The sequence below is a fragment of the Panthera pardus genome, unplaced genomic scaffold, assembly GCF_024362965.1.
Source record: "Panthera pardus isolate Hobbes unplaced genomic scaffold, ASM2436296v1 HiC_scaffold_16, whole genome shotgun sequence".
Classification (NCBI taxonomy): domain Eukaryota; kingdom Metazoa; phylum Chordata; class Mammalia; order Carnivora; family Felidae; genus Panthera; species Panthera pardus.
Genome location: NW_026526721.1, coordinates 61,293,272 through 61,581,629, shown reverse-complemented (window position 1 = coordinate 61,581,629; position 288,358 = coordinate 61,293,272). Strand labels below are relative to the sequence as shown.

Sequence of the window (288,358 nt, the reverse complement as noted above, 5' to 3'; positions counted from 1 at the left end):
AGCTAGAGGCACCAATACCTCAAAACACTTGAGAAGATAATTATTAAGAAATGTAGTTACCTGTTTCACTCTTGACATCAGGGATTCCGTAAGTGGGGGGGGGGGGGGGGGGTGCAAACAGCCTCAACCCTGAATTTGGGATTCTGACATATCTAAGGTAACCTGGTTAAGTAGAACAACATACACTTAATAAGTTTTATAGGGGTTCGAAAAGAGAAAGTGGGACAACTGGATTAGTTAGAGAAAGTAAGGAACTATAATTTGCATTAAAGCATCTTCTCGTTGTATCCCATCCAGAGGAAGAAATGTGCTAATGATATATTTCAAATGATAAATAAAATGACACCTACTGACTGAGAGAGAGGAGGGTAAAGAGGATGGAAGGGTGGAATACTCCAGGAGGCATGGACTAGGTCAGAGATAATGGAGATACTGCTTGTCTGCTGGTGCCCATGGTAACCTCAAGGCCTTTCATACCCTTGCCCTATGCATCAAAGTCCATTTAAAGGACTCAACCCAGTAAAATTAAGAAATGCCAAGACAAGAATCTTAGAGAATTTCTGTTTGTAAGCTGGAATCGCCTAATTATGCATGTGTATCATAATCATATTGTCCCGATGACTTCACAGAAGTCACTTTCAATTACACGTTTGAGAAGTGCACAGCACAGTGATTAACGGGGCTCTACTTCCCCGCGGGCCCACACTGCCCTCCACAGAACACCGCACCCCGCCCCCCCTCCCAGGCACTAGCTCTGCATTTAGCAGCATGTGCATCAGCGTGGAGTTCAGAGCTGATCTCCCACCTAATGGGGAAGTTAGGAGGCATAATGCTAAAAATTAGTGAACCTACTGCCCGCTTTCTTAGACCCAAGGCCTAAATGTGGACATTTCGGGTTTGTTTTAATGTTCATTTTATTTTTGAGAGAGAGAGAAAGAGAGAGTTGAGAGAGAGAGAGAGAGAGAGAGAGAGAGAAAGCTCAAGCAGGGGAGAGGAAGAGAGAGAGGGAGACACGGAATTCGAAGCAGGCTCCAGGCTCAGCGCCGTCAGCACAGACACAGAGCCCCGTGGGGGGCTCGAACTCAGGAGCCATGAGCCAGGAGATCATGATCTGAACGGAAGTCGAATGCTTAACCGGCTGAGCCACCCAGGCGCCCCTAAGTGTGGACATTCCAAAGGGGAAGCTGTGCTTTTTACATACGGGAAGGGCACTTCTGCCTCGGCCACCCCTCCATGACCATTTAGTTTTGGGAGGCGCATTGCTACATCCTTCATTCCTTGGGAATACAGCTGTACCGCAACCTACTTCACACAGGCAAGAGAGAGAGAGGGAGGAGGTGGGGAAAGGGGGGGGAAAAAAAAAAAAAAGAAAGTACCTATGTGAACAGATTGCTCATTACTTAGACTCAAAGTAGATGGGTTTAATGGGTAGAAGGAAGACTCCGCTGGCAGCGGCACTTTTGCACGGAACAGGGTCAGGAGGGGGGCGAGGCCTGGGAGGGGAGGAGGGGAGCGAGGCCTGGGAGGGGAGGGGGGGCGGCTGCCGCAACCCTGACAGAGAGCACTGTGTGGGCAGCGGGGTGCTGTGCTGACCAGCCAGTCCAGAGCAGACCAGGCAGGTGGTGAGCTACTGCCCGCCAGCAAGAGGCAGCACGTAGAACTGGAGCCCCTGAAGAGTTCGCGATGATCTGTCTTCATTGGTGCGTCAGCACATTTTCAGTGTCCACCACAGTGACACGTGCTGACTCTTTGCGCAGTGTCAATTTGCGGTCACTGATCCATCTTGTCCTCCACCACATGCGTACATATACTTCTCCACTCTATTCAAATATTGATCTCCAAGGGGGTCAAAATAATTGAAGGAAAGTGCAAGAATACATTGTATGCCTAGTAATTTTTTCCTAAGCTAGTGGAAGCATTCTTTTCTCATTTGTTCTGTTCTCCACACATTCTAGCATTGTTTGTCAAGGATCTGTACCACCTCAGCCTATATTATATCCAAGCTTAGATGTTTTTCTTCATCCTGGGCAAAGCGTTACATTGTATATTTTTTTCTGAACACATTCATCCCATGGGACAGTGTGTACAGGCAAAGATTCAGCCCCTTAGTCCTCGTCAGCTATGGGGACATGCAGCGCCTAGAGGAAGACTTTGGCTTCTATTGATGCCAAGAGAAGGTCCATTGTCAGCATATGTAACATAGCAGATTCTGTATTTCCACACTGATGACTACAATGTACCCACAAGGGAAACCTATCTTGTTTCCGTGTTTATGTTGAGTTACTTTTAAAGCAATGGATGGGGAGGGAGGATGGGGTGATGATTTTAATGTCATCACTTCTGATGAAGTGAATGCTTAACAAGGTACTCTGAACATGTGCTAAACCCTTAACATACATGACCTCATTTAACTCTCAAATCCAGGCTCTAGATCAATGTGTTACCTAGATTGGTGTATGTGGAGAAAATGTTAGGAGATGTATCTTTTGTAGTCTGGAAGTGAGGAGACATCTAATTTCTTTCTCCTTTTTTCACTTAATGAGGTCTCTCCATGACTAGATATTGTCATATCCCTTCCCACCTCACTGTTTCTGCCACCTCTCATTTCCATTTCCATTGACCCCCATGGAATGGGTCCACTGGAGTAGTTAGATCATTGGTTAATCTTTGTCACAGTGAGATTCCTAACTCATATTCCAGCCTCGTGGTCAGCTTTTGACCCTAGGAATATTCCCACATGTTAAAGAATACTCCTACTGTACTGATCAATTACCTTCTATTTTAGAGAAATGTATCGATTGGTAAAGTATTGAAGCTATTAAGTACAAAAAAAAAATTAAAAATGCAAAGAAATCTACATTGAGCCATACCACATCAGTGTGTAGGAGGTTTTCAAATTCTCTTTTTATTTTAAAAGATAATTAACTTGTAAACCTATACTTGATTAAATCTCAAGTATTACCTAAGCAACCCAGCACTGGAGAGAGCCCTTAAAATGAGCGCCTCCCCCGCTTGTTTAGAAACCATTTTAAGTTGTTATCTTGGGGGCCTGGAGTTTAAATATATACCACTTGATGAAGTTAGTTAAGACTTGGCAAAGCCTCTTAGCCAGCTACTTCTAGATGCCACATAATAAAACAGTGTGAGCAGCCATTTGAGCACTACCCTCATGTAGTTTGAAACACCGGCTGCAAACTTTAAAAGGGCTCTCTGTGGCTACTATAGGAAATAGATGGGCACTGGGACTAGATTTAGTTTCAAGAATAGGCATGGCATATGCTGACTTCCAGAAAGTTTACCGAACATCTGCAATACCCATTGGAAAAGAAAAGAAAATCATATTTGGGTTAACAAATTACCACTCTATATACACCTTACAATCAGCTCTAGCCTTTGCCATTTAAGTGCTTTTATATCAAAGGTTTTCCTTGTGAAGTGTAATGCCCCCACTTAACAGTTTCTCATTGGTGTCCCAACAGAATCAACCAATAACACACACATACATACACACACATATGCACACACACGTACATTTGGCAGATAAGAAACCAAAGATCAGAGTTAAGGGACTTACTAAGAGCCACAGCCTCTAGTTCTGGGGTCAGCCTTAGGGCTCTGTTCCTCAAACCTTCCAAAATAGCTGCTTAGCGATGCTGACCTCCCCCAAATATTAGCAACCAAAAGACAAAGCACATAGCACCAAAGTTTCTGTCCTCCCCTACTTTTGATTATCAAAAGTCAAAGAATTTCTTCTTCATTTTAAGTGATGTCGCTTCACTTTACACTCGAACAAGAGCCTACAAACCATGGCAAAATTATAAAATGCAGCAGAGTGATGGGGGAGGAATAAGGATAAAAAGCTGGGACTGGGAAGCATCTAAAGAATAAGTCAGTAGGGTGGAATTCAAGAATGAGAGTAACTAATGGGGCATGATAGGGATAAGATGATGATAACAGGGTGGAGCTAAGATGATAATAACAAGCTGGGAACCAAGGAGGGTGGGTGAGATGATTTTAGCAATACAAATGGTCTTGTGGAAAGGAGGGCAGAGTGCATTTACCCAGCTGTGAACAGTGTGATGAGAAAATATTAAGCTGAGTCATTTAAACAGTCTGAATAATAATAGTGATAATAAAAAATAAAGTACAGTGGATAGAGTATAGTATGGGACAGTAGTCTCCAACTGCTACATAAATGCGGAAAGCAGTTTAGCTATTTAATTTCAAAGCTGAAAACTTAATACCAAATAACCAGTGGAGGTTTAAACTATTTTTCTACTTGACACTTGTGTAACTAAGACACAGTTGGTTGCCGCGCTACTATTGACCTGTTCTATCTTAATGCACTTAGCAAACTTTGGCATTTAAGTTACAACTTTCAGGCAAGCTAGAGAAAGGCTCACTCTACAAGGAGTCGGGGTTTTCTTGGCATCCAGATGTATTGAGTGTCCAAATTCCAGGCAAAATCTACTCTTTCTAGACATATGGTACAAGATGGCAGGCAGGTCAAGTTTGAATATGCACATATGCTTTTCTCTTTATGGTTTTGGTTTTTGTTTACTTCAATTTATCATTAGTCTTTATTTAACCAAATGGCTAGGAGGAATGTAAAGTGTGTGCTAATTATGTTGCATTATAGGGTTTAGGGGCAGTAGTAATGCATCCTAGTCCTAATACACCATTCTACCTTTCTGAAAGAGCCTCAGAGGAGGATTTAGAGTTAAACCTGGGGTTTTGATAAGACAAATACAGGATGCCTAAAGCCTGAGCTCTGTCAGCACATTCAACTTATGATCAGCAGCTTGGGGATGGGACTGTGAGGGACACATAAGCTCAAACCTATGTGTCCAAAAGAACACTTTTCTTACTCCACGGGATGTATCATCAAGTAAATTTGATTGGTTGATCAAATTTCAGGTGAGATTGTATTATTGCAAGAGAGTGGTATTAAAGAAAAGACAGAATGAAATAATACCATGCCAATTTGCTTATTTCCTTGGCATTACTCGCGCACTGGTATTAGAAGTGTGGAAATAAAAACCTGAGGGAAAAGTTGAATTAGTATTTCCCAAATAAATTTTCCACATACTTGGCTAAAGCTGATATGAGCTGTAGGGCTTAGGGAGAGGAAAGGAGTCCTTAGCTATCATGGGTCCATCTGTCCTGAGTTAAAGAGACCAGAACCAGGACGCGAAGATGCATGACTGACTGTGATCACTGCTAATTTAAATACCTTCAACCCAGCCCTCCAGAAAAATTGTAATTTTGGTAGTGAGTTTTTTTTCAGTGTAGGGTAGGATCCTGTTTGTAGGGTTACCACAGTAAGATGTCGTTTCCTACTCTAATTTTTTTAAAGCTTTGGATTTAAAATTTTAGCAATAACTTTCTGATAATTTAGTGTTGGCAGGAAGAACAGACAAATGCTTTATAGGAGATACTATCCTATAGGCATGGAAATTTATGTGCTCTATAGTTATCTGAGTAGCTAAGCATGAGTAAGATATAAATATACAGATAGATCTATATAAACTCTCCATGATGCTTACTATTTTTTCCCCTTTAGAGCGTGTTTCACCCACAATCCCCCATCCCATTCAAGGTCAGTATGATTTTTATGACTGTAGTTCTGTTGCTGGGTCATTCTCCATCATCCATAATGTGCAAAACACACAAAGGGGGATACATATTCACAACATTCACATACAATAGAAACCTTTTTTTTTTCTTTAAACCTTCAAAAGAAAGTTGATCAATTGTCCCCACACCAGTTGATAGACATGTAACAGATTCTTTATCTGACTTAAGTAGGTGAGTAGCTAGGGAGATGCTAAGCTCAGAAAGCAATTCTCTCTTCAATTAATATGTATTACAGGTAACTATGAACTCACATATTTGGAACACAGCCAGTTAAGTTCTGTAGCTCATAAAAATATGAATCCTCTAACTGACCACCCACACATTTGGAGGCTTATACAATCCGAATCTCAAGTCATTGGTATTACTTAAAAAATGAATTTATCTACTACTGCCAAAGTTTGAACTCAACCAGATTACAAGGACATTAACTTTTCTTAAAATTGTGGCCAGTGCGGGGGCTTTTCCTTTTAAACATAACTATTTTAGAAAGCACAAATGAAAAAATAAGGTAGTCATTCTGTATTCCTTTTCATAAAACTTTCTCCACACCCAAATTAAATTTTGCCTCCTACATCACATTTAGATGCAAGTTGCAGCCCCAGCCTTCTAGCTTAAGGCTATTTAAAGGCAAATTGGCAAATAAAATTAAAACAATACAAAAAAATCTGAAATGAAACCAACCTACCATTGAAATTAAATTCCAGAAAAGTGATTTGCAAATAACACTCAAAGACCTGAGAAAAAATGGAAAGTAGGCCATGCGGGGCCTCATGTGGAAAAAATAAATCCAATTAAACAAGATTATTGTATACACTATAAAAGAAATGTGCTCAGAATTAAAGGTAGAAAGCTGCTGTTTTATAAGTTTGAAGACAGATCATGTTTCATTAACACTCATCCAAACTAAAAATTAGGCCAAAATTGGGTGAGGATATTCAGAGTGTCAATAATGTTATGTTTTACATATGTATGTATTCACATATATGCAAACTTATTTTAATTATATTTGCAATGAGAATTGCAGGGTTTCAAGGATCAACTAGACAGCTTAATAAAAAAGTTGCTCTTAAATTTTAAGAAGGGTCCAAACTATTTATAGAAGAACTCTGTTGAATAAAATCCTTCCTTAAAACATTAATGAAATCTGTTTTTTATCCCAACTACTAAAAATAAGACTTAAAATGTGCCTGTTTTTTAGACTTGACATGAAACTTAGTGTTCATGGAAAATATCCCATTTTGAATTCCTGACATGACACAATTATTTTAAGACATTTATCTTCGAGTGTTGCTGCAGAGACTGACACCATTTTATCATGTTGACATCTTGCAAATATCTTGATGTGACAAACACATACATACACATTTGTCCCAATGGATAATATCTTCAAAGAGGTCATGCTACATCCAAGACGAGCTTTGTAAACTGTCACTAAGCCTCTAGGTATCCTCTCTAGGAGCGGTTCTGCAGCCACAGACTCAAATATTTTATCTGATCATGCTTTATGATGTATATAACATGGAACAAAATGAAAGTCAGACACGATTCACAAAAGACAGCTGTTGGATATTGAAAAACAGTTTGGGCCAGGAATGAAGCAAGTTGAACTTAATATTTTCCCACAAACTGAATTGTTGATTGGAGAATGACCCTAGTTTGATTTTACGTTGTAGATAGACAATAGATAGCTTCTTTAGATCCAATAGTTCTAGAGAATATAGTTTATTTTACTACTAATACTTTGGGCTTCTGCTGGTAGAAATTGAAAAGCTGTTCATCGAGACTTGGGATAGCTGATGTGTGAGGTGGGTATGGAAAGATAATGCCCTTTAAGTTCCCTGTCTCTTACAAGGGCTTTAACTTGTAGAAATCAGCCCCTTTTCTCCTCTTCTGCCCAGGCAAGATGGCAACCCATGTGAAATGCAGTATCCCATGGGAAAAAAAAAAATTGAGGTATAGGATCCTTAACTCTTTTTTATAGTGCCACTTAAGTACCAAAATATCTATGAAAAGCCTACCTACCTCAGGTTGGTCATATCTATAACACAAAATACCTTTGTTTAATTAAATACTGTATATTGTCATCATCTAGGTACAATCCTACATTTCAGCCCTAAAGTGTTAATGTATCTATTAGCAGTTGGTTGATACAAATGGCCAGAAGGATATGAAACCAATCAGTTTCCTTCAGGGGTTTTGAAAATATGAGAAAGTTCCAAAGGTCCTTTTTTGTCCGCCCATCACAAAAAAAAAGAACTTTCTCTCCTATTTTCCGATAACAGAAATACATGTTTAATTTTAGCTGCTTCATTGTTAATGTCTTTCATTGGAGGGTCTCCCCCACCCCCACTCTACATGGCTCATCAAGCTGACGGGGGATAAACATCAGAGTCGCAGCAGGAATGCAGTCCTAAACCCCTTCAAGCTGTGATTAAACAAAAACAAGGCTCAATAAATCAAATGTATTTCTCTTGGGTTTCCTTCATCATATTGCTTGATTTTCTGCAGTGATAATAATAATACTGGAATTACACCAAAGGATAATTTGTATTGTCTGTGGCCAATCAGGAATTTTCAAATGTCCTTTCCTATTCTGCCACAAACAAAACAAAAAAATCAGTGTGCTTCCCTGCTTCTTAATTTAAAAGATATATATAAATAAATAAGTGTTCCATCCTTGATCTGTTTCTGATAGGTGTTTTTTCCCATTAATTTTAATTTAGGTTTATTTATTCTGAAATGAGTCCTGAATTGCATATATTTGCATAACTACTCCTGACTATATCACTGCAGAAAATCCACTGAATTGTAAAATGAGGGAAGAGTCAGCTCTAAATGTCTGAGGGAACTTTTCTCACTTTGTTAGGCTCAGATCATTTCCTGAGGATTCTGAATACTGGGAAATGATAATACTGCTCGTCTCCTCCCCATAAGCTTTCTTGTGCATAACCTCTCAAGATGGAAGCTCACCTAGAGATGCCCTCACACTTAGAAGGACTGCAGTTTCAAAATAAAGTGACAAAACCAGCTTCCGAAAGTTAAAGTGAAGTACAAGAAGAAAAAGGACAAGGACAAACTACCATTGTTTTACTTTTATCACCCTCAAGTGAGGAATCCCCTTGAGTGTGGGACTCTCTGGGCTCAATCAGCCCCTCCTTCTTCCATCACTGGTACTTTAAAAAAAAATTAATAACCCTGGAATGTGTCTCACTTGCTTGCCTCCCATCTGATTATTTATCCCAAGTGAACAGCCTTTCCATTCACTAACCCCGTGTGGCTAGCGGGTTTGGGAAATGTCAAGATTATCTTCCAGGTTCAGGCTTTGCACTGGGTTTGTTCACAGCTGCTTGCCATTCAGTTCCTGTTTTTCCATTGATAAAACACATTGCACATGGCTGGGTTTGCATGATTAATACAGCTGTCTAAAGCTTTCTCAGAAAACAAAACAAAACCCCCCAAAATTAAAGTTTAAAAAAAAATTAAAATCCAACCTACAAACAAACCAGGCTTGCAGAAATCTGAAGTCCACCTGGCATGTTTTCTCCCGAAGGGCAACTGGTGTTGTTCTGGGCAGGCCTGGCATCAGAACAGCCAGATTCCATCTCCAGTAGGAGGAGGCGACATACCTGCCCTCACCTGGCACTCCCAGAAATGGGTTCTCAAGATCAGATGCCACTGGGATGGAAGGAAAACTGGGAGAAAAATCCTAAAACCACACCATGCTATAAAGATAACTGGACAATCCCTATAGCTTTATGTATCTTCTGTGGGATATTATCCCAGGTATAAATGAGAAATGTCTCTTTTTAGCTCTTCATTATAATAGCAGTTTCATCTCTAGTAATAATAATAATAACAACAACTAACATAGAAAGTGGGCTTCTCATATACCAATAGAGTTCTGAGGGCTGTGGCATGTATTAACTCAATTAATCCCCACAATCCTAAAAAACTAACATGCACCATCTCCCGGAATTTTTAATCATCAAAGTACACCCAAATTCCAGTCTATGCCTCACAGCATCCAGGCACATATATAAATCTATAGTACATTATAAATAACCACTATGTATGCATTTGTGTTCATTAGGTATGTATCTGTCTAATGAATTTTAAACACTCATCTAGTTTATTTTATGTATTATAATACATGTATTATAATTATATGAATAATTATATGTATTATAATATGTATTATAATGGTTGTAATACATAATACTGTTACCTTAATATCCATACACTTTTACAAAGTCTATTTCGAGATATACTCAACACAGAGATGTATGCCCAACTCACACAGAGATTTATATGAAAGCATTCATCTTTAAAAAACATGAGCAGAGCTATCTGGCATCAGCACATCTAATTTCACACACTTATTCAGGCTGATTTACATACACACCTCTATTAATCATGGATAATTACTAGCATTGTTCTCTTTAATTCAGTTTTTCCAACTGTGAAATGGGAAAGAAATTATATCTTTCATGCCTACAAGCTCAGAGTGGTTTTTTAAATAATAAATAAAGGGGAGCTTCAAGTTCCCAGAAAGGAAGCATATTGAATTTAAAATAATCATACTCAGATGCACATACTTCTTATAATTTCTAGAAGTACTGATATTTAAAGACATACTTGTATCAGATTGCCTGGATATTAGCTAGCTACAAGTTCATTGTAGCTTCATTACAGTTTGACATATTACAAATTCTAGAGATTTCTGAAATGCCCACTGCTAACAAGTTTAAATATGGAAGTAACCCAAGGCCAAATAACAAACATTATTATTTTTCACCAATATCATAGTACACTTAGAGAAGCTTCACACTGCACGGTTCTCTATTGTCTGACACACATGCGTGCACATGCACGCGCACACACACACACACACACTCTTAAACTTTCAGTGAGCGCCCATCATGCATGTTACCACCTGTCAGACTGATCCAAAGTCATCACTCTAAAGAACCTATCCTTTTTTCTGGTAAAAAATGTCAAGCATGTCCCAAGGAGGGTTTTAATTTTTAAATACATCTCATACATCTCTCCTTTCCCATTAGCTGGTGGGGAAAAGGCCTTGCTGTTACTGATAGTACTTGATAAGGGGTAACACAAGTTTACAGCAAAATCATGGGTCCTGACTAATACACACGAAGATAATTAAGAACTGACACTAATACCTGATGACCATGTCTGATTCCCTTACTGGAAGCAACAGGCTGATTTTCTTCAGTGGCTGGGAACCAAGTGGGATAGCTGTGCTGAAACCTCACCTAGAATCAGTACTTCTCTTGCCAACCCAGTGATTCAGACCCAGCTGTACCAGGCGCTTCTCTTTGTCGAATCCATTTCGGTGCCTTATTCTTCTCAGCTCTGCGTTCTTGCTTCTGTTCTGTTTCCTAAACAATACTGGTTCTCTCCCTGTTAAAATTTGCCAGCGAGAATAAACCTGAAATTTATTCACACTATTATTTAAATGTCCAACGGTGGCTTGGAAGTGTTACCTGTCTCAGAATTTACATTTAGCTTCAAGCTAAATGGCTAAAAATCCTACGGCGTCAGTTTAAAGGTAGGAGAAATTTTAGTGCTGGGACTCTTTTCTAATGCTTTTTCCTACTTCCCTAGTCTGTTTCTGCCTACACCAGTCAGCCTTGCCTGGTGATCTTCCTGTACTTAGGCTTTGCTGTGCTATGTAGATTTCTAGAGCCAGCAGGGATTTGAAGATGAAAAATTTTTTTTGAAAATCCCAGCTCCCACTAAATTTTAATTTGATGGAAATATTTCTCTTCTATGAGCTTTATGGGGAAAAAAATCTTTCAAAGTAACAATTACATTTGGGGATTAAGTTTAAGTAATTGACAGTCTTGTCTTTTTAATTAAAAGGAATAAAGCTCCCTGAGAAGAGCTCAGTGAGATTTGCAGCAGAAAATGTTGGCATGATGCCCCAAAGGGTGAGAAGACCAGGATCTGGAATGGACAGAAAATGCTGATGCAGGTCTCCCTGGTCTTTAGAGTGCATCCCCAACAGAGCATGCCCTGGTGTCTGCATCAGCGTGCCATTTAGCAGGAGGGTAGCGTTGTGTTGTGAGGAGCATTTCTGGGTGTAGCCAGGAAGAAGGTTCTTGCCCTGGGAGCTCTGCTCTAGGTTCAGAGACATTATATGGAGCAGGAGTCCTTGAAGGAAGAAGTGGCACTGCTTAAAAAGAAAGAATACATACTCCTTCTGGAGTTCAATCATCAATAGAGTCTCAGCTCCTGACAAGTGTCCTATGATAGCCCCCCAAAGTATAAACGTGAATTTTTGTCTGGTCCTTGGCTCTTTCATTCTTCTTTACCTGAAATTTGTATTCCTGCTATCTGTATTTCGTGGTTTTCTTTCTCTCTATATTTTATACCATAGTCACCTCACTTTACATATATACTTTTTCTTTGACATCCTTCAAATAAAACCAAAGAAAATGTTTTGATAGTATTAACATTCACTTGTAAACACTGGTTAGCAGCCATGCAACCAAAGCCATTATCTCATCTATCTGGAGGACGCATCTACTTCTGAAGAGGCAAGATACAAATTAACCTTAGTAACAACTTCCTGTATATAGTCACTCTGTCCTCACAGTGGTCTTTCATCATCACAAGTCATTTTTAGGTATTAAATTAAACAAGCACCTCAGTCAGGGGGAAAAAATCAGCTTAAGTGGTCCCACCTTATATCTCCCCTTGTATACTGCTGTGAGGAAACACACCTGCCAAGTAAGAACACAGCATGACATAATGAGTTTGGAATTCCAATTTAAGGTGTTCCTATGTACCCAGATGTATGATGGGAGTAGGCAGACCACTCACTAGGACTCCACTGAGAATTGTCAGCTTATATCCACCACAAATCAGTGGGGGGGGAGAGACTTTACAAGTCATTTATCATGCTTCCTAATTGGACCCTGGGGAGCCCAGCACCACCATAGTTTATGGCACTGTTTTGCTTATTACCATGCTGATTGTAAAAGAAAATGCTTCCCACATCTCTGTAACACATATGTATGTTTTAACACCTAGGCATTACCACTAACAGAGTATCTTTACTATATATCACAGCTGTCAGTCCATTCTATTTTCTCTGCACTACACTTGTAACAATGGTTCTAAATTAACCACTCACCTTCCAAACTTTGCAGTTCCAGTGGGACTTTTTTAACTGCCTAAGAGACATTGTTTGGGGCAAGAGTAGCATCCTGTGGTTTAAAAAAAAATGAAATAGCTGTGTCCTGGTTAACTGTCCATCCTGTGTACCATTCAGTCCTCTTTCGGCCACACAGCACCAGGCCTTCCCAGCCATGTTCTCTGTCAGAAAGTTGCTTGGCCATTCTAAAGTGTTTTTCTCGATTATGTGTGTGGAGTTTGTATGACTTGGAAGCAAGGGATGTTTGGAGCACAGAAACAACTATAAAAATAAAGAGAACAAAAGAAAGAAAAAGAGAGAAAGAAAAATCAAGCAGTAGCTTGCAGTTCTCTTTGTTGAACTGCAAGTTAGAAAGTAACTTGGGAGATGTGTTCTGTTTTCCTCGCCGGAGCTCCAGAACACAGGTAAGTTCATCGTTGAAAGGTGCTCAGTGTTGCAGTGCTAAAAGAAAAAAACAGAACAATCTCACTCATTGGAGGTTGGTCTTCCCTTAGAGTATCAACCCTCCCATCCTAAGTCATTCAATTAATAGTGTGACTTGTTGTTCTCCACTTGGATGTACTCTCCACTTTCTTGTGCTTTTTACGGTTTCTTTTAGAGTTCATGTTTTCTTTTTCTTGAGATTTCTAACCATTAGGAACACAAGAAAGAGACTTCATTCTTGATGGCCAGTGCAAGTAATTTCTGGCCCAGCTTATCTGACAATGGACAATATGTGGACCACACCATTCGTTCACACAAAACAAAGCAAAAAACCTACCCTAGTACTAGGGCAAACTCTGAGCTTGGTCTTGAGAATGACTGTGGAAAATAAGCAGGACACAGCCTCTGCACTAACAGAGCTTACAGACCAGATGGGACAGTGGATGAGGAGTTAAGCAATCATAAGAAAGGTTACTAAGTTTAGGATACCTGTATACCTGTATAGAGCACAGAAAAGGGAGCCTGGACTGGTCAGAGAAGGCTTCCAGGTGAAAGTGAAGTTTAAAAGGCAGAAATGAGGAAAGAGAGGAGCAAACATTCCAGTACATACAAAAGTTTAGAATCCGGAGAGAATTAAACAATATTAAGTCTAATTAATTCTTAAAATCTGAAAAATGACGTTTCCCTAATAGTTTCTTATTCCTTCTCATTTGCCTCTGGCCTGTTTTAAAAAGAAAAGACATGTGACAAACCAGTGGGGTTTAAAGGCAAGGGAATTTGCATTTATACCTCTGTCATACTTTGAAGACAAGAAATATCTGTTGGCTTATTTGTACAGACATGTACCAATACTGTATACTGTCTGTATGGTAGGTAGCACTGTGCTGGGTGAGATTTTTGGGAAAAAAAAATACTGAGAGCCTATTTGGCAGAACATCTAGGGAAAACTTTGAGCCTCTCAACAGGGAGGTTTGATGGTGAATTTCAATTTTAGTTGTAGGAAGGGTCAGGTTGTAAGGGGCCATCAATATTTTCAAGGATCTGCTCCAGAACCTGGTGGTGATGTTATATTTGGAGTCAGTGACGCAGCAGGAGTATGAATCACTGAGGCATCCTGGCACTGTGAGTAATAAAGTCACTTGGCAAAGGTCCAAAGCACAACTGCCTTTACCAAGTCCTGAACTGTGATGCTTAGTGCCGTAGACATAGGTCCAAGGGATATAGGTCCAGAGCGTACCACGTTCTTTAATCCCTTATCTTATTTCCAAGAGCTTTGGTCCCAAACCTCACAAATTCATTTGTTATCTCAACATTAAAATTCTGCAGGCCAGTTACTTTGTTTTATGGTATTTGAATGTTTTTTTTTTATTTTGAAACATACAAAATGAAAACACACATTACATGGATTAAAGACAGTCTTGAATCTTAGAATTTAAATCTAAAATGTATTCTAAAATGGATCTGCAGTTCACAATTTAGGACTGGGAAATGAAAAGAGAGGAAGAAAACCAGAAAGAATGACAATCTCTAGAGACCTACACAAACCTGTGCTTTTAATCCTTTTTAGCAAGTCAAATAAATGAAGGCACAAAAGGCTTTAAAATATACATATAACGTATGTTTTTAAACATGGAAAATATAATCTACTTTGTACCAACAACTAAGCAGATTTGGGGTTGGGAGGTAGTTCTTTATTAAATGAGATGACTGGTCTTTAAATTCTAACAAGGGCAAAAGGCCAGAATTGTACCCACAGGTACAACAGGTGCATTCTAGATACAAGGGCAGAAGCAGTTGTTTCTTCTAGAAGGCAGAAACTGCCTGTCTGGCCCCAATACGTTACTGACAGCTGATTCAAATACATTTACTTGTGGAGTTTTTTTAATCTCATATGTTTTTTAGGTGGAGTGGCCCTGGGAAACCCCTTTATTAAACTTAGACCCTTGGGCATTCTCTAACATTTTAATTCATTGATTATTAAAATTTAAATTTCTCAGGCTATATAAGAAACCTGTAGGATATGAGAAAGCTGACTTGCTATAACAGACTTAATGAAGCCCTCTCTTTGTGGTGGGAATGCTTGGCCAATCTGCACTTTCTATAACAATCCATATTGCCATTGAGCAGGGTCCATAGCAGTTAAAGTCAAATCGCGCACCTATACTACTCTACAGAGCAATTATACCAAGCCTACAGTCAGAAGGACCTCATAAACCCATATAAAGCATTTTTTATTGCCTTGTCGTTTCATGTTGTTAAGACTATATTCCTTATAGAAATTAGACATTACCTATCTTACTTTCTGTTTGGTTTTGCTCTATGATGCCAGCCAACTAAAAAAGAGAAAAAAAAATTCAATCTCCTTGTTATGTCAACCCAAAGCCAACTATTATTTTCTTTTCCCCAGATTTCGAGGTCTCTCTTTTCATGCAATTCTTTGTTTTTATAAATAATTTTCTATTCTGATAATAAGTGTTATGCATTCTCATTATGGAAGGTTTTGAAAATATATGAAACTATAGAGAAGAAAATAAAGATCACATATATCTCTCTCCTCAGAGATAATATCATTAATATGATACAGGCAAATGTTTCATCTGAGGTGTGAGCTGTCAGTAGACTATAAAATGTTTAAGTTAAAACACCTAGGCCATTCTCTGTTTTCTGCCCTTTCTGAGGCTGAGTGTGTTTCTTGACTTGCTCAAGCTCACAGCGTGGGCAGGCTCAGGACCAGCCCTCCTGCCCAGGGCCAGGGCTGTCTCCACAGCTGCCAGCTCACTCACATCTCTTCCAGATCCAAGTCCACCCTGACTCGTCCTATAAGAAATTTCCTTTGTGTCACCTCCAGGATTTCCAGTAATAGCCCCCCCCCTTTCAGATATGGGAGCGCTTACCAATTCTCTCTCTAAATTGGTGTAGTAATATTCCCCTTTTATAAATTTGTCTTTTTTAATGTAATAACCTTTAAAAAAATTTTCTGATCCTCTTTACTGTAGAACATTTGGTTATAGAGAATTGTTCACTAATTGATGAGAATAAAAAATGACTCTCAAATATTTTATTCACATTATACAATTAGAAATTACATCAGCCTTAATTTGGTTTGCGTTTATGTATTCATTTAACAAGGAGTTATTACCCTATGTCCAGGGTGGCAAATATTCTGCTCAAACATTTAGGGCTCCGACTTACTCCTAAATAGCACGAAACATGTGAGGTCCATTTCTGTTCAAATGTGAAGAGGAAAGCCCTCACAAGTATTTGAAAGTAAAGTGTAGGATTCCTTTCATGGCCTGAAGCTAGTTAAGGGAAGCCATCTTCCTTTCTCAAATACTGATGACATACTAAAACTCCCTAGTTTCCAGCTAGTTTGATATGTTCTCTTAGTAGTTAGGATAATAGTCCACCTATGAACTAAGAAAACAGGAATCAGGATGCCTGGCTGGCTCAGTCAGTACAGTATATGACTCTTGATCTCAGGATCATGAGTTCAAGCCCCACATTGGGTGTAGAGCTTACTTAAAAAATGAACAAATAAAAAAAAATGGGAATAGCCTTAAGGCTGAGGTTTAGCCCTGTTTCTCTATTTTGGCCTTTCCCCCTGAACTACACCCAGAATCATTGCTGTGGTTCTCAGAGAACATCACTCCAGAGGTATTAGGCATGAAGGGTTGTACAACATGAATTCAGTAAGTGGGAAATAATCAAAAACTCCAACAACCTAAACAGAAATCACAGACATATCTTTTTCTAGTCAAAAAAAAACCCAATAATAATAATACTTGCAAGTAGATGCTGCTGTTGCCTAAAGCCTCTGAGTGGAGAAACCTGCGAGAAAGAAATTAATAACTGTCTAAGCTTGAAAGTGTATTTGAAAATTGAATTAATAAACACCCCCTTTTAAGCCACTATAATAATAAGGGTTTTGTTTTTCAAAACAGTGACAAAAAGTAAAAGAGCACATAAAGCATAAGTGCCCATCGAGGAACCTTATAAATGTTATGCTTCAGGTGTTCAGCATCAGTGAAGGAAGATGAGACAGTGCATCGAATCTTCTTCATTTCTTTTATTAAATCCCTTAAGGATTTTAACCCCATGTCTCTCTCACTTTCTCCAGGCAACTGGAGGGCAAGATCCCCATTGAATTTGGACCTTCCCTGTCTCCTGAACATACAGTCTTACTAGATGGCCCAGAATGGTGGGGAACCAGGGGTGGGGGAGGGCAATTAATCATTTTACATCTTCAAACTCATATGTCATTTTCAAAACCTAAGGCATATCAGATGACTGGCCTTCTACAAAGAGTTGTGTACAGCAGAGGAGAGAATGTTTCCTTGTTCAAATGGCTGTGGCAGGTTAAAAAGTGAGCCATTTATGTTCAAGTAATCATGGAATTAGAACAACCGCACAAACAACATAGACCTCCAAAGCTCTGTATATCCTACACATGGCTGGGAATGAATGAGTGCTTAGAAGCAGCGGGTTCGAGGTAAGTGGTTAAGAGTCCAGAGAGTCAAAGCACTGAAAATCAATTCTTCCCTTTATGGATTGGTTGTACCCTCATCTTCTCTTCCAGATAGAACTCAAAGAAGGAAAAATGCCAAAGTTGTTCATAAACACAGACTTGTACATTACCTAGGACAATAAGGGATTTTTCCAAAGTATAAACTCTAGAGTTTCCAATCACACATCTCTCTCACTTTCATATCACTGACTTCAATTCCTGAAGAGAATGAGAGAGAAAGAAAGGTAGAGAAAAAGGGAAAAAGAGAGAATGAATAAATGAATCCTACCACATCATGGAAGTTGAGAAGGTAAGAGGTAAGAATAAGTCTTCTGGCCTTTGGACAAAAAAAGAAGCCTGGGTTTTTATCTTCCAAGATTTAAATTTTCATTAGTTGGGAAGATATTCTTAAATAAAGTTCAACACTCCAAAAATTTTTCTACCTGCCTGAATTTGGGGACTGATGAAAGTAACTCCTGGCCCCATCTGGCTCTTCAAATGCCTGAATTCTCAGCAATAATTTTGCCTTGCCACTAGGGCATGATGGTTCCTAAAGCAGAATAGAATCTTCCTTTACCTAGAATCCCAGCTAGGATGGATCTTCAGGTATTAATTGATTGAATCACTCATTCATTTGTTCATTCATCTATCCATTCATTTATGCATGGGCATTTATTCAGCATATCTGTTGGACACTTACTCCATGCTAGAGAAATAGTGAGCTGAGACTACAGTAGTAAACAAGGAAGACATGGTCTATGCCAATTAGAGAGACTGAATCGGCTCTTTCCAATGTTGCAGGCTTGTCTAACATGGCTAGGTGTAAAGTTACGGGCATCTGGGTGGCTCAGTTGGTTAGGTGTCAGACTCTTGGTTTCAGCTCATGAACCCAGGGTTCATGAGTTCAAGCCCCATGTGAGTTCGAGTCCTATGTTGGCCTCTGCACTGACAGCACACAGACTGCTTGGGATTCTCTCTCCCTCTGTCTCTGCCCTTCCCCTGCTCGATCTCTCTTTCTTTCTCTCAAAATAAATAAATAAACTTTTTAAAAATCTGAAAATTAAAAGTCAAAGACGGATGAGCATAAATAAATGTGTCATAACACTTGCCTTCTCTAGTATTAAATTCTTTCCCCCCACGGTCTCCTTGTACTCCATCAGCCGGAGCTAAAGTCTAAGCATTTAGCAATAATGCTTCCAGAGAATTCTAGAACTTTCTCTGTACTAAACTCCCCCAAAGTTTTGTCCATTGTATTGCTGCAGTAGATTTATCTTTTTATTTTATTCTTTGTACCTGCGTTGTCACGCTTACTTGTTAAGTGTATTTGCTAAAGCAGGGTCGATGTGTGGTAAGATGTTTTCCTGAAAGGTATAAAAATCATAGGTTTCAAGTGTATTCTAATGAGTGTGTCCAGGGAATCCCTACAGAAATAATATGCCCGTCAAGGCAGTTTTACTTAAGAATTTGGAATCACCTTAGCACTACAAAAAGAAGAATCATTTTCAGTTGTTAAGGACAACAAAAAAAAACATTTTTTTTCTCTTCCGTAAGAATAAGAAATACTCCTTTTTGAAATGTAACCTTTCATGCTGGCTCTTCGTGATAAAAAGTTTTTATTTTTTCCCACTACTGCCACCTGGTGGACAAAGGCAATGCCTTTAGGCAGAACATAGGAATATGTCTTTATATTACCACAAGATGGCAGCACACAACCAGGATTTCAAAGTGCCAGGCTCAAAACGTGCAGGGTTTTGCTCCTCAAAAAGGAAGGTTCTATTCCAAAAGAAGAGGATGAATAAGAAATAATAGTACAGAATAAGCACTCTGTTCTCTTTTCCTAAAGATAAATGGAATTCCAAGTCTTAAGATCATTAGCATTTCACAAACCAGTTTATCTATTGCAATAGGGAGTGCTTCCTAAAATTTAATTGGTAAGCTGGTTTGCTTTTTAAAGGTGTTTCAAGCAAATGCATATTTTTTATCTGATTTCTTGTGAGCTTTTCTTCATAGAGTATAATATTGGAGCAACGTTTTCAAATCCTTCTTTTAATAACTCTTTTCAATTAGTAGGGGAGTTTCTGATCCCTAAGAGAAATATTTAGGACATGTAGACTCTTATCCAGGCTTGAGTCACTGACTGGTTAACCAGGCATATTGCTGGAGTTCTCCAGACCAACACGCTGCCTAGTCATTCTGCTTCCCTATCACTGCAGTGTGCTAACACCTGTTAATGTTTTGTTCATCTGTATTGGTGCAGTAGACTTTTGTTGTTGTTCTTTGAATCTGCACTGGCATGGCCTACTTGTTAAGATATATTTCTCTCTTTTCCACCAAACTTTCACTGAAAGTCCTCCCTAGAAGGGATTTTACCACAAATCTGATAACAATAACTCTTACTATGTATCTGGCAGCATTCCAAGTACAGTATGATAATTAATTTATCTAAACCATAGCACAAATTTATAAGGAGCATGTTAATTAAATTTATTTTACAGATAATGAAACTGAGGCACAGAGAGGTTTAATGATATTTTCTAGCTTGAGCAGGACTGTTGGTCTTCCTGCCCACCCAGGCTCCTGAACAGTTGCTTGGAATTATCCCAGAAGGCCTGTGGATTAGGGATAGAGCAGGGGGAACCAAGTGTTCTTTATATAAAGATGGCTCCATTAGGGATCTAGGCCTCTTTGGGCAAGAAGCAATCACTCTATGACCTTGCAGCATTCTTACAAATTCTAAAGAATGAGAAACTAGAAGGCTTGACCAAAGAAAGAAGGGAAGTTCACTCTGCACAAGAGCAGAGCTAAACTGTCCCCAGTCGGGAGTGAGTCATGTAAATATCCTATGATAAACCTAGAGTTATATAGGCTATATAGTTACATAGCCTTGCCTTCACAAAAGTACCAGAGGGAAATTGTAGAATAAGGGACAGGGTTACGGCTGGAGAAGTGGGAGCCCTGGATTTCAGTCTCAGCTCTGTTCTGTGTGAGCCTGGGTAACCAATTAGCCTCTCTGGGCCTCAGTTTTTTCACATTATATTAAGTACATTCTCTACAGTGCCTCTTCAACAATTTTTAAGCCAAAGCATTTATTTCAAAGAATATTAGAAAAATTGGTGGCAGTATGTTTAATACACAATTGAAACATCAGTGGTCAGATGATCAGTGTGGTCAACAGGTAGAGACTACTGTCTTAATATCTTGATGAAATCTAGCTTCACTTCTGGAGTAAAAATGACAACAGTTCCTGGATTCTGCTAGGAGAGGGGCAGAATTCTCTCTACATCCTTCTGTACGGGCTTCCATACAGAAGACTTCAATTACTTGTGCAAGTAATAGACTAACTCTTCAAAGACAGAAAGACAGGTGCCAATAGCTTTGAGCATCTTCAGAAGTACATCTGGAGGTCCACCAGCGATCATAATACAAAAGAACATTCACACTAGGATCCCTCCACCCACATCTGACGAGTTTAGGAAAGCCATTCTTACACATAGACACAGCTTGCTGTTAGGAGCAGCCTGGCTTTTACTAGTTTCACTAATGCTGAATTGTAGCCAAACATTTTCAAGATCTCAGACTCTAGGAAAATTGTGCCCTTCTTATAGCCATCATAAGAAAACCAGAAAACAGTATGCTGTTTGAGGACTTCTCCTTGTGACCTCCTTTGGATAAACAAATGGAAAATCTGTGAAGGAAATAGACTGCACTGAACCCCAAGGAACCGTGAAGACCTAATTCTATAGTTCTGACCCCTTTGTGTTAAATCGGGTAATAATTTAGCTATTCAGACTCTCTGTTGTTTTAACAGAGACTCTGTTAGGAGGTTGCCTGGCATATATTTATTTTTCTCATATTTCAGTAATTCTAAATCTGTTTTGGCCCATTGTGCATGCAGAGTGCCTTCATGCATCGGCTAGACTACAACAAGGGACAGTAGCAGAGACAGCCCCTGCTCCATGGAACTCACAGTCCAGTGATGAAGACAAGCATTACTCAAAACCTCAGACAAATGAATTTAAAATTAAAACTGAGATGAGTGTGATGAAGGAGAGCAGAGCTTATAAAAAAGGGGACTGAATTTTACTAAGGGGACTAAGGAAGCCTTCCCTGTGGAAGTTATAAATGAATTCTACAGGAGAAGTGGGATTTCTAGTAGTGATAACATTGGGCCATCAGCCCTACAACAGAAAAAAACATTATACCCTGGAGGATGAAGGAAGGCATGTGGGCTAGGATGCAGAGATGACAGACATTGATGAGGCTGGAGAGATGAAGGGGTAGAGTCCTAGATGCCATGCTAAGGATTTGGGTCCTTATCCTGGAAGACACAAGAAAGCATGAAAAAGTTTTAAGCAGGAAAATGAGGTAAATGGATGTCCAGTTCAAAAGGCTCTCTTTAGCTTCAGAGTTCAGTCAATTTACTTCCTTCATGAAAGCGTGTCATTGAGGGGTGCAGGGCTACATCCTGATCTTCAGAGAAGACAATCCATATCCCACAGCCATGGTTTGGACTCCTGTATCTAATTAACCATTCAGTTGGTCCTGTGAGTCAACGTGGTATCCTATGGAAATTTTCCATATTTACTTCTAAAGATCAAACAGTATTCTAGTTTAGTTGATAAAGATAGTCAAAAGGGAATTCAAGTATTTGACTTGTATGAGCTCTTCCAACCCTGAGATTTACACATTCAACAAGTATTTATTGCACACATACTGCATGTCAGACTCTAATGCAGGCACAGGGATACAATAATTGACAAGACATACACTGCTTCTGCCTTCATGGAACATATATTCTAGTGGAGGAGATAAACTCTAACCAAGCAAATAAGGAAATGTGTACAATGATACCAAGTAGGGATAAGTGTTAATAACATTAATAAATCAGGGTAAAAGAATGGAAAGTGACAGAGGGTACCATTTTGAGAAGGTGATGGGAGAAGTCCTTCCCGAGTTGGGTCATTTCAGCAGAAATCTGAATGAAGTGACTGCCTGGGCCATGCAGAGATATGGGGGAGAAACATTCCAAGCAGAAGAAACAGCATGTGCACAAGTTCTAAAGTTGGAATGGATTTAGTTAGAAGAAAAATGTGAAGGTCAATTGGCCTGAAAGGAACCAACCAGGGACAAAATGCCAGGATGGGATTGGAGGCTGGACACATTCCATCGTTCCATTAAGTTGCAGTCAAGAGTACTTTTACCTGCCATTGTCAGAGTTCTTGTACTTGTCTATACACATAACATGTAACATCAAATATTTGTAGTTGGAAATTGTTTTTGCCACCTCCGACTGCACGTTTGTTCCAACAAAACAATCTCTTTCCATGAGCCTTTCTTTCAATCTCTACCAGTATGTGTTTCTATTAGAATGTTCTTTCTACCTTTTGTCCCATTCTCCTTTCAGTGGAGAGTACCAGCTTACCTTTGTGCTTATTTTCAGTTGATAAAAAAAAATTTTTTTTATCTGTTTTTTGTTTTGTTAAATGTTTCTTTTTTAGAAATTGGCACCACCGTGCACTTCAAGCAAAAAGGTATGGCTCTTATTTCTATATGTTAAAGAATATCTTCTATATGTTAAAATTAAGATTTCATAGCCATATATTGGGGTCTTATACACTTGAGTTCATTTCATCTCAATAATTTGTGATAATAATTTTCATAACGTATTTGCCACTATGTTTCCCAAATTGCAAACTTTCTCGTTCACAAAAAGCCCATAACCCCTATATTGCTCTTGATAGCTATTCATTTTTAAATCTCTGGAACTGAACAAGTTATTCCCTCTCCCACTTTTCATGTGTGGCCGTGGTTGATTCTTGCAGATCTGCACTTTTGGCAATGTTCACTGTCCAATGACTGGGCTCTCAGGAAAAATATAGAGCCTACTTTACTGTCTTGTTGGCTATTAAAATGGATACATTGCTAAAGGAAATAGAGTAGTGTTTCCTAATATGAAGCTCTTGAACACTTAATATTCTCTCCTGCCTCAGTGTTCTCCCAGGTCTTCAGATAACCTCCCCTTTCTTCAGTACACCCAGACTGCTGCAGTCTCCCAGGAACTACTCCACATGCCTCCATCAGCCAGCCTCATGGCACAAAAATCACCCAGGTCTCCCTACAAAGACAATGCAATCAAGTTAAAGCTTCATGAAATGCAAACAATTACCAATTCTGAGGCACCCTCCTTAGAAATCCAACAGAAATCCTTACAGAGTCTATCCCCAGACCAGAGTCACAGAGAAAGCTGCATGGCCAGACATTACCCTTCTTAAGTTCTCATGACCACTCACTTGGATTGGTAATTGTCTCACCTGAAAATGTTTTCTTCTCTGAGTCTCAAAGGCTATGAGATAGCCAAGGTCCTTCTCAATAGTGAAAGCCTATTATTGTGGGACTTAGACCCTACTAGTGACCAACAGCCACAGAAATTATGGGCCCTTTGGGGAACTTGAGTGGCTCAGTCAGCTGAGCGTCTGACTTTGGCTCAGGTCATGATCTCATGGTTTGTGAGTTCGAGCCCTGAATTGGGCTCTGTGCTGACAACTCAGAGCCCAGAGCCTGCTTTGGATTCTGTGTCTCCCTCTCTCTCTGCCTCTCCCCTGCTCACACTCTGTCTCTCTCTCTCTCTCTCTCTCTGTCTCTCTCTCTCTCTCAAAAATAAATAAACATTAAAAATTATGGAGCCTTTGTTGCTTACTCCCAGGAAAGGTTCAGCACCTTGTGTATGGCCAGCTCTAACAAATCTTCACAGAAGGCAGCAGGGAAGAGGACATCAGAAGTACATACATTGTACCAAGATCATTTGGTGCAAGAAAGTGTAAACTCCTGTCCCCTTCAGACCTTACTCTTTCCCCAATGCCATGATTATCAATTACATTTGAATTTTAAGTGGCTAGTGTTAATGGAATGAACATATGATTCCTCAGGGGGTTGATATGGATGGAGAAATTGGGCATAGGGTTTTATTTCAAAGACCATTGAGATAAATTCCTAGTGTCACCCAAAGGGATTCTAAGCATTAGCCTAAAATTTCAAAATTTTGCATGCCAAAATATTTGATGCTGTTGTGATGGAAAAGATGTGATGGACGTTACTGTGAAAATACTTCAGGCTTATCCAAGACTCACTTGTAGGAGAAGCCCAAATTTAATTCTAAGGTACACTGTTCAAATTAAACATCAATATATCCCCTCTTCAAGTCTCCAGCCTGGAGATTATAAACTTTAATCCCCCAATTCATTCACCCAGAGGAAGCTGTACTGGCTGAACGTGGAGAGCAGGTGGCGCCAGAGTCAATCTTATCAGGCTTTCCTTTAAACATGGCTTCCCAGGACGGGGAAGTGCCTTAGCCTGCATATCCGGATAATATCTAAGAGACATGTAGATTATTTTTCTCCTTTGCTTAACAGTTGTCTTGTATTTTGTCTGAGTTTTTGTTTTATTCTCAGTCACTCGGCCAGCCCTTAATAATTCTAAGTAGAATTCAAACTTAAACTCACCTAGTCTTCTTTCTTCTTTTCTTGTGTGGCTGAAAACAGGAATAAAATCATTATAGACCTTGATGCCTTAGTGGCTGAAAGGAATGCCCAAGGATCACTGAGGCTGTGATTAATGATTAATTTTTTAAGAATGATTATTTTGGATAAATCTAGTCCTACATTCAGGAAAATGAGCCCTAAGTACTCAGGAGAAGCAACAGAAATGCACTGGCTAGATTTGAATCATAAAGCGTCTCCAAGTGTATGCCCTCTAAAGCAGGTGTTGGAAAATCACCTTGTACTTTCTTTGAGATTTTACTGAAAGACAAATCAATTGGCAGAGTATCCTGCATCAGATCTGTATCGTAGAGACTTGCCAAAAATCCACATATCCTGCAATTTCAGGATGTTTTATCAACCTTGTCCTTAATCACAAATTCCCTTTTAAAAACATTGCTGTGACAAAGTGCAGTCCAGCATTCACGCTGATACAGAGTCTCACTTATCATCCTGTCCTGGGGTCAAGAACCTTGACCTGGTGTGTTGACTCAAGATTCTCAATCTTGCTATAGCTGAATTTTGCCCCATCAGGTCAAACTTTAAAAGCCTTGACCCAATTCACAAACCAATACCTTTGGTTCAGAGGTATTTCATGCCTTTCTGTAATCCAACCTTCTACAGTTAATAGCAATAATGATGATGCTACCATTTATTGCATGTTTACGGGATACCACGCATATAAGTGTATGCACACATACATAAACACATATAGAATGTGCCTAACTGCCAAGACATGATTTTTGTCTGTTGTATGAAAAACATGTAGCAATTTTTGAATTGTGGTTCTATTTGCTCATCTATTCTTAAGGCTAATTTATGTTTACAGACTCTTGCTTTCATTATATCTGTCAGTATATAAAAGCACTTGCTGAGCCTGGCCATCTGGTGTGGGAAATAAGATTTATCATTTGCATTTTCACAAATAAGCAGAAATTTCATAACTATGAACTAAAATGTAATTAATGATTTTGCTGATTATTCTTCCCTGAAATAGCCATTAACTGAAGTAGTCTCCTATGCAGTCATATATATCTATAATTGCATACACACTTGTGATGGTTCTCCAACTCTCATTCATTTACCCGTGCATTTTTTTCAAGCTATTTATTTACTCTCAAAACCAATTATGAAAAGAGCATGTCATATAAGCACATCAAACAGTTATATGAGAGCACTTAATAAATAATAATTGATAGAGATGAAGATATCTTTAATAGATCCACAAAATGCATTTCAAATATATAATAATAATTCTACTAAGGATAAAATTAAAGATTATTAACACAGTCATACTGGGATTCCTATATATATCATAGACTATCATGTGAAAGTAACAGCCAATTCTCAATTACATGTGTTAAAAGACCAATAATACACGTGTACATTATATCATATGTGTATATATGAGTACGCACATAACATATATACTTCTTTTTGTATCTGCGTATATATGTGTGTACATACATTAGCAAGAATGTTATATGTGACCATGTTTATTTAGGTCCATATATGTATATATCATGTTTTTCAATGATGGAATTTTTGCTTTCTCAAATATTTACTGCCCTTCAAATAAAGTGTTAAGACTAGGGTTTTTAGACTTCCCCAGTTACTACTCAACTCCAAGATGTCTGAGAGATAATCTAGCCTGTCGCAGCACTAAAAATGAGATTAAGGAAATAAGCAAAATTAAACTCTTTGTAAAATCCTTCTGTTTCACCCTATCCCTAAGGCAAAACAAAAATCATTTTTGTTTAGTCCTGTATGGCCTCAATTTGTGTATAGTCTTTCTCTGTTTTGGAAGCTGTACTGACAACACTAATCCAAACAAATGTGCCATAGAGTTCATGCCATTTAAAGCATACAGAGGAATTAAAATGATGGGGAAATGCATTGCCATCTGGCCAGAAGGCCTGGAGAGTGCCCACTGAAAGAGCTTAAAGGTCACAAAGGCCAAAAATGGTGGTGGTGAAGGGCATGGAGGGTAGGTTAAGGAAAGGCATTGAGCTGAGACTCCAAATGTTTGTATTCCAGTGTCCGGGCAACAATTACCATCAGGTACTTTATGCATGCACATAATCTTCTTGAGCCTAAATTCCTCATGAAAAACATGAAGGTAGCAAAAGTGTCTTTTATTAATATGATCCTACAGTCATTCAGAAAACTGCAGAATTGACTGATTGAATATTTAAATTGTTTACTCTGCATTTCCATAGCTTTCCAGATAATAAAGCTTATTTTATACTATGTTTTATACTTTATATTTTATACTTATTTTATACTTACTTTATAACTATGCTGTTCACAGTTTGTATATCTTCATATTTTTATATTAAGTAATGTTTTTAATATTCTCAAGAAGACATTCTAGTAAAAAATATTCTATCGAAAATCACTTGTTCCAAGATAATGGTTGCCTCCGTGTTGTTTTGTTTGTTCTGGCTCTTGTTTTAAACGAACCCAAAATTGATTTGACAGGAGACTCACTGGCACTCCTTCCCCGTGTAACCACTCTGTAGTGGTGATGGGCAAAGACGGGAGCCAGCTGCCCGGGTAAAAGCCTCAGCTCCTCTGCTCACCAGCTGTGTGAATTTGTGCAGTAGATTTAACCTCTCTGTGCCTCTTATCTCACTGTGAAAAAGGGTCCATTATAATACCTACCTCGTAGCATGGTTATATGCTTAGATTGGTAGAGCATTTCTGACAGTACCTGGTAACAAGTGCTGTGTAATTGTTGGTTTTGTTCGGTTGATGTTGTTGCTATTATTTATATAGAACACAGATTAGAACATTCTTGAATTCAACATTTTCCCTGTTATGTTACATCTGATCTGATATAGTTGTAGACAATTTTGGAAACATGTGCACACCAGAGGATGCTTCTATTGCACTTGAAAACCATCATAGGTTTAAACACGCATGGGCACACAGCACACTCACGTGCACCTTCATTCACACACACTGATCTGCATATGTGACCTCAGAACTGCAAAGTGACCCATAATTAGTCACGTTGATTTCTCTTTTGAACATCATTGTCTAAGCATACAACCTTAAATCTAAAAATCTCTGTTGTGAAAAACACCGAGATTTTCTTCTTGTAATGGATCTATACAAACAGAACTATACAAAAGGAGAAAATGGAGCAAGCAAAGCATAGGGGACAAGCTCATGGGACCCACATTTTCTGCCCCAATTCTCTTCTCTCTGTCTACACAAATCCCTTCTCCACTTTCCTCTCCATTCCCATCTCCCTCTTAGATCCAGACCCACGTCCCCAAAATCGTATCCATGTTGGGAAAACTCGGGTGACAGTGGGAAACAACATAGACTGCCATTCCAGGGTGAATTCTGGGCACGTTCAAATCTCAGTTCTGCTTCTGGTTTGGACTTGCCTCTCAACCTCTCTAGGTTTGCTGCTGGTGGTGGTGGTGATTTTTGTGGTTGCTTTTGCTTTTGAGTTTTTAAAGTGTCACATGAAGAATTTGGACCAGATGATCTCCTGCAACCTCTTAAGACTCTACAAGGAGTTGACTTATTTTCTAGCATACAGCTAAGGTGCCATCCAGCCATAAATGTTCCTTGGAAACAGTTCCCCTCCCCATTAACAAATAAATAATTACTGCTTCCCCCTGAGAAATGAGAGTTTTGGATTGGCTCTATGTTTTATTGATGGAGATCCTGTGATGAATCAGCTGGAGGAGCCCGTGTCTGGCTGCTGAAGGACCCTCACCAGTGCTTGGAATCTTAATGAGTTCTGACATCACAGTGCTATGCAGGGCACAGCATGCAAGAAGAGGTTGGGTGAAGAGGAGCCCGCTGCACCAGCAGACACATCAGCGATAGCCTTCTCCAGCAAGAGTAGTTTGTATTCAAATGTATTTCAACCACTGATACCCCTTGAGATACTTAGAACTCAAGGAGAAGGATTTAGGAAAGACTGTGAGCCCTTCCTGGCCTGTACACAAGCACTGACTTTGAGGCGCAGCCCATTCTTACCTCTGATACTGTCAGTAGTCAGCTGTAACATAGAGCGGGCTGAATGTAACTTCTCTTTTCTTTCTCTTTTGCACTGCAGGGCCTGGGTCGGTGAGAGGAATAAATGGATCCATCAGTCTGGCCGTACCACTGTGGCTGCTGGCAGCATCTCTGCTCTGCCTTCTCAGCAAATGTTAATAGAATAAAAATTTTAAAATAATTTAAAAAACACACAAAAATGCGTTACACAGGATACAGAGAGAGAGAGAGAGAGAGCAAGATGGGGGGAGACTGTTTATTTCACAACTTTGTGTGTTTATAAATGGAGGGGGAAATAAGAAAACGAAGAAGAAAATACATTTAAAACCATTTTAAGTCCATCAATAAAAATTTCAGTAAATCAGGGTGGGAAAAGTTCTACAAGGATATGTGTATATCGATGCAAATGTATTCTACATAAAGACTACATCATGCTAAGGACACCCGGATGTTGTAAAAATAAGACAAGTGAAGAAGTATCAGATGGATGTTAACCGCCCTCTACACACACACACACACACTTTATCCTTCCTTCATTCTTTTTCATCTGTGGGGAAAGAAAAACTAAGGTCTTGCCTTTGGTGTCTATATTTCCATCATCTTTTTATTCTGTTTTTCATTTGAGCTGACTTGTAGCCATTTCAGACTATCAGTGGAATCCATGCTGGAATCCGTGTTGAGCCTTTATCTGGCTTTCCTGCCTCCACTATCTCCCCAACTTTTAAGACCATTTCCTCCCCCTTCAGTGTGTTCTATCTCCTCCACATCCATCCCAGATACTCCGTTTTATTCCCTCCCCCGAGCCCCCTGGCTGCTGCTTCTCTTCACAGCCCCCCCAGCACTAGTCATGCCGCAAATGCTAGGAAGTGCCATTTTAATTTTCTCCACTGTGCGTGCGTGCTCAAGCCTCTCGCTCTCACGTGGGTATACAAGTATGTGAGCGTGTGTGTCTCTCTCTAAAGCATGCCAAGGGAATGGTCCATGTGTACATAGACTCATTGTGCTGTAGATACTGTCCCGCATTGTAATTGTGAGACGCGGCTGTGACAAGTTGCTGGGGGACATGGTGGAGAAGAAGGCATGGAGCAGAGCCCCCCAGCACCCCCCCATGGCTGTCACATGACATCAGTGTGTATTCACACCAAGCTGTGCCCCTTTTAAGGGCAGAACCTCATATTCCTCCTAGTCTAATCATCAGAACCCAGTCGAGAGTCACTCAGAATATCACTGTAAATGAAAGTGCCTACTATTGATGGGGTGAGCAAACAGTAGAAAGAATCAGTGACGTCAATGAGGTGACCTAGGAGAGAAGGTTTCTGATTTCACTCTTGTTTCATGAGTCTGAGGAATTCATATATTTCCTGGCTTTTTGCAGGCTTGGACCTGCTTTGCTGCAGGAGTGAGTAGCATATGTTGAGTAAATCCCGAGAAGCAGAAAGGTCTCCAAGTGTTAACTCCCAATGAAAGGATGATGAGCCACATGGAGATCCTAAGCAGCTCTGTTTTGCCCCTTCCCTGAGCTTCACCTAACACTGCATTTGGCCCATGGATTCCCCTGAGCAGAGATTGTTTCCTATATGGAGAGTGAGCAAGGCACGAAAAGTAGACAGATGCCCACATCCCTACTCATCTTGCGGAGATGTGGGCAGAGCTCTGTACAGAGCATTGACCATAACAAGAAAGAATCCATTCCTTGTGCTCCTTTGCAGATTTTTGTCCTGATGTTGCAAGCTAATACTTTACTTGGTGGCTTGCACGATCTCCCTTCTGCCCCACTGGTAATGTTTGCAGTACCATTGTTCATACTGGTCCATCATTATCCTAGGCCAGGCCACTGGGATATATTCCACCTTCCCTGCTCACTTTTGGCTTCTAGTTCCTGAAAGATACTATGGGGGATATGATGTCTAAGTTTACATCAGCAAGAGTCATCTGAAATGTTAGTTCCTTAATCAAAAGATCTGGGAAACCTGTAATAATTTAGGCAGAAACTGTATGCATACCACAAAGTTCGGTATCACTGCAGCACCAGGATGTTCTTAGGAAAGGTTTGCAGAGAGAGCTGGCTGTAAATATCTTTGTCAGGAAACCAACCATTGCTTTCGCTTAGACTATAGGAGGCATTGGAAGTGGCTCAACATGTGAAAAGACAGAAGATTATTGCTGAGGTCATAACTGAATGTATTTCAGAAAAGCCAAATATGGTACCTCACCTAGTTTTGGAACCTGAAAAATAGCTGTCACATGTTATAAAACAGGAAACTTCCTAACTGCGAATAGAAAAAGGAAGAGAAAGAGAAAGGAAGGGAGGAAGGGAGAGGCAAAGACAGGAGACAGGAAAGAGGGAAGGAAAGAAAGGGGAGGATTTGAAATTTCTGATAGAATTTATTAATTAAAGGCTCTTGACAATGAGCCTTGTCTTTGAAGGTAATGATCTCTTTGATGAGCAACATTTTAAATCTGTTCTAGGGGATTCTATTGTTTGTTTTAGAAAGCTTATTACCAGGCTTCTTTTGTGATTTTGCAGCTTAGACATGAAACAGAAGGGCAAACAAATTAGGCTTGAGGATGGATAAGAGTATTTGTGGCAGATCCTGGCATAGGACAGAAATTCTTATCCAAGAAAGTAGCTACTAAAATATAGGGAAGGTGAGCCATATTCCTATCCAGCATCAATTTATTGACAATCGGGGATTTCTCTAACATTTTGGTCTTAGTACAGGAATATAAGTTTATCATCCTTGATGATAAATGTTCCCCATATATTGAAAAGCCAGTCACATCCCTAAGTGGAAGCTTAAGAGGAACTCACGCTAATTTAAAGTTATACAAGAAAAGAAAAGTAGTAGGAGTTAGTTCAGTTTAGTATCAGTTTCAGGAACAGATCCTTGTGGCATGTGACACATTTTAATCATATACCTAGATTTCTTATTGTCTCCACCCTATCATAAGGACAAGGTCTTGGTTTTATGGAAGGAGATTCTCCACTGAAAGGAATGTCTGCCTTGTCAGCACCATTTGTTCCCTGAGTTTTAATATAATGGAACATATATTAAACATAATTAAACATTTATTGAATATTGTGGTGTTTGCATATATCTCTGGCAGGATCTGGGAATTTAAAAACATTTGTCCTGGCTCCTGTTTCAGAGCAAACATTGGCCCCAGAAATCTCCTAGGTTTGAGAATGTCTCTAAGCAATGTGAAGAATGGAGGAGAACATAGTTTGGAGGAAGGTCAGAAAAAAGGCAGGAGCCAGAGGACTGACACCAAGAAATTGAGTCTGAACGTGGGACTTCTTGGAATTTAGTTCATCATATTGCTATAAATCCCTTCAAGAATCTTATCCGTTGGTAGTCAAAACTTGAAACCCTGCACTGAAAAGAACCAACTGGTTGAAAACAATACCATGAGAGGAGCGAAATTCATCAATTAATCTGAATGACTAATATCTTTCATGTCCTTTGTATGCAAAACGACACTCCACCATTCTTAAAATCCTTAGATCCGACCTTCAGTTAACAAATGCAGAAATGACCTTGACCAAGGGCACTTCCTGAAGAATGAGAACTATCCTAGGTTTTACAACTGCAGAATTATATCCTCTGTGCAATCGTTCATCAGAAGGTGTTGCCTTGTTGGAGGAAAGTCTTACTTGTTTTGAGACATCAAATCCCTCTGCCCTTAAAAGAACTAAGGCTTAGGGAAAACATTGTGCTTTCTCATGGGGAAGAAATGTCCTATTGACCTTTGCCTTCTCTTCCAAGTCAGACAGACTTCTCCCTTGCCATGGGCATTTTTTACTACATATTCAGTCAACTGGGGCTATTCATAGAGACCTTGTAAAAGTACTCGTGATTTTCATGTTCTTGGGGAGAGAAACAAAAATCTGTTTCTCCTCCAAAAATGGACTTACCTCCTTTGCACACAAAAACTAAACTCCTCAGCATGAAATTATTTGAGTTATTACCTACCAAGTTGTTAGCTTCTTAACTACTCCAGAGTCACATTTTCCATCCCCAGGTTGGTTGTGGTTTGACTGTTTCTATTGACTTGTCTCCCAGAATCCCTCCTTTTGTTTTTTGCAGGCCTTGAATTATTTGTGGAAAAATAATATATATGTGTATGTATTTTTTTTAATCTTATCTTTACAGATGCTATATTTACAATATTGTATGTATTATAAGACAAATCTAGAATGATGGTTTAAACTTAAAAGGAAGAAAAGAACTGAATCTGGTCAAAAAAAGAGAGCTATGCTTCATTTAGAAAGATAGAGAGCCCCATTTTTTTCCACTTTGTAATTATTTGTTTAAAAGGAATTTGTTTGTGGACCAAGTTCCATGGGATTAACCATGGCCTTATTTTTCTCTTCATCTTCATAACTTATTTGCCTGGATTTAGTCTTGGTCACCAATAACTATCGTTTTTTATAGAAATATAAGTGCAGTGCTATATCTGACCTATGAAAATTATTAATATTTTGAAGACAAATGTGAAACATACCACAAAAATAGTGAGATAGGAGCCTAAATTAAGAAATGTAAATTCAGTTCAGGAAGCCTTCTTCTTTCTTACATACTTAAAATATTTCTCTTCCAAAGACTACATTTGCCCCAGTGATGTAAATTTTCCGTCATAGTTGACATTATATCTGTAAACATCTCACTAAATGCAAAATGGAGTTTACATTTATGTGCATACTAGCAGAAGAGAAGTAAACTATTCTCATTTGCATGTAGCTGTGTTGTCAAATGTGGCCAACTGAAATTCAAGAGAGAATTTGTTTTCACGCAGCAACGTACATCACTTTCCTCTTGGCAAGGAAGCTGGTGTTAACGTTAGGTTTAGGTTTAACATTTACACCAGTGCAAATGTTTATGGATATTATGGAAAACTTATTTTAAAATCTTGATTTCCTTTCAGTGCATTTACATACTGTGTGCTGATTAATAAATTAGGCACCAATCATGTGTAAATCAATGTAAATCACTAGTTTATGTACATAATATAAACGATGTAAACTTCATTTTTCATGCAGTGCCCAAGTTCAGCTAAATCTGTGAATCTTAAAGAAAAAAAATCAAATAAAAATAAATAAAAACTGAAGCATTTCACAGGTCAGAATGGGAAGGAGGATGACTAATGTCCCAAACAAGAAGGTTGTCTCAGCAAAAGGAAGTAGACCCACAGGAACTATTAAAGGTTCACATCCTGCTCAAGCCTCAGGAGGCCACCTCTTTGTTCCTACAGGAACTAAGTGGAGTTTCCCCCAACTGCAGCCATAGTTGTCTCACCTGACCCCAAAGCAAGGGAAATGAGGAAATAAAGAGGAAGGAGTTTTAAGGGCTCATGTGTCTGTTGCATTGATTCCCAGTGTCTTCTTGTTACTTCTTACCGATCATCTAAGATGGCTTCTTTAAATAAGTCCAAGTCACCCACAGCGTGGTGAGCAAAATATTACTGTTTTTATTTCTCATCGAGCAAAGACATCGGGAAATCTTCTTTGCCATCTTGATTCTAAGAAATCGTGGGATATAAGAAATATGTTCTATCCTTGAGAAACATCTTGCCAAGTTACCCTAGGAAATAACTACTTTTACTTAATCTAATAGACCTACCTATTCTGAAGGGTCTTTCTGAAGGGTCTGATGTGTTTAAGAGAGAGAGAGAGAGTTTCTACAATTTGAGCAACCACAAAAAGTCATCAAAGAGATGACTTTGGGGATCACATGAACTTTCTGCGTGGACAGTTATAGAAAGAAATTTAGGTCAAATTAACATTACACTTAAACATTACACTCCTCTACCCAAGATAAATGGCAACTTTAAGGTCAAGCAGAAAGTTAAAAGAATTGGACTGTAGCCTTGGGTCTGGCCACAAACAAGCTTAGGTGACCTCAAGCAAGCCATTTAGCCTTCCTGAGACTTGGTGTTCTCATCCCGAAAGTAAGGAATTTGGATGACATCTCTAAGACCTCTGTCATCTCTAAACTCTGATCCTGAATAAGAATTTAATAATCATATAAGATGTATTCAGCTGATTATTCCAAGCAGCTGTGTATCACCTCCACGTAGGCCTCTATACCAGCTTCCTTTCTCAGAACCATGATTCCATCATCTCCATTTCAAAAGCCAAACCTTCTAGAATACAGGGTCCCTGGACTGGTTCTAAAATTCTCTTCTGATCAAAACTTCTTAGCAATGTAGAGAAAGGACACATCCAGATTATACTGAAGGCACTGAAATAGCTGGAGTTGTTTCCTTATAATATATAATCTAACGTTTGAATTCTCTTCTAATAACCTTTCAGAGGAAGGAAAATAACCAGATTGAGTGTTATGCGTGGAACAAGTGAGGATGTTGTGCATATGACAGGAAACGTCAGTCTTTTTTCTCATCCTGGGCCAAGTGCCTCATTACAGTAAATGTGTGTCGTTGAAAACTTTTTGCTTGTGCTGATGGTAGTAAGCATGTGGTCTCAGGCAGGTTTAAAAGGCTGTTCTATGAGAAACAGGCAAGACAATACATTTTGTTTTTGGAAGGAATTTCTTATGGCAAAAGTTTTCCCTAAACTTGACTTTATAGCCTATGAAGTCAAGCAAGAAGATGGAGAGAAAATAAGCCTCATTTTTAAAAAGTACAAGTCGATACCATTTAAAGATGACAAGTTGAAAATAGGACAAAAATAAACACACTTGAGGAGGTTACAGAATTGAATATAGTAAGAGTTGTTGTGAAGGCCAGAATCAAATGTGCAAGTTCTCTGTTAAGGTTCTCTGAGAAGAAGGCATACAGAAATGAAGTTTCTCAGGCGGTTAATGAGGAATTGCTTTCTTGTGCCATGTTCTGGATGGATTCAGCACAAGCCCACTTGTTTTAACCCATCAAAGTGTAGCCCCACACTATCCTGGAGGCTCAACTTAGCATCTGTCCAATGGTAGCTTTTCATTCATTGCCTAGGAGAACAGAAAGACTCTGAGTCTCTTATGTACTGAGGACCAGGGATTATCCATGACTTCCCAGCATTAATATCACTTGATGTAGATGAGGGTATGTGATGTGCTTAGACTACTTAGGAAGCTTTTTAAAATGGATGAATGGCCTGCCCATAGGACAACTCCCCATTTCCATGGTTGTTTCAGAGGTGTCTATTTGAGTGGTGCTCCTGGATCTACTCTTACAGCTACATTCTTCTCTGCACAAGCCTTCTCTATGTAAAGCCAGGCACAGAGTAAAAATCTGCTTCTTGCAAAATGAAGAAAATATACGAAACTGTTAGCTTCATGGCACGTGGCAGTAATTCTAAGCTATCTGTAGCCTTTTCTGGACCCACTTCCCTAAGTCTTTGCTCTTCACCAGAGAATGTAAATGGTTCATCCTGGTGATTATGGCCAGGTCCTGCTCCCTAAGTATTCACTGGGATTGGGGAAGGTTAAAGGGAAAAAAAATGTAGGGGGAGAGAAGCAGGGGACAAAACCTCCACCTTCTCTCCCCCCACACTCCTCCACCCCTTCCTTCTCACTGCTCTACTGAAGGGTGTATAAATCCTGCTCTTGGTTAGAATTCTCCTTATTAACAATGTTAAATACATATAAATATATATATATATATATAAATATATTCCTTTTTTTCAGCCCTGTAGACATAAACAGAAATTTTCCTTGATGATACAAACACATGGCCATTTTTTATTTGGGCTTTTTGTTGTTCAAAGTTTATTTTTGTTTATTGGATGGATTTTTTCCCTGGATACTAGCTCTGTGAAGGAAAATAAAAAGCGCAGTGTGTGTAAAAAAAAAAAAATTAAAATTAAAAAAAGCTTTTTTTTCCTTTCTTTTAAAATGTATTTAAATTCTGTTTCTCTCTTCTGTTACTTTACACGTATGAATGCTCTGCTCTTCTGTGATCTTAAAGCAAAATGAAATAAACGTGAAAAGGAGATGTGTCTTCATTGAACTGAGTCAGTGATCTTGTGGTTGACTGCACTGCCCCTTGGAGGTTTTCATGAATAAGACAGGAAATGAAGCCAATGATGGTGCAAGTCATGTGAGGAAGGGGTGGACAAAATACTGAAGAATCACTGGAAGGCTATCAAATCTCTTTTATCACAGATAGGAATGTGGTATTTACAAAAATTGTCCTCATCTAAGCAAAGAGATTCTCTGCGGGTTTCTCTTTCTCCCTTAAGGGATCATAAGAATGAATATAAATTACCATTGGGAAGCTACAGACAAAGCATTAAGAAGTTCCAGATTGTTAGATTTGAAAGAGATCTTAGGACATGGTCCCCAAAAACCATTAGGGAGTTTATATTCTTTCTTTAAAGTCTCCATAGCAGGGGTATCTTTAAGGATTCACTTTAATAAGATCCTACCTGATAACAGTGGAAGGCATAAAATTACTTTTAAAGTCACCTATCTTTTTCTACTTATGAAAAAGAAAGTTTGTTTTCTATTCCTACTGAGAGCTATTCCCTTCACAAAATGCTTCCAAATCTCCATAGAATTCCTATAGCATTGCACAGGACAGACAGGAGATGGCAAGAGAAAATGCGAAATAAGCAATCCACAATCCAAAGAGGTGAGATTGGCTAATTGTATACATGGGGAAGGTGATGGGGAGGGTCTGAAGTTTGACTCTTAGTAGGCAAAATAGGTCAGAAAAAACAAGAATCAGGGCGGGTGGCTGGGGAGAGGGTGAGTAAGCATTAGTGATCAGCTTCAATAATCAGCAAAGGGTCTCAGACAGAAACAAAACCCCTGCAACCCCTCTGTTTTAAAGAGACAGTTTAAGGGCCTAATCTCCCCAAATTTGAATTTTATATAAAATTATTTTTTTAATAAACTTAAAACAATTTTTAGCGTTTATTTTTTGAGAAAGACAGAGAGGGAGGGAGGGAGGGTCAGAGAGAGAGAGGGAGACACAGAATCCGAAGCAGGCTCCAGGCTCTGAGCTGTCAGCACAGAGCCCGATGTGGGGCTTGAACCCACGGACCACAAGATCATGACCTGAACCAAAGTTGGACACATAACCAACGGAGCCACCCAGGCACCACTGATTTTATGTAAAACTCTAAAAATGCCCTTCTTCAATGAGTTTGCCAAACTCGAAGTTAAAGACACAGTTCTCAAACAAAATAGCTCTCACATCAGATGCGAGCCACAAGTTCAGGGACCTCAAGCCACCTTTATTTCTGATCAGCTCGCCTCAAATTCAGTTCCCACTATCCTCTTGTATTTAATAATTTCTAGAATGACACAGAACTCAGGGAAGTATTATCTTTATGATTACAGTTTTATCATAGCAAAAGGATGTAAATTGGAACCAGCCAATAGGAGAGACACTTCAGGCAAAGTCTGAGAGAATCCCAAACGTGAAGTTTCTTTTGTCCTCTCCGCTCTGGAATCAGGACACGTTACCCTCCCAGCATACTGATGTGTGACAATGCCCAGAGTGTGGCCAACCAGATAAGCTCATCCAAGCTTTGGTGCACAGAGTTTTTATTAGAGCTTCATTACTTAGGCGCGATTGATTGAATTATTGTATGAACAGCCAAACTCCATCTCCAGGACCCCTCTCTTGCCAGGAGGTCAGACTGATGTCACGACCACAAGACTCAAAGCCCCTGTACTCTAACTACAGGACTGGTCTTTGTGGCATGGCCAGCCCCCATCCCTCATTGGCATAAACTGTCTAGGGGCCCATCAGAATTTACCTCATTAGCATGAAATATCAGGTGTGGCTCCAGGGACCCAACATGAATAACAAAGAAACTCTCCTACCACTTGGAAAATTTTAAGGAACTAAAGGTTACCTCTCAGGAACCTGGGCCAAAGGATAGCCAGTCTTTATTATATGCCTCCCATTTCCAATCTTATAAAAAAACTATTTGGAGTCTTTAATAGCATTGTCCTTAACTGGCTTGAGATTTTATTTCCTTTTAGCCACGAAAGCTACAGGGTTAGAAAGTTAATACCACCTGGAGGCTTTGCCTTCTGAGTGCTTCAGAAGAAATTCTTTGTTGTATACCCCATTTTCTACTCCCTTTATATCCATTTATTTAAAAACATGTTCAAAGCAACACCTGAGAGCTGCGAAGAAGGTGAGTCTGTGAATCTAAACTCCTTTTTTTTTAAATTATTTTATTTATTTATTTTTTTATTTATTTTAGGGAGCGAGAGAAGCACCAGCAGGGGAAATGGGCAGAGGGAGAGAGGAGAGAGAATCTTAAGCAGGCTCCACACTCAGCATGGAGCCCAACACAGGGCTTGATCCCATGACCCTGGGATCATGACCTGAGCTGAAATCAAGAGTGGGATGCTCAACCGACTTGAGCCACTAGGGTTAACCTCTTAATTAAAGGGCCATCACTTTTTCAGCCTTGTGATCTTTTCAGACCTAGCACAGTGAAAGGCTAATAAATTATCAACATTTGTCAAAATAGAATTGAATTATGTTCAATGCAAATAACAATACACTACATGTGGGATTTTTTTCTACCAATCACTGTAATCTCATGACACTGGTGGAAGATTTCTAAACTCAAGTCTATGGAACAAAAGGCAGAACCCTCCCTCACACACACACACACACACACACACACAAACAATTGTTACACAAACATGGAACACTTCGCTGCCTGTAAGCCCAAGACTGGAGAATTAAGGGTCTTCAGTATGAAGAGGAAAAGGCCCTTTCTCCACTCTCCCTGCTAACTTACTCTCTTCTACTCCCTGGACTGGCACATTGGGGTAGACTTTCATTAGTCAGCTCTACTTCCTGGCCCCAAAATCTCAAACTGTTGAGGATCTTTAGCAAACCTTGGGAACTGTGTTTGAGAACACTGGAGAGGGGAAGTATTCTAACTTAGTCACTTCTTACAGACCCAAACATTCTCAATGAGAAGGTGCTGGGTGACTTCTCAAGGGCTTTTAAAACAAGACAATTTGTAGTATAAGGTAGTGTGAAATTGGGACTGGCCATGTTATCTTTACTTTGTGTCATTCTACCTGCTCACCCTGCCTGCCCCTGTCTGGCCTCCCAGATCCAATTAGAGACATACTGGTCCAAAGAACTTCCACCTCCAGTCTGTCTGCATGGAGAGGATGCTCCTAACAGTGCAAGCAAACACCAGAAATGGACCTGTCAGCAGAAAGAGTCAGGGTCCCTGGAAAAAGAAAGACAAGACAAAACTTTCAGGACACCAGAGAAGAGCCCTACCAGGTCTTCTTGCCCAAGCACACTTCTCACAGAATTTCCTAGAAAGTGTTAGAATTACAAAGAAATGCAAAAACCTCAACAGTTAAGGATTTAAAAGAACAAATGGAATGCAAAAACTAGCAGTCTCTACCAAGCCAGGAAATAGCTAACCATATCAGAGATAATAAATCAATGGTAAAACTCCTAGTGCTGTTTCAAAAGTAAAGATTTACCCAATGTACATTCTTGAATTGTTTTTGTAGGATTAAAATCGTGACCCATAGGGTTAATAAGTTAACACTAGCAAAAAATTTAAACCTTATTTTTTTCAGAGAACAGTTTCTCCCTCATCAGCTATTGGGTCTTCAAACACTACTAACAAATATATACTAGCTGTTTTAACAGAAGCCTGGACTCAAGGTCAACTGAAATGATTCCAGCCTATGAACAAGCTAAACCCTGTATTTCTTACCAGAGATAATAAGCCCCAAACCCCATCCCATTTATAAGGGTTCTTGGAGCATGCCCATAGCCCCTTCTTATCTGGCAGTTATCTCTGCTTCATCATACTGTGAAAGTCTCTTCCTGAGGAGGAGCCCAAGCTTCATTAACACCACATAGGGTGCTCTTGCAGGCAAGCTTTCCAAATATGCCTGCCTTTATACAAGATGACAAAACTCTCCTTTCTGGGTACCGCATACGAAACCCTAAATAAAAAGAATCTACTCACCCTGCTCGGGGAGTCACCACTTTGGAAGTTCTTCTTCACCATCTCCTTATTTGACGCAAATAAAGATTACTCTGTGTGATAACTCCCCCTGGTGTAGTGTCTACGTGTAATCAACAAGGAGTGAACTCTGGTTACAGACCCTGATCAGAAACTCAGGAATGGGGAAGGACACTGGTCACGTCAAGAGAAATGGTGTGGTTATGGCCCCATGAAGCTCCAGCTAAAGAATCTTTAGAAGATCCCAGGCAGTTGTCTGTGGACCCTCTCCACCCCATCCACAGGCCTCTACTGCATTAACATTTTGATTCCAAATCCCTGGATTTTAAATAAACCTCTCTGTCCTTTTAGTCTTTCCTGGGTCCTAGATAATTAGTGTAACTTGCATTGCTGAGTTTTTGCCTTATTCTTAATATGTGAACTCCCAGGCTCTATATCATCAGCAAGTCTTGAGATGAAAAAGCCTTTAAGTAGCATCAATTCACCCAGATACATAAATACTTCAGTAAATTCTGAAAGAAAGAAGAAAACAAAACCTCCCAGAACCAAGAGGACTCACCAAAGAAAGGATTGGGAGCACCTGAATGGAGACACTTCCTACTCACAAGACAGTTGGGTTGTGTATTTGAAAAAGCTCTTAAGAAACATGTTCCCCAGGTCTGGCTGACCCTTCCCTTCTTTGCCTCTCAGCAGCCTGGCCCATCTACACTGCCCTGAACCAATTTAGCCAGGCCTAAAGGCTTATGTAGCCCAGCCAGAAAGAAATGAGCCCAGAGGAGGCCTGGGTCATGCCAATTAAATACACATAGGCATACACATATACATTTCTCTGCCCTATGCTCACATACCATGTAGACACATTCTAGGACCTAAAGAATCTGTCTCAGGGCATGCATGACCAGTGGTAAAATGTGGAAAGATGCACAGCTCTCCCTCTGCATCTATTAAACCTTTGTTTTACAAACTCTATATTTCAATTAAAAAAAAAAAAAAGCCTGCCTTAGGCTTTCTTTTGTTCTGGAAGGATCATATCCTTATACCTAAGTAGCAATATTTTGGTATTTTCCCTTCTTTAATACTAATTTGTGATAAAATAATGGTACTTCCAGGAAGACAAGATATTTGGATATTAACTACTTGGACTAGCAAGGACCCCAATTACCTAATTCTGCCTCACATTCTAAATTAATATTGAGAAGAAACAAGAGATGAAAACACAGTAGTTTCCCGTTGTGGTTAGCGTTAAGGACGCAGGCCTGCAGCCTGCAGCTGCTGCAAAGGGTCACATTAGATCTTAATTGTAATTAACTGAGCTGCTCTCTCTCTCTCTCTCTCTCTCTCTCTCTTTTCCTGTGTAAAGCACTGTAAATAGGCAATAAGGTCTTCATCTTCCCAAAAGCCCTTTGAAAATAAGAATAGAGCAGAGGTTAAAACAAAAATTCCTGGTGGATACAGTCACCGTTTTCATTAACATTTTAAATGGTTATTTTTAATGGTACATTTAACTAAAGCTAACTTATCCATGGGAAGAGAATGTGGCCATTAAGATCGGCATCTGTTGAACAAACTGAGGCCCATGTTCGGTGATGCATGATTATAACACCAGGAATATTACATGCTAACAGCAGACTCATTAGCATTAATTGCTGCATTTTGTCTCACTTAAAACCTCCTGTATATATAGCATTTGCTAAATACGTTATTCTTCTCGAAATAAATATGCCCTAAAATATTATCACATAAATAACAAGGAAGCTAATTCAAAATCAGCATGGGCAATGTAATGATGAGAAGAAAGGAGAGCTAACGATACCTCTGTGACCTGACACTGATGACATGGCCTGACAAGGTCAACCTGCAAAGGGTTCACATAGAGGGATACAGCAACTGCAAATATAAGGTCACTACTCACTATTTAACAAATTGTTCAATGGTAGTGGTGGAAAAATCCTCTAGAGTGGTGTGAATACACAGATGCCAAGGTTTGTGCATTCATTCATTCACTTGTTCATTCACAAATCTCCATGAAGAGACTAGTGTGAGCCAGGCACCTGTGTAATTATTCACCTGTTCCCTGAGGGCAAGCTCCTGTCCTCTGAAGTCTATGTCTAGCTGGGAAGACAGACTTTGTTCTTTGTTTTTCTTGTTTTGTTTTCTTTTGTTTTGTTTTAGGATCTTATTTTTAAGTAATCTCTACACGCAGCGTGGGGCTCGAACCCACAACCCCAAGATTAAAAGTTGCATGCTGTACCAACTGAGCCAGCCGGGTTCCCCCAGGGAGATAGACATTTAACAAAGATTTATAAGTCAATCCTTTCATGATACAAATAAAATATTTTAATAACCCTTTCACTGTCTTGCCATTTGGTCAAACAGACTATGTATGCCTAGATCTGTGTCTAGGTGAAATTGGGATCACTAAAAATGGGGCTGTGAACACTCTTTATGAATGGAAGGGGTGACTTTTCAGAACTCTTGACCATATGCAATGTCCTAATTCCTCCTTTTCCTTTAAACTATTTGATTCTGAACTTACTTCTCTCAGAATATGTCACACACACACACACACACACACACACACACACTCGCACACCTGCCTCCATATCAATATTTCTTCAACTTTAAGCTTCACATCTGTCCTGCACCATTATCCCGTCTGGACTTTTCCCCATTTATGATCTATCACTGAAAAACAAGTTTAGTGTTTTGGCTACACTCTTGTCAATGCACGATGCATTTATTCATCCATTACCCAGATATTTGTGGGTCCTGACTATTTGCCGGGCTCTGTGCGAGGAGCCGGGATGCCCTTGCAAGTGAAGATGAATGCTGTATTTTGATCCTTACCTCTACCTGCTTACTCAAGCTTCAAGTTGAGAAGAATATTTTGAGTGAAGTGAAATTGTGGCAGCACATCAGCATTGCACATTGAAAGATGGCTGTGACACTTGTGTGTGTGATTGTCAAGGGCTTGCTCTCACAGAGATGAGATGATGGGAATACATGAACGCTGTGCAGAGGTGCACACCACTGAAGGCTGGTGTGGGAAAAGGAGGAAGAAAAGAGAGAACCTCCTGAAGAATAAGTAGTCATTAGCACAAAAGAATATCACAAAGATTATTCAGGTAGCCCAGATCAGAAGTAGGGCTGAACTCCATTTGGAGGTTAAGGTCGTGTGGGAAAGGGCAAGAGAAAGACTTTATAGAAATAAACTATTTTTTAAGTGTTTATTTATTTTTGAGAGAAAGAGAGAGAGTGGGGTGGAGGGGCAGAGAGAGAGAGAGACACAGAATCCAAAGCAGGCTCCAGGCTCTGAGCTGTCAGCACAGAGCCCGATATGGGACTCAAACCCGTGAACTGTGAGATCATGACCTGAGCTGAGGTTTGGATGCCCAACCAACTGAGCCACCCAGGTGCCCCAGAAATAAACTATTGATGATGAGGATAAACTATTTTCAAGTCCTCAAATTTTATATGTATTATTTTTGCTAACCTTTACATGAATTTGTATGATTGTTAATATTATGAGTCCCATTTTACATAGGAAGAAACTGAATCTTTTAAAGTTAAATGATGGCCCGAAGAAAGTAAAGAGACTGGAATCCAAATTCAGATCTCTATGTTTCCACAGGCTTTGCTCTTAACCACTGTACTACCTTCTAGTGCAAAGAACCACCTGTCCAAAGATGTACCATCAAAATATTACAATAAAGCACCACATAATAATGCATGCAGTAATAGTGGTGGAGAACTAACAGTACATGTTTCATAGATAAGGTAACTGGGCTTCAAAAAATTAGCTGCCTGTCTCAGGGTCACACATCCAGCTGAAGAGCGGGGCCCCAGAACCCCATTTCTGGGCCTTTTTGGTCTAACGTTACGGTAGTTTCCACCACAGATCTCTTTCTTTGTGGAACCCAAAAAAGAACGCTCAGTTGTCAGCTTCAGTAGCCCATGTGAATATGCTGAGAGAGGGTTATGGGCTGAATTGTATCCCCTCAAAATTCTCAGTTGAGGCTCTAAGCCCCTAGTGCTTTAGAATGTGACTGAATAGGCAGATGGAGCCTATAAAGACATACTCAAGGTTAAACAAGGTCATAAAGGTGGGGCCCTGATCCAGTATGACAGGCATCCTTATAAGAAGGGGAAAAGACACCAGGAAGGGTTTTGTACAGAGACAAGACCATGTGAGGACACAGCAAGAAGGTGGCTGTAATATTGTGATTTATTAGAATACGTATTTTCTCATTCAGATGACTAAAATATATTTCTCATACATACATATTTGGTCTTTGCTCATGGTTCTTGGCTCACAGCTCTCAAAGCCCTTGGAATTTACTGAGTAAATGTCTTTTGTCATAACATTCGGTTTCTTGTCCTCCTTTCCTAAAATGGCTTCAGGGCCATAAAGGTGAAATGGGTGTCTCGTTATTCATAACTAGTCTCTTCACACCACAACTGGGTTTATTTTAATAAGGTAATTTGGAGAGCGCCTAAGGAGGGGACTGGTTGCCAGAGTGGGGATCAATTGGTCACATCCCCTGATTTCTGGGTATGGGAGAAGGGCTGAAGGTTGAATTGATCACCAAGGGCCAGTGATTTAATCAATTATGCCTATGTAATGAGGCCTCCACAAAAACCCTAAAGGCCTGGGTTCAGAAAGATTTTGGGTTGGTGAACATACGGAGATTTGTGCTCTCTGAGAGAGCATGAAAAAGCTCTGTGCCCTTTCTCCACACCTTGCCCCATGCATCTCCCATCTGGCTGTTCCTGAGTTAAGTCCTTTTATAATAAATGGATGATCTAGTAAGTAAAATGTTTCTCCGGGTTCTGTGAGCTGATCTAGCAAATTAATTGAACCCAAGGTTGGGAGGAGTCGTAGGAACTTCGGATCTGTAGCTTGTTGCTCAGAAGCATCAGTAAAAACCTGGGCTCGTGATTGGCACCTGAAAAGGAGAGGCAGTCTGTGGACCTGTGCCTTTAACCTGTGGGATCTTGACACTATCTCCAGGTAGATCATGTCGGAATTGAATTGAATTGTAAGACTTCCAGCTGGTGTCCAAGAATTGCTTGTTGGTATGGGAATGCTCTCCTCTCTCTCTCTCTCTCTCTCTCTCTCTCTCTCTCTCTCTCTCACACACACACACACACACACACACATTGGAAACTGGGCATCACACTCCCATTTAGAGGTCATTTGTGAGACAAAAAGAGAGAGCTCAGGAGAAATCAACTTTGCCAGCATCTTGATCTTGTACCTACAGCCTCTAGAACTGTGAGAAAATTAATTTCTGTTAATTGAGCCACGAGTGTGTGCTGTTTTATAGCAGTCCCAACAATGTACTACAGAGCAAATTCATTGGCCCGTATCAAGTTTTGCTAAATGTTTTTACTTTTCAAACTTAGGGTGAAGTTAGTATATAGGGACATGTATTTCTACTTTCACTCCACATCTAAAGGCAAACACTGAGTCCCATAAAGTAGTAAATCTTGTGGGTAGAGGTGAAAAAAATAGATGTGTATATATATGTGGGAGTGGAAGGTATTATACGTAAAAGGTAAAGATTTTAGAGAGAGAGAGACAGAGAGAGAGAGAAAATAGAAAATAGAAATACATACAATAGAAAATACATTTAGAGGGGTACCTGGGTGGCTCAGTCGGTTGAGCGTCTGACTTCGGCTCAGGTCATGATCTCGCAGTTCGTGAGTTCGAGCCCCACTCTGTGCTGACAGTTCGGAGCCTGGAGCCTGCTTCAAATTCTGTGTCTCCCTCTCTCTCTGCCCCTTCCCCACTCATGCTCTGTCTCTCTCTGTCTCTCAAAAATGAATAAACATTGAAAAAAATAAAAAAGAAAAAGAAAATACAGTTAGAGAGTTTCCCACCCCACTCTGCAGTATAGATTCAGGGGTTCATCTGAATTCTCTGCCATGAGCTCTCTTTAGGGCACAGATGTGGAGTGTGGAACTGAGACGCACTCGCTGACCACTATAGGAGACTAACCTTTGCACAGGAAAACGAGGGTTTCCTTGGCTGAAACCCTCGTGGAGGAGCTTAAGAAAATGTACGAAACAGATCCAAGCAGAAAGAGATAATCAGAGTGAAAAGGAAACAGGAAATAAAATGTAAGTGCTTGAATGTTAGGGGATTAATTAAACAATTATTTAATGATTTGGAGATACAGTGTTAATTGGTTTTGAAAACCTGTGGCAAACATGCTTTTCCCCCAAGCATTGTTCCTCCCTGGCTCTGGGAAGCTTCTCCGACTTTGCAAAACATGTCCACATACATTATCTTTTTAACCTCACAACAACGTATTGAGACAAGAGAAACGTAACTCTCCTTATTTGATAATAACCATGTTACAAAAAGATTTTGCATTTTGAGGGACCAATGTATTTTTCTCTTCCTATTACTATCTGAGTCATAGTCCATTAACCACAATGGGAAATGGTTTCTTTCCAAACTGCATTCTTTGAATATCCTTGGCAACTACCAGAGTAAAAGTCAGACACCAAGGATGTCCACTAACCTGAGAGCTCCCTCTGAGTGACCCATCAGATGCTCATCCCCTCCATCCAATCACACAGATAGGCAACCACTCCTCATATGGCAAAATAAACTGTATTGGCCAAAACATTTTCATAAAACCATTTGTTGTGGTAAGTGAGTTTGGGCATTACTGCCCACGCCCATATGCATTGATTTATCTCCTGCCAAAACAGTTTTTATCATCTTGTCCAGGCTTTCTAAATGTGACCCCCCTCCTTCAAATTTGGAACAAGATTGGGTAGTGTTGGCAAAATAGTAGCTGAGACTGAGATATAGAAAATCCCTTTCAACCTTTTCACCGTTTGTACCCAGCTATAGCTAACGGAGACCTTGCAAAATCTCCCTGGCTTTTGTTCTTCTAGAGGTGAAAGAGATTAGGTCAGGAGCTACAAATGTGATTCAAAAGAACCCATTTTTGAGGCTATATGTTGCTGTTAGGCTTTGCTTTGTTTGTTTGTTGATGAGTAGGTGGCAGAAGCCTTTGTGAGAGTGTTTGTCACATACATTGGGATTCTGAGCAGCTCCTGGTCTGTTTCTCAAAGGACAAGCTAGCCCGCAGAGGTCAGTGGAGAGAGAGCCAGTGTAAAACCTGGATCAGATAAGGAAAGCAGATTCAGCTGATGGCCCCAGGCGAGGGGAAGGTAATCAGCCAGGGTTCTGTCAGACACTCAGAATGCATGGCATAATTGTTTCTGCCTCTAATGATCTAGTGATGTGGGAGACATGAGAATATTAAAACAAGACAGAAGAATGGAAACTCATTTCTAGCAGCTGCCAAACACAATGGGATGCAAAATAGGAGAGCGTATATTGAAATGTTCACAAGGTTCACTTCACCAAAATGAAACTTTACCTCTCGTGGATGTCGGATGTCAAATCCAACCCTCTCTTTCATGAATAAGTCCCCTCCCATTTCCCATCAAACTGTTGCTCTCTGCCTTCTTTCTGCATCCTTTGCTGTCACTCTATTCTCTCATCACTGTCATTTTGCCTCTCTTGCTTCTGAATTTCCTTCATTTCTCCTATTCCTTTCTCTCCTCTCCATTATCATGTCACAAACATGCTCTTATAGCTATTCTCCCCCTCCTCTTTCTCTGTCTCTTTCTCTCTCTCCCTCTCTTTCTCTCTCTCTCTCTCTCTCTCTCTCTCTCTCTCACACACACACACACACACACACACAGACACACACGCACGCGCGCGCGCGCGCGCGCGCTCGAGCGCGCACACACACACTTCATTCATTAGTAATTAACCTGAGAACCACATCTACCCCCCCAGCAGTTGAATGGAGCCGTAAAAATGCTCTCTTTGGAAAACACCCAGAAGTGATGCTGCGCGGGAGGGGGGGTGGGCGGTGGCTTGGGGGCCGCTGTGATGCCCACACCCGCCGCGAGGGGGCAGAGGTGCGCGCTGGCGGGCAAGCGCGCCTGCAAAGCACATCTCCAGCGCTCAGAAGGCGGGATCGCAAGGTTGCTGGTTGGCTGTCACCCATCACAGCCACTGACAGCCCGTGTAAGGATTCTGCCCGCGTCCTGGGCGGGAGCGAAGGGGCGCGGCGAATAAGCAAGCAATTCCTGGTGAGTGCGGGAGGGTGAATTCCGCCTCCGGCTAGTACAGATACATCTTTTCCAGAAACAAAGGAGTGAGTCATGCTGCCTCTGATTAGGGAAGGAAAAGAGGCAAAGCTGGGCGAGCCCGCTGGGTCCCCTGCAGCCTTGCGTTTTCCCGACGCTCTGGCTCACTGCCCCCAGTCTTGGCCCCCGTGGTCTGCACAGCCCGGCACTGCACCCGCTCCCGCGCCCGCTCGCGATCATCCTAGTCCCCCCTCCCCTGGGAGCTGGACCGGTCCCCCCTATCGCCAGATCTGGGGACATCTAAAAGGCAGAGTCTTTTGGTCACGTGGGGAACCGGCAATAATGGAGCCGGCCCGCAGAGTGTGTGCTTGTTGGGGGGAGAAGGTTGATTTGCAGCTCAAAGGGTCAGCCCGGCGAGCAGCCCTCCCCTGCGGGTGCTACTGTACCAAGTGACAGTTTGGCGGACCCGGCGGCAGATGGCGGTAACGCTACCTGTCAACCTGCAACTTCCTCGTAGCTGGAATGGAGCTCTGCGAATGTTTGTCATAGGCCAGCTCCCTGGAGGCCCCAAGGAACACACCTACACACCGCGCGTGCGCACGCACAGTCAGGATCCTGGTGTCCCCTAGGATCCACTCTTTCTAACATATTCCAGAATAGGGTGGAGAGGGATAATAACACTAATAAACGTTTATTGAGTGCTATGGGCCAGACATGTACTGTTTTTACATGATCAGTAGTAAAACAATAATAATTAATAGCGATATGCGAAAGTAATGTTGCTTGAGAAATTAACTGCCTGCAACCTACGCAGATCTGGTCAAGGAGACAAACAGGGATCGCCTACAAAAAACTTCTTTAGGGGTGCTCCTGAACCCTTAGAATTGTGTATGATCCTAACGGAGGTGGGAGGGACCCCCCACCCCCAACTATGACGGAGGTAAGTTTACCTGCCAATCCTGATATATAAGAGCTGAACCATCATTTGTTTTGTTTTAGACAAGTTAAGAAATGCAATTTTTTTTAGCATCCAAATATTTGTCACACAAACATTTATAGAAAGCTTCATAAGCTAAAAAGTGGACACCGTTGTTATCTCCACTCTATCTGAGGAAAATAAGACTTAGATACAATGCTCACAATCATATAACTAGCCAATGGTGGAGCCAAGGTTCAAATGCAAGTATGTGTGTGACTCCAGTTCAGAGGTCAACAAACTTTTTCTGGAAAGAGCCAAATAGTAAATCCACTTTAGGCTTTGTTGGCCGTATAGTCTCTGTTGCACCTACTCAACTCTATTATTGTATAAAGCAATACATAAATAAAAGAGCATATATGTGTCCAAATAAAACTTTATTTTTGAATAGCAAAGGGTGAAATTTTTGTAATTTCTACGTGTCACAAAATATTATTCTTTAAATTTTTTTCAACAAATTTAAAAATGTAAAAGCCATTCTTAGCTCACAGGCTGTAAAAAAAAAACAGGCAGAAAAAAAAAAAAAAAAAAAAACTACATGCGAACGACCAGATTTCACTTGTGGGTGATAGTTTGTCAACTCCTGCTTTAGTGTCTACACTAATCTGTACACTTTGTAGGTACTTCCTGCCTCTGGAGCTAAACTAGCCAGCCCTAGTAGACAAAAAAATCAAAGACATTTTGCCTACTAATGTTTCAAGAAGCTTAAAAAACTATCCACTTCCTAAAGAGGTAGATCTTGAACACCAAGTCATGATTACATCAAGGTTATATTCCATGAGAGAGTATGATGTATTAGAAGATCAGTGGGCTTGACCTTAGGAAAATTGGCTTCAAATTCCAAACTGTGTGATTTTGAGCACATGACCTAGGTTGTCAGTGGTTCAGGGTCTTCATTTATTAATCACAGTGCTTACCTCAAAGGTTAACTATGGCATTAGATCAAGCAAAGCACGTAAAATATATAGCATAGACAGACAAGTTCAGAATTTGGATGCCTAAAATTTATTCGATTTAGGGGACCCTACTTAAGAAAAAGAATACAAAATTTCTATTAAAGACTAACTGCTGAAAGTAAGCATTTATTTAGAATGAGAAAAAAAATCCCAACAAATATTGGAGCCTTAGAAATTCAGGTAGTTTTCTTATAATATTTCTCCAGGAAGTTTACCAAAAATGCTTACCTGCAAAATCATCCTGTTTATGACCTGGCTTTTCTTCCTCATCAAGGACATGCTAGAACTCCCAGCAACTCAGAGCATTCACAGGGGTCCATGCAAGTCAAGGGCCCTGAAGTTTAGTGTCACAGTGTGGCAGCAGAGTGGCAAAGTGGTAACACAGAGGGGAATTGATAAAATAAATACATATATTAAAGAAAATTGGAACTATGTTTCTTATTGTCAGAGAAGAGAGGGGGAAACATCAAAAAAAAAAAAAAAGCAGGAACTCGATAGTGTGGGGTAAAATAAGAGGTATTAGTGTGAACTCATAATTTTTAATACAGACAAATACAAAGAGGTGATAGATAAATGACAGTAGATAAATATAGATGTCACTGGATGCACGTATATGTGTGTGCACACATATGTAATCTTAGTACTATCCACTAAGAACAGCAATAACCCAAAAGTAATGAGCACACTTAGTTCCCAGATCTTGTTTTTTAAAATATCTAACTTGGTTTATTTCCACCAAAAGAAACCAGGGTCCTTGGAAAAATAACTGATTCCAGGGCTGGGAAAAAGAAAGTATAAATAAATCTGGAACATCTTATTGTGTCAAAAGTTTTAAAAAATAATAAAAAGCTCAAAGAATGAGAGAGAGAGATGTGAAAAGGACACAGAAGCAAGCTTAAAAGAGTTTAACTGGCCAAATCTGAGATAATTTAAACATTAAACTAAATCATGATAGCAATATTGGGCATCTGGGTGGCTCAGTCAGTTAAGCATCTGACTCTTGATTTTGGCTCAGGTCATGATCTCACAGTTGGTGAGATTGAGCCCCACGTGGGGCTCTGCACTGTCAGCATGGAGCCTGTTTGGGATTCTCTCTCTCTCCCTCTTCAGTCTCTCGTACTCTCTCTCTTTCTCTTAAATGAATAAATAAACATTTTTTAAAAATTAAAAAATAAATAAATCATAATAGCAATAGATTACAAATTGTTGAATAAGTGAATCCATATTGATATAAATAAGTGAATGAATGAATGGAAAGTTTAATGAAGGAGATATTTACACAGTTTCCGAATAACCCCCACCCACCCCACCACACACACACACACACACACACACATACACCACACACACTCATGCAGTGAATGCTCATTAGTTACAGGGGAAAGAGAGAGAGATGCAGTGGAGAAGTCTAGAAGACACTACTTTAACCAAGGGATCAAAGTGAGCATCATAAGTAATGGGGCAAATCAAAATCATGGGCACCTGAGAGAACACAGTGAGGGAAGCACAGCATTACTTCTGAAATGAACTCTTCCAGATTGAAGGAAACTTGATGGGACATGACCACTAAATGCAACTCATGTTCTGAACTAAATCCTTTTCTATAAAAACCATCATCGGGATAATTGGTGAAATGATGAGAATCTGGAAACAGAATAGGAGTAAATTATCAATGTGAATTCCTAATTTTGATGATTGTTGTGACTTTTGGGGGGATTGGGGAATACAGTACACAATAAAGCACTCAGGGATGATGAAGCATTGTTCTCAAATGGCTCAGGGGGAAAAAAATACCTCTGTAATGAACTCTCACACTTTGTGGAAACTTAAAATTGTTTAAAAATTGAATATGCATATTAATCATTAAAAGAAAAGTAACAGGTTATAAATTACATAAGAATAAGCATTATGCCTTATACTTCTTTTGAATCCTTCTTAGAAATTCATAAATCCAGACATATGTAGTAATTCAGTAAATACTGTCAAATGGAAATGTACTGAGTGAAATGGGCAGTGGGGTATTATTTCAAGTGTCAGACTACCACAAAGATTGGCTTTATTATTTTTTAAGGGCTAAGGAAACATTAATACAAAGCATACCGTCTGTACTATGCAGGCACACAGGTATAACAGAATCGGATGATGAAAGCAAATAAAACATACAACAAGATTAATGTATGTGTACTTAATTATAAAAGTAAACATTTTATTTCTTGGTAATCAGACATAGTAATAATCTGAGAAATACCCCTTTTATAATTATTTAAATCCATAGAAAAATTTAGGCCTAGCCATAGAGTTGAAAAAAAATGAGATCTGATATATGAATCAAAACGGTAGTGTAAAAAAATTAATATTCTTTTATACTATGTAGAAACCCCTGGAGTGCCTGGTGGCTCAGTCTCTCAGTTTTGGCTCAAGTCATGATCTCACAGTTCGTGAGATTGAGCCCTGCATCGGCTCTGTGTTGACAGCGAGAAGCCTGCTAGGGATTCTCTCTCTTCCTCTCTTTTTGCCCCTTCTCTGCTTGGTCTCTCTTTCTCAAAATAAATAAAAACTTAAAAAAAAAAAAAAAGAAAACCCTAGCTATGTACTATGCATTGCATATCTGTAGGTTATGGTTGTATCAGAGAAGCAGAACCACTGTGAATGATGCAGAATCATTTAGGAGTTACTTTAGGAGTAATTGTTATTACTCCCATATATTCAATTATGTGCAGGGGCTAAGTAGTCTATATAAGTCCACCGCCTCTGGGTGTGCACTTGGGTTTGAGTCAGCAGGACCAGTAGTGAAGAAGGGATGGTGGATATTAAATGGGTGGACAAGGACAAGCTGGGACTCTTGCCTGTTTCTTATGGCCTACGTGGAGTGACCTGCAGGATAAGCTGCTCTGTTTCACTTAGCTCAGGTTGCTGGCAGGAGCTGCTGGAGTTCTAGGATAACAAGGTGAGTCAGAAGATCAGCAACAACCTGAATGGACTGTAGCCATTCAGGAACATCTGGTTCCACACCCACCTTCAAAGCATAAAGATGGCTGGTGCTTCTCTTCCGCTTTCCAGATCTCATACACACTTCTCTGGTGGCCAGCCCTAGTCTGGAAACAAAGGGAATTCTTAGAAATGTGGTTTCAGGGCGGCGTAGGAGGACGCGGGGCTCACAGCGCGTCCTGCCGATCACTTAGATTCCACCTACACCTGCCTAAAGAACCCAGAAAACCGCCAGAGGATTAGCAGAAGGGAGTCTCCGGAGTCAAGCGCAGACTAGAGGCCCACGGAAGAGGGTAGGAAGGGCGGCGAGGCGGTGCACGCTCCACGGACTGGCGGGAGGGAGCCGGGGCGGAGGGGCGGCTCGCCGGCCAAGCAGAGCCCCCGAGTCTGGCTGGCAAAAGCGGAGGGGCCGGACAGACTGTGTTCCGACAGCAAGCGCGACTTAGCGTCTGGGAGGTCATAAGTTAACAGCTCTGCTCGGAAAGCGGGAAGGCTGGAGGACAAAGGGAGGGAGAGCTGCTGAGCCCCCGGACGGCAGAGCTCAGCTTGGCGGGGAACAAAGGCGCCAGCGCCATCTCCCCCGCCCATCCCCCAGCCAAAATCCCAAAGGGAACCAGTTCCTGCCAGGGAACTTGCTCGCTAGCGCGAACACCCAACTCTGTGCTTCTGCGGAGCCAAACCTCCGGCAGCGGATCTGACTCCCTCCCGCTGCCACAGGGCTCCTCCTGAAGTGGATCACCTAAGGAGAAGCGAGCTAAGCCTGCCCCTCCAGCCCCCGTGCACCTTGCCTACCCACCCCAGCTAATACGCCAGATCCCCAGCAACACAAGCCTGGCAGTGTGCAAGTAGCCCAGACGGGACACGCCACCCCACAGTGAATCCTGCCCCTAGGAGAGGGGAAGAGAAGGCACACACCAGTCTGACTGTGGCCCCAGCAGTGGGCTGGGGGCAGACATCGGGTCGGACTGCGGCCCCGCCCACTAACTCCAGTTATACACCACAGCACAGGGGAAGTGCCCTGCAGGTCCTCACCACGCCAGGGACTCTCCAAAATGACCAAACGGAAGAATTCCCCTCAGAAGAATCTCCAGGAAATAACAACAGCTAATGAACTGATCAAAAAGGATTTAAATAATATAACAGAAAGTGAATTTAGAATAATAGTCATAAAATTAATCGCTGGGCTTGAAAACAGTATACAGGACAGCAGAGAATCTCTTGCCACAAAGATCGAGGGACTAAGGAACAGTCACGAGGAGCTGAAAAACGCTTTAAACGAAATGCAAAACAAAATGGAAACCACGATGGCTCGGCTTGAAGAGGCAGAGGAGAGAATAGGTGAACTAGAAGATAAAGTTATGGAGAAAGAGGAAGCTGAAAGAAAGAGAGATAAAAAAATCCAGGAGTATGAGGGGAAAATTAGAGAACTAAGTGATACACTAAAAAAAAATAATATACGCATAATTGGTATCCCAGAGGAGGAAGAGAGAGGGAAAGGTGCTGAAGGGGTACTTGAACAAATTATAGCTGAGAACTTCCCTGAACTGGGGAAGGAAAAAGGCATTGAAATCCAAGAGGCACAGAGAACTCCCTTCAGACGTAACTTGAATCGATCTTCTGCACGACATATCATAGTGAAACTGGCAAAATACAAGGATAAAGAGAAAATTCTGAAAGCAGCAAGGGATAAACGTGCCCTCACATATAAAGGGAGACCTATAAGACTCGTGACTGATCTCTCGTTTGAAACTTGGCAGGCCAGAAAGGCTTGGCACGATATCTACAGTGTGCTAAACAGAAAAAATATGCAGCCGAGAATCCTTTATCCAGCAAGTCTGTCATTTAGAATAGAAGGAGAGATAAAGGTCTTCCCAAACAAACAAAAACTGAAGGAATTTGTCACCACGAAACCAGCCCTACAAGAGATCCTAAGGGGGATCCTGTGAGACAAAGTACCAGAGACATCACTACAAGCATAAAACATACAGACATCACAATGACTCTAAACCCATATCTTTCTATAATAACACTGAATGTAAATGGATTAAATGCGCCAACTAAAAGACATAGGGTATCAGAATGGATAAAAAAACAAGACCCATCTATTTGCTGTCTACAAGAGACTCATTTTAGATCTGAGGACACCTTTAGATTGAGAGTGAGGGGATGGAGAACTATTTGTCATGCTCCTGGAAGCCAAAAGAAAGCTGGAGTAGCCATACTTATATCAGACAAACTAGACTTTAAATTAAAGGCTGTAACAAGAGATGAAGAAGGGCATTATATAATAATCACAGGGTCTATCCACCAGGAAGAGCTAACTATTATAAATGTCTATGTGCCAAATACCCGAGCCCCCAGATATATAAAACAATTACTCATAAACATAAGCAACCTTATTGATAAGAATGTGGTCATTGCAGGGGACTTTAACACCCCACTTACAGAAATGGATAGATCATCTAGACACACAGTCAATAAAGAAACAAGGGCCCTGAATGATACATTGGATCAGATGGACTTGACAGATATATTTAGAACTCTGCATCCCAAAGCAACAGAAGATACTTTCTTCTCGAGTGCACATGGAACATTCTCCAAGATAGATCATATACTGGGTCACAAAACAGCCCTTCATAAGTTTACAAGAATTGAAATTATACCATGCATACTTTCAGACCACCATGCTATGAAGCTTGAAATCAACCACAGGAAAAAGTCTGGAAAACCTCCAAAAGCATGGAGGTTAAAGAACACCCTACTAACGAATGAGTGGGTCAACCAGGCAATTAGAGAAGAAATTAAAATATATATGGAAACAAACGAAAATGAAAATACAACAATCCAAACGCTTTGGGATGCAGCGAAGGCAGTCCTGAGAGGAAAATACATTGCAATCCAGGCCTATCTCAAGAAACAAGAAAAATCCCAAATACAAAATCTAACAGCACACCTAAAGGAGATAGAAGCAGAACAGCAAAGGCAGCCTAAACCCAGCAGAAGAAGAGAAATAATAAAGATCAGAGCAGAAATAAACAATATAGAATCTAAAAAAACTGTAGAGCAGATCAACAAAACCAAGAGTTGGTTTTTTGAAAAAATAAACAAAATTGACAAACCTCTAGCCAGGCTTCTCAAAAAGAAAAGGGAGATGACCCAAATAGATAAAATCATGAATGAAAATGGAATGATTACAACCAATCCCTCAGAGATACAAACAATTATCAGGGAATACTATGAAAAATTATATGCCAGCAAATTGGACAACCTGGAAGAAATGGACAAATTTCTAAACACCCACACTCTTCCAAAACTCAATCAGGAGGAAATAGAAAGCTTGAACAGACCCATAACCAGCGAAGAAATTGAATCGGTTATCAAAAATCTCCCAACAAATAAGAGTCCAGGACCAGATGGCTTCCCAGGGGAGTTCTACCAGACATTTAAAGCAGAGATAATACCTATCCTTCTCAAGCTATTCCAAGAAATAGAAAGGGAAGGAAAACTTCCAGACTCATTCTATGAAGCCAGTATTACTTTGATTCCTAAACCAGACAGAGACCCAGTAAAAAAAGAGAACTACAGGCCAATATCCCTGATGAATATGGATGCAAAAATTCTTAATAAGATACTAGCAAATCGAATTCAACAGCATATAAAAAGAATTATTCACCATGATCAAGTGGGATTCATTCCTGGGATGCAGGGCTGGTTCAACATTCGCAAATCGATCAACGTGATACATCACATTAACAAAAAAAAAAGAGAAGAACCATATGATCCTGTCAATCGATGCAGAAAAGGCCTTTGACAAAATCCAGCACCCTTTCTTAATAAAAACCCTTGAGAAAGTCGGGATAGAAGGAACATACTTAAAGATCATAAAGGCCATTTATGAAAAGCCCACAGCTAACATCATCCTCAACGGGGAAAAACTGAGAGCTTTTTCCCTGAGATCAGGAACACGACAGGGATGCCCACTGTCACCGCTGCTGTTTAACATAGTGCTGGAAGTTCTAGCATCAGCAATCAGACAACAAAAGGAAATCAAAGGCATCAAAATTGGCAAAGATGAAGTCAAGCTTTCGCTTTTTGCAGATGACATGATATTATACATGGAAAATCCGATAGACTCCACCAAAAGTCTGCTAGAACTGATACATGAATTCAGCAAAGTTGCAGGATACAAAATCAATGTGCAGAAATCAGTTGCATTCTTATACACTAACAATGAAGCAACAGAAAGACAAATGAAGAAACTGATCCCATTCACAATTGCACCAAGAAGCATAAAATACCTAGGAATAAATCTAACCAAAGATGTAAAAGATCTGTATGCTGAAAACTATAGAAAGCTTATGCAGGTAATTGAAGAAGATATAAAGAAATGGAAAGACATTCCCTGCTCATGGATTGGAAGAATAAATATTGTCAAAATGTCAATACTACCCAAAGCTATCTACACATTCAATGCAATCCCAATCAAAATTGCACCAGCATTCTTCTCGAAACTAGAACAAGCAATCCTAAAATTCATATGGAACCACAAAAGGCCCCGAATAGCCAAAGTAATTTTGAAGAAGAAGACCAAAGCAGGAGGCATCACAATCCCAGACTTTAGCCTCTACTACAAAGCTGTCATCATCAAGACAGCATGGTATTGGCATAAAAACAGACACATAGACCAATGGAATAGAATAGAAACCCCAGAACTAGACCCACAAACGTATGGCCAACTCATCTTTGACAAAGCAGGAAAGAACATCCAATGGAAAAAAGACAGTCTCTTTAACAAATGGTGCTGGGAGAACTGGACAGCAACATGCAGAAGGTTGAAACTAGACCACTTTCTCACACCATTCACAAAAATAAACTCAAAATGGATAAAGGACCTGAATGTGAGACAGGAAACCATCAAAACCTTAGAGGAGAAAGCAGGAAAAGACCTCTCTGACCTCAGCCGTAGCAATCTCCTACTCGGCACATCCCCAAAGGCAAGGGAATTAAAAGCAAAAGTGAATTACTGGGACCTTATGAAGATAAAAAGCTTCTGCACAGCAAAGGAAACAACCAACAAAACTAAAAGGCAACCAACGGAATGGGAAAAGATATTTGCAAATGACACATCGGACAAAGGGCTAGTATCCAAACTCTATAAAGAGCTCATCAAACTCCACACCAGAAAAACAAAGAACCCAGTGAAGAAATGGGCAGAAAACATGAATAGACACTTCTCTAAAGAAGACATCCGGATGGCCAACAGGCACATGAAAAGATGTTCAACGTCGCTCCTTATCAGGGAAATACAAATCAAAACCACACTCAGATACCACCTCACGCCAGTCAGAGTGGCCAAAATGAAGAAATCAGGAGACTATAGATGCTGGAGAGGATGTGGAGAAACAGGAACCCTCTTGCACTGTTGGTGGGAATGCAAATTGGTGCAGCCGCTCTGGAAAGCAGTGTGGAGGTTCCTCAGAAAATTAAAAATAGACCTACCCTATGACCCAGCAATAGCACTGCTAGGAATTTATCCAAGGGATACAGGAGTACTGATGCATAGGGGCACCTGTACCCCAATGTTTATAGCGGCACTCTCAACAATAGCCAAATTATGGAAAGAGCCTAAATGTCCATCAACTGATGAATGGATAAAGAAATTGTGGTTTATATACACAATGGAATACTACGTGGCAATGAGAAAAAATGAAATATGGCCTTTTGTAGCAACATGGATGGAACTGGAGAGTGTGATGCTAAGTGAAATAAGCCATACAGAGAAAGACAGATACCATATGGTTTCACTCTTATGTGGATCCTGAGAAACATAACAGAAACCCATGGGGGAGGGGAAGGAAAAAAAAAAAAGAGGTTAGAGTGGGAGAGAGCCAAAGCATAAGAGACTGTTAAAAACTGAGAACAAACTGAGGGTTGATGGGGGGTGGGAGGGAGGGCAGGGTGGGTGATGGGTATTGAGGAGGGCACCTTTTGGGATGAGCACTGGGTGTTGTATGGAAACCAATTTGACAGTAAATTTCATATATTAAAAAATAAAAAAAACAAAACAAAACAAAACAAAAAAAAGAAATGTGGTTTCAGTTTAACCAAGTAGACATAGCACAAAGTCACCACACGTATACAGGAATCTTTATGAATGTAGCGTAAAGGTCACTGTATTATGTAAGAGAACACAGTGTCCTTTGAATATTAAAAAATAAATTACAGGTCTATAGAACCCAATAATATCTTCTTGGATACTTATCAGATTACTTTCCCAATTTTGGGGCCATGGAAATTCAATGGGATCATGATCAGGAAGGAGGAAGGTCCTGTGGGTGATTCTAGAGCACAGATTCCAGAGGAGGTGATAGGTCACCTTGGATACAACCACATAGTCCAGACCTTTTTACAAAAATTAAGATAAAGGGATTCAGCAAGGTCCTAAAGGATAAATAAAAAAAGCAGCTTCAGGAGTTACAAAAAAATAAATAAAGACGAGTAAAAATACCTATTCCCATCTGTTTGGCATAAGTGGCAATACAGAAAAGGACAGCCACCAACAGTGATGCTGGATGATACTTAACATGTTGAAAACTATACTTTCAATTCTGACCTTCCCAGCTTGCCTCTCTTCCAAATGTCTCTATTTCTTTCTTTTTTTAAAAAAATTTTCTAATGTTTATTTTTAAAAGAGACAGAGAGACAGAGAGAGAGAGAGAGAGAGCGAGGAGGGGAAGGGCAGAGAGGAAGGGAGACACAGAATCTGAAGCAGGCTCCAGGCTCTGTACCGTCAGCTCAGAGTACCTCACGGGTCTCGAACTCACAAACCATGAGATAATGACCTGAAGCAAAGTCGACACTCAACTGACTGAGCCACCCAGGTGCCCCTCTATTTATTTCTTATTTAATTTGTTTTTCATTTTATTTATTTGAGAGACAGAGAGAGAGAGAGGGTGGGGGAGTGGGTAGAAAGTTTGAGAGAGAGAGAGAGAGAGAGAGAGAGAGAGAGAGAGAGAATCTTAAGCAGGCTCCACATTCAGTGAGGAGCCTGACATGGGGCTCAATCCCTCAACCCTGGGATCGTGACCCAAGCTGAAATCAAGAGTTGGACACTCAACCCACTGAGCCACCATGTACCCAATTTGTTAAGGCAAAAATCTAGGCGTCAACGCTGACTCCTTTCTTTCCCTCAACCCACCAACTACCTTTGTCAACTCAATCACCAAAATACATTGTGAATATTTTCAATTCTACTGCCACCATCATAATACAAGCCTAATCTACTGCTATAACTTTCTCATTGGTTTCTTGCTTCCATTTTTCCTTTTCTAATCCATTCTCCATACAATATCCAGAATGCGAATAAAAATGAAACATACTACATATTAAGCTTATAATATCTATATTTATTACTATTATCCTGGATGTCAACATGACATTTCTGGGGCAGAGCTAAAGTATCAGAGGAGAAAGGAGCCATAGTGGAAAGTGCATGGGCTTTGGAGTCAGAGTCATGGGTTCAAATCCTAAATCTACCACTTAATTGCAGAGTGACCTGAAAGAGACAAGAAATCTGAAGGTCTTAGAGAAGGGCAACTTGTCTAATGTGGACAATAAATAACACCAGTCTTCTAGGATTTTTGTAAGAATAAAATGCAAAGTACTTACCCAAAGATTAGTGCCCTTCTCTTCTTCCCATATCCATTGCTCTCTACCTTCCATTCCCCCTCACTAACCATGAGAAGAGTCATTCCTTGAGTCCTCTTTGATCTTCAGCCCCACACAGTTCAACAATCCTTGACTATCTACATGTCCTAGGAAATGTAATACACATGGAGGACCTATATGCTAAAATTCCAGGTCATGGAACACATATTAGCTAATAGAACAGTCCCAAGGAACAGATGCCTGTATTTCTGTCTCCCTGGTCAAAACTTCACTGTTTTGATAAGGATCTCAGAGAACTCTAACTTGATATAAGCTGATGCTCCCTCTGTGGTGATCATGGACTTCAAATTTGCTGATTCAAAATTAAACGCATAAATAAAATACCACAGTCCAATCTGTCTGCTAGGTTTCATACTAAATAAATAATTAAATAAAGAGTGAGTGGTTTGAAAGCATAACATGCTGAATAATGTAATGTGTTAGGGGACCAGGTCCTCACGAGGAAGTCAAGAGTCAGAACTGGCTACAGGCCCAAAATGGGAACTATTAATCTTTCTATAGATATGAAAACTATTATATCCATTCATTGAGACGTCAATACCAATGGGCCCCAAACTTTAGATCACATACCCAATCTTGAAAAAATCATTTGAGCATGGACCCTCAAACATGTAGATTTATTTGCAAAGTATATAGTTCCATTTCTATATGAATGTGCTATATATATTTAAAAACATACACAAATAACAAATATTTTAAAGGGTGAAATAAAAACATATACATAAAAATTCTAATATTTTCCTTTTGCACTCTGTTGGATCAGCTTACACATGGCCTACTTTAGAGACCACTGATTAAATGAACAGACCTATTTATTTTTTTTAATATTTTAATAGATAGATTAATCCTAAATGTTACAAATTATGCAATTAAACAAGTAAGTTATCTTGGATTCTGGTATGACCAAGGAGAAAGGATGAGAAAGGAACAGTGGATGTGTGACCTTTCACCCCACCCCTGCTCCAATTACCCACTCTAGTTAATGGGGGGGGGGGGTGGGATTTGGAAAGTCCTGCAAAAAGGTATTATATATCCTCATATGACTACAAACAATGAAAATTGTGTCTCGTTGTAGACCCATAGATCACATTAAAAATCACTTGGGGCACCTGGGTGGCTCAGTCAGTTGAGCAACTGACTTCAGCTCAGGTCATGATCTCGATTTGGGAGTTGGAGCCCACTACGATGCCCTATTCCCCTTTCTCTGCCCCGCCCCAGCTTGCACTCTCCCCGCCCCTCTCCTCTACCCCACAAAAAAAGACTGCAAGACGGTACACTAATTCCTTTTGGATATAAGGCACTTCCTCTTTACATAAGTATACAATGAAAAGGGATTCCAAGTTTGGAAAAAGGGCTAAGGACTGAGTTATGATAAAAAGCTGTTATCAGTTAGGACTATGACTACTCTCATCGCTTTTGGGCTTATGTGAAGCCACAGAGCATGCGATCCGGTTTCCAGCAGCCACACCAAACACCTGAGTAACATGAATTGGAAGTGTGGGGTAATTAATACTCTATGGGGCTAATTTTGACCAAGGACACTCAGAAGATGGAAAGGAAAGGTGCCAGTAGGTAAATCTCTTTTCTTCCCCTCAAAAGACTATTCTGAATTCGTTTGGACCAATCTGCCCTGTCTAGAAGACATCCCACACAACCAAGCAATAGGCTGTTTTCTTTTTTTTTTTTCCTTTCCTTTCCTTTTCTTTTCTTTTCTTTTTTTTTTTTTTTTAGGAGGGGAGACTGAGAAGCATTTTAGTAGAAATAGAATTCAGCACTAGTGAAACCACTAAAATATAAGTTGTACAAAAATCTGCAGGGATCTTTTTTTTTAATAAGAAATTCTATTTTATTATTTTTAAATACAATTTATCGTCAAGTTAGCTGACATATAGTGTATACAGTGTGCTCTTGGCTTCGGGAGTAGATCCCCATGATTCATCACTTACATATAACACCCAGTGCTCATCCCAACAAGTGCCCTCCTCAATGCCCATCACCCATTATCCCTTCCTCCCTCCCCCCACCCCCATCAATCTTCAGTTTATTCTTTGTATTTAAGAGTCTCTTATGGTTTGCCTCCCTCTCTGTTTGAAACTATTTTCTCCCCTTCCCTTCCCCATGGTCCTCTGTTACGTTTCTCAAATTTCACATATGAGTGAAAACATGGTATCTGTCTCTGACTTATTTCATTTAGCATAATACCCTCCAGCTCCACCCACATTGTCGCAAATGGCAAGATTTCATTCTTTCTCATTGCCAAGTAGTATTCCATTGTATTTATAAACTACATCTTCTTTATCCATTCATCAGTTGATGGACCTTGGGGCTCTTTCCATAATTTGGCTATTGTTGATAGTGTTGCTATAAACATTGGGGTGCAGGTGTTTCTATGAATCAGCACTCCTGTATCCTTTGGATAAATTCCTAGTAGTGCTATTGCTGGATTGTAGGGTAATTCTGTTTTTAATTTTTTTTAGGAACATCCACACTGTTTTCCAGAGCAATGTACCAGTTTTCATTCCCACCAACAGTGCAAGAGGGTTCCCATTTCTCCACATCCTCGCCAACATCTGTTGCTTCCTGGGCTGTTGATTTTAGCCACTCTGACCAGTGTGAGGTGGTATCTCAATGTGGTTTTGATTTGTATTTCCCTGATGATGAGTAATGTTGAGCATCTTTTCACATGTCGGCCATCTGGATGTCTTCTTTGGAAAAGTGTCTATTCTTAAGCAGTGTGGCTAGCTCAGTAACATGCCAATTTGGAGTGATGATCTGGACTTCCCCTCACTTACAGCTCTTATGCTGAAGCATCCCACCTAAGATCTGTATCAAGTGTCCCCACACCTCTAGCCATACTCTTTGGACCAAAGGGCACTTTTGATTCAAAGGCCATTTCTCCAACACTGACTGGACAGCTGCCTAAGGCAGATCAAAAAGAAAAGCTGGGTCAGGTTCCTTTCCTGGAAATTTCGGTTTGGGCAATTTAAATGAATGATGTTTATCGTCTGTGAGTGCTTAGTTGTTAATCCTGAGGGCTAAAGTGGATGCCATGGTGGCAAAGCCTCTAGAGGGAGAAGAAAAATGCAGACACAAAGTGAGAGAGGTGTAGAGACGCCAGGGTAAGCCCAGAGAGCGACAGATAAATCAGTTGCTTTTGTTTCTTTGCAGTTTCCAGACACATTTCCCAAAAAGCTCAGCTATTCTTTATTTCTCATATTTTAATTATGGGAGTCCTCTCTGTACCCCTACATCTTTTTCTTTTACCAATATATGTGGTTGTCTGTTTGTTCCAATGAACAATGCCCTTGACTAAAGCATGGTTGCTACCTAGTATCTGTCACAAGCTTGGCTCAGAGAACAAGAGAAGCCTGATAGGTTTTCAGTACGTTCATTTCTCCAGATACTATAGAAATCTGCCTCTGGATTAAGTCAAGCCAGCAGAATGCTGCTAACTGGACAGGTTTTGCATTGTCAAACCCTTCCAAGCCCTGTAGAATAGTGTTTTCTGAGTCATGTCTGGTGTAATACCACTGGCCATTTTTTTGAAGGACTCTTCAAGAAGCAGCCCTAAGAAATGCATTACTTCAAACATACGATGTTGTTGAGGAATTTGTTCATGACTCTATATCTTTTTTATAAAAGCCCTCAGGAAAAATGTCTTTATAGTCTAAGAAATAAATCTGTTCCTTGCTGAGAAAAACTTGTTTGCTAAGACCTTAAAGTCCTAGAATTTATATAAATTGATGCTGGAAAGCTTAGAATAGGAATCTATTTTTGCATTAGTTTCATTTCTAATTCTGATTTATGTCTTGACCCACTGCTTAACTTTTTTCTTTCTCATTTGCTTCTAATTTATGTTATCTTGATGTATGGCATGTATTCATGAAGCCATCTTAAATCTTTTTTGGAGTAATGGAGATATAAAATAAAATATCCCCAATACTAATAACCCAGAAAGCAAAACCTGTGATATTATTTATGATAATGCACTTGAAAAAACTAGAATGGTTAACATCACACGAACTATTAAATAATTCTTAAAATGAGATGAGCATCTAAGGTAACCAGTCCCATGAGTTGGCTAGGTTTCAGAATTTTTTATTTCTACATCAGAGTGCTATCAAAGGCACCATCCAGTACACAGAGAGTCATTACAGAATAAACTCATGGAGAACATCAAGAACCCAGTGACAATGCATCATAGTTTGTGTCTCGTTGACCTGCAATTTTAACATTGGTCTGGGACTCTCTTAAAAAACAGGGTGGCATTCAATACTATAAGGAAGACAATGTAAAATTATCTTTATCAATATGGTCTGCTACAAAGCCATATTTGCTAATAGAATTGAGTGAATTTAGGAAGCCTTGTTAAATGCTAATGTGAACACCCTTTTATTTTTCTTTCCAATGCCTAAGGGAAGGGTCAAGGTGACCTTTCTGAAGGCTCTCTAAATTCATGGCAGAATCAATACTTTTTATATTTCCTATCAATTAATTAACATCCTCCTGTGCTTTTCCAATTTTCCTATCTGAATTTTTCTCATTTTTCTGTCTACAACTATCTTTGAGTTATTTCAGTTCATGGGACAAGGAAAAGGAAGCTGTTCCTGGCCTCTAGCTTTATTGTCAACTACGCATGGCAGACTGTAAGGTGATGGATCCTGACTAATCTTTCATTGTGCATCTGATTAAAGAACAAACTCTGTTTGTTGTTCTTCAATGCAACTATGTCCAGATTTGAGCCCATCATTTTCTCTGATATGACAACTCCCTTCCTTCTCTTTCCCTATTTTTGATCAGAAACAATGAGGGAGGGTGGAAGGAGAGTCTGGGCAGTAAGTTCCTGCATCTTCTTCAACAGAGGCAGCTCAGATTATGAGTATGATTTCCTGAGAGGAAAAGAGAAATTGGCCTCATGGGATAGATTTTTAAAAACCACTAAGTTATGAATGTTTGAGTCTTCTATATACAAGGGCATGGAAAGAATATATATATTACCAATTCATAAATCTTCCTGAAAGAGAGGGACATTAGAGACTACTTATGTCCTTTTACAGATTCAGATACAGACTTTAAGACATAGGGTAACCCCTCCCCCCATACACACAATTTGCTGGAAACTGAGGAATATGAGCCACGTGGGAAAAGGCCCAAGCACTTGAGCATAGAATTCTAGGCATGGATGATCTATTCTCCTGTATCTTCTAAACTTTATTTATCACTTTCTCCACACACAGTCTCACTGAATGCAGTATGCATATTCGGACTTCTGAGACTTTGCTGATTCTGTTCCTTTATCTGGGAACATTCTTTCCTCTCATTTCTGCCTATTAAAATATAGTTTTTGATCCAGAAGAAATGCCTTTTTTTTCTCCCCTATAGACACATCCTTGATTTCCCAATAAGATTATTCAGATTAGGGAAAACATAGAATGGTAGGTAAGACCAGATCCTTTGTTGAGAGGAAATGGGATATTTTTATACCCTTAAAGTATATGTCCCTGTGTATTAATTACTTAATTAATTATAAAGGAAATATATAGTAATTCTAAGTCACCACCTTAACCAAGTGTTCAAGGTGCGAGTGTTCACAATAATAAGACATGTTGGCATTGTAAACCCCTTGAAGTGAGGCACGGAGAAGGACACACAATCACCTATGTGATATTCATGTCAAAAATGCATCACTTCCATCTAATTGTGAGGAAACATCAGATAGACCAAAATTGGGAGGCATCTTACAAAAGTACCAAAAAGTACCAGTACTCTTTAAAAGTGTTAAGTTCATGAAAAAAAAGAATGAGGATCTCTCACAAACTGGGGGAGACTAAGGAAACACAAAAACTAAACAGATTCAATCCTGGACCAGAAAAAGACATTAGGTTAAAACTGGAGAAGTTCTAATGAAATCTGTAGTTTAGTTAATAATATTGCACCAACATTCATGTCCTGGTTTCTCATAAGAGCACTGTGGTTATGCAACATGTTAACATCAGAATAAGCTGAGTGAGGTGAATATGGGGACGCTTTGTACTATTTTTGCATCTTTTCTGTAAGTCTAAAATTATTCATAAGTGAAAAGGTTTTTAAAATTTTTTTAAGGGAAAAAAAACACAGAAAGCACATCTCCTGGGGTCAGTCGGCCTGGATCTAAATCCTGGTTTACCATTTATTAAGTGTATGACTTTGGGCAAGTTATATTTCTATGTCTCGTTTTTCTTACACTTAAAACAGGGATAATAATAGTACTTACCTTATTGAATGCTTATGAGGATTAAATGAGTAAAAACATATTAGTGCCTTAATGGGGCACCTGGGTGGCTCAGTCGGCTAAGCGTCCGACTTCGGCTCAGGTCATGAACTCACGGTTCATGGGTTCGAGTCCCGTGTCGGGCTCTGTGCCAACAGCACGGAGCCTGGAGCCTGCTTCTGATTCTGTGTCTTTCTCTCTACCCCTCCCCTGCTCATGCTGTTTCTCTCTGTCTCTCAAAATAAATAAATGCCAAAAAAAAATTTTTTTAATTAAAAAAAACATATTAGTGCCTTAAGACAGCGCCTGATACTTAATAAACCCAATAAGCACTAGTTATTTTTATCATTTTTCCTCTATTATATCTGCCTTCCTCCATGCTTCCATCATGCTTCCTGTCTTTATAAGATCATTTAACACATAGTTGGCCTTACATTGAAGATTCATCCTAGTTTTTAGAAACAAGCTTGCCTGAGTTCAGCTTTATGCTTGAACATGAGTTTAGGCAAGTTGCATATAAAAATGGATATTAATACAATGTTCATATGGCTTTGTGAGATTGTGATATAATGCACTTGAAGTGTCTTGCAAAGCCCACTGACTCATAGAAGGCATTTAATACATGTTACCTATGTTTCTACTTCCCCTCCTTCTATTAAGCTATGAATATATCTTATTGTGTCTTGACAGGCCTCACTCACCCTAGAACCTTCACTTCTGATACACACACAAACACACAGACGTACCATACACTCATATATAGATAACACACACAGACACACACACACACACAGACACACACACACACACACACACACACACACACACATTGACTAGCACAACAGTACGTACATAGTAAATGTTAAATTCATTCTTTTTAAAATGAGTAAGTATACCAGAAGTTGTATTTGATCGCTAAACCTATGCTCTTTTTTTTTTCCGGGAATGTGGCCCACAGTCCCAAAGGTTTCAGCTCTACCAACAATATGATTTTCACCCCCTCCAAGTTATGGTTCTACATTAATAGAGGGGAAGGCAATGCCAAGGCTAAGATGGGGCCGTCACACAAGCTCTTGCAATAATTTACAGTATGGAAATAAAGAGATTGGGTCAATGAACTCTAGAAGCTGGATCTGGAGTACAGTGTTACTCAGACTGAGAGCCCCTTTTTAGAACAGTGATCATAAATCATAAATAGAGCAGAGAAGAGCCAGTCTGCAGGAACAGAAGAGTGCAGTAGAAGTGAGAGACTGAGTCCCCAGCAAAAAAGAGAGAGAGAAAGCAAGCATCACTTTTTTGGTCCCTGAGACGTTATAGTTCTACATATGCAAGGAAAAGCCTGGCTTCACATTCTGCCTTGTTAGGACATAGGGAAATATAAGGAAATCCAATACATTCTTTCCTTTTCCTTAAGCTGGTTTGAGTGAGCTTCAATTCTTTCTAACCTAATATTCCAGACTAAGATAAAAGTTCAAGTAATAGCTTTCCCTAAATATCCAACTTTCAGTGTAGCATAAAAATGCATTTATTTTGTGTCTAGACCTGTTTCACCTTTACTCCATTGCAGGAAGATCATAAACTACTTCTATAAAAATCATATAAAGATTGACAAATTCCAATTTTAAAATGTTACAGTAAGTGCTTTTATAATCCACGTATGAATCAGGGCCCCGAATTCAGCCTTATGTGGAGTGGTATTCAAAAGAACCATAAATCTAACTCTACAAGTCTTGAAAAATGAGGCAGATTTTTACTTTGGGTTTTCATATAGGGCCCAGTGAAGAGTTTTATATAATACCATGACCATGTAAACTACTGTCCAAACTGGGATGCTTTTGAAAGAGAGAAACTTCTCTTAAAAATCATGTTGGGTCAACAGGCATAAACCATGACTGACTCAAGCAAACCTAGATAGATGGTCATCCTAGCTTTATGGCATCTAACACAGAGACCCCTTCTCAAATGTTCCATTTAGTCATGTTTTCCTTTCCCCAAGTCTCCAAACTGATAGAAGCCTCTTACTCTTGGCCAGCTGCCTCTCCCTGCCATGCTCCTTTTGTCCCCCTCCCCCCCACCCCACACCTGTCCCCTGCACTCTGCTACCACCAGTCCCTGCGGGGAGTTGCTGCAGAGATTTCTGCCCTGACCTGTATCAAGCCAGTCTAGAGAATCTGGAGGACACAACCTCTGCCTGCACCCATTCCTCCCTTGCTTCTTGACAAAAAAGGCTACCAGTACCCTTGATACATTTAGTTTCTCTGGGTGATATTTCACAAGAAATACCTAGTGAATAAAATTCTCAACTTCATTGCATTTTTCTTCTTCTTAACATTCACATATCTCCACAAAAAGAGGTATAATGCATATTTGAACATCCCAATTATCTTGGATCAAATATAGGATTTTCAAAGGTCTTTTCTTAACTACCCTTTGACTAGAAAATCTACCTATTTTATTTACTTCATAGTTTTTAATATTATCCAAAAGTGTTAAAATTTGGTATGCTTACTTATTTTCTATCTCCCTCCACTAAAATGTAAGCTTTATGAAGGCAAAGGTCTTGCCTACCATATTTTCCCCTGGGACCTTAGAATAGTAGTTGTGCACCAAGTCTGAGACCAAGCCTTCCCTGGCCCTTTCCCTATATCATTAAAGGTGGAGAAGGGTCTCTTGCTCTTGAGGTTGCACTCAGCTTCCACAGAGTTCCTATCAACAGAGTTCATAACTGGACACATACACTCAGAGAAAATTAATCTCTCCACCAACAAGGAATCAACAGTGAATTTAAACAGGAGGTATACAATCAAAACTTCCCTGAACTCTCCATCCCAGCATCTGGAGAAATGTGAATTCAAACTAAACTCATGACCGTTTTAGATCTTCTAATCCCATCATCACAGGGGGAAGAATGGACCCCAGAAACATATTCTTCCCTACTCCACACACACAGAGAGGCTTGTCACCTCTGGGGTTAATCTCCTTAGGCCCTTCATGTTTCTTTATGTCTGTGAGAACAAGAAATTTCCAGACATTCAGGTCACTCCTCATCTCCTGAACACTAATCCATATTAGACTCTGTACTTATTCCCTTGACTCTCCCCACCTGTAGTAGTCAGCTTTCTTCAGGGAAACAAATAGGAGATATCTATCAAACAATCTATCTATCTATCTATCTATCTAGGAGATGTACATAGAGACCCAAAAGTACCAATAGGTCCAATGAAAACTGAAGGGAGTCTGCTAGATAATTCCCTCTTGCTGGAGAAGGTCAGTCTTTTTGTTCTATTCAGGTCTTCAGCTGATTAGATGAGGCCCACCCATATGGAGGGCAATCTACTTTACTTAAAGTTCAGATATAAATATTAATCTTGTCCAAGAATACCCTCAAATTGACACAAAATTAATCATTATACCACCCCTCTAACTTCTGAAATCCTCTCCCAGGTCTTCTGGAAATGCTGGTTAAGTTAACAGAAGTCTCCTTACCATAAACCTGTTCTGTGAATGATCCCTTCCCTTCTTCCTCTGATGTAAACCTTTCTCAAGAATTCTGCTTCCTCTGCTGCACTGTCAGGTGATAAATGTTCGTTTCCTCACAGAGCTGGTACCACTGAGCTGAATCTGAGTAGCTGCTCCCTATTGCTACTTTTAGACTATCCTCCCTGAAACTCACACAACTTTGAATCCCATGACACTAGATTACATCCCCTCTACCAACACCTAAGCCATTTTTCCTCCTTTCTCAATGATTTACACTTTTTACATCATAATCCTCTCTGATAACCTGATTGCCTTTATTCTTTATGATTTTTATATACATGAAATGATCCTTCCAATACCTTCACCTCTCAGCTTTTTTAGCTCCTTTCTTCCAGATATCCTGTTCTTACCCAGCCTCAGTCACTTACTCCTACATTACATTACCAATAACTACAGACCTTCTATAATCTTATCTCCTTGCCTCCCATGCTGCATCATTTTATTAATTTCTGGGTCAATCTGCACTATGTTTTGACTCTAGGGGGATCTCCAAACTTTGATCCTACTACCCTGCTATTGTTTCTTGCTCCATTGATACCCTCACTCTTCTCCTTACCCAGCTAAGTTCTGTAGTCAGTCACTTCACTAAAATCACCCCCTTAAATCTTCACTTTTTTGCTTCCTTGTACATGCTTAGCTAAATTCCATGCTGGGCTCTAACTCTTTGCTTACTCCAAACTGCACCTGTGCCCCTGAACATAATTGGGGAAAAACACAAAACCTCATTAACTTAAAATTTATGCTCTTGAATCCCAAGTGGGCCCCTACTACTGGCAGGCAGTCAAACTGTATGATTCACTTCTCTTTCCCAATCTCATGCACAACTATTCAGATTTTTTCTTCTCTAACTTCCAACATCCCCTCTCTCATACTTACCCTCAACTGGTTATTTAATTTCCCATTTTTCTGAAAAAGTTGAATCAATAGGGAAATACCCAAACATTCCCAGTACACTATCACATACCCATATACCAGCATATGTACCTACATATACCACTTCCCTTCCTGTTACAGTGGATGGCATGTCCATACTCTTATACAAAGCTAATGTCTCCTTTTTGTGGACTGGATTCTATTCACTCTTGTCTACTCAAGACATTGATCTAGTAAGTCCTCTTTCCTCTCCTAATTCATCAAGTATTTGGTCTCTTCTGAATTGTTCCCATAGCCATATAAACACGATGCTCCTTCTCCTGTGTCTCTCAGTTCAAACTCCCAAAAGAACAAAAATAAATGGTTGAGCTTGGACTGATTGTCTCTGCTATGGTGAAAGGAACAAGGTCACAGAATAAAAATATGGCTTCCAGAAGACTAGGGAAAAAAGTGTGCTTACATGCCATTCCTACATGTATTACATGACTACTTTTCAGAAAGAATTCAACTTAACAAAGTATGGGAAGTTTCAGAAACAGGATGACTAGGAAGAAGCAGAAAGGGGAGCTTCGATAGAAACAAGGGTACCACAGGGCTAGAAAGGTAGGTTCTCAAGTCCAGAGAATCAAAGAGAAGTATTTAGGAAAGACATATCAACTCTGATTGGCAAAAGTCAGGATCTGTGAGGGTCAGGAACAACCCCCAAACAGAACATGTGGTAGAATCGTATTGGAAATCTTTAATAGGATTTTTATAGAATTAAAGACTTAGCTGGAAAAGAAAGATAAAAAGAAATCTTTAAAAGTAAGTTCTAAACATCATGAATCTTAGAATAATTTTAGCTATCAAATAAGATTTCTTCAGTGTACTCAGCAAAACTAAAAGGCAGCTGATGGAATGGGAGAAGATATTTGTAAATGACATATCAGATAAAGGGTTAGTATCCAAAATCTATAAAGAACTTAACAAACTCAACACCCAAAAACAAATAATCCAGTGAAGAAACAGGCAAAAGACATGAATAGACACTTCTCCAAAGAAGACTTCCAGATGGCCAACCGACACAGGAAAAAAATGCTCAACATCACTCATCATCAGGGAAATACAAATTAAAATCACAATGAGATACCACCTCACACCAGTCAGAATGGCTAAAATTAACAACTCAGGCAACAACAGATGTTGGCGAGGATGTGGAGAAAGAGGATCTCTTTTGCACTGCTGGTGCTGATGCAAACTGGTGCAGCCATTTTGGAAAAGGGTATGGAGGTTCCTCAACAAAATAAAAATAGAACTACCCAACAACGCAGCAATTGCACTACTAGGTATTTTACCAATGGATAGAGTTGTGCTGTTTTGAAGGGACACATGCACCCCAATGTTTATAGCAGCACTATTAACAATAGCCAAAGTATAGAAAGAGCCCAAATGTCCACCGATGGATGAATGGATAAAGAAGATGTGGTATATATATACAATGGAATATTACTCGGCAATCAAAAAGAGTGAAATCTTGCCATTTGCAACTACGTGGATGGAACTAGAAGGTATTATGCTAAGCAAAATTAGCCAGTCAGAGAAAGACAAATATCATATGACTTCACTCATATGAGGAATTTAAGATACAAAATAGATAAACATATGGAAAGGGAAGAAAAAATAATATAAAAACAAGGAGGGGGACAAAACATAAGAGACTTTTAAATATAGAGAACAAACTGAGGGTTTCTGGAGGGACTGTGGGTGGAGGGATGGCCTAAATGGGTAAGGGGCATTAAGGAAGACACTTGTTGGGATGAATGGTGGGTGTTAACATAGGGGATGAATCACTGGAATCTACTCCTGAAATCATTATTGCACTATATGCTAACTAACTTGGATGTAAATTTAAATTAATTAATTAATTAATTTAAAAAAATTTCTTCAGTGGAGTCCCCCAGTAAAGGAGAAATTACAACAATCAGTTTCAAACTGGTTCAGATTATAACTGCAAATCTGTCAGGGCAAAGCTAGGGCCAAAACCTTTATGCACATAATTCAGTAGGCTTCTCTAACACACAAGAGAAAAGGTATAAAGAAAAATACAAAGAAATCGTTGTACAGTATGAAACAAGATCCGTGAAAATAGGAGGAAAATGAGTTTCAGTTTGAATGAATGCTAACTAAATTATCTGGGGGAAATATCCAAAGCACCATATAGTCAATGATCAGGAGCACATGTAACAATGATAATAATGAAAGAAACCTTAAGGTGACAGTGGACAGCAAATTCAGTGTGAGGTGTGAAGTGTGAGTCGACAATCAGAAGTAGCCAGTTTGGGCTGCATAACTGGAGAGGTGAGGGAACCGTGTGGCTCCTTCCAGTCAACCCTGGGAGGTTGTATTTGGGAAAGTGTACTCTCACCAGACCTTTAATATCACTGAAGTGAGATCATGGAATTACCTCATTAAAATTCTGGTCTAGAGACAGTGGGTACAGGCAAGGCATCAGCGATTGGGGACTGAAGACAGAAGATTTTGCTCAACGGCCCCAAAGTCTCTTAACGTAAGTTGGTTTGCCCCTCAGTGTAAGTGAAAGAGGATTTTCCTTCTTCTTCTGAAACAAAACAGGATTATACTCATTTTTCTCTCCTGAACAATGTATGAAAAGATCCAATAGATCAGAAGTCAATTCCTGAAATTCTGTTGGCACTTTCAGATCACAGAATTGCTGAAAGTTGTTTTATCTTTGGGAGGAGGGTGGTTATAAAAGCGAGGATAAAAGAAATGGCATTGAAGTGAATGCTGAAGAATGTTGAGAAAATCAAAGTCTAGGGCCTTTCTGACAGATGGTGCGAGAAATGGCAGGATGTATTTCAGGCCTGGCAAGAAGGCTGATCCGGCTGTGCCTAAAGCACTTTTCTGCACATTGGTTCCATTTGCCTGCTTCTCTCTGCTCCTCTGTGCAGAGTGCTCCTGTTGTCCAATGCTCAGCACCCATGGGCCCTATAGAGCTGAGGTGAAATGATAGCCACACAGCCTTGGTCAACATTACCATCCAAGCCCGGTAATATTAGGTAACCAACTGAGCTGTTGGTTACCAAATCCAAATTCCTTAAACAGAAGATGTGATTGGTCCAGCTGAGTCAGTGGTCCACCCCTTGTTCAATAATCTGTGGTCAGATGGGTGGGACCGCAGGGCTAATCAGGAAGATCTGGCACAGTGAACTCTTTAAAGACCTTTTACAGAAGGGAGTATAGAAGCAGGTAGGAAATGGTGAACAAAATTAAAGTTAAAAAAGAAAAAAAAGTAAGTTGTTCTTTCTCAATGAAGGCCTTAAATGCTAGACTGAAGGGTTTTTATTCTTATATGGCAAATAATTTAATGCACTTATTTAAACTATCCTTTAAGCCGTTTAAGCAAAGAGAATTAAACAAAGAATTGCTATTATACAATTACTCCAGCAGCAGGAGAAACTGAAGAAGGGAATGACTGAAGAGACAAAGACCAGAGTAAAGATGGCAATAACCTTAGCTTGGCACAATAAGATTTTAAGCTGGCTGATGGCAGTGAAAATAGAAACAGAGAGAAGGATTTGAGAGAATCCTGACAGAATTTGTTACACCCTAGTTGTGGGAACCAAGATAATGTGTATGGATGCATGTTAAGAACAGAAAGGAACTGTATAAATGTAGCAACAAACATGTCTGAAAATAAAGAATGAGAAGCATGATGATGCTATTTTGATACCAGATTTGCCTTTGCAGGAAATCCATGTGATAAAGTCTGACAAACTAGTGGAAAAGCCGATCTGGAGCTCAGGGGAGAGTACAGGCCAAAGACAGGGACAAAGGGTAGTCCTCCCGGACTGGATCATAATAAAAGGGAATGAGAGTGAGTTTCCTTAAAAAACTGGTAGGGAACATAGGAATGTCTAAGGTGGGAAAATTTATTTTCACATATTAATTTAAAACATATAATTATAAGACTCCTTCTTCTTACTTTCTCTTCCGAAAGAGTATAGGGTACCTTTGCTGGCCTGATCATGAGATTTCAGCTAGGGCTGGGAAAAAGAACTCTGTCTTGCTGGCCTTAAAAATGATTCCTCTCCTCTGCACAAAAGAGGAAGGAGTGGGCATGACCTCACATAGCTGCCTTTCATGGTCTCTCACTAAATTTTTGATTGTGTAATTTCCCTATTGCCAGATGATTATGCATGGCAGGCTGATTCAGAGGCCATTGTCTGTTTTTGAAATGAACCCCTAGAGTGCACTAATGGGATTTTATGCCATTAATGCTGAATAGAGTGGGATGAGAAATCACTTTTCTGATCTGTCTGCTTCTCGCTCTTGGGGCTCAATGTGAACACCAGTGGTTACCGTGAGAAAAAGAATTCACTGAGACCTTGGCCCCTTCCATCCTCTCCCTAAGCCCCTGCAGTGAATTAACAGTGGCCTCACCTTTTCCCATCTTTTTATCTTTTCTGGTTTACTTCAGGGTATCGTCATCAGCTCCAATCTGTCAGGGTGGGTGAATCATACATCAGCTTCTCTAGAGCCCACTTTACCCAGAATAAAAAGCCTTGTGCCACGAGGATATTTTAAACCAGGGACAATCAGCTTTGTACAGCCCGTTACTATGCCAAATCCTTTTTGAAGACTTTCCTTTGCAGATTTTCCTTGTCTGGTCCTTCTAACTCTTTGAAGAATCTACTGTTTTTGTGCCCTGTGGACAAGAAGGAGAGATGAGCTAAGCCATAAGCTGAGCTCTTTACACTTCTTCCATCTTGCTCCCATGTAAATCACCCTCCAACTCTACCTGACAAGAGCAAAACCTGAGGTGACTCCCGGTCCCCCTGTTCTTGCTATAGTCTAAGAGCATGTTTACTTCCAAAGTGTCCACATTAACAAAATTCTTTTGTAAGAAAACAACACCACTGTTTTGAAGAGTTTCTTACCAATTGCGTTTCCCTGTATCATCACATCCTCCTGGTGTGGGAGATGGAGAAAAAGTAAAGAGGTGGTTCTGCACCACCATCCAGAGCCATTCATAGAAATTAGCCAGGTTCCGTGATGAAGGGGTCAGCCCACGTGAGAGCTCCAGAGATTAGCAAAGGAGAGATTCTGAGTGCTGCGAGGACATGAAGAATTGAGGATGAAGCAAATGACTCTTACTGTTACTGGCAGAGGTCCTGGCACATGGGCACAAAAGCCATCTCTGTCCCTCAGCTGTCCGTGTCTGCCTCTAACGTCTATTTGTGCACAACACAGTGAGGATTCCCTTTACCCTTTCTCCCATGTCCTGGGGAAAGTGAACTAACTTTAGGCTCTGAACTAACCTCTGAGAGACGTTTAAGGTAATCTTAGAAACAACCTGAGATGTAGGCATTGTTCTTACCAATTTACAGACGGGAATAAAGTTAAAAGTTGGAAAGTAACTTGGCCAAGGTCACACAGCTCCTGAATGGGAAAGAAGCTTAATATCCAGGCCGTGCATGATTCATACCCTTTCTACTATGCTACACTGATTTCAAGCTTTTAAAATTAATGTAAAATTTTATATGTAAAAATTGAAAACCTGATGAAGGGATAAGTTTTAATTATATACATATAACAAATGCTAATTCACGGAGATCTTTAATTATAGAATTTATACGTGGAGTTTTCTCAATTTTACGAAATAATAGTGCTAATTAAGCACTCAATTATATAGGTAATGATCCATATTCAGGGGGAATTTGAAATAATACTAATATTAAGACAATTCTATTTTAGGGTGGGATAGCTGGTTGATAAACTGAGGTAGTAAGTAGAAATAAAACATGTCTCCCTTCTCTGTATGTGTTTCCATATCCAGAGTATGGTAAAACAAAGGTAATGTATCTTATGCCTATAGGAAATTGAATTTAGGAATGTGTGTCACCACAGAGTGAAAATGAAAACCTAACTGAGAAATCATACCTTTATAAGATAGGTACTAGATGCCACCCACAAGTGGCCATTTCCATCTCTGTGAACTAAGGCACTATGGCAGCAGGTGGGAGTTTACTCCAGCCTTCACCAGGAAAATGCATCCTTCTGCCTGATTACCACTTCTCTGGATAACTGCTCACATGATTTGGCTTCTGGTTGGCTCTGTGTCTGTGGAAGGCAAGCGGACAGAAACAACATGCCTAAGTCAATGACATGCCCCTGTAGAAAGATCTGTGGGAAGCATATGAATACCTGGTAATTGGGACAATTCTGGGCACATTAGTATGATTTCATGGCAGCATGGCACAATCTGTGAACATTTTGATGAACATTTCACTCCTGGAGAGTGTGTAGGAGGTCCGATGAATATTTTCATGCTACAAATAAATGTGTGAGTGCTATGGCTTCTTCCGCCTACCACCCCACTCCCTTTCAACCATACTAAGAGAAAGGGAGGGGGAAATACATAGGTTTGTATATATGTATTTATATATGCTTGCATATGCATATAAATGTATATGTGTGTATACAGATATGCATGTTAATATGCACACGCTTCCACATATGTATAAATAATATATAGTTGTGCCTAAGAAAAAAATGAAGAAAAAAAAAAGAAACTTTTATATCTTAAAATAGAGGCTTTGAGATAAATATGTGAAATGGTGAGTTCTGGACGCAACCTGCAAGCAGGGCAGGCCTACCCACTAGACATCTCTGCAGATTAGAATTATTCTGCTTTTGCTGATAAATGTCATGGAGAACAGGTGATCCATTTCAGACAACTGGATGGGAACTTTAGTTGTCCCAAACAAATATCTGTCACCATCACCATCCCCTCAAGTATTCTGTGTTAATTCATATTGTCCCTAATCATCAGCAAGGATGACATTTAGGCATATATTAGGCAGTTATCTAACCTCAAGTTACAGTTTTTGAACTCATTGGCACACAGGAAATAGATGAAGCAATAGAAAAAGAGGAAGATGCCTAGGGAGGATGTACAGACCAGGAAGCCAATATCACTGAAATGATCTTTTTGGAGGTGAGACATAATCAGGAGAAGCCAAAATAGATAGGGTGTTAAGAGGGTGCATGGTAGAGAGCAAATATATTTTTTTATTCTTCTAAATAATTAATAAAGAGAAAAAAGCATCTCAATAAAAATGCCAAGGGAGATACTAATATTTTTTGAGTACTCCCTGTGTACCAGGCACTGAGGTAATCATTTTGCATATGTGTTGGAACATGAAAACATTCCTGAATTTGGGTTTTATGGATAATAATTCAAGATTTGAGCTCTTTATGGAAATGTGGAGCTAAATGTACATTTCCTGAGGAATTGTGGCCCTTAATTTATTGCTGCCAGAAACTTGTACAATGACCTGGAACAAAGCACTTCATCTTCCTGGGGATTTTATTTTGTCATCCATAAAATAAAACAGAGGGTTTGGAAATATCTCTAGGTTTCTACCCAACTCTATGTACATTGATTCGGTTAAGTGCCCTTATAGAACATTGCATGCTACACACAGAAATATAGTCTAGTGGTTAATGAATTCATCAGCAAAAGATCCAATCCAGACTCCAGTGCATTTATTTACTTATTTGTTGAAGGGCCTTATGGAGATTATCAAACTTTTCTGTGCTTTTAGTATGTTCATGTATAAAATACGGATAATAATATCTCCAGCCTTACAAGGCAATTGGAAGAATTAAAGAAGCTGATGCTTATCAAGAACTTAGCATAGTTCCTAGAACATTGTAAGTGCTCAATAATTGTTTTTGTATTTGTTGAAGGTGATATTATCATAATCATCACAGATAAGGCAATTATGAGCATTGATATCTTTAGATTCTGATTTCACAATCAGGACTCAGCAGGAAAGAGCCAGTCCAGTAGAAGAAGAGCTGCTTCAGACTGTGCTTGATTGAGTAATTAAAATCATAGCTTTAAAACTGCTTAGTTAAGAGCCAATGAATAGGCAAAATTTTTAAGCATCAACTTTTGTGCCATGTTCCTTCTTTTCCTATCCTTGCTTTTGTTGAGGAATTAATCTGGATTTCAAGTAATAAGAAAAGGGGGTAGTAAAGGCCAGTGCATTACATCAACATACTGTACCAGTGACAGTGTTGACACTTTGATCAAGGCTTCTACTCATCATGATGTTTGTAAAGTTGGGCCATTGTCAACCCTGGCTAAAACCATTCAAGGCTATGGCAAGGTTGCTCTTTGTTCAATCAAAGGTTTGTCATCAAATATGTGCTCCAGTTATTGAACCGTAAGCTTAATGTGAAGCACCTGTACTGTGAAAACTACTTCCAGGATAAGTGCATGTTTTTAAAAAATATGTGTAGAATATCCAAACACCAAATCATCCAACCTGGAGGGAGAATTTAATGTGTTTGTAATGTAAGAAGGATCTGCCCGGATTTCTGTGTCCCATGATCCTTTCCAATCTAAATCTGTGTTAGGATAAAGGCAGGCTGCTAATAAATGATGTCAGCTGAGCTACAGGCTTCCTGAAGAGTAGGCCATTTGGACCATCACAGGGAATCTTAATGACCACATCATATACACCAATTTCGTTTGATTTATTTTTATATTTTTTTCTCATTTAACTGGAAATTGTACTGCATAGCAAAATTATGAGTTGTGGTTCTCAAACTTGGCTGCACATTAAAAGCATCTGGGGATGTTTTTAAAATATGATGTGCCCAGGCCATTCCATATGCCAATTACATGAGAATTTCTGGAGTTTGGACTCAAGCTCAATAGTTTTTAAGGCCACCCAAATGATGTAATATGCAACCACGCTTCAGAACCAGGGCCTTCCAACACTGCTACTCAAGCTTGCCAAATTGGATTCATCAATTTTTTTATGTAAAGACATAGGTTTGTGAACTATGGCATAGTTTTAGCTGTAAAGTTTTTTCTTCCAAACTCAATTAAAAGGGACCATGTTTTTAAGTTTGAAACTCTAAGTTCCATGACCCTAGCTAGAGATGAGTCCACTCAAAGTGTGGTATGTACTTCCAAGATGAAAGGGCTGCCTTAGGGCTTTGGCTACTAGTAATTAAGAATCATTTGAGGGGCGCCTGGCTGGCTCAGGTCATGATCTCACCATTTGTGAGTTTGAGCCCTGCATTGGGCTCTGTGCTCACAGCTCAGAGCCTGGAGCCTCCTTCGGATTCTATGTCTCCCTCTCTCTCCACCCCTCTCCCTCTCATACTCTGTCTCTCTCTCTCAAAAATAAATAAACATTAAGAATTAAAAAAAAAAAAATCATTTGATGAGCTTGTTAAATAGGCCAATTCCAGGTTCCTTTATCCCTAATTTCTGATTCTTGCCTGGGATAGCTCCTAGAAATGTGCATTTTTTAACCAACATGACAGGTTTGGGGTTGGGATATTATAAATTTACAGAGGCCTGAGCTCCATTCCTGGGTTTTCTGATCCAGAGAATCTAGGTAAGGCTTAATATATTGTTAAGTTCTTGCTTCATAGCAAATTACCTGAAAACATAATGGCTTGAAACAGCAGCCATTTATTGTTCACAAGTGTAGGGATGCTTCTTCTGGTCACAACTGGCCTCACTCATGCATCTGTGATGATCTGAGTATTGGCTTTGCTGAAGTTGGCTGGAGTCTGTCAAGTGTTGGGGGCTGGCTTTCTGTTACTCGGTTTGGGACAGCCTTGGGTCTTCTCCATGTTTCCCTCACGTCTCTCTATGAGGCTGGCCCAGGTTTTCTCATGGCCCAGAGACAGAGCAATAGAGAAAGCAGAAGCCTACAAGACATACCATGTCTTTTCTCATATTCTGTTAGCCAAAGCAAGTACAAGGCCAGTCCAGATGCCCAGATTGGAAAATAGACTCTACCTCTTATAAGAAGCAGTTCTAAAGTCATTTTACAAAGAACATGGACACGAAGAGAGGTCAAGAACTGCAGCCATTTTTGCAACAGACAGAACAAATCCAGGCATCTATTTCTTTATCATTATTACATATGGTATTTCATAAAATTGTCACAATAATCTGATGAAATGTGTAGTATTAGCCAAGTTTTGCTGAAAACAAGGGACCATAGGGATCCCAGGGGATGATAAAACAATTGCTAATGATGTGTAGGGACAGGTTTCAGGTACAATTTGCAGATAAATATTTTAACTTAAATGAGCCGCAGAAGATGAGATCATTACCAGTTTGGCAGGCATACTGGATTAAAGTACAAATGTGCTGATATTGTGAGATGGAGGTATTTTATGAAAGAAGTGGTGGCATTCAAGATTCTGTTTCATTTAGATTTCACGGCTCTCTTTTGAACCCTAATCCTGATTTATTTTATCAGATTCTGACACAGTGGGGCATATGCAGTTGATGCAGCGATGGCTGGCACTTACATTCAGCTCCATCTCAGGCCTCAGCAATGGGAAACTGGAGGATTATATTCATTTGACCTTTGGGGAGAAATTGCCTGGTGATCTAGTTAATTGAGGTTGCAAGGAAAACTATCAAACCTCTATCCCAGCTGGGATGATTATGTAATATCGTTTTGTGTTTTAAAAGCTCTGCAAGAAAAGTTAACTTGTATAAAGGGAATGGAATGCATAGCAATGAGGGACAAGAACTATGCTTCTGGCCCTGCACCAGCCCCATTTAACCTGCTGTGCTATTTCTCATCTCTGCCTCTCTTATCTCAGTGGTTAAAGCAGGAGCTCTACCCCCTCCTTACAGGACAGACAGAGGAAAGCTCTATTTTTATGTGGCCAAGTAGAACTGCCTTTTCAGCATATCAGGGCAAGCGAACAAAATGGTTTCTCAGATAAAATCACAGCTCATTTTTAGGCCTAATGTCAATTTTTACTTTTCTACCTTGGGAGATACGTTACAGGAGAATGGAGTAAGATAATTTAATGTTCTTTTGTACTTATTTGACATCTCTTACACAATTTTGTAGCAACTCCGTGTTAGCTTCTTATTGGGGAGTGAACTTATTTTTTTCCTGGGCTTCTGGGTCTGCTTTCACTGACGTATCAACAGAGCACTGGATATTTGGGGGGCTTGGGTCAGAGGTCATAGGTGAGAGGCCTGGTGGCAGGATTTATCACCTATGAGAGTGTGCGAGCCTTAAAAAAGAGCTGTGTTTCCCTTTGTCATCCTGTGGCCTAGTTCAGTGCCTGACACTTAGGCGAGAAGTGTAGGACAGGAGATCGGAGACTGGCATCTGAGCATGGACTTCCTGAGTTTGTTTTTCGTATCTGCCACATGCTGAGGACTTCAGGCAAGTTACATGACATCTCTGTGCCTCTGTGTATTCATCTCTAAATGGCGACACAAGTAATGTCTATTTCATATCATTATATCATTATGAGGATTAAATTTGGCAATACACATAAAAGACTGAAATGAGTGCCCTAGGTACTTAACAAATATTATCATTCCTTAATAAATATACATTCAGTAAGTAGAAAGAAATGTTATATTAGTATCATATAATCTGACTATAGATTATATTAAATGGAAGAATTCCTAGGGAAAAGGAGTATAATTTTTAGGACCTAAAGAAACAGTATTAATAATTTATGGACACCTGGGTGGCTCAGTCAGTTGAGCATCCAGCTCTTGGTTTTGGCTCAGGGCATGATCTCACGGTTCATGGGTTCGAGCCCCATGTCAGGCTCTATGCTGACAGAGCAGAGCCTGCTTGGGATTCTCTCTCTCCCTCTCTCCTGCCCCTCTCCAGTGCACATGTGTGCATGCTTGCATGCACTCTCTATCTCTCTCTCTAAAAAGTAAACTAAAAAAAACAATTAAAAAAACAAATAATCTAGTTTTTTTTTTTTTTTACTAGATATTGTTTTTCTATCTTTCCTAGTACTGCAACTTTACATTTTATGTAGATTTCCCTTTGTGCACATAAATCCGGTTTCAGTTCCTTTCCTTCCCACAGAAATTCTCCCATATCATATGATTTATAGTCTGATTACATGATATTTATATAAGCTTACAGTGAGCAATTATTATAGTTTTTACCTAATTTATGCTTTTAATTTATTTTTAATGTACTCATGTAATTGGGGGCTATTTGTGGATTCTCCAAGCTTAATATCAGAGTATCTATGTTCTGCTTGCAATACACTTTTTTTGGTTTATTTTTTTAAAAAGTGATATTAAGCACTGGAACTCTGAAACCACCTTTAGCAAAGGGGCAGAAAAATAAAAAGAGCTTGGGCTTTGGAATGAGAATAGGGTTCAAATCTCAGCTCTTCCAGGAGAGGCTTAAAATTATTTGATTTCTCTGAGCCTCCATCTCCTTCTCTCTAAAGGGGGTTGTATGTACTTGACAGTCTCAAGACTGTTATGGTACCTGGCACATAATAGATACTTTGTAAAGGATACCTATTAAGGGGGGTAGCCTTTGGTCTAAAAAGGGAGTCGGGTTTGGTAGAGAGGCAGTAGTTGTTAACTAAAAGCGTTATAAATCAATCTTTGTATCAATATAGATCGAGCTATCTATCTTTTTTTTTCTGTTTCCACTTTCATAAACCAGGATTAAAACCATTGAGGTACCAGGGCACCTGGGTGGCTCAGTCAGTTAAGTGCCAACTCTTGATTTTGGCTCAGATCATGATCTCACCACTGGCTAGTTTGAGCCCCGAATCAGGGTCTGTGCTGACAGCGCAGAGCCTACTTGGGATTCTGTCTCTCTCCCCTTCTCTCTCTGCTCCTCCCCTGATTGTGCTCTCTTTCTCTCAAAATAAATAAATAAACCTTTTTTTTAAAAGATCATTGGTGGCCCTGATATGCTCCTATGTGATTGCTATATCACTTCTGTGACTGAGAGGGGCAGATGGATAGAAGCAGAGAAGGGATCTGGGTGCGTGGGTGTGATGGTTGAGCAGGAGCCCTGAGGCCACAGGTGAAGGTGCTATTGTGAGAAGTGTGAAGTCAGTTCATGCTTTATTCTTGTTTGCCACCCTTCACCAAGTCGTTCCACGGAGGCGGTTTCTCAATGTTCTTTTGAGCCTTGGAAAACTCTTATCTAGTGGAGACAGCAGACACAGGCAGAGAAATGACACAGTCAAATCCCGTGTCCCAGAATGGGTTGTTTCTACACTTCCTTTCTTTCAGATCTGGGGAGAACAGGCATGCTTCCTGGGAGATGAGCACTTCCTCTCCCCTCCTGAAGCTGGGAGTAAGCACCCGCCGTACCCACCATACCCGCCCATGTCTTCCAGACTCTCTTCCTCTCCTTGTCTCCTCAACGTCTCTTCCCTAATTGAGGAGAAGGTGAGCATGGAAGAAACTGCTAAAGGCCCATGAATATTTCAAAGGGAAAAGCCAAGGGACTCCATTAAACCTCGTACACTCTTCCGTAAATGGGGAAAGAGACTGAATAATGAAATGCTCAGAGCTGCTGAGACAATGCCAGAGCAAAACAGGCAGATATAAAATAAAATGCTTCTCACCATGATAAAAACTCCATTTCCTCTCCAGCCTTCTCCCTCAGCCAGTTCTTTTCAAACCTCCAACATTTTTGTGCCTATCGCCACAAAAGGGCATGGGAGGCCAAATAGCACAATGGCTAAACACAAGTCTTCCCAGTCCAAGAGTCCCAGTTGGAATCTGGTTTCTCATAGGGACTGGCTGCATTACTCTGGAAGGTACTTTACCTACATGTCAAGATGAAGAAATTCAGGATCGGGGAGCTAATGATACAGTGCCCACATTAGAATAGTGTGATGAGAATCAAGTGCGGCGAAACACATAAATCTCAGAGCACAGATTACTTGCCTAGGAAATGTTCCTTTTTTTATGTATTCTCCTCCGCATTCTTTTCTTACATGCCTGGAAACTATCTTCTTCCAGCTTCTCACCAGACCACAGCTGTGCAAGGCCTCTACCCGTCGGTCGGGTCAGCAGCTGGTTCTGGCATTTCCAGGGCAAGCAGCCCATCTGCCTGACAGACGCAGCAGACTCAGTCCTCTGTCTAATGGCCCTGGGGGAACAAGGCTTTTAAGCCCACACAGGCATGCAACAGGCTAGAAAGCCTTCCTTAATGGCCCCTGTGCTGTCAAGATCAGTTAAGTCAGTAAGGCAATACCTTCTGCTTTCTAGTCTGGCAGGAAAATATGCCTCTTTTCGTTCCCTTTCTTTAGCTACATCCGCACAATATAAAAATCACTTTTGAATTGTCCAACCTTCCATATTTGCCACTATCAACTCAGAGCCCAAGCAGGTATCTCTTGAACTCTGGCATTGCTAGAGTAGGAGGAACGGGAACTATTTTCCCAGTGATGAGCTCTGTGTAAACTCCCTGAGGGCAGAGATGGTGGAGACACTGACCAAGATGTTTTGGAATCAGTTCATCAGTAAAGCATCCTCCTAAAGATTACAGAATTTTCTCTGAGTCATTGAAAAATACTGCAGTTTCTGCTCACAAACTGTCTCTGTTCAGTTTTCTATACCAGAATACCATAGCCTGGGTGGCTTATGAACAACAGAAATTTGTTTCTCACAGTTCTGGAGGCTGTAAGTTCAAGGTCAAGACACCAGCAGTATAAGATTCTGGAGAAGATGCTCTTCCAGGTTTAAGACTGTTGACTTCTTGCTGTGTCCTCATGTGGCAGGGGAGCTCTGCGGGGCCTTTTTTGTAATAGCGCTGATCCCATTCATAAGGGCTCTACCATCATGACCTAACCAACTCCCGAAGGCCCTACCTCCTAATTCCATAACATAAGGGGTTAGGATTTCAATATGTGAATTTTTTTGTGGTGGGGAGAGGGGGGCACAAACACAGTCCACAGTATAAACATTATTGCATGACTACTTAATAGTCAGTCTCAGTATTAGAAGCTGGCAATGCAAAAAACATTTTAGTGGTCCCTGCCCTTAGTGTCTTAGAGTCTAATAGACAACTGAATTTGCATTAAATAGGCAACTAATTGGGTAGACAACTAAATGGGTGAATATAATGCAGTGGATGTCTAACATAGAAGTTAAACTCCATAGCAAGACACATGTGGGAGGACGCCTATAAGCGGATGGCCGCGGGAGTGGGGGGGGGGGGGTGGGGAAATCAAGAAAGACCTCTCGAAGGTGGTGGTGGGTGAATTGAGTCCTGAAGTGTAAGAATTAACCAATTGCTTGGCACAAGACACAATTTTCTGGTATGAAACTAGAGAAAATTCAAATAAAATGCCACATACTTGATCTCATATCTCATCTTTTTTGTGATGACTCCCCCCAGCTATTCTACTGAAAATTAATCTCACCTATTTTTTATCTTCTATAGCTGACCCACTTATATCTGTAATTTAGAATTTAAACTGTTTTACAACTATTTCAAGTCTCACTCCCAGCAAAATTGTAGGCTTCTTGACAGTAACGGTTTTAGCAATGTGAATTTTACATTTCCAATATTTCATGTGAGGTTTTGTCAAAGGTCATCTATCGAAGACAAAGACCATGGATTCTACTCCTGACTCTGAAACTGTTTGCATGATTTGCTGAAGTTTTCATGAATAACAATTCCTAATTTCAATTGCCCAATCCATAAAGTAGGGATAATATCCCTCTTTCAGTCATTACATGGGATGATACGATGTTAATGATGGAATACTTCTAAAATGCTTCTTGTAAATACTTCTTAAAATACTCTAAAATTAGCTTACTGAACATACCCCCTGATAATTGCCTTTTACTGAATATAATGCTGGACATTCTGTACTTTGGTATCTGCATCAGTCAGGATAGGTGAGATTAGGCTGCAGTAATGAACATCCCTCAAATCTCAGTGACTGAAATCAACTAAGGTGTATCCTTAGTTATTTAACTTGTCCCCCTAATGTGTGGAGGATGGGATATCTGCACTTATAGTCACTCAGGGACACAAGGAAGTGGCCAAATACCTTCTTTAGTACTCCCAGTTGCAAAGACAGAAAGAAAGAATTTGAGAATCTCACATGGGCACACACATGCTTCTGCCAGGAGGTCACTACTGTTTACAACTCAATAACTAGAGATAGTCGTATGATACACACACAGCCATAAGAAGTACAATCCATAGAGTCCTAGGGAGTTGATGAACAGCAGGAGCGTTCTGGTGGTACTGGGTATTAATGGTCTGCTGCCTTTGAGTAGCTCACAGTGGAGTAAAGAAGATGGACAAATAAAAACTGCAGAGTGACTATAAGAAAAGGTGACCTCATGGGGCTAAGGGACATAAATAGTAGACTAATTCATTCATTCAAGAAACACTTATTGAACACCTATATTATGCTAGGAACCAGGGATCCCAAGAACCCAATTCCTGCTTTCAAGGATCACATGGCCTTGATGAAATAAAGAAAGAGAAAAAAAGAGCATGAATTGTCACCCTTGTGCCAAGCTCAGGGATGTATTTAATCCTCATTACAATTCTACAAAATTGCCAGTGTCCCCATGTTACATGAAACCCGATCATCTCCAAGGTCCCTATGTTATGGTGACAGAGCTGGAATTGGAACCAGATCTGTCTGTTCCAAAAGCAGTGCTCTTTTACCATGGCATGCCAACTCATTGGTCAGAGAGAGAAAATGTATAAGCAGCAAATTACAGCATGGGAAATATAACAGCATGAACAGTGTGTTCAGTGTGTATTCTGTGCACCCTGGAGAGGCAACTAAATGCCTGGGGAGTATCTGAAAGGCTTCTCCACGGAGGTGACATTTTAGCTGGGGCTTTTGAAAGATGAGTCAATATTTGCCATGCAGAAATCAATTCAGTCTAAGTAGTAATAAATGGGGCTTAAAGAGGCAAACAGCCAAGTTGTTTATCTAACGTCAAATGTCCCCATGATCACACATTTCCATCTGTCTTCCTTGCCACCAGCATCCTTCTAAATTGTCAGATTCATAACCCTACAGCCACCCTCCATTTCCCTCTCTTTTTCACCCTTTCCATCCCATTGGCAATCTATCACCAACTTCTGACAAATTCTTCCTTGTGTTATTTCCAAAGAGTGCACTAAATAACCAAATCTCCAAGAGGGTGGCTGTTTGGAGGACAGGAACGTTTCCTGGTGTAATCACAGATCTCCTATCTGCTTACGTTGCTGAAATAAACATGTTTCTCCACTGTCAGCAAATCTGAAGTCAATGTCGTGGGAACAGGGCAAAGCCGTTTTTCTCACCCAGCTTCAGCAAGTGCCAGTTTAGCTCTGCCTGGTGCTGGCAAAGGAAGAAGGAAGAGTGAAATGTGATTGTTTCTGAAGGTGTAAGCTAAAGCTGGAATAATAGTAAAGGGAACCCTACTTCAGATTTTCCCTGCAGATGTTTCCCTCTTTTAGCTCCTTACAAAAGTGTAAGAGAAGAGTTTTCTGTTTTTTAAGAAAATTCCATTTTCATTTGTTAAATGAGCCAACTTAATATAGAAGAGATGGAGAAAGAATAAGTAAAGAATATTAATATATATTTTGAAGACACTGGATTTATGTTCTACTCAGCCTCTCTTTTTTTAAAATGTTTTTTATTTATTTTTGAGAAAGAGAGAGAGAGCAAAGCATGAGCTGGGGGCGGGGAGCAGAGAAAGAGAGAGAGAGAGAGACACAGAATCTGAAGCAGGTTCCAGGCTCTGAGCTGTTAGCACAGATCCTGACATGGGGCTTGAATTCTCAAACTGTGAGACCATGACCTGAGCTGAAGTCAGACGCTTAACCGACTGAGCCACCAAGGCACCCCTGTACTACTCAGTCTCTTAACTATTTTACCTGGTTATACCAAATCAGAACATCTTCTTTTCTTTTTCCCAGGGGTCAGCATTATAAATTTTATCATCAACAGAAAATCCAGTGATTCTTTCTTTTACTTATGATGAAATATGGACTAAACAAACAATTAGAAATGATCTGGAAATGTGTCAATGATGCATTGTTTAGTTTGCTAGTACTTTGTATGACTTGAAAATCTCTTCAAAAAGGGCTTACTATGTTAAGATTTAGCCAGCAGGAGGCCAAAGATGTGGAGGGAGGTGACATTCTGCAGGTAGCATTATACTTATTTAAATTTTCTAAGCAATTTCATTTTAACTGACTATAAAGTAGTTATAATAAAACTGAAAGATGGCCTCTAAATTATGTTGGAGATGTTTGGAAGATTCTCCAATATGAGATTTGGAAAAGTCTTAAGGGGAGGAATATTATTGATTCTGAATCCACATAGCTAGTGAGGAAAAAAGGTCCTCTCTTATTTTTAAAAGATTTATGGAGAAACTGAGGATTGGGGATCCTTGAGTAGTAGGACAGTAATACTCTGGAGGTAGAGAATTTGGCAGGAACATAGTATATGTTTCCTGAATCTTAAAATGTGGATTTTTTCATATGTTAATATTTCTAAAATAAGATTCATTTTCAATGATGTATATACTTAATATGATAAAGTTAATTTTATTATTTTTTTTCTAAAAGGAGCAATTGTTTATAACTATTTTATTAGCCATTTGTGTGAAATGACTGTTCAAATCTTTTGGCCAATGTTTAATTGAATCACATATATATTATATATAATATTACATATATATGTATATATACATATATATATTCTTACTGTTGAGTTGTAAGAATTTTTTCATATATTCTGGATACAGTCTTTTATCAGATTATATTTGTGTATGTCCAGAATATATCAAAGAATTCTTACAACTCAGTAGAAGTGTATACATATGAAATATATATGTATGTATATATATATATATATATATATATATATATATAAACTGTTTCACAATATGTAGCATGTGTATTCATTTTCTTTATATTGTCTTTCAAAGATCAAATGTTTTGTTGGCATTCATTTATTGATTTTTTTCTTTTATAAATCATGCTTTTATCTTATATAAGAAATCTTTGCCTATCCTATGATTACAAAGATTTTCTCCTATATTTTTAGGCATATTATAGTTTTAGTTTTTACATTTAAGTCTATGATGCAGTCTGAATTAAATTTTGTATATAATTGGATGTAAGAGTTGAGGTTTATTTTATTCTATATAGATATCCATTGGTCTAGTGCCCTTTTTTGAAACAACTATCTTTTCTGCATTGAATGACCTTGGCTTTTTATCAAAACTCTATTGAATATATAACCATGGGTGTATTTCTAAACTCTCTATTCTTTTCCTTTGAGATGTGGCAACACCATACTGCCTTTATTACTGTAGCTTTATAGTGAATTTTAAAATCAAATAGTACAAGCTAGTTCTTTCTCAAAATTACATTGCCTGTTTTAGGTCCTTTGCCTTTCCAATAAATTTTAAAATCAGCTTGCCAATTTTTCCAAAAAAAGAAAAAAGCTTGCTGGAATTTTAATCATTAATAATCTGTGAAAGGCAAATTAAAAGCACAATAAGATACCTCTACATATCCACTAAAATGGCTAAAATTACAAAAACTGACAACACCTGGTGCTGGTGAGGGAACAAATGGAACTCTGCTGTGTTGCTGATTAGAATGAAAAATGGTGTAACCACTTTAGAAAACAGGTCAGCAGCTTCTTAAGAAATGAAATATCCACTTACTATGTGACCCAGCCATCTTACTCTTAGTTATTTGCTCAAAAGAAATAAAAACATATGTTAACACAAAGATATGCACATAAATGTTAATAGCAATTTAATTCATAATAGCCTCAAATAGGAAATAACCCAAATGTCCAATAACAGGTGAGTGGATAAACAAATTATACTGTATCCATACAGTGGAATAATAGTCAGCAACAGAAAAGCCTGAACTACTGGTACATTTGGTACATTAAACAATGTAGATGAATTTTTAAAAGATGCTTCTTGAAAGAAGCCAGACACCATGCAATGCAGTTTATATGAAAATCTAGAAAAGATCAAATATGTAGTGATAGAAGGAAGATTCATTGGTGGTGGAGAGTTGGGGTAAGGTTGGAACTAGACTGGGAAAATACAAAAAAGGAATCTTTTGGGGAATAATGGAAATGTTCTATACCTTGTGATGAGGGTTACACAAACGTATGCATTTTCCAGAGCCTATTGAACAGCACAGTTAAAATATGTTCATTTAATTACATGTATAGTATACATCAATAAAATTGATTTTAGGGGCACCTAGGTGGCTCAGTCAGTTAAGCATCTGACTCTCAATTTCGGCTCAGGTCATGATCTCACAGTTGTAAGATGGAGCCCTGAGTAGGGCTCCATGCTGGGCATAGAGTCTGCTTAAGATTCTCTAAATAAATAAATAAATAAATAAATAAATAAATAAATAAAATTGATTTTATAGTTAATAAAGTTGATTCCTATTTCCTTCTTGAAACACTTTTCTTTCTCAAGAATTTTACACTTTTATGGTCTTTCCCCTGCCTTTCTGGTTGCTGCCTCTTAGTTTCCTTTATTGGTTCCTGTGAGTGTCCTGAGGCTTGATCCTCAGCCTTTCTCTCTCTTCTCTCTCTCAGAAATAGTCTCTGTAATATTTAACTTTAATACCACCAGCTTAGCTCTTTCTTTTGTGTTGGAGACTCGTAAATGCATCTTCCTACTTGACATCTCCAATTAAATGTATCATAGGCATCTCAAAATTAACCAATGCAAGCTAAACTCATTTACTTTCAAACCTGCTCCTCCCTCACTCTTTGCTTTCCGAGAAAATGAATTAAATGGTATCATTGTATGCCCAGTTGTTCATGACAAAAGTTTGAGAAATATATTTTATATCTTCCTTTTCCTCACTCTCCAGCTAGTCTGTCAGTAAGTTTTGTTGAATCAACACTTAAACATATCTTATATATTAGTCACTGTTCTCCAGAGAAGTAGAACCAATAGGGTATGTACATAGGAAGAGATTGATTATAAAGAATTGACTCGCATGATTGTGGAGGCTGACCAGTCCAAAATCTGCAGGATGGGCTGGGAGCCTGGAGACTCCAAATGGCCAGTATTCTAGTTTGAGTCTGACAGCCATCAGGCTAGAGAACAAGGAAGAGCCAATTTTCCAGTTTGAGTCCAGTCGGTCTACTGGAGAATTCGCTCTTACTTGGGGATGGTTTATGCTTTTAGACCTTCAAGTGTTTGGATGAAACCCAACCTTGTTATTCAAATTGATCTGCTTTATTCAAAGTCTTCCAATTTATGTGTTAATCTGATCCAAAAATATCCTCACAGAAACCGTAACGTTTGATCAATTATCCAGACACCATGGCCCAGCCAAGTTAACAAATTAAATTAACCACTATACCATATTAAATCTCTCCCCTCCTTCACCACCATTTCTCCTGTCCCAGCCACCATCATCTCTCATTGGTCTCCCACTTCTATTTTTGCCCTCTATCCTGACTTTGCAGAAAATCAGAGTTCCCTTTTTATAAGATATATCAAATACATTGACTCCCTTGCTTAAAGTTCTTAAATGGCTTCACATTGTACAGATGGTACAATCTCCTTATCAAGGCTACAGTGACTTAATGACGTGGCCCTTCTACTTGACAGTCTCAAACTGTCCCACTTTCCCTTACTTGCCACCTCCCAGCCACTCATTTCCAGCTGGCTGGAACACAGCCAGCTCTTACCCACTGGGCTTGAACTTGCTGTTTCTGCTGCCTCATCTTCTCCTCCCTTCTTCCCACAGCTCCCTTCTCCTCAACCCCTTTTTCCAGTGTTTCTGCTTATTCCCCTTCATCTCCCATCTAAACAGTAACTTTAGCCTCCTGACCAATCTTCACCTTTACAACTTCTTTGTACTCTGCATTATGGGCAGTTTATTTTTAAATCACAAATCCAGTCTCTAAAATTTCTGTAATATAAGGTTCTTAACCTTTTTTGTTCCCTAGATCCTTTGACAGCTGACTAAACATATACATCCATTATCCTTCTCAGAATACTGTCTGAAAATAATAATATAATGTTTTGCTAGCTACCTTCATAACTGAAGGTGTTATAACTGAATCCTTGTCTCCTTCCAAAATTCGTATGCTGAAGCCCTAACCCTCAACATTATGGTGTTAAGAGGGGTGGGGGTTGAGAAGCAAGTAGATTTGGATGTGGTCATGAAGGTGGACCCCATGATAGGATCAGTGCCCTCATAAGAAGAGGAAGAGACAGCAGAGTGCCTTCTCTCACTGCCAGGTGAGGATACAGCAAGAAGGTGGCCATCTAAAGCAAGGAAGAGAGCCTTCACTAAGAATCAAATAATCTGCTCTCATCTGGGACTTCTCAACCTCCAGACCTAAGAGAAATAAATGTTGTTTTTGAAGCCACACAGTCCATGGTATTTTGTTATAACAATCCAAGCCGACTAAGACAGAAGGAGACACTGTGTTTTACATGATAATCAGTAAAAATAAAGATTTATTGTATTTTTCATCTAAGTTTACAAACCCATTCAATTCTATCCCAGACGAATTCTAGTGGTTGAGTGCTTATATACTATAATTTATACAAGAGTCCAAACTCCTTAGTTAGTTTTCTAAACTCTTTACAACTATCTCCAACGCTTTTCCAAGCCTTTTATGTGTACAAAAACCGTGCATCCCTTTGCGCTCTATAGATATGCAGACTTTTTGCCATTTCCAGCTCTCTTGTATGTTTAGGTCTGTAAATGTCTCTCTGTGTGGGATTTCTTTCTCCTACTTCTTCACCCAACAAACTTTCACGTTACTAAAGACTAAGTGTCTCTAATTTCTCCCCCTCCTCCAGGAAGCCTTCCCTATTCTCTGCACAGTTCGAGTATACCTCCACCTGGTTCTCACAGAAACATTCCTATACAGCAGCCATCACAACAATGCACTACTCTTGTTTTATGTTGGCACCCTTTAATTATCTGGATGGCTTCTTATTTCTTGTGTTATCTCCTGTGCTTAGGGCACAAGTGTTTAATACATTTCTGTGTAATCAACTGATAGTGACTTGAACCCAGGGTAGCTTCGAGGCTTCTGTGGAATAGTCAGAAAACAAAGACTGAGCATGGATAAATAGAAGAAATCATCCCATGTGAATTGCCCTGGTAACAGCTTTAAAGTAGCAGATGAGGACTTGTTTAATAATACACAACATGATGTAGTAACTCCAACTTGAGCCTCACAAAGACTATTTGAAGAGAAGGTAAGCAAAGGGGAAAAAGAAAGAAACTTGACTTTGTTCAAAAATAAAATAGGGGTGCCCGGGTGTCTCAGTCAGTTAAGAGTCCAACTCTTGGTTTCAGCTCAGGTCATGATCTCACGGTTCATGGTTCAGGCCCTACATCGGGCTCTGCGCTGATGGTGTGGACCCTGCTCCGGATTCTTTCTCCCTCTCTCTCATTCTCTCTCTCTCTCTCTCTCTTCCCCTCCCTCATTCATGCATGCTCTCTCTCTCTCTCAAAATAAATGAATAAACTTAAAAATATATATAATAAAGCCCCTTCCAGGGTGCTGGCTAATCATCCCTGTTTTAGGTGATACTTTGGCAAAATGAGCTCTTTTTTATTTCCTAATATCTTCAGAAGAGTTCCAAGATAGACAGTAGTGACAATTGATTCTATGTTATAGCTGTTAAGGTGAGTTTCCTGTTTTTGTTTTATTTTTGTTTTCAATTTTTTATTTCTTGTCCCACTTTCTGCATCTTATCAAATTATCATATACATGTATATATATACACACATTCATATTATATGTCTGTGTGTATATACATACATACATACATACTAACACATATGCAGTGTTTTCTACCCTAGGAACAAAACTATACTAATTTTTATTTCATTCAACACCCACTCTATTGTAGCATAACAGTAATATAACCAGAGTAAATATTTTTAAATATTTGTTCAACATAGTTTGCCAATTGCAAAGGATTCATGTTCATTAAGATGTATAATTACTTTCATACCATATGCTGTTCTGATATAAATTAAGGTTTGATATTTGAAAGAGACACCTATGATTCCAAGATTAGATCACACTCAATAACCTTTTCTTGTAAGCATATAACATGCTTTATGACTTTCACTCAGAGTTTGGGGATGGGAAGTGTTATTGGCATCACAACCCACAACCCCACTTCCAACCTTCCAACCTCATGTTTTCCTCCTCCGTAGACATAATGGTGTTATCTCTCAGTATTTTTAGTTTAGGCATTAAATCTTGAAAATATGCGATCAACATGTGGGCAAAGGGATATGCTATATACAGTGGATAACAAATCGCCATGCTTATGCCACACATGTTGTGAAAATGTATGCCACACATGTTGTGAAAATGTCCAGGGGCCAAAAACCAGGACCAGTAGGGTGGAAGCATCACCCAGGGGCTTACTTATGTGTAGGAGGTTACTGGGGCTGGGGCAAGCATGGAGGGGATGATATATCAGGAGTCTTTTAAGTTGCACATGGCAGAAATACAATTCAAACTTGCTTAGGCAACGAAAGGTATTGACACAGAGAATTGAAAAGTCCAAGAACAGTACTTGTTTCAAGCATTGCTGGAACTAGGTGACCAATGTTACCAGGACTCTGTCTCTTGCCGTTTCTTGGGCAGGCTCTTTCCAGATGGTGAGCAAACAGCCATTATAGAAGAAAATTCCAGGGAAGGACCTGGTTTAGTCACTTGCTGGTGCCTAAGCTAATTGCCAAAGCCAGGACATGTATTGGGCTGACGGGCCAGGCCTGGTTCTTACATCTAGTCTCTGTTGAGAAGAGAAAAGATTCAGAGTCAGCTGTATTCAAATTAAATGGCATAGAGTCAACACAAGAAAGAGGTAGTCTATTACCAGTGGACTGTGAAAAGATGCAGTGAACAAATGTCCACTGCTAAGTAACATTGTGAGAAAGTAGCTCATGGATGAATGCTATAGTTAGGAGAAACCAGTTTTAAAAGTGAGAAGGTCAAAAAGTATGTGCTAAATTTAAGGAGCAAATAAAAGACTTAAGTAAAATTTGTGGTTGCAGTTTTGAGAGGGATTCATTCACTTGCTGTTGTGATAGAAAATACTGAGTCAGCTGGGCATGCAAGGCTTTGGTGAGAAGATGCTGTTTGAGAAAAGACCTGAAAGAGCCACGGAGGTATCTAGGAGAAGAGCATTCCAAGCAGAGGGAACGGCACATGCAAAGGAGACAATGAAGTAACCGAGGGCCAAGATGCCGTCAGGTGTGAGCAAGCAGGGATGATGAGGAGGCCATTGCTGGAATCTCTTAGCCATCATTTAGTGACTGAATCACAACCTGTGAGAGTCACAAGGCCATTGCTGCCCCAACTTCATCACCAGGTATGATATGTGAGAGTGCTGAATTCTCCCTCTTCTTGGATAGGAGCCTGAGTTGTAACTTGGAGCTCCCGTGGGTAGTTTACAAAGCCAAAGGAAGGGAAAAGGAGGTAGACACTGACAGTCAAGAATCAAAGTCCATCATTCATTTATTCCTTCGTCCATTCGTGCATTCTTGAAGCGTTATTTGATATCCACTTGCTATTTTCAAACACTCAGGTAACCAGAGCATGAAACAGTAGGACAAAACTCGCTCGCCTAAGTGGTTTTACAGTCTAGCAGGAGTCATCTAAGAAGACTGGGCGGGCTACACTGGCAAGAGGAGTGGGAAGGAGGCAGGATTCTTAGGCCTAGGCCGGTAGGAGGTCAGAAAGTCAGCAAGGGGAGCAATGTCAGTGACCTCCCATGCAAAGACAGAGGCTGCCTACCCTGTGGGGGTGGGGAGATGACTCTTGCCACTGCTGAGGTCAGCACACAGGCACTGCCTCCCTCTGGCTGCCACTTGGCATTTCCCCTTGTTGATGAAACATCCCAAGGTCTCCAGGCTCTTCCCTGCCTCTACTTACTAAAGGTGGCGGAGGAGGGCTATGGAGGGTAGAAAACAAAGACAGCTGAACACAAAATGTCTCCTTTTGTTTCCACCCTGCATCTTTTTTTCCCAACATGTTGGAAAAGAAATTTTTAGAAAACATAATTCTACCTCTTTTGCTTATAAAATTCTATGCAAGAAAGATACCTTCTTTTTTACCCCAAGTATAAAATGAAATATTCATCTTATCTATAGTTTAAACATAAATTTGCACTCATGATGAATTAAATGAATGCTTGGTTCTCATAGCACTTAGTAACCATAATAGCTCCAGGTTATAAGAGGCCCTGGTTGATCAGCTTTTTCACGAACATGAGTTTTGAAGTGACCAAAGTAGTTTCAGGGCTGTAGGCTTCCCGGGCAAACATAGCCGTGAGGAGTAGTGAAAGCCCAGGGGGCATCACAAATTGGTGGTTTGATTTGGCAGGCCAGTGTTATTCTCCTTTACTCTTCAGTTTATTTCCAGAGTGTCTAGGTAGGGCATGAATCTTTCAGTTTGGCACAGCACGGACCAGTTTTGAACCACTCCCTATTGTCTATATCCACATGTTTCACCATCTCTACCTTCTCTTGAAAGCAGGGAAACATCTTATCGTAATTCTATTAACTTCCTGGGAATATTAGACATTTAATTCTGAAGTCCTCATGGGCCCACATGCTCTCAAGCCTTATAGTCCCTGGGTATCACTAAGAGCCCAGATAGTGACAGTTTTGCCAGTCATCAGAAAATGTCTGTCTCGAAAACAACAATTCTAGCATTCTCTTTGGGAGTCTCAAGGACAGGATTAGGGTGGGTGCTCGCCTCAAGGGTGAAATTTAAGGTCACATCAAAAAAAATCAGTAATTAAGACAAACGACATATTTTTTTTTAAGTTTATTTATTTATTTTTGAGAGAAAGAGACAAAGCGCAAGTGGGGGAGGGGCAGAGAGGAAGTGAGAGAGAGAAAATCCCAAGCAGTCTCCAAGCTGTCTGTGCAGAGCCCAACGTGCACACCTCACAAACTGTGAGGTCATGACCTGTGAGCCAAAATCAAGAGTCAGATGCCTAACTGAGCCACCCAGGCACCCTGAGATAAATAATAATGCAAAATCAAAGTTAATGCAAAAATATCTGTGATAATCAAAATATCAAAATTTCAAATAAAGACAGGTTTCTGTCTGCATGTCTGTGACTCTGCATTACTGCACAATAACATCAGTCCTTTTCAATCAGCCTCCATTCCCTGACCCAACAAGGCAAAGAAACCCATGGCCACCAACAGGCAGGTTTATGATGGGTGACAATGGTGTGCCAACAGGTTGGGCAACGAACGTGGGCCTTTCTATAGACTCATGTCTAGACCTTTCATTAACCTTCCCACTTGGTTCAGGGTGTAGGATAATGTTTAAGTAAGTATATATGCATAAAATTGCACACTTTCCCCTTTACCTCAGGCTTCACTAAGGCACAGGGAAGAAGTTTTATTTTTTCTTTAAGTTTATTTATTTATTTTGAGAGAGAGTATGTGGAAGGGGCAGAGAGAGGGAAAGAGAAAGAATCCCAAGTAGGCTCCACACTGTCAGCGCAGAGCCTGATGTGGGGCTCGAACTCACCAACCATGAGATCATGACATGAGCCAAAACCAAGAGTTGAATGCTTAACCGATTGAACCACCCTGGCACCCCCCAGGGAAGCAAATTTAAAGTCTTCTGTCTATAATTTAGCAGTCTGTATGAAAATGTCTGTCTTGTGTGGAACAGTTTACAAAATATATTCAGCATGAGCCCATTTTAAATATCTACCTATATATTGATACAGATGTAGATAAATAGATAAGCAGATGGCCTTTAGGAAGAGAAGAAGGCAGATAAACAAGCAGACAAACTATATAAAACTATATCTCTAAATGTTAAAATGTTCAATTGTGGGTAGCAAATTGTGGATTATTTTTATCTTCCTTTTCTTATTTATATTGTTTACCTCTCTACAATGAACCCATATTATTTGGGCAATTAAACAATAAAATTATTTTAAGATTCTTTTGACAACCCTATGTGCTTTCATAGCCTGATCACATGCGATAAGATGTTAACCAGAGACGTTTTTCTTGGTTTGGTGCCATCTCGGAAACACTAAATATGCTGTAATTACCAATAACACATACCTGTAAAAAAAAAACCAAATCAAGAAGCCAGTCTTCTGGAAAATGTACATTCAACATGTGTTTGCCACTTTAATAGAATTCTCCAAGAGCATTTACTAACTCGTCATCTCATAGCTATAACCTTGCCCTCCTTCCTGATGACTACAAATTTGTTTCCAGGAAAACAGGACAAAACTGCAATTACACAGGAGTAAATATGTGACTGAAAGAGGTAGTGGGTGTGGATGCCAGCCTTACCTACATGATAGGCAGGCATGAGTTTTAATCCCCTAGGAAAAAAGTTAGGTGAGTTGTTGTTAAATAAAGCAAGCCCACATTTCTAATGCTTATTAGCTAACATTTAGCTGGAAGGGTCACCAATCGTTAAATTATTTTTATAGGCAGCTTAGCAGAAGCTGTGTTTCCATGACAACAGACAATGTATGGAAAGGTTAAAAAAAAGTTAATGGGATTTGTGGTGATCTCAGTAATGCTCTATGGAAATCACTCATTAATTTGATTTTCCTATTTCTCAGGCTTCCCTGCCAACTGCAGAACTGGATTTTCTGGGGCTGACTGATGTTGGATATTTCCAAATGCATTATTATGCATTTCTGAGAGCTTCACTGTGCCTTTTTCCTGAGGAGTTGAGAAGGAGAGTTTGGTAATCCCTCCCTGATCTCTCTATGAGCTGAATATGGGCAGGTGCCTCTGTGAAAGACCCATAGCACCCCTCAAACTGACCAAGGGAAGTGAAGGTTTGGTCAGAGCAGCAGGCACAAGTTTATCTTAATTTTCTTCTGGAATCCACATTAGCATGTTTGCTTATAATTAAATGTTTTATGAGGAAAGAGAAATCAGCCTACTTTCCAAGTTTCTGAACTGAGTCACTGGATGGATGATGGTGGAAAAGATTGAAGGATGAGCAGAGTGTGAGCAGAATGATAGGAATTGTATTATGTCATGACTGAACATTTTAGACCCAAAAGACTACTTCATGCAGACATGGCCATAGTTTTGCTATCAATAGAATATCAGGAATAGTGCTCAGAATATTATTTTATTACCATTTGAAAGATTCACCTGTTGGTGTTGAGGCCTTTTTTACTTGTCCTCAATGTAGTTTTAATTTTTTTTTTTTAACAAAAATACAAGAGAACAAATCTACACCTTTACTTATTTACTTTTCAGTAAGTTTAAATCCTTGAGGGATACAGCATCTCACAGGTTCTGTGGCCGATGGCTTTAGCAGGAAGCTTGCTTTGGAATTTGGCATGAACCATGCCACTGTTTCCATGAGCATGAGTTACTTTTCCCCAGATTACTCTGGTTTTGTTCAGCTTGCTACCAGGAGTCACTGTGTTGTTCCTTGCTTTGTACACATAGGCACATCTCCTGCCTAGACAGAATTCAGTTTCATCTACAGCATAAACACCTTCAATTTTAAGAAGAACTGTGTGCACTCCCTCTGGTTCCAGAGACCCTGCTTATGGCCAACAAAAGTGGCCTTGGACCACAGCCTTCCAAACATATTTGTCATTTTAGGGGTCCTGTTCCCAAAAGGCATCCACAGGCTCCAAGATGGTGGAAAGAGAAAGACCAACTTAGTTTTAATTTTTATTAAAGTACTCCAGATGTAGATGTTTTAAAGATTTCTGCTCTTTTTTTTTTTTTATACTATTTATTTTTGAGAGAGAGAGAGAGAGTCAGGGAAGGGCATAGAGAGAGGGAGAGGGAGAAAATGTCAAACACACTCCATACTCTCAGCATGGAGCTCATCACAGGACTCAAACTCATGAACCTTGAGATCATGACCTGAGCTGAAATCAAGAGTCATCTGCTTAACTGACTGAGCCACCCAGGCCCCCCCAGATGTAGATATTTTAGAATCAACAAATTATGTTGCTTTCTGAACAGAATTTAGAATCTATTTATTTCCATATCTTGAATGGTCTATACTTCCTAGTATCACATTGACTTTGTGTGTGTTATGTATGTTAGAATCACATTGTTTTGTATCAATGTGAGGCTGCAATTATCCTTAGTATGTCTTTTAGGATTATTATGAGCTTCTCTGATGTGTCCTTCTCCACCTTAAAAATTCTATTAAGGAACCAAGAGTTTACAAAGCAAATAAAAACAGATATTCACAGGGGCACCTGGGTGGCTCAGTTGGTTAAGTGTCCAACTTCGGCTCAGGTCATGATCTCTTGGTTTGTGAGTTCGAGCCCCATGTCGGGCTCTGTGCTGACAGCTCAGAGCCTGGAAACTGCTTTGGATTCTGTGTCTCCGTCTCTGTCTGCCCCTCCCCCACTTGTGTTCTGTATCTTTCTATCAAAAATAAATAAAATGTAAAAAAAAAAAAAAATTAAAAAAAACAAACAGATATTCACATGTAAAAAAACCAGAATCCCAACTTTGACCAGGAAGACCACTAAACAGTGTATATTAATATAGACTTACAATGCTATTGTTTTCAGTGTGACCATGAATTCAGTGGAAGAAGTTTAGAATTATCATTTGAAAAAGAAGTGATTTTTTAATTTTTGTTTTACTTTTATTTAAATCCAAGTTAGTTAACATAGTATAAGAATCGTTTGAGTAGAATTTAGTGATTTATCCCTTAAATATAACACCCAGTGCTTATCCCAACAAGTGCCCTCCTTAGTGCCCATCACCCATTTAGCCCATCCCCCGACTTAACACTCCTCCGGCAACCCTCAGTTTGTTTCTCTGTATTTAGGAATTTCCTATGGTTTGCCTCTGTGCTAAGTTACAAGGATGTTATTTTGAGGTATAGATTTGGGAGGTAAGTAAAAGCATTTATCCTACCAAAAAAAACTTTAAGGTAAAAGAATGCCTAAACAATATACTGCCAATATGGCTCCAACCCATGAAAGACCTTTATCAACATCATATCCCACACCTGTTGAGACCCTAATCGGATTATGGTTAAGTCCCGGATACTTACTCCAAAGTCTTCTGTGGAAATCATACCAACTCAGAATGAAGTAAAAAACTCTTTTAAATTGGTTATATTAATGATGCTTCCTGACCCTTTTCTGTGTGGTTTTTCCTCCCAATTAAAAGTTTCACTCAGTATCAGTGGCAAGGAAAGACCCTTTGATTCGGTAAGGACTCATCCCTATGTGACATCAGCTTTCTTCAAAACATTAAATAGGCACCAGCTCCACACAGAGCCGAGTAGAGTTCCTAAGGTATAAGTTGTTCCTCCTCAGATCACTTATTTCCATGATCTTCATTATCATGAAGGCTTTGACATAATTTTCTTTTCCTTGCTAGGGAATTCTATGTGCAGATGAGTGTCAGAAGCTGAAGGGAGTCCACTGGCCATGTTTGTCTATGGTGGGGACTCAGGGTCAGGGCAAAGTATGACTTGTTAGGAATTTGAACCAGGATTGATCTAGAAAATTTAGAGTAAAAAAGAACAGAATCAGACACTTCAGGATTTAAGAACATTGCTGTTTCTCATGGGAGCTGTTTACCTTCTAATACAGGGTACTTAGAAAATGGAATTAGAAGGAAATTTGAAAAGGATGGGTGCTAATGTACAACTTTTTAAAATATAGTATCACCATTGCAGGAACAATGATTATGAATAATCAAGAATCTGATAGCTGACTTGTGTGGAGATACATCCAATAGAAATATTAACTTATTAAAACTGAAAAAGATAGAATGTACTGCATCAATACATGTATTAAAACAAAAGCCAGGGACAGGGTGCCTGGTGGCTCAGTCAGTTAAGGTTAAGCATCCGACTTTGGCTCAGGTCATGATCTCATGGCTCATGAGTTCAAGTCCTGCATCAGGCTCTGTACTGACAGCTCAGAGCCTGGAGCCTGTTTCAGATACTGTGTCCCTCTCTTGCTCTGTCCCTCCCCCACTCATATTCTGTCTGTCTGTCTCTCTCTCTCTCTAAGAATAAATAAACATTAAAAAAAGCCAGCAGTTTCTAGGAATTATGTATGTCTCTATAATATTTAACTTAGCAAAACCTAGAATAGCTTTCCATTGGATACTTCTCCAGAGTCATGAAAATATTCTGAAGTGATTTAAGTCTTAGTGCCTGTTATGAGTTGAATTGTGCCCCTCCTCCCCAAATGCATATGTGACCTTATTTGGAGATAGGCTTTTGACAGAGTTAATAAAGTTAAGATGAGTTCATTATGGGGTCGAGCTCAATAAGATTGGAATTTTTACCAATCTCAGTTTGTGACCTTGAGCCCCACACCGGGCTCTGCGCTGACAGCAAGGAAACTGCTTAGGATTCTCTCTCCCTCTCTCTGCCTTTCCCCAACTTGTGCTTTCTCTCTTTCAAAATAATTAAATAAAGTGTTTAAAAAAGGCAGAGGAGGGGATGGAATTTGAACATAGAGATATCCACTGGTGATGTAAAGAGACACAGGGAGAAGGTGGTCATTTACACATTGAGGAGAGAGGTCTGAAACAGATCCTTCCCTCCCAGCCCTCAGAAGGAACCCACTCTGCCAACACCTTGATTTCGGACTTCTGGCCTCCAAAACTGTGAGAAAATAAATGTGTGTTGGTTAAGCTACCCAGGCTGTGGTACTTCGCTATAATGCCTCAGCAAACTAATACAGCACACAACAATCCCATCAAGGACCAAAGCAATTGGTCCTGACTGGAGGCTTAGGCTTCATCCTTCTTTCCCTTATCAGGGTGACTGATGTCAGACTGGGAAGCCAGAGAGATGAAATGTGAGACGGCACTATGTCAAATCAACTAATGAGGAAAAGAAACACAGAGCCACTGGAGTTTGATTACTCTCATGATTTATTAATATTCAGATTGAAAAAGGAGCCTTAGAGCCGCAAGTTACGCTAATTGGCACATTTGCTTTATTTTATTTATGTATTTATTTATTTATTTTCAAAACAAACTGGGTTTTTGATTTTTTTCCTTTTTGTTCATTCCATCACATTAAAAGGAGGAAAAGAAAAATGGTTTTGAATTCACTCGATATTTTGGACTCCTCAGATGAACGGAACATTGCACACACACTTGGAACAGAGAGAGATAGAGAGGAAAGTGGACTCCCACAGGGCCACACGCACCAGATCAAAAAACTTGGATACAGTGCAAGAATTTCCCGAAATGATTGGATCATCATTACCAAAAACTCGCCATAACAACACCAAGAAACAAAAAATGTTTAAGCCACACTGTTTGACTTGGGATCTTTCCTGCTTTTTTTTTTTTTTTAAATGTTTGCCACACAGAGAGAAAGAGGGCTAGTGGGTAGGAGAGGACAGACTCACGGACGTGAGCAGGACAGGAAGGGGAACTTCAGAGTGGAGTTGAGAAGAGGGGTGGGGAGAGACAGGGTTCAGGAGAGGGGAGAGTGGGGACGTGGAAAGCCATTTCTTAAAGTTCAGGCATGTTCTTGGTCCGCCTCACGTTCTTCTCCTTTACCCTCATCCTGCCGGGCACTTTCCTTAGGTTTGGTTTCATCTACAGCTTCTGAGGAAGAAAACAAGAGCGGGGAGGGGAGAAAGGGGTTAGTATTTTGTCTCATCTCTTCATATGATAGTGCAATGCATGTCTCTTTTTCATACCATTTCATAAGAGATTTAAGATAAAAAGAGATTATTGTTATCTCAGTAATACAATTTCCAAGTTCAGAAGGGTTTACCTCCAGGAGGCTCTTCAGTGACATGTATGGAAGAGCTCAGGAACAAAGCTGTGATATTGGGGGAAGGAGCCACTAAACAGAAATTACCACAGTCTTTAATCTCTCAGCCTTGCAATCAAGATATCCATACACAGGCTCTTCAAATAAGGAATTGACAACAAGCTTGTATCTCTTTTCAGTCCATGGCAAACTGATTGTGACAGATAGTTTCTGTGGATCGTTGAACAGCCATTCCAACTCTCTCACCTCTTATTAGTGGTGTCATAAAGGCTGGAAAGTAAAATAATTGCGTTTCCAGATCCCCTTGAAGCTAGAGGTATCCGTGTAACACAGTGATGGCCAATTAGATAGAGACAGAATTCCTTGAGGAGGACCCCAGAGAAGGTCTTTGCTTTACTTTCTGTTATTCCTGATAACTGAGACATCAAACGATACCTGGTAGTATAGCAGCTATCTTGTGACCATGAGGACAAAGACTATACACTAAGAATGGTGGAGCAGAAAGGAGAAAAAACTATCATTGAGTGACCTATCAGTCTCAGATAACTTTACCTCAGACTTTTTCTTGTTATGTGAGATAAATAAACTTTAAACTAAACCATTATAGTAGCTTTTAGTTTCTTGTAGTCAAGAATATTCCAACTGAATATACTAATCCATAAGGCAGTGTGCTTTGTTTAACATGGAAGACTGTGTCTTTTTAAAGGATAGTTTCTTCCTCAGGAAGCAAGCAAATTTTCTAACTTTTCTGCCTGGTTTCCTGATAGAACTCAGTCAATTGATTTCATGTGACAGATGGTTCACTAAGATGCCAGCTAGTGGAAAGAGAATTCCTTTGCCCTGAAATCACCCATATTGCTAACCTAAATTCCTTGTGTTGGGTGTCCCCCAGATTATCCCTGGTTTCAATAATTTGCTAGAAAGACACACAAGACTCAGTATATAGTCCTATTCATGGCTATAATTTGCTACAGTGAAAGGACACAAAACAAAATCATCAAAGGGAAAGTTGTATGGGGTGAAGTTTGGAGGAAACCATGCACAAACTTCCAAGAGCCCTTTCCCTATGGAGTCATACAGAATGTGCTTAATTCCTCCAGCAATAAACTGCAACATGTATGAGATGTCAGCCAACAGGGAAGCTCATCTGAGCTCACAAGTCCAGAGTTCTTACTGGGGGCTGGTCATGTAGGCACCCTCTGCCTAGCATGTACCAATTCCAGACTCCCAGAAGGAAAATGGATGTCCAGCATAAACCACGTTGTTTGCAACAAGTGTTTAGGCACAGTAAAGACTCTTAGTTAGGAAATGGTGAGACCCTTCTCAAAATTCAAGTTCCCAGATTCCAGCCTAGGATCAACTTTACAGGCATCCTAAGAAGTGAGAGATTTTGAGACTAAAGAAATCGAGGCCTTTTAGGAGACCGCTAGAACAGTTCACATAAGTGTATGTTTCTTTCAAATCAGTCAACTCTATATTTATATTCAGATGAAGTTCAACATCTACATACAAATAAGACAACTGCTGGAAATATATTTTTGGAATTCTTTCTTTGGAACAACCATCTAATAATATTCTTTTAAATCTGTCAGCAGCAGAAAATGTTTATCTCCTTGAAAATAAATTTGAGTTTTAGAATCAAATGAGGCTGGACTGGTAAATAAGGTAGCAGCTATGATGGTTCATTTTAATGTTACAACGACTAATTTTTGACCAAAATTTTTAAGTCTGATTTATTTTGGGAATTTGTAGCTGACTATCAGTCACTTTCCAAATGTAATTATTATACTAAGGCTACCTACTATTACTCATAAAGCCATTTTATTGGGCCTAGCCTTCTTAAGCGACCATTATTACTCTTAAAGAACTGGGATACCAATCATATTTTTCAGGAAAAATTTTTGTATAAAACTAACTCAGTTCTGATCATTGAAATACTCTATGTACCAGCATTGTCCCTTGTGGATTATAGAACTCTGGTGAACTAATGAATCAGCTAATTTTCTGCCAGAAGAAAGCTTTCAGGTTTATTTCAGTGAGTTTTTTGTTTTTGTTTTTGGTTTTTTGTTTGTTTGTTTTTTATAGCAATCTGGAATTTGCTCAGAGAATTACTTAGTTCCTTAGCTCTACTCAAACTTTTGGATACTACAGGTATCCCCAAGGTGGTTTACTATCCGTATCACCCAGGAAACAATGAATTTAGTGCCCTCTTCAAACTGCAAAAAAAACAGAACATTAATTTAAACTGGCCTGAAGCATATAGAAGTTTCAGGTGTAGGAACAAGACAAGACTTTAAGCCTTTCTACCTGAAGTAAAAACTTGGGAGCTATGAGGTAGATTTAAGGGAGGTTGGGGAACTTGAGAGAAAAGGTGGAAGCAGAATGTCTGTTTATAGAAAAGGAAAGAACATTCCAAAAGGAAAAACAAAAGAACAAAGATTCAGGTAATTCTGAAAAGCAGCCACACTTTCTGTCTTCTGTCAGAGTGGAATCAGGTTAAATTCTCCCAAATGCCTGTACTTTCTCTTGTCATCCTTTGCCTGGGCCTGGGGGAAAGAGTGAAAATGGCACCCATCTCTTTATTCTGGCAGGAAGTGCTGCTGTCCACTCCCTGTTAAGAGAGCTTCAATATCTATATATTCTTTCCTTTAAATGCTTCAAAATATTTGAAATATACTTACTTATTCATTTACATGTTCAATAAGTTGTTATTGAACACCTGTAATGTGCCAGACATTTTTCTAGATATTGAGAAGAGGTGGAAAAAAACATTTAAGACTCATTTAAGTCTTTCACAATATACCTTTAACAGACAATGAAATCCATAATCATAGAATGGCAGGGAGAGAGGCCTCAAAGAACATCCAGTCACCAGACACAACTCTTTAAGGGTAACAGCAATTTCATTTTTGCTCAACTTTGAACCCCCTGTGTCTAGCACAGAACCTAGTGCAGGGAAGGCCCTCAATAAACATTTGTTGAATGAAAGAATGGATAGACATCCTCACTTCATAGATGAAGAAGCAAAAGTCCAGATGTTTCCCTAAATCATACAGTTTTCTCATGACCTAGCCAGAACAAAAACCTAGAACTTCTACTAGTCTCAGTTTCCCATTACATCAGGTGGTCAAACTCGACCAGAGAGGGTCAAGATCAAATCAGTTTTATTCAGCACTAGAAACAGGTAGCTAGGGCCCACAGGCTTTTAGTGATCTAAAAAACTTCTGAGATTAAAAACAAACTGTTGGCTCCAAAATTTAAAATAAAAAACATAAGATTAAAACTGATGAAGTTCAATTAGTTGACTACAAAAGGGACCATGTCAGTCAACTAGCTGGAACTCAACTGAATACATATAATTATATACACATTATATTTTATACGAGGTTAGATTAGTTTTTTATTTACTTGATATTACTGAATACTGAACAAAGGAGTCATCTCTGTGTTAGATGTAGGGATGACTAGCTGGTAGAAATAATATGTGTCAAGTCAGTGGATTCAGCTACATTTTTATAGGCCACCAGGAAATTATGGAGAGAAAAATATGGAGGAAGGAAACAATACAAAGTAAGAATCTTCCCCAACCACAAAAGCAGAACAAGAACTCATAATGATATATTTTTTAAAGCATACACAAAAACAGAAACAAGCAAACAACAATATGAAGCACATGCCTGCTCTAACCAGATCCACTTGGAAGGGAGACTGTGTATGAGTTTGTGAAAAGTTTTAACCTTAGACAAAGGGAAGTTATTGGAAACAGAATCCAAGTTATGTATAAATGGGTCCATTTGAGCGTGAATGCCAGAGAGAACTTCTGGATATTGCTAACTTGTTCCTTCTCCCTCGAATGCCAATTCTAAACAAGTCACTGTAGTTAATAAGTGATGTTGACCATAAACTTATATATCTACAATTTCTTACCTGTTCTATTCAGCAACCTCACTCCCTGGAAAGAATCACAAATGACAACTTTCCTGGCCCTTTGTATAAAGTGTTTAGCTATAGCTAACATAGTTGAGCACCTCCTATAAGCTCACAACAATTCTACATGTATTTGTGTCATTTCATTTAATCCTTACAGCTCTTTAATCAGTCCATTTTACAGTTGGGGAAGCTGAGGTACTTAGTGAGATGAAGTTACTTACCTAAGTCTGTACTGTTTGTAAATGGCAGCAGTGAATTTCAAACTAGGACAGAGACATCTAGGCAGCTTCTAATTTAGATTCCTCTCCCTGCCCTTATCTTTGCCCAAGAAGGATGGGTGGGCTCAGAGAGGGAACCAGAGCAGGGGGTCCACAGGTGCCTAGGCCTGCAGCCCACACAGTTCAAAAACTGGTCTTAATACAAGCAGCTCAGAATGGAGGGAAGAATCTTGATTAGTCTTGAACAATATGAAATCTGGTCTTGGCACTCTCTGGCACTAATTACATAATTATAAATGCTAGAGATGAGTTAATATGTAATCTTTAGTATTTTGTGCAAAAACTTTGATCACCATGGTGAGTGTCAGAGATAAATGAATGGCTGAGGCCAGCTGGTCACTCCAATTATCATGATCCAATTAGGGTAAATAATCACATTCCCCATCTAGAGGATCAACCTCCCTCTGAGACAGTTATTGCTTACAAAGAGGCGAAGAGGCAGTGGAAGCTAAAGACTGAATGAGATTTTCAGACCGAGTGACACAGAACAAGTGAGTGCAAGTAAATGGGCCCAGAACTGGCAAAAGGGGAAAGGCTGAAGTCATTAATGTGATTGTTGAAAGTCAGCAAGTTAAAGAGTAGAAAGTGCTTTTTCTTTTTCAGTTTAGCTCTGAATAGCAATTTTGCTCATATTAAACATGGAAACCTAATATTATTAAGACATTACAAGAAAGGCAAGATTAAATGAATCATAGGTTATACATGTACCAGATGACCAGTGAACGTATTTTCATTAACAGTCATTACTATTCAATACCTAGTAATGGTTTCTCCCCCCCAAATCAGTCTTCACCAAGGGAAATCAGCCCCACAAATCCAGTTTTATTATGAGGCATAATGTATCCTCCCAAACAAATAAAAAAAACCAAACACCCAAATCCAAAAACTGATGATGCATTTTAGTAGTTTGGTCTAAGGGGGGAGGGGGGGACTATTTTTTTTTAATGAAATTGGGCAGTGTTTTATAATTATATATATTTAATTATTAAATATTTAAATTCTCAAAAACTATATATAGTCACTTTGAACAGGTGATGTTAGCTTCTGGTAAAGACCTATAAAATTCTCTGGCACTAGCATTTTAACCTTGACAAAAACATTACTTCTTTCAGACCCAAAGACCTCTTAGAAATGACCATGTTCATTAGAAGTCTCCATGAATTTTATCATTTCTGTGTTAACTTAAAAAGAAAGTTAGCATCATAGAAAGTAAAGTCATGTATTCTTAATGTTCTGGAGTTAAACACACTAAAAAAGGGAAGAAAAAGTGTGCTGCTCATTTATTCATTTATTTATTCAGTGAAAGGTCCTGAGCCTATGTGCATTCTACATGTTTCAAATATAGCAGTGGTGCTATAGCAATGAAAACACCAAGTAAGATAAGAATCCCTACCTTCCTGGAAATTATACACCAGTTAATCACTAGCACATTTATATGGCAGTGTATTGTTTGTTGGAGAAGGAGTGGTAAAGGAAAAAGTGGTAGCTGGACAAGAAGCACTCAGCCCAAAGGGGTGTAATTTCTCCTGGATTTGTAAAGTTGAGTATCTTTAATAAGTTTCTAAATACGGAAAACCCTGGTAACTTTCACATTCTCAATCCACAACCATCATTCCTAAGGAAGATCAAGACCACATTAAAACAGCAGTAAAGGGGCACCTGGGTGGCTTAGGTGGTTGACCATCTGACTCCAGCTCAGGTCATGATCTCATGAGTTTGCCCCTGCATCAGGCTCTTTGCTCTTAGTGCAGAGCCCGCTTCAGACCCTCTGTCTCCCTCTCTCTTTCTGCTCCTCCTCCCACTCTCTCTCCCTAAAATAAATAAACATTAAAAAAAAAAAAACCAGCAATAAAGATGGAAGTCATTTCTTTATGTATTTGAAATAGTGTGGTGGTAGCCTTAAAACAGTAAGGGGACCCAGGTGTATGATTTCACAGTGGTGCTTGAAAGATGTATGCAAATTGGCTCTCTGATCCTTACTGAAATAGAGTCTAGAAGCAGCTCTTGACTTGATGCATCCCATTCATTTCCTCGAAAGGGTGAGAATAGCACGTCTGCACATTCTGTCGGGAGCAGATACCAGGAGCATATGCAGCAGCGGCTGCTCGCGTGCTCAGTCGGGCAGTTCGGCTGCAGTGCTGTTGGAGGGATGGCGGTGTTCCCAGCTGCTATTGCCTACCCTGAGCTCTAATGGCCCTGTTTACTGGCTCCAGTCCAGGCCCCTCCTCAGCCCTACATTACTGAAATTAGGTTGAGTGGATTTCCGAGTAAAACATTATCTCTTGGGACCTGCCCAGCTCTCCCCAGCCTTGTCAACATTGATTAAATAGAAGCTGCTATCATCCTGGGGCCATGCCTACAATTACTCTACCAACCACTCCAGGCTGGGGTGTTTGCTTTCCCTTTTTATTTTCACTTTTCTTAAATATTAAACGTTATCACCTCAAAGGCTCAAAGGAAAGTAACAAAAAAAATTCTGAAGCTAACTCACACATATCCCTTTGTCACTTACATGGTCTTCCGCTGGAGCTGTGTGCCAGATGTCAATCTGGAGCCTGGATCATGGCTTTTGGTGGGCACTGGGATCCACATTTTGACCTTCACTTTTGGCCACTTTTTAAATCTTGTTTTACATTTTAAATTTCTTTCAAAGCATTGAGCCAGGATACACCATTTTCATGTCAGCAGAATGATGCAAATATTACCTATGCCCCCCACCTCTTGCTTTTTGAGCCTTCGAAAGAGAGGATAATTCTATTGCTTCTAACACTATTCACTTGAGGATTTTAAAGAGTAGCAAGCAAAAATTTAATCAAAGAGAAAACTCAAAGGCAGCATGATGGTGGGGTCCCAATGATATCTGAAACTACATACACATGTTTACTTTTCTTAAAAGTTTAGGCCTAGAACCAAGCTGATTTGTATTCTAGCCTTGACTTTGCCACCAATTAGTCATATGATCTCAGAGAAGTTATTTTTCCTTTCTATAAAATCTATACAAATTCTATAAAAACATGAATAGTGATTATTCCACCTTATTGCAGGCAGGTTGTTTGGAGGTTGAAACAAGAAATCTGAAAGGACTTCATAAAATTTTAAATGCAGAATGAAGTACATTGAGACTTAAATCCAACCTGTGAGATTTGGGTAAAAAAGACCCATCAAGTTTAATATTCTTATCCCAGGAAGATAAGAACCATTTCCCAAAGGAAAACAAAAAACAAAAAACAAAACTTCTTTCTCAGATAATTGCTTAAGAGGACTTCTCCACTAGAATATTCCTGTAGTCTCTGACTCTGATCAGAAAATAAGGATACACGTGATGTGTTAATAAATAATAATAAATTTAGTTAAATTTAGTAGATGTGTTAATAAATAATAAACTCAGTTACAGAAGTTAGGAAAGAATCTAGGATCTCTAACGTTTGAAATGAAAGTCAGTGTTTTTTTGGTCTCTCTCTTTCCTTCCTTCCTTCCTTCCCTTCGTTCTTTCTTTTCTGAAAAAAAAATGACCCAGAGATTTTTGTTTTGAAAAAATTAAAACAAAAGCCAAAGAACATACAAGTTGACTGGCCTTGAAAACTTCTTAAACAATCTCAGTAGAAAATGTCTGCCAAATCAAAAAGAATGAAATCTTGCCATTTGCAATTACGTGGATGGAACTAGAGGGTATTATGCTGAGTGAAATTAGTCAGAGAAAGACAAAAATCATACGACTTCACTCATATGAGGAATTTAAGAGACAAAACAGATGAATGTAAGGGAAGGGAAACAAAAATAATATAAAAATAGGGAGGGGACACAACCTAAGAGACTTAAACTGGAGGGGTTGTGGTAAAGAGGATGGGCTAAATGGGTAAAGGGCATTAAGGAATCTACTCCTGAAATCATTGTTGCACTATATGCTAACTAACTTGGATGTAAATTTAAAAAGTTAAAAAATTTAAAAAAAAGGAAAATGTCTGCCAAACCACCAAAAATTAGTGTTCTAGCTTCTGCCCCCATTAGAAACATGCAGAAAGATTTTAAAAATTGCAATTTATGTGTCTTGCATAGTTGCCCTAAATCATTTTTGGAAAAAGATGGTATAAATGAATAAAATTAAACAGTGTTAGCATTTCTTACCATTCTCATAATGAATAAGTCAACTTTTAAAAGTTAAAAGTGACAACAAAATTGGAGGAGTTTTACTCTAGCATAACAGTCAAGGCAATTCACCACCTCATTCTTCCCCTCAGCTAAACTACGTGCCAAATGGGCAGTGGAAGCTGGAGATCTAGTGAGACACAGCTTTCTGTTAGTCCACAGGAGGAATGGAAGATTGGGAGTCAGCATGAACAATCCATGGCTCCTCGGACACTGAGAAATATGGAGAAAGGTCACATTAAGGATAGAAAAGTGATGCTGTGATATTGAGTGTTGCTAGTAATGATGATCAGAAACAGTTCAGCCTAGAAATTAAGTTTTTCCCCTTTTTTTTGTGGGGAATTTTTTAAATAGTTCAAAATGCCATCTAATAGGAGTTCAACTCTGCATTGCCCCCTTATCACTTCACAGTAGCCCAGGTGAGGAGAATCCTAGCTGGGAGAAAGGCTTAGCTGCATGTCTCTAGCCTTTATAAACTCCATTGTCTTAGAGGCTAGGAAGATAACATTAAGGTGAAAAATCTGACAATAGATAAAACCAGTGGTAAGATCAAAAGGCATTTAAAAAATGTTAAAACACTCTCACTGGAAAAATAAAAGGGAGCATGATATCTGGAGTAAGACTCTTTAATTGTACTGAGAAGATACATTTGTGGACTCTGATTTCAAAATGGAAGAGGTTCCCTTTAATCAGAATAAAAGTCATATTCATCTTCAAGAACCAACTTCAAATCAGGAGCCCTGAATAATAGTACTGCCTTTTCCATTTTGCTAATTTTATATTACAGATCTTCCTCGACTTACAATGGGGTTATATCCCCGAAACCCCATTGTAATTTGAAAGTATCATAAGTTGGGACGCCTGGGTGGCTCAGTCAGTTAAGAGTCCAACTTCGGCTCAGGTCATGATCTCGTGGTTTGTGGGTTTGAGCCCCACGTCAGGCTCTGCGCTGACAGCTCAGAGCCTGGAGCCTACTTCAGATTCTGTCTCTCCATCTCTCGGCCCCTCCCCTGCTCATGCTCTGTGTCTCTCTGTCTCTCAATAATAAATAAACGTTTAAAAAATTAAAAAAAAAAAAAGAATCATAAGTCAAAAATGCATGTAATACATCTAACCTACTGAACATCATAAATTAGCCTTGCCTATCTAAAATGTGCTCAGAATACTTACACTAGCCTGTAGTTGGGCAAAAATCATCTCACGCAAAGTCTATTTTATAATAAAAGTGTTGGATATCTCATGTAATTTATTGGATGCTGTCCTGAAAGTCACAAACAGAATGCTTGTATGAATACAGATGACTGTATGGGTGCAGAATTGTCTCAGGTGTATCGGTTGTTCACCTCTGTGATCGTCTGGTTGACTGGGAACTTCAGCTCTCTGCCACTGCCCAGCATCATGAGAGGATCGTACCACATACTGCTAGCCTAAGGAGAGATCAAACTTCAAATTACAGTTTCTACTGAATGCATATCGCCTTCACACCATTATAAAGTCAAAAAATAGTAAGCCAAATCATTATTAAGTCAGGCATCATCTGTATTCATATTTCAAGATTTTTTTAGTGAATGAAGTAAAAAAAAGTAGTATCTATTTCAGATTTTATACATGGCCTACCAAAGCAAAAAGAGATAGCAAAAAAATTAGTTCACAATATTGGCTCTCCCTTTGCTCGTCAGTCAAGTTTTCACTACATCCCTACTTATACTTTTCACTACATCCCTACCTATGCCTTGCAGATGAGATGTCCTACGTTCTTTGTCTCAGATGCTGTTGGTACCCTCTCAAGGTCCCCATTGCCATCTTCCAGCCACCGGAGGTGTTGGCTGCCAATGGCCCACTTCTGCCCCTGGAATGGGGATGTGAATTGTGAATTACCTCAACCAGAAGTGTCTGAAAAGTGATGCGTTGCCTGCCCCACAAGACTCCAGGGCCCTTGTTTTTGGGCAAAACCATCTATTGGTGGTGCAGTTTGTACTTCAAAGTTCTCTGTGGGATCAGGTTGAGACTTCACTTTTCCAGAACCCACATCTTGGTCTGTCCTCTTTCTCACCCCTTACAGATTTCCACCAATAAAGTATTCACATAAGAGTCCCATATCAGGCTCAGATTTTAGAGAATGGGAACAAAGTTATTCCTTTAACCAAAAATTAAGGACTGGAGTTGGAAGGGAGGCCACTCAATTACCTCAGTCAATGTGTGTAGCAAATCTTCAGGGTTTGAATCATTTGGGTTTGCTGCTTAATTGTCTCTCATGACGCGGCTCAAATATTGTTTCCATACCTCCAAAGCTATCCGAGGCATAATTAGTCAGTTCCTTCTCTTTGTTTATATGGAAATTATATCTCTTGCATTATACATTAGTTTGTGGTATCCTTTTGTGTCTTCTTGACTGTGAACTAACTTTTCAAAGGAAAAGGATCTATTTGCTAGATTTCAAACTTCTCTAAGGAAGAGACTTTTTTTTTAGTTGGTCTACCTTTTATTAAAACCATGCTCTGACAATCATAGATAATGTAAGTAATAAAGCATTTCCCCACCATCAGGGAAGTGCACACCCACCCACCCACACCATTCTTAGTATGCTACTGCTTGTAGGTTTTAGCATCCAGGTTAATTTCTCAAGAAAGTCATCCATGATCCTTTAGACCAGTTCCTCCATCATGATCCTCAGGCAGAGATTATTTTAAATTTATTTTGTTCACTAATAAATCCCAAATGCCTAGAAAACTGCCTGGCAAATATTTATATGTATATTCATATTCATATTCATACGAATTTATTACTTTCATGAATCATTTATTTTTTTTAATTTTTTTTTTACACTTATGTATTTTTGAGAGACAGAGTGAGACAAAGTGAGAGTAGGGGAGGGGCAGAGAGAGATGGAGACACAGGATCAGAAGCAGGCTCCAGGCTCTAATCTGTCAGCACAGAGCCCGACGCGGGGCTCAAACCCACAGACCATGAGATCATGACCTGAGCCAAAGTCGGATGCTCAACCGACTGAGCCACCCAGGCTCCCCTCAATTCATTTATATTAACCCCAACTCCTAGTATCATGCTTATCACAAGATGAGCATTTGGTATTTTTAAGGGAAAGAAAGTATGGAAAAATGGAAAATCCCAAAAATGCTTTGTGACATGTAGATAAAACCTTAATTTTAAACCCCAAGCAGAAAAACTTGTAATGATGAATGGTGAACTTGTAATGATGTTCTGAATTTCAAAATGTTGGATAATAAAAAGGAACCGAAACATTATTCTGGCTCAGAGCCATGGAAAGCATTATGCCATCACCCTCCTTTTTTTTTTTTCTTTTTTTTTTTTTCTTTTGGCTGATTTGAATTTTATGTCTATCTTCTAAGTTTATAACAAATTACTCAGATTAAAAAAACAAATGTAAAAAATAGATATTTACTAAAAGCATAACTATTTTTAGATGGCGTAATGAATAAGAAAGCTGGTTCTAGGGTCAGACTATTTGCATTTAAATTCTATCTCTGACACTTACCATGACTTTGAGTGAGTTACTTAACTTCCTACTGCTTCATTTTCCTTATCTGTAATTGATGGCAGTATTGTTACTCACCTTATGGAGTGGTTATAAGATTTAAGTATGTTAATTATTTAAGATATTTAATACTGAATGGTATATTTCAGTAAGTGCTCAATAAGTGTTGGCTATAGTATTAGTGACTGAATTGGAACTAATACTGGCTTAATGTTTACTATGTGTCAAGCATTGTATTAAGGAGTTTCAGATAAAGGCATTCAATATGCATCTTCCTTGTTTTTCTATTTCTCCATCAGTGGAAATAATAATAATATCTATCTCATAGATTTGTAAAGAACATTAAATGAGAGGAAACAAAACCTAACTCCCTGCCACTACCTTGCTTGCCTGTGTATCTAATAAATGATACATTCATGCTTATCCAATCTTAATGCACAGCCCTCCCCTTTTTTTTTTTTCAATATCCCAAGAAAGGGAGAGAGAAAAACCTGTGACTTATTTAGTTTTTTGCTTATAAAATGGAAAAAAAAAAAACCATCATTCTTTGAAAAAGGCTTTGAAGTCAAAGGCCAAAGTCCAGAAATGACATCAGCAAAGATGATAACTGGCCAAACTTAAGGGGCATGATTCTATGATGTAGGATGCAAAAATCAAGGCTGCTAAACAGTAATATTTCAAAAGGCAGGAGCTTCTCTGCTATTGCCTCTACTTAAGAACAGAACAATCTCCTCTATTTTATACCCAAAGAATAGCAGCCTATTGGTTTCAAAAGGAAATAACTTTATCTTCGTCCTTTATCTTTGGTCATTTGATTCCATAAATGTTGTAGCAAAAATGTACCACACTGAATGAACAAGAACTAAGTCACCCCCATCCCAGATGTGTAGTAAATCTTGCATCCAATAGGCAAGTTACAGAGGGGATGGCAATTCTCCAGGCATAAGACATCATATCTGGGGCGCCTGCGTAGCTCATTTGGTTGAGCACTGGACTCTTGATTTCAGCTCAGGTCAAGATCTTTCAGTCATGGAATCAAGCCCCATGTTGGGTTCCATGCTGACAGTGCAGAGCCTGCTTGGGATTTTCTCTTTCCCTCTTTCTTTTCCCTTTCCCCCTCTCCTCTCTCTCTCTCTCTCTCTCTCTCTCTCTCTCTCAACATATAAATACACTTAAAAAAAAGGAATTATTTCCAATTTTAAGAAAAATTTCCTTATTTGATAATCACCAAATCCAAGACTTGAAAGAGACCTAAGACTTCCCATCCCTTAACCTTAAGGAAAACAAGTAGATACACTGAAAATTTTAACTTCATTATGAGAAAGATCTTTTCATTTCCAAGTAGACTTGCTGTCATCTGGGGACAGGGCTTATGTTGGGGGAGAAGTCCTTGGAGCTGTGTCAAGGACTGCTCTGATGGCTTATTTTTCTTACCTGTGCACAACACTCTCTCATTTCTGGGCCTCCTGAAGAAAGGAATTCCAACAGACTTTGAAGGATAGTATAAAGATGGAGTAAGAAGGACTGTTCTCTTTTAAAAATTCCAGGCAAAGAAATACCATACTTTTTGGAATCTTGTTAATATTGTTAAGTTAGCATTCCCCACCCCCAAAATTTGCCTATAGTTTCTCCTGCTGTATTTTGGAGGAAGTTAATAATTTTCAAAAAAAAAAAAAAACCCAAAAAACAAAATCAGACCTTAGGTATTTGATATTAATTAATGAGGTCTGTATTTAGGAGATGGGAAAAATTAAACAGGCTTGTTATGTTTGTTGCTCATTTTTCATTGAGACTACTTTTTAGCTTTCCTTTATTGCAATTTTCCAATTTCATTCAAACAGGCTGCTTAGGCATTATACCAGCCTTTTCCTTAGGTGTTTCTATTGTAGTCACCCTAGGTCCCATTTAATGATCAATGTCTCTCAGACCTTAAGAAATCTAAAGAACAATCTTCTAAGCTATACTGGTTTTCATTTAAAAATTCAGCTAATCAGAGTGACTGGGTGGCTCAATGGGTTAAATGTCTGACTTTAGCTCAGGTAATGATCTCATGGTTTGTGAGGTTGAGCCCTCCATCAGGTTTCTGCTGTAGGCTTAGAGCCCGCTTCACATCCTGTTTCCCTTTCTCTGTCCATCCATCTCTCTCACTCTCTCTCAAAAATAAACATTCAAAAGAAAAAAAAAAAGAAAGAAAAAATTTCAACTAATCATCAGTAATGTTTTAATACAGAGTCAGTTAATATGCTTATTACATATTTTCAACATTTGTCTTTAAAGCCAAAAACAGGGGCGCCTGGGTGGCTTAGTCAGTTAAGCATCTGACTTTGGCTCAGGTCATGATCTCACAGTTCACAGGCTCAAGCCCTGAGTCAGGATCTGTGCTGACAGCTCAGAGCATAGAACCTGCTTCGGATTCCGTGTCTCCTTCTCTTCCTGCCCCTCCCCCACTTGTGCTCTGTCTCTCTCTTTCTCTCAAAAATAAATAAACATTAAAAAAAATTTTTTTAAAAAGGCAAAAACAGATCCTGGGTTGTCAAATCCCAAGATCTGATATTTGAGTAAATGATTTGATTATCTGACTCCAGGATTAAAATACAGAAACCCAAATTAGACATAACTGTAACTGTATAAGAGTCACTCCAATAATGACTATGGCTGCCTAAAAATGTTTCCTACTTGTGAATATCTATTGTTTCGGTAACATTCAGATTTTTAAATAAAAGCACTACACTTATGAATCATGTTCAGCTTGTGCCTTGCCATGACTCGTTATGATGTGTTTGGGTGGTACTTGACTATTATTTATCTTTGTTGTTTAATTTTTCCCTTATGGCTATATCTATACAGCACAAAGAAAACTAAAGATGTGGCAGTTGTCTTGCTAATTTTATCAATGCAAATGGATAAAACACATGAGTCAGGACAAAAATACAAAATTTGTATATATGGTCATAGAGTTGGCTTATGACTATAAAAATACAGCATAGTGGAAGCTGAAGGAGGTCTTAGAAATGATCAGATCTCAGCCCCTCATTCCTTCCCACAAAAACTGAGGATGGAGAGTCTCCATGACTTGCCCAAAGTCACAACAGATAATTCAGATCCTCCTGGGGCACCTGGGTGGCTCAGACGGTTGAATGCCTGACTCTTGATTTTGGCTCAGATCATGATCCCACAGTGGAAATGGAGCCAAGTGCCATGAGATCAATCCCTGTATTGGTCTCTGCTCTGACAGTGTGGAGCCTGCTTGGGATTCTTTCTCCCTCCCTCTCTCTCTGTCCCTCCCCTGCTAGTGCTCTAAATAAATAAATAAATAAATAAATAAATAAATAAATAAACTTAAAAAAAAAAAAAAAGAATTCAGAGCCTCCCACAATACCATAATACCTCCCATAGCCTTTGGGGATGAGTGGATTCTACTGCTTGATTTTAACTTGCATCTCTCTCCAGTGGTCCTAAGTGTACTGCATAAGTCTCTTTCCCTCATCCTTTCCCCCTTTACTCTCTCTAACCTCCCTCCTCCACTCCTTCCCTCCCCCATTCCTTCTTTCCTTTGTGAAATGAAAGGTAAACCTAACATAATTTTGCTTTAAGGGCTACCAGAAGTACTTTTAGGTACTCTGAATGTTTTCAGAACCAGGCTATGGATTATTGTTGCATCAAACTTCAATATATTGTACACATTGTGAGGGGTGAAGCAGAAATTCTACGCAGACAGGGGGAAAATGAGGACCTCTAAAATTAGTAACTTGGGTTGAAAAGTTATCGTCAACTAGGGTAGGCTTCATAAACTAAATGACTAGCTACCAGATAATGAAAGTCCAGAATTGCTAAAGTTACTACAAGTGCTGTCATATCTAGGAATCTGTAAAAGACCATTACTATGTCCTGAAGAAGAGAGAATGAAAATGCATGCCAGTTCCCCATTGACCACCTCCTTCACTTCCCAATGGAAGCAGAGTGTTAACAAGCCAACTGAGAAGGTTTAACTCAATTTTGAAATTAATTTTAAAAATATTATTGTAATAAGAAAGTCCTACAAAAGATGTTTGTGTTATATGCTTGCATGTGGATAAATAAATGCAATCCCCATCTCTTACCGGGACAATTCATTTTGCACTCATTGTGTGTTTTGGCTTCCTGGAGCCTGTCACATTATGGCACTGCCTTTGAATGAAAAAATTGCTTTAAAAATCAATAGCACTCACTGGAACACAACCAGAACTGTATCAAAAAAGTAGTATTTGTATTTGTACTGATTTTTCTCTTTAGTCAAAGAGCTGAAAGTTCTTTACTTAGTGGCAAAGAATGTAATAGCTTTGGCTCTTGAGGACATTGGGACAATAAGCAATTAAAGAATAAAGATTCACAGTGAGTCTGAAGCTTGCCTGGGATAGAACTATAGAATCATATATGTTCTGCCTGTCGTATAATACTCCCACTTGAAAGATCATCCCACTGAAGGCTTTCTCTCTTTTCTCCACCCAGTGTCATTCTCTAATAAAGTCATTTTTCAAGGCACATTTTCTGTCTAAAATCTACATTCTACTATCTTCCTTCTTTCAAACCCCTATTTATTTGAAAATAATCAAACTATATACATACAGAAACCTTCGAGTAGAAAGGGGTTTTGGAGACCCTCCAGCAATGCCTCACCTTATATACTGGATTCCCCTAGAACACTCCTAGCAGATGGACAGCCTGTTTCAATGGGCCATTCCAATTTTAACAGTAACTTATTCTTAATATTTAGTTAAAATCTATCTCCTCTAAGCTTTCATGGAGCTTTTTCTAGAATAACATGGAACAAAATATATCCTAAATATATATTTTTTTGTACAAGAAATCCCTAAACACAAAGATAACAGACTCTTTCTTCAAGAAGTTTACAAATCTGTTCTTTTCTTCTTCAAACTGCATGAAAAGCTAAATTGTAGCTATGCTATCATTTCTTCACCTCATCTTTTATTTCTCTATAAGCTGACTTTAACTGTTATTTTTCTAATAGTATTCTCCTCAAATTCACCAAAAAAGAAAAAAATCCAAATGGTAAGGCCTTTTATCATTTACCATTGTTCTTGATCTTTTTTTGACAACTTCTTTTGACAGTATTGAGCTTTATGCTCCAGAATACAGTGTCAGTTAAGGAATTTCCCCAATCTTTTGTTTTCTGAAGTCTCTGCACCTTTTTTGTGCTCCAGAAAACGTCTTACTGCAAAACACTCTTCACATGATTCGCTATCCACTCTTTCTCATGATTCCCAGACTTGTGGGTGATTCCTTGTTTACCTGTAACAAGGCCAAACCTGGTTCTTTCCCCACTTTGCCTGCACCTGTTGACAAAGCCAGACACAGACCCTCATATTTCCCATTCTTTGTCTCATAATTGAGTAGCTGAGATTACAATTGTTCATCCCTTTGAAACAAGCTAGACATGGAGATAAACAAATCCTGTTCAGATAACTGACTACACTTCCTCCTCTGACCACACAACAACCCTGGTTGTAAGTCACCCCGCATATAGCTTGACCATTCCTCCCCATAAATCTAAAGGAAACCCCCCCTACCAAGACACCATAATCTTGGGAGCTGGGGGTCTCTATTGCAATAGCTTGAATAAAATAATCTCTTTAATTGTTGGTGCATTTTTGTTTCTTAAAATATTCCTTCTTTCCTAATTTTAATGGAAACTATGTTCTGGATTTATTTCTGCTGTTTCCCAGATTTTCTCTTGCCATTATGGGTCTAGTTTTTATTCCCTGTCCCCTAACATGACTGTAATCCAAGACTCAATTCTACATTTTTTGTAGACCCTGCAACAGAAAATGCATTCTCTCTAATGACTTCAATCCTGACCTCATAACCAGGTAACCACCCTATCTATATCATCACTGTCTTATTGTTAATACTTATACATTATTGTAAGCATATTACTTTCTTTATCACAAAACTTTAATGACTCCTGCCCTCATACACATTAAATTCCAATTTCTAGGGGCGCCTGGATGGCGCAGTCGGTTAAGCGTCCGACTTCAGCCAGGTCACGATCTCTCTGTTCATGGGTTCGAGCCCCACATCAGACTCCGTGCTGACAGCTCAGGGCCCGGAGCCTGCTTCAGATTCTGTGTCTCCCTCTCTCTCTGCCCCTCCCCCGTTCATGCTCTGTCTCTCTCTGTCCCAAAAATAAATAAAAAACGTTGAAAAAAAAAAAAAAAAATTTAAATTCCAATTTCTACAGCCAAATATTTCTCTATATCCTTGACTCTACTCCTGGCTCCAATCTTATATCTCAATCTCTACTGGACATCATACAATCACTATCACTACAAATATAACCAGGTTGGCCTTATCTTTCCTTAAAATCCTCTCTCTCCAAATATACAGATATAAATAATCTGTTGATTATTCTTTCTCAGCAACACATCTCTCTGAGACCATGAAATGGAAAGAAAAAATTGTATTGATTCTCTTGTTGAAATATGTGCCAAACTCAAAGGGAATAGAGGCTAGCCATACTACTACTGCCTTGGCATGGATCCAGTAGTAAGCAATGAAAGGGAGTATAAGTAGGTAAGAATAACACAGTATGTAGACTAAATGGTTAAGGGCAATAGTCAGTAGAAGGTCAACAACAGGAGTAGTCAACAAGTGTTGGAGGCCAGTATAGATAGACCATGGACATTTGGGGAAGTTTATTAGCCAGAAACAGGCCCTCCAATCATACATCCAAGAACAAGATTCTCATCTCTAACAGAATGAATGAGAATAAGGCAGAGACTTAGTCTCAGGAAACCAGTGTACAAATGAGATGAATGAGACAGGGACCTAGGTAAAGCAAACGAAGCAGAAGTCTAGTTAGTGGCACTGTTCCTAAGTAGGAGATCAATTATTGGTGTTTGGGCAAACTTGACTTGATGCCGAGCTAATTGTGTATAGTGCTCTTTAAATTTACCTAGCCTAGGAATGAGAACAACATCGATTCCAGAATCATACCGCAACAAATTCTCTGACATCATGGAGTTTAAAGTAGGGGACATGACTTTCCTCATGTTTTAATGAGAATGTACTAAAATCACATTTTCTTTTTTTTGTCATAGTCTCACTATAATTTTGCTTAGACATGTTTGATGTTTGCACTCTGTCTGACCCACATGTCTTTGCCATCACTACTGACTCAGGTTACAAAATTTCCAAAGAGGCTTTTAAACTCATCCAGGGGCCTAGGCCATCATGTCTCATGTTGAGACCAAAAGCAAGAAAATATTAGGGATAGGAAAAATAAATTAGGAGTTAATTTTGTTTTTTAAGTTAGATTTTTATGAGACCTTAGAAGAATTGGTGAACTCATGGAGATGTAGCAATAATTTGGGGATAAAGATAGCATTGAAAATATTCAGAAGATATGGGAGAAAATGAAAAAAAAAGATTTTTAACTCAATTTTACTATAAATTGTAATATAGAAATTCTATGAATTATCAACACTTCCAGCCAAGGACTACCAGGAACACACCTGCAGTTGAACAAAGTTGGATTTATTGACATGTTGCTCCTAGAGAGAACATAGCCATGTGGCATTGCAGTAAGACAGGGTTAGAAAAGACTTATCTGGGCCTGTGCTAGTCAATTTGGAGTAGGATTCAAGGAATCAGAGCTTTGGTCTGAATTGAATGCTTACATGAGACAGGGGTCATTTTATGACTGGTCATCTCAACAAACATTATCTAGGAGGAAGAAGGAATGAGGTAAGTATCGGCACTCACATTAGCCAGGCTGGGGAAATATCTGGCCATTTTATGACTTAGATAATGCCCACAATTAATGTGCATTCAGACACAATTATGGTGGTCTTGTCTTGAGCCATCACACAAAGTCTGATATTGGTGTTCTATAAAATTGATTATGTCAGCAAGAGAATACCAAGGCCCACCTGTGAGTGCCAGGCCAGCACCTGATTGTCAGGAGCTGGTTTCTCTTTCTAAGAAGAAATAAGGGAGATTAAATTTGACATTTCCAGATCTGATGTGTAGCTGTTAAGGCCCTTCCTTGTATTTGCCTGTATCCCACTCCATCCATCTGGTAATACTTAGGGACGTATGATTCCCTCAAGAATCAGAGAAAGAGAAATAACATTGATTGTCCAGAAACAGTGAAAGATTCTACCTCGGTCCAGTGCCATCAGCTGATGCTGATCCTGAAATGCTTTTACTGGCTCTTAAAGATGCTTATGGCTCCCAGTGGACTAATGGCACTGTTTTCTAAATTAAAATATTTTAACTATATAAAATCCTTGGTGAGGAAGAAAGAAGAGTCAGATCAGGATCTGTCACCTCAGTGTTCTCTCACATCACTGATATGATAAGACAGCAAGTTTGGCTTTACCACCCTCTCTCTCTTCTCCTCCTTCCTTTAATGGCCTGTCAAGAGGAACTTCCATCCTGTGTTGGCATTAATGCCTGCTGTAAATACAGAAGAAATGGGAGGAAAGAGGAGGAGGGAAGAGAGGGGTGTGTATGATAGAAGCTACATTTGCAGCTCAATTGCAAGGCATCTCTCAGTGTCTAGACACCAGCTGCCTAGTATCCATGGAAACCCACTAACTTTGGCTGATGGGCTGAGGAGTAACAGCTCTCAGGAGATCCAGTGAGAACATGGTGGTGGGAGTGGAAGAAGGAAGGTGGGAGTAATGGCAGAGAGTGAGAGTAATATCAGAGAAAGCAAGAGCAAACAAAACTCTCTTTGAGAAAGGGTGGCATTAACCTTGTTACCGTTTTTCTCACGTGCATTCCACACATGGCGACAAGTAGAAATCTGCCATACCCAGCAGGTGTCAGGACACAGGTTGCTAAAGATGAATAGCTGAGCTGGAATGATTATATTCCCATCAATCTCCTGCCATGCCAAAGTACTTCCTCAGTAAACTAAAGCTTTCCACAGTAAACAGACATGATCAACAATTGTCAGTGGAAGTCTCAGGCGTAGGAAATTCCAATCCCCAAGACTAGATGCCGCTTTTATAAGCACTCAGCAATGAAGATTGATCACAGCTCTTTATACCTGAACTGTCCTCCTTTTTTGCTGCCCCATTTTGCCTTGTTATACGCAAGGGTTGGGCTGCTGTTCAAATAAAGAAGGATCTTGAAGGAATGAGTAAGAAATGAAGAGCTACCAGTCTGGGACAAAATCATCAATCATACAAATATATTTTGTTCTTTTCTTCATAAACAGATTCCTATCATCAGAGGTTTCCAATCCATAGATTTTAAAGCTTTGCAGTTGTATGCTATAATACTGGTCCCATCTACCACACATTCCTTTTGGATTGGGATTCTTAGGCAGCAATATCCCCAACAAGTCTCATCACCTAATTTTTTCCCAGTGCCACCCTCTACCCACATGTCTCCACTTCACTTCCTTGACTGAGTGCCACCACATACAAACATACCCCTGGGGACCTCCAGGCTTTTTGCTAGTACAGAACAGTCCTTTCTCACCAAAGTTCATCGAGACTATACAGACTCGATTTTCTTGTCTCCCAGGGTTTTCCTTTACTCAGGCATCCTTACCCACTATAGTTAGAATCTAATATAAGACCTGCTGGTTTTAGTAGAGTTATCAGGTCACAATACTGTTTTCCAATTTTGCAAAGATAATAGATGTTATGAGAATTAATCCTTGTCACTTTAATCAAAACTAATAGAGATGCCTAAACTATATACATATATACATATACAAGATACAGTCTGCAGGTTTTTATGCAGTGGTTATTCTGGAGAAATGCTCCCAAGTGAAAAAGAAATGCCCCATTCATTATCATATTGAGCTGTAATCAACATTAGGCAAATTCAACATACTCGGAAAAGGGCCACTAAGAGGTAAATGCTTACTTAACTATAATTTATGACAAGTAGAACATTTTAATCCACCAGGGACTCTTTATTAGACATAAAAGCTTCCCTGGATTTGATTGGATGATGTCCTATGAGAAAAGGCAGCTCACTCCTAAGCAAAGGTGTGTTTTTGTCATCTATTTCCAGTCAGGGAAGAATTTCCAATGGTTTTGAATTGCTAAAATGGTTCTCTGCTTTTAGAGATGTACTTTGCATGGGGAGATAAAACCAGTTTATTCCCTGTGACCTGTGCACCATGTAGGCAGTGACAGAAGCAGTGAGACTAGGACTTGGGGCTGGTCCTCTGCTACCTCTAGCATAGCCCAGTTACAGTCGCTGTCCAGCTGCCAAGATCTTCTGGTCAATAAGAGGGATGACATCGCACGTCAGAACTATTTGAGCCACCAAAGAACTTTTAGGAACAAAGGAAGATGGGGGAGCATCTGCCCAGGTGGCAGAGAAAAAGTTTCTTTAGTGGCAATAAGGAGTGAACCAACTGAATAAGAGAGTGATTTGGGGTCACCTTTGTTACCTATGCACTGACCATCGGGATTACTCAGCTACTCTTTCCTACTAAGTAGGTATCTTCTTCCTCACTTGTTGAATTAAGCACACCTATTGAGCACTCACAACCTGCTCCAGTTGCTGGAGATACAGTAGTATACAAAACAATAATGAGACAAACAATCCCCCCCCCCAGTGGAGCTTATATTATACTACAAATAAATAAGTTAAATGTATAGCGTGTCAGGTGGCAGTGACAGGCAATAAAGAGGGTAAAAAGAATACAGTATGCTGGGATGAGGCTGAGGTGACAATATCAAACAAGGAAAGTCTCTCTGAGGAGGTGACATGTTAACAGAAGCCAAGGAAAGTTAGGGAGTGAACTATATGAGCGTCTAGAGGAGGGAGATTTCCAGGCAGAGGGAACAGGAGGTGCACCCATCCCCTAGCTATGGGCACATGTAGCTGCTGGAGATGTGGCAAGGGCATTAGTATTGCTAGAATAGAGCAAGAAAGGGAGAGTAAAAGAACAGGAAATCCGAGCAGTGACCTAAGGGGATGTTAATTGTCAAGGGCTTTGAGGCCATTTTAAGATAGTGGGCTTTTGTTGAAGTCAGATTTGTGTTAGGGAAATTGAGATGGGCTCAGTTTCTAGACATATTCTGAACGTGGAGCCAAGAAGATTTGGTGGCAGATTTAATGTCATAAAAAAAAAAAAAAAATCAGGGATAATTCCAAGATACGTGGTCTGAGCCTCAGGAAAAGATGGGCCTGCCATTTCCTGAGATGGGGAAGACTTGAGAAAGAGTAGGTTCAGGGAGAAAAGGCAAGGGTTTGGTTTTCAGAAATGTTTAGTTTGGGGTGTCTATTAGATATACAAGTTGAGATGTAGAGTAAGCGATTACCTGGAGTGGGGACAGAGGTCTGGGCTGCAGATGGAACACTGGGATTTATTAGATTATAGACAATATTTACAGCCATGAACCAGGAGAGATGACCAAAGGACTAAATGTGAATGGAGAAGAGGAGGTCCAAGACTGAGCTGTGGGGTACTCCAACATTTAGAAGCCAGGGGACGAAGAAGGAAGGCAAAGGAAACTGGAAGGGAATAGACAACGTGTTAGGAGAAAAATCGGGAAGAGGTAATATGCTGGAAGAGAAATAACAAATGAAGTACTTACTTCAAAGAGTAGAGAGTGATCAACTACCAAATGCTTTTGGTAGGCCAAAGAAGGTGAGGCCTTAGAATTCACCACTGGATTTTAGCAAAGTAGAGGTCATTCGTGACTTTGGTAAAAGTTGTTTCAGTGGAGGGTGGGAGGGTAGGTGTGGTTGTTGTGCACTCAAGAGAGATTAAGAAGAAATTTGTAGACAGTCAGTATAGATAACTCTGGTTAAGAATACAGACTCAAGGGATAAACAGCCCTTGGTAACTACTGCTTCCCAACCATTCTGTGCCTTGATTTCTCTGTCTATAAAATGGGGATACGGTACCTACCTCATAGGGTTGCTGTAAAGTGTATGAGACATATAAAATGCATAGATGATGTACTAAGTATTAATTAAAATAGTCTTTATCGTCACTTCTTACAATTCTCAGTAAGATAGGGTCCTTGTTCTATCATCAGTTCTGGAACCTAAAATAATAAAAATTGTTGTTTGAGCAGCTATGAGGGAAACTCTGCTAACCTTGATCTACTTATAGTGCTTTATGACAGATTTGGATCAAACTACCTCAAGGTAGTTTGGATCAAACATACCTCAAGGGAATGTCATATTTCATATGTGTCACATATTTTATATGTGTCATACACATAGTGTAACGTTTTGGTGCAATAAAAACAGTTTAATAAAATACACAGTGATCCAGAATGTTTAATGAGTTTGAGCTTTTCCAAGCACTACTACTCTTTAACTTTGAAAGATCCCCAAATATTTTTTTTTCTGATCACATTAGGCTTCAGTGGTGATTCTCATAAAGTACTTCTAAATATATAAAACTCAAAAGTGTTAAGGCATTGATATGTCTATGCTACAAAAACAGCTCATCTGGTATTCTGTCAAATAGACATCTTTATCAACTAAGACTTCTGCATTACAATAAAAATTGACATTTGTATAATGATCCTGAAGCATTTTATGACTATAATTACTACACTTCTAATGTTGTGTGTATTTTATTATGTCCCAAACCTTTCCCAATTGAAAATCCAATTACGACTCAGATGGCAATTATTAATCAAAACATTTGATTAATCAGAATGTTCCATTCCCCAATCACAATGGAGAACACAGAATTTACTATAAACGTGTTGTTCCTTTTCTATCTTGAGGACACCCAAGTTTAACAATAAGGGGAAAATAAAAGTAATTATATAGAGAAAGCAGAAATGAGACCCTGATGTATTAACACTCACTAGCCATGTGTCTGAGATGAGATGTTTAAATTCTCTTCCTAAAAAGGGACAGTGATACTGCTCATCAGAGGGTCACAGCAGACAGTCTGGTACAAAACACATAAATGTTATCTACACTGTTATTGCTATCACTATTATTGTTGCTATCGCAGTTGTTCTTTGGTGAGGGCCTAATAAGCGAGCATCAGACCAAAGATTGAGTAATTCAGAGCTACCAAATATGCATTCGAAGCAAATACACATTGGCTTCACATGCTAATTAAGGCTTGTATTAATATTAGAAAAATAAAGTCACCATTGAGGAAGCCTCAATTAATTATAGGAGCTCAATAAACATATGGGGCATATGATATATTCATATGGATTTACTCCAGATGGATGGCTTTCGGGGTGGGGCTGGAAAAAAAACTGTCTCCACTTTGATTTCTGGGCTGCCTGCAGCAGCAGCCTCGGCCACTCAAGGCGTCAGGGATGCTCACACAGCCTCCTGAATGACTGCACCCCCCCTAAGTGACAGGGGGACAAATGGCTGCTGTCTCACCACACATCTCCCCTTCCTATCGCCTCCACCCTCCCGCCAGCCCACCAGGCACGTGCCAGCAATGAGCTGCCTGCCTCACTGAGATCCTCAGCTCCATTAATAAGCCCTGCAAGGCTGATAATTGGGGATTTGTGGAGCCTGCAGTCTTTCAATAGCCAGGTTGTTATGGAAACCGGAGGCAGGCCTCCATGTCCCTGCTATTGATCCTAAATAAAATAAAATAAAAGTGGAGGGTTAGAAGTGATCATTTCATTCCACTCCCCCCATCGTGTTATTTTAGAAGTTCACCTCCAATTTGCACACATGAGAATTCACAACTCTTCTCTCTTTTGCTTCCCTTCTCAGCACTTCCCCACCCCTTTCTTAATTACAACTGAATGTGTTTTCACCTCTAGTGAAAAATCAGCTGAGCAGGGTACTACAGGAACACCAGAGTAGACACTCTAAATTTAATTTAACACCATGGCATTAATTCAAATTATTTGAGCCAAGAAATCAGTGATGAATATCAATGTGCTTTACCCACCGTTAAAAAAACAAACAAAACAAAACAAAACAAAACAAAAACACAACAATTGAACAGGATAAAAAAAAAATGGCCTCAGAGTCTCTCACTGGCCTCTCAGGAGGTATTGTTCTGTAGCAAGATGGCCACCACCCACAATGAGTCATGGTATTGTGTGCAATGAAAGGAGAGTCCAGCTCTCAAACTGTCAAGGAAAAGGGGACAGTTTTCTTGGACTTTTAAAAATTAGCTGACAACCTCCTTACAATAAAAATCCGATTACTGTTTTTGGTTAATGAATTCAGGCATGATCCCAGAGCATACCTGACTGGGATGGCTGTAAGGAACACTAAATGGGTCCAGCCGGGAGGCTGCCTTGGGCTCAGAATCAGGGACTCAGTCTCCACACTGCAAAGACCAGGACACCATTGTTTCCTGCTGAACTTCCCATCTCTGCCCAGCAGAGGGCACCAGTGTAATTCCGTTCCCAGACTTGGAGCCTGGGTGGAATGCTAAGTCAGGAGTTCCTCTCCAGGAAGAAATGACTCCCGGCAAGTGACAGCAATGCTGTCAGTAGGGTGGGTACAACCTATTGTGACTGGGTCCTACTTTTAAGCTGTCCTGAATTAATTTTTATTTTTCAGTCCTTCTTTAATGATTAAACACTCAGACTAAAGACTGTTCATTTAACCTGCTTTAAGGAATAAACTAAAATTATTACTAGTCTTTGAAGTGAATTACTAAGTGTAGATTGTGCTTTGTGTAGATGCTCTTGTAGAGAAACATCAGGGTCATTCTTGGTGAAAAATAATAATAGTAAGACAGAACCTTCAACCACCCTCTATGCACCCTCCATTCATTTGCACTGTCAAGTCCTTTGAGCACTTTAAGGTTTTTTAATAAGCAGGTCCAGCATATCCACCTTCCCCACATGGACATAAACTACTAGGGACAATATCCTCACCAATACTCCATAGTGACGTTCATTTCTTTCCTTTGGACCCTACTCACCAATCTGACCTCTGAATTCCTTCTCTTCAATTACAGACTGCAGCTTGCAGGCAGACACATTGCTCTTTACTGATCCTTACCTTTTTTTTCAATCAGACTGTAACTTTCTTTGACAGCAACTATTCCCTTTATACACTTATATCCCCCATTGTGCCTAGTGCAGTATGGAAATTATACATACTAAAAATAAAAATTAATTGAATGACAGGGAAATTCAATTGTTGGGACATCTGTGTTTATAGCCTCTATTCTGATACTCATTGTGTGACCGTGGGCAGACCATGCAACCTGAATCCCTTAGCATGTTTCATCTTTCATTAAAACACACATCTACACAACCTCTCCTGAAGATTGTTTGAGTACAGTGGATCTTAATGTTTTTGTGTGATGGTCCCAGCTGAGTATCTGATGAAAGACAAGGACACAAGAATGTCATCCATATATACACTTAATATAACATGTTGCAAATGATTTCAGGGGATTAAAAGACCCTCATGAAGCCCACTCATTTGCCAGGTCTAGGCGATTTTTTAAGTTTCCTTTTAGGTCTAAGAATTATTATAAGACTGAAATCCAAGATGTCACAGTTTATAGCTGGTATCTACCTAGAAAGAGTGTATTAGCGATTTCCCTTAAGGGACCCCAACAGTTTCTATTGAATCCCTAGATCACAGTTTCTAAGGGACCAATTACATAGAGCCTAAATTAATCCTAACATCACTACCTGTGGCCTTGGCTGACTTCCAGGCTCAATCATTACTGATAATGTAAGGACTCAGTAATCTTGCTGAGCTAAAAGGTAGACCAAATAGAATAGTCTCTGACTCCCAGAAGAGACTGCAAATCATTATGTGTCTCTCTTGCTGGCCATAAAACATGTCCTATTTGCCCATTAATTTCCTTTATAAAATCGGAAATGTAATGCCATGGGAAAAAAAAGTTTCCTGATAGCTTTAGCTGAAAGCAAACGATGGTGACTTTCCATTAGGTACTTACTATGTGTTCAATAAAATACCATAATAGGCACTTTACATGTGATCTATTTAATGTTAACAACCACAAAGTTCAGCAATGAGGGTATTATATTATTTTGGAGCTGACAAAACTGATACTGAGCTAGTGGCATAAAGCGAGTTAGAGACTGGGCCTTTCATTCAAGTCCAATTCTAACACCTGTGATTTTCCCTTGCACTGCCAAGTCTCTAAGGAAGAGAGTTGGCTAAATTCATGGCTGTTGCAATTGTCTGTCTACTGTTGCAGTATCTATGAAGCAGTACACTTTTTTGTAGTACTTTATACTCTGAGATAATTTATTTCGGGTTGCCAAAAAAAAAAAAGATTTTATTTTCTGGATGAAAGAATCTCTTCCACTATTTTACCTATGGACAGATGACAGACAATCCTTGCTTCTATTTGAAGATCTGCCCAGGGGATGTCCCTATGGGCAGAGGGGAGCATGAGAACGATTTATTTCAGATTATCAGAAGAGAGGGAAGGCAAAGCGATGTTCACTGAGGACTTACACTCTACCAGGTTCTTTAAATATGTTATATTACCAAATCCTCACAACAATGGTTTGAGGGTAGCATTATCTCCATCTTATGAATGAATAGACTGGGGGTTAAACAAATCATGAAAGCCACATTGTGAGAAACCTGGAAATGAACCCAGGACTCAATACTGTTTGCCTATGGGGCATTCTACATAAAAAAATTTTCAGAAATATGCCTTGGAAACCATAATGGGTCAGTATGAAAGTAGCCATCCATTTAAACTTGCGGAGTAATGAAGCTCTCAACTCCTCTTTCCTTCTGCTGCCTGGAAGCAAGCGGAGGCAGTGTTTCTTGGTGGCGGAGCCTGCACTGGCTGGGGACTGACTCTGCCGTAGAAGGGCTCTAACAATAGTGAGCCCAGGCTGGGTGGGGGCGGGTTCTCCTTGGGGAGCTGGCCCCATCTGCCACTTAGATCTGCTCAGAGACAGAAAATCCATTTGCTAAGGAGCTCTTTAGGCCTGTTATTTGTGACATCAGAATAGAGAGAGCTAGAGATGGAAGACACCTTCAAAACCATATCCTTTTATCAGAGAGGAAGGTAAATGTGGCCTGCCTATTCAGCAAACATGTTCAGTCCATTGCTACAGGACCCCCATCTCTTGTGCCTTAGCTCAGTGCCCTTCCTCTGCTCTTCTCTGCCCCTTAAGTCCTGCATCTACCATGCTTCAAACTTTCCTCTTTCTCTTTTCCACCTTCTCTTCTTCCTCTAGTTCCTTTCTTATTCTTTCTGGTCCCCTGATACTTCCATTTCTGGTCCTCATTGACTTTTCTTATTCTTTTCTCCTCTCCTATTTTCTAGCCTCTCCTATTCATCCCTTCTGCCTCTTCTTTCTTCTTTGTTCCATGAAGGATCATCACCCACACCTCATCTGGTTTTTCTGGGGCCCAAACTTCTTCTCATACTTGAATCAATTTCCCTTCTGAGCCAAACACCCTCATCCAGATGCAAACTGCTTGAGTGACTGGCTGATATTCAGAAATAGGTCATCAAAAGGAGGTTCCTGATTTATAAATCCTAAACAAGTCGGCCTTAGGCAATACAACTGGACTCTTGCCTTAAAAATTCTTAACTTTTATTGTGGGTCTTCAAATTTGAAAACTGAAATAATTCTTTCTCTTTCTCAAGCTGTTTACAAAGAGAAATCTCTCCATAGGTGAAATTTGTCTTATTAGTTCATCAGTGATGTCCATCAAGGGCTATCTATGTGCCAGGCTCCATCCTGAGTACTGGGACTACAGTGTTGAAAAATGCCAAGTCCCTGCTTTCAAGGAATAGGAAGTCTAGAGAGAGTTAAATAACTCATTTTAGATAGATAAATACATCTTATTAGGCACTGAAAGTGATATGGAAAAAACAAATTGGGTAATGTGGTAGAATTGATGGGGCTGGCCAGGGTGGTGCTGCTCTGGTCAAATGGTCAGGGAAGTCTTCTCTGAGCAAGGGTTATCCAAATGGAGACTTAAGTGCTAAGAGACAGCTAGGGAAGATCAAAGGAGAAAGCAAGTGCAAAGTCCCTGACATAGGAACAAGAAGTGTGTCCTAGAGACATTAAAAATGTAGTGTGGCTAAAGAAGAGTGAAGAAGGGCAGAGTAGAAAGACATCAGATCAGTGAAATAAGCGGAAGTCAAATCATACAGGGCCTTGTAGGCATGGTAATCCTTTAGATTTCATTCTAAAGGTACACACTGGAAGGCTTTCTATAGGGTATTTATATGGATAGGTATACATTTATAGCTTTGTACGAGTGGTTTTCAGAGTAATCTATTAGAAATTCTAAGAAGAAATCAAACCCTGAAACCCTAAGCCTAAGATTATCATTCCATGATTGGATCTACTCCTTTTATCCAGGTGGGTTATTTCACATTGTGATTTTAATCATTCAGGTGACATTTAGGATGTTAATCTCTGGAGTAAAATAAGAACTGGCCTGGCTACCCATGGGTGTTTTCCATTTCAGGCATCCTTTTAGACAGAGGCACAAACAGTTATTATACACTAGGGCTGAGAAGTGGAAGAAAGAAGGGTGGCAGATTGTTTTAGAATTTTTGAGACAGACTTTGGCTTTCTAGAAATTTTTTTTTGGTAGATATTTCAAAACTACATATATGGAGTTCCTTAAGTGGTTTCTCACCAGAGAGAATGTTTTGTTTATAAAATTATGTTATAAATTGAAGAACGAAAAAATATTACAGCATTGTTAGTCTGTCCCCTTAAATAAGATCCAGAAGTTATAGATGCAGTAATTTTACTTAGCCTTGGTTAGTAACCCTAGGTGAGTCACCTAACTTCCATTTGTGTAGAATTTGCAAACGTGAGCAAATTCTTATAGAATTTGAACAATCTCAACAACTCCTATTTGAATGCGAACAATTAGAATTTGAGCAATTCCCATAATATATCTGGGAAGATCATATGTTGGTAAAATAAAGAATTCAGGCTACATATAGAGTGGGTGCCTGAATGAAAAGAGGAGTTCTGATTAAAATCAACTGAGTTTGAATCATGCCAAAACTCAAAGACTTTTGAAATTGGCCCTAAGTTTAGACCAGTAATTTTCAGGTATTATTAGTTAGAATGTCAAAATTTTACCAAGATCCAGAAACCATTAGTGGAGGTAAAGGAGATTATGGAATAGTGGAGGACCCAGATCTTTGTGCCAGCCTGGCCCCGCAAAACAACCCAATTTTCAGAAACCATTTCTGAGGTGCTACTCCATGGAATTTCAGGGCTCCAAAGAACACAATTCAAAATTCACCGATTTAAGGTTTTAAAACAAGATTTTAGAAAATAAATTCTCCTTGGGTTTATTATTTATAAAATAAGTTTTGAATGACTTCAACACTGTTTGGAATCAAAATAAAATAGGACATTGTTTAATGTACCCAACACCATGCCGAGAGGTTACTCAGACCAATTCTATCTGTGCCTAAACAATTGGACTATAATATGGGGGGTGGGGATGGGGAGAGTTATGTTGACCTTCTAAATAATACGCATAATCTACTACTTAATCAATATGGCTCCAGTTATCCATACTTGTGAAGACCAGCTGCCATGAGTGAGATCAACAGTTTTGAACCTGACATCGACCATTTTGCTGGACATGTGTAGAAAGCCAACAAGAGAGAGATTTCTTCATGTATTTTTCAAACTTACACTTCAGAGCCCAGAGGTCTATTTAGAGGGGAAGGAAAGATGCAAAGTAAAAGGAGCCCTGGGTCTCTCCAGCCATCATTTCCCCCTGCCATTGTCAACTGGCTCAGCTCTGTGTGGGGGTTTCCTACAGATATATTTGAAACTCATTTGAACAAATGATACCCTGGCTAAAAATTTTGAAAACATCTGTCTTCAATAATTACTCACTAATCTGATCCTACCTTCTATGACTTCACTGTTTCACAGAGCTTTGCCTAGAATTAAAAGCATCATGCTCACTAAAAAGGAAAGAGGCAACCCTTCCTCTCCATTAAGGGCTGGAAATGTCAGCAATGATCACAACTCAATCCAAACCGTGAATTCACCTCTGAAAAGATAAAAATCTCTCAATTCATTAAGAGGATGCAGCTCAGATCACACTTTTGAGGGCAATATATCTATCCTTTCAGTAACAACTATTTTTCTAGCTGTATAGCAGGTACAATTCTAAACTTTACCCTTTTCCTTAACCTTTGATAAATGTACAATGCATAACAGAAATTACTGCAAATGTTAAAACTAGTTCTCAAGGCATACATGTATGTGATATATATATACATATATATGTGTATGTATGTATGTGTGTGTATATATATATATATATATATATATATATACACATACACACACACATATATATACGCATACCTATATATGTTTGTGAGTGTTATAAACAGATATTTATGTGCTTCTATACTGACACACTCTCTGGGAGCTGATAACTACTGTCCCAGTATTTTAGAGTCACCAAAAGTAAAGTTTATTACATTATTAGAATATATTGATTTGGGGTATGATAGAGCTGGCTCACATTGGCTACTGAAAGTAAGCTGTTAGCATCGCTGCCCGTTTGTGTGTTCAATGACAACACATTGGTAGCCTGAAATCAGCTACAATCAGGGTATTTGTACCACAGAAATTGGCAAATACTACAAATCAAGGCTTTTTGAGTTTGGGTGTTTGTTTTTGTTTTGTTTTGTTTTGTTTTGTTTTGGAGAGCCAGCTGACCAGCATATCACTGCAGATATCTGATAGAGCCGTGAATCCCGAATGATACATGTTTTGGGTTTGTTTTGTTTTGTTTGTTTGTTTTTTACATTGTTATATATATCCATGCACAATCATCAGGAAACTCAGATGGCAATGGCCAGACAGTGACTAAAATGCAGATAGGGAGAGAGTGGGAAGGAGAAAGATTATTCTTTAATACCTTAAAATATGATAAATGCTCATTCTAGCTCATATACCAAACAAATCCTATGATGGTGACTTCTGATGTGATAGACACACCCAGAGTTCCAGACTTTTGAACATGAAAACCGATTTCTTCATTTATTGTGAGGTACTCTTGCAAAAGCCTGCTTTATCAGGATGTTAGGGAAGTAGAGAGGCTTTCCCTTTAAAGAAGTTCAAAAGCAATGTGTAATCTGACAACTGCATGAACCTTGTATCCAGACGGCTCTCAGCGTAGCCCCCAAACAGTGTTACATCTTAAAGGTCTACCTTTCTGCTGGGGTGAAAAACATGCATAAATAGCAAACCAGAAAGTGACAAGATTTTCCTTCATTTTTACCCTCTGCTTTTCCTTTTTTAAAAACTGGTAAGAAAGAGGAAACTGACGTGTATTTTCTAACAGAAGCCAGGTTCTGTTCTCCACCTAGTATAGGTAAGCCCTCCATGTTCAAAGAGAAGGAAGGAGGGAAACAAACATCTTCCACTGCTGCTTTTCTTTCCAAAACAATCTAATTACACCAGTGGGAAAATACTGCAAACTCATGGCTAAACTCTGGGCTTTCTCAGCCCTTTCGAATGGACTAGAGACAGTTTCATACAGTGGGGGCCTGTCTTCTTTTTATCAAATACATGACAATTGCTTCAAGTTTGAGTTTATATGTGGGGAAAAAATCTATTCAGACTCCCACTCCAACATCCTTCATGGCCTATAGCCTGAATGGCTCACAAGCTATACATAATTATGTTTATAGCACTGTGGGGAAGGAAAAGAAGCAACAGGAGTGCGGAAGCCTGTCTTCTGGTCTCTGTCCCAACACTGTGGGTTTGGGAACATATTAACAATTCATCCTATCGTGGGGGCACAGCAGGTTCAGGAGACTCTTAACACCCTGTGAAAATTACTTAAACATGTCAGATGAAGAAAAGGAGCCAAAGAACCTGGCAGATCACTCCTTCTCCGGCTGTACCTGTCACACGCTGGCACAAGCCCCACACAGGTCACTCATGGGGCTGGAACGAAATTAATCACCTGCTTTCAGAAGGGAGCCGCTTTGGTTTCCTCTAGTTCTCAATATGCTTCTGAACACAATGCAAAATGCTCACTCTGGTCTCTGAACAGTTTGAAATCTAGTTACCTCAGGGATGACGTATGCCTCTGAGTAACAGCGAAATTTCCAGCAAGCTCTGTATTCAGCTTCCAAAATAGCAAGAAAGGTTGACAGCAGCACAGCTTTCTGTTTAAGCCAGTGTCTGCCTCCCCTTGTCACTTAGAATCTGCATAGAGGTTGGGATGTGTCATAACATGGGCACTGTTGAGCTATTTTAGAAACAGTGGTGATCCTGAGATCCTCTGTCCAACACTTTTGTTCTAGGAAAGGGTAAACTTACTCCCAAAGAATGCAAGGAATTTGCCTGCCCAGAGTGTTAAGGTTAGAATCCAGTCTCTTAGGGCAGTTTAGGACTTTCTCTACTGTAATAACATTGTTCACTCATTCTTAGCTCATTCATCAAGTATTTACTGGCTGCCTTCTATTTCCCAATCATTGTTATAGGTGTCAGGGACTCGACAATAAACAGAACATACCATGGAGCTACCTTTCCCACTAAGGATTAATCTTCAATAGCTGCTGCTGAATTATGACTTGAATTAAGTTATTGTGATTTTTGTGTGAGTTTGAATGAAAGGTAGTTTCTCAAGTTGCTTTTTTTTTTTTTTAAATAAAAAATACCCCCTTTTTAGTAGATACATGTTGTCCTTCAAGACTTAGCAGAGGTAACCTCTACACCAAGAAGTCTTCCCGGACTATTTCCTCCTATTTAGCTTATACAGAAGTTTAATTTTCACACACTATAAATTTCATCATAGATAGCCTTAGTCCTGACTCCTAGCTCTCCCCATCTCTCTGTACATTCCAATAACACAACCGGCAGAGAAAGGAGAGATGCTCTCTACACATATCTTCGGAAAGACAGTGTTCCCGGAGCCATCCATCCACCTCCTCCCCTCACCTCTGACTTCTTGACGGTCATAAGAGTGAAAACACATGTATGTAGTTTATTATTTTTCCAGATTTTCTCTGACAGCCTGAACTCACCGGCAGGCCTTCCCTACATGTCAGATCTGTGTGTGTGTGTGTGTGTGTGTGTATGTGTGTGTATGTGTGTGTGCATGAGTGTACACACATGTGCTAGTGCGTTGGCAGAAGAGTATGCTACAAGCATAGATACAATGCTTAAGCATATATAAGTTAAATCTTTCACCTTTTCATATCCCAAAGAGAATATTCTGGCAGGGCTATAAAAATGTTCATCCCCACTCTATCTGAGAAATGCACACATCCACCATGCACCAGCAAGAAGGGATCACTTTAGGTGAATGGTTTCTGGTTTCTATTACAAAATCCAAACTATTCTACTATGTAATACTGGAAAAAGATATTAAAATAAAAAAAGCTAGCCTCAGGACTTACTTGACTATATAGACACTTCCAGGAAAGAATACTATACATGACTTACAAGAAAAGGCACCTAGCCTTCCTACGGTATTTAGGAATGGTAGTCTCTATTCCAAATAGAATAGTATGAGATGATCAAACTGGAATGTTTTATCTTCTACATTCCTATAATTTGTGATCTGAGGATTGAAAATATGTGTGAGAACTGCTAAGTAATCACAACTAAGTTGTGTGTCATCTAAACTGTTTTTTTCTTGGAATATATGATAGCCCAATTCTAACCACTTAGGCCTGTTAGCTAATTTCACTAATGGTGTAAGATCCAATTACTGTGATTGTAGAATACATAAAAGAATTGGAGGAAAGTTGTATTAGGCCCATCCATATAATTCTTATGTTTTAGTGACACTCTACAGACAAAATTTTTAAAATTATCAACCACAATTGCCTATCAGATGCAACCATTGCTGTACACAGGAATCCAAGGCTTTACATACTCTTGAAGTGGTTTTAATTATTTTAATAAATAAGATAGGTATCAAAATAAATAGTGAATTACATCTAAGAAGACAGTGAAACTACTGACAGTAAATTATGGCCACGATAGCTGTAGATTTTCATCTTAGAGACAGAGTCAGCAGGGGTATAAGCAAGAGTCTAACCATGTCAGAAAACATCATTGTCAACTCCTCATTTTCAATCTCAAGTATAAGGTGGGTTAGAAAATTTCACTGAGTTTGTTTTGCAGTCTCCTTGGCCTCCAGTATAACCATAAGCTTTCTTAGAGTTGACTCTTCCTGGATTCTTTGCCCCTCTTTTTAGAGCTGTTTATTACTGCTCTGTCCCCTAAACCCACTTGGCTAATAGTTTAGAAAATAAGGCCCTGCAGGAAATCAAGCATGGTTGAATAAGAGGTCATGTGCCCACACTTCAAAGATTCCTCTTTAGTCAGTCATTGTATACTTGCCTTTGGGAGCTAAGAGGCAGAGAAAACCTAGCTGAGCAACACTTACTTTGTGGGTGTTGGAACTAAGCCCAGCGGGTAGAAGGGCTGGCCTGGAATCACAGCAGGACCTGAACACAAACCCAGGTCCCTTGATTTTAGGGGGTGTTTAGTCTATTATGCTGAAAATACAGAGCATTGGCACCAGATACTTCCTATAAGATATTAGATCTATTAAAAACATGGATTCTATTCATCAGCCTTATGAAAAAAATTTATGGGCAACTCTTTTAAATAAGCCCAGAAATAAATTATTAGCTTAGGGAGCCAAGCTTTATTGCTGTGAGATCAGTAACTGACTAAAGCTATTTAGAAGAAGGCAGAGATTCAAGTTTTCCTGATGATAGGTATTGATACGAGGTTCAGCACCTGATTCAGTCATTTTATTATGACGCAAAATTCACCCAGGACTAAGAGGGCTGGCAAAACTTATACATCCTTTCAAACCTCTCCCTCCTCTTTATGCATGTTGCAAAAACATCATCTTGGGGGATCTTTAAGGGCTCAGGTCCTGTAGCTTGAAGGAGCACCATTGGTTTCCTCCTTTCTTCCCTTTTATGTCTGGTTATAGAAAGCCTTCCTTTCTTTATTTAACGAAGCTATGATTGTGAGAAGGAAATAAGAGTAATGACCACTCAGTGCTTTCTAGTCCATTAGATTGAGTGCTCTGCTTTCTCTCCACGTTTAGCCAAATGGACTGACTGTGTAAGCCTTGGGGCTTTTAGTTCTGTCTCCTCCTCCTTTTAATCCTTCTGGGAATCTGTGTGCATGGGTATATGTGCAGACAAAAGAAAATATATTTGATGAATATACATTAGCATCTGAAAATATTCTGTATTTTAAGAAATACGGCTTCATTTTCTGCTCCAAATATAGTTTTATCACTTTAAAATTAGCAGAGTTACTTACATGCCTTTCTGATTATTAGCTTTGTTTATGAGGCAATAGTAGCTATTTAATACGAGCTAATAAAATAGGTCATAGAATACGTAAAAGCCTTCGTAGTATGAGTTTCTTGACTCTAAAGCATCTCTTGTCTTTTGTCAGCTTACATTTTTTTTAAATGAAGAGAGAGTGATGGCTCTTCAATCTATTAATCTCCATTAAGTTCTTTATATTATTTTAATCATAAATAGAAAGGTATCAGGGTCCTTTTAGAAATGTACTTGCCAAAAGGGAGGAAAAAGATATAAATAAGAATTTTAAAAGATACTAATTTTGATAAGCCAAATTCAGAGTAGGGATCACCTGGAACACATGAAATCGCTTCTGTCTGATTGAGATCTGAAAATTTCACTTTCCAATGTTCAGCTCTCCCAGCATATGAAATGGAGTTAGTAGCACTTCTGTCAAGAATAGCCAATTTTGACTGATCTTTATAGCTCTCTTGGGCCTAATAAAACAGTACTTGAAGGATTTTCACACTAGGAACCCAAGATTCAGAACTAGTTTACTATTCCCAATAATTTGGGGGGTGATGGAGCTGTGAGGGAATTATGATCAGGTAGTATGGTTAATTATTGGTTACTCATCTGTAAAAGTAATCACTCATGATTCCTAGACAAGGGTCTTATAGGTCTAATTATACAAATGAGAAGGCGGCTCTTAGATATCCCTCTCATCTTCGTTTCTTTCAGAATAATACTTGCAGGAGTGTCAGGGTTCAACGCATGACCTCTGTAATCAGGCCGTCAGGGCTCAGCCCCTGGTTCAGCCACTTGCTGGCTGTTGACAACCATCAGGTGCTGCAATCTCTCTGAACTTCAGATTCCTCATCTGTAAAAGTACTTACACACAGAGTGTTTCTGATGGCTAAATGGGATAATCCACAGACAGCACTCAGCATATGGTCAGGCACTTGATAAATCCTCATTAAGTGCTACCCATGATAAAAACTATGTATTTCAAATCTCAAAAAAAAACCTTAAAAACCAACTCTCCCAGACCCTCCTTTCAAAGATGAGCCAACTCAAGCCAGGCAAAAAGCAATGACTTGCCTAAAATCTAACAGCTGGTTAGTAGAAACATTGACATAGAACCCTGGTGTCCTTATCCCAGTCCAGCGTTCTTTCCTCCACATTACCTTACTGGGCACACAGGATATAGGATGGCCCAGGAAAGTCCTGGTTGGGATTGCCCAACAATAATCAGAAAGTGGTTGCAACTGCTAAGCAAAAGAGAAAATGCAGGAACTGAGATACAACAGCACCTTGAAAGAGATGTAAAGAACTCCAGGGCTAAAACTAAGGTGAGGATTTAGAGTTCTATCAGTTTGACCCCTTGGTTTGTCACTGAATGTGTCTGTGGGCAGAATATGCATTTACTTTGCCTCTATTCTCAGAATGTAAAGGCAGAAAGGAAAATATTACTGAATGCCAGTGGATTGCTGTCAAGAAAAGCCAATAAAAATGATTACTCTAGCAGTATAAAAATGCTCCATAAAAACTTAATAATCAACAGTTTTTAAGCAGGATGCCACTGAGTATCTGACGGAGTGCCCACGTTTTATAGACAACATTTATGGGCTTTCATAACCCAAATTTTCACTCTTTATGAGTTGTGTATAAATTTGGGACGTGGTTGAAACCACATCTCAAATCAGAACTGCTTATGAGTTGCCCTGCCAAGTAAGCGTAAATATCCTCTGGAAATCTCACATCTAACACAGAGCTTCATGGACGAGGATCTGTCTTTTGGAGAGCTAAAAATATTATGGATGGTTACCCTGGGCCTTAGGAAAATTTTGTTTGGAAGAGCATAAAGAATTGCCCCAAATCCAGAAACACAGGCTGGGTATTTCATTTTCTTACACTTAATTATGATTCCAGAAACTATAACTTTTGCATCCATTATTTTTGCTAACAGTTTGGCAATTGAGACACACATTACATAAAAACTTTTTTTTATCATGCTTCAAACTGCACGAAGCAGTGTCTCATTCATATTTTGCTCCACAGTGCCTTGCCATACCTTTGGCATCCTCCATACCTCTTGCAGAATTTAATGGAGTCGATATTATTACTGTGATTGTTTTCAACACCATTCTCTGAATTTCATCCCACACCCACTACTGGATCAGGACTCTTTAAGATCAGTGGCCATATCTGCTCGTCTTTGTGATCCTAACGCCACACACAGTAAAAAGTTGACATAAATGGAAGAAAAAAAAAGAAAGAAGGAAGAAAAAGAAAGAGGGAGGGGGGAAGGAGGAAGGAAGCAAAAAAGGGAAGAAAAAAGAGGTAGTTAATTTTTCTGTTCAGACAAATAAAACTCCCCTGTTTCTAAGATCATTATTGACGATCCCAGATAGAAAGAGGCAATGAGATTATGAAAATAAAATGCAGCCAAGTTCAACCTAAAGAAAACCTAGGGTAACTCAGAGTTATACCTGTTAGTAGTATCAGTCAAGTACCCTGTGGCAACCACCTAGTCAAGCTCTCTGACTTCCAGCCACCTGGATGGGTTACTCTGGTAGTGTTGCATCACTGCATATGGCCACGTAGAAATTCTGGAGTCCCCTATTGGGGAAAGTCAATACGATATCATGGAGAAGAGACACAGCAAAATTCTTTCACTGAGAGCCCAATGAACACAGTGTGACATTGCTCAGCACGAGACACCAAGAACATTATCATTAAAGGCAGTTTGAAAGTTCTCTCCTCATGGCTAAAGGGGAGCAGGGTCCTAGATATGCCTAAATACTCCTCCTATAAAAGAATCATCATCAGAAAAGCACTGAAGTATCTTGGTCATAGGCATATCAAGAGATGGGCAGGGAGAGTGGCAAAGCAGAGACAGGGAGATATAGTTGGGTGATTTAAAAAAAAAAAAAAAGGAAAGAAAAAAAAACCTAACCAACTCCAAAGGTTAATGTAAACAGCATCCACCTGTAATAAACCCATAAATAGTAAAAGAAGTGAAACAACATATTTATAATTCACAAAGCATTTCCATTTGTATTAAAGCAGTGATGAGATTTAGTCCAAATTGTTTGACTCTCTTGCTGACAGAAATTATTGTCCTGAATTCTACTGAGTGACTTGTTCTGCCCCGAACCCCACTCCACCCTCTCTGCTTGTCTCTCTATACCCATCCAGACAACCGTGGAATCCTACAGCAACCCAGGGTAGCCATCTGTTTCCAGACAGTGGAGCTCAATTGGAAATACTGTTATTTTAACCTGGATTAGAATGAAATCCAATGGGAGATAGAGGAAAACGTGGTACAGGGCTCCTGGGAATTGAGGCCTGCTATGCCGTGATAGATCTCCCTGTCACCTCTAGTTTCTGTGATTCTTGAGATTCACATATCTGGGTAATTTGTGCTTGTCACAAACAGCAGGCAAGGCTAATAGACACATCAGTCGGGATAGAAACTACAGGCAGCATTTCAGAATGTAACCAACATGACAATGCCTACCCCAAACTCAGAAGCAGTGTAAAATAAAGTGTCCTTTGTGATTACTTTCAAGTACTTCATCCACAGTTTCAATTACCTTTCAATGTACATTTTAAACTCAGACTAATTGAGACATTTTTTCAGTTGGAATTTGTAAAATTGAGGTTTTTGTTTGCTTACAAAAACCCAACACATTTTTAATCAAATATAGTGAATAGAGTAAGCCAGGTTGCAGGAGGAATAAGAGTGAGTGAACAAATTATTATCTACAAATTAAATCTAGTCAATTTCATTCATTCATCCATCACTAGACATTTACTGAGCACATACTAGATAAAATACTTTATTAATTCATTTGGAATCACCATAATGTGCAAAATAATGAAACCGAATTTCCTTAAAAATTTTAGACTTCTCATTGATTCAAGCAGTCCCTCTTTCTATTGATCCAAATCATGAGCACAAACCTAAAATCACATCACATCTTTGTTTATTCTCATAATGTTAGAAATTGCAACTTAAAAAATATGACTTTGGCAATGTCAAATATTTTGTTTTTAAAATCATGATTAATTTTTAAATTTACGAAAATAACATAATAGGTGGTGCGTCATACATAAAGTGATTTCCAGCCATCATATCTGAGACTATAACCTTAAACCTAAAGAAAAACAGTTAACTCTCTTAATTATAAGGAACAAACTGATGGTTATCAGAGGGGAGGTGAGTGGGGGGGATGGGTGTAATAGGTGATGGGGATTAAGAAAATACCATAGTCCAGGTGGCTTATAAACAGCAGACATTTATTATTATCATGATGAGCACCAGGTGACGTATGGAATTGTTGAATCACTATATTGTACACCTGAAACTAATATAACACTATATGTTAACTGACTGCAATTACAATAAAAAACAAAACAAAACAAAACAAAAAAAAAAACAACCAAAAAAGTAGTTAACGAGGTTTGTTCTGCTGAGTAAATTAAAATCAACACACCATTCTTCATCATGTGCCTTACCTTTTCTAGGGAAATATCCCCATCTTCTTAACCACAAGGTCTGACCCCTGTGGCAGGTATGTAGTTAGAATAAAGATTTAAAATGAGTCACTGGTAAAAAGAGTTGTGTGATCTGTCTGGGGCTAGGGAATGCTAATAACAATAATAATTAATATAGTCTGGCTTCTTACAGAATTTAGGGGTTAAGGTGAAAGAAGTTGACTTGAAAATATCTAAAATAAACATCTGCCATATTGTAGTATCTAATTTTGTATCTAAAATGAATATCAAGGTGAATGTCCAATGATTACTTTCTCAATATAATGGTCAGATGCCAAAATATTTCCCTCTTGGAGGAGGTCCTTTCTCAAGGGCACAATGTGGTCCGGTCCAAATGTGGGTCCTTGGACACATCATGGGTTAAGTTCACAAAGTTTGAAAGAAGTAAACCCAAACTTTTAAATTGGCACAGAAGCAACTTTATCTTTAAAATCTTTGAGGCTGAAAGGTATTCATGGGTCATATTAGGGTAGAGAAAAATCTTGGAGACTGTTGACCTCCTTCACCACTACAGATGGTTAGGGTGAGAGATGGGTCTAGTCTCCAGAGGTGAAGTTCTGTTAAATCGATCTTGCTCTGAGAATGCTCTACTCCAATTCTGCACAGGCTTTTTGGGCCATAATAGTGAAAACACTCCAGCTTTCAAGTAAGAGCTCCAAACCAAAGAGAATCCAGTTCCTTTTTATAATCATAGTCAATCCTCAATTATTTATGCATATGGTAGAAAGTCGCATCTTCAATAATAAAATGATAATTTATGTTTGACTTCACAGCCATGTTCTATATTTGGGGTTTTTCTTTTGTTTTTGGCAACGTCAACAGACTTATTTTCCTAATTAGTTTGACCCTGATTCATGTTACAATTAACATTCTCTGAGCGTACACACACATACTCACACTACTCACCAATTGATGGTGGGGAGAATGCCCAGAAACATACTGTGGGATAGGCAAAGGTGGTCTGAGATTATGTTTTTGCTGCCAGCAATTCACAAACTAGATCATCTGGATCAATAGGGAGTTGGCTGTACTTATAACCAGGCACTTCCTAGAGCCAAATAATCACATTAGCTAATTCCCATCTATAAAATATATGTAGCCTCAGTAATTACTTATTAAACTAAGTGTATCCAGCACACAGAATCTTTTTTTTTTTTAAACCAGGATTACCTAGTTTTACTATTTATGTCAATGCAGTTAACAAGATAATTGCCACATCTCGCTAGTACCAGCAGCTACACAGACCTGCCAGCGTTCTCTCGAAGGCTTGGAGATACTTGGGAATGTAAGTGGCCAGACTTAGCTCGTAGTCTTGCCACTTTGGGGAATTAAGCACAGCTTCCCTTCATTTCTTGAAAACCCTTCTAGACTTTTCCCCTCTCCCTCAATGACCCTGGTGGCCTGGCCTTTCCAGTAGGCCCCCTCTGGCCCACCCACCCGTGGCATGGGACCCTCGAGGTTGCTCACCTATCTTCTCCTCGGCTTGGCTGCTCTCCACAGCATCCGTTGGAGGCTGGGCTGTTGCCTTGGCAGCAGCATCCTCTGCAGCAGGGGTGGTGGCGGCAGCAGCAGCAGTGACAGCAGCAGGCACATCGGCTTGTTTAGGCTCCTCCTTGGCTGGGGCGTCTTCGGCCTTGGAGGACGGCGAGTTGTCAGTGGAAGCTTTAGTGGCACTTTCTGTCTCAGCAGAGCCGGCCTTCTCCTCTGAGGGGACAGGAGCCTGGGGGGCTGCCTGCTCTGTGGCAGCATCAGGGGTGCCCTCCCCCTTCTTCTCCTCGGAAGGAGTTTCGCCTGCCTTGCCGGTTTCCTCAGGCTTGGGGCCAGAGGCAGGGGCCCCGTCAGTGGGAGTGGGACCTTCTCCCTCCTTCTTCTCCACACCGTCAGCAACAGGGGCTTCATCCTTCTCATTCCCTTCAGCCTCAGCAGCTTGGGCATCACCCTTCTTCTCTCCTTTGAGCTTTTTCCTTGTTATGTGTCCACGGAAGCTAGCCTGAATTTTGGTCGCGGCCTTATGAGCTTTATCTTCTGGTTTGATGCCATCTTGTTCGATCTTTTGGTCCTCATCATTTTTTTCAACCTTTGTGGAGAAAAGGGGGGTTTAAAAAAAAACAAACAGAAGAGATGGAGTGATATTCTTTTCCTTCAAATCACAGCATTCAACAAATATTCATCAAATGATTTAGTTTCACTCAGGCTCCATAGTTGAAGTGAAGAGGTCAACAATACCCTGGAAATTCAAATCAAGTCTTTTTTCTCTCCATGATGGAGAATTAAGTAGAGAACACATTATCTGATGGGAAAACCAATGTCCTTTTGACCTTCCAGAATGACTGGCATTATTTTATATGTATTTCTTTCCCCAGATCAATGTCTCTTCATTACCAAACTTAAACCAGCCTTTTTAAAGATGTCCCTTGATAATTCAAATTACATTCATCCTAGGTTTTCATCAAACAGCTGTGAAAGATACTGGTTTTTCAGAGTTCCGGAAAGGGGACTCTGTGAAAAACGTGATGGCTTCAAAAAATATCATGGATGAGCACTGGGTGTTGTATGGAAACCAATTTGACAATAAATTTCATTATATATATCTATATATATCTATATATATCTATATATATCTATATATATCTATATATATCTATATCTATATATATCTATATATAGATATAGATATATATATACACACACACACACACACATCATGGAAAAGTCTATTTGTTTCCCCAAGATTTCAAGTCTGGTCAGGAAACCAGTAGGACTGAGGCAAAGAGTATCAGATTTAGACAACAAATACATCAGAGTTTAGTGCAAAATGCAGATGAGTTTCAGGGCTTTGAGGGATTTGTTCGGAACGTGACAACTCAGAATGCTGGTCACAAAATGATGTCTACTTTGACCTGTATGTGGTCTAATATCAATAGTCAACACAGAGACCTTCAATATTTGAATACAGAAAATGGCCTTTTTTTTTTTTTTTTTTAGTGAAAAACAAAAAAAGAATGGAAAACACTGTTTCCACTTTTGAAAGAGTAGCATATATTCACTAAATCACAATTTCTTATTCCCAAAGCAATTTAAAACTAAAATTAGTTTGATATTATCATTAATAGAGTCATCCTGGTACCGAAGGCAAGAGACTAGAACAGAAAAATTTTTTTTTACCATTTGGTTGTAACATTTATAGAATAAAATATGCTGCAAATAACTTTTTTTCCATAAGGAAATTAAATCATAAGATAGGCAAAAAAAGTATAGTCATGAAAAGAAATGTATAAGCAAGTACACAAAATTCTACATAGCTCCATTGCTTGCCAATGTGCCCTCATATGGTTAGATATAGTCTCCATTCATTCTTCCTTTAACTTTTGAACATTTAACTTTTGTTCACTTTTGTGAACACTGTTCTAGGCAATGGGGAAATACAACAGTGAACAATGCAGCCAATGTCCTTCTAAAGACTAACAATAGAAGAGTGCTTATCATATACTACATCCTGTGTTTGGCCCCAATCTTGACTTTGGCCTGATCTTGGCCTCTACTCCAGTTTAGGAGGTAAGCCACAGCAGACCAACACAGGAATATATTTTCTATCTGTCATACCAGCTCTGTCCCAGTGACCCAGATCTTGCTAATCATAATGTAGGTCTATTTGACATTCTTTGGACAGGCATATGGGCCTGTTGCTATGTAGGTTCATCAACATGCTAGTGGATGGTAGTTTTGAAAATTAACTACATGTGAGAGTAAAAGCAGGGTTAACAATTTTCCATTAAGATTTTTAAGACAAGTTCTTCTTCCTCAGTTAACTGTGCATGTATCCACACAAAGAACAAAAGAGTGGATGAAAAGCACTTTGGAGAGCCCATTGGGCTCCCTCCCCCCAATGCCATGCTGCGACACTGTTCAGTTCTCTAAGGCAATACCACCTTCCCTCCATCCTGCTGCCCTTGATAACTCCTACTGGGATGCACACAGCACAATCTGGGGCACGGGAGCAGCTGTCCCTGCCAGGAACTCTCTGCTCAGAGATGGAAGCATAACCCTGTTAAATTAACAGTTGTGAATGGAGCACAGAGCCAAGATGTTGTTAATTTATTTTACTCTATCTTGAGTTTTCTGAATGAGGCACAGTCTTATATGATAGGACATCTGTACTTGGGCATTGATGCCAAGTGATCCTTTAATACAAATACTGCTTCTTGTGAAAGTAGACAAACCAATTATTTCAGAGTGGGCAGGTGTGCAGAAAAGACCCTCTGATGATTCAAAAAAGCTACAATTTTACAGCCTCCCTTTTCTCTTCAAGAACACAAAGCAAAGGGGATGAAACTTCTTTTAAAAATCTGGAAAACATAAAAAGAAGAAAGCTGAGACTCTGCATGCTATAAAGAAAGAAACTTTACATGGATAAATCAAGGCTCCTCTGTACTCTCCCCCCCCACCCCACCCATCTCTCTTTCTCTTTCTCCCCCTTTCTCTCTCTCTCTTCCAGTTTTTCAGATTATCTGCCACTTTAGCTTTCCAAATGATCAGGACTTAAGTTTCTATACATAGCATCTATGTTACAATATCTATTTAGAGGGCTCAGACTGGGCTTGAGTGCCAAGATTGTGGGACCAGCCTCAACTGAACAATCCAAGAGTATAAGGCACACAAGAGAAGAAGGGGTACTAGGAAGGGAGAGAATCATGTAAGACCAAAGTTAGGGGAGAGAGATGAAGGCAATCTTGTAAGAGCTAGGCAAACAAATAGGCAGATGTACCTAAAGAGATAATCAAAGTGTTCCATGGGCATGCAGCACATTCTGGAGAAACTGCTGGACCACTTAACATCATTAGAGATTTAGGGAAACTGGATTTTAGAGATTGGTTGAAAAAAGACCACTAATATATGTTTCAGATAGAGGGAAAGAGACAGATTGAGATGAAAGGAGAGGGGAATAAGGGAAGGGGAGGAAGGAAGGGAGGCAAGGGAAAAAAACGAGCCTAACATAAGGTCAGACTTAAATGACTGAATAGAAACATCCAAAGACAAAAATATTTTAAGTAAAAACTGGGTCTTATGCTAGACAGTGTTGGATTGTAAGTGTGCCTATCCTTTTTTTTTTTTTTTTTTGTACCTTTAATTGATTCTATTAATATGGCTTAAACTACAGGTTATTTTCTGGTAAAATTCCTTTCACAGTACTAGAGGTAATTGGACTAGGAGTACATTTTGGTGAGAGAGAAAACAAGAAGAGGACGTTTCCCAAGACCGGCTACGGGGTAACCTAATGTGTCAAGCCACATAGACCTTTTCCTAATTGGAAATATAATAACTTACCCAAGACAAAGGCTATTTGAGCCCAGAGAAACCAGAGATCACTCAGTAAAAGCAGCACGGCTCCTTCAGTTTCTAAAAATGGCCCTGAGAAGTTAAGTGACTTGCCTAAATTTATAGAGTGATTAAGTCAGTGGCCCAGGTTATACTTGACTCAGGTCCTCTTTCCTCCCACCCAACCCCAAGTCCAATTTTATTGCATTAGTGACTTGCAATATCTTAGCCTTTCTTCTGGCAGATAATCCATTAAGCATCACGTCAACATTCTCATTCATTTATTCATTTAACAATACAGAGTGCCTATGCTAGGTACTACGGATACACTACTGAACAGATGGTACTGTATCTACCCACATAAGATTCTTTTTTTTTTTTTTTTTTTTTTTTTACACTTATTTATTTTTAAGAGAGAGAGAGAGAGCACAAGTGGGGTAGGGTCAGAGAGAGAAGGAGACACAGAATCCGGGGCAGGCTCCAGGCTGTGAGCTGTCAGCACAGAGCCCAACGCGGGGCTCGAACTCACAAACCGTGAGATCATGACCTGAGCCAAGGTCGAACACTTAACCGACTGAGCCACCCAGGTGCCCCCATAAAATTCTTTTGTAAGTATGCTTTTGGGAGAGAAAAAACCTCATGGTGCTTTAACAATCATTAATTTCTCAGGAATTCACAGTAGATGCCGGATTTTACACCCATTTTGTAAAGAAGTTAGGCCAACAATCTATGTAGTGTTACAGGTGCAGAAGGTCTGGAAAAAGGGGATCTTGGTATTTAATAGCTAAAGAGTCAGTTCATAAGTCTCATCAAGATAGATTTACTTTTAGGGTGCCTGGGTGGCTCAGTCAGTCAAGCGTCTGACTTCAGCTCAGGTCATGATCTCGTGGTTCATGAGTTTGAGCCCTGCATCGAGCCCTGCATCCAGCTCTGCATTGACAGCTCAGAGCCTGGAGCCTGCTTCGCATTCTGTGTCTCCCTCTCTCTTTGCCCCCTCCCTGCATGTGCTCTCTCTCAAAAATAAACATCAAAAATTTTTTTTTAATTAAAATTCTTAAAAAAAAAAAAAAAAGATTTACTTTTGGGATACCTGGCTGGCTTAGTTGGAAGAGCATGTGACTCTTGATTTCAGAGTCTTGAGTTCAAGCCCCACATTGGGTGTGGAGATTACTTAAATTTTTTTTTTAATTAAAAAAAAATTACTTTTTCAGCTCAGTCCTATAACAAATAAGCTTTGGGCTGACCTCTGATGTTTTCTGAGATCATTTCAAAACTCTTTAATTTTTACATGGGATTGTTGCTATCTGTGAATTAATTGAGGAGGACATTCCAATGCAGTGCCTTACATGTAGGAAGAATCTCATTATAAGTTACAATCACTTTTTCAGGAATCTTCACTTCTATAGCTTATTGTCTTTATTGACAAATTTGTTCGGGAGCTCTAAAGTCTTAAAGGAATCCAAAGTATGTGAAATCTTTACTTTTCAACCAATGCCAAAACCTTGGATGAATACTGGTCTGAAAAAGATGGATACCACTTTGCTAACTTGTTAGAAACTAGTCAAATTTCTAAATGGATTAGATGAAAGGGGAATAATTTTCAACAGTATTGAAAAATCACAAGTAAGAAAGCCAAATATAAGATGTAGCTATTTAATATCCAACATTGTTGCTCTGGTTAATATTTTCCTTTCCTTCTGGGGAAGGGGGAGTGTATAACTTAGGAGCCAGTCTAAGATGTCCAAACATTTGCATTAATTATGTTACAAAAAAACTTTAGGCAAAACTCTATGAATGCCTGACTTCCAGAACTAAAATAACATCGTCTGTTCAACTGGGACACCACAATTCATTCAATGTTTTCCAATTATCATAGGACTGCCTCAACCTTCCAAACACAAAAAACTTGGCCCTATATCTACTTCTGCCAGCCATAAATACTACTATTATAATATTTCAAATTTTCTCTTAAACAAGATTGAACTATAAATGCTTTTAAAAATTCATTGGTGTAACCAATTCTTCTAAGAACATCTTTAGTTAATCAAAATATTTTCTGATTGAGCAAAAGATATTTCTGAGAAGCAAAATTGAAGGACCAGAAATATCTTAAGCCACCCTTTCTTTCTCATACTAGTTTTCATGCCTATCAGGATCTTATGCAATCCATAAAGGAACCAAAATAAAGTAGTGATGATATATATAAAATTTGGCAGACATCTACCTATGGCTCACTCTAGTTTTATTAATAATTTATTGAGGTAAAATTCACATAGAAAATTTCACTCTATTTTTAAGCAGTTTATTTTAAATATATTGATAGCATATACTTTAGAAAAAATGTCCAAGCATTAAAGGATGTCATGCTGAAGCTTCTGTATTTCTTTAAACCCAGTCAAAGATCAGAAATTCAGGGACGCCTGGGTGGCTCAGTCCGTTAAGTGTCTGACTTTGGCTCAGGTCATGATCTCGTGGTTCACGAGTTCGAGCCCCGCGTCGGGCTCTGTGCTGACAGCTCAGAGCCTGGAGCCTGCTTCCGATTCTGTGTCTCCCTCTCTCTCTGACCCTCCCCCCATTCATGCTCTGTCTCTATCTCAAAAATAAATAAACGTTAAAAAAAATTAAAAAAAAAAAAAAGATCAGAAATTCAGTGAAATGCCCCTTATGGAGGAAAAAAAGGAGGATGCACCAACCTCCTCCAGTTCTGAAGATAAAATGTCTTCGGGTTTCTTTCTGGGCAGTTATAAGGAAGAAAGTGTCGTTTTTAAAAGATGAATGGCGTGCCTGGGTGGCTCAGTCCATCAAGCCTCTGCTTCTTGATCTTGGCTCGGGTCATGGTCTCCAGGTTCATGAGATTAAGCACGGTATGGGGTTCGACATGTGGAGACTGCTTGGGACTCTTTCTGTCCCTCTCTCTTTGCCCCTCCCCTGATCTCTCTCTCTCTCTCCCTCAAAATAAATAAACAAATGCAAAAATTAATAAAGGAAGGGGCACCTGGGTGGCTCAGTCGGTTAGGCATCGGACTTCGGCTCAGGTCATGATCTCACAGCTCCTCAGTTCGAGCCCTGGGTTGGGCTCTGTGCCGACAGCTCAGAGCCTAGAGCCTGCTTCTCATTCTGTGTCTCCCTTTCTCTCTGCCCCTCCCCCGCTTGTGCTCTGTCTCTCAAAAGTGAATAAATGTAAAAAAATAATAATAATAAAGGATGAATTGACACAGCTATGCTACACACGGTTCCCTCAACACTCAATCTGGTTTGACGATCTAAGGGTGTGGGTGGGGTGGAGCAAGATGGAGGTGAAAGCAGTGAAACTGTGCCTTTGCCAACAAGTGTCATCACATTTTAATTTCTTTTAACTTAAAAATTTTTATTTTTTTGAGAGAGAGAGCACATGCACGAACAGGGGAGGGGCAGAGAGAGGAAGAGAGAAAAAGTCTTGAACAGGCTCCACGCCCTGCATGGAGCCAGAGGCAGGGCTCAATCTCAGGACCCTGAGATGATGACCGGAGCCAAAATCAAGAGTTGAATGATTAACTGACTGAACCACCCAGGTGGCCCTGACATCACACTTTTAAACTCTGACTTTCAGTCCAGTACAAAATCCTTTTTTAGTTCCTGGTCAGGTGGGAGCACAGCAAATATATATAATGACCAAGAACATCTCCAGGGGAATGTGGGACATTGAGTGATTTTGCAAAGCCTGGAAGAGTGGTAGTGAGGCAACTCTTTTTCTCCCTTCAAGTAAACGATGCAGCATATTGCTGCAACTTCAGAGTTATACTAAACGAATAAGCGATGAATCATGGGAATCTACCCCCAAAACCAAGAGCACACGGTACACACTATACGATAGCCAACTTGACAATAAATTATATTAAAAGAAGAAGAAGAAGAAGAAGAAGAAGAAGAAGAAGAAGAAGAAGAAGGGGAAGGGGAAGGGGAAGGGGAAGGGGAAGGGGAAGGGGAAGGGGAAGGAGAAGGAGAAGGAGAAGGAGAAGGAGAAGGAGAAGGAGAAGGAGAAGGAGAAGGAGAAGGAGAAGGAGAAGGAGAAAGACATGTCCATTGGTTGACAGACTACATAAGAAAACCAAATATCCCATTTTGGAAACTGGAATAGTAATGTTAACTTTTCAGATAAGAGCTGGTTATCAAAATATGGGTCTTTAGCCCACTTTCATATACTATTTATTTAACATGTACAGCCCACCTGCTTCCAAAAGAATACAAGGTGGCATATGTATCCTAGTGGAAGAGGACACAGTTTCCTTTCAAAAGAGTTACCTTCCATTTTGTATTATATATTTGTAACTATTTTTGTCCCACAAAGACACAGAGAAGAGGTAAAGGGCATATGGTACTTGGTGGCTTCTAACAGACCTAAATCGGCATATGAAAGACTTTGTCCATTTTGCTTACAGCTGAATTTCCAGTTTCTAGAATGGTGTCTGGCACATGATAGATGTTTGATTAATGCTTATTGAAAAAATCCAAACTTTGAACATATCTATTAGTGTCATTTCAGAAAGATGATGACAGACAAGGAAGTCCAGCGTTCCATTTTATCAACTTTCATTAAAATCTTTCCTTTCCCAGGGTGCCTGGGTGGCTCAGTTGGTTGAGGGTCTGACTTTTTGCTCAAGTTATGATCTCATGGTTCATGAGTTCAATCCCCACTTTGGGCTCTGTACTGACAGCTCAGAGCCTGGAGCCTGCTTCGGATTCTGTGTCTCCCTCTCTCTGCCCCTCCCCTGCTCATGCTCTGTTTCTCTCAAAAATAAACATTAAAAAAAAATTTTTTTTAAATATTTCCTTTCCCAGGGACGGAATTCAATAGTTTCGGACTAAAACTGGTATATATATATTCCCCAATACCTAAGTGACTGACCTCATATGGTGAGGTTGAACACAAAAACCAATCAGAAATGGAAGAGGAGAAATCAGACAAGAGAAGTCACAAACCTATAGAATGGCATTGATAATTTCAAAAGGCACTTGAAAATGGAAATAAATCTAAGGTAGACAACTGACTTATATTTATCTTATCTATGAATTGGCTAAAGTCATATCAATCAAATTATTTTTCAAATACAAATCTCTGCTTCTCCATTTGTAAAACAGGTGAAAATATTCATTGAGGATTGTTGGAGACCCCTCCCACATCCCGCCATTTATACTTAATCTGTATACTGAGCCCTAGGGCCTGTGATTGTGAGCGGGGATAACTAGTCCTTTAGTTACTCAAAGAAGAAAGTTCTGCCTCCACACAATGGAGCTGGGGAGAGCCTAAAGTTGAGATGAAGCACATACTTATGCTGGTCCATCTATCAGCGCATGTGCTGGCCAGAATTTGACAAAACTCTTTTAGAAAACCTTTGAGTGTAAGTCGCCCGACTGAATCAAGGGTTGAAGTCATTAATGCCCAAGCAAGTACTTACTAAGAGTCAGGTCTGGGGAAAAGGGGTGCCATTCTTGAGCAACGGGACCAGCCCCTCTGATAAGTGTTGTCCAATGCAGTTCACTGTCTCTACAAGTGCTCACTGCCTCTACAAGTGGCACACACTGAATGGAGGAAAGGTGAGGGAGACACTATATTCTGATCTTGGAGAGGCCACTGAGCAGGAAACAAAAGGGAGGGACTCCCCATCAAGTGATGAAAAGGCTGGAATCACACAGGAGACTGTGAGAGGGACTGTGAGGCTTCTGCTAACAACTGGACAAAGAAGAACAGCACGCAGCCGATCCATCTGGGAAAAGATAGAAAAGCAGTCTCCCAGCAGACAGTCCCTTGTACCACCATCACAGGTGAATTCCTCCCAGGTGTGATTTCCCAAGAGCAAATCACAGCCCAAGCTGCTGAAGAAGATACTACAAAATGTCTCTTGTTGGACACTCAGGAGCACAAGACACAATAAGTATTTAAATAAATATTCTTCCTATTATACTGAATAGTGATTATTGATTTATTTCTTGATTGAGCCTCTTTCATAAATTACTTTCTAAGTCAGCAGTACTTGATGTGTTTTGTTCGATGGATACATAAATGAGAAAGACCTTCCTCATCCACTGTAATACGCACCCTTCCTCTTGGTCTACCTAACTTGCTTTTCCTTCTTTGCGCTTATGGTTACCTGACATATTTTTATTTCATTATTAACTAAATCTTTCCTTGGACTATAAACTTTCTGAGAGCAGGACCTTGTCAGTTTTATACAACCCTCAAAACCTCCATAGCTAAAATAGTGCTGGTTCATAGTTGATGCTCCAAAAACATGTATTTGTAGTTGTTGTCAAATGACTCTGCCACACTGTGTCAGTGACCAGACGGCATGTCAGTAAGCAGCAGCCAGCTAACTGGCCAGGTGTCCTCTCTCCACTCTGGGAAATGAATGCTCAGGGTGTATCTATCCTCTTACATGTATAATGAGTTTATAGCATGTACAGGTGGTATTTCAATTCAGTCCTCATCAGAACCATGTGAGGAACACATCACTGTGCCTGTTTTATAATCTAGGTAACTGAGAAAACAGAAAGTGGCCCGTGTTATCCAGCTTCTAGATGACAGGACCCTTTCTCAATCCTACTTCCCACCCAATGCATTTTAAAGAACGCAACAAGTCAGTATTCCCTGACATTTAAGAGCATGGGCTATGGAGTTAGATAGCCGGGCTGGACCTAGACCCTGCCACTGAATCACCAGCTCTCGAATTTGGCTAGTCAGCTTCAGTTTCCTTACCTATAGGACAGGGGGAGAACAAGGCTCTCGCACTAGATTATCATGAGGATTATATGAGTGAGTGTCTATAGAGTTCTTAGCACAGTCCCTGTCGTGGTACACATGTTCAAAAAGGGCTAGCTGCCACTTTTTCTCATCTTAATCACTGTCCTCATCACTATCATCCCAGAGTAACTTATACATTATCATTAGACTAAGTTTAGACATATTAATAAGATAGAATCTGTAGGGGCCAAGGACAGGTCACCCCAAAACATAGCACATTGGCATATTATTTTGAATTGAAGCTACTTGGGAAACAACCAATTCAAGGACACTCTGTCCCCTTAAAAGTGGAAACAAATTTCCCATATGAGAAATACCCTCCCGGAGCACCTCTCCGTTGGCTAAGCATCTCACTTGATTTCAGCTCAGGCGATGATCTCATGGTGGTGAGATCCTGAGATCGAGCCCCAAGCCCCGTGTTAGGCTTTGTGCTGAATATGGAGCCTGCTTGGGATTCTCTCTCTCTCCCTCTTTTCTGCGCCTCCCCTGCTTTTGTGCATTCTCTCTCTCAAAAATAACATTAAAAAAATAAGAAATGCCTTCCCTGCATTAAGAAGTAAAATGATATCCTTATCACCATAGTGACTTTAAAATTGAGAAAGCTATAGAAACAAATCTTGTTGTTGTTTTTTTCCAATTTGTCAGCCTCAATTCTGCTTAGAATTCCTTATTAATTAAAGTTTCCAAGTGCTTGTTTTCTTTTTCCTGTCAATTAATCACAAATTTATTGTCTTTTTGTTTAAAATGTAATGAAAACTTCCTGCCCTGGTCATTTCTTTGGATCTCAGTTTCATTATTGGGCCTCCATGCACATGTACTAAAACTTTTTTTTTTTCTCCAGTCTCATGTAAATTTAATGCTTAGTCCAGCTGGCAGACCTTGAAGGGTAGAGGAAGAATTTTTCCCTCCCTATAGTACAAATGAGGTTTGACCCTAAGACCTTATTCATCTCCACAATTGCTGGTATCCCTACCCAGGGAGGAGAAGAATCCATTTCCTTAACTTTACAGTGTTACAGAGCTATCTATCCTCAAAGAGATAAGCAGAAGTCTGTCTAAAATGTATACAATAGTCAATCCACTTCTTTCCATCCTAGGGAAGGGGGAGGATCTGTTCATAGTGTCAAGCATGAACCATAATCCCTCTCCTCTGCCAACTAACACGCACCAATCCTTCCTAACCATATCCAGCCCTAAACCTCCACATGGTCCAGCATCTGGTGATGAAAGTTCACTTAAACTACACGTCTACTCATTTTCAAAACATATAGCCTTCACCTGACACCAGCCCTCCCACACACACACACAAATCTCATTCAGCTACTATTTCACTTATCTCTACCCCATGGATCAAGCGATAGACCTTATACATCCAGAGAACACAACTGTCTGTATAGGTTCTGAGAGTACTCTGGTTACTCGTGTTTGGTAATACTCATACCTGGTAAAACTGTGGATGCAGCTGGCAGACATTTTGTGGGGGGGTTAGCTTAGGAACCTCTGGTCCTGAGGAGGGAGGGCTTCATGATTTGGGATTTCCAACTCTATCCAACACACCCCCACTGGATAGTTAGTAAAACTCCTCCTGAATGTCACTGTATTTAATACCTAGTGAGGGTACAGAATGTGTCAGAGTGCATGTCATTATAAAGCCTAGCTGATGGGAAATGGAAAAAAACTGGGATTCCATTTGCTAAGAAAAGAAAAAGAAAGACAATAGCTTGAATTTTTATATTACAGGTTATGAAGTACTTTCAACTTCATAAAACTGTTCCTCTAGGCTGAGTAAATGTGCTATCCCTTTTGCAAAATAAAGAAATTAAAACCAAATGGAAAGCCCCACAAATGGTAGAATGGGTCTTAACCCTAGGCCTCCAATCTCCCACATTTCAAGGAACTTAACCAAGAATTCAATCTAAGAATTTAACACTAGACACTCAGAAGGTATCATCAAATAAGTAGCAATCCTCAATGAGCACCAAGACTACCTGAAGTACTTTTTACTTAACAGAATTGGTCTGTATTTCAGATCTTAAAAGGGAGGTGGCTCCGGAATCTCTATGTAGGAGGGATTAGGGGCAGAGATATGTTTGGAAGGGGGAGCTAGGTGATTTTGCCAGAAACTGCACCAACATGGCAAGCTTCTTACAGTAGGCTTATTTATCTGCGGAGGCTCGTGGGATGATTTTGCAGACACTACTATCTATCAGCAATAATTTGCACATGACTTGATGTACTATTATCAATCACCACATAAGTGATTGCACATTTACAGCAGTACCTGAGAAATCTTTTAAAAAGCCTAGTATGTTTTCTCTCTGATTCTAGAAGATATGTTGTTGTGTTCTTCCATGTGTGGAAAAAATGATGGAGTGTTTTTGTTAGGGGTGGAGCAGGGATGTCAGGTAAAGGGCATACAGTTTGAGGACAAATAGACTTCCATTTAACAGGGTTTCTAGAGGCACCTGGGTGGCTCAGTTGGTTAAGCATCTGACTTCAGCTCAGGTCATGATCTCGCAGTTCGTGGGTTCTAGCTGACAGCTCAGAGCCTGGAGCCTGCTTCGGATTTTGTGTCTCCCTCTCTCTCTGCCCCTACTCTACTCGCACTTTTTCTCTCTCTCTCTCTCTCAAAAATAAATAAACATTAAAAAAAAAATTTTTTTAAGGGTTTCTATTCCCAAGCTACTAGACAGTTTAAGAACAAATACATAGACCCTAGAAAAATCTGTAAATCATAACTGAGTCAAAATTTGCTCATGATGTTTTTGTCTTTGTCATTCTTCCTATCATTTGCTCTGTTTTTGGCATCCTGTTCTCTCTTGATTGTCAGTCACTGACACTCACTGATTACATGTTCCCTGGTGTGGTTTGGGGGGCAAGTGATTTGAGTTCAAATCCTGCCTTGGCCACTAGTTAAATACATGACCTGGAGTAAACTACCTAATTTCTTTAGAATACAGTTTCTTAACCTTCAGATTGGAATATTAATACCTACTGTGCAAAATTTTCTTTAGGATGAAAGAAAATGGTATTCACAAAGTGCCTGATACTTGAGAACTCAATAAATAATTGTTTGGAAGAAAACAATATGAGTGAAATGAAAATTACTACTTTCTGAAGACTAGGGATTGAGTATATTATTTGACAAACATTTTACAATTTTCTCTTTGATATCTCATGAAGGAATTTTTTTTCAGGGCTATGTACATTTCATAAAAATATACCCCCTCTGAACAAAGAAAACCCTTTAAGGTAAAGACTATACACACATAATTAATAAATAAATAAATAATAAAGGTAAAGACTATAAAATACCATCAGATCCTTGGAGGAAATAATACTAATAATAAATTGAAAAAATTATATATTACTATGTGCCTAGTACTCTTCCAAGTACTTTATATATATTTTATAGAGAGACATACAAATATATTTATTAAATATATATATTAACTAGTTTAATTCTAACAAGGCTATACAATGGGTACTATTATTTTACAGATAAAGGAACTGAGGCACAAGGACATTAAATAACTGCTCAAAATCACATAGCTAGTAAGCGACAGAGCCAGGATTTGAACTCAAACTACTTACATAGGTTGCATGTGAGATAAGATCATCCCAGGGAGACAGGGCTGATCTACTCTCTACAGGTTTTCCCTTTAGGCTCCCAGGCAAAGTGAAACGTGGAGAGGGAGATGGAAAAACCCACAGCAGGACTTTCTCAGGGCCAGTGCCTGTTAGGCTGGGCTATAGCTCCTAGTGTCTAAAGGAGCAGGCTTTAGAGCTTGTACTACAATTTCATCTTCCCCTTTCAGATTTCCTTTACAGTAGAAAAGTACAAATACATTTTCAAAGCAGGGGCTGTGGTATCATGACCTCATCACCAGGTGATGCCATGACTCATTTTCCTTGTGAAGATGTTGACAGGGAAGATTCACACTTGAGATTTTGAGAACACCCCAGAGACTAGGTTCCATATTAATTCTGAAAACAGGAGAGGGAAAATATCAGAGATCAGAGAAAGAAATACTGGGGAAAGTGGCAAGGGAGGGCCCCAGGTTAGGATAAATTAGGGCTATTTAATGACATAAGAAAAGCAGATGAATGAACTAGTAACCATATGCATTCTTGTCAGGAGGAAGGGCTTGAACAGGTGGTAAAGAGCAGGTTCTATGACTTATTCCCAAATCTAAGGATTTAATCCAGCCAGCGTTCCTGAATTGGACATTGTCGTTTCCTCAAACCAACTATTCTTGTTATTTTTCTCACAATTGTAGGGAAACAGGGAAATCCATCTAGAATGTTCCATGGATGTCATACTAGTTGTTTTGGTTATATTCTAAAAACACGTCATACTATTTATGCCACGTAGTTCACTGGAGGAATTTAGTGGCAGTGCTCATCATGGTACAAAGAACCAGCACACCTCCCGCTTTGTGGTTCTGAAGGGTGAAACACTGCACCATTTGGAGCCACCAAAGAAAGAAAGTTCCCTCTTCTCTGTTTTTGAAACTGAGCAGGCAAATTCTACAACTTCTGAATTAATCTGTATGAGCTGTCTGGGGATTTATGATAATCTGATCTTCGAGCCAGAATAATTAGGCTGACTTGGGTAAAAATAAGGAAACATTAAGTCTGACTCTGATCTTGAGGTAAATGAAAATTACTTTCCTTTTGAGGCATAGACAATGATGAGATGTGCCATAATCCTCTCATAAGTGATATCACATGACCCAAAGAGCCACCCAGGGCAACAGGTCTGCCTGGCAGTGTGAAACTGAGAGCTTTAAAACAGAGAGCTTTACAGATGTGTCACAACCTGGAGCGGCCTTGGAGAAGGTCCTGAGCTTGAGGCTCCCCGGAAGGAAGGGGGATGTCACCACTCTTCCCTCAGTTCCCATAGACCCATCGGAAGTCAGTGATTCCCCATATTCCTGTGTCTGCTCAGGACAAGACCCAAGACTAGGAATAAAATATTCCAGGGCAGTCCAGTAAGCATCTTTCCCTTGTGGCTGGGGCAGCTCAATAGCTCCAGGCTAGAACAATTCCCTACTTTCTATCCAGGCTGAACTCACAGTTAAGTCACATATAAAAGCCCAGTGATCTTGGGGACCCCGGCTGGCTCAGTCAGCAGAGTGTGAGACTCTTGTTCTCAGGGTTGTAAAGTTGAGCCCCGCGTTGGGTGTAGAGATCACTTAAAAATAAAATCTTAAGGGAAAAGAAAGCCCGTTGAGCTCAGAACGGTAATGCTAGTACCTCTGCAGCCTCTGTGTGTTGTCATCAGCCTGTGGAGAATTAAGGTAACGATGGGGGTGCTGGCAGCAGGAGCAGAGGGGGTACCCAAGGAGAACCTAGACAAAGATTCTCCTTTTATCGAAAGTCTGAAATTCCACCTTGAAACATTATTCCCTTATTCCCTTATTATTATGCGCTGAAAGCTAACACTATAGACACCCTCTTAATTGGTCTGCCTTCCACTCTCTACCACACCTTTTAGCACATTAAGCAGAAATAGAATTAGGTCTTACCATTTGCCCACTTCCACCAGTCTGAACCTCCCTATGCCCCTCCCAAAACACATTAAGTATTCCTGTTGCTTATCACACTAGAAAGTCATGCATTGTTATAGCATAAGAAATTTGTGCAATGGACCCAGTCTGCCCTTCCAGCTTCTCCCATGAACACACCCTTTACTTTAGCCAATTAATTCACATGCTGCTTACTGAACACTCACCTCACTCCCTGAGTTCCCTGACTTCACATATGATGTAGCCCCCCTCAAACATTTCTGTCCTGTGTCTGCTGAAACCTTGCACACCCTTCATGACTCATCCCAATCCTCACCTCCTTGGCAGGAGGAGAATTTCCTTGCACCATCCTAAATGAACAGTCCAGAGCTTTTTCTGCAAAGGGACAGATAGTAATTTTTTTCTTTCTTTTCTTTTCTTTTTTTTTTTTTGGCTTTCTGAGACAGTTGAGTCTGTCTCAACTCTTCAGTCTGTCATTGTAGTGTGAAAAAACAATAGGTGCTACATAAATGAATGAGCATGGCTGTGCTCCAATAAAACTTTATTTATGAACACTGGAATTTGAATTGCATATAACTTTAAAGTGTCACAAAATGTTACTCTTGATTTTCTCTCAACCACTTAAAAATGTAGGAAAAACACACTCTTAGCCCATAAGCTGTAGTTTGCCAATCTCTGGGGCAAGATATACCATTACATTAAGCTCCCACATCATCCTTGGTTGTATTTTTATTATTATTATTATTATTATTTTTTGTATTGCAGTTATTGGAGTACTTGTTCCCCAAACTCCATTATTTTATAAGCTTTTTGAGGGCAGGAAGATTCTCTTATTAGTAGAGGCTGTGATATGGTGACTTCTATTAAGAAATATAGGGGCGCCTGGGTGGCTCGGTCGGTTAAGTGTCTGACTTCGGCTCAGGTCATGATCTCGCGGTCTGTGGGTTCGAGCCCCGCGTCGGGCTCTGTGCTGACAGCTCAGAGCCTGGAGCCTGTTTCGGATTCTCTGTCTCCCTCTCTCTCTCTGCTCCTCCTCTGTTCACGCTCTGTCTCTCTCTGTCTCAAAAATAAATAAACGTTAAAAAAAAAAAATTTAAGAAATATATATTTGGTCTTTGTCCCATTTCTGGCACTGAGTTCCTAAAACCTTGTAAATTTCCTGCAATGACTGCAATAAAGGTGTCTTTTTGTTATGTTACTGAGATGACTTTTGGAGAGCACCTAAAGATGGGGCTGGTTGCCTGGAGAACCACCAAGTGATTTGAGGGTTGGAACTTTGAGTTCCATGCCCCCTGACCTCTGGGGAGAAGAGGCAAGGCTGGAGGTTGAATCCAGCACCAATGGCCAAAGATTTGATCAATTGTGCTTAGGGAATGAGGCCTCCATAAAAATGCAAAAGATCAGAGTTTCAAGAGTTTCTTCTAGGTTGCTGAGTGTGTGGAGGTTTGCAGAGAGAGGCACATTCAGAAAGGGCATGGAAGCCCTGTGCCCTTTCCCCAAACCTTGCCTTGTGGGTTTCTTCCTTCTGGCTGTTCCTGAGTTACATCCTTTTATAATAAACCAATGATCCAGTGAGTAAACAGTTTTCTTGAGTTCTACCAGCCACTCTAGCAAATTAATTGAACCCAAGGAGGGGGTCAGGGAACCTCTGACTTGCAGACAGCTGGTGAGAAGTGCAGGTAACAACCTGAGCTTGTCATTGGTGTCTGAAGTGGGAGCCAATTTCTTGGGACTGAAACTTTTACCTGTGGAATCCATGCTCTCTCCGGATACATAGTGTCAGAATTGAGTTAAATTGTAGGATGCTCAGCTGGTGTCCAGAGAACTGGGGTTGCAATAGGGAAGCCCCACCCCCACAGTGGAATTGGGTTCAAGACCCTTTAAGAGGCTAACATTTATTGGTCACTTTGTTGCAGGCACTGAGCCAAATGTTTTACCTGGAAAATACCCTAATAATTTGATAAGGCAGGTTTTATTATTTTTTAGTGAGGACACTATAGTATTATTTTCACAGTGAGGAAAATCATAGACTGAAAATGAGCTCACAGGGCAACTTAGAGCGCAAAGGCAGAGGCACTTCCTGGGCAGGTGAGTTTCAGAGAACTGAGAAATGGGTGGCACTGAAGCTTGCCTACCTTAGAAGGGTTTCTGTCCTGCTATCCCTTAGCTGCCTGCTCAACTCAAAGGGTGCACAAAGACACTCAGACCTGAATCCAGGTATCACACGCGGCTTGAGCAGAAATACAGGGCAGAAGTGAGCGGTGGGCAAATGCACTGCACGGAGAACTGCTGAGCCCCAGGGGAAGGGCCTCGCCTGTGAGCCAGCAGCAAACCAGCTGCACTCCCAGAAGAAGAAAAATGAGCTGCAGCTGGGAGGACATTTGTGGGAGAGAAAAAAAGACTTTTTTTTTAACCATCAGAACTGAGCAGGTTGTTTATGTGTGAAAGCTTTTGTGGAACCAAGTTAGAAGGTGCTAAGTCACTAGACAAAAGATCACACCCTCCAGCTCGAGATACCTGCCTCCAGGGACTGTTTCTAACAAGTCTCAGGTCTCAGTGAGGACAAGGAAGTGAAAGACATCTGGATTAGCTGAGTGAACACTGCGACTTGGTAGGGGGAGGGGAAAGGGCTCTTTAAATCCCCAGGGCTGTTCTATCAGTGAGAAAGAAAAGACAAGGAGGAAATGCTGTTCACAGTTCTGCTGCTCCACTTTGACCACCAAGAGCTGGGTGGCAGTGTTCATCCCCGCCCCAGATCTGCCAATCAGGATCTGCATTTTCACCAATTCTCTGCGCATCACAGTGTGAAAGGTACTGGCCTACGACATCCAGACGAAACGTACCTGTCCCAGGAAATCCACAGTTCCTTCTGAATATTTCTTTACACAAAAGTATAATTTCAGAGGTGCTTCTATTATGAAGCTCATAGAAATAAGAAGCAGCAGGTAGAGCAGCAGAAGCCATGGCTTAGCTATCAGGAGACAAGGACTATAAACATGATACATCGCAAACTTGCAACCTCCTGGAAGTCTTTTCACTTCTCTGGACCTCAGTTTCTGTGTCTGTACATTAAGGGAGTTGACAGGAAGATTTAAGACTCAAACATTCAAAGTCTCAGCGTCCTAGTTGTGTACACATGTATATATGTTCCATTTTCCTATTTCCCTAGAAAAGAAAGCCTTCAGAGAATTGACTATCATCCAATCCTACTACCTGCAATGGACAAGGTCTCCACCACACACTGTCACTTACTTTCTAAAGTTAGTTATATACATTGAGCATATCATGAGACTAAGTTCATTCTCAAATGTGCTAATCCCCAGAGGGGATCACCAACCTAGGGGAGCACAGAGTTTGTCAACTGACCAGTCTCCCATGCACCAAGACTCTTAACTGTACAATTCAGGATGACTTTCCTTACATGCTTCTATGAACTAGTAACAATGCACCTCATCAAAACAGACACCACCTTCCTTTAGGCACCGAATTCCAACCCTTTGAGAATGCAGGAACATATCATTCCTCAGTCAGCAAAAAACTGCCTCTTCCCCACCTTCCCTAAAGCCTTTTTGCAGGAGAGTGAAGCCATTCTAAAGGAACACCTTACTTTACAATTTTCAAAGCGTCATTGTCAGTCCGTGTGGAAAATCTGAATGAAATTTACTAGTGGGGTGGAGGGGAACCAACGCTGCTAAAAATAAACAAATGCAGTTTACTCATCCTCTGCCACAGTGGGTTCAACCTTTTTAACCAAGAAAAAGAGGTCAGAAAAACAGAGAAAGAGAGAACTCTAAGTCCCATCAGCTTCCTACCCTCCTCACTAGTGCAGCTCGTCTTCTGCAGCTCTTCTATTCTCCAGGTCCCTTCACAGTCTCTGACTCCAGGGCGGGGCCCATTCAGGCCCTAGAGTAGCTAATAACCACCTCAGCTCTCCCTTTCTCTTCCCTGCAGCTCTCGGGTCAGGTGGATCTGTGGTCACTTACAGCCAAAGACAAAGTCCATCACAGAGTGTGTTCAATGTTCAATGTTCAAAGTGTTCAATGTTCAATACATATTGTTAAAGTAAATTTCTAGGCTCAAGATGGCGGCGCTCCTGCCCTTGGAGCCATGTCAGCAAACAGTTTTTATGGCCCTGTAAATGCTCCACTTGACCAGAAACAGTGTACCCAGTCAGCCCATCTCCGAACGTAAAGCGAAGGCTGGTATCCATGTCTATTTCCTTGTTCCTCATTCCTTATCCTGTAAAAGCTTCCCGCTTTCCTCCCCATTTTGCAGTTACCTGGAATCCTTGAGACCAGAGACTGCTGGCCTCATGAAGGGTTCAATAAAGCCTGTTTGTAACACCTAAATGACTTCTTCAATCATTTTTAACAGTATTATTGAATGAATTAATGAATGAATGAATGAATACCGGCCGGCACCATGCATTTCCAGGTTAAGACAAAATCTCACACCAAGTCTAAACTTGGCCACACCTCCAGAAGTCATCTCATTTCCTCCCACCTGCTTCAGGTACCCTCCTTCCCTTAATTGTCTACGGAGTCCGCATTTCATCGCGGTCTGAAATGGAAAGTTCAAATGAAGAAGCCTAAGAAACTTTTTTTTCTTTTTTAATAATTTAGGATCATCGTCTCTGGCCCTGACCTAGCTGGTTTTCTCATGTCTGCTACACTCCAATCAAGGCATTCCTATTTACTTTCCAAAGGTCTTTGCCTGCTGACAAGCCTTCCTCCTCTTCCGGTGCTGCGCGCCCGAGGAATGCTAATATGCTCTTGGCTGCCTCCAAGCAAGGAAAAACTGGGAGGGACAAGAATGCCTTCCAGTTGACCCAGCTTTCTCTCCCGTCCTTCCCCACCCACTGAGTAACCTTGACGTGACAGAGGGCCCAGTCCCCGCAAGCAGGCTGCTGCCGCTCCTGCGGCAGGCGGGAGTGGAGGCCAACAGACTAATGAAGGGCGAGGGAGGGAGCCCACGCGGCGCCCCTGGCTGCTCCTCCACCGTGGACAGGCCCGGGGCTTTTGTTCTCCGAGCCACCGAAAGAAGCAATTACCGCGCAAACAGGAGTTTGCGGAGGTTGGTTAGAACAGCGATCCGCGGCGAAGCCAGGAGCAGTACGCCTCCCCCGAGGGCGGGGCGTTGGGGAGAGGCGGTGCGGTCCTAGCCACGCCCCGTAGCCAGGCCCCGCCCGCCGCGCCCGCAGCCCTGCCCGAAGGCGGAGGCTCAGGGCGGGGGCGCGGGGCGGGGCCGGCGGCGGTAGCCGGGGAGAAACAAAGGGATGAGGTCACCCTGAAGAGAGGCCGGAGGGAACGCCTAAAGGGTGCGGAGGAGGAGTAGCGGAGCAAGGCCGTGGGACGGAAACCCGAGTCCAAGTGCTGGGGGGAGGGGCCGGAAGACAAAGGCTGAGCTACGACGCCCCACTTGGGGAAGGGAGAACCGGCGCACGGTTGTAGGTGCTGGGAGAAACGGAGTGCGGAGAGACCAGATAGGAGCAGCTCTCCTGAGGAAAAATTTTAAAAGTTTGCTTAAACCCTGCCCGGTGCTCCCCAGTATGCTGTTCCGCAAACTCCCACGATTTTTGCCAGTTCTTTGAATTGCATGATTTTTTTTTTAAGTCTGGGGTGGGGCACCTGGGTGGCTCAGTCGGTTGAGTATGTTGAGCACCCCACCTCGGCTCAGGTCCGGATCTCTGGGTTTGTGAGTTCGAGCCCCTCATGGGGATCACTGCCTTCAGCCTGTTAGCGGGGAGCCCGCTTCAAATCATCTGTCCCCCTTTCTCTATCCCTTCCCCGCTTGCGCTCCCCCCAAAAATAAATATTAAAAAATAAAATATTAGAAAAAGTCTGGGGTGCTCTAAGGATGGATTCCTGAATCTGAAGAAGTATGCAATGCAGTTTGTTTATATGATTATGTTTATATGATTATTCTGTTAAATGTCCATAGCTTTACTAAGAATGTAAGAGGTGACCATTACCCTGCAAGAGATTAAATGTTACTAGACTGCGGCATTGTAGGAAAAAAAGAGAAAGAAAAGAAACACCTAACATGCAAATGGTGCCACGGTTGAGGAATTCTGTAACACCTCTTCTCTTTCGTTAATCAGGTTAATACCCATCACTCTAGCCAGGATAAATATTTTGAAGACAAGAGGCAAAAGGTTAGTAAGATTTTTTTGAAAGAAGGCTGAAGGCGTGGTTCTGAACGACCAAGAGATGGGGTTGGAACAGAACTCTCAGGAGGCATTGCCACCCAGGTGTGGGGAGCTGAATGGAGAAGAATTATTGACCTATCTTTGGTTTTGTCTGGGCTAACATTGAGGCAGGTCATCAAAGGAGCAAGTGTGCACCTCATTATATACCAACTACCATTCTAGGCCACTCTTGCACTTGGTTAACCTGATACCCAACAGTAAGTTCACTGAGGGCAGGGGCTTTGGTTGGCCACTTCAACATCAGTTCCTAGCATAGTTGATAGGACATAGTGGGAGCTCCATAAATATTTGTGAAGGAAATAAGTGAATTGCCACAATCATACCACATAATCTCCCCTCTTCCCTACAAACTGACCAGTACCCAAGAGGCCTTGGATCAATTTTGCCATCTGGTGGTAAATCTGGGTAATTGACAAAATCTCTTACCCCCTGTTCCTTTTGTCTGGGGTTGGTGAACAGACACCCAGTAAGTGTTTCTCCGTAGACCTAAGTAACTCACCTTTCCTATGCTTTCACTTCAGGTCACCACCTGCTCACATAAACCACTTATTTCCTCCTTGAGCTTCTTTTTCGCTGTTTGTCCCTGCCCTAAATTCCCCCCACCCCCAACGGCATTTCTTCTAGTTTTTGCCCAATCAGCATGAGAAATTTCCTTTTTATCCCCCCTCTTCTCATTCCTCAAGAGAATCCCACTATGACCCAAAGTTGTTTGATAAACAAGAATTTTGCTATAATTTTCATTCTCACGACTGTTGAGTGGGGTAGCAAAACACCTTACCAGAAAAGTTGTGTGTTTGTACATGTTTTTTTTAAATGAAATTAAATATAAAAAACTGTTTCTGTTCCCTTCCAAAATGCAGTAACATTATTGTTTTCTCCTCTGCTTCCATTACACATGTACAGAATCTCAGCTACATTGGCTTAACCTGAATTTTATAGACAGGTCTAGAAATCTTCAGATGATTTTATTTCTATGCAAAAGCATTTTAAGTTTCAAATTCAACATTGTATTTTTGGAATATACTCCATTTGTTTTTTTTTTTTAAGGACTTTTTTTTAATGTTTATTTTTGACAGAGAGAGAGACATGAGCGGGGGAAGGGCAGAGGGAGAGGGAGACACAGAATCTGAAGCAGGCTCCAGGCTCTGAGCTGTCAGCGCAGAGCCCCACGCGGGGCTCGAACTCACAGACCTCGAGATCACGACCTGAGCCGAAGTCACGCTCAACCGACTGAGCCACCCAGGTGCCCCAGGAATATTCTCCATTTGTAACTAGGAAATTGCTCGCTTTTTCCAAGAAGCCGTTATCCAAAAGGCTTTCCACTAAGACACTAATACTTTTACTTTTTGGGGAGTTGGGAAAGATTGATACTGTTTCCATTATTACAAAACTGGGGTTTAGGGTAAATTCAATGATTTTGCCCCAAAGACAATGTCAGATTAGCCCCCCAAAAAAGTGCTCTTTCATCGAGATTAGGGTTTCCAAATCTCAGCATACATATTACCAGCAGGATGTTTGTGTAAATCAGATTCATGGCCCCACCTCCCACCATGCTCACAGAGGGAGTCTGGTGTAGAACCAGCTGTAGAGCACCTGAAATGCATTTTAATAAGTCCCCTAGTGGGCTTTGACCACAATAAGGACTATAATCTGACCACACTCCTGTTTGGAAATAGTTCCCTTGATTTTATTGAAAATGTCGGTAGTAAGCAACAGTCAGAATTTTCTATTCCTACTCCCATTGCCTGCTGATTTGGGAGACAATTGGCACTCACCCACACACATGACCAGGAATTCCTATTCTAAATTCCAGCATCACGGACACACTGAACACAGACATGAAACCTAGAAGAGGTCATCAAACCATGTCATTTCACAGCCATAGGAACTGAGGCCTAGAGGTGAAGCAGTCACTGGTAGAGCTGGGGCTAACCTTCATCACCTCCTGTGTTTTTGTTTTGAGTCCCCAAGGTCACAGAGAATGAGAAGGCTGAATTTGGGACAAAGTAGAGAATTGAATTAGATCATTACTGTCAAAAGGCATGCTTTGGCCTAAGGCAACTGGCAGGTCTCTTTATAATCCTTTCATTCTGGGCCTGAATGATCCAGATTAGCAGACTAGATTGTTCCTGTTACATTTCAATCACAGAGCCATGGTTTGGGGCTGCTGGGTAGTTAGTATGGAATCATGAATGCAGAAAAGCATAGCCTGAAAAAAAAGATTATGCTTCTGCCCCAGAAGCAAAATTCCCAAAGGTAGGCGTGATATCTTTGCATATTATAGTTTGTAATGTGAGCAAATTAACTAACAATGTTTTAGCACATTTACTAAATCATGGGATACATAGTGATCTTCTGCAAAATTTTGGTACAAGCAAAGGTACAGATAGCCTGCGTTCAAGAGAAAGTTCAAGAGAAAGCTCATACTTTAGGTACACACTGAATCACTGTATAACATTCTACACACAAAATTTGACATAGTTTAAAAGGAAAAGAGAATTTATACAGAAAGAAGGTAGCAAAGCTTATAGTAATATACATATCTGTGATAACAGACCTGTTCAGTAAGCTCTACCAGTGCAATAAGCTTACCTTGTTTGGTTAGTGTTTTGTTTTAATTTTTAGGGATAACACTAATTTTCATATAGTAACAAATATACATCCTTAGGGAAAGAAAGTATTTTCAATACAATGAATTCATTAGTAGAAATAGTTTCATCGAATTCTTCTTGTTATATCCAAGGTAACATAGGCTTTTAAAATAAGGAACCATAGAATCCTAGTTTTCAGGGGAGGATCTGGGGACCCCCAATCCTTGCCAGCCCCTGCAGTGGTGAGTTTAGGAATATTCTGGTGTTCACAGGTCAAAAGTATGATCACCTTAATGCAATCTGGCCTCACTGACATCCGGTTTTTATATCTTAAATGCACAGAGGTTTCCTAATTCCACTTTCTATTCAATACATATTTCTTGCCTGAAAACTTTAGAATCCGAGATGTGTTATTACCTTCTCTGGATGTGGAAATTTGTCCAATATCACTAGGAATTTTTAAACACACCAAATAATCTGAACCATTTTCTGGATGCTCCTGGACTTCCCTGCTAGATGCCCCACTGAAATTTCCTACTCTTTAGGCACATTCAGTAATAGACACTAAAGAGACCTCCATACAGAGTGTTACAGCTGCACTGCACTATGTACATTTCTGGAAAGTGGACTTGGTATTATTTTCCCCCAAGAAACCACCAATTCACACATCTGTTCTTTGCAGCAACGGATATAATTACCACAATGCTGTTTGTAGGCACATGACCCTCTGAAGGGGCACTGGTTAAACATCTGTAAACAGGGATAAACATCATATTGTGTCTCACTCTCAAGCAATTTGAGTAATTTTTGCTGGAGATAAAAAAACAAAAAAACTTCTTTTGTTCAGTCTATGTTCAGCAGTATCTGTTTTCCTGGGAGTGTTACTGTGTGATATTGCTTTGCCCCCAGGAAGGCAGACTTTGCTGAAGCACTCTTTTGGCTCAGGAACACAGTGTTCAAATGAAATAGGGCTTTTAAAAAAAGACTGTGAGAGACGTGTGCTGAAGTAGTATTGGGTTTGCTCACCATTTCCTCAGATCTTCCTGGGAAGAGCTGAGCTCTTCAATAAAGAGACAGTTTGTATTTCCTAAGTCTCTTTCTCCAGAGAAGAACTTTTCAGGTAAACTTGTGTAATTTGCTGTTTCATTCACTGTAGGTGGCTAAGCGGACAAGTTTGTGATTTGCTTACAGTCATACTAAAAGTGGATAGAATAGTCAATATTTGAATCACTTGGTTCTTTCCTCTGAGTACCGATTCTGTTTCATACATATAGTGGCCAACTGAAAAATTAAAATGAAAACAATGGAAAACTTGAAATATAAGCTATTTCACAACAGAGCAGAAAACTTCAAACCAGTGAGAGTCAACTGAGCTAAGTTTCCCAGCTTTAAGAATGGCAGAATTATCTTAACACAGAGGCGATGCATAAATGCTTATATACAGTGGATTTGGGGTAGAGGGAGGAGTGGACAGGAGAAAGACAGAGAGTAGTATTTCCTTCCTACTGTTGTTCCATATATTTGGGGAAATATTTTTTAGGAGTACTTTTTAAATTTCAAATGTTAAGTATCTGAAGTGAGGAGGGGATCTACTTTTTCATGAAAAAATCCATTAAACACAAACAGGGCATTTAAAATTTTAAATGCTGTTTTTAATATAATAGCAATATTTTGGATGGAATTACCCAAACTCTAGGACTAGTACAAAGTTCGGGCTTCAGAGATGAGGCCCAGAAGAAACAGGTTGCATATCTGTAAAAAAGGGATTTGAAGTAGACGGTCAAGTTTTTTCCAGCTCGATAATTCTAAAGAATCTCTAAACCTACTCCTGTGAGAAATAGGAGTTTAAGGGGTAGACACAAAGTAAGAACAGAAACCATTCCTCAAAACCTTCTTAGCCTCCTTTGACACTGGAAAAACTATCCCATAATTTGGTCAAGGAAAAAAATAAGAAAATGCATCCCTGATGTCAGTATTTTTTCACATGAGGTATAGAAATCCAGTCGCCAATTTTTAGTTCAGCTTCACCTCTCATTTGGCTATCTGCTTAACCTAACCTAACTCTAGATCCTTCAACTTGACTCATAAATGTTTTGACTCATAGCTTCCCTCTATCAGAGGTTATGAACCGCAGGACACATTCAGTGTAAACATGTATAAAATTGTAACGAATCCACTGTTAATAATGTTACAGAAATTCTCCTCTAAGTAAATTTATTAGCTGCCATTTTGTCTCAAGATGGTGGTCTGAACCATAATTGCATCTTTATGTCTACTAATTTTTATCAAAATCTATTAACCTTTCAAAAGTGACCACAATGAAAGAGATATATACAAAATATTAGCAACTTAGCTGAAACATGTCAACAATAAAAATTATTTATTGAACACTAGATTAGAATCAGGAATATAGAGATGTAGAAAATGCAATTCTTGCCCTCAAAATATTTACTATTTATGTAAACAAGCAATAAAATGCTAACAAGAAATAAAATGAAAGAATTAAATAACACAAAGTAGCATACACTCAGAATTAAGTGGGTGGCACAGTTAGTTTGTGCTTTAGAAATTCAGATGAGAAAATCATCACTGAGTCTGCAAGAAATAACAACAGATAGGGGGGAATTCAAAGGGGAAAATGGGTTTTGGAGAAAGGTGATGGATTCAGTTTCAATCATAAAGATTTGGAAGGGGAGTTCAACTAGAGATACCCAGAGATACCTAGAGATAAGAAGCATTTTAATACAGGAAACATAAACTTGAGAGCCCTTTATGAAAAGGTAGTCAATGAAGCTAAAAAGGTGAATGAGATTTCTAACAAAGAAATTAGAGATTAAAGGTTAGAAAGACTAAGATCTTGTTCTGTGGGGGATATCTGTATATAGAAGACAGAAGGAGAAAGTTGATCCAGTGAAAGTCAGTCTCATTAAGCATTGAAAGGAACCAGAATAGGAGCCAAGAGAGAATCCTAAAAAGGAGTGTCCAGAAGAGTCTAATGCAATGAAAATGTTAAGTGAAGCCTGAGAAAAAGTCTTCGGAAATGGGAATGCAGAGGCCACTAAGGACCTCAGAAAGGGATTTTAGAACAGGGGAAGAGGGTGGCAATTACATGTGTTTAAGAGAAGCATGGGCCAGATAAAAATGGAGGAAATTACTATACTCTTTTAAGGATATGGGTATATGGGTTGAAGAAAATTGAGAAACTAAAACTTCCCATTTCTGCGTTGGTAAGTAAAATGGAATGCATTGTAAGGAAATATAGAATTTACATATGAAATGAATGTAGGATATGTTTACTCTTGATGACAGGGTCCAATTCAATTTTCCAGCATTCAGTGTTGATGTTCTCTCACCCTAGGTAATTGGTAGTAATTTCTTTTCTCTTTTCTTTTCTTTTCTTTTCTTTTCTTTTCTTTTCTTTTCTTTTCTTTTCTTTTCTTTTCTTTTCTTCTCTTTCTTCTTTTCTTTTCTTTTCTTTTCTTTTCTTTTCTTTTCTTTTCTTTTCTTTTCTTTTCTTTCTATGTTTATTTGTTTTTGAGAGAGAGAGAGACGGGAGAGAAAGAGCACACTAGCGAGGGAGGGGCAGAGAGAGGCAGGGACAGATGATCCAACGCAGGCTCCACACTGACAGCAGGAAGCCCATGCAAGGCTTGAACCCATGAACCATGAGACCTGAGTTGAAGTCTGACGCTCAACCCACTGAGCCACCCAGGCGCCCCAGTAGTAAATTTTTTTCTACCAAATAAATAAAAAACCCAGCCAACCAACCAACCAAACTAAAAACAAATGAGATAATCTTCAAACACTAAGCCTAACTTTTCAAGCAAAATAAAATCACAGCTCATGTGCATGGTGTGTGTGAGAAAGAGAAAGAGGGAGAGGAGAGGGAGAGGAGAGGGAGAGGAGAGGGAGAGGAGAGGGAGAGAGAGAGAGAGAGAGAGAGAGAGAGAGAGGGAGAGAGAGAGAGTGACTAAGACTTCACTTGCTAAGAAACTAATAATGCTACAACTCACAGAACTCCACCACAAATCCTATGCTCCTCCTTTTGTGGGCCTCCTGGCATATGGGGTCCACATAATTAAAGGTATCCCAGTGTGGCAGAATTGAATTTTACTTTCTTCCACCCACTTTTTCTTTCCTTTTACAGTTTATGAGGAGTTCAGGCTAGATTAAGAAACACTGACTTCTTAAACATGAAATAATACATCAGAGTTATGCTACAGAGAAAGGATCAAGGTTACCAAAGCAAATGTCAGTTGATCTACATGTGCAGCTTCGAAAATTTTAGGGACCAAATGTTTGAAGATTCTAATGCTCACCCCCCCCAGAATAGAACAGGCACAGAACAGGCACCTCAAGTCTGGGATGGAACTGGGGTGGGGGAGGAGGAGGGACAAAGGGCTAGAAAATGGGAATGAGTGAAAGAAAAAAAATAAATAAATAAGGGAGGCTAGAGAGAGAAAGGGACTCCCAGATGCCTACCTGAAATAAACTCCTAATGAACTAAAAGGAAATTCAATGGAAAAAATAAGTGGTTTACATCACCCTCTAAACCATAGATGTGTTCGTAATTGATATTAGGTTTTCTTCTTGGTTGTAGAGATACCTTAGCACTCTCCCAGATATTATGGACCTAACCAAGAGCTCTTGCCAGTTTATGCTGGGATGAGTTTCACTCTCTTTCTCATGGAAATACACCTAGGGAAGGAAGCATTCTAAAGGATGTGAAGATTAAAATGGCCACAGGGTAAGAGACATTGTAGCTTCCTGTTAGCTTCCTAAATTCATAGTGCTTTCACCTTTCACCTTTCACATAGAGGCTTCACCTCTCAGTAAGGGACGGCTCCTGAATTCTCATGCATTAAACATCATCTGAGGAGCTCATAAATGAAGTCTCTCTCCCTCCAGAAAACTTCATTTTAAAAATCTCTAGGTGATGCAAAGTCAGGTGATCTGTAAGTCACTGGGGAGCATGCTGCTTAACTCACTCTTGTTGCTTAGTAAGCTCTTCTGGCAGTGTTTCTCCTTTTCACTCTGAGCCACTGACCAGTTTTTCACCAGGAAAAAAAAGAAGGGGCATTAGAATCTTGACAGGATCTGCTGAATACACACCCACCCAGTCCAACAAATCTCTCATCCCCTTCTTTCTCCTTTTTTTTTCAAAGGAAATTTCTCCACAAAGAACCTCTCGTAAAATTTAGGAATTTGGACCCATCTGGTCATTGATATCACATTTGTTTCCCGCTTTACTTAGCCTTTCTGTCTCTCCTTCCCTATTTTCTCTGCTTTACCATAGGTCTCTCCCTAGCTAAAAATAGCACCCTTTTACTACAATCTCATTTCTCTCCCTCTTTTCAGTGCCAAATTTCTTGAATGTGTGGTCTCTGCCAGTTGCCTGTATTTCTTCCACCTCAGTCCCCTCCTACACCCCTACAATCTGGCTTTCGTCTTCATCATTCTACTAAATCACCCGCTTGGAGGCTATCAATGGTCCTCCCACATGCAATGATCTATTCTCCATTTTAATCCCTTCTTGATCACTCGGATTTAATAGTGTTGACCTTTCTGTTTTGGAGTTTTCTCCTTACTGGCTTCTTTGATTCTGTATGCTAGATTTTTATTGACCAATGTTTCTTTTCTTTCAATGAAATATTTTCTGCCACTGAAGGGAGAGTAAGCCTTTCCCTCAGCTCTTCTTTTTCTAACTCTCCCTTATCTGAAGCCTATGGAAATGAATACACTTTCAATCACCCTTTGAGTCACTCGCTCCTGACTCCTTCCCCACCACTTCCGAATCTTCAACTAAGCATTGTTTTCTGGACACCTCACTCATATAACCCATGCTGGAAATCAAAACCATGATCTTCCTTACCAAACTAGCTCTTACTTTCAAGTTTATCAATTTTGCCAATAGTATTTCTACTCTATTTATCTAAGCTGGAAATCTTACAATCATATTTTATTTCTCTACCCATCCCAGGGCAACTTAGGGGCATTGGCATGGCTTATCGGGTTCAGTGGGTTTGAAATGGGCGATGCAGTTCAACGTTAGAAATATTGTCCAAGGCTAGAGAAGACAACAGGACTAAGAGGCCAGTAGAAGAGAATCCCCAGTCTCAGGCAAGGGAAGGAATTCCTGATAGAGTCCACATGAAGGAGTCAGAATCAGAAAGTGTGGGAAGTAGAGCTAGCAATCCAAGAACTAGGGAATTGAAAATGGGGAGCAAGTATATCTGTAGAAAGGTCTATCTGTAGAAGAGTAAATGCCTAAAACAAGGGCTGTTCTTATAACTTGCTTTGTCATACAACCTATGCCACATGTCACCTGGTCCGAAGAATGGGAAGAATCACAGGCCACATGTATTGACAGAGACTTTGCTTCATGCCCTCTAGCCTCTGAAATTGGTCCATTTTCCTCAAAAGGGCCACAATTAGCTTTATATTTCAATTCCTCTAGTTGTGAACACCATTTCATCACTCATATTTACAAAAGTAATAATAACTTCTTTTTAAAAATGTGTTTATTTATTTAGTTTTGAGAGTGAGGGAGAGAGAGAGAGAGATAGAGAGCGCACATGTTAGGGGGAGGGGCAGAGAGAGAGAGAGAGAGAGAGAGAATCCTAAGTAGGCTCTGTCAGCACACGGCCTGACATGGGCTCAGTCCCATGACCCTGGGATCATGATCTCAGCTGATATCAAGAGTATGATGCTTAACCAACTGAGCCACCCAGACGCCCCAAGTAACAATAACCTCTTAACTCATCTTCCAGTCTCCAGTCTCCCTAGGCAATCCCTCTCATGCATATGTGCCCTAAATACCTCTTCTATCATGTCACGCCTTTAGCCAAAAGCTGCTAATGACACAAATTTCTTACCACGGCAAACCAGTTTTGTTTTTTTTGTTTTTTGTCTTTTGGGTTTTTTTTTTTTTGGCTAGGCCTCATCTACACACCGATTTCCTCCCTAATTCTCACCATTGAACACTCTGCACTTTTCTCAGGATGTTCCCCTCAAAGCTGCACAATTTGTTCTTTATCACTCCGTGTAGCCAGAATGCCACTTCTCCTCTCCTCTTGACCACACTCTACTTTTCTCATCCCTAAAGTCCTCATGCTTCCCTGCCTCCTCCAGTGCACATCTGTCATGGCCCCTGTATCCTTTCATTACAGACTACCTTATTTCATTATTTTCATGAGTGCCATTCCACAGTTTGTGCGGATTCCTTAAACATAAGTCTTTTCTCTCCTAAATGGTGGGGTTTGCATTCTCGCAGTTGTCACAATATGTCCTCAGAGTTAGGCCCACAGTACAAGCTCAGGAAATACAAGCTGGTTGCTATTTTCCTGGAAAAAGATACTTGATATATAAAAAAAAAATATGAGAAGTGGATTTCTAAAATATAATATAGTATCAAATGGCAATAAGTCCCAGTGGAGGGGTCTCTGTGATTGGGATTTTTCCTGATTATATCTTCACTGTAAGAAATGATAATCTAGTTAGGGCACTGCAAATATTTCTGAGGGCTTATGTTTAATTCAGGATACCTATTGAGCTTTCCCTCCTTTGTCTTGAATTATTTCTAGTGTTTTCCATTTCTTCAGAATGATTTGAAGCATGTGCTCACTCTCTTTCCCTCTCTCATTATACCCTTTCTGAACCTCCATTGGCAGCAACCATCCCTAAGTCCTTGCTACATGATCAAGGCACATGACACAAAGCTTGAACACTATAATCTTTAAAAAAGATTTTTTTAATGTTTATTTATTTTTGAGAGACAGAAAGAGACAGAACATGAGTGGGGGAGGGGCAGAGAGAGAGGAAGACACAGAATCCGAAGCAGGCTCCAGGCTCTGAGCTGTCAGCACAGAGCCCGATGCGGGGCTCGAACCCACGAACAGAGAGAACGTGACCTGAGCCAAAGTCAGACGCTTAACCAACTGAGCCACCTGAGCGCCCCATTGAACACTATAATCTTGATGGCTTCTTTGACTTCTATCCTTGACCAAAACGCATGGGTTAACTGAGCCCTTCTTGGCTCCAATACATAGGAAAAAAAAAAAAAAAGGTAAAGAAAGAAAGACAAGACAGAAAGAATGACCCAGCACAGTAGTAATTAGTTGTATAAGCAAAGCAAACCTGGGAATGACAGTTTTGGAAGTTTCCACTGTGCCTATAAACAGTTGGCATAAGCAGAGCTGCTTGCAGGAAAAATCTTTATAGGTCACAAATGTTGGACAGATTGGTGGCCTAGGCCAGACAATCTGTTTATCTAAGGCTGACTTACCCTTGGCCCTGAGTTTCTGGACCCTGACAGTGAGGAAATATTAGGAGAATCTGAAATCATGGCTTAAGCTCATCAAGAAGCATAATCTAATAGCTTTAGTTTTAGTACCAAATTTTAAACCTTAAAAGTTAGTCCAATGCTTAATTTTTCTAAATTATTGTTAAACCAGAATGCTGACAAGTGATAATTGACCATAGCCTTAGACACAAACTAGAAATCTCAGTAATCCCTAAAATTCCATAGTTTGGGTTGGTGTGTTTATGTATGTGTTTGCATGCCATTTTATTTTTCATTTTTTTGGGGAACTCTTTTTCTTAAGTATTTATTCATTGAGAGAGAGAGAGAGAGTGCACTTGGGAGGTGCAGAGAGAGAGGGAGAAAGAGAAAATTCCAAGCAGGCTCCACACTGTCAGTGGAGACCCCGACGCAGGGCTCAAACTCACAAACCATGAGATCATGACTTGAGAGGAATAAAACTAAATTGAATTAATGAGGCTTCGTTCAATAAGAGAAAGTGTCTGAAATACATTAAGGGGGTTGGGGACATTCTTTGTGGCAACAAGGGACTAATACTCATTGGATTACAAATATCCAAATTGAGTATTTAGCTCCCATCTCTTGGTAGGCATAGAGAATGGTCAGGCACAGTGATAGTTGACAGGATCAAGACAAGAATACAAAGGCAAAAGGGGTCACTAAATTAACTGCTCAGAGCTTCAAGGACTCTACTTTGGTCTCTGTATCTGACTTTTTGAATGATGACGGGTAAGCAAAATTTTGTTTGGGCCTCTGTACCCTTGTGAGTGAGGTTAATCTAATTTCTCTCATTTGAAGAATATTGTAAATATATAGCAACACATGAAATATTAGAGATACTCCAGCAAAGGCCGAACTCCAGCCTCACAAGGATATCATGAAAAGGAATTAATGAATCCTGTAGAGGGGACAACCATATCTGATTCATATTTTTAGCCTACATCTTTTAGTTTATAGTAGGTACTCAATAAACATTTCCTGATGAATAAATGAATGATGCATGATTTAGTTGACTTCTAAAATCCCTTCTAGCATTGAGATACTATGAAAGAGGTAAGTGATCTACTGATAAACTAAAATAATGTAAGGGCCAGCCACACATGTACCTTAAAGTTATCTTTCTCTGGAGAAAGATATAAGATTGAATAATAGCTTCATTAGGCTTCCTGCTCCAACAAGACTGTCAGATGGACCTAGGCATGCTGAACACACCTTACATTAGCAGAGTTATCATCACACTTCTGCCTGGAATAAAGCCTCTGATGAAAATTGGACTTTGAGAATGCCAGTGGGGGACTAGATTTTGATTCAAGATCAGCTTATAACCACAGAATTCAGTGCCTGACATGGTGCCATTTGCCATTATACATTTTAATCTTCAATTCCTATGAATCAAATTTCTTCTTACAATGTCTTGGGATGTCATTAAAAGATTCATTTAAAAAAATATATATATCCATTTATAAGTCACTAATGCTGTTAAAAGATATACACAGAATTCTAGCTGCAACCACAATCATGTGGAGTCATGGCATACTCAGCAACCATAAAGGATTTTTCTTTTTCTTTGCAACTTGAATCTTTTCTAGAAGATCTTGCTATTTTTATCTTGGAATGTTTTTGCCATGTTGGCTCTTGGAAGATTAACCTGGAATGCAAATAGGACATGCGATGGGTGTTCTATCTTACTCAGTGTTTAGAATGCCTCATGGTGTCTGACGTTCTGCTACAGGTTTGTTATCCTTTCTCAACCAGTGTTTGAACCCCTCCCACTCTCACCCATTCATCACCCTGATAGTCCTGTCCAAAGACTATCAGGTAAAATACAATAATCAGTCAAAGCCAGATGGTGCCAGTGGCAAAAGCAAGCATTTCCCCTTACAGCACCCACCATACATAAATAACTAATACTGTCACATTTGACAACTTAATGAGTATAAATTTACCACAGCAGGAAAATCCTCCCCAAATATTTAAACAATTAAAATGTAAAAGAAGAAATGAGTAAGCATTTTGTAGTGGTAGGCAGGGCAAAATTTCTCTTTAATTATTCTTAGGTAATCTAACCATGTATCTGGGACTGACAAATCAGCAGAAAGAAATATACAGAATGCTACTGGTCAAGAGTAAGGGATAGAACTCAAGAAAGACGTGGAGGACAGAGGAATGGATGTATTAGCTATAGCACATTTTTAGCTTATTGTTGTTACTGCATCTGAGCAGAATTTAAATTCATTATTCATTCAAGAAAGATTCATTGAGCATCTAATAAGTGCCAGGCCCTGTACGAGGTGTCAGAAAATATCAGTAGCTAAGAGTCAGGAAGTTTACATGCCACTGGTGTGAACAGATAATAATAAATAAATATCTTGGGTGGATATAAAGTCTAGAGAGAAAAATGAAAAGAATAAAAGGGGCCAGAAAGGGAGTATAGGGGTGGGAGTTGCTTTATATGGAGTGAGGAGAGAAAGCCTCCTTGATGAGATCTACACAGCTGAGATTCTAGCAGAGCCCTAAGAAAGTCAGGAAGCGAGTCAAGAGAATAGGTGTAAACAAAGCATTTCAGGCAGAAGGAAGAGCAAGTGCAAAGTCCTGAGGCTGTTGCAGTAATCCAGGTGAAAAAGAGTAGCTTGGGCCTGATTTCTTGAGTATTGGGTTGCATCAGTCAAATTCTTGGCTGCAAGCAATAGAAGCTAGACTGCATTAGGACAATATCAGAGCTCACAGTGTTAATGGGAAAGCCAGGAATGTGGCTGGAAAAACAGGCAGGAAGCAAGAAAAGCAACCTGAACCCAGGAAACACAGGCAAGCCAAGACCACCAACTGGTTAGGACATCAGTCTGTGGACACCACCGCCACCAGATCCTGGATGCCCCCACTGCTGAGGATAATTTCTAATTGTCACTGCATGTTTGCATTGCTCCTTGAAGATTCAAAATGGCTGAGTCTAGATCCTGAGATGCTCACATTCCAGTCACCTGGAAATGATGGGCTGCTTTAGCTTCTAACTGTATGCCAGGCTCAAAGTTCTATTCCTATCTTATTGGCCACATCTGCAAGATAGCTAATTATATCTCTGGGTTCTAGACTCTAAGAACCAATACAGATTAGCCCTAAAGAGCATTGAGAGTGCAAGGTGTACAAAATCTAAATCAATGACATTAATAACTCATTTTTCAGTTAGCTAGTTGTATGTTCACTAAACCTCAGACATGCATACACGTACACACACACACACACATGCACCAAAGTCCAGAAACTAATCCTTGAAGGATTCCTACAAAAAGATACCTAGACATAAGATTCATTTAACATAGATACAACACCATTATCAACAGCATCAACTATAAAAAGCCATAGCTAACATTAAGTGCTTATATATGCCAGTGCTTATATATAGTTCTAAGTATTTTATACATATTAACACATTTAATCCTTAAAAATCTTTTAGAGTCATGGCATTTAAGCCTTAATACTTGTGAATGTTCTTATATTCACAAAACTCAACCTCCAGGCCTCCAAGGCAAGTTGGGTAGTTATACATAATGAGAAAAAAAAACACTTGTTTATTCCTATAATGGGAAGCTTCCTTGAACAATTAGGAAAACACAACTGAAATTAATAATTATTTAGGAGCAGTTTCTAGAACACAGACTTTAAAATAGACACACATAGGTCTGCCATACTAAAGGATGAAGAGTGTTTTGTTTTTTTTTTTCCTAAATTAAAAAAAAAGTTTACTCATTTATTTTGAGAAAGAGAGAGTGCAGGGGAGGGGCAGAGAGAGAGGGAAAGGGAGAGAATCCCACACAGGCTCCATGTTATCAGTGCAGAGTCCAATGTGAGGCTCAATCCCACAAACTGTGAGACCATGACCTGAGCTGAAATGAAGAGTCGGACACTTAATTGACTGAGCCACACTGGAACCCCCAAGAGTGTTTCTTTTTTAAAAATTACTTCTATGTTTCCTGTATCTTACATAGTTTCTGGCATAGGACATGATTAATAAATGTCTGTTGAATGAATAAATGACTTCCATATAATATTTGAAGAAAATATCTCCCCAAATTCATTCTGGTAAAAAAGACTAATTGAAAAATAAGATGAATGAGTCAAAAGGTAGAAAAGAGAAAAATAACTTTTAGTCTTCATTTGTAAAAGAGTCCTGTCTACTGCTGAACCACGTAAATGCTGACATCACAGGTTTACAATATTTAGGAATTTGTACATCTGGAAATTGAGAGTATGATGCTCTCTCATCCTCTGAAAGAAGTAGTACTGATGTAGGAAGGAATTCCTGGTCAGCCCTTCCTGCGCTGAATGACCTTGATCACACAAATGCCAACACTGGCACCATGAAAGACTGGATGTAGATCAGTGTTGCCAAAACTCTGCTCCCTAGGCTTCCTCAGAGGGGCCTCTGGGGAAGGAGGGCGTCGTTGACCAGACAGATCTCTGAGCCTCCAAGCTGTTTGGCCACAATGGCAACTTCATCTGTTTTATATATTTGGGATTCCAAGAAATACCTGGGACAAAAAGTTTCTGTGGCTAAAGAGAAATTAAATAAACAAAAAGGCTACAAAAATTGTAAAATCCCCTTAGCCCTACTAGTCAATGATAATTATCACCATCAGGCATAGCATGAAAAAGGATGAAAACTTTTCCCTGGGAGATTAAATAAAAAGGTAGTAAGGTAAACTGCAGACCCAGGATGTGCAAGCACTGGACAGTGCCTTGTGAAATCGAAGAAGAGAACTCATGAATGGCATTGAAGCAGCATCTAGGGAAATAGGAAAGGACAATACACAAGTACACTTATAAAACATATATGAATGCTCTCTTTCTCTGACTATGTATGTGTGCATATGTATATATATGCGACATATACCCATACACACAAACAACCTGGGGGAGGAGGAATTATTAGGGAGGTTACTATAGTGATTGCAGTATGGGACCAGATGGGGAATGAAGAAAAGTCTGAAATGATTTATTAAGGAGGGGATCTTCAAAAGAATTTTTGGAAGCAAAACATGGTTTGGCAGAATGGAGGAGAAAGAAAGCATTTCAGGTGGAAAAAATAGCACCACTTATGGTTAGGAGGTAATAAAAACTTGTGTGTGTAGAATGCCTAGAATATTTTGTTAGCCCCTCATCTATTCTATCCTCTAATCTTCTTGTACCTACATAGGCCTGACCTGTGGACCCCTCACTGGAATCCAGAGAAATTCCCTTAGTTTCAGAGAATTTGGCTGAAATTGGTTTAATCGAACAACCCAGATTGATTAGCTCTTCCTGGAGTATGATAAAATAAGTTATTGGCAACTTAAAAATTTACAGTGGCCTGACACTGCAGGTTTCTGGGTATATATCAATCGAGAACCCAGAGCCTTGATGCAGAAATGGTTTTCCACCCTGTTGAGGGTTCTCTCTCGAGAGCAGCCTATGGAAAAGTCTGTGGAAAGTGGAAGCAAAAACTGTATAACTAGATCACTGGGATGAAATGCAAATCCTCATCTAGAAATGGTTCCAAGTGGTTCCACCTATGTCTGGTGGGTCTTCCAATGTTACACCATATCCCACCAATCCAACCTCTCTTATGTTGAATACTTGCTTCTCTCATCTACTCTCTCAGCCACCCAAACTACGCATGCATCTTCTCCACCTCCCACATCATTACCGAAATAAAAAATGTACAACTGAGAAAAGTGACTCATTTTTTTTTTTTTTTCAGCTGAAGTCTGCTTCATCTTGCCTTCCTTATGTTCATCCATTCCCTAAGCAGACAAATTATATTTCTTTGGTCCTTCCCAATTTTGATTTTAGAGTGAGCATTACCCCAAACTATAAATGAGATGTGTTTCCAAAGTTTGTTTTGCAAGTTAGCAGCTTGAAACTTAGAATATCATTTCCTGATATTGAAAGAGTGTTTGAAAGAGCGTTTAAGTTTTCCAGACCAAAAATGTATATTTAATCTCTCTATGTTATTTAGCTTTGGTTTAAAGGGACTTGGCTACTAATGACCATGGTTCATTCTTCTCCCTTCTTGAATCTCATAAGTATACTTACAAAGGAGGCAGACTAAATTGAAGAATATTTCTCCCTCTCCAGAATTCTAAAGAAGAGCCCATTCCTTCTCAGTTTCATTCCCCAGAAGGAATCCTATTTTTGTGTGTAAGAGACGTAAGTTAGATGTTGATAACTCAATGATTACCTGGCCATTTGTTTCTTCATTCCCCTGTAAGTAAATCTACTAATATCTTTCTGTTTGTTTATCAGTTTGGGGATAGGTACAGCAACATCAGACAGATGGATGCTTCTATAGCACACATACAGGGACCAGGAAAAACAACAACAATTAAACATGCACATTTTTTCTAACTAGAAATTTATTTTTTTAATATATTTATTTATTTATTTATTTATTTGTTTGTTTGTTTGTTTAGAGAGAGTGTACATGACTGCTTAAGTGGAGTAGAGGCAGAGAGAGAAGAAGAGAGAAAATCCCAAGCAGGCTCTATACTGTCAGCCCAGTGTGGGTCTCAAACCCATGAACTGCAAGATCATTATGATCTGAGCAGAAACCAAAAGTAGGACTCTTAATTGACAGAGTCACCCAGATGCCCCTCTAACTAGAAATTTAAAAGAATGAAAGGAGAGGGAGAGTGCCTACATGAATATACAGATATAGGTCATATCATTAACAAAGACGAAGGATATAAAACCTCACCAAGATTCCTGTGGGTACAGTACCAGAAGACATCAGTTTTAGGTACTAGGAAAGGGCTGGATGTTTAGCACCAGGCTTAGGAGGCAGATGAATGGGTTAAAAAGACTACAGCAGTATATTTTAAATGGCTACTTACCCTTAGCCCAGATCATAAGAAGTTCATAGTGTCAAGTATGGTTATCTTTCTGTCTATGTTGAAGTATCTCTCTACAAAATGGTGACTGTTATTTGCTGAAGCAACCAGCTGGCACCACTTGGGTGAAATCCAAGTCTGTGTAGTCTTAGCTCTGTGAGATATCTATTAGGTGCCCAATTATAAACTGTGCCAGAGTGAGCAGATTCCATGATTGATCAGTGAAACTGGGTGACTTTTGCCTTAGATCTAACCAAATTTTGCTCTCACTTACTACTCACTAGACCCTGATATTTGCTCATTTGTGTAGGCTCCATTTACTCAACTTTTATTTAATGGGAGCCTAGTATGTGCAAAGCATTGAACTACAGCTACACATAGGCAATAAACGAAACATGATTACTACTTTAATGGAGCTCCTCGTATAGCAAAAGAGCCACATATTCATGTAAATGAATATTTATAATAGAATCTGTTGAAAGTTGTAGCAGAGGTATATACTAACATAATAATGCAGAAAGGAGAAGATCATCATATCTGCCTGGAGGATGAGGGAATCTCCACAAAACCACTCTAGCCACATTATGTAAATAAATTAGAAATGTGTTATATAAAAAGAAGAGAAAGGAAGACATTCCAGACAAAAGGAACGGTGTTTAGAAGGGAGGAAAAGACGAAACAATATAGGTTATTCCATGAAATTATACAACTGCAATGGAGTGTAGGTTGTGAAGAGGGGTGGATGTTGAAGTTCAAAGAGATACACAAGAACCAGAAACTTAACAAATATTTTTAAAAGAATCAAATTAAGAGCAATACTAAAAGAAAATAAAAGAGGTGGGGTGATGTGTTAGAAGGTGACTTTCCGAGGGATGCCTGGGTGGCTCAGTCAGTTAAGCATCTGACTTAGGCTCAGGTCATGATCTCACAGTTCATGAGTTCTAGCCCCGCATTGGGCTCTGTGCTGGCAGCTTAGAGCCTAGAGTCTGCTTTGGATTCTGTGTCTCCCTCTCTCTCTGCCCCTCCACCACTCTGTCTCTCTCTCTCAAAAATAAAATAAACATTAAAAAAAAAAAAAAAGCAAGAGAGAAAGTGATTTTCCAGACACCACTCAGATGGATTTGCCACAGAAGGCCTCTCAAGTGAAGGCCAGAGAAAGGCCTTGAAAAAGGAATATGCATGATGAATTTTTTTTTTAATTTAAATGTATTTATTTAAATTCAAGTTAGTTAATATACAGTATAGTATTGGTTTCAGGAGTAGAATCCTGTGATTCATCACTTACATATAACACTCATCCCAACAAGTGCCCTTCTTAATGCCCATCACCCATTTAGCCTATCCCCCTACCACCTACCTCTGGCAACCTTCAGTTTGTTCTCTGTATTTAGAGTCTCTTATGGTTTGTCTCCATCTCTGTTTTTTATCAAATGTCCATTGGCTGATGAATGGATTAAGAAGATGTGAGATGCACACACACACACACACACACACACACACACACACACATATGCACAATGGAATACTACTCGGCAATCAAAAAGAATGAAATCTTGCCATTTGCAACAATGTGGATGGAACTAGAGTATATTATGCTAAGCAAAATAAGTCAGTCAGAGAAGCACAAATATCATATGATTTCCCTCATATGTGGAATTTAAGAAACACAACAGATGAACATAGGGGAAAGTTTTAAAAAACTAAAAGGCCAATAGTCTTGGCAACGAAGCGTGTATTTTATAAGTCTTGGTGATAATGAATTTGGTTTTGATTCTAAGTGGAATGGAAAGCTATGAAAAGTTTTTAAGTGGGAGAGTCACATGATCTTATAGGCACTTTAAAAACGACTACTCTGGCTATTGAGGGGAGAAAATTATAAGGTACTGAGGTTAAAAGAAAAGAAATTAGAAAGGAAAGTTATTGCACTTGTCTCCATGAAAGATGAGTGTGTTAGAGATGACAGAGGAGATGGAGAAAAGCGGAAAGAGCCAAGACATATTTTTGAGGTAGAGAGTGAGGGAAAGGAGGAATGAAAGGATATTTTGCTTTTTACTTATAGAAACTGGGAAAAGTAGTAGTATCTAGTGATACAAGAAAGATGGGGGGAATGAAGCAGGATTCTGTTTCCATTTAAATGACGGGATGAGAAAGAAGACATTGGAACAAGAAATGACCGATTTTTAAGGTATGTGGAGATTGGGGATCCTGTTGGTCATGAGACAAAGATTTTCAGTGGACAGTTAGATTTATAAAGCTCTAGGGCACATGAGGTAGTTTTGGCTAGAGAGCGTGGAGAATTTGAGACCCACTAGTCCATGTAGGAGTTGTGGGGATGAATTAGAAACTGCTGGAGTTTCTGCTGAGGAAGAACATGCAAGAATAAGGGTAAACACCTGGGTAATATCAAATTTTCAGTCAGTAGAGAAAAAGGTACTCAGAGGAGGGGGGGAAAGAGTATGTAACCAGAGATGCAGTAGAGAAAAATCAGCTAAAATAGGTGTTATGGAAGCCAAGAAAGTAAAGAGATTCAAGACAGAAGATATATTTCATGGTTTCAAATGTCCCAGAGAGTTCACTCAAGATAGCTATACTTGTCTTTCTGAGAGTTTACTGAGACTTCTATTTGAATTATATATTACCTAAGAGTCGAATGCAGAGCTATTACAGAATAGATACCCAGATATCAATCAATATGTGTTTCTTGAGCCAGCCACTGGATGTGATAACTTCAAACAGTTTACAACCAGTTTGGAGAAATCAGGTACATATAAATATACATGGTCAATTAAGTAAGACTCTGTTTAAATGAATGCTGAAGAAATGGGACAGGTAATATATGCTACTGAAGATCTAAGCAGGGAAGAAGTCACAGAGAACTGTAGTAGTCAGAAAAGTCTTCACAAATAAGAGAACTCTTGGTTCAGGACTCAGGTTGGGTGAGACTGAGCTAGGCAGAAAGAGGACTTTGCAAATAGTGGGAACGACAATGAACAAAAGTATAGGGGAAGTAACACTTAAATTCATATTAAGTCTGGCTGGGCTAGGATGCAAAAGTGGAGGAGGAGCTTAGCTATGGAACATGTTACTTCCTAAGCTGGAAGGCCTTAGACACAACTTAGTCTAATACTCTTGTTTTATAAAGGAGATGACAACCCAGAGAGATTAAATTTGTTTAAATTCACAAGCCTAGTCAATGGCAGAGCCTTTAAAAGGCAAGGCAAGAATAGGAGATTGGTACCAAATTATGAGGAGCCCCAAAAAACAATCATAGATAAATAAATTGGAATTAACCCTGTAAACAAAGAAATACCATTGACATTTTGAGAAAAAGCGGGGGGGGGGGGGGGGGGGGCGGGTGTGAAATGTAAGATTAACCAACAGGCAGAGTGCAAAGGCAATGCCAAATGCAAGGAATTTTGGCGACTCTCCAGCCTCTCACCTGGATCTTCTCATCTGAACCACAGAACACAAATAAATGATCTGAGTGATGATTTTCTCCATTCTCACAAGGATGGTATGTAACTTGTGTCAGTCCAGATGCACAGGAAAGAGGTTAATTCATTATGTACAATCATAGGTCTTAGGGCTTGGTTGTCTTTTAGATGGTTGGCTGAAAAAGGCTGGCAGAAGAAGGAAAGGACAGATGTGAAGGATACTGCAAATAGAATTTGGTAACTGATATTATGGCCTTTGTGAGGGAAAGAAGAATATTCCCATGTTATGAGCTGGGAAACTGGGAATGTTCTGGTATCACTAAAAGATATAGTAAAGGAGTTGGAGTTCTAATCTAGGGAGAAGATAATTAGTTTAACACGGGACTTTCTGAGGTACCAACAAAAAATAAAAGGAAAAAAATATTTTTAGTACCTGGAAATCTTGGATTATGGGAAAATTAAATTTTCTTTCGGTTTACCTATAGTTCTTGCAGTTTGGATCTTTATGGATGGATTTTTACAGTATACCCAGATCAGTAAAAGTAACAATATTGATAAAATATATTTAATAAAATAAACTTTGGTTTGTACCTGGGCCAGATTCCAATGTTGCTAGAATGGTAATGCAGAATTGTAGAGGCCTGCAGAAAAACGCTTAAGTATTGAAAGATATAGTCTTACATAAAATGGGACAATATGTGTGATGACAAAATTGCATTTCTTTTTTAAGCCAAGGATTGATAATTTCTTCACACTTAAGTGAGGATAAACCTGAATTTGGTCCTGAGGATGCTTGAGTATACTTAAAGTATACTAGGGCCCAAACTTCTTAGATTCTTTCCTGAATACACATATTCTTGGGCTTATTATGGGCTTACTGCATCTTTCAGCTGATGTTCAGAAGTGAAGTCAGAGCCATCTGTGGTCATTAAAGTTCCCATGACAGTTTTTACTAGAAGGTTATGGCCCAATTCCAAACTGAGTAATTCTATTTTACAACTCCTCCTCCCTTTTCATTTATAGTCATCTTCATTTTCTCTTCTATACTGGTTTCACCCCAGAGGTGTAAGGTGTGAAGTTCAAAATGGAAGAAAGAACATGCAAGAAACTAGGTCTTCATGTTTTCCATATAGCTCTCAGTATTGAACACAAATCTGGCTGAGTTATCAAAAGCTACCACCCTGTGTCTGTCTGTCTTTCTTTCTTTCTTTCATTTGAGAGAGAGAGAGTGCAAGCTGGGGGTGGGGGGTGGCGGCAGAAGGAGGGAGAGAGAATCTTAAACAGGCTCCACACTCAGTGCAGAGTCCAATAAGGGGCTCCATCCCACAATCATGGATCAAGACCTGAGTCAAAATCAAGAGTCTGATGTTCAACCAACTGAGCCACCCAGGCACCCCCACCCTGTATCTTTCAATCAAAAGCAATCAAAGTGTAGAGGAACATTGAATTTATATTAGCATTAAAGACTTATTCAAATGAATACTAAATACCAACCTGATTTCTCCAGAGTAGCTTTCCCAGGTGATCAGAGTAAACAAGTCCTTGAGATTCAAGAGTTAGTGAAAGATTGCAAAAGGTACTCTTCAGAAAAAAAAAAAAAAAAAAAAGTTTGAATATATCAAAACCCCAGGTCAGATCTGACTAAAGAAAAAGCCAACATTTTTTAAGTGAGATAATATAATTCTCTCCTTCCTTTTGAAAATCTCTGAAGTTCTTAGAAATATTAGTCAGATAAAACTTTGGAAGAAAAATTCTCCAAATGCCTAGAAATGGGGTAGGTTTACAATGGACTACTTAGAAAGTCTCACTACTGCTTTACATCTCTCAAATAAAATAATACCTTTTTAAACATGATTTGAAGAGAAAGAATTTGCAAGTGCAATGTCCACCAAATAATACCCAATACCTATTTATGTAAGAGTCTGGATAGCCAAACTGAGCTGTCTCAATACATGTACCTAGACATTTAACTACAAGTTAATCATTAAGAAACTGAGAATAAGAAACTGAGAATTTTCTTTTTAAAGAAATTCTGTTTTGACTGGTGGGGTGGGGAGGTAAAGAAATAATGGAGACAATTGCCTATACTGGAGTTTGAATGGAATTGTGGAATGCATCTTTGCAACAGCTGTTAAGGATCCAACTTGGTGATTAGGAGGAGATTTGTACTTCTCAGTTTATACTCCAAGCAGGTAAATTGGTTTCCGAACCAAAGAAAAGTAACAGTAGGAAGGAGGATTTGAATTCTAATACTCCTACTCTAGCTAGTTCCTAGGCTAGTTGTGCCAAGAGATTCTGAAGCCCTTTATTTATTTATTTATTTATTTATTTATTTATTTATTTAAATTTTTAAAAAAATGTTTATTTATTTTGAGAGAGAGAGACAGAGCATGGTCAGGGGAGGGGCAGAGAGAGAGGGAGACACAGAATCTGAAGCAGACTCTAGGCTCTGAGCCATCAGCACAGAGCCTGACACGGGGCTTGAACCCACAAGCAAGATCTGACCTGAGCCAAAGTCAGACTCTCAACCGAATGAGCCACCCAGGCACCACTGAAGCCCTTTAGATTTAGATTCTGAAGCAGTCAATTTTTGCTTAACCTTTGGAGATCACTTTATTTATTTATTTATTTATTTTTGCCTCATCTAGTTCTTTTATATAGTCATTAATGGGAAGATATTAGGGTCTTTCAAATATTCATTTAAAAATAACATTTTCTGAATAGTTATTGGAACTGGGTTTATAAATAATGGATGTAAGGCTAATTACCAAAATTCTACATTTAGAGCAAACTGGTGCATATGGAGACAACAGCTCAATATTTTAGAAAGTGCCAATTTGCTAAAAATAGATAAATATGATGATTATTGCTGGAATTGATTCAAGGACATTCAAAATGAGATGACTAATATCAAGGGGTAGCATTTCCCTGATACAAATCCAAGGGAGATGTTTTACACCCATTATTGCCCAATTCTTTCATAGAAATAAATCCCAAAAACTAAAAAAGAAAAATTAGAGCAAAGCCAGCCCAGGTCAAATTAGCAAGAATATATGATAGCTGGCATTCCTCTTAGACAGGTAGTACCTGCCAGAGTTCAGCTCCTGGAAGACCTTGGAAACCCGGTGCTTATCAACTCCAGATGTGGAGATTTGCCTTAACTTTTATTTTTTTTTTATGTATAAAAACACATAGGATCAGTTATCTGTGTGGTTGCTGCTTCCTTTTTGAATCATCAGTGATGACAACCCTACCAAAAATAGGAATATGCAATACAAGACAACTTGAAAGCAACCAATGGGGAAAATTAGTGATCCACCACATTTGAGATAAGTCTCTCCTGATCTGGGTAGCTACCCTATCATATATACATATATATACATATATATACATATATATACATATATATATATATATATATATATATATATATATATATATATCTTTCTCAGCCAATTTATTCTCTTACTAGATTCACAGGTGTGGGCTTCCACAAATTGTGTCTAAACTGTGTGACTTGGCCCTTCCTTCAATCAGAGATAAGTGGTCTATTGGTAACTAGTTGATCCAAGAAGGATCCATCATATTCATTCATTCTCAGTCTTTCTCTGTTGTGAGTATGAAAAGATGATATATATACACATACATGTATACATGTGTATTTATCTCTCATTTAGAATTTTGAATTGTGAGATAGTTAAGGTTATTAGTAATTGAGTCTTTTAAATGCAGGGCTCCAGAAGTAAAGTCTATGAATTCCTGCTCTTGAGATTACCAGATCTAATCTAGTTTCCATAAACTTGGCTATTCAACTTCTTAATTTTGTGTGATAGCTAGTTTCCCTTCCATAGATCCCTTTCATAGACACTTAAAGTTGATTTCTATTACCTGTAACCCATCAAAGTATACATAAATAATGGAAATGTGTGTGTGTGTGTGTGTGTGTGTGTGTGTGTGTGTGTGTAAAGAGAAAGACAGAGAGACTGAGAGATAGAGACAAGAGAGAGACAGTGGCTAGCATGAAGGATTAAGGGGTGATACTGACCATTAATAAACTAGAAACATCATCAAAGAAATAATTGTTTCCCTCTCTATACCAACTTATTTCAAAATTAGTAGTTAATATGCCTTTCTATTAAACTCTATATAAGACCAACATATAAAAGATTTTCCAAAATATGCACATTTTTTCTACATTAGACTTCTAGTCCTGGACAAACTTATTCAATTATTACACTTTAAAATATTTTCAAATATATCCATATATTAAGAAATCAAATTCTTTGGGTTATAAAGTTCAATTGCTTATATGAGAATTGATAAATTTATTTTATTAAGTTGGTAACTTATGTCAGTCAATCAGGGACACAGGAAAACAGAAATGTCCTTTGTAGAGATCCTGAGAGTTTAAAAGATAATACATGGCCTTAGAGTTGGGTTGGAAAAGGTTCAGGATGGCATATCACTTCTTCTGGTCACAGTTAATAACTGATGCAATGAGGAATCTTGAAGCTGTATGAAAATGGTGCTCAGGGGATAATCTTTGAACTGTGCTTCCCCAAGTCAGGCTTCATCCCCATTTGCAGTCTCCCAACCAACCTCATATGCCTATTCTTCTGTCTGACTGGGCCCTCATGTGATGGATGTGAGCACAGCATGCCTTATCTTAGTGCTGAGAACCCAGTTTAGAAGTGAGGTGGGGGTGGGGTTGGGGATGAGGGAGAAGGAGCCAGTTTAGCAAATGGAGAAGAGAAGAAACCCAAATGTGAAGGAAAGACTAAAACAGGAAAAAAGAAAAAGAAAAATAGTGGATATTTCTAAATGCATTTGAACTGATCCTTCGGGTTTCATGACGATTTGAACATTGGCTTATTTAAATTCTGTCACTGAAGTTGTTGAAGGAAATGATAACGATATACTATGCTTCCATCCATTAGCATGGTTAATATTTACTCTGGAGAATAAGAGAGGAGGGGTGGGAATGGCAGATAAATATATAGACACATTCCGTACAGAGAGCAAGGGTACCTCTTTGCAGAGAACCATGAATACTGTGGGTTTCAGTATGTGGAATTCCTCAATTGATAATGCCTTCCACTTGACAAACACATTGTTCGCAAAACACTTTTATTTTTATCACTTTATTTTGAGCCTCACAGCAACCTAGTAAAAAAGGCAAGGCAGGATTTGGGAGTGTTCTTTTTATGTGCCCACTACATAGATGGATAAACTGAGGCTCAGAAATATTAAGCTACTTACCCAAGGTCACACGACAAGCAAGTGGCAGAGCCAGGTCTAGAACCCAGGGGAAGGGTTTATTTCACTACAAAGACATGAAACAGGACATTAAACAAAGAACATCTAAGAGAATAAGATCTGTAAATAATTAAGGACAGGAAATCTGGAGGGTCACACTCCCATACTATAACCTGAGTTCACTGCAAGTGAGCCACTCTGGTCTAAGCAGACAGGAAAGGGAATTGTAACTTTGACCACAACCACCTTGTAAGGAGGACCAGTAGAATTGAGTGTGCATTTACACAAAGCCAGCTCTGAAGAAGTCCACAGAATGGTCTTCTGTTCCAAAACATCTCCCCTAATGACCCATTATGGTATCTCTCCCTTCCTACTTTTATCAATGAATATTATTTATTGAGAAGCTACTATGTGCTAGACAAAGCTTAAAATATCTATTTTGTCTAAAACACCTATTTGGAAAGCTGGAAAGAACACTTTTTCTTGAAGTTCTCTTTTCATAGCTTCACACATCAAACACTAGCCTGGGCCAATGTCGCTTAATCAGAAAACTCCACCCGGACCTAAAGAAGAACAAAAGAAAAACTCAAAGAAAGAGATTGAAAGAGATTGCAAGCAATGAGCAAGATATGGAATAAGGGTGTGGAGATTAGAAAATATTACCTAGCTTTAGGAGCTGAAGACCAACATCACCTATAAATCATTTTATCTTATTGCTCTTCTGAAGGCCATGCCAATTCAGTCAGAGAAAATATACTACATAGAGTCTGGCCAAGATCATGTTCATAGAAAGCTGTGGTTGCAGTTTGCCCTATGGTAGCCACAATAGGTCGACTTCAGAATCCAAATCCCTTCAGTCTATTCAAATGTAAGACAAAGTTGATCTGATTCTCATTCACGTAACAGACATTTGAGGAGCTACTTACCATTTAACCCCCCTTTACCTCCATGAAAGATTTCCCTTTGTGGAACAGTATTCTGTGGATACTTCAGTGGGAAGGAAAGAAACCCAAAAGAAGACAAAATTGATTCTTGAACACAGGCCCCCCCTGAGCACAGGCCAACACTACATGTACTTTTGGAAGTTTGTGTATCAATGAAATAAATCAACTAAGTAATCAAGAGATTGAGTCCACATGTGTAAGTAAGCACTGTGGGGTCCTAAAGGAAGGATACTTGAAGATCCAAGATTGGTAACCATATGTCTAACCTGGCACTATGCTAACCTCAGAGGGTAGACTAGTTTGCTGGGCTGGTGGTGGAAGAGGAGACTGAAGGGAGGTTTTCAAATAGTACCAGTTATAGTAGTTTGGAGAATTGCAATATAAATGGACTTATTTTCTGCCTGCTTTCATTAAAAACTGATGATTGTGCTATGTATAGGTCGATACTAAGAATCAATGATGATTAGCTTCACCTTAAAATTGGATGCCAACAGATTAAACAAAAATCTACTAGTGGTTCTATCCATTTAGATATGCCACAATTTATGGAAAGTTTGTAAGCCTGGTTTTGTATTAATTTAGGAAACATACAACGCACTGATAAAACCAGTTACTGTATGTGTCAAACATTGTGATAGGCCTGGAAGTAGAGAAAGAATTAAGATTCCACCCAAGTAGCTCACAGTAGAGATGACAGCTTGGGAAAAAAAAAAAAAAAAATGCTATGTAGTAAAAAACAGGTGATATGTTGTGATGTTATAAAATATAGCATAGTCACAAATAAAGTGGAACTTAGGAAGGTCAAGAATGGCTTCCAAGAGCTAACTCTGACAGAGGAAATGTGAATTTTCCAGGCAGGGAGAAAGTATCATGTCAGTATGTGCAAAGGCACCAAGGCCTGAAATACTGACGTGGTGTCATAAGGTGTGAGCAGGTATTTGAGGATGTCATTGGAAAGGTAGGCAAGATGGGGGCACTTGGGTGGCTTAGTCGATTGAACGTCCGACTTTGGCTCAGGTCATGATCTCACGGTCTGTGAGTTTGAGCCTCGCCTCGGGCTCTGTGCTGAGAACTCAGAGCCTGGAGCCTGCTTCGGATTCTGTGTCTCCCTCTCTCTGACCCTCCCCCGCTCATGCTCAGTCTCTCTCTCTCTGTCAAAAATAAATAAACATTAAAAAAATTTTTTTTTGATAAAAAAAAAAAAGAAAGGTAGGCAAGACTAGATCATGTCATCCATGCTGAGGACTTCATATTTTAGTTTACAGTTAACAAGAGACTACTGGTGTATTTCAACAAGGAAAATAAAATGACCAGATTTGCATTAGTTAAAGATTAAGTGTGGTGTTCTATGCAAGAAGAATTGGAGGAGACCAAGAGGGAGATAGGAAGTCTATGCAAGAAGCTATTGCCTTGGTCCAGATGAGAGGGAATGAAAGTCAGAACCAGGTTATTTGTGGTGGAGTTGAAAAGCAGAGGATGGATTCAAAAGCTTTTTACCTAGAATCAAAAAAATTATTATCTGGATGTGAGGACTGATAGAATGGACTGCCTCCAAGATTTCTCCCAGGTTCCTAGAACTCAGAAACTGGATAGAAGTTATTATAGCATAAAAGTAGGAATCTACAGGAAGACTAAGTGGTACAACATAGAAGATACTGAGACTGGTTCTGTACATTATTGCGGGTGTCTGGAAATACCTAGACCTAGTTATATCCATGGATTAGGTGCTGAGGAAAGATATCTATAGTCTACAGATTTGGAAATCACCCAGTGGTTAAAACTCCCAACATGGATGACATCATCTAATGTATCAATGGATGTGTCAATTAGTGTGTCGATGGATGCCATCTACTGGATCAAGATCATTAACCAGAAGATAATTGATATTTGGGGGGAAGAGAGTGAAAAAGCCAGCAAGAAGACTGAGAAAAGCTTATCTGAGAGGGAGGAGAGCCAGGGTAGCTGCCAGGGGAGACAAGTGAGGAATTTCAGGAAGAGAAAGGGACCACAATACAAAATACCAAAGAGATATCAAGTAAGATGGAAACTGAAGAGTCACTTTTTGTGGTGTCTTTTTCAGAATATGAAAACAGAAGCTATATTAAAGTAAATGGAATAAGAAATGAGGAGTGATGAAGAAGAGGAATCACCCATGACCAGAAGGAACTGTTCGCTAACAATAGGCACACAACAATCCTGACAAACTGGCAATTCCAAGCCAAGAGTCAACATCACAAAACTTGGAGAGAAAATGTTCTCACTTTTGTATTGATTTTGTCTTCACGTGAGTTTGGTTTAATCCCTACAGATACTCTTTAGGGTCAGGAAGTCGGGTTTTTGTTAGTTTGGTTTTATTTTTTATTTTTTAGACTCCATCTCATAGGAAGAAACTGAAGCTCAATATTATGTGATTCATTCAAGATCACAGAATCATTAATTGGCATACACTGAGGACTCTCAGCACAGTGCTCTTCCCAACACCTCAGAGAATGTTAAGCAGACTTCAATACAATTTTGCGGAGGCAACCTGACCACACTTCAAAAGGGAGAGCTGCCCATAATCACTTTTTTTGCTGGACAACAGACACGTTTGGCTGCCTGAATGCTTCTATGATAGTTAATAAGGAAGTGAATAATTAAATGCTGTATCTTCTCTTGAGATGACCTGCTATGTGCATCATTTGAAATGTTCCTTTAATATTAGAGGAAGATTTTAGACTTATCTTACTCTGTCAATGAGAACAAGGGAACATTTGGTTAATACATATATATGCTCTACTGTTGACTGATAGAACCACCCCCCCCCCTTCTTTATGAAGCCAGGTAAAACTGAAGTCTGTGGATTAATCAGCCCCAGGCACAACACTGACAATTTCACCATGACGGAGGCAAAGGGAGACCCTAAGCCACTCTCCCTCTCTGAACAGGAGCTCTGCCCTTTCGAATAAAACATGAAAGGAGGTTTCTGTAGTTTTGCCAACTCAGCAAGAGAGAAAATTAACCCTACATTTTCTTATCCCAATTGCCTCCGCATGGGTGTGGAGGGGGGACCTGAGTTGCAGGCTGACAGCCTAAGGGCACAGGGCTCATTGTGAATGCACCCTGGCATGGGCTAGAAGGAATTAGAGTCACCAGATATGAACTCATTTCTAGATTTACCATGAATTTTCTAAGGTTCCCTGCAAGTCCAGATAATTTGGCAGGAAAAAAAAAAAAAATGTCCTTAAATGATTGCTTCTTCTGTTTAAATTTGGATATGTGTGATAGAAATCACCATTTAAAAAAAAAAAAAACAACCAGTTTCAATTATATTAAGTAGAATGCCTCCATTTAATTAATTCACTTAGTCCCTGGGTGACACTGGGTGTGGCTCAGTGAGATTTAGGAGGAATCCAATTTATCACTAGGAGGAAGCTTCTGCACCAAGCGGCAAGGCGGCATCCTTCCACACCTTTCCAGCACTGCAAGGGAAAGGCGCAGTGAGGCTGGAATTCCAAACCACAGCTCACACTCTCTCAGATAAGATTTATTTGTTTTACGAGGAAAAAAGCAGATGTTGGTGGGGTTGAGAGGTGGGGGCCGGGGGTGGGGCTACTTGCTTGCCCCGGTATTCTTTACACTTAGATTGCAATTTAAAATCCTTATTTTTAAACAAAGGAAACACCTCAGTTCTCTGGCTTTGTGGACTCAGATCCCGTCTTGCAAGTTTTTCATCATCTGCAATATGCGTGGTAATTCAGCTATTTAAAGTTAGCCCCAAGATATTTGAAAATCACAAACCAATACAATCTCCGGGATTCTTTTATTTTATTCCTCCTTTACCATCCTCTCATTGTCGCCCCATTCCCATTCTCTTCCTGCTCTAATATTCCAGAGTGGTAATTAATGGCTAATAAAGATCATTTACGCTTTCCTCTCACCCACTGGCCATGTATTACAACTCAGAAATCCAAGATTGCTTCTTTATGCGGCTCAAGTGGAAGAGGAAGGAAGTGCAATCCCTCCACCCCCTCCCACGTTTCTGCTGGATTTCATGGGTGTGGCAGAGTTTAGACCTTTGCAGGTTTTTGCCCTTGTTTTATTCCCTGTTAAGGACGAGGATGATGAATAGATGGCAGAAGGATAAACACAATCGGGTTCTGCCTTGAATGATATAGGATCATTTCACGCACAAACAGGAAACCTGTGTGAGACTTAAGTACTCACGCTATATAAATGCCAGTCAGTGTAGTATGGAGCCCACGCCCTGAATACACCATTTCCTTCTGTCTGATTTAATGGTACCCTAAATACTGACTTACGTGAATGATACACAACAGTACTCAAGAGGGCACATGACCATTTCACACAGAAGTACACATGTATGAAATGCATGGGTAAATACAATATCTGTACCTTTCATTTTCTCTCTCGAATATGAATTATGCTAAGACACATGCGGGCATGTGGAATCTATACAGAGTACATGCATGACTGTTGTACATGTAGTATGCGGATGCTACACGCATTTACATGCGAATTTCTACAACTCCCTAAACACACCATTTCAGCTTTATCACTCTGCACATCCCAGTGAATGCTTGGGGCTGTTAGTGAGATAGAACCCAAGTAAAGGCAGCTGTCCCCTTTTGGGAAGGGAATTCTTTTAGCTTCAATTCCCTTTCTAAAATTATACTTGGTTTCCTTTGTTGAAGGGGGTGTGTGTATACTTGTATGTGTATACATACGGTGGCAAAAAGTTATAAACCGGTACATTTTTCTATCTGAAATTAAAGCTTTTCTAATGAATAGCATTGGCTTCCTTAGGGCTCCGCCTTCCTAAATTTTATTTCCTCAGCTCACCAGTGGGGTAACCTCAGAACCTTTCCTTGACAGTGTGCTTAACCCAGCCACCTGTATCTATTGCATTTATGTATTAGAATGAAGGAAGACAAGGAAAGGAAATGTCCTGGTTTGAAAAATGAGCCAATGGAGGCATCAATCTCTGGAACCACAGAACATTTTAGGAAAGTGGTGCATGTAAGACTCTCATGCTCTTCTTCAAACACTCCTATAGGATCCACACACAAAACCCCTGGGGTACCTGCTTTATTTATTTATTTATTTATTTATTTATTTATTTATTTAACTTATTTTCCCCATGCCTCTCCACCCTCTGCACCCACTGATCTGCTCTTCTGCTTGTTTCCCTTCCCCTCCCTCTTCCTTCTCCATCCTTATCACCCCCCACCCCTCCTTCCAGGGCGATGGCTAAATGTGCAAAGCTGGCAGGCTGTTTCGTCTCCATTCCCCTCCACCCCCTTCGGATTCAGCGAGTGTATTACAAATTGCCCAATACCCAATACCTGTACAGGAATAATGCCCAAATCCTATCTCTTGCACCCCACCCCTAAGGCAATCAACCTGCAAAGGGCTTTTTTGACCCAGACGGCCTCCCTTCCCACGAGTATGCACACACACACGCGCACACACACTTCCCCACACCTCACACCCATTTTTTTTTTTTTCTTTCACCTTCGCCAAAATCACTCAAACACGTTCCAATAAATGTTTGAAAGCTTCATTTGAAGAATGCCAGGGCACTGCCGGTTGCTGCAGAATACTGAACTCGTCATTCCTCCCCACCTTCAGCCCAATCAAGTTTCTAAAATGTCTTTCAAGAAATAAGTGAGCAATTTGCCATAGAAGAGAAACCTGGGTAGTGGGGGAGGGAACGAGGGGACTCGGATTCTCGCTAATCCCGTCTGTGTCCCTCTTCCTGATGAAAATGAGTCACCATGCTTATTATCCAAAATGTGAGCCCGTCTCCGGTCACTGACAACCCCAGGAAAGATGCAAGGGAAGGGAGAAGGGAAAAGACCTGATTTCCAACAGGTAATACTCGGCTCGTCTTTCCCATCCCATCGCAGCCCAAAGCTTCTAGGGGCGTGGTCCACCCTCTCCTCCGACCAGCTGGTGCACAATCGGCTACCGTTCTTGGGAAGGGGATTTTCCCCTTCCACACGGCCAATTTCCCTCACAGCCCCAGTCGTCTTTAGCTTCTCTTAAAAAAAAAAAAAAAAAAAAAAAAAAAAATCTCAAACCACAGTTTCATTCATTCATTGAAAAATAAATAAATAAATCATTCCCATGTTTTTCCATTAATACCTGCGCCCATTTGAAGCTCCTGCATGGACGAAATAAGGCTTCTTCCGCAGCACATGTGAGAAAATTGTACGACAGAACAAGCAACACTTATTACTGAATATTATTCCTTCACCCCGCTTTTTTGCAAATAATTTAAAGGACTGCCTCCCCATCTTGTAGGTAGAGTCCACATCTTCTCCCCACACCCCTCTCTATATCCACACCCGCAAAACCAGAGACCTAAAACGCTGAACATTCACTAAGAGCCCCCAAAATCTTATTTCTAGCCAAACAGGCATCTTTTTTTCTAACCTCATCCTAATTAGTAGCAGCGTTCCCAGACCAGAGCATGAAAGACAGACTGGAATAAAAGCTGGGATGCAACCATCAGTTACCATATGCTAAGGAAACGCGGGCACCATGGCCAGAGCACAAGCAGTTAAAATATTTTTTCCCCCTGCTTTTACAGGGAAATATTGCAGTCTGGTAATTTCACAACAGCAAGAAGTAAAAATCTTTAGCTCTACCTGTTTGGTTCTTCTCATACAGCACAGCATGGTTGTATCGTCCCTTGCCTTCTTCCTGCCTTCTCTCCTTCCTCCTCTCTCTTTCTTATTCCCCCCCTCTCCACCTCTTTTCTGCTCGCTTGCTCACTCGCTCTCTCGCGCTAGCGCGCTCTCCCTCTCCCTCCCTCCCTCCCTCTCTCTCTCTCCCTCACACACACCAGGGCAGTTAGCAGCAACTGTAAGGTCCACAGCTACTGCTCAACGCACATGCTCGCTCGCTCTCTCTCCCTCTCCCTCTCCGGCTCTCTCTGTCCTCTCTTCCCCTCTTTTCTCCCCTTTCCCCCGTCTATCTGTCTTTTTCTTCCCTTTCTCTTCCTGAGAATTGTTCACTAGCTTTCAATGACTAATCACTTCCCCAGCCCCCACCCCCCTTCTAGACAGGCACCCCCCTCCCAGTCCCCTGCCAGCCTCATGAATATTTAAACATCTCCAATCTGGACCCAATTACCCACCGACTTTCCCACTGCATTGAGAGGATGGTGGGGTGGGGGTAGAGACGGATATTCCAGCCTGTTCTGGAGATTGGATGGAATGTGTTTTAGGGAAGAGGGGCTTGAGAAACGCTTGTATTTCTTTACTAACTCTTCTCTTTTCTGATATCATAAAAGCAAAGAACAGCTATTCCCAATGAGTAGTCAGACCTGTTCCAATATAAGTTATATTTGCTATTTAGATTTTATGTACATTTAATAATTGTGAGGGTGAAGTTCTCTCAGAAAAAAATGAAACAATATGTAAATATCATACTGTATGCGTATGCTTCTCAGTATTCATATAATCTAAAATACATATATAAGCTTAAGTATGCACAAAAAAACGTATCTTACAATATCCTTGAGAAATCCACATGAATATGTAGCATTTTAAACATTCTAAGCACATGAGTTAAGAAATGATAACCAATGTTTAGGAATTAGCATCCGTATCTAAAATCACATGGTGGTTCTTTTCTGAATGCACTCACACCTGTTTGAAAATTGGAGTTTCAAAAATATTATAAAAAAGGGAGGGGCACGTGGGTGACTCAGTTGGTTAAGCATCCAACTTTGGCTCAGGTCATGATCTCACGGTTTGTGAGTTCAAGCCCTGCATCAGGCTCTGTGCTGACAGCTCAGAGCCTGGAGCCTGCTTTGGATTCTGTGTCTCCCTCTCTCTCTGCCCCTCCCCTGCTTGTGCTCTGTCTGTCTCTCAAAAATAAATAAATGTTAAAAAAAAAAATTTTTTTTAAAAAGAAAATTGGGGTTTCTTCTAATTTTACTAAAGAAGTAGAACACATTTGAAAAATAAGTCTGTGTAATATTAATGGTACCCAAAATGATAGTTTACAGTTTGGGCAAGAAGAATAAAAGTAAACTTAATTGTTATGAGAAAAAAAAAAAAAACCTATATTGTGATGTTTATGTCTTCAATTCCTTCTATGGCCTTTCATAATTTGGTAGAGGAAAATATGACTTTAAGAAAAAGTATACACAAATTTTTAGATATATGGTACTGTGTGATCTTGAGAATGTTACTAAGCCTCTCTGTACCTAATTTTCTAATCTGTAAAACAGGAATTATAATGCCAACAAGTTGTGAGGACCAAATAATATAATGTACATAAAGCATACATTGGAATGGAGCCATTCTTAATACATAGTAACTTTACCTTAGAGACTGTACTTTTCTGAAGTTTTGGTGGCATTTTTAAGTGAATATCTCAAGGAACTTTTCAAACTATTTCTTGTTGTTCATTAGTGATGACAAAGATCCCCAATAAAACACCTCATATTCTTTCCAGTCTCTCCTAGACACAACTTTACTTAGTAGATTTCAACCAGACAGCTTATTATCATACATATTATTGGGATTACTGAGCTTAATAGGTGCTTAATACATTTTTACAAAATTCAAGATACATCCATCTCAGAATGGACTATCATCAAGAGATATTTAAGGGGTGATGGTTATAAAGTATCCCCAGAGGTCTTTCTGAGAATGATCTACTTCAAATCCAGCCTTACTTGTTCTTTTACTCGTATTTGTTTCTTAATTTTCATATTTTATGATATGAAACAGAATTAAATCCTGAGTTTAATATTTTTTTAAGTTTATTTTTTTATTTTGAGAGAGAGAGAGCTTGAGTGTGGAAGGGGCAGAGAGGGAGAGAGAGAATCCCAAGCAGGCTCTGCATTGTCAGCACAGAGCCCAACATGAGGCTATTATCTCACAAACCGTGAGATGATTTCGTGAGCCAAAATCAAGAGTCGGGTGCTTGGCCAACTAAGCCACCCAGGCACCCCTGAATTTAATATTTTTTAATGTAATCATGAGTCTAGTCAGGGTCAGCTTTCAAAAACAATGGATGTAACTGGCGAAGAGGGCAAAGAATGGGTAAGAAATGACTCTATCAGAGATATTCCAGTTGTGGGTGAGGACCACCCTGCCTGCCTGCTGGGGACTAGAGATTAGAGATGAAAGGAAGAAGAGGAGGTGAAGACTGGGGGCAAAGGAGAAGAAAATTGCTTCTTTTGGTGTTTAAATAGACACATGACTTCACTGATTAAGATCATTTTGTCAACTATGGCAACCTAGTTGGCCATAGAATGGGGCTAACTCCTATCCTTTTCAATCCACTCCCCTCTGCCTTCCCAATTATATCTTGTTTTGGGAAGCAACCTTGGAAACAACATGATATAATGAAGTCAAACAGAGCCTAGAGCTCAAAACCAGGCATAGGCATGGGTGAACTCTGTGAGTAAATACATTAAACCATTTTTTTTTTTTTAATCTTTAATGTTTATTTTTGAGAGATAGAGTGAGAGAGAGAGTGAGCAGGGAAGGAGCAGAGAGAGAGACAGCAGAATCTGAAGAAGGCTCCAGGCGCTGCACTGTCAGCACAGAGCCGGACATGGGGCTCAGACCCACGAACTATGAGATCATGACCTGAGCTGAAGTCGGACACTTAACCGACTGAGTCACCCAGGTTTACACTCAGGCTTTCATCTATTACCCAAAATGAGGTAGGTATGATCTTTAATCCCATTTTGATAGCGATACTAAAGCTAAGTGAATTAAGTACCTAGACTAGGTCACACGGCTAATAACAGGTAAAGCTTGGACTCCAAAACCCTCTTAACCACTAAGCTACATGGCATTCAGTGGTCCTCTACACCTCATTACCTCTGGTCCTGAGGGAATTAGATGATGCAGTGGAAGTTTTTGTGGTGAAATGAAATCAGCATTCTGCAAGGTCCACCTAACAGTCCCAGCCCTTGCCTTAAGACCCATGGAGGACAAGCTGATACCCTCATCCAACGGGAAGCCCTCTGTATACTTCTGACCAAATATCACATATTTCAACCACTCTAAGGTGCCTCAGTATTTAAGGTCCTCACCATTTGAAATACCACCCTTTGGACATACTACATTCAGTCAATGAGCCTCTAAAATTACTTTCCAGAAGGGAGCTCAAAATTCCAAATTTAGTTTAAATATTATGGAATCAATTCCAGTACATTTTTCCCCCCTGAGCAATGGAGGTTATAGGATGGTAAAAGAATGAGAAAGAGAAAAGCACACTGATCCGATCTTGGCAGACAGATGAATGATAAGATAAGGTAAGATAAGATGAGATGAGATGAGATGAGATGAGATGAGATGAGATGAGATGAGATGAGATGGGATGAGATACCAGTATTGTCCTGATACCTACTAGTGTATTCAGTGGACCCACTAATCCTTATCCCCTTACAATCAATCCCAGTAAATGCCTAGGCTTAAGCCCCATGGTTAAACCTTATATAAATTTAATTAGCAGAATAACTAATAAGACTGTCAGGTAACTTCCTAACTATAGGTTAGGCAGTAACATCATTCTAGAAAAGGGTGAAGAGTGGTGGAGGACAGGTGCCAGTTCCATTCTCAGATCTCTTTGAAGTTCATACTAAAGTGATACTGTTTTCATAATAAACCCAGAAGTCTCTGGCTTTTACTAAGGGCTGTGTCCAGCTGTATGTCATTTTAGGAATAGTACTGGCACTTGAGAGAAGAGTGTCAGTAATGTACCTCTTTTTATTTTCCCTTTCAGGTGCTAATTTTTCTTAACTTTTAGTCTTAGCTTTTTACCTACTGTATTCTTTGGCTACAGCTGCCATAACAAAATATCACAAACTGAGTGGCTTAAACAATGGAAATTTATTTTCTCACAGTTCTGGAGGCTGGAAGTCCAAGATCAAGATGCCGGCAGGATTGGTTTCCTCTGAGGGCTCTACGGGAAGTATCTATTCCAGGCCTCTCTCCTTGGCTTGCAGAAGGCCACCTCCTACTGCCTCTTCACATGGTTGTTCCTCTGTGCACGCAAATCCCTAATGTCCAAATTTCTTCTTAAAGGACATCAGTCATATTGGGTTAGAGCCCACTCATGTGACCTCATTTAACCTCAATTACCTCTTTAAAAGCCCTAGATCCAAATACAGTCACATTCTGAGATACTGGGGGTTAGAGCTTCAACATATGTCTTTCGGAAAACACAGTTCAGCCCTTAACACCTAAATTCTCCTTTGGTACTTTTGCATATCATTTACTTATGCAACATTTTACTAAAACATCCCACCCTCAAGGAGATACACACATATGTGAAAAGTGAAACAAATGCTGACATGATTCAATGTCAAATGTGAGCTACAAGAATTTAGAACATGAGAGAAATCACGATAGGGTACACCTTTCATTTCATGATTAGGATTTGAAAAAGTACAGAAGACACAATGAGTTTTAGAGAAGGGAAAGAGGTCATGTTGGAAAAGGCAAAATGTACAACTAATCACTGAATGATCAAGAGACTGTCAATATGCGGAAGAGGGGCAGTTGTAAAGGAGGGTAGAAAGAGTGAACCTTAGAAGGGCAGGCCACACTCAGATTGGGAAGAGCCTTAAGGGTCGGGCAAAGGGGGTGTATTAGAGTCCTAGGGCGGCCATAACAAATTTCTGCAAACGTGGGGGCTTAAGACAACAGAAATTTATTCTTTCAAATTTCCGGGTGTCCAGATTTAGTGTTGGCAGGATTAGTTCCTTCTGGAGCCTCTGAGGGAGAGTCCATTCCATCACTTTCTCCTAGCCTCTGGTGGCTATGGCAGTCCTTGGCATTTCTTGGTCTGAAGATGCATCAGTCCACTCTGCCTCCATCATCACATGGGCTCCCTTCCCTCAGTCTCTGAGTCTTTCCCTCTTTTTATGAGAACACTTGTCATTGAATACAGGGTCCACTCTAAATCCAAGTTGCACTCGTTTCAGGATCCTTAAATTAATTACATCTCCAAAGAGCCTTTATCCAAGTAAGACCACAGTCCTCAAACTGAGGGTTAGGGTTTAGACACAGATTTTTGAAGAACACAAGTCAACCTACTAGAGAGGATTAGACATAAGATTTGTTACCGGAACAGTTTAGATAATGCCTATTGTAATGTTGTATGGTATGGAATGGTGAGAAGGGTTCACTGGGGCCTGGTGAGAGAATTACAGAATTGTTCTAATGCCTAGGTCAGGGAGGAAAGGTGGAGAGAAAGTGAACTGTCATTCACTGATTGCCCAGTATGTTTCAGGTATCACATATTCTGTACTTTCCCATATTTTGTCTCATTCACCTCACAGAAGAATATCTTGGGGGAAGAGAAAAATGGAAGAACCAAAAGTGGTTTGGAGATTGGGCCTGGGCAGCCTGGAGAATGAAAATAGGAAATCCAGATGTGAGGAGGTCCAGAAAAAGGGCTGGTACTGTGAGGGAGGTGATGAGCCCATTTGGAAAGCATTCATTTTAAGGAAGCATTGAAAGGTTCAAGTGCATTGCAGGATCAGGTTGTAAGAAAGAAGGTGCGAAAGGTGTCTGAGCCTGCCAAAGTTTTCCAGGCAGACACGGCTCCATCTGGTTCCAGGGAGAGGCCAGCTTCTATGAAATGATGTCACCATATTAATTAGGCTGATAGCATTTCAGTACTTCCTCACTGCCAGAATTAATCCTGCTTCTTGTGGACAAAGGCCTGGATGGTTCTTAGGACCCTCTAAGTCTATCCATCTTTCCAAACATGCCTCAAATGTCCAGAGTTTCTCCAGCGCTCTGGAGACCATCTGAATCTGTGAGTAGCCAGGGAAGTCTCAGGGAGGGAACCGTGTGCTGGTGGCACAGGAGAAGACGAAAGGCATGTGGCCCATAAGCTAAGACTCAGTAACCATGCAGCTCATGAGGAAGTGTGATTGCCTGAGTGGACAAATCTAACTCAGTGGCTTGTGGAATGTGTTAAGCAGCCGATGTGAAAAATTCCATCAGGTTACACAAACCTCTACCACCAACACATAATCAGAGGCTGAAATGAGAGTTTCATTTGATTTGGTCATTGAAGGGACCACGGAACTTGCTACATACTTCTTCTCTATTGCCCCTGAAGTTTTGTGATAGCTTGTTTGCCAGCCTATCTCCTCCCTATAATGCACATTCCTGGATGGCAAGCACCATGTCTTGGCCTTTTTAATTTGTTTCTGGTATTTCCAGCAGGAGCATAGGTGCGTTTTATGGGACCTAAAGCTTATATGATTTAGGGGAGATTTCTTTAAGAAAAAGAATACAAGTTAAGTATGAAAGTGGATATTTATTTATTTGGAAAAAGAAACCACACATCTCTGCCTGACACATCTATGCAATTTCTATGTTTTTGGCTACCTGTTCTTTGATCATCTCTTTATATAACAATGACTTTGTAATGTAATCTTCTAAAAGAGAATGGAAAGATAATCTAGTCCTTCCTCTCACACAGTTGATTGGATTTGTTTTTATTCTTGGCAGTTGGGGGTGCTTAAAACATGAGACCACATACAGAGGTACTTTCGGTAAAGGGTGCAAACAATAATGCAAAAACACAGGAATTCTGAGAAATTTCAGAGAAAAAATAGCATGATACATTTATAAATTGTGAATTATTAATTATGTGGCATTATCAAATTTATTCCTGTCAGGAATAAATTTGGTTTTGGTTAGGCTTTGGTGAAAACTGAATCTCTCACCTAAAATTTTATAGAGCTGATGATTAGAAAACTTTCCCACAGACGAGCTTTTGGTTCATACATTTCAAATCTTGTTTCACATCTTTACCACATGACTCAGGAGCGACGTGATATAGGCCAAGTGATGTTTATATTTGAATTCAACCTCTGGCTTGGTACTTCAGGTTACCATGCCCAGTGAGCTGGCTCACTGTATTCCTTGCAGCCATAAATGGCTAGCAATAACTTACCTGTACATAAAAGCTCCAAGAAGAAACCTAAATATATCCCATTAAACCCAATCTAAATGTAACACCAATACAACCACATCTTACCTGGTTCCCAGAACTGCCACTCAACACAACCTGATTGAGGGGATATGTTGCAGAGGGGAAATTTGAGTGGAAAGAGACACAAGTCTAATGGATTCTTATTAAAATATCTTACTATTTCTTATTTTACACAAACGTACAAACTTATGGCTCATGGCCCATGTAAGTGAGGTCCCCTAAAGCTTAAGCTGAATTAGCTTCTTTGTAAATTTGCTTCTCATTTCTAGTATTGATACAGAGCCATTAAGTCTTCAATAAATAGTTGTTAAATAAGAATATGAAGGAGGGAAAAAGGGAGAGAAGAAAGGGGGAAAAAGGCAAGAAGGGAAAAAAAGAGGGAGGAAATATTCAAAAACTACTCGAACTAAATTTTAAACATTAACTTTAAGGATTCCCCAGTTGTTTTATTTTCTTTTATTTTTTTAAGTTTATGCATTTATTTTGAGAGTGAGAGCAAGCATGCAAGTGGGGACGGGGCAGAGAGAAAGGATCCCGAGCAAACTCCCTGCTGTCAGTGCAAAGCCCTATGTGGAGCTCAATCTCACAAATCATGAGATCATTACCTGAGCCAAAATCAAGAGTCAGATGCTTAACTGAGCCACCCAGGTGCCCCGATCCCCAGTTGTTTTAATCTGCAATTGTTATTTTGTTCTACACAGACATGGCTGTTTCTCACCATCTCCGCTCACATCCTGAGTTTGTCCCACTCTAAACTTCCTTCTGGAGAAATAACAAAATGCAGCCTTCCTAGCAGGGTCCAAATAGGAGACTCCCCATATGTGTTCCATTAAATGTTAATCTCCCACTATGTGGGGAATCAGAGAAGTGTCCTTCTCCAAAGACTACATAGCTAAACTCACCACCTTGTATTTTCTCCCATGTCTTGTGATAACTCTTTCACTATTTCCGATAGACTACAGAATTTTAGGCGGTGTGGTATACCATCCAATGTATAGTTGGACAGTAAGAGAGACTTCAGATATATAGCTTTATATTATTTAATTTGCTCATTTTGGCTTCAAGCATTGATAGATTTCACTTAAACATTATTAATTTCAACCTTCATTCAAACAGGGTAGCTCATCCTGTAATACAATCCCTTGGTTTATTTTTCTCCTTATTCCTTCTCCCCACTCCACCATGATTCTGTCAAGTCTAGAACTGAGCTTTTTTGCTTAAACAACTTTGATCCTTTTCCATCTGAAATCCAAGTCTACTCGTCTTTACATTAAAATTCTTCACAGTGAAGCCATCCAAAACATTGAGCTAATGTACTCTGTCCACAGAATTTTCTTGAACAGACTTCCCCATTCTCTCTCCTTAAAACTCTGGGATATATATTTCCAACAATCTTCATCTGCTATTCCTTCAAATCCCTTATAGTACCTGTTAGCTCCTCGAAAATTCTTCTGCTGATTATTTGGTTTTCTATTTCCAAGTCTCTATTCTTCCCTTCATCTCAAAGCCCTCAATTTCTCTAAAATTCAACAACAAAAATTCCACTATTCATTTCTCAAAGATTCTTTGTTGTTTGAAATACACCTCTCTGAATTCTCCAGGCCAAATAGCACACCATCTACAACTGCACTGTACTTCAGTTCACACCATAGCCTCTTTAACCCACAGAAGAAGAACCCATCACAAGAATATGATATTATATTCATATTATTTTATGTATATTTTAATACATTTATTTAGACTGTACAGCATTGTGCATTTTTAATTCCTGAAATTGGAGCTCAAAAATGTCATCTCATCTATCTCTCTGCCACTAACTAATGACCCCAAAGTTTTGCTTACTTTTTTTTTTTTAAGATGAAGGAGTCTCTCATTAAGGTTTTATCATCCTCATTCCTAGTGTCTGATATATTAGGAGTCTTTTCCCCTTATGTTAGCATATTGTCGTCTTCTGGAGCCCTTCATCAGAGTGGATGTGTTTAATGGCCTGAAGAATAATGAGGATATGGGCCCCCTCTTAACAAATCTTCAAATAATCAGCTTCATAGAAATTGGGCTGTGCATGCCTCCAGTCATTTGCACTGTATGCTCCTGAACTTCAAAGATTCCAGAAGGTTTGGATGATACCTATGAGGTCATCTGGCCCAGGTCGCCATTTGATGTTACCAAATGTTAAAACATCCTGTGCTTGAAGGAAAGCATGTTACTTCTAAACCTTTTCATTTTTGGGGGCGCCTGGGTGGCTCAGTCAGTTGGGCATCTGACTTTGGCTCAGGTCATGATCTCACCATTCCCGAGTTGGAGACCTGCGTCTGGCTCTGTGCAGACGGTTTGCCTGTTTCAGATTCTGTGTTTCCATCTCTGTCTCTGTCCCTCCCCGTCTTGTGCTCTCTCTCTCTCTCTCTCAAAAATGAATAAACATTAGGAAAAAAATTTTTTTAAAGCTTTTCATTTTTTAACTTTTGACAATGTTTTGGACATTCTTTCCTATAGATACTGATATTTGTCTCCCTATAAGGTCCACCTGTTAATCATGTTTGAATTCCCTTGGGCCACTAAGGATAATATCTCTTTCACATACTATTTCAGCAAGGGCTTAACTACAACTTGCCCATACTCCCTGTCTTTTGGGTACCAAGTATCTCTTGAGCATTTTTCATTTAACAATGTTTTGAGTCCTTCTGTTCTGGTTACTCTCCTATCTCCTTTCAATATACTACAATTTATCCATATTCTTAAAATGTAGCATCCCTACCTACTAATTACACTTGAAGTGAGAAAGAAATAAGTCAGTGCCATAATTCTAGATGTTAAATATCAATCAGTGCATCATGGAAGTGTAAAAGATCTCTGTGTGTGCCCCACCACCATACCATTAAATTGTGAACTTATTCCATGGTGTGCTGGTAAATGTTTAACAACTTGCTCTCAAGGGGCTAAGGGTGAGGGAGACATGATTTGTAGCCTTTGCCACTTTCCATGGTGTAAATACTCCTACCATGTCCTATTACAAGCTACAAATGTGGCATCACTCAATGCAGAGCTGGGAAGAGATGAACAGCAAAACAGCATTATATAGTATTTCCACCCAAGAGATACAATAGAAATAAATAATCTGAAGAGTATAGATAATAGTAAAAGAAAAAAAAAAAAAAGGAAGAGATATGTTTTCAGTATTCGTTACCTTTGTTTTTAATATAATTTAAGTTTATACAGTTTAATTTTTAGTAATGGCTGTGTTTAAAAACTGATTTGCAAAATTCCTGAAAATACAATAATTAGTTTGCAAAAGTTCATCCAGCCATATATCATACCACTTATTTACTCCAACTAAAATTTTGTGACATTTATTTATGTGTGACCCTGCTAAACTAAGTTCCTTCCACACCTTCCTCAAATTGTCTAGTTCCATTGTTGACTTTTCTTTTTTCATCTGGGTAAAATATTGTATACATATTATTACTTATTTGTGCCTTGTTAGATTCAACCAATTATTTTACCCTGTCAATAACTCTTTAGATCCTAATTCTGTCATCCCATATGTCTGTCATCTTTATCCCTCTGGCTTCATGTCATCCACATATTTGATGAGCAAGTCTTATGTATTTTATCCAAGGTGCTGAATTAAAAAAAAAAAAAAATGCTTGACAGGACAGGGCCAAGGACAGAATCCTTGGCCATGCAAATAGAATTCTCTCTCCACACAGGCATCAAACCATTAGTCAACATCGATTCAATGAGATATTTGTCTACTTAATAATAGCCTTTGCATCCAGTCCAAATCTCTCCACCTTGTTTGTAAGACTCACGAGGTTATTTACAAAGTGCAGAAACCCTCACTTTCTTCTGTCTCATGTCAGAGAAAAAGTTTACCCTCCCCCAATGCAAAGCTGATCACTTTCTCCACGATTCATCAATTATGCCTCCTCTCTTTTGTCTTTTCAATCTGCCTCTTCTTCCACCTCCATCCCACCAGCATATAAACATAGCATATACACAGTGCTGGAAAAACCTTTGCTTATCTACTCTGCTTTTGTTTCCCATTTGAAATATTACACATTCCAGTTTGCCCACTTTTCTTGGGCTTACTCTTCCATCCCCCGCCTCTATTCTCAGCATGACCAATACCAGGATCTTGTACCACTTAGGAAGTGAATGCATTCGGGTGAGACTTCACTCGTTTGCTGCTTTGCCATCTTCAGACTTAATCTGAACCTGGCAAAGTGGAGGTGGAAGTTTCCCCTTATATCTGGAACAGTGTCTTCTCATAATTCCTCAAGATCTTGGCTCTCCTAGTCCCTCTCTTATAGTATCACGCTCTTCCTCTCAACTGAATCTCTAAGCCTCATCTTTTAAAAGACTCTAGCTTCTCCCATGTCTTCACAGATAAAATATTCTCCTTCAAACCTGGCCCTGCATCATATTCTGCCCATCATCTTTACTTCTTCACCTCCTTCTCAATTGTCAGTTATTGGTCATTTGCCTTTGTAGTCACCAGTTCATTGGCTCCAGTTAGGTCCCCAAGAACCTCATACTTGCCATCACTCGCTCTGTCTCTCTTACACACACACACACACACACACACACACACACACACACACACACACACCTTTTCATTCCTTACCTTACAAGGCTTCTCTGCAGCTTCAAAACTAACCACTCCTTGTGTTTGTTTGCTTTATTCTTTAATTCCCTTTTATCTTTGTTTCAATGACACTCATTCTCCTAATTTTCCTCCTCCAGCTCTGGATGCCTCCTCTTTCTTCTTGTCAGATTTCTCTTCCTCAATCACCACTTGCCTGGGCCTTCTCAGCACTGCCCACAGCTTCCTCCACCACCACCACCTCTTTCTGTGTGACTCCCAATTCTGTATTTTCAGCCCAGACCTTGTTGGAATTCTGCTTCAAATACAGATCTCCATATGCATGATTCACTCTCCCAAAATGAACATCTTATCTTCCTCCCGCGTCCTCTCACCAAAATATGCACCTCCTCCTGGAATCTCTATTCTGGTTTATAGGACTGCCACTCACTCACTTGCCCAGGCCAACAATGCGCTCTCTTCTTCGTCACCTACAGTCAGCCAGTAGATCAGGAAACCCTTTACGTATCAATTCTTTAAGTTCTCATTTCTTGCCTGATGTTTTGTGATAGGTTTCGAATTACTTCCCTGCCTGAAATCTCTCACTTCCTTAATCTATCCTGTACCCACGGCCAGTCATCATTCTAAAACAACCATACCAGATCATGGACCTCCTGTTTGTAATATCCTTCTTTAACTACCAGTTAACTGCAGGAAAAAGTCCAAATGCCTCACCCCCAGGCAGTCTGCCTATCTACCTCTCCAATGACATCCCTGAACACCAAATTCATTGCATTCTCCAAAGAGGTCTATGCCTTAATTATCTCTGTCTTTTCACACACTGACTTTGACTCACAGAATAACTGCGCCCGTGTTTAGTGATGAAATTCTCATTCTTCCAAATAACAGCTAAAATAATCTGTCTTCCACGAATCGTGACCACATTCCTCATGCCACCATTTCGCGTGTTAGTATTCTCCTCCTGTACCCTCTCCTGTCAGGCACTTGCCACACATTATTGATAGCATCTACTTACTTGGCTATGTCCATTGTTACATGAAAGTTATGAAACTAACACAATTCTTAAAGGAAGAAATTGAATTATATTTATCTTTGCATCTCCAGTTCTTAGCACACGGCCCAGCACATCTTAGGTAACTCAATATATTTTCACTGAATGAGTAACTTTCCCTTACTTTCTATTTTGTACCCAAATCAAAGAAAGATATATGGAAACTAGCATGATTTATTCTTGGTGATCTTTGGGACCAGTACCTTTTCATTTTTCTTCTCAAACCAGAATTTCAATATTCAACTCTAGATAAATGTGCCAATATTAATTCCCTTAGCTTGGGGGATCATTTTTTCCTCCTCATTTTAATTTTTGAAGACAGAAATAAAAATTTTCCAAGTTCAACACTCCTGCTCCAGAAACAGTAGAGATACAACTCTGCCATTTTACATAAAGGTCCTCACTGTTGGGTAAAATCTTATGTGTGCTGATACAAAACTAGAGACAAAATAGGTGTATCTGGAATATCTTAGAGCTATAAGTAACTAACTAAACTCAATTACAGAGGGCTTAAAAATATCATTTCTGTGTTCTGTACCAAGAAATATGATGGTAGGCGATTGCATTCACTTATCTCATGGATGGAATCATTAGGTTCTCAGGTTCTCTTCTCTTCTATGCTCTTCTATCCTGAACTATTTTGTTTGTCTGTTTGTTTGTTTGTTTTCAATCCCATGTGTGTTGCCTCTGAGGTAAAAGGGCAGGGGCAGCTCTGGGTTTTCCCAGTGCTTTTCAGAGGGGAAAATGGAGGAAGCCACACCAATATTTATAACAAAGTATACACTTTATAACAAAGTAACAGCTTTCCCAGAAACTTTCAGGCAGATTTGCCCTATGTTGTGTTGGACAGATCTGAGTTGAATGATCATACCTGGACCTCAGGGAAATTGGAAATGTAACTACCTATTTTACTTTCTTTTAGCTTCCACTATGGAAAAAAAAAAAAAAAAAAAGTAAGGGAGAATGGGGTAGAAAACCAACTCTGCCTTGGGGGATAAGATCAGGTGTGACTGGTCACTGTTCTGTTTCCCAGTCTGTATTGGCTTTTATCTTATATTACTCCATTGTTTTCTTAATTCAAAAATTGTACTGAACTTGTCTCTGGATAGTTTGAAGAATGCTTCTGCTGCCTTTCCCACCTACACAGCATCTGTTTTGAATAATTTTTCTCCCCTGACTTCTCCCTGATGATTGACATTTTTGAAGGCAAAAAAATCTCATTTTTTCTACTCAACTTTCTAACCTCTTTAGGCCCATTTATATTATTTTGCCTTTACCAGTGCTGATAACTAACTCACAATTTTAATATAATTTCTCACTCTTGCTAGCGTTCTTCTTAATTCCTTTTCTAAATCATGAATATAACACTAAACAGAACAAATTCAGAATGTACAATATTAAATTTTGAATTATCCTAATGAAAACATTTCTTATCAACTATATACATACTCATTTTAGAATTTTCTCACATCTCTAAACCAAATCTGAAGCCTTTTCATAGAGTTAAAGAAAGTCGGAACTGGGGTGCTTGGATGGCTCAGTCGGTTAAGTGTCCAACTCTTTTTTTTTTTTTTTTAATTTTTTTTCAACGTTTTTTATTTATTTTTGGGACAGAGAGAGACAGAGCATGAACGGGGGAGGGGCAGAGAGAGAGGGAGACACAGAATCGGAAACAGGCTCCAGGCTCCGAGCCATCAGCCCAGAGCCTGACGCGGGGCTCGAACTCACGGACCGCGAGATCGTGACCTGGCTGAAGTCGGACGCTTAACCGACTGCGCCACCCAGGCGCCCCAAAGTGTCCAACTCTTGATCTCAGCTCAGGTCTTGATCTCAGGGTCATGAGTTCAAGCCCCATGTTGGGCTCCATGCTTGGCATGGAGTCTACTTAAACAACAACAACAACAACAACAAAACACGACTGAAAGAAGCTTCTAGCCTTTTTCATTTTATCAGTTAGATAACCGAGACAGAGAAAGTCAAAATGACTAGTTAGTGTTTTGAGACAATGCTAAAAACCCTGGTTTCCTGGTCTCCAGTTTGATGTTTTCTCCACTAGGTTGAGATGTGAGTGGGTTTTGCATGAGAAACATTTGAGATACCAGAAGCACTAGGCCAGTGGAACAGGAGCCAAGGAAATGGGCTATAGTATTGGTCCTAGAAAGGGGAAGGACAGAGCCCAACTGAAAATCATGGAGCAAGCTGAGGAATGGTTTAAGTGATCTTGGGCACAAAGTCCAATCTGGTAGGACAGGGCACAGCAGCGGGTGAGCCCTTGGGAGCTAGGCAGGTGGCAGTCATGATTCTGGGAGTTGTGTCCATATGTTGCAGAATCCCTGCCAGAAGGCTGTGTTTGGGCAAGGCTCCAGTTCCCGGAGTGGAGAGCTGACAGGTGCCGGGTGGGGTCCAGGCCCTAGCCAGATGTACTACAGTTCAGAGTGTGGCTCTGGTCACAGGGAGGGGATGGCAGTCTCTGGATGACGGGTTGCAAACCAAGGAGGAGGAAGTTAGGCAGAAGTAAGATAACATGGCCAGGGCCAATTTCAGGGGTAGTACTATGACGTGGGCCACTCAAGCATCCGTGGCTCACTCACCCAGAACTGAAGCACTTGGATCTGAGGGCCAGTAAAAGATGCTTGTAAGGCATGGAGAAAACCCAACAGCCACAGCTGAATTTTCAGACCTCAGGTCTAGGGTCAGGATTTAATTTAAAGTCTCACCAGGCTCAGTTAGCACTGGCTCAGGATCAGAGATAGGACCAAGCCCGTAGGTTTGCAGCACTAGTAAACGCTGTCAGGAGACTAGAATGCCACACCCTGAAGTTGCTAGGATCCAATCTACACTTAACGTTTGACCTAAAATTATATTGGGGCGGGGGATGGAAGAAGGCATGTCCGGATCCACAAAACTCAATTTAATAATTCCATAGGAAAAGTTTATCTTGCAGCTTTTTAAAAAAGCATCTCAGTAGTAGGTGGTGTTCATGAATTCATTATCTGCAGTGTGTTTACAGATTTGTATGTCTTAATATAGTTACGGTGTTGGTCTGTGTTAATTTTAGGTCTTCTTTAGCAGCACCTTCGTTCTCTGAGACTTTTAAAAAATAGAGACAGCACGGAAACAGCTATAAGGACAGTAGATGTTTTATAAAAAATATATCCATAAGATGGAGAGAATGCATGGCGGTCAGGATTCTGCAATCAATACAACTGGGTCATTAAGGTGACCAAGACCACCAGACCATGAAACACTTGGTCCAATCATTTCATCCGTCTTAATGACCAAAGCCAACCAACTGCACAATGATACAATCAATTGCTCAGTAACTATCCATTATGATGGCAGAAAACAAAACAAAACAAATTGGCAGTGTTTTGGTCAGTTTAGTAAAGCTACACAGACAAGATTGCCAAGCATATGCTGGCTCCTAGTTTTTATGCCTTTTGTGGTCCAGATGCATTTCCTTCATTCTGATTACTTCACAATACTCAACTCCCCCAAGTGTTTATCTCTAGCTTGCTCTTTGCCATTAGTTTCTGTCTACTTTACTTTCTTCAATTTGTCTTGTTTGTGACAGATTTTTAAAGCGATCGGTACTTCATTTTTAAAGTCAGCATTCATTTTCTCTCCCTACCTATTTATTATGCCTCATTAGAAAATTTATTTTTGTGTGTGTTCCATGCTTTGCTGCTACATTTATACATGAGCTTTCCAATTTGCCTTACTTCTCTTTGATAGCATTAATTCAAATAGAACATATAAGTAGAAATATTATAGATACATATGTTTTTTAAACATTAGCCTGGATATATATTTGTTTACACAAATATCTGCCTATGTATTTTTAGATTAGCTATAATCCATATCCAAATACTTAAATCACCTATTCTAGATATATTATGTTCATATCTTGCAAATGGATTGATCTACTTTTTCCCTCTGGAATTATACTTAACTCTATGTCCAGCTTTAATTCTCCTAGCTTTCTATAGTGGTCAGATTCTGCTAAGTTTTACCATTGCTTTGTACTCCTTAGCTTTTCTAGGCTGGTCTACATAATACTTCATCAAACAGAAGCTAAATATTTGGTAATCTAATAGCTGTTGTGTGTGTGTGCATTCGAGGGAGAAAAGCAGACTAACTTCTTTACTGATTTCTCTATTTTAATGAAATTATTAGAATTGACTAAATGTTTTGGTCCATGCAGGCACAGAAAATAATTTTGCAAAACCTTTATTTCCTGAAAAAAATTTTGACTAAAGAAGAAAGGTTTATGGTAAAGATATAGCTTTTTGTAAAAAGGTGAAAAGGATCAGAATCATCTCTATTTTCTAAGAATTTGCTTTGTACTCATCTGATAATTAGTCTGAGTGTCGAGCTCCCTGTGTTTTCAGGTGTGTATGTTGTGTGCATGCACGCGCAAGTGCATGCATATGGATGCATTTTGGGTGGGGGGAGGCAGTTACCATAGTTAAAAGATAGTGATGGGCGACTCACTGCAATGACTGGATTACAGATACAGTGCGTATGTGCCTCAGGCCCTGCAATAGGAACAGATGGTAGTTGAGGTCAGGTGAGGTCAGGTCTAACCAATTGGAGCAGGGGAACTGATTATAAGGATTAATGGTGGGCAGGTGAGGGTGTGATAGGGGTCAGGGTAGGCAGCTGCTATTTGGGGTACTTGAAGTCAGAGAAACAAATTTCCAGGCAAGGCAGTCAGGCGTATGGTTGGGCTCTGGAAATGGGACTAAGCACTTCAGACAGAAACCAACCATGGTCTGGGCAGCCTGCCTGAAGTAGCTTTAATAAATTCCACAGTCCCTGGAGGACTTTTGTTCTCAAAGTCTCAGACTTTTATTCTCATAGTTCCTTCTATCTAGTAGAACTTCAGTTAGCATAGCCAACTCAAATCTTTGTTCCATGTATAGATTTCTTCTTATCCATAGTCTATACGAACCCAATCATCTCTACAATCTAAAGAGCTATTTATCTCCATCTCAGACAGAAATACCCTTTTTTTCCATGTTGAACGGGACTATTCAGAGATGTCAAAGACCGGGAAAGGTTTGACAAGCTGAAGAGGAGGAAAATTTTACAATTTATAAATACATGATCCGTCTTTCAAGGAACCCATCTGTCTGAGTAGACTGACCCAGGTTAAGAGCCTTTACACTTTCCTCCATACAAAATGTTTTCCATTTGTGTTGGAAAACCCTGGACTTTAGAGAGCTTGTGGCAGAAATCTCAGGCAGGGCAGATGCACTAATATCAACTAGTACTCAAGGATTACCTGAGGAATTTAAAAATTGACTATTATTGCTTGCTCTAACAGGTGTAAGAGATAAAGATTTCATGAAATTCATACTCATCTCACTAACTGCTTGGGAAAATGTGAAATTTGTGTACATGTCACTGTTAAGGTAAGCTAGAGAAAGAAAAAGAAATGGGGATGTCTTATAATTGGAAATATATTTGGTCTTTGTCACCAGTTTTTGTCACAGAGCTCCAAAAACCGTTGGCATTTCCTGAGTGATAGGAGGGTTTTTTTAGGTAGTCACAAGAAGCTCACTTTGATCACCTTTGAGTTTATGCTAATGAGGTGGCTTTGGGTGGAGCCCTTATATAGCCTCAGGATGGGGTTGCTGGTCACCAGAATGACTAAACTGATTATAGAGTATTGGAACTCCCAGCTCCTCCCTCCATTTCCCAGATTTGGGGAAAGGAGGTGAGGCTAGAGATTGGATTATAAAAACTTTTTTTAAAAATTTTTTACTATTCTTGAAAGAGAGAGAGCGAGAGCACATGAGCAGAGAGAGAGAAGGGGAAAGAGGACCTGAAGCGGGCTCTACATTGATCGCAGAAAGCCCTATGCGATGCTATGCAGGGCTGGAACTCACAAAACTGTGAGATCATGACCTGGGCCGAAGCTGGACGCTTAACTGATTGAGCCACCCAGGTGTGCTGGATTATAAAAACTCTTGAACAATACAATTCAGAGAGCTTCTGGATTGGTGAACACATCCACTTGCAGGGAGGGAAGCTCTTTGCCCTGCTTCCTAAACCTTGCTTTATGCATCTCTTCCATTTGGCTGTTCCGAGTTTTGTCCTTTGTAATAAATTGGTAAGCATATGTAAAGTGTTTTCCTGAGTTCTGTGAGCTATTCTAACAAATTATTGAAGTCAGAGAAGGAGGTGTGGGGACTGATCCCTCTGGTCAGTCAGAGGTGCTAGTGGTCCAGGACTGGTGTGTGCTGTGGGGGCAATCTTGTGGAACTGAGCCCTTAACCTGTGGAGTCTGGGACAGCTATCTCATGATAGTGAATGTCCTCATTGAGTTGAATTGTGACCAAGTTGGTGCCAGAAAATTGGAGAATTGATTGGTGTCAAGAAAAACCCTCCAAGAGAGGAAGATTAGTTTGAAGGTTATTGCAGAACTCAATCAGTCAATTCATAAGTTAAAAACAAAAAACAGAAAAGTAGGCACAGGGGTTTTGTTTGAATGATTTTGTACATCTTTCCATACTAAAACTTAGAAAATCTATCAACTTTATTAATGGGTGAAAAGGAATGTGCAGTTTAAGGGAAATGTATGATACATTAGTTTAAACAGTCTAACAAAATCTTGTCAGTAATTAAGTTTAATTCCTACTTCTCATTTCCAGTGAGCCAAAATAGAAGAATACATTTACCAAATGATAAAAGTAGGGCTGCTTGATCAACCCTAAATGATAGTTCCAGAGAAGAAAAGAACAGCTCTCATGTTGTAGCTGGACTCTTCACTCATTGATCTGCCAACTTTTTGAAGATGGGGCTGTAATTCTTAAGAAAAGGTAGGAACACGATCTGTATTAGTGATGATTTATTGGTGCTATAAGTAAAAGTAAACTGGAAAATAATGGCATAAACAGGGAAGCAATTCATTTTTCTCACATAACAAAAGATATAAGAGGTAGGTAGTTCAGGGACAATTTGGCCGTTCAGAGGTGCTCTTTAGGACCAAGGATCATTCTATCTTCCTGCTTTATCAACCTTGGCTTAGGGCTTCCATCTTTGTGGTTACAAGATGATAATTATAATTACATAAATCACATCTATGTTCCAGGCAGAATGAGTGAAATAACAAAAACAAAGGGAGAGACAAAGCAAAAAGCCAATAGTCGGTCCTTTTAAAAGGCTTCCCATAAAGTTTGTACCAGGTGATTTCTGTTTATATCTCATTGGCCAGAACTGAGTCACATGATGGTATTGATTTGTGCCACCTCAGAATTCATACAGTAGTCCCTAGTTCAGTAGTCCCCAGTTCATGGTTTCTCTTTGGGTGGTCTCAGTTACCTGTGGTCAACCATGGTTGGGAAGCAGATGATTGTACTTCTGACATACTGTCGGAAGGTCAATAGTCTAACCCTATGTCACAAGGCTTACATCATTCATCTCACTTCATCTGAGCATGTAGACATCTTATCATCTCACATCATCACAAGAAGAAGGTAAATACAGTACAATAAGATACTGAAAGAGAAAGAGAGAGCACATTCATATAGCTTTTATTACAGTACATTGTTTTTATTATTTTGTTTTGTTTTTAGAGAGAGAGAGAAAGTGTGTGAGTGGGGGAGAGGGGCAGAGGGAGAGAGACAGGGAAACTCAAGCAGGCTCCATGTTCAACGTGGAGCCCAATGCAGGGCTTGATCCCACAACTCTGGGATCATGACCTGAGAGGAAATCAAGAGTCGGATGCTCAAACAACTGAGCCACCCAGGCACCCCTACCGTATATTGTTTTAATTGTTGTATTTTATTATTATTAGTTGTTAATTTCTTACTGTGTCTAATTTATAAATTAAACTTTACCATAGGTATATATATAGGAAAAGCATAGTACAGATTTTCCTTGACTTATGATGAGGTAACATCCCAATAAATCCATTGTAAGTGGAAAATATCATAAGTTGACAATGCATGCAATACACCTAAGCTAGACAACATAGCTTAGTCTAGCCTACCTTAAATGTGCTCAGAACACTTCCATTAGCTTACAGTTGGGCAAATCATCTCACACAAACCTGTTTCCCCATAAAGAGCTGAATTTCTTGTGCAATGTTTTGAATACTGTACTGGAAGTGAAAAACAGAATGGTTGTATGAGTACAGAATGGTGGGCATATACCGGTTGTTCACCCTTGTGATTGCCTGGCTGACTGGGAGCTGCAGCTTGCTGCCACAGCCCAGCATCACAACAGAGCATCATACCACATATTGCTAGTCTCAGAAAAGATCAAAATTCAAAATTTGAAGTACAGGTTCTGTTGAATGTGTATTGCTTTTGCATTGCAAAGTTGAAAAATTGCAAGTTCAACCATTTTAAGTGGGGGAACAGCTGTATATATGAAGTTCGGAACTATTACAGTTTCAGGTATCCACTGGGGGTCTTGGGACATACCCTTCTGGGATAAGCGGGGACTATTGTGCATTGAAAACCTAATGCCGGGGCGCCTGGGTGGCTCAGCCGGTTGAGCGTCTGGCTTCAGCTCAGGTCATGATCTCACGGTTTGTGAGTTCCAGCCCTGTGTCAAGCTCTGTGCTGATAGCTCAGAGCCTGGAGCCTGTTTCAGATTCTGTGTCTCCCTCCCTCTCTGCTCCTCCCCTGCTCATGCTCTCTCTCTCAAAAATAAATAAATATTTAAAAAAATTAAAAAAAAAAGAAAAAAAAGAAAACCTAATGCCAATGCAATGGTATCAGGAGGGGATGTGATTAGGTCATGGGGCAAAGCCCTCATAAACAGAATTAGCATCCTTATAAAAGAAGCTGAGAAACTCCCCATGCTTTTGCCATGGGTTACAGCTACAAGACATTTTCTATGAACCAGAAAAAAAAAACAGGCTGTCACCCAGACACTGAATCTGCTAGTGCCTTGATCTTGGGACTTGCCAGCCTCCAGAACTGTGAGAAGCAAATTCTTATTGTTTATAAGCCACCCAGTTTATGGGATTTGTTATAACTCCCTGAAGGGACTAAGACACATGATCATTCCTTGCTGAAGGTGGTCAGGAGTCATTCCTTAGCAGTTTAGCTGAGCATATTGTATGCTTAATAAAAGTCATAATTCTGAGTCACAGATTAAGGGAATGAATGCTGTGTTAACAACCAGCACTGATGCTTTCACTAGTTATAAATAATGACCGTCTACAAAACAAAAACATTAACTTCATAGCTATCAACCAAAAAACTCCAATTCCCTTTCCTCTTTTCTTCTCATTCTTCTTTTTTTAATCAAATCTCTTCCCTACGTCTTATCTCGCTCTCTAGGCATTTTGTCCTCTCTTTTCTCCTTACTTCTCTTCCTCTGTTCTCCTCTTTTGTTGTAACATATATTCTTAGTACAAACTTACACTTTTCTTTAGTTCCATTAGATAAAATACCTGTTTCGTTAATATGCTGTTGCACAATAAATCACTGTTCAAAGTTAGTGGCGTAAAGCAGGGGTCAACAAACTTTCTGTAAAGGCTATATAGTAAACATTTCAGCTTTATGGACCGTGTGGTCTCTGTCACTATAGTGCAAAGGCAGCCACAGGTGATATGTAAACATGTATGATTGTTTCTCAATAAAACTTTATTTTCAAACAGGTGGTGGGCTAAATTTAGCCCTTAAGGCTGTAGTTTGCCATCCCTTGACTTAAAACAACAATGATTTATCAGTTCTCATGATTTTGTGAGTTGATTGACTCAGCAGGGCAGTTTTTCTATTCCATGTGGTATAACTGAAGTTACTATTTGGCTGTATTTAACTGATAGTTCAACTGGAGATGAAACGTTCAAAATGGCTTCTTGTCCTCCAGGTCCTCTCTCCACATAGCTTCTCGTTATTCGGTCTGAGCTCTTTACAGAAGGGAATATGGCTTTCAAGGGGAATAGACAGAGAGATCAAACTTGAGATTGCAAGTGCTTATCAAGCCTCTGATTGTATCACTTTGCTAAAATCTCACCGGCCAACACAAGTCACATGGCCAATCCCAGAGACAAAATGGGACAGGGCTATATAGGGGTGTGAATACCCAGAAGTATGGATCACTGGGGGGCCCCAATATGAGAAAATACCACAGTCTGCCTTCTAGCCTTCAATGATGCTCTCTCCTACATTCAAAATATACTCAGCTCCTTCCCAGACTCATACAATACTGTCCCACTTCAGCATCAGGTTGGTGTCCAGCATTTTGTCATATAAATTAGTTTCATGTGTAGATATGGTCCCTAGGGTATGGATCCTCTAGTTAAGAGAGCTATGAACTAAAACAAGTTATCTGCCCCACACATCCAACATTCAATGGTGAAAACAGGAAAGGATAACTTCAATAGATATTCCCTTTCCAAAAACGGCAGCAGGGGGAGGAGGCAGAAGGCCTATAGTTATTGCTCCATAGCAATTTTGTAATCCATTGGGGCTTATGTTCTTAGAGGAAGAGAATGTTTGTTTTGATCCCCAGAACTCATTCCTTAATCCATAGCTCTCCTCCACTTTTTGATCTTTCGGAATCTTTTTTTTTTTTTTTTTTTTTCAGAATGTGAGAGAGGAGAGAGAATGAGTGTGCAAGGGCGGGGAGAGGGGCAGAGGGAGAGAGAAAGAATCCCAAGCAACCTTCACACTAAGCACAGAGCCAAACGCAGGGCTTTATCCCATGACCATGGATCCTGACCAGAGCTGAAATCAAGAGCCAGACACTCAACTGAATGCGCCACCCAGGTGCCCCATCTTCTGGATTCTTGGTTTCACTTTCTGAGATGGCCTTCCTTTCTATAAATAATGGCTATGCCTACAGCTGAGTAGTACTCTCAGATGGCTTCCTGCCAATAGTAAGTTGTTTGGCTCTTTTCATTTTGACCTATTCCTTTGAGTCCAAGCTGATACAACTCTTTAAAACATGTTGTGGACTTTTAGATATCAAGTTTAAAATCCATTCCAGGGGCGCCTGGGTGGCTCAGTCGGTTAAGCAGCCAACTTCGGCTCAGGTCATGATCTCGCGGTCCATGAGTTCGAGCCCCGTGTCGGGCTCTGTGCTGACAGCTCAGAGCCTGGAGCCTGTTTCAGATTCTGTGTCTCCCTCTCTCTGACCCTCCCCTGTTCATGCTCTGTCTCTGTCTCAAAAATAAATAAATGTTAAAAAAAATAAAAAATAAATAAAAAATAAAAAAATTAAATAAAATCCATTCCATTAGGCAAAAGCCCACACCCACAAATCCCCTGTCATAGGTCTCTCCCTGATTTGAGCTCAGAATAAGTGTGTTGTGGTAAAATACCCTTAATATTCTCAGAAGTGATTTTGTTTAGGCGAGGGGACCTGTGAAGCATTGCCTTAAATCTGTCAGAGATCTAAACAAGTGATCCAGCTGCTGCAACCTTGATTCTCTATTTGCCTTCAGGCCTCCAGGATGACCGCATCTTGGAGTTGATCTTTTTCCCTGAGGAAAATTCTTACTTTAAGATGTTTTAAAGATGAAAACTTGAAACAGTGAAAGTGAGAAACAGTTATAGGCCTAACCCAAAAAGTCTGAGTTGGAAATATTTCCTCTCTGTTCTGCTTAAAAACTGAATAGTACTTTCTTTAGCTTCTATTTCTCTTACAATATCTTACCGTAAATGGCTTAAAGCACCGATTGGCGCATTCAATATTCTGCCTACAGTTAGCTACATTCTTAGCTAAATTTTCAACTTTTTTAAGTATCTAATTTTTCTATCTTCTAAGTTACCACAGGTGACAATTCCTTCATTCCTTTACCAATATATAACATAGTCCTTTTTTCTCCAGCCTTTCACAGAAAGTTTAGTTCTTCTAGGCTCCACTCACAGTCTTCTCACTTTTGCATCTTCCCTGCAGTCCCAAATTCTGTATTAATCATATATTTTTTTTAAATTTTCTGTATTTCATGATGCTTTGAAGGATCTTGGGGCCTTGCTGACCCAGGAGAGACTGTCCCTCCCCAGGCTAGCTAATCCTTAGAGATAGCAAAAGACCACCTTGCTAGTGTAACTTGCATATGCAAAGTAACTAATCCAGAGCCCATACCACCAACTACCTTCTTTGCCAAACTGTCACACATTGCCCTGCCTTAATCACCACTGGGCAAGGTATCACACACTCAAGGCAGTCTCTACGCTCCAGAGCCTGCTGAAATTATTCAAATGAACCAATCCTAAACCTGCTTACCCTGATTACCTACCTTGCCCATTGCTTCCCATGAAAACCACAATAAAGGCCATGCTATACCTTTACTTCTGTTTCTTGATAGAACTTGGTGCTTCCCCATGTGGCCCTGCATAGGATAGCAAGCCTCTTCCTCTTGAGAACTGTAAGAGAACAAGCTGCCTTTTATGTTTTTATTTTTTTTATTTGAGAGAGAGAGAGAGAGAGAGAATGCACAAATGGGGGAGAGGGGCAGAGGAAGAGAGACAGAATCTTAAGCAGGCTCCACACTCAGGGTGGAGCCCAACATGGGGCTTGATCCCACAATTCTGGAATCATGACTAGAGCCAAAATCAAGAGTCAGACACTCAACCAACTGAGCTGCTCAGGTGCCCCCAAACTGCCTTTTCAATGGCAAGCATCTCCTGATCTACTGGCCTCACCATACCTTAATAAAAACAAACTTCTAGGCATATTTTAAAGAAATCCAATATCATATACTTTAGTTTTTTTTTTAATTTTAAAAATGTTTATTTTTGAGAGAGAGAAAGAGACAAGTGTGAGCGGTGGGGGGGGGGGGGGGGGCGGGGGAGGGGGGCACAGAATCCAAAGAAGTCTCACGGCTCTGAGCTGTGAGCACAGAGCCCAACATGGGGCTCAAACCCACAAACCCTGAGATCATGACCTAAGCTGAAGTCGGATGTTTAACCGACTGAGCCATCTAGGTGCCCCTTAGTTTTTTGTTTTTTGTTTGTTTATTTGTTTTTTATAATAGCACCCTACTTTTAGGTACCAATTTCTATGTCAATTATTTGTTGGTATATAATAGTCACTTCCAAACTCAGTGGCTTAAAATGTCCATTATTTTTTATTTCTCACAATTCTGTGAGTTGGCTGGCTCACCTGAGCATTTTCCTGCTCCATGTGGTGGAGATGAGGTCACTCAATTGGTTGTATTCAGCTGGGAGCTCACCTAGGTATGGAATGTCCAAGACTATCCTCCAGGGCCTGTCTCTACTTGTCTTCTCATCACTCAGTAGTCAAAACTGAACTTCTCTGTAACATGGCAGCTGGTTCCTGAAAGTGAACATCCCAAAAGACAATCCCCAGTGTGCAAATATTTATCAAGTCTCTGTTTGAGTCATGCTTGCTACTGTCTCAGTGGTCAAACCATCAGCTAGCTCACACTCTATGTGGGAGAGGACTACCCACGGGATGAATACTAAGAGGTATGGGTCCTCTGGGGCCATCAAGGTAATAGTATACCATACCAGTGTGATAATGCCATTCCAAGTTTCTTTTTGCTTTGGGGAATAGCCCATGGAGTATAGCAGAAAATGTATGCATGCTGTGATGTGGTGAAGACAAAAGGTCTGCAAGACATGGATGTAGACAAGACAATCGTGAAAGATTTGATTTTTCACTACTCAATTAGCCATGCTGGCATTCTAAAGACACAAATTTTCATTTTCCTAGAACACATCCTAATCTAGGATTAAATGGCATCGCACTGCAAGTAAGCTTGTATTTCAATGATATCCCCATCACTATTAAAGAGGCCTACTCTGGCTAACTATTTGGGACTATGAGATTTTCCAATAAAATTTTGTTTTCTTTGCTGTCATTGTTCCTGTTCCTTTTTCCTACAAAGATTCCTTTGGTTACATTGACATTCTGAGAAGAGACAGTCTTCAGCAATTATCCACATGGAAACATGTGCTACTTACGGCAGTCTGCTCTTGCTTATTTCCTATCTTGCTAATTTTGTGAAATTGGTTATTTGTGAATAGTTACTTGATTACAGAAATAACTTACTTAAGCTTAGAATTGTTGTAGACACTTAGACGATTAAGGTCATCTACGTGAAATCTGAGTCATTGAGATAAAAAGGGGATATCCAGGCTACAATCTGACTACCAAATATTTATATGTCTGGGAATATCTCTGGGCTTTTGAGTCACATAAAGAAAGTCAAACTGACAGCTGCCTTATTGAGAGGTTAAAAAGTAGGAGGAACTCCATCCATCAGATTACTCATTCCAGATATCATCCTGAGTCAGGCCTCTTCCAAATATAATTACTACTACCGTCTGTACATTAATCTCTGCTTACCCCTTCTATTTTAGATAAATTGTTGCTTCTGGGTCATGGATTCATTTAGATACACTCTTCTTTCAGTCCTCTGCGGGTTTCAAAGTAGGATCCACGTATAACACTCATGAAAAAACTTGAAGTGCCATTTTAAAATACAGATTCCTGAGCCTTGCCTCAGACCTACTACATCAGAGTTTCTCAGGTTTGAACTCAGGAATCTGGATTCTTTTTGACAAGTGTCTGTGTTTGTTTCATGTACTCTGAAGTTCAAGGATCACTGTATAAAGGGAAAGACAAAAATAGGGTGTAAGATCCAACCTGAGTTAAATAGTATTCATGTTTGGCTGCTGAGAGGAAGGGCAAGATCTCTTCTGGCAAAATTCAGAACTAAGGTTTGTCCTTGGAGACCTTTTTATCTCCCTTTCATCTTTGCTCCCTCATATTCTTCAATAATTCAACACCAATTGTCGTTAGTCCAGCTAACACCATGAGGTAGGCACTGGGCCTCGAGCCTCACAAAATTCTATGGTATAAGGCATAGTATCATCCCCCCATTTTGCAAGTGAGGATATTGAGGTTCATTGAAGTTATGGAATTTGTCTAGAACAGGAGCTAAGTAAGGTAGAGCTAGGATTTGAGTGCACATCTGTTCTACAGTCACTTGCCTGAGAAACTCATTCACATCATAGTGTTGGGGGTATTAGGTTTCAGATGCATGAAAGTCCCTGCATCTAGCTGAGGCCATGTCTATTTTTTTTTAATTGAAATGTAATTAACAATGTTATATTAGTTTCGTGTGTACAACATATTGATTCAACTCTTCCACACACTACTCAGCACACACCAGGTTAAGTGTAGTTACCATCTATCACCAAAGAATCATTATAATATTTTTAACTACATTCCCTATGCTATAGTTTTCATCTCTCTGCTTATTTACAGAAACTTCAATGCCAGCACCCCTGAGAAGCACTTTTCTCTTTCCTTTTTAATCAACTCGAATTTTCTTTTCGGGGAGTATTTCTTCCAATATTTTGAACTAAAGGCCAAAAGGCTGATGGCTGGTGTCCTCTCCACCTCCGCCTTCTCTGGAATGTTTATCAGGCAAGATGCCGCCTCTTAGTACACACCTCACTAAATATCTCCTGGAAAAAAATGAGTAGAAGCTGACTTACTGGGAGCCCTTTCTTCCTCATAAATGACTCTATTGGAGCATATGCTTCATGTCCACGTTTTGGTCCCTGTTTGAGCTCCAGCACCTAGAAGAGTGGTTGGTGCACCAGTACTCACTAAATGTTGACTGAATAAATGAATGAACACACTGAATTTTTTTCTCAGTTTTATTGAGAAACAACTGACACACATCACTGTGTAAGTTTAAGGCACACAGCATGACGGTCTGATTTACATATGTTGTAAAATGATTGTTTAACTAACATCCATCTTCTCATATGGATACAATAAAAAAAGAAAAGCAAAAGGAAAACGATGCTCTCCTTGTGATGAGAACTCTTAAGATTTATTATATTATTAACTTTCCTATATATCACACATCAGTGTTAGCTACAGTCATCATGTTGTACCTTACATCCCCAGTACTTATTTATAACTGGAAGTCTGTACTTTCCGACCACCTTTCTCCAATTCTCCCCCACCCCACCCCAGCCTCTGGTTACTAAAAATCAGAACTCTTTTTCTACGAGTTTTAAAATTTTTTATCAAAGATTCTACATATAAGATCATAGAGTAATTGTCTTTCTTTGACTATTTCATTTAGCACAATGTCTTTATGATACATCCTCGTTGTCACAAATGGTAGGCTTTCCTTGTTTTCTTATGGCTGAATAATATCCCATTGTGCATATATACCACTACTTCTTTATCCATTCCTCCATGAAGGGACATGCAGGTTGTCCTCATGTCTTGGCTATTGGAAATAATGCTGCTATGAGCATGGGATTACACACATCTTTTCAAGTTAGTGTTTTCATTTCCTTTGGATATAGTTTGAGAAGTGGAATTTCTGGATTATATGGTAGTTCTATCTTTAATTTTTTGAAGCTCCTCCATACTATTTTCCATAATGGTTCCAATTTACAATTTCACCAACAAAGCACAAGGGTTCCATTTTCCCCACATTCATGCTAGCATTTTTTATCTCTTGTCTTTAACGATGGCCATTCTAAGAGGCGTGAGGTGATATCTTATTGCGGTTTTAATTTGCATTCCCCTAATGGTTAGTAATTTTGAGATTTTTTTTTTAATGTTTATTTATTTTTGAGAGAGAGAGAAAGAGACAGAGTGTGAGCCAGGCAGGGGCAGAGAGAGAGGGAGACACAAAATCTGAAGCAGGCTACAGGCTCTGCGGTCTCAGCACAGAGTACACTGGAACTCACGCCTCACAAGATCATGACCTGATCCGAAGTCGGGCACTTAACCAACTGAGCCACCCAGGCACCCCGAGCATTTTTTCATGTACCTGTTTGTCTTTTGTATGTGTTTTTTGGAGAAGTATCTGTTCAGGTCCTTTGCCCATTTTGTAATAGGGTTATTTCGTTTTTTGTTTTGTTTTGCTATTGAGTTGCATGAGTTCTTTATATATTTTGATATTAACTAACCCCTCATCAGATATATGCTTTGGAAAATTTTTTTTCCCCCATTCTGTCGATTGTATTTTTAAAACTGCATTTTAGGGATGCCTGAGTGGCTCAGTCGGTTAGGCTCCTGACTCTTGGTTTCAGCTCAGGTCATGATATCACAGTTCATGAGATAGAGCCCCACATGGGGCTCTGTGCTGTCAGCACAGAGCCTGCTTGGGATACTTTCTCTCTCTCTCTCTCTCTCTCTGCTCTTCCCCTGCTCGTGCTCTCTCTCAAAATAAATAAACTTAAAAAAATAAAAAAATAAAAAATGTTATGGCTCTCATCAGAAACTAAGAAGGTGGGAAAGCTAAGATCTGGGTTACAGTTTCCAGGACAGAAAAGTTGCTCTGCTAGATACATCAACTCCATGTCCTGTGCACTGATCAGCTGCAGCTGTGTCCCAACAAGTGACCCAGGAATGGGAATTTTAAGTGCTTCACCACAAATATTTGGCTAAATGCCAATAGGGTTCTATAGATATTAAAGCCAAGCTATGCTTTTCTCATAAGCCTATGTATTCATTCTTTCCCTCATTAAACAAATATTTATTGAGCAACTTCTATGTATAGGCACAACTCTAGGCACTGGGCATACAGTAGTTGACAGAATTATCAAAAGTTCTAGTCATTATAGAGTTTCTTATATTTTGTTTGGGGTTGATAGGGGGCGGGGGCGGGGAGGAGTTGGTAAAAAGGAAATAAAGACTATGACTAGGTCTGCTAAAGAGAAGAGAACACTCAGACCAACATCAAATGTATATGCATTGAAGGAGGTCACACATGAGAAAGTTGCACTGTGTCTGGCCTTCCCACACAGGGCTATCACTATCAAAAGGGCTGCATTTGGGATACACTTGGACTGGAGAAAACAATGATACCAGGATGGATCAACCCCACCATTCCTCTCTTCCTCTGGATCATGCATTTCTATACTGAATACCAGAATAGAAAGGATGTTTCTTGTTCACTATGAAGCTTGTAGTACAGGTTCTGCTGCTTTGGATTCCATAGACACCATGAACTTGTGCATCACGGCTGACGGAATAGGTAACAGGTGCAGAGAGAGAGGATGAAGCTGCCTGCTCTGTGTGGTGGGCAGAATGAAGTGGCATTGTCAGGAAAAACCACATACTTTACCTCACTCACTCTCCTGGCACAGCCATCTGGCCTGGACTGCAGCGATGTGGGGAGATCCCTGTTCCTTATAGCTTAGGAGGATTCTCCCTTTGGAGACCCCAGATGTGCTTATTTGGGCAATCTCAAACAGGATCTGTCTGGTATCTCCCCCCTCCTCCAATACCTGTGCCTCTGATGCTGGTCCAAGCATCAGACCAGCTCATTTTGTGTCAGCTCATTTTGTGCCAAGAATGAGATACATAATTTCTACAATATCATTTGCCCTTCTCCCGAAAACATCTGGATCCACTCCTTTATTTATTTATTTATTTATTTATTATTTTTTAAAGTAAATTCTATACCCAAGTGGGGCTCAAACTCACAGCCTAGAGATGAAGAGTCACATACTCTACCAACTGAGCCAGTCAGGTGCCCTTAGATCTACTCCTTCTTGAAGGACTGATACATTTTTATTAATGCTTTACTCTTTATTTCCTCTTAAAGTGTGAACAATCAAGGGAGAGTTAAATCAGTAAGTTCCTAACACATGCATGTAAATTAATTACTCAGGCACTCGACAGGAGAACTGAGAATAAGGAAACTCTCAAGTCAGGTAAAAAGTGCATATGGGGTGCAGAGAGGTGGGGGATACATGCACACAGCCTGAAATTGCCAAAGCCAAACTCCTCCTTCACTAGTCTTGCTTGGGACACCCCCAAGGTGTGGCAGTTCACCAGTAAGTTGTAGGGATAAGTGCCCAAGCTCTGGAGTTAGCAAAATGGGTTCTAACTCTGACATCATTTCTGCATATCTGGGTTATTGATTCTCTCTGAACCTTAATTTTCTTAGCTGTGAAAAAGAAGAGTGGGGGATAACGACACTTATTTTTTAGCAGTGTCATGAGGATCACATAAGATGATATACATTGGGTGACTGGCAGTGCCTGACACATAACAAATCCAAGGGCAGTGAACTTTAGGCTGTGTTTAAAGGATTCCGGGCTTATGGGAGGCAAGTCAGAAGACCCCAGGTCACTTCCATCACCACAGTTGCCTTATTCACCCGGAAGGGATTAGGAAGGTGGGGTAGGGGCAAGGCAGGGTCACATAGGTGATGCACTTTGCTGTTCATGCTAGCCTGGCCAAAATCTGCACAGAGATTTCTCTTCCAAACTGAATGGCATTGAGGCATTTATCTCATGGCACAGTGACTTTCATCTCTCGCTGCTGCTTCTCCTGCCTGTACACAATCCTGCATGACTGCTAGTTCCTGTTGGGACCTAGAACAGGAGGTGTTATAGGTGAGGATGGAAGAGCACGGTGTGGAGAAGCTTCCGTGGTGCCAGCCGAGCTCCATCAGAGCTGGAAACGCTACCACTCCAACAACAAATATAAAGCCCCTCCCTCACAGTTGACCTTTAGTGTATTCTCCCCTTCCTGCTTCTGCACAATACACTGGCACATGCATATTTTCCCTGCGGATCTATTTGCAAATTTCATCTCACCTTTTGCTCTCAGCTTCATTCAGTCTTTTGCCAAGTAGTGGAGAGCTAATGCGGCATTCAGATTCACCTTTATAAAATAGAAGCCAAAATCTCCAGAATTACCAGCCATCTTCCTAGCTTCTTCTTGCTTTGGCCTCAAACTGTGTCCCTGGGTGGTCTTGTTTATAGACTTGGGGGCTTCCATTAAATTCGTGGCTATGGAGAGAGCATGGGGCAGCCCCCATGGGGCTGCAGAGCAGGAATAGAGCAGTTGAAGCAATAATTCCTCAGGTCGTTACCACTGCAGCTAATAGATTAATCAGTGCCTTCCTTACAAGCCTTGAATATTAGTTTGAAATTAGCTTGGTTAAATACACAGGGCTGGAGTGTGCATGCCAGTGCATACATGAGGCAAAGGGATTGAGTCTCCTGAGAAATGCTCTTTTCCCTAAGACCTACCTTCTCCCTGTGCTCCTGGCTGCCCCAGCAAACCTGGCTTCAAACCTGCCCCAAACCTGGACTTCATTAGGGAGAGTGAGCAGGATTTGCTCTTGCCAGCTGGAGGCAGTGGTCATGAATCCATTTTGGCTTCTCCCATAATAACTGAGAGCTGGTAAGAAGTGATTATGTGGGGGCTCTTGAATCAGGTTGCCTGAGCCTGAAATCTCTCTGGGGCACTTGCTCTTCTGCAATTAATCACTGTAAACTTCAGTTTCTTTCTCTGTGAAATGTTAATAATAGTATCTACTTCAGAGGGTTGTAGAAGGGTTAACTGAGGTAATGAACATAAAGTGGCTGCACAATGCCTGGCACATACTAAGTACTTAATAAATGTCAGATGCTATTAATAATCCTCTACATTTTTATAGCACTTAATTATTTTTAAACTATTTTCACATAGTTTCACATGATTCTTCTAACCAACCCACCAGGTATAAAATGCAAAGCATGTACTATTATCCTCATTTTTACAGTTATAAAATTGAGTTTGTAAATGATTAAGTGTCATAAATTGTAATTAATGAGAACTTACTCTGGCGTCTTGTCCCCTTTCCAACATCCCTCAGCTGCTTTAAGAAACCAGACAAAAAAAAATCCTCTGTTCACATCAGAAAAAGCAGGAGACTTGAATTATAACATGTGCTTCTCAACAAATAACAACTTCTCTGGGTTTGGTTTTTGCATTTGTGGTCTTAGAGGGTTCCTTCCAGGGTTGATAATCTGTGGTCTTTGTCCCTCCCTTAAAAATGGAGCTGGTTCCAGAGAGTAAATAATAGGCAGTAAGGAGAGATGACCCACTGCTCACTGGTCCCCACTCTCTACTACTCCCGTGACCTTTAGTGTATGTTGCCTGCATTGCAGCTACTTTTGTGAATATGCTATCTTCCAAGTAAAGATGAACTCCAGGAGCATAGAAGAGCCATTTTCCTTTTCTTAAGTTTATTTATTATTTCGAGAGAGACAGAGAGAGTGTGAGTGGGGGAGGGGCAGAGAGAGAGGGAGAGAGAGAGAGAAAGAGAAACAGAGAGAGAGAGAGAGAGAGAGAGGGAGAATCCCAAGCTGGCTCCGCGCTGACAATGCATAAGCTGATGTGGGGCTCACTCCCACGAACTGTGAGCTCATGACCTGAGCTGAAACCAAAAGTTGGACACTTAACTGACTGAGCCATTCAGGTGCCCCGCACAGAGGAATCATTTGTTTGATTTGTGTTTCCCCTAGAGCAGCTAGCACAATGCTTCCCACACAGTATTCAATACCTACTTGTGGACTCACAATTTTTGTAATTTGGGGTTCTCTGGTTCAGGACTAATTAATGCCTGTGTTAAGGTCAGCCTCATTATTCTATCAAGTATTTTGATATTCTTATTAGTCTAGACATTCAAATATTAAAAAAAAAATCTGCAGTTTTCAATGGTTTTACCAAGAGGGTAGGAGGGGAACACATTTCTGTCAACTTACATACTGATATTGTTTAAAAAAAGGTCAGGGGCATGTGGGTGGCTCAGTCAGTTAAGCATTGGACTTTGGCTCAGGTCATGATCTCACAGTTTGTGGGTTCGAGCCCTGCTTCTGGCTCTGTGCTGACAGCTCACAGCCTGGAGCCTGTCTCTTCGGATTCTGTCTCTCTTTCTCTCTCTGGCCCTCCCCACTCATGCTCTGTCTCTGTCTCTCTCAAAAATAAATAAACATTAAAAAAAAAATGGTCGTTCACTTCAAAGTTTCCAGGGACACCCATCATTAGTTATCAAGTTATCAATTAGTTATCAAGAAGAAGTAAAAAGAAAGTCTCCCTGCATATACCGGCATTGGTCTTTCAAGATCTTAGTTAAAAGCGAGTGTGACTCAGGGTGCCTGGGTGGGTTGAGTGACCTACTCTTGATTTCAACTCAGGTGATGATTTCATGGTTCATGAGTTCGAGCCCTAAATATCGCTCTGTGCTGACAGCACAGAGTCTGCTTGGGATTCTCTCCCTTTTTCTCTGCCTTTCCCCTGTGCTCTCTCTCTCTCTCTCTCTCAAAATAAATATATAAAAAGTTATAAATAAATAGAAGTCAGTGTGACTCTGAGAGCAAGACATGCACTAGACATCATGGCCTTTCTCCTGTTTTGTAGATTTGGATTCCAAAGCAAATAATTTTGCAGCTTTCATACAAAGCAGGTAATGTTCTCTTCGTTAATGGTGGTATTTTTGTATGGCTCCATGGACCATGATCATGAATAATTGAGGGCCTAGACCATAATGCATGCTATAGCCAACAGTGCCTTTCCTTTAAAATTAAACTTTATCATGAGATCAGAATTGAACAGTGAACTAACCAGAAGGTAATAAATTTAAAAAAATGACCAGAAGATACAAAATAATGACCAGAAAATGACCAGAAATACAAAACTAACCAGAAGATAGTATAAACAATGATAGGCTACTTGGAGGAATACAAACACATGTAAGTGAAAGATAAATAACTACATGATATAATAAGATATTAATGCATAATCCTTAACTGTTATTAATGCATACATAATTTAATTCTAGTTCTAGCTTGGAAAGACTGTAAAACAATTAAACCAAAACATTTTCTTAGAGATAAACACATTCCAGGATTCACATTCTGCTTTTCAGTGTATTGGTTCAACATCAAATGCCCTCCCAAAGAACTTTACTCCAGGCTGCTTAGCAATTATACCATCTAATATTTAGTTCTTCTGCTTATTCAAAAATTTTGTTAAATTTAAAAATGACTATTTTTCTTTTTTAAATTCTAACAGCAGTAATAAGAACATCCATACCAAGATTTCAAGGTCCTAAGTAAAATCCTTTTCCAAAAAGATATTTTTTTTTCATCTAACAACTTTTCTTTACATAAGAACCTCTTTTGAAACTTAGGGCTGAACACCAAATTACATGTTAATTTATCTTACTTATTACTTTTTTTATTATAAATTTCCAGCTTGGCCTCTATGAAAGCCCAATGACACAAATCTTCAAAATGTTTTTAGCCTGAACCATTTGAAAGTATATTATAGAAATCATGTCTCATTACCCCTAAATAGTTCAATTTTTCTTGGGGTTAAGCGTCTGACTTGGGCTCAGGTCATGATCTCATGGTTAATGAGTTTGAGCCCTGCATTGGGCTCTATGCTGACAGCTCAGAGCCTGGAACCTGCTTCAGATTCTGTGTCTCCCTCTCTCTCTGCCCCTCCCCAACTCATGCTCTCTCTTTCTCTCTCTGTCTCAAAAAAAAAGTAGTTCATTTTTTCTTAAGAACAAGAGCATGCTGTTTCATAAATACAGTAAAATTTTCAATTGAAGATATTTAATATTCTCAATGTATTATTAATAATAAAAGGTTCATTATCAAATTTTACCAATTATCCAAACAACAACAAGTGTTGGTGAGGATGTAGAGAAAAAGGAACCCTCTTGCACTGTAGGTGGGGATACAAACCGGTGCAGCCACTGTGGGCAACGGTATGGAGGTCCCTAAAAAAATTAAAAATAGAACTAGACTAAGAACTAGACCGTGACTTAGTAATTGCACTACTGGGTATTTACCTCAAAATACAAAAACACTAATTCAAAGGGATACACACACTCCTAGGTTTATAGCAACATTATTTATAATAACCAAATATGGAAGCAGCCCAAGTGTCCACCAAGAGAGGAATGGGTAAAGAAAATGTGGTGCATATATACAATGGAATAGTATTTAGCCATAAAAAGAATGAAGTCTTGCCATTTGCAACAACATGGATAAAACTAATGAGTATAATGTTAAGTGAAATAAGTCAGTCAGAGAAAGGCAAATACCATATGATCTCACTCACATGTGGAATTTAAGAAACAAGACAAATGAACAAAGGAAAATGAGAGAGAGACGGAGAAAGAGAAAGAGGGACAAACCAAGAAACAGCCTCTTAGCTATAGAGAACAAACTGACGGTTACCAGAGGGGAGGTGGGTGGGTGGGGGGTAAAATAGGTGATGGGGATTAAAAAGTACACTTATGATAAAAAAAAAAACAACTTTGCCAACTGTCCCATTAATGTCCATCATGGCAATCCTCCCTGCCCCCATGCCCAATTCAGAATCCAATCTAAGAGAACACATTTCATTTAGTTGTCATGCTTCTTTAGTTTCCTTTAATCTGGAACAATTTCTAAGACTTTCATTGTCTTTTATGACATTGACATTTTAAAGAGTACAGACCAACTGTTGTGAGTTTGTGTGGTGTTTCCTCATGTTTCCATGCAGGTTATATATTTTCAGCAGGTACAGCATGTCAGAAATGCTGTGTCCTTCTATGTGCTTCCAACCAGGAGGCCCATAATGTCAGGTTGTCCCATTGTTGGTGATCTTACTTTTGATCACTTGGTTGAGGTGCTCTGTGTCAGGTTTCTCTTTTGACAGATTATCATTTCCCCCTTTGTATTAACAAGAAGACTGTAGAGAGATATTTTGAGACTATAAAGATATACTGTTGTCTCATCGAACTTTTCACCAATCATTATAGCATCCTATAATGAGCATTCTTAACCTCATTACTATGGATAACTGCAAAAATTTTTTTTTAATTCTATCATTCTTTCTACATTTATGATGTAATTCTACTGTAAGAAGAGCTTCCCTTTATCCCCTGTTATTTATTTATGTGTTTATGTATTATCAATATGAACCCATGGGTTTTTATTTTATTCAATGGGTTATAATAAATTACTGTGATTATCCATTTCAAAGCACAAATTGTAACAGATTTGATCAGACGGAGCCCTTTCAAGTTGGCTCTTGTATCCATTTGACATGTCCTCATCATTTTTCGATTATTTCTTTACCTTGCAGCACAGCAATATGTTCTAAGCTCATCTTGGATTTTCTCTGCCCCAGTCCTGGAATCAACAGTAGTCCCTTTTAGTGGAGAAATGATACTTAGAATTGCAAATATAGGCATACAATTAGATGGTAAAACACAGACTTTAAAAGATATTCAGTGCTTCCTCTGTTATGTCTAAAGTGCCAGTTTGGGCAAAGCTAACTGTGTCCATAACAAAACAGTGGGCAATCTGTATTGGCTGACCCAGTGCTATTAATCTTAACAAGAATGTAGAGTACTAGTTTTAAAACAGCTTTTTGGAGGGTAGAAGGAGGGGTGAAGAACATTAAATGTTCACATTGATTATGAGACATCTACTAATTTCAAAAACATCAAGATGTGAAAAAATTTGCATCTTAGAATCAAGAAAATAAGCAGTTCGTTTCAAAGAAGAGCATATCATTATGGCTTCATGCAGAATCATTCAAATGATTTAGGGAAAGCATTAATAATGTTGTAAACTGCTTTGTTTATATTTCCCCTCTCTCTTGTTATCGTTAACTATACTTTCTTTTATTTTCAGTAGACTCTAATAAAAGTATAGGATCTAGGCCAAATGAGTCTATTTTATTTTTTACAGATACATGAAAAATGAAAAGAAATCACAGCCAGAGTTTCTCTTCCTCAATGATTGCACTTAAAGAAGATATATCATCACTAGAGATAGCCTGGTTTGTTCCATATTTTCTCATGTGTCTAAATTTTAATAGGTCTATTATGTCATCTTAATGAATCAGAGAACTAAACAGATTTTAATAATAATAACAAGAATATTTTATGTAGGGATCTGACTTTGTAGTTAACAAGCACTTTACAAAGGCAATCTTACCAAGGGTAGCAGAGTGTATGAACTAATTAGGAGAACCTGCTGGGGATCTGACTGCCTGGGGTCTGAGTCCTGTCTCTGCTACTTACTGGATGTGTGTCCTTAGGCAAATGACTGAATGTGTCCAGCCTTCAGTTTTCTCACCTGTCAAAGGAAGATAATAGTAGCACCTACTTCAACAAGTCATCGTGAGGATGAAATGAGAGAATTCAGGCAAAGTGCACAGCATATCAATGCTTGCCACCCAGTAAACTGCTCAGTAAATGTTAGCTAATAAAAAAAATAGATCAAAGACAGGTCAGTGTCATTCTAGAATCTCAAATGGACACAGCTCCTTTGTCTATTCCTTGTAAGACAATTTAGTCTTTTTTTCCCCTAAGAATCTAAATAGATTCGATAGGAAGGAGCTTCTTTTTTTTTTTTTAAGTTTATTTATTTATTTGGAGAGAGACAGAGACAGCATGAGTGGGAGAGGGGCAGAAAGAGAGAGAGAGAGAGAGAGAGAGAGAGAGACAGGGAGAATCCCAAGCAGGCTCTATGCTGCCAGCACATAACCTAATGCTGCAGGGCTCAAATCCATGAAGCTGTGAGATCATGGCTGAGCAGAAACCAAGAGTTGGATGCTTAACCTACTGAGCCACCCAGGTGCCACAATAGGAAGGATCTTCTTCAATTCTAAGTGAGGGATATGAGTGAGGACACTGCACCGCAGGTGGACACGGGCACCTGTGAAGGTTGGTTTAGTTATCTATCTCCTCATGTCGCTCACTGCCAGCAGGTAATAGCTTGCCTAACCCAGCTGCCTTTCTCTCATATAATACCCTCCCATTTATAGGAAAACCATGGTTCATGCGAGCTATTGGTTCAGAAAACTGAGCAAACAAAAATGTTTGAGCCCTAGATAAGCAGAGAAAAGGAGAAAAAGAGCACCTAGCAGATTTGGACTGCCCTGTCTCACGCAGGTTGTCAGCTCCTGGATGACTCACTCTCTATCACAAAGCCAGTCACAAGTGGTCCTGAGGGTACTTATCCTGGGACAATACCATACAGATGATTAACATTTTCAAGAAAGAAGAAAAGACACCCTTCTTCCAGGACAAGGGATTCACCATTTCCCTTTGAATTCTTTAATTGGCCTTTCTAATTAGAGGGATTTGCTGCTTTATTTAACAGTAGTTGGCTGTGATCTATGTGGTTTCTGCAGGACTGGGCCAGATTGTTTGCATCTTAAAGGAATTCTGGGGAAGCCCTACCCCTTTCTAGGGTTTCTTTCATGCTATTCGAGGGTTTTAGAGAACCGAGGTCAAGGACGATCTACTAGTGTGCAGAGGAAGGAAGCTGGGACTCCACTGCCTATTTCAGAGTAATTACATCACTCGTGCTGGCTCAGCTCCTACAATGTCGTGGGAAGCTATAGATGAGGCAATATGTGTTCTCAGACTGCCACGGGTCCTCTGCTATTTGCACAGCTCTTGCACTGTAAGGTTTTCACATCTACACTACTAGTTCTTGGGAGACTCTCCTAAGTTATCCCTACTGCATAGAGTGTCTAAAGGTTCCACATAACTAAAGTCTGGAAGAAAGTAATTCTTTACTTGGGAAATACCAAAACATGGAGACATGTGGGAGAACAGCAGAACAGAGTTCACTGGGGGTTATGCTAGAATGTGGCTTAAACAAATAACATCAGAACAGAAAATGTAATTATATGCTCATCATAAGAAGCGATTTGTAACAATTAACTCTTTGGGCAGGTCTGTTTCCACTTTGCCCGGCAGAAGCCTCAGGTGTTTGTTCAAAGGGATCAGAGCCACAAATCCAAAGTCATTTTAAAACTAGGGAGCCAGGGGCACCTGGGTGGCTCAGTAGGTTAAGCATCCGGCTTCAGGGGGAGGTCACGATCTCATGGTCAGTGAGTCTGAGCCCTGAGTCAAGCTCTGTGCTGACAGCTAGGAGCTTGGAGCCTGTTTCAGGTTCTGTGTCTCCCTCGCTCTCTGCCCCTCCCCCACTCACACTCTGGCTCTCTTTCTCTCTCAAAAATAAATAAATATTAAAAAATTTTTTTAAACTAGGTAGGCAACAACTGTGAGTTTTGTACTTTACTCCTCAGGTCTTCTGCTCCATGAACATTTCCTACCCAAATCACACATCCCCTCACCAACCAATGTACACTGTAGGTAGATTCAGAAGTGTCCCCAGTCTCATTTTTCTGTCTTGCTCCTGATAGAGACTTAATGGTTTCTGGGAGGCTGGATGTATGGCTGCCTTGTCCCTTCCAACTACCAGTTTACTGACCATGATCTGTTGTCTGACCTTTCCCTGTGAGTGTGTATTTCCCCAGCCTCAGGGTTTTCATGGCTATTCCTGGTCTATGATTTTTGTCCTTGAGTTCAGTGGCTTGCTGAAGACCTAATCCAGCAGCCTGTCTGCCTCTGGCTCTTTAATTAGCTCCCCAGAGACTTTTCTCAAAAATCATTCTGGATCATTTTGAAAGAAACATGTCCTTAATAGAAAGCTCCTTCCTCATCAGGAGGTGTAGCTGAAAGCTTGCCCTACCATCCTGTCTACGGCCTACCAAGGCCTCTGATTATGAAAACATGCTGCCAGAAGGCTCAAGGATGAAATAATGTCTTTCTTCATGCCTTCTTTTACTACACAGATTTTATTTGACCGTCTATTATACTAAATGCAGTGTAAAGGCTACAATGATGAATACATTTCCATTCTTGTCTCAGAAGACTTATAGTCCAGAGCAATAGTCCCTTAAACTTCATTGTACATAAGAATCTCCTGGGGAGCTTGTTAAAAAACAAATATCCAGATACCGTAAGTCAGAGTTTATAATTCCATTCTTGTAGAGGAGGGCTTGAGAATCTGCATTTTGAATAAGCATCCCTCCCCTCCCTGGAGAACTGATAGAGCAACCCTGTGGACACTTGAAGAACACTACTCGAGGAGAGAGATACCCCAAGTCCGTGTCACCCCCTACCCGATGGACAATTCTGGAAGCCAGTGAAAGTATGCAAAACATGGCCTATATGTTTGGTTTACCTGAATAAATTGTGGAGCTCATGTTGTATCTGAAATTTTTATCCCTGTTGAGGTGCTCAAACTGCTTTTTGTACTTTTACTTCCCTTTCCTTTGTCATAGGCATGAGTATTACCTATCTCCATTTTAGAGATGGAAAAGGTGAAAACTATCACTCTGTCTTGTACACATTACATAGCAAGTCAGTAGCAGGTGCAGACCTCCAGCAAGTAGACTCAGCTATTATGTAACAAGACTTGTTCTGAAAACACACTAGCTTCCCCCAGCTCCCATGTGCTCTGATTACCCAATAGTGCACAAATAAGAAACCACTTGACTTTCTCGGGTTTACCAAGCCATGGGTGGGGCCCAGGAATCTGAACATTTTAGAAGATCTCCAGATAATGATGCTTCTGGGAACCTGTTGTGAGGGCAACGTGTTTAGAATGTCAAAGTCTGGGGTGAATCTCCTCACCTCTCCATCCCATCCCCCTGGTCAACTTGAATCCATTGAACTTTGGGGTCCCACCTATGCTTATTCTCCTCTGGCTCCTATCCCCATATCTTTTCTTTTCTTGTTCTTATTTCCTTTTGGCAAAACACTCTGGGCACAATTCCATCTGTCTACTCTGAGCAACAATTGCTCTCTTTCCATATGTGGTTGTTTAACTCCATTTGCCTCCAGAGAGAAGCCTGAAGACTCTCTGGTGTATCAAAACGATGCTGGTGTTGAGGGGCTGACTTGGAGGACAGAAAGTTACAGGTAAGGTAAACATACACATATTAAGTGGATATTACATATAATTATACATAAATTAGAAATAAAATAGATATAGATACATAAAATAGATGCACATTTCAAAAATCTTCCAAGTATCTTTGCCATCAGTTCTTCCAACTCCAGCTATCATCTTCGACTTCCAACATTATATGATGCTTATGTCAAAACTACTCATAGTAGAAACTGCAAGGATTTTACTTGCTGGCTCTCAGTCAGAGAAACTCTTGCAGAAGGCCATGTCAAAGTCATGTCAGGTATCCTAAAACTCAGGAGAAAGGTAGTGAGAGGAAATCCATAAGTATCCTCGTCAACATAACCTGACTGGGCAAGACTGGTTCACACTGAAGCATGAAGAACACCCATATTTGGCTGACCCTCACCTTCTTTAAGTTCTGCAAATGTTTTCTTGTTAATTGCTCCTGCAGTGGTCTAAATTGGACATCAGTATCCTTAACTCTGCAGACAGTATTTTTTCTTAAATGTTTAAGTACTTTTTTCCTTTTTTTTTTTCTCCCTGAAGGGAAGATGACCATTCTGAGGAAAACCAGAAAGTTCTAGGCGCAGGGTAGCAAGTGAGGATTTGGGGTCCTTTGTTCAACTCCTACTTTCCCCCTTATTAGCTCTTTGACTTTGGATGGGTTATATGACCTCTCTGAGCCTCAGTTTCCTCAGTTATAAAATAGAATTAATAACAGTGCCTCCCTCAAAGGGATGTTGTAATGAGTAAATGAAAAAAGGCACAGCATGGGCTCACAATAAGCATTCATTAAAGGTTAAATTTTATTGTTATTGTGAAATGTTATTGTTATTATTACTAGTCTGGGAACATTTGAATTTTCATAGGTATTAGAACTTTCAGAAAAAGAAATAAGAGCCTCTGGGTGGCTCAGTTGTTTAAGCATGTGACTTCAGCTCAGGTCATGATCTCACAGTTTGTGAGTTCGAGTCCCACATTGGGCTTTCTGCTGTTGGCACAGAGCCCTCTTTGGATCCTCTGTCTCCCTCTCTCTGCCCCTTCCCCTAAACATTAAAAAAAAAATTAAAAACAATAAAGAAAACTCCTTATATCAGTAGGCAGATGAATGAGCATTTGGGGGTGGGGGTGTCTAATAAATGTTCTTCCCCGAAAGAACACCACTGACTTTTGAATAAATTTATCCATTCAGCAAAACTATGTGGTGCATATGCTATGTGGATTGTATCTCAATAAATTAAACACATACACACACAACTGTGTTGTGCACTCTTGACTAAGTAGCGTACACAGAGAAATGCAGGGGATACTAAGTTAAGGAAAGCACAATTCCTGTCCCTAGACTATGAATAGGAGCAATCAGAGCTTACAGTGTCCTGACCCACCATCTGACACACCCCTAGAGCAGACTGCAGCTCTCAAAGGAACACATGCAGGAATGAGTCAGTGTCAGGAATGGTACCCAAGGTTCTTCTCTCTGAATCATGCAATAGCCATCCAGCCACTGTGGGACACAGAACAAGTGCGTTCCCATTCCACATTCTTTCCTTGCCCAGCCCAGTGTTGGGGTGGGCCTTTGTCAAGAGTCCCCTTAATAAGGGATTGGGAAGTCGTAATTATATGGAGAGAGATGATAAAGATTAGACAATTATTTTTACTTTTTTTTTTTTTTACTTTTTTTTTTTAACGTTTATTTATTTTTGAGACAGAGAGAGAGACAGAGCATGAACAGGGGAGGGTCAGAGAGAGGGAGACACAGAATCTGAAACAGGCTCCAGGCTCTGAGCTGTCAGCACAGAGACCGACACAGGGCTCGAACTCATGGACCGTGAGATCATGACCTGAGCCAAAGTCGGCCGCTTAACTGACTGAGCCACCCAGGTGCCCCTTTTACTTTATTTTTAAGTAATCTCTACACCCAATGTGGGGCTCTAACTTACAACCCCAAGATCAAGAGTCGCACACTCTACTGACTGAGCCAGATGGGCTCTCCAAAGATCAGACAACTAAAATGCAATTTCTACATTCGCTATGACAGGTTGGAGGGCTGGCATGAAAAGTGGAGAGAGTAAATTTACTATGACTTTGGATTTGAAACCACACAATGCACCTTCTCTATTACTGCAGACTGTGGAAGGTGCTGGCTAACAACACCCCCTTGCCAGTGTAAATCTACTTCTATGAGTTTTTTCTTCAGGACTTAGAGGTGCTGAAGTATGTGTAGAGGTTTTTTATTGTTGCTTTACATTATTATTTATTTTGGCTGGGTAAGAGAGAAAAAAATGTTAATTTTCAAGGAAAGACCAATGGAAGTACAGTTTGATAAAGGAGATGGGCCATCAAAGATTAGTGTTAGACCATATATCATTCTCACACCAATAAACTTAATCTTATAAAAAAAAAAAAAGAAAGAAAAAAATAGGCTCTCAAAGATGATTCTTTGGTCAGAGTGAGACATAATTTTTCAAAAGCAGTGGAAAGGCCCCATAATATAGTGGACACGTCCTGAGCTGGGAGCTGAGAAACATGACTTCTCACCTGTGTTTCTGTTGGTCTCTATGACCTCAGACACATTGTACAGCCTTTTGGCCTCAGACTCATCATCTGAAAAGTAAAAGTATGTGATGCTTAAGTCCTCTTCCATCTCAGACACACCATCGGCACATGAAGTGTGAGAATGTAACACGAAGCTCATGAAGCCACTTAGATTACTGAGTTGGTATCTTCCCAAGTGTCATCAAAGTTATAGACATGCGGTTATTACAGTGTTGGACCTATCCTTCTAACGCTGGATCTTGCCTTTTCAAACCCTGAGCCTAAATGGCTCCTAAGATTGGCACTGCATTTGCTCAAGTCAGCTACTGCATCTGGTGATTCACAACTCAATTTCTCTGCATTTGTATTTTGTTGCAATCACCGCCCTCTGAGGCAAGTATTTTTTTTATTTTTATTTCTATTTTACAGATTAAAAAAAAAATTATGGTTCAAAGAAGTGAAATACTCTATATTCCATAGCTGGTGCATGGCATAACTTGGACATAGACCAAAATATTTTGATTTTCATGTTAGTTCTCTTATGTTGTGCCTTTGTGCTAATCCTGATTAATGTGAAAAGTGTTATGAAGCCTTGGTGAAGATGTTGTCAGTTGATACATTTTTATCATTTGTCACCTGAGGCCCTGCCTACACCTGTACCAATTATACTGATGAGCTGCCACTCATCCCTGAGAGACACTGACCACAAAAGACCTAGGGAAATGACTTACTTCAGTAATACCACCAAGTTGGGCCATGGCCATTCATTCTTGCCCTTTTCTATCTCCTACTGGTTATACAGCATCACCATTTGTGCATTAGCCAATCCAGAAACCCATCATCTTTGACTTCTTTTCTCTTCTCTCCCATATCTAATAGTCACTAAATTGTACACATTCTTCTTTAGAAATACCCCCAATCCATCTCCTCCATCCATACCCACTACCATTTCCCACGGTCAGCTTGATTTAAATTCTGCTAGCATAAGGCCATTTAAAACACACCAGAAATTATTTTTTCAGAATTAGAGTTTTTATTGTGTGGCTCCTTTGCTTAAAAACTTTTAATCCATCACCCTCCCTTCAAAGAAACAAACAAAAAGCCCCACAAAATCCCACAAACTCCATAGTATACTCCATAGTATAGCATTTACATCCATCTCCAATCTACTTCCCAACTTAGCCACTTTGTCCTTCTGACCCTCCCCAACATTCGCTTCACTCTATGGCACCATTTCACCCAGGAAGAGAAGATATGGAATAAAAAGAGAAGGAATTAAATGATCCAATTCAGAACCATCAAAATTTTGTCAGTTGAAAAGAGAGAAGCCAGCCAATGGGATTAAGACTCTGGAAGGTAAAAGGTCCAGCATTAGTTAAGTAACTATATGGAGGAATTTTTAAAGAAAAGATCTGCACATAGCTGAAATGTTCTTGGTAGCATCATAGGAGCTTCAGAGGGCACAGAGGGGCAGAAAAGGGAGGGGCTGACCTGCATGGGAGCATTAAAGTAGACACTTCAGCAGAACTCATGGAAAGGAAAGGAACAGAAGAAATGTGATTGGATCTCACGTTATCATCCAAAGCTGCTTGCAATCTGATTAAGATTCTCATGCATAAATTATCCCCACCCCAAGATTCATTCATTAGGTACTTTGGAGTGTTTAATGTAAGTCAAGAGCTCAGTTGAGCAATGGTGACCCAGAAATTAACAAGCAAAGATGAAAAAAAGAGAGAAGAACTCTTAAAATTCCACAGTTGTCCTCAAGAACCCCATGTTTGAGAATGGCAAGTAAACAGTCATAGAATAGTGTAAAGAAAACAGTGATAAAGGCAAATTCAGAAAGTTGAGGGTAGATAGATCCAAGAAGTTTTCTCCTTATGGAAAATGACATGGAAGCCTTTGCCTTAGTTCCATTCTTGGGTCTTGAAAGTTTGATTATGTCACATGTAATAATATTAGGCCTCATAAGCCTGAACGTATGTGTGAAATTATACCAATGATAGGTGTTCTAAGCCACATCTGCCAGTGGAGTGGATATTGGTCTCTTACGTATCTCATCCTGCCCTCTCCAGGCAGTGTCAGGGCTTTTCTGTCATTCTGGGCTTTTGCCTCTTCCCCCATCATTCGTGATCTGGATTTACCAATTTCTACTCCATCTAACGATCATTGGCCACAATTCTGTTGATCTTCTGTGAGTCTGGAACTTCTGAGCTCTCCAGTGAATTCTGTAACTATTCCACTGGCCTTGGGATACCATGGGTTTGGGGCCAGAGGCTGTCCCCCCCTATTGGGAATATGAAATGTACCCTTCTCACTCTGCACAGCCTAGCTGAGTTCAGGCTATGCCTTTTAATAGGACTGGGTGGCAGAAGGGAATCACAATCAACAGAATTACCATCAATTGCTTCTGAAAGTGCTGCGCTCAGAGCTCAAGGGTCAGGGGCACATACACAAGTTCCTTATATCATTGCCTAATCAGCTATATGGATCCTGTCTCTTTCCACGCCTTTCTTTGAGGTAGGGACTGACCTAATTCCATCACCAGGAATCTGCTAAGTCTACAGTCCTTAGAATTCTGATGCCAATAGCCATAGGCTCAGAGAAAAGAAGCTGGACTTTGGTGAACTGTGAAGTCCTACTTTCCAAAGTCTCATTACCTAACTAAAGAATAGTGATTTACTGGGATGACTGCTAACGGGAATAACCACTTTCTATAAATGAAATGTCCCCTCCTACCCACCAGAGTATGATCTTGTTCTCAGGTCTTACCAAGGCAACCCTTTAGTAAAGATGTTAATGATGATAATAACAAATGTTCATACATGCCGACTAAGTGGCAAGTATAGTTCTAAGGACTTAATTCATCTAATCCTCAAAGAAATCTCACAAGGTATGTACAACTATTTTCCCATTTTATGGATGAGGAAATTGAAGTACACAGCAGGCATGTAATTTGCCCAAGATCACATATCTGGTAAGTGCCAGAGCTGCTATTCAAATCCAGGTGGTCTGATACCAGAGCCCATGCTGCTACCCAGTACATCATACAGGTTCACGTCCAAGAGAAGGCCTTTTCCCAAGCTCTGAGTCATTCAGTGTTTGTTTTTTATTTTTAAAATTGATATTTAATTCATATACCCTAGAGTTCATTTTAAAGTGTGCGGTTCAATAGTTTTTAGTATGTTCTCTGAGATGGCAACCATCACTGCAATATAATTCTAGAACATTTTCGTCATTCTCCCCACACTCAAAAAATCTCATATCTATTAGCCATCAGTCATTCCTCATTCCTGCTCCTCTCCTCCTGCACTCCCTGCAACCGCCATCTCTACTCTGTCTCCATATAGGTCTGCCTGTTGTGGGCATATCATAGAAAACATACAATATGCAGACCTATGTAACTGGCTTATTTCATTTACCATAATATTTTCAAGGTTCATATACACTGTATCATGTATCAGAACTTCATTCTTTTTTATTGCCTAAGTATATTCTACTGTACGGATATACCAATTTTGTTTATTCATTCATCAGCTAGATGGACATTTGGAAGGTTTCCACTTTGGGACTATTATGGATGATGTTGCTATGAAACTTCATATACAAGGTCTTGCTTGTGTAATTCTCTTCAGTATATATCTAGTAATGGAATTACTGGTAACTCTTAGTTTTAAATTATTCAAAATATGAGTCATCAAGAGCATAGTCTGTATGGAATTTCCACTGGTTTGCTATTAGTCTTCTCCTGGAAATGGTTTTTACTGTGGGAAGTCAAAATCCATCCTGTAGTTCTTCTTAGGCTTTAGGACTCAATTCAGTGATTCAAGGATCATTGATAACACACATTCACACACACTTACATATACACACATTCAACAGAAATGTAAGCAAGAATGTATAGGCCAGGTGTAGTCTAGATTCCTGTAGAGAAAATAAATATCCCCCTTACCCCCATCCCAAACTGGCCCCAAAGCAGCCTCATTTGATTATCATTTGACATTTCTTTGGCTCAGATCCCTATCAGAATTCACATCATCAAACTCAACCCTTGGTTTCGCACTGAGAAGATCTGCTTCTTTCACAGCTTTGTTATTGTTGTTGAAGAACAAAGCATAGATTATTGCTTTGCATTTCTGTAACTTCAGTTATTTAGGTGCTTTTTGTAGACCAAGGGACCAGTTTGCCCTAAAAGAGCAAGTCCTTCCCTCTTATAAGACAGAAAACTACTTCAGTTCTTTCTAGTTCTGTCAAGGTTTAGAAAAAAATATATAGCTTGATTTTTTTCAGCTTGAACATAATGGAAAAATGCCAAAACACACAGATCTTGCTGAATGGTTTAAAGTCAAATGTACTGCCCCCAAGGATGAAAGTGCACCAAAAGGATGACATAAAGAGTTGACATATATAAAAGCATAAAAAAAATTACACATGTAGTTATTCTAGGCATCTGCAAACCAAACACTTTCTAGCTTTTTTGCTCCACTATTTCACATTAATTGAGGGTTCAGGGGTTTGCCTTTGGGACCACATCCTACCCTTTACTTCCCTTTAGCTTTCTTCATGGAATCCCTTCCACACAGAACATACTCACCTAGCTATTTGAAGTGCAAAGTCAATGAAGGGAAACAGTCTGTGTATTAACAAGTAGCCCTTGAGGAAGGTCCACTAGTCATTCGTTTAGCAGGCTTTGTAACATGTGCCTCCTGTAGTCTGTGAGTCACTCCTGTAATTTCCCCTTGCCCTATTTCCCTCAGTCCCTGTTAGCTGTGGCCCAGTGCTCCCCTGCAGGTTTAAGTCAGGTTACTCTCCTCAGAGCCACCTGAACATGGCCCACATTGGCTCCCTGCAATTCTGGTTAACAAGCATCTCTTCCCCCAGAGACTGTTTTTTGGATTGAAAAATACAAGTTTGAAAATAGAGTAGACCTTTAAGGTATTTGACCCTGAGGTAGAGAGAATCCTGGAGGGAAAAAAAAGAAAAAGAAAAAGAATAAAAATTCTCTTCACAGAAATGATTTCCAAAGACAAACATGTGTTCCAAAGCTGTAGGCTTAAATTTCTTTTTTTTTTAAGTTATTTTTATTTTTTAATGTTTATCTATTTTTGAGAGAGAGAGAGAGAGAGAGAGACAGAATGTGAGTGGGGGAGGGGCAGAGAGAGAGGGAGACACAGAATCTGAAGCAGGCTCCAGGCTGAGCTGTCAGCACAGAGCCTGATGCAGGATTTGAACTTCCAAACTGTGAGATCATGACCTGAGCCGAAGTCGGACGCTTAACCAACTGAGCCACCCAAGCACCCCATGTAGGCTTAAATTTCTTAAAAGTTAATGTGTGGATGCCATTTGATCTTGGTGATTTATCTGAATTTAGCTCATCAAACAAGTTTTGGGTTACCATCTGTCTTGAGCTGTTACTTCTTCTTTCCTTCTTCCATTCAGATGACTGACCTCTCTTCTGGAAATTTCCAGTTCCAAATTGTCCACACTACAGATTTCTGTCCCAACCAAAATCTCTAAGAAATTCCTGGGTGGGATAGTACCCTCTGCAGAACCAAGAGACAAATGGTTCTCTGGTTGCTGGACCTATTCTTTTTATTTTTAATTATTTTTAACGTTTTATTTATTTGTGAGGGGGGGTTGGGAAAGGGCAGAGAGAGAGGGAGACACAGAATCCAAAGCAGGCACTAGGCTCTGAACTGTCAACACAGAGCCTGATGCAGGGCTTGAACCCACACATTGTGAGATCATGACCTGAGTCAAAGTCAGATGCTTAACTGATCGTCACCCAGGTGCCCCTTCTGGACCTATTCTTGATGTTGCTCCTTGTCTACCTGGCTTCCTGACCCACTTGTGAGCCTGCTCCTCTTGTAAGATTCTGGTCTGCCTGGATTTATGGTTTTGATCTACTTAACTCCCCAGCTAACTTTGTTCTTTGGCTTTCCTTTCTGGTAGGGAGAGACTAGTCTTCTGCATCACCCAACTGCTGGTTGTGTCCATTTCTGTCCTCTTGCAGAATCATCATTGCCTTTGTGGTCTGTTCACTATCCCGTGGGCTTTGCCTTGCTCTCCTGGTTCAAACATCCTGCTTTATCCTCATGTTCTACTGCTGTTGATGAGGCCAACATAACCTAGAACATTTGCCTCTACTTTATCAAGTATCTGACCTCTGCCCTGCAGTGAAAGAGACTTGGCCAAAATGAATTTAATTCTATTCCCTTTTCATTTCCCCCCAAAATCTGTATGGATTACAGAGAGAAAAAAGAAAATAGAAAGACTATCAGAGCCAGCATTTTAAAATGATGATTTGAAAATTGTCAGTGAATCTATGTAATGAATCATTTGATTAAAAAGATAGAACTTCTCTAAATCTACCATAACTTATATTCACTGAATTAACTAAATTCAAATACTGTCTTTAAAAGGGAAATAACCAAAGGAGGATGGAAGAAAATTAATTTGTCGATCATTGCCTAACATTTTAATATTAATAAATTGACTGATTTTTAGCAGCATTAGCAAGCCCAATTATACATATAAGGTAGAATCAGAGGTACTATCAGATAAAGAATTGGAAATGAGAAATTTATTCCATTCTGTTCATCATAGCTGCCCGATCCAGATGTCAAACTTAATAACGAATTTGGGTCTCACAATTAGTTTGATTACTCAAGTATGTTGATCATCACACAATATAATAGCTAAGTTTTTTTGTGTGTGTGCCAAGAATTGTGTTAAAAGCTTTATACACATTTCATGATTTAATCCAAGAATGGCTTTATTATGTAGGTATTATTATTATCATCAACATTTTACAGATAAAAGTGCTGATGCCTGGATAAATTAATTACCTCCCTCAACATCACCCAGCTGTTAAAAACTAGATTAGTGACTCCAGTGCAGGCTACCTGACTCCAAAGCAAATGCAATTAACTGCTAAGTGCACCAGGAAGAGAATTCTCTGATTGCTCTTTTTATTCTTCATAGCCCTACACTATTTGTTCTGCCTTAACATGAAGGAAAACTACAGTGTTGATTCATTTGGGCTGTGCTGCTTATGTCAATGGAGGAAGCAAAAGGTTAGATCGGTGAACATGTTCTTTAAAAAAATGTTGTACAAAAGTGTCATTTCCCAAGATATCTCCTTAGTACCTGCACTAACAGAATTGAGAGGACAAAAAACAAGTTACCTACACATCTTTCCAGATGTCAGAAGGGACTCATCACCCAGAATATTTATAAGTCACATGTTGGCAATGAAAAATTTATAATTTTTTAGAATACTGCTGAGCATGCTTTATAATAACTATTACCCATTTGGTGTACATGTGTACTAAATATGTTTGTTGTATGTTTAGTGTATTTGTCTTCCACTTCAACCGAATTGCCCACAGCAGGCATTGCCTTTCCTTTGACCGTTTATGACTGGTATTTGTGTCCACCTAACTTTATCTTTCCCTTTCCTACTCCTCCTTTACATAACCGTGCCCACCTGTCTCTCAGCTGCCCCCAAGCCCAACACTCTCTGTACTTTCTCTTTTCCTCTGCATACTCTTCAGGTCAAACACATTCTCTTTTTTGTTCTCTTTTTCTCTGGATCTTTTCTCAGTGTAAATTCAGCAGTTGGTTGGATTCAGTTATCTAAATAAGAAATTGATCCATTCTAAAGTCTACTCTTTAATCGAATTCAGCTGTAATTTTCCCTTGTCTAATTCCATCTTCTCTGCTCACCTGTTACACCAACCTTATGGTTTTGTTACTGGGTTTCCCTCTGTTTATCATGTTTCCATAAAGCCTTCATTCATCCACCCCCGAGTGTCTGGGCCATCCTAAATTCGGCAGTAGTTCCACCTATAGCCCAGCTGCCTTGTCCACAGCTCTCTCTGTCCTTCTTATGTGCTTTCCCTAAGTGGTTCTCCCATCCCAGCTGACCTTTCTTCTCTAGTTGCTCCCTTTCCCTGGTCTTTGAGAGAACACTGACAGACATTATCCATTTATAATTCCTCCATATTTTCTCCGCAGATCACAAGACTGATTTGTTTCAGAACATTTGAGGGGTGGAGAGTGGCTGTTGCTTGTGGCTACTCAACAAGGACCGTGTGCCTGACATAAACCTAGAGGAAAGGGTCCTGACTCCTGATCCCTTCCCACTTCTCTCAGACTTTATATTGACACAGAACAAGTTTTTTTTTTTTTTTTCAGTATGTAATTCTGACACTTAACTGATGTATACAATTACCTGAGATTTCTACATTTGAAGACTTAGTATTAAGTTTTATGTGAAAGGTAAGCCATTTTAAAAAGCAGATGAATACTCCCCTCACTGATAGTCATGGCCAAAATTATACTGTAAAGCCATTCTTCTATTAGCTACTAGATGTCTTTGTATAGTGTATCCAGTAGGACTGGAATGAAAAGATTTGGTCAAGTTCAGTACATGTGGCAGGCATTACCAGTGGTTTGCAGCCTGCCCACACCAGTATCTCCAGGGAGACAGTGGATTTCAGCTGCTGCATCATCAACCTGTTGCCAAGGAAACGAGAGAGGGCCAAAAAAAAAAAAAAAATGTCCTCAATGACATTCATTTTCAAGGCAGTCAAGACACCCCTGAAAGGAATTTCAACAGTCCTGTGAAGGAAGCTGAAATAGGCTTCTAATTATAAATTCTAAGCGGTCTCCTCTAACACCAGGTTATACTGTCTGCTTAGATCTCAGCCTTTCAGTCATTTCCTGTGTACTGTGGCATGTATATTCCAGTTGTCAGAATAGCAAGAGCACATTCCTGGATGGGGGAAGAGGCAAGGGACCAAAAGAGCAAAAAGGAGAGGTTATGGGGGAAAAAATGAATGAGAGTGAAATGGTTGAAACATAGAGCACACCAAGGCAAGTGAAGTCATAAGTCCTAACCTAGGGGAGCTGGATTAAATTTCAGTCCAAATTTGTCAGATTTTAAATGCATTTGTAACTGTATTTGTGTCACAACAGGTTGAGAAATTCTCTACACATGCATATATTAGAAAAATATGAGATTTGGTTTAGCATTTGTGATTTTTGATTTTACATTCAGGTACAAAATATGCAGGGCAGGACTTCTGAATAACTGCTTTGTATAAAAGGGTCACCCCATCCCTCCCAAATATATAGAAAACGGTGTGTTTAATCAGTTTCATTAGTGTTATAAATTTTCAATGTATAAAGGTTTAGCTATATATAGTATTATGTTTGGGGACATATAAGCAATTGTGTAAGAGACTGTAGACATGTCTAACATTGATCTTTGTGAGGACATTAATGAGTCTGTCAGGTAGAAGTTCCTAGGCATTGACGCCTTTTCCAGAAAGCCGCATTGGCCTATCCTCAGCATGTACCCTGGGCTTCCAATCAGTTCCTTTCTCTCCAGTAGCCCTTACCCAGGCCCACCCACCAGCATCCTGTCCACACACTTTCCTTCTTGTGGAATTTAAAGCTCTTTCAAATTGCTGGGCCTCAGAACAATATTCTATGAGAGGAGTACCTACGAAATGCCCCAGACCAGGGCTTCTCAACCTTTCATGTACATACAAATCATCCAGATTCTGATTCGCTAGGTCTGGGTCTCCAGTAACCTTCCAAGTGATGGTGAGGTTGCTGGTCCAAGTTCCTAGACTACAGATTCCCTGAAGACAGCAGCTGATTCAGATAAATTCAGATAATATTGTAGACTTAAGTATGTAATATATCTATTTTGAATGAAATTAATCTTATTACACTTCCCACCCTATGCCACCTCTACCCTCACTCCTGGATAGAACATTAAAAGCTTTACACAATTTCAGAAGGTCATGGTCCAACAGCGCTGTGGATTTACCTCTTTGTGGCAAAGTCTCACTAACTGATTTTCATATCTGATTCCTCCTCTTCCTGAGTACACAGCACAATTACAATTCCCAGCTTCTTTTGCAGTTAAATGTGGCCACCTGAGTGAGTTATGCCCAATGAAATGTGAGCAAAAGTAATGCATGTTCCCTTCCCACCATTTATTTCCCCTTCTGCTGGTAACCACTGGACTTAGGAGATGGTGTAACCTAGGAGAAGGAAGGAGTCTGAGCCCCTGAACCATCTCTTGGAGGAGAATTCACCCATTGGTCACTCACCTATTTCAGATTTTATATGAATGAGAGATGTTTATCATATTTGAATGCAAACATATTTGCACTTTCTTTGTTATAGCAGCTAGGATTTGCTTAATTATGCATTTCTCTTAGAGGTATTATCACATTGTATTATAATTGTCAGTCCCTCCCCCTGGAATGTGAGCTCTCAAATGTATTTACAGTTATTTTCTTTGCCACCTTGAGCATATTATAGGAACAGACACATAGTAGGAGACCAAATTTGCTCTATAAATTAGTAAATGAAGATGGTGTCATTTTTTAGTCATTATTCTGTTCAATTCATAGACCACCTGCCATAAATATAATTTAATTCTCATGCCCTACAAAAAAAGAGAAGCAGAGAAAGAATCAAGTTTATTTAATTATGCTTAGACTTTAGTTTCTTTCTTTGAGGCACAGGTGATAATCTGTAGGGGTGGAGAAAAGATATTGCTACATAGGCTTTTTAACTTTCATTCATGGTGTGTGTGACCTTTCCATGACAGATTTTGATTTCCATGAAAGATCTGATTATACAGAATCAAAAGGGGTGAAGAAAAGGGTATTGGAAAGTAAATAGAACTTCAGTGGGAGTGTATGGACAGTGAGAATAATTACATGGGAAATTATAATACAAAGTGATTAAGGGGAAAAATAAATATGAAGCATGTATTATATGTAGCTATATATGGCTATATAATCTTTGGTTTGGGCTTGCTTCTTGTATCCTATTGTGCTAGGCTTTACATATATTACATAATCTTTACAACAATTCCTATAGAGTATTATCTTCATGTTACTGTCTCAGAAGTTAAGTCTCAGAGAGGATAGGTGAGTTGTCTGATGATTAGAACTCATCCATATGGTTTCAAAGCTCAATTTCCCACATCCCCCACCCCACAATTCATGACACTGAGCAAAAAATGTCCTTAGAAAGACTTTGTTACAGAATATTTGAAAACAGAATTATCCTGGACATTTAGGACTTACGGTTGTTGTAGGTATTTCATGAGACTTTGTAAGCAACTACACTGGAGAAACACAGTGTCTCAATTTCCAACTTCCATGAGGGGCAGTCATGATAGATGTGTGGAATTCTTATGGGATAGAATGCAGGCATGAGGGACACCCCTGGGCACCATGATGCCTGGGGATCATTACATGCTTACTGAGACAGAGGCAGAAATGAAAAACTTTGTTGTCTTACCAGTAAAAGAAGTAAGGACTGTGATGTCCGTCACCACATTATAACTTGGGTGAGGTAATGGGAAGCAAAAACTTAGGTCTTCTGACTTCTAAATCTCTGTTTTCCCACTGGACTGGTCCTTCCTACATCTGGAGATGTAGGTCAGACATGTTCAGGGCCACTATAAAAGAGTAGGATATTGGCCCTTTTATGTTCCTTTATATTGATCTTTCAAGCCATAATTGAGGAACAGGTATCTCAGTTTACTGAGACTTAACTGCACAAATTCTTTTTTTTTTTTTTTCCAATATATGAAATTTATTGTCAAATTGGTTTCCATACAACACCCAGTGCTCATCCCAAAAGGTGCCCTCCTCAATACCCATCCCCCACCCTCCCCTCCCTCCCACCCCCCATCAACCCTCAGTTTGTTCTCAGTTTTTAACAGTCTCTTATGCTTTGGCTCTCTCCCACTCTAACCTCTTTTTTTTTTTTTTTTCCTTCCCCTCCCCCATGGGTTTCTGTTAAGTTTCTCAGGATCCACATAAGAGTGAAACCATATGGTATCTGTCTTTCTCTGTATGGCTTATTTCACTTAGCATCACACTCTCCAGTTCCATCCACGTTGCTACAAAAGGCCATATTTCATTCTTTCTCATTGCCACGTAGTATTCCATTGTGTATATAAACCACAATTTCTTTATCCATTCATCAGTTGATGCACATTTAGGCTCTTTCCATAATTTGGCTATTGTTGAGAGTGCTACTATAAACATTGGGGTACAAGTAACTGCACAAATTCTTGTAAAGAAACTCGATGGCTCCCAAATTTCCATTATCTAGCTTTATTTTTCTCTTTTATTTTCTAAATTATCCGTTTAAACATGCTTCCTTTCTGCAGCCCACAATGAACAAGTATCCCTTATATTTTTCAATAGCCATCCCAGGTCTCATCCTGAAACCTAATCCAAACACTTCTTCAAATACCATACTTACCCTTTGCTAATCACAATACCATTTGTAACTCATGTCACGCAATTTATTTTACTTGTATTATTATTCCCCAATTATTTTGCATCTGTGAATCTCAATGGCTTCATTGGGTTATAAAAGTTAGAACTGTGACTTGCCCCTAAATATAAACTCCTTGAGGGCAGGGCCTACACCTTTATAAGCCCTTGTAACTCCTATAGCACTTGCACATGTACTAATTGCTTGTAAATATCAGCTAAATACATTACACTTTTTTCAAAGTCCTATATTATCTGGTACAGTGCTAGGCACATAGCAAAGTATCTAGGCAACTGGAGATCCCATACATACAGTGGCAAGGTCTAAATTATTCATAGCTGTGTCCCTAGCTCCTATATAGGGAGTGACCCATACAAAGTACTCAAAAAATACATCTTGAGTGAATGAATGAATGCTATGAATGTTCATTGCATGATTTCCCTGTATTCCTCTTTCATTGTTTCACATCTGTAAAGGAAATAACATAGATTAAAGCTTCTCAAATGCTAATAATGTGCATATGAATCACCTGGAGATCTTGTTCAAAACCAGGTTCTATTTCAGTAGATCTGGGGTGGGGCCTGATTCATTAAGTGTGGGTAGGGCATCTCTCACTGAATCCCAGGGGATGCCCAGGTGGTCTACAGATCACATCTTCACTAGCAAGGATCTAGATAGGCCCACAAAAGATGCAGAGCTTCCATGTCTGAATTAAACCTTATGAATGTACATCAGTATACATGTCTTTCATAAAATGTGTTTAAAGAACCTTATTTGCCAGCCTTTTGGGAAAGAATTCCTGGGGCATTAAATCTGTATGTACCAAGACGAATACTATAAAGCTACTAAAACAACATTATCAATACTCAGTCATCAGATCTGCTACATAAGTATTGATCAAATGTGGTTCTGCTTCAGTATTAAGCCTGATGAGACAGTCCACCATTTAAAGATCAAACTAATGGTGTTGCTGTAAAGTTTTTGTCTGTGACAAAGAGGCAATGATGTTAATGTCAGGAGGAACTATTCAGGAGGGTTGCCAATGGGAATGAAGATTTCTGGCTATTGAAAAGGATTGAAAAAATAACCAAACCCTTCAGTGATGTGTGAGATCGGCTCATTATTCAGTCTTGAATTTGTCTTCATACTAATGCCAAAAACGTCAGATTAACTCAATTGAGTTAAAGTCTTGGGACCAAGGAAAAGTTGAATGTAATGTGTGGTTATAATCATGCTATAGAGTAAATAAATTTGAAAAATATCTCATTTCCCCTATGTTTTGTTTCATGTGCAAAGGTCTATAACCCACCATATCCAGCATTTACAGAAGTAGATTTATTATCTGTCATCTGATCACCTCTTATGTCTTCTCAGAAAATAATCTTTTGCAATTAGGGTCACTGTCTATACCTTAAATATTTTAAAATGCTAATTGGCAAGCTCCGTGCTATGCAAACTGTGGGTAAGGTAGATAATAATAGGTTTTACTGATTATTAAGCAGTATTGTGCTATAGTTAAAAGTCTAAGGGCTCAATTCTGTCGTGAAAGGAACTGATTTTTCATTTGTTGTTACTGCAGTAGATGCCATAGTAATCATCATTATTGCAGTTATTCTGTAGAGAGGCATCCATTGTAGAAGCCCTGAGTTCATTTTCAGAATGCATAATCAAATTTACTCCACCCATTTGCACATACCACAGAGCATTTTGTATTTATTCAGGTAATGCTTTGATACTGAGCCTCATGCATGCAACTTTACACTGTGTCCAAGATGCAGATACACCATGACTATGTCTGAAAGAGCTTAGTGGGTACTTGAGTAGAATAGACTTTAGGAGATGATATAAATTAGATAGGTCAGCCCCATTTTCCTGATCCTGGCCCTACCCTTCTTTCTGGTCTTGATCTTCCCCAAATTCACTCTCCTGTTAATGAGTCTTGAGATTTGGGTGAAAAGTAATAGAAAAGAAGAGGCAAAGGAGAGCATTGGAATGTTAGGGAAGATGGTGCCAAGAGGGAATTTTTGTTTGTTTGTTTGTTTAAGAAAGAGGTAGAGAAGTAAGGGTTAAAGAGAGGACCATCTTGTCCCTGGAGAAGCAGAGTAGGGGAATGAAAAGGATCTGGATAAGGAGAAGAAATAAAGCCTGTTTTAGTGTGCCTCAAAAGTTTCAAGACAGATGTAGACTTACAAGAAAAACAAAACAGAATGGCAGCTTTCATTCTCTCCCACCCACTTTAACCTCCAAAATAAGTTTTTTGGAGATTTTAGTTCTTGGATTACTGTCATTATCCTCTGTACTATTCCTGTCATAATCCTTGACAATTTTAACGTCCACATATACAATCCTAATTCCCTCGTCCTAGTTCCTTGGGTGACATCCTCTCATTTCCCTCTCAGACCCCATCACTATCACTTATTGTCTTGAGAACCCTGACTACAACCATACTTGGCCATCATGGGATCCTGTCACCTTTTCACTGTCTTTAACCCCTCTGGAGCCCATACTTGCCTCCTCACACAGCTTAAAGTCCACAGTCCATCATTAGAATACATACACTCACATGTATTCTGAACTCATTTGCTCCTCTCTTTCTTTGTCACAACAACGACTTAATACAATTGTATGCTCATTAATTCTAACACTCCATCTCCTGTTTCTCTGCACTCCTGTAGTTGAACATGACTGGAGAAAAACGTGATGCTTGATCACTGCCCTCAAACAAGTCTGTCAAGCTGCCCTATTTCTCTGCTTTATTCACTCTTGCACTCTCCAAAATGGTTGTTTCATACCTTTTCCTAAAACCTCTACCACCTTCTCCCATACCCTCAGCCTCATCTCATGACATTGCTTCCTGTTCACTGAAAAAACAGAAGTAATCAGAAGAGAACTTCCACGAGCTTCCACCACCATGTTAACCAAAGACTAAAACTTATGTCCATAAACTCTGCTGTTCTTTTTGTTACCATGGTCTGTGTTCCTAAGGTTAACCTTCCGGTTGTACATTAAAATAACCTCTATTATTTTTCTCTCTACTGAAGGATCAAATTTTCTTTTGCTATTAGGTTATTCCTATCAGCTTACAAAAATGCTGTTATTCCTCTCATCTTAAAAATAAAACAAAAACATGTCTCATGGCCTCACTTCCTTTTCTGGCTATCTTCTTTTAAAATTCAGTCCAGGCAGATTTTGCCCTACCTTTGCACAGAGGTGCAAGCCACTCTTGTCAAGGTTGTTAGTGACTTCCAAGATATTTGACCTCCTGCTCAAAACTTTTTTTTTTTTTTCCAAGAACAACACATTTTCCTGGCTTTCTTCTAATCTTACTGGCCACATATCCTCTATTTCCTTTTGCTAATTTCATCTCATATCACCAAACTGTTAAACTTTGAGAAATCTAGGATCAGGTTTGGACCTCTTCACTTTTGCATATACACTGATTCTCCTGTTGGTAATTTCGTCTAGTCTCCTGGCTTTAAATATTACCTATGTATTGATCTGTCCAAAGTTCTCTCTCCAACCTGGACCTCTCTGAAATCCAGACTCATATGGCTAATTGCCTACTCAATTATGTCCACTTCTATGTCTACCAGGCATTTCAAACTTCACATGCTCAAATCTCAAACCCTGGTCATTTTCCCCAAACTTAAGTGACCACAGATTTCTCCCTCTGAATAAATGACAACACTATCCTTCTATCTGGTCAGATTCAAATCCTTGGAGGCATCATGACTCCTTTTTACTCCACAACTAATCCATCAGCAAATCCTCTTGGCTCTACCTTTGAAATATACTCAGAATCTGACCATTTCTTGCCACTTCCCACTCTGGTTTATACCCCATTGATTTCATTTGGATTACTGCAATAGTCTCTCTTAACTCTGACCTCCCTGCTTCAGCTCTTTACCAGGTATGGTCTATTCTAAAAAATATGTCAGATCATGTCATTCTGCTCACAATCCTCCAATTGCTTCTTATCTCATTTCAAATAAAGGAAAATGTCTTTATGATGGCTCCGTGACCCTTTGGTACCTCTTTGGTGTTTTTTCTTACTGTATTCCCATTGTTTCACTTGACTAATCCTTGAACATTCTGGTCACATCCCACTTTAGGGCATTTGCACTGTTCTTCTGTCTGGAATAGTCTTCTCTCTGGATATCAACATGGTTTACTTCTTTACCTCCTTTTGCTTTTATCTCCCTGATACTTTCTTATGTTTTCCCTGATGCAAACTCCAACATTCCATTCCCCTAGTCTGCTTCATTTTTTTTTCATAATACTTATCATTATCTGATACTATTATTAGTTGTTATGTTTATAATATGCCCACTAAGATGTAAGTTCCATGACAGCTTGAGCTTTTTTGCTGTTTGTTCACTATTGCATGTCCAGGGCTAACATTCTCAACCCCTATATGTGCTTATTGAATGAGTGAATGAATCAATGAATGACATTCAATTCTAGTGGTTTGTTTTTGTTTTTGTGTTTTTGTGAGTAGCATATAGTATTAGGAAAATCTCAATCCCAGATTTTTTTTCAAGAAGATCCTGAGGTTATTAATCTAACACAATGCTAAACATTCCTAATTAGATGTGGGAATATCCATGGTTATCCAGATGTTTTAATTACCCACAATGTACCCAAGTAATCAACCGTTTCTAATCCCTTCCTTTAGTGAAGAGAATGGTTTTTGGATAATTAGATTCCAAGGTACCAAGTCTGTGTCACTATTCCAATACTCAGGCTGATTAACTCAGAATATATATATATATACACATATATACATATATATATATATATGTTTTTTTAAATTTATAAATAGAAACCAGTGCAAAATGGGATCCAATAAGAAAATTCACTTTCAGTCAACTATACAGGAATCAATCAATTTTATATCAGCAGTCACTAAAAGCAAAAATACATTCATTCTTTAGGGACAAGAGATACCTACATGCTCAACTTCTTTTTGAATCTCACTTTATTATATGTAATTTTTGGAATAAAATATTCACATTGCATTTTATGTGAAAATAATACATGGATAATTTAGGAGTACCTAACATGTTCCCTGGAATTTAGCAGGTAATTTTTCCTCCTTCCTTGAGTATTTTTATTTTTCCAATAATCCCAATGCCATTTGTAGAGAAAAGTTGTGTTTCCTATTGAAGGAGTTTCAGATAGTAACTGTCGGGGGCGGGGGGGGGGGGGTGCAGATTTTGGATGGTGGTTTTTTTAGCAAGAGCTTTCTTTTTGCTTCTACACCTGTAATTCCATTTTCTACTTAGTAGCAAAAGTAATGGTAAACAATAAGTGAGATTATCAGTTTTACTTAAAACAATTCAATGAATTCCAACTCTACCTAGAATAAAATGTAGATTCTTTTTCAGGACTTCAAGATCCTGCATCATCTAGTTACTATGTTTTTCTCCAAACTAAGCCCACACCACTCTTTCCTGTGTTCATTTTCATCTAGTCACAAAGGTCAGCAGGATTTCCCTACCTCAGGACCTTAGCTCATTCTCTTCACCTGGCATGCTCTTCTTCTGAAGATTCCCCCAAGGCTTATTTCTTTTCATCATTCTAGCTTTTGTCAGCTGTCAGTTCCTCAGAGAGTCCATCCTGCCTGTCCTATGGAGTAGTAGGTCTCCTAAATTCTTATTCTCATCTTGTTTTTTTCATTCATGAAAATTGTCACAACTGTATAGTTATTTTTATTTGTTTGCTTCTTTACTTGCTTTTTGTCTGTCTTCTCCACTGGGTTACAATCTCCACGAAGGTAGAAACCATGTCCTTGTTATGTCTTCTTATGTATTTTATTGTGACGAGATGTAGGGGTAGAGTCATTCACATGTTAATACTAGTTGAAGGCTCAGAGTCAATGAGATCGCAAAAAAAAACCCATGTGGATCAAGAAGAGGACTGTGAATAAACCCCTGTAGAAGTAGAACCCTAATATTTAAGGAGCAGACAGCAGAGAAAGGAACTGCTAAAGTGATCAGTGATCAGTGACTTAAGAGCAAGAACTGCTAGAAAAGCAGGGGACAGGTAGACATGCCATGTGCTCTGTTAGATCCCAGCAGCAGGCACAATGCCTAGCGTTTAGTAGGCACTCAAAAACTATACCTCCGTCTGTTGGATGCAAGATGAAAGAAGAACAGGTTCAACAATACTAAATGTTCTGAGAAAATCAGGCAAGATAAGGTTTTAGTAATTACCAGGTTACTGGCCACCTTAAGAGGAACATTCACTTTCTAACATATTATATAATTGATTTGCTTAATACATTATTGTTTTCCTCCCCTGCTAAAAGGTACACTCCATGAGGTCAGGAAATCTTTGTTTACTCACTGATATATTCCAAGCTCCCAGAACAATTCCTGAACAAAGTCAAGAAGGTATTAGAAATGTTTAAAGCCTTGGTTTACATACAGAAAAGAATTGTATTTCAGAATGCTTAATTCGTTAGTGAGCACAAACAATAAGAGTATTCCCATATTATCAAATCAGCTGTTGTTTTACTAGTGAATCAGTTGGACACTAAGTGGTTCTAAGACTCGTGCTCAGTCATCCTCACAGATTTACTGTGTGATCTGGAGATAGGTTTAAATGTCAGCAACAATTATTTATTGTTCAATCTGCTCAGTGGTAGTCAGTCCTTTAAATCTCTTATGCAACAACAATAGCAAAGACCAGAGGGCCTGATTTTGTCTTTATCACCCCGGCACATATCCCTTCCTGCTCACTGAAGCTATTTCAAAGAACATGTCACACCCTGAGAAATTCATTAAAGTCCCAGAGAGTCTAAACTTTTCTGCAGATCAAGGGCTCACCACCTGAGAGAAATCTACAAACACCTTTTCTAATCAATGGGACTATTTCTGTAACTGGCAGATTATTGAAAAATGTAATTTACTCATCTTTTATAAATTAGACTATTTCTCCAAAGGCTTTTTTTTTTTTCATTCATTTTTCACAAGCTTTCCTAAGAAACAGATCTGTTTTTATTTCCTGAATTCATTAGGGAAATACAAAATTGGTTTTTTCTTGGTTTTGATGGTTGACCCTTTTGTAGTTCTTCTGAATATATTTTTCACTTGGTCTCCTTATTGAATCTAAAATTGAAAAGCATTTTAAATTGTCTCATGTTTTGATATTTTTTGATATTGTGGACATTGCTCTATACCAAGTGGACTGTGGTGGTTTGGGGTAGTAAAGCAGAGAGAAGATAATTAGATGGTGTGAAGAAATGTTGGGTGAAATGATGAGGAGAGAATGTATGAGATTTAGGGAACATTTTGGAGGCAGAAATAACTTCCTGTGCGGGTGTTTGTTGATGGAGGCTGAAAATTTTAAAACTAAGAATTTACACATCTGATTTTTTTTTTTATAACAGGTGTGTGCCATATATTTAGATGTCAAAAAACTATCACTACAAGTGGCACAAGAGCCAAAGTATTCAGTATCAGAACATCAATTCATCAAGACTGCCAAATGGAGGAGGCATATGTTCTGAGTACTCACCACTGATTGGTCAGCTGCTGTTTCCATGGCAATCCATGTACAGCTCAGACATTTTTCCTCTCCTATTCTACATTACCTCTATTACATAGCAAAGAATGCTAAGATTAGTAAACAGGCATATTTGGTAAATGTAATGTGGTATTGCAGTCACTAAAATTGTGGCTGATTATTCTAATTTTAGAATAGTTGCCGTCCATGGCATACCCCCAAACTGTGGCAAAGCAGCAAGAAACCTTGTATTTTGTCTTGTACTTGAGAAAAATGCCCTTTGTTAAAACAGTTTCTTGAACACACCACACAGGTTTAGGAAAACAGTGATGTGTGCCTTAAGCTGGAAAGGGTGAATTAACTAGGATTTTAAGAATTTCAAAGATATTTAGATAGATAGATAGAGATCTCTATCTATTGTCTATGTATTTATATTTGAATTTTACATGTAGAGTGAACACATTTATCTTAGGTGTGTCTGGCATCTGAACATTATTTTAGACTAAACTAGTCCATTATACTGTAAATGTGAACCATAACAAACAGATGAATACATAAATAAATAAATAAATAATCACTACTCCTCAGAAACTGCAACCAGGAAGATAGTTTTTCTCTTAGATAGCATACTGCTAGTGGTCCCTTCTCTAAATGCAACCAAAATTTGTGTGTCCTCATTCTACTCAATTTGTTGCTGTGATGGAATTAACCATCTGCTCTCCATTTCCTCTACTTTAAAAAAAAAAATAATGTTTATTCACTTTTGAGAGAGAGAGAGAGAGAGAGCGAAAGACAGAGAGAGAGCAGGGGAGGGGCAGACCAGGATTCAAAGCAGGCTCCAGGCTCTGAGATGTCAGCATTGAGCCAGACGCAGGGCTCAAACTCATAAACTGTGAGATCATGACCTGAGCCAAAGATGGACACTTAACCCACTGAGCCACCCAGGCACCCATTCCCTCTACCTTTGATAACAATGCCTGGTCTTGGGGCAGTTATTCCATGCCCGCTCTGAGGCCATACGCTCTGGTGGAGTAAACTCCATTCTCAGCTCTGGGGTTGGGTGGGATGTGAACCTAAGTCTGGCTCCACATCCCTCTGGTGATTGGATCAAGGATGAGGATGGGGCCAAGGCCATACCAGGAGTCAGGTCCAAGCAGAGTTAATTCTGAAATTTTTGCTGAGCAACCAGAGAAGAGGCAAGCTTCACCCTGTGGACTCTATCTGGGAGCATGTGAATCTGAAACAGCTACAGAGACACAGAAAGAGCACCTGCTTGGGAATGAGGCCACACAGAAGAAGGCAGAGCGAGTGATAGAGGGAGTTGTAAGGCAGGAATCATAATAGGACTTTGCTTATTGAATGCTGTGAGAGTTAAATGAATTTGTAATATAAGGGACTTAAACAGTGCCTGACATATTGGCAGCACTCCATAGATGTTAGCTTTGTTATCATTCACATTGTTTGAATCCTCTTTTAAAGTTAGTTTTAGTTAGTTTTCTGTCACTGTAACTGAAAAAGTTCCTCTCTATAAATATATATTTATACTTATATAAATATATATATGTAAACCACATATTACATATAAACACACACAAATATATTCCTAATCTCTGTCTTTCTATGTACAGATATATGTGTAAAAAATCTCAAAAATAGTATACATTAATCTGAAATTCCTATTCTTTACCTAGTTACTCTGCTTATCGGCATATGTATTTGAAATGTGAACGAAGGCTATGCACACATATAATCATTGCAGCATTATTTATAATTAGCAAAAAAAAAAAAAAAATCTGGGGCAACTGGGTGGCTCAGTCGGTTGAGCGTCTGACTTTGGCTCAGGCCATGGTCTCACAGCTTATGAGTTCGAGCCCCGCGTTGGTCTCTGTGCTGACAGCTCAGAGCCTGGAACCTTCTTCGGATTATGTGTCTCCCTCTCTCTCTGCCCCTAACCCACTCGCATTCTGTCTCTGTCTCTCTCAAAAATAAATAAACATTAAAAAAAATTAAAAAATAGAAAAAAAGTCAAACATCTGATTTGTCAAGAAAAACAAGAAAGTTTAAGTATCTTAATGGCAATTATATGGCCATATATTATGCTGTCATTAAAATGATACTCATTAAGCATTTTTAATGTATTGGCTTGTGATGTTATGTTTAATGAAAAGAATAACAGAATATATAGCATGTATTTATAGTATATGTATATACAATGTGATCTCAAGTACATTAAATAATTATATAAAAAGAAGACTGGAAAGAAAGACACTAAGATATTAGTAGCCGTTTTTTCTGAGTCTTGGTACTATGACTGACTTGAATTTTTCTTTCACTTTTCTAGATTTTATAAAGTATCTAAAATAAGCAGTTAGTATTTCAAGTATTATTTTTCATTATCTGTACATTCATAGAATGTTATACATTCTAAACAGCAGATCTGATATTACCTTAGCCATATAGTTAGAAAAGTGATTTACAAAAATGGAGAAATATAAGAATCTTAGGAATGTTCTCTAGTTCCATCATTTTTATAGATTTTGTAGGAAGTTAAGGCTGAGAAGTTGTAACTTACTCAACATTTGACAGTATTTGGCAGATATTTTAAGACTCACAGACATGGATGTGAATCATATTTCAGTGTTTTTTTTCATTTCTATTATAACACATTTTTTCTATACGCAGCAGAGTGGACTTGCAGATCTAAATTTGCATCTGGTTTCCATAGTAACTGCTTTTCAGCTTTTAACATTAGGCACCACCTGTTGTTCTGTGGACACACCACCAAATAACATCACAGATCATAGAAGGGAAAAAGGGTGCATACCTGTCTTCAAATAGCACTTCCCTAATGTGCTATTTCTCACCGATATTTAGCTGCATACTAGCCTATACCTAAGATAATCTCCTTGACATCTCTGCACAAACAGCGGCTGTAATTCCTGAATTTAAAAATATTAAGTCCATACTTTCACACACTGTTATGGCAATATGAAGCTCACAGCCAGGCATAATAGGACATTAGATGTAGATCTATAGAGCTATGCAGTCTATTTCATGTGATATGTGAAGATTCTGAAAATTACACCATAGTTAAGACTCTCACACAAATTGTTTTTTTTTTCTACATTTGCACAAGAACACACACATAGAGTCACACTTCTAAATATATCAAGTTATTTTAGAAATTGTGCAAACCCTTTTTCTCTGATTCATTTTTAGGCTTTCTTATTTGCAAGCAAACCAGCTGTTGGGGAAGACATAGGGATTTTCCTTAATTAAAATGATTTCTCATAGCTCTGATTTAAAGACCCTAAATTACGATAGCAAGAGTCTCTCTCCCTGGCAAGATTTCCTTTGGAAAGGGCAAAAGCATTTTCAGAAAGTAGCTTACTTAGGTTTTATCAACCCTTGGATAGTGATTAAGCCCTTAAGGTAAGTAAGAAAAGACTCATATGTGTTTTGAAAAAAAAAATATAAGCAGCTGCTCAAAATGGTGGAGAACATATACTGTGAGAGAATGTGGCTCAGGCTAAAACAATTCATTGAAACAGAAGCATTTCATTTAGTCAGATGACTGAACGTATTATTTATTCATCTCTGCTGCTCAACCTCTAGTGTTTCCTATCGGGGAATAGCGTTAGTTTTAAATGCTAGGAGGCCTACTTAGAACCCTAGCCCCACATGCGTTAGCCATGTGGGCTGAGTTCAGGCCTTTCTGCAAAGAGGTAATAACACCCATCTCACATGGCAGAGTGATGAAGAAATGTAGTAAAGCAGATATCACTTTAAAAAAATTATTTATTTATTTTTGAGAGAGAGGGAGAGAGAGAGAGAGAGAGTTAGAACTTGAGCAGGGGAGGGGCAGAGAAAGAGAGGGGAACTGAGGATCTGAAGCAGCCCCACACTGACAGCAGGGAGCCCGACATGGGCTCCAATTCACCAACCGTGAAGTCATGACCTGAGGTTGGATGTTTAGCGAACTGAGCCAGCCAGGCTCCCCAAAGCAGATGTTACTAAGCATGATACTTAGTAGGCACTCACAAGTTTTGTTTCCCTGATCTTTCTCTACTTCTAAGGTTTTCCTGGATCCTCAGTTGGAGGTTAGAGAGGTCACCTCCTGGGGGCACTCAGAAGCCCAATGTTGCTCCCTCCCACTCAGCTGCCACTGAGCTTGTCCTTAGTTCGTCTTCCTTACTAAGCACAGGCGTAGCTGCAACAGCAGCAGGAGTGACCCTAAGGCGTCAGAGAAATGAAAAGCATCTCTCCTCACCAGCATTTATCACTTGCTGGTCCCCAACAGAATATGACTTCCAGATCCCTGAAAAGAAGCAATCAAAATAGGATTAAAGGAGATGGTATTTGCAAAGTGCTTAGCATGGTGCCCAGCACACAGTAAATGCTCAGTAAATGTTAGCCATTCCCATAAATTATTTTTGGAATGAATGGCTAAGCAGATCAGTCAGGGCTCCACTGGATGTTAAGCTGAACAGTTTAAGTGAACTGATAATGATGGTGGCTATGAACATGAAACCAATTTCTGTTTAAATGGGGGTCTGTGGAGATGAAATTTCAGATGAAACATGAAGGGTAGGATATCTCGCTTCTCCCAAGACAGAGTAGTAGGTTAGATCAAGTTGAGATATAAACCATAATACAGACATTAATTTCACTCTTAGCTGAAGTCAGCACAGAATGACTCCCCCAAATCTTTCACCTTGGATTTTAGAAATATTATTCTGGGACATAATAATCTCTAATGCGAACAAGAGTGAGAGAGAGAAGGTTCTGAACTTTTCATGATAGCTGCAAACTCTGTCAACTTTAGCATTAAAATAGGAAAAGAAATAGATCAAAAAGAAAATGTTATATTGCTGGTCTAAAAGCTACAAGATGAAAGTTGCTCATTCCACCCCCAAATCCTCCCACTGTAGTCTGAAGGAATATTGGTGATGAGTAAAATGTCTTGCTTAGAACAGTAACATTTCAGAGGTCAGAAACATCATAAAATTTATCCAGATTAAAGTTTATCCACAGACTCTTCACCTGAAGCCCGTGGGATAAATTTGGGATGGTGGGGGGGGAGTCTATGAACCCTCTGAAATTATATGCCAAATTTGTGTGTGTGTGTGTGTGTGTGTATGTGTGTGCGTGCACACATGCGTACGTGCAGGCATACTTTCTGGAATGCTGGATAGCTGGAGGTGGAAATCAGGGCATTGTCCTGGATTTCTCCATAGATGAGGGTGATGTGGCTGAGCCGATGCCATGGGACTTAAGAATAAGGAAGCAGCTCTTTGTAAACATTCCATGACTGGAAGTTCACAGACTGTCAGTATAAATTCATCAATGGTGAAACAAGCCATGAACATAAAGGGGAGCAGCAAAGCAGGCACCACCTTCTTGGATCAGGGAAGACCCCAATGTGCATGAGTAGTGTCATCAGCCCTTACTGTGCACCTAGGCCCAAGAAAAACTACACCAGATCAACCGCGGCTGCTCCTGCCCTGTGTGGCTCCTTGTTTCCCAAATACTTTGTATTTTTGGGTAAATAAATTAGAAATCCAGTCTAGCTTTGCAGAGGAGGTATGCATGTGTGTGGTCAGTTCCTGATAATCTGTAATACTGAAGTATACATGATTAGGAAGACATGATTTATGGCTTTTACCCGATTCTTTTTTTTTTTTAATTTTTTTAATGTTTATTTATTTTTGAGAGAGCAAGAGAGCAATGTGTGAGCCTGGGAGGGGCAGAGAGAGAAAGGGAGACACAGAATCCAAAGGAGGCTCCAGGTTCTGAGCTATCAGCACAGAGACCAATACAGGGCTTGAACCTACAAACCATGAGTTCATGACCTGATCTGAAGTTGGATGCTCAACCAACTGAGCCACCCAAATGCCCCAGCTTTTGCTAGATTCTTAAAGGGTCCTTGACTTAAATGGATTAACAAGCACCTAGCTAGATGAGTAAAATAATTTTACAGATAAGGGAAGTGAAGTCTTAGAGAAGTTAGGAGATTTGCCCCAGGACAACTGGCAGAACCATGACAAGGAAGCAGTTCTATCCAAGCCCAGATCACCAGTTCCACCATTAAACCCTTGTAGAAACTAAATACTTTAGGGTCTGTCTTGGTCAGTTCAGGCTGCTGTAACAGAATATCACTGGCTGGGTGGTTTAATTAAGAAACATTTCGTTCTCACAGTTCTTGGATGCTGGAAGCATGGGATCAGGGTGCCAGCATAGTCAGGCTCTTGGTGAAGTCCTTCTTCTTGGTTTATAGATGGCCATCTTTTCCATGTATTCTGACATGGAGAAGAGAAAGGAAAGATCTCTCTGGTACCTTTTCTCATAAGGGCACTAATCCCATTCATGACAGCTTCACCTTCATGACCTAATTGCCTCCCAAAGGTCCTCCCTCCTAATACCATCACCTTAGGGGTCAGGATTTCAATATATGAATTTTGGAGGGACATACACATTCAATCCATAACAGGAGCCTCAGGGATGATCAGGTGAGCTAATGTCAACATCACACCACCCTAAATCAGGAGCCAGAATTAATTCCATGGTTTGTATATCTTCTATCTCATAATCTTGGTTTTAGAGAGAACATAATAAACAAGGCCAATCAGATAACTAGACAACAGAATCCAGGCAATCAATGAATCATAGGCATAAAACTAACATTTGTTTCTGTCAACAAGATGCTTTCCCAGAAAAACCCTTGTTCCATACATCATGGAGATAGCAGCTAGCAGCAGCTTATGTATCTCCCTCTTAGTTGAACTGCATGTGGAATGGCCTTGGCAGTCAAAACTCTTCTGATGGATTTGTGCCCCCATCTCCAGGAACATTCTTATTTTTGTTTCTAATAAGATTGACCCATGAGACTGCTTCTGGGAATATTCCAGGGAAGACCACTTATCACACTGACAGAACTATTTCACTAAAGCAGCATCTCAACCTAGTGGTTCTTCCAGTCTCTCCTTCTCATTTCCTGTCTTTGGTCTTGGCCCCTTTATATCTGTTTTTCTTCCTCTGAACTCACCACCTCTTTCTGTTTGGGTCCATCTTTCATCCTTCCTTTGGTTGCCTATCTTCTTTCGCAGGTTGCTGGGTATTTAACTAGGGAACTAAATCACATAGTTTGATAAAGATGTTCTTGAGCTATTCATCAGCATGGCAACAGAAAGGGCTTTCTGGGATTTAAGAATATAAGACATGCGATTCTAAAGTGAGACAAATGGTCCATTTCATGCAATCTTCATGTCTTACAACATAACATCAAGATGTTTATAGAAACATATGATAGCTCTCTATGAAATCTAATTCTATAGGCAAAGTATTCTGAACGCTGTCAACTTTCCCTTAATGACCCATCCCATTAGCAGCAACATAAAATGTTTATGGAGTACATACCATATACCAGGCATTGTGTGAAGTTCTTTAAGTGCATTTTCTTATTAAATATCACAAGTGTCAGTATTATCCCCATTTTGTGGATGTGGAAGCAGGTTCAGAGAGTTTAAGTAGGTAGCAACGTGGTACAGCCAAATTCTAACCCAGGCTGGTCTGCCTTCATAGACAATTTTAGCTACTATGAATATGACACACATGCATTTAAAAACGTTTAAGACATACGTTATCAACAGTTCCAATTTTAACCACGTTTTAGTGTTAACAAGCTCTATGTTGTTACTATCGAACACATTGTTTCTGTGTGCTTCTCATAAAAGATGTACTTTCTTTATTTCTTTCTTTTTTGAAAGACATACTTCCAAATTTAATATTGTAATATATATATATATAGGTTAGCATTTGGTGAATGAATCCACATTCATTTCATCACACTAGGAGAACCCAAATAAAATCAGTAGGAGTCCCAAGAAAAAAAAAAGGGGGGGGGGCGTGCTGAGGAAAAATTTCTCAAAGAAATAATATAAGAATGTTTTCTAGAACCAAAAGACATGAATCTCAAGCCCACTGAATCCCCAGCACAGTAACCGAAAGAAAGATATTCCTATCATGAAAATTCTAAACGTTAAGAATAAAAGCAAGTTTCTCAAAATTTGCAGAGAGAAAAACTGGTCATATAGGAAAGAATAGCTTCAGACTTCTTAGCAGCCATCCACAAGAATCTGGAAGATAATGAAGACCTACCTTCAAAGTACTTCAAGTGTGAGTGTAACATGTTAAGTCTAGAATTCTTTACCCAAACTAGGCATTAAGTGTGAGAGGAGAACAAAAGCTTTCTTCACGAGGCTGATAGAGGCTGTACTACACCAAAATGGGACATAAAATCAAGAACGAGGAAGACATGGACCCCAGGAGATAGGAGATGCAAACGTGTAGAGCCAAAGTCTATCTCTAGAATAACTGGGAAGGGAAGGCACAGGATGATAGTTTAGTGGCACAGCAACAAACCTGATTGGAATATGAAGACAGGGGTCTCAATAATGAGCCATATTCACATAGTTACAGTAATAAAAACACTAAATACATATTTAACTAAAATAAAATTAAGAAATGTGCAGCACCTGAAAGATAAAGCAGAAGAACTTTATTGACAGAATAAAAGGAAGGCTTGAGTAAAGGAGAGGCATGGCCATGTATCTTGATAAGAATAAGAACATTAGATATTATAAATATGATAAATTCCCAAAATTAATTAAAAGGCAATTTTTTTAAGTTTATTTATTTTGAGAGAGGGAGGGAGGAAGAGAGAGAGAGAGAGCACACACTCATGCAAGCAAAGGGGGAAAGGGAAAGAGAGGGGGAAAGAGAAAATCCTAAGCAAGCTCCACGCTGTCAGCACAGAGCCTGACATGGGGCTTGATCTCAAGAACTGTGAGATCATGACCAGATCTGAGATCAAGAGTTGGCAGCTTAACTGACTGAGCCACCTGGGCACCCTGATACAAAAGCAATTTTTAAAAATGTAATCTGGATAGTTGTTCTAAAGTTCTAAAAAGTAAATATATGAAAATCGCAAATACATTTGGGGTGCATTTTCCCCCAGGTATAAAAATTTACCACAAAGTTCAGATCCAGGTCACAGATAGGACTTGAATGTCTGATAATTAAGGCCTTTGGAAGCAGTGGGGACATAGTAAATCAGCAAAGACCAAAAGGGTTTTTGCAACAAACTGCTAACAATGAATAAATAGCTTAATAGTAATGTGGGGAAACAGACACTCTTATACATTGGTGGTTGGAAGGCAAGGTGATGCAACTTGACAAAAATCTATCAAAATTCCATGTAATTATCACTTGACCTTTATTGCTAGAAAAGTTAATATGTACAGGAATATTTCTTGCAAGACTTTTTTATTATAGTAAAAGATTGAAAGCAGTATACATGGGATAGAAATTCATTTCCAAAATACATTAGGTGCAACAAGGTATAAAATAGTACATGTAGTATATATACTACATTTGTGTATAAAAAGGAGACAATGGTGAGTGTGTGTATGTGCATGCATGTATTTGGACCTGTACCCTAAATTATATATACATTTATATTTGCTAATCTCTTTATGAAGTATCCTTGGACACTGATAACATTAGATTCTTCAGAGAAGGGAATGGGTAGGTGGATAGCTGGGCAACAAGTGTGAGATAGGGATTTTCTTGAATACCCTTATGGTTCTTGAATTTTGAACCATGTAGCCATAATGTTTTAAATCAATAAAATATTTTAAATATTAAAATAAATTTGTATTTTTATACTTGGTTTTGGGACTGAGTTTGCTAATTCTTTAATATCTGAGCTAAATATTGCCAGTATCAAGCATTGCTTGACACAGCTAACAGACTGAATTAATAAGTCTCCATTCCTGGCACTTTGGACATCATTCTGTTATAGCATTTATCAACATTGTATTATGGTTCCTTCTGTATATTTCTGTCTTGCTTACTATAGTGTGAGGACCTCTATGGAGTAGCGATAGACAGAGATTCATAGATTCATATATTCATTCACTCATTAACTAACTGCTAGACAAGGTGTTTATTCAACCTTGTATCTTCCGTGCATCGCCTGGCAACTGACATATAAGAATTCATTGCACCACTTTTGAGTGGATACATGAATAAACGAATAAGGCAAATTCAGCAATTCATCATAGGATGCAGGATGATATATCCTTAAATTGGTATTGTTCATAATCCTGAGGACTTCCATCTTTTCCTGACTCAAAAGTTAAACTGCAGTCATGTTGAATATACATTCAAAATCCTCTACAAGGAAACCTTTTAATTTACTTGCAGAAAGGTCAAACATATGCATTCAAATACAAAGGAGGCTCTGAAGTTTCTTTAAATATTGTTTTATTACTTTTTTCTCATATATTTGCATATTTGCAAATATCATAATTGTATCAGACAGAAGAGGCAGAAGAAAATAATATTTTAGTGCAATATGTTTCATAATTACAAGGCATCATACACCATTTGGGCAAAATATTGCCCACAATAGCCTTGGGAAGCAGGAGATTTTGATGGAGATAAGTAGATAAGAGCAGTGTGAACAAATGATTCCTACCAAGTCATACAACATGTCAGTAGCGCAAATGGATTTCACCCAAACAAATCTATGCTCTCAGGTCACTGTTTCATCTATTTCCTCTCTCATATTAAAAACAATATTGAGGCTGTGTGTGAAAAGGTCACAGATACATATTGATAAGCTCCCCCAAACAGCTCTGATAAGAGGGGATATGATATTAGAAGAAATGAATTGAGTCCCAGCTGGAGACTGCTTACTTATGTGTCAATGAATATTTTTCTTGAAAAACATGATTGCAGGTAGTTTTTAAAAAGAATTCCTAAGATCTATGAAAAGATTTGTCAAAACCTAGACTTTCTAAGGGAATCAAAGTATCTCACAAACCCCTTTGAATGCTTCTATATTAGTCACTGTATCTTACCGCATCGTAATGGATTTATACCTTCATTTCCCGCCTGCCTCCCCACCCCAGCCCCCTGTGAGTACTTCCTAAGAAGAAGCTGTATCATCATTTTTTGCTTTTAATCCCCAGGGTTTGGCCTAGTGCAAGGCATTTAATAGTACTTAATAAACATGCAGACTAAAGAATACAGTTCTTGTTCACAGTCAGTATGATATAGTAGAAAGTGGTTCTATTCTTGGCTCTGCCCTGGAGCAGCAGATTCAACTAACACATGTAATGATAAACCAAATTTCAGTTTATTCTTCTGAAAAATGAATGGGTCACTAGCTGACTTGTGATAACATTTTCAGTTGTAAAGTCCTATGATTTTATGTAAGTGTGAGGGAGGGAGGATGATGACAAAAAAGAAATATAAAATGATTTTATGTAAGTGTGAGGGAGGGAGGATGATGACAAAAAAGAAATATAAAATACAACAGTAAGCATGTATTAAACCATTACCATACACCTGGATCCATGCTAAGAGATGCCTTTACATTCACTTTCTCATTTAATCCTTGAAACAACCCTATGATGTAGAAGCTATTGCTATCTCAATTTCACACATGGAGAAACTGAGGTGCAGAGAGGTGAGTAACTCGGACAAGTTCACAGAGCTATTCTGACTATGCATTTCAAGTCTATCAAGCACACTCCTATCTGGACTCTACATAATTCCAGATGCAAAAAGATGTCTGTTGTTAACAACAGCCTGAAAATGGAGATGCAGCCCGTAGCATATAGGTTCTAATGATAGATTAATAATATGATTTATGTCTTATGAAGAAATCTAATTTATGCAACTATATAATATCCTTCCCTTCCCTTTTTCCTGGACTTTGGAATGGCATAAATATTCAATCCTCCAGTTCTTTTTACCAGGTTCACTGCATGCTGAGGTATGAGTGACTTCTGGGTGGGCTTAGTCAATTATAAGTAGGTCTGCAATCAGGATGGATGAGTTCAATATAATCCCTTGCATTAATACACAACTTTCATTTAAAAATTACCAGGAGTGTTTGACACAAGACAGCATTCCTAAACTTTGTAACTAAACTTTACAAAGTCTTCGAAATCATCACAGCATTTATGGGTTCTTCCATTCCATCAATCTACTGCTATCAGGAGAACTATCTAACTTAGGTGCTCTAAAGGATACCAAGAAGGTCTTGGTCTCTGCCTTCATTAAACTTACTTCCTGCAATGGCCTGCACATGAGTATGCAATCGATACACGCATGTTGATTGAACAGGGAGATTATGTTATAAAATGGCAGTGCTAGAACTCAAATATTGATCCCTCTGTGGCTGAAGCTCAGACTCTTAGCAACCATACTATATCCAGCTTCCTGGATGACAGGTTCCTTGATATCAAGGATCTGATTATATGTTTTATTGTAATGTCATATTGCCATATACAGAGCAGAACTCAGTAAGTGTCACTGATGATAGTATGGAATAAAAAGTCAAATTACATAGAGTTATTAAAGAGAAGATTACTTTATGTGATGCACTGAGAAGAGCACAGCATCATTTTGGTGGTATTCTTGCAAAGAAAGAATGATCTGAGGCTGGTAATGAGGAAACATCAGGAAGGTCCAGGCTGAGGGTCATTCTGAAGACCACTGGTATCCCAATAAACTTTCTGCAATGAAGAAAATGTCCTAATGTCATGCTGTCAATTTGTTAGCCATGAGTCACATGTGGTTATTGAACATTCGAAATGTGGCTAGTGTGACTGAAAATGGTATTATTAATTTTATTTTATGTAAAGTAATTTTAATTTAAATAACCACATTTGGCTAGTGGCTATCTTATTAAACAGCTCAACCACAGATCCTCCGCTGTCTCCTGAGAACATGAAAGTTAGGGAAAGAAGGAAGAACTGTACACAGATTAGAGGAGACTAAAGAGACATGACAACTAAATGCAAGGAGTTCCTGGATGCCATCCTGGACCAGAAGAAAAAAAGAATCATCATTGGGACAGTTTGCAAAATTCAATAGGATTTGTGTTTTGGATAGAAGTATGATATCCTTGGATTTCCTGACGTAAAGGCTTGCACAGTGGTTGTATAGGCAAATATCCCTGATTTGGTAAGTTGGAGTGTTCAGAGGTAATGGGGAATATTGTTTTCAGCTTGTTCTTAACAAAAGACTAATGATAATGGAAGTATAATATATACTGTGTATATATGTAAATGTCTATGTAAGTGTATGTGCAAATACACACACGTGTTTATATGAAAACATATTTACAATGTACATGTATGCACATTTTTGACATACATACACAGATGGAAACAGCAGGAGGGTGGGAGGTAGAGAGACGGAGCAAACAGAGTGAAATGTTAACAGCGAGAAATCTGGGCAAGGGGAATATGCATGCTCTTTGGATTGTAATTCAAGTCTGAAATCATTTCATAAAAATTTAAAGGAGAATTAATATTAATAAAGGTCCTCTGGATGTTTACCTTCATTTGTTTTTAATCAACAACATTCATTCATTCATTCATTCAGCAAGCACTTATTGAGTATATAGTTTGTGTAAAGCACTTTAGGGGATACCCAAATGAATAAAACAGTTCTCTGCCCTTAGGGAATGTATAATCTATGAGAGGTGATAAAACATATTCATAGCCATTACACAAAACAATGTGAAAAATATTAAAAGGGCAATAAGTATGATACGAATGCATATTGTACAAAGGGTGATTCTATATTAGGTAGAGAAAAAGCTTATTTGAAGGATTTTATCTGTCTCAAAGTATAGGAAAGGTTTTTAAGAGTGAAGATGGTGTAAGAGGTTATTCTTGTCACTGAAAATAGTATCTTTCTCTAAAGAAACTTGAGGAACCTAAGCCAAAAAGAGTGATAAGACTCAAATTCCTTCCATATCAATCAGCTTCATAGGTAGTCCTGTGTCCTCAGCTTGAATACTTCTAAGGACAGAGAAATCACTACCCTACCTGAGAAGCTCATTCCGTCAGCAGACAAATTTATCCCTAAGGAAAAACTTCCTTATTCTAAACCAGTCTTTTTGCATATCTCTCACCCAATCCTGTTGGTCCTACATCTTCCCTTTGGGGCTTAAAGAACAAGTCTGAACTGTGCTCTTCTTCTGCATGACAGCTCTCTGCATATTTTTAAATAGTTAAATCTTCTTTTCTCCAAACTAAATATCATAAATCCTCAATTGTTTTGAGTCTCCTCATGATCCCATCATAGTTCTCTGAACATGTAAAGACTTTTCTATGTCTTTCTTATAGTGTGATGAGCCTAAATGAGTTCAACATTCTTTATGTCATAGGAACCAGTATCAAGAATGGTGGGACCATTGGCTTCTGCTTTTAAGATAGGTATAGGGGTGCGTGGGTGGCTTGGTTGATTAAGTGTCCAACTTCTGCTCAGGTCATGATCTCTTGGCTTGTGTGTTCAAGCACCGCACCAGGCTCTGTGCTGACAACTCAGAGCCTGGAGCTTGCTTTGGATTCTGTGACTCCCTCTCTCTCTGCCCCTCCCCTGATCGTGCTGTCTGTCTCTCAAGTAAACATTAAAAAAAAAAAAGACAGGTATATGTTCACTAATGGGCCCTGAGATATATTTCCCTTGGGGAAATGCCACAGCATGCTGCAGACTTACATAGGTAACTAAAAGCTCTCCTACTTGGACTATCTCCCATATTATTATTGGGTACTTTACTTTTTAGGACCCCGTGTGGACCTTACATTTTATCTCTATTATGTGAATTTTTTTTAGTGTTCAACAATCCTCTAGTTTGTGGAGATCCATTTGGGTCCCGACTTGACATCCGAAATGTTTTATACCCCTCCCGGCTTTATGTCATTTTTAATTGCAATGAGATTAATTGCTATGTGGTTACTATTAAAATTTAATTGTAATAATTACTGTAAAAATAAATTAGAAAGTGATTTATGTTAAGAGATAAATCATGAAAGATATTAAAATGCAGAATTATGAAAATGAATGAAAAGATATGGGTGTGTATGATGAGAAATAGAGACAGAAAGAGAACACATTGAAGACAGAATCATAAACTAAGCAACTGGTAAAAGACAAGGAAGAGGAATTCTCCCCATGTATCAAAAGTGATTACTCAGAGAGAGGCACAGGCAGAGTTGAACCTGAATTATAAGGCATTTAATAATGAGAGTTATTTTACACTGATTCCACCTGATAAGATACTGGGACATGCCATCCAAAATTGTTGTGCCCGAGCTATTGTAAGTAAGGCCTTACATCTGCTGCCTAAATAGTTCAATAATTCTTCTGCCACCTAAAGAGAGAATCCATCTATGGCAGACAATACTCTCTACATCTGGTCCAGGCCTTACCATCTTGCCACCCTTCTCTGCCTGGAGAAATCGAATGTATATACACTAGACTCCAAGTGTAAAAAGTGACTTGTGGTTCCCAGAACAGATCAAACTCTGCTTGCCCCCACACCTCGGCACTTACTGGCACCCTTCCTTGTTTTCCTTTGCTTGATAAAACCTTGGCTCTAGGCTTAGTTTAGTCGCCATTTATTTTCAAAATACCTATGCTGCCTCCCCTCAGCCTTCATTTATTTGCCATGTCTATCTATTTTGCACATATGTCTGATGGAGGATTTCTTTTATTAAATCATAATTTTCTCTTTGTCCTTCTTTAACAGCCCCTGCAGGATGGTTCACAGAATATCTGGCATGTAGCAGATACTCTGTTGATGTGTACTAAATGACTGAGGAGGAAGACCAGAGTATCAGCCTAGAATCAGGTTACTAGATTAGTTAGGAGTCTCGGTTGCCAGTATGAGACACCAACTCAGGTTAGTTTAACCATAATAAAGTGGGAAGGAGAGGTAGAGAAGTGTCTCTCAGAGAATCCAGTAAAGGAAGGGAGCCAGACTCCGAGAAGGCCTGAAACTGGGAACTGACAACGCATTAGGTATTTTCTCTCTCTTGTGTTCTTGTTTTTTTTCAGATTATCGACTTTGATCTTCTGTCTGGCTGCAGAATAGCTTTCTGCATTCCTGTAACAGCTCCTGCCACTTGCAACTGGGAGTTCCATCTGCATGTCATGACTGCTCACAGTCTCTCTGTTCCACTTCAAACATCTGGGGAGGAAATTGGATGGATCCAGGTTGTAGTGGGTATCTCACTCATTATCCAGCCGGACAAGATCAGGAGGAAGGGGGCAGCACTGCACAAATATGGCTGCTGGTGAGTAGTCCACGCCTGCGTGCTGAGATAGGTGATGGCATTCTCAGAGAAGGGAGAGTGTACCCCAAACATAGGCCATCAAGTCTGCCAAAGGAGGTAGTAAATTGCTGCAAGTAGGGGAGCTTTGGTTAATAAGCTTGGATTCTATAAAAAAAAAAAAAAATTCTTTGAGGTTTTTATGTCAAAATAGCAAAAAGTCAAAAAGTTGACTTTTTTTTTTTTCCTTTTTTAACCATGGTTAGTCTAGGGCTAACCTCTCTCAAGCATCCACTAACCCAGGTTATTATGAATGATATTTGGAGATGTCTAGAGTACAAAGGTGTGTGCAAGTGGGAGGAACATCTTGGAGTGAAACTTTGTGATCAATCTCTTGGAAATCTGTATTTTTGTCCACTGATGATTTGTTTTTTATTCTCCCGTAATGTTGTATATAAAAGACTCCACTAACTGTTTTAAATAATGTATTTAAAGAAGAGTGAGTGGTTGATTTTACTGGAGCATAGAGTACACAGAGGGAGTGACAGAATGTAAAAGTTCCAAAGTTAGTCTGGAGAACTGAGCTAAGAATCTTTGGTTTACTGGAAAGACATCTGGAAGTGTTGAACATTGTTGATTGGGGAAATGGCAGGATTGGAACTGGGTTTTAAGATCACCGTGACAGTGGTACAGAATGAATAAAAACGAACTGGAAGATGATGAGTTAGGAGGCTGTTGTGTTTGGGCAGAAAATTTTAAAAACCTGTGATTATATGGTAGCAGAAGAAACACAAGTAAAGGGATGACTGTGGGATATAACCTATTTGACTCAAGATACATTTAAGAATTTATGAAAATTATGACCTTTTCCCCCATATGATATTAGAAGGTTCGCAGACTTCCTAAAGTTCCTTCATGACCCCATATTAAGAGCATGTGGATTAGAAGGTTGTACCCGTGAATCCCCTTTATCTATTTCACCCATCCCCCTGCTGACTTCTGCTGAGAGAGGCTTTGGAAGTAAAGTGAAACAATAGGTAAAGTGAAACAATAGGAAGTAAAGTGAAACAATTCTACAATAGGTAGAATTTTGAAACAGATTGGATGTGGAGGTGAGGGAGTTTGAGTCAAAGATGATGTGACAGTTTCAAGCCTTAATGACCAGAAAAGGCATGTTGCCATAAACAGAGACAGGGAAGAAAGTGGAAGTCAAATAGACAAGCAAGCCTTACCATGTGGGTGGGGTGGAGAAGACACCATGTCTGGTTTTAAACACTTTGTCTCTGAGAATCTTGTGGGACAGACATGTGGACGTCAGGTGGACACCTATGTTTTTTTGAATATCTACTATTTTGCAGGCAGTGGATGTATTTTAACTCACTGAAGGATCACTCAAACCCTAAGGAAAGCATTTTCTTCATTTTACACATGAAGGCTTTGAGACTTAGTAAACGGCTCAAGGTCATGCAGTTCAGCAGAGAGACTTGGAATCTCAGTGTGCCGGACCACAGACCTGTGCTCCTCTACCGGCCCACAGTGCCTCCCTGCAGGTGGCCGTGAAGACCAGGCTGCAGCCTCAAAGTGTCATTCTAG

General features: G+C 39.6%; 2 protein-coding genes and 1 pseudogene across 4 annotated transcripts in view; 1 reads left to right on the top strand and 2 right to left on the bottom strand.

The window, feature by feature from the left end:
- LSAMP (limbic system associated membrane protein) overlaps positions 1–37,258 on the top strand; it is a 649,278-nt gene extending 612,020 nt beyond the window's left edge. The window contains exons 7-9 of one of the 2 annotated variants that reach the window (XM_019448430.2): positions 5,564–5,599; positions 23,243–23,275; positions 29,361–37,258. In XM_019448430.2, coding sequence (XP_019303975.1) covers positions 5,564–5,599; positions 23,243–23,275; positions 29,361–29,458 — 167 coding nt within the window. In that variant the 3' untranslated portion in view covers positions 29,459–37,258. The remainder of the gene's footprint in view (positions 1–5,563; positions 5,600–23,242; positions 23,276–29,360) is intronic. The other variant, XM_019448433.2, reaches the window with a different exon arrangement.
- Positions 37,259–101,703: 64,445 nt separating this feature from the next.
- LOC109266273 (60S ribosomal protein L35a-like) lies at positions 101,704–102,105 on the bottom strand (annotated as a pseudogene).
- A 3,260-nt stretch (positions 102,106–105,365) lies between these two features.
- Positions 105,366–231,879, bottom strand: GAP43 (growth associated protein 43). 2 transcript variants are annotated; one of them, XM_019448072.1, is made up of 3 exons: positions 231,844–231,879; positions 149,345–149,954; positions 105,366–106,070 (listed from the first exon to the last, which is right to left on the bottom strand). In XM_019448072.1, exons 1-3 carry the CDS (start codon positions 231,862–231,864, stop codon positions 105,982–105,984), a joined length of 720 nt encoding a protein of 239 aa, XP_019303617.1. In that variant the 5' UTR covers positions 231,865–231,879; the 3' UTR covers positions 105,366–105,981. The 2 variants fall into 2 exon arrangements, with proteins under 2 accessions (XP_019303617.1, XP_019303616.1); XM_019448071.2 differs by lacking the exon at positions 231,844–231,879 and adding an exon at positions 205,771–205,909.
- Positions 231,880–288,358: the final 56,479 nt, after the last annotated feature.

What these genes read in the sequence shown, in the direction of transcription:
- GAP43 (XM_019448071.2), bottom strand. Translation starts at nt 205,800, where the DNA reads ATGCTGTGCTGTATGAGAAGAACCAAACAG. An exon ending in GTATGAGAAGAACCAAACAG is followed by an intron (nt 149,955 to 205,770) that starts GTAGAGCTAAAG and finishes TTCTCCACAAAG; the next exon opens with GTTGAAAAAAATGATGAGGA. An exon ending in CCAAGCCGAGGAGAAGATAG is followed by an intron (nt 106,071 to 149,344) that starts GTGAGCAACCTC and finishes TTTCTTCCTCAG; the next exon opens with AAGCTGTAGATGAAACCAAA.